This window comes from Lactuca virosa, chromosome 3 (assembly GCF_052849685.1).
Source record: "Lactuca virosa cultivar CGN04683 chromosome 3, Lactuca_virosa_CGN04683_v6, whole genome shotgun sequence".
Taxonomy (NCBI): Eukaryota; Viridiplantae; Streptophyta; class Magnoliopsida; order Asterales; family Asteraceae; genus Lactuca; species Lactuca virosa.
The window spans coordinates 407,886,082-408,174,439 of NC_136428.1; the positions used below are offsets into that span (position 1 = coordinate 407,886,082).

Consider the following 288,358-nt stretch of genomic DNA (forward strand, 5'->3'; position numbering starts at 1 on the left):
GAATTTTTCTGGCATATGCTGCTCATAAAAACTTCGAAGTTTTCCAAATGGATGTAAAATGCGCTTTCTTGAATGGAGAACTAGAAGAAACGGTGTATGTTGAGCAACCACCTGGGTTCGTGAATGAGAAATTCCCTGATCATTGCTATGTGTTGGATAAAGCTGTATATGGTTTGAAGCAAGCACCGAGGGCCTGGTATGAAACTTTAACTCGCTTTCTGAAAATGTCGAAATTTAAACAAGGTTCGGTTGACCCAACCTTCTTCCGAAAGAAAGAACGCGAACATCTAATGATAGTTCAGATTTATGTCGATGACATCATCTTCGGCTCCACGAATCCTAGCTTAACGGCTGAATTCAGGAAGTTGATGGAGACTAAATTTGAAATGAGCGCAATGGGTCCGATTAATTTTTTCCTTGGTTTGAATATTAGACAGGGACCAGAAGGTATTTTTATCAACCAGGAGGCCTACACAAAGAACTTACTGGCAAAGTTTGGTATGATGGGAGATTCGAAAGTGAAGGTTCCTATGGCATTTGACACTAAGTTAACACCTTCTCTGGAAAAACCTGCTGTTGACATAATACTATATCGTCAAATGATTAGTTCCCTTATGTATCTAACAGCTAGTAGACCGGACATTATGTTTTCTGTTTGTTATTGTGCCAGGTTTCAAGCAAATCCAAGAGAACCTCACATGGTGGCAGTGAAAAATATTTTCCGTTACCTGAAGCGAATCTCGTCTCTTGGTCTCTGGTACCCTGCTAGATCTGGATTTTTTATTTAAGCTTTTTCTGATGCTGATCTTGGAGGATGTGGTCTGGACCGAAAGAGCAAAACTGGTGGATGCCAATTCCTTGACGGTAAACTTGTTAGCTGATAGTCCAAGAAGCAAACCTGTGTGTCACTTTCCACAGCCGAAGCTGAGTATATAGCTGCAGCATCCTGTACATCTCAAGTAATATGGATACAAAGCCAACTAAGAGACTACGGGCTAAGTATGAAGAAGATTCCTCTCTATTGTGACTCAGAAAGTGCGATAAGAATATGTCACAATCCAGTGCAACACTCAAAGACTAAGCATATTGCACTTAGATATCATTTCATCAAGGACCATGTAGACGATGGGAACGTGGAAGTACATTTCGTTCAGTCCTCTGATCAACTGGCTGACATATTCACTAAAGCCTTACCGGATGCAAGCTTCAATAAAATATTACAAGGTTTGGGAATGATGGAAGCAGAGTCGGTACCGAATCCTCAAATCTCTCTCTAAAAATTAGACAAGCGAAATAGAGCGAAAGCTCGGTCTATTTTGGTTCCGAAATTTTAAGGAACCGAAATGAACCGAACGCTCGGTCTATTTCGGCTCCATAATTTTTGGGAACCGAAATGAACCGAACGCTCGGTCAATTTCGGCTCCGGAATTTTAAGGAACCGAAATGAACCGAACGCTCGGCTTATTTCGCTTCATTCTTTTAAGATTTGGTTTCAGTTGTACACTTTGTTTCTTCTTTTACGTGTTTTTCTTATTTTCTTTAAGAGTGATTTGTGTAAATTTATTTTTCTGTTTTTATTATTTTTCAGAAAACTTCAAAAATCCAAAAATGTTTTCTCTTTCTGTTTTTATTATTTTTCAGAAAATCTCAAAAATCCAAAAATATTTTCTCTTTCTGTTTTTATTATTTTTCAAAAAATCTCAAAATTCCAAAAATATTTTTCTAAACGTTTTTTTTGTTTTGTTTGGTTTGTTTGTTTGTTTTTGTTTGTGTGGTGTGTTTGTTTGCTTGTTCTTTTGATTAGGTTCCAAGTATATCAGTGCAACCGAATTTGGAGCTAAAGCAGGTATGATTCTCTACATCTGAACTAGTTAAGAGTCCCTAGAAGCATGCTACTGCATGTCGACCGAAGCCTCTAAGACTAAGAGCAAGCCCTTAATGATTCGATCTATACCTATCGTTTCTTCCCAATCAGGCTGTTGAAATCATCTCAAGTCAAGAGCTACCTTACTCTTCTCAAATGAGTTAAGTGTTTTCTGCTTTGTCATGTTTATATAGCAGAGGTACTTTTGGTTCTTTAACCACCCTCCTTACAATCTTCATCAACTTTCGGTTCACCACTGTAACCCTTGAGACTCTCGGTCTTTACCACTGAGGTTTATGGTTGCATAAAATCTGTGTTTGTGATCTTAGATACGTACACCACGTGCTGAGTGAAACCCATAATCCAACACCAACAAATAATTGACGGTGAATCATTGTATTCAAGATTTTACTGGTTACCTAATGAAATCTCATTTCATTTTTTAGTGGTCTTTTATGAAATTGTCTAACACCAAGGCATTTCTACCCAAAAAGATCCAGTTTGTTTTTGTTTTTGAGATTTCTATCACATCTTTAGTTACAGTATATTATATCCAACCTACTTGTTCAACAGACCAGATTGGTCTCACAAGTACTTCTTCCAACGTTCGGTCTTATGTTAAGAATCGACGTTCGGTTGAAGATAACCCACCCTTAGCCTATAAATTAAAAGAAGCCTTTCAATGTTTCTCTACAAGCATTCGATCGTATTTTCTCGGGAAACCAAGCAAGCACTTCAAGTCTCTCTTGACTTTGAAGGAAGCGATTCTTGCCCGGAATCATTTGTTTTATGTCTTCAAATAGACATCACTCACATCCTATACACATTTTCCTTTATTTCTTTATCTTTTGTCACACTATTGCACGAAAATTCTTTGTGATTTTCCAACACTCTGGTTGTTGTTGGTTCGTTTACTTTATTGAACAACAGGGGTTATCCTAATTTTTGGAGCGAAGCTAAATTTCAAACGACGAATTGAGGATAAGCTTTTGGACGCGTGAATTTGAACGGTTCCGATACCCACGCGTGCTGACGTATACCTGGGAGAAACCAACCTGTCACATCGCGCTTTTTCAGGCGACATTTCAGTGACCGCGTCATTATCATGATGATTTTTTCTCTCTCCTGGCAACGGTATATAAAGGGTTTCTAATTATATTTGTCTCTTTTACCAACAACAAAACTCTCTCAATATACAAGGCGTTTTGCAACTATTCATCTTCTTCCTTCACTCAACAATGGCAACTTCTTCATCGGCTCACGATCAAACTGCTTCGTCCACATTGCTCTCGATCAAGCCAAACCAGAACATGATCATTCATCTCAATCCTTTTCTGTACGATTCGTATATGCTACAAGTGGTTGAGTGTTTGAAGTATTCACCTCTGGTTCTAGCCCTAACACAGGTGGAATCCGTTCCAATGTCACTCCTATCGCAAGTCTACACTACTGCTTCATATGATAAGAACAAGGAAAGGATCTACTTCCAAATCTTCTCTCACAAGGCTTCGATTTCAAAAGGGTGATTTTGTTCACTGTTACAACTTGCTGTGGATTCGTCTGTGATCTCACCGGACTTCATCACCACTACTCAACTGTTCTCGATGCTCTATGAGATGGGCTACACTGATGTACTTACCACGGTTACAAAAGTTAAGAAATCATGCTTACCACCCCAATGGAATGGATTGCTTACTCTTCTTATCAAGAGTTTGGTGGAGAGGAGTGGTGGGTCTGATGGTACCAGCAAGGGTTTTCTTACCCTTCTATACGGTCTTTACAATGGTATAAATCTTGACTATGGGTCGATTATCTGGTCACAAGTGGTGCAAAGCCTCAACACTTCAACGAGGTACTCTGAAATTTCGTGTGGCCGATTCTGGGCTCTCATTACACGAAGGGCGATTGATACTTTGCAGATTCCGGTAATGAAGGATGCCCTAGTCGCGTCTGTGGCTACGTTTCACACCAAGAAAATTATCATTGCTGATCCTACAAAGTTCCCTCACAATGGCTCCATACCTGAGAGGATGTACAAGTGTGTCTCAGCCGAGAGTAAGGTCATGGCTGATTATCGCAAGATTCCTCCCAAGGAACAGGGAGTACTATCTCCTGAACAGCAAGCTGCTTTGGATGCTGTGGAGAGACCTGCAAACCGAGGCTAGAGGGCTACTACAAAGAAAGAAACAACCGAAGATGATTTGACTAAGCCTACCAAGTCAAGGAAGCGAAAGTCTGCAAAGGGTGAATCTTCTAAGCCAAAGAAGATTAAGAAAATGGCGAAGAAACCTAAGAGTCCTTCCCCTTCAAGCTCAAACAACGATAAGGAGGATGAAGACGAGGAAATTGCGCATCATGAATCACCAAGAGGTAACACACCTCCTCGATCACCGACTCCAACCGAACCTCATCATGACAATATTCCAACACCACCTCCATCACCGAAAACGACTGTTCCAGTTTCGGTTGCTCCAATTCCACCCCCTACCACATCTCCAACAACAACTTCTATTCCACCACCACCACCACCAGTTAGTACCATTCCTATTTCTACCACTCCAATCCCTCCACCTTTTATTTCACAATTAACTTTCACCACTATCCCCGAACCGACAGTAAGAGTCAACGTATCTGATACGGGGGCGACTACTGAAATCGAACCTCCAGTTACTTCTAAACCTCTTTCATCCTCACCTTCAACCGATTCTGGTGCCACTCTCGGTGGTGATAATGATGAATTTGACTCTACCTACTACAGTCCCTATCGGCTTCCTACAGATGATGATGATGATGAAGCTCCAGTCACACGCCAACAATTGCGGAGCATTGATGAGAAACTTGATAAATTGCTTGATGCCAACAAGTCATACAATGATGTTGTGCTCAAAGCTTTTATGGATACTGCTCTTGAGCAATATACTGGGGCTATTGACAAATCTACGAAGGCTGTTAACGCTTCTACTTCTTCTTGCAAGAAAGCTACTGCTGATGTTACAGAAATTGTTCACAGTACTCAGATCTTTCTCGAATCACTCAAAGGGCATGCTGAATCCAATGCAGCCAAAGTGACCACCTCTGTGGATTCCTTATCCAAGCCCCTTCAAGAAGAGCAAATTAAGTTTGAGGATGTTCTTTCTTCAATGCAGGCAGAGAACACTTCCCTTATCAGTTCTGTGAATTCTCGGCTTGAATCTCTCCAAGCTGATTTAGCAAAGGAGATTGCTCTAAAGGAAGATCTTGCCCGCCAAGCTTCAACAATTGAAGTTCAGAAGGTGCAGTTGGCTCAGGCTGAAAAGGAGATCTCATTATTGAAAACTGAGCGTGCAGTATTCAGAAGCTGTGTTGGAGATGTCAAGGATATGCTTACCAACCTTCTTGGTGCTCATGATCCTATCCTTACTCTCACTATAAGGAATCATCTGACTTCAAGACTTCTTCCTGCCCTTGCATTGTTACATGATATGAAGGGTGTTTCGGAGAGATTCGTACCTCCAAAACAAGGGGGAGAAGGTGCTCAACCGAAGGATACTGTGAAAACCGAAACCGAATCTGCTCAACCGAAAGTCAAAGTTACAACCGAACCGAAGGGTAATGAAGCTTCGAGTTCTGGTTCACAAGCTAAGAAGAAGGGGATTGATGATGACGGTGATGAAGAAAACGAAGAGACTATTGCTGAGACCCTTAAAAGAAAGAAGAGGGACAGAGAATTGGATGAAACCTTAAGGGTTGTGAAGGAGGCTGAGGAAAGGGAGAGAAGGAACAAGGAAGAACAAGATGCCTTAGACTACAAAAAGGCCTTGTTTCCTCTCTGGACAAGGGAAATACTTATCAAGGAGGCAATAGAGTTTCCAAGCGTCTACTGGCTGGAACCTGTCGCTTCTTTTGATTGTGATAATTCAAAGGATTCACAATTCTATATGCCGATAACACGAAAGGCATTTACATTTCATTGTTTTGATTCGATTGTTGAAGTTCCTTTCCCTCATCCGAAAGTTGATCGCGAACTAATTGATTTTTATTTGAAGTTCGGTCAACCGCAGTACTTGACATGGAGTGCACAGAAGATAGTTACTGTCAAGGTACTAAAACCTTTGCCTGTCGGGAAATTTATAAATGTTAATTTCAAAATCACCTGAGGATCAGCAAACTCAGTGTCGATTATTTCCCTGGCAGATCTTCCAAATTTAAATCCTCATGACTGGATCCTGCTGTTTAACATTCTGCTCACCAATCCAAAAGAATATGAGCCGATACTGTATCATTTGAAGAGGATGTTGGCCTCTTACATCCATGAGGTTGCTGCTATGGATCAGGAGATAGCAAAAGTGATGAATAAGAAACCGACTGTCAAGCCAACAGCAAAACCAGGAGATATGAACAAAATGAGGATGGGCCAAATCGATTCTACACATCTAACTGTAATGTTCAGAAGAGGCGAAGCCAATTGTTTTCTGTTCGCTCTTGTTGATAAACATTTGTTCTCAACAGACTGCTTAGAGCACATTATCAGTATCATCCATCGGTGCAAGCAGAATTCAGAAGCAGACAAGAAGAACTTCACGGACATGCTTCGGTGGTACATTACTTTTTGTCATCATCTACTGGCCATCATACCGAAGGTGTTCAAGACCTTCAAGAAGTCTTCTGTAGCTCAACTGAACTGAGCTTTCGGCTCCATTGACGCAAAGGGGGAGATTGTTGGGTATTATTTTGTTGCGTCATGGGCTTGTTTTGTATATCTGGATTGGGCCTGTCCATCCATGATTATCTAGTAGGGTTATAGTATAAATAGTGCATGCATGTATGCATTACTAACAGTCTTGATTATCATTCATTATTGTTTTGTAACCCTAAGCACCTCTACAGTTGAAGTTCTTAATCGAGCTCTTCTGAGGTGTTAAAGTTTTAATCATACGACATCTTTAAAGTCATTCTTGTGTTCATAATTACGTCCTTAATTGTTTGCCTGCATAGAATCTATCGATCCTCATAGAACTTTGTTCTAATAGTTCAGAACAACATGCATTGACATGATTGAAGGAATGGGTCCCAAATATCTGAATGTTGATTCATTTATACGCACATGTGCATTGCATAATAACATTGAAGCCATGTTCATACAAGGAATTGTATGTGTAATTTCATTAACTAGATGTAATATAAACCATTTATTAATATTTTGTGTCATTGATGTTATATATTGATATTGGTATTCTGTCAACAGGATGAGTGCTTTTATTATGGCAATTTCGATTTAGGATTGTCTTTGTTGAGGCAAGCAGCAAATGAAGATCATCTTGAGGCAATTTATTTTCTTGGAATGATCTACATTTCAAGAGGGCCTCATCAATGTGATGAAGGTATGTATATATGGTATATCTGTAAATTAAATTATATATATAGTTAATTAAGGCATGTTTGTAGTTTGGGGTTAGTATTTAGTTGTGTTGTGTTGTATAATATTTACTTTTGTATTGAAAAGGATACATTGGATTAATTGATGGATATTTTAATGTGTAGGTTTACAATTACTTGATGCCTATTTTGGATGGGCAGTTCCGGATGATGGGGAGTACACGGGTGTTGTTGATAGTGCCAAAGAATTGTTGCGAGCTATTGATGTTGTTTATAGACATACAACGAATAACATCACATTCCAATGTGAAGACCCACGTCATTCTGTTAAAGGTGCATTTGCAATAGGCCATGAAAAGGATGAGGATCGACAAAGATATTGCACGGTTTGTCGTTGGTATGTAGAGTATGGTAGGTTTTGTATATTTCTTAAAAATATTAATGGTTGATAATAGATTGGACATTGAATATTAGTATTCTTATTGTATTGTATATGAAGTTGTATAGTACTACTATAATTTTATTTTGGTTTTGTGTTTACATTATTCTGTTAAAAGGGTATTTTAGTCATTTTTGCTTGCTATGTTGTTTGAGTAGGATGAAGTATACGTAAAACCCATGTTATTTTTGTGATGAAGTATAGTTAATGTAATTAAAAATAAGTTTGTAATGAATTCGTTGTTAATTATTCATTATATACTATGTTATCAAGAAATTATACACAACTTGATTAGCACAACTGGCTTAACCGCGCCCTTTTCTAGCATAAGCTTAAGTTCGAGTCCACTTGCCAGCAATATCTACTTTATAATTCATTTTTACATTCTTTAGCCATTAGTTTATGCCACATATTACCAATTCAAAAACATTTCATTCAAACCATATCTTACAAATTCCATTGATCATAATAATAATTCATCCATAGTATAAGAATATTAATTAAGCATACAACATCCCAACAAGTGTCGTCACATATTAGCTACGTGTTTTGTTCCATAGCAAAACAAGAAAACGAAATCATATTCCATAGCAGAATTCCCTAGCAAATACCTACGAATGGTACTTCCATAGCAATTCAACTATGGAATTGGTTTCCGTCACAAAATCCGTTGCATAGTAACCATGATAATGAATTCCATAGCAGCAGTACAATGGAAAGTGATTTGGTAACAAATGTCGTTGGAAAATTGCTACGAATCTTTGTTCCATAGAACTATCAGTAGCATAATACCAACGAATATGGAGTCGGTAGCATTTTCCATAGCAAGTCCCATTTTCGCTACCAGAAATAAAATCCGTAGACAATATGGTAGCACCATTTCTATGGAACGATATTCCATAGCACGATCCATTGCAAATTAACAATGAAAATACGTTCCATAGCGACCTTCCCTAGCAAAATCGTGTTTTTCTTATAGTGAGATGTATAGGGATCTTCTTCCTAATTATTGGTGGCCCTGCATGAAGCAAGATGTAGCTTGGTATGTGGAGAGTTGCTTGACTTACCGGAAAGTCAAGGCCGAGCATCAGCGACCTCACGACAAGATGCAACCATTGGATATTCCTGTTTGGAAATGGGAGGAGTTTAGCATGGATTTTATTACGAAGTAGCCTCGGACTGCACACAGAGTGGATTCGATTTGGGTCATCGTGGATCGATTGAGGAAGAGCGCGCATTTTATCCCGATTTAGGAGAGTATATTTGTAGAGAAGTTGGTTGAGGTTTACATCAGGGAGGTCGTAGCACGGCATGGGGTGCCAGTTTCGGTGGTTTCATACAGGGACGTCTGCTTTACTTCCAGATTTTGGAAGATATTCCATGACGAGTTGGGTGCTCGTCTCCATTTCAATACGGCCTTCCATCCGCATACTGGCGGTCAAAGTGAGTATACTATTCAGACCTTGGAGGATATGCTTTGGGCATGTGTTTTGGATTTCGGTGGCAGTTGGGATATGTATCTTCCATTAGCGGAATTTTGTATAACAACAACTATTCTGCCAACATTGATCGACCTCCTCTCGAGATGCTTTATGGGAGAAAATGCAGGACCCCGATTTGTTGGAGTGAGGTCGGTCAACGAGTTATGGGGAGTACCGAGGTGGTACTTGTGAGAACCCGTAATTTCAAATCCTGTAAAAGTCAATTTTGGTCAACGAAAGTCAAACATATCAAATAAAGGTCAAACTTATTTCTTTAATTATCTTAATATGGTTAGATTAATGAGTTATAAGTGTATCAACCTTGTATTCAAAAGTGTTGTGTGTTTTGGAGGGAAAACATTTGGAACGAGAACCTGCATCCGAGCCGCAAACCCTCGCATGAGCCGCAAATGAGGTTCGCAGCTGCAAACCTTGGCCGTAAACTCTTCGGCCGCAAACTACGGTCTTATCCTCTTGGTGTGGAAACCAACGAAGGTGTCTAATCAGTTTGACCCTATATAGGGGCCGAACCGTAAACCCTTCCTCACTTTTTCTTGTACCAGCTGAAAACTCACCCCTTCTCTCTCAAGAACACCAACCACAAACCCTCATTCTCTCTCAACTATCATCCTTTTTCCTTTGAATCTTCTTAGGATATTGCTTAGGATCTTCAAGTGTTCTTCATTCATCAAGATCATTGGGCCGAAAACCCTTGAAACTCCTTCTTTTCATCAAGAACACTCAGCCGTGAACCCTTGAATCTTCTTAGTTACACCAAGAACACCAAGAAAACACACTTGAGTTTACAGCCGAAAACACTTAAATCTTCAAGTGATCGTGAACCGTTTACGGCCGTAAACACCAAAGCCCAGCCGTGAACTCCAAGCAGTCACTCGATTTCGCTTCTAACACTTCTTTTGTAAGTAATTCTTACATCCTAGGTTGTTTCCTTAACACACGTTTGAGGTTATATTCACTAATTTCATGCCAATATATCACATGAAATGCATTTTAGGACTTGTTTTGTCTCAGGATCAAACTTGTGGAAACAATCATCCTATATCGAACATCCAAACGAATCACTCACTTAAGGTGAGTTCGTACCCCTATAATTTACCCTTTTAAATGCTTTTAGGGGGAATACAAGAAGAACACAGTTGAATTGTGTTAACATTTACATGTGAAAACAAACAAACAAAGGATTTCTTATGCTTTTATAAGTTGATAAAATCATTTCAGAAACTCTTTTAAACTATTTTAGATTTCTGTTTATTATCAAAATCGTATTCATTTATGTATTTATGGATAAGTATGCTTTAACGGACTTAGGACTATTACTAAATACCTTTACTCCTGTTCCTTGTTTGGTTGTGGGCTTAGGGTAGGATCACTAGTCCGACTGTCGGCTAAATCATACTTATACTTGTTAAATATATACATGAATATTAAACTCCATTTTCAAAGTACATACTTAACTCAGTTGCATACATTGAGCAATTGTGTCTTTTCTCCAAATCATTTATAGTTCAAACAAGCATACTAGTAAACTATAATAGGTATAGTTTAGAGGATCAATACATACTATTTTCTAGAAAAAAGGAACAATACATGAATCAATACATACTATTTTCTAGAACAGAGAAACCATGCATGGATCAATACATACATACTATTACTATTTATTACAAAGTATACTATTCATTTACAAGAACAGAAAGGAACTTACATACTTTACGTGAATAAGATAACTAAAATGTGAGATACTATTTCATGGCATAGCAATATTCTTGTTATATCACGTTTTGTAACCAGAGTCTCCTGGATGGAGAGCGTGAGTTTGTGTATAGATATATACATGATTGACCATCCCACACCTTGCTGCTAGCAACAGTGGTACCTGTAGGTCTACGGGTGACAAATTTCATATCATTTTCGACACCTGAAGAACGTCGTATTTTATACTAGTCAATCAAGCATGGTTATAACCTCATCACATTTTAACCTTAATTAACCATTTTGGTTACAAGGTAGTTAATGCATCAGTAGTGTATTTTATACAATACTACTTCAACCTTCATTTTCCATTACATTCATACAGTGATTTTCTCTCATGAGAAATGCATACTATTTTTCTAGTAAAGATGGTTTACAAATATGGAAAACATACATGTTATACTATTTCAAGTACAAACATACATTTTATACTATTTCAAGTACAAACATACATTTTATACTATTACAAGAGAGCAAACATACAAAACAGTCAGGTCTTGGGTAGAAGACTACATTTCATTTTTAGACGAAAATATAGGATTTTCTGGGAAGCATACAAACATTTTACTAGACAAATAAAAACATTTTCACGAAACAACTACAAAAATTTGACACTAAATACTTATGAACTCACCAACTTAATTGTTGATACTCTCTTTCAAAATTACTTGTATTCTCAGGGAACCAGTAGACAGGTACACTAGCTTAGGTTTTGAGAAGACGGAGCATGTTCAATACTCGTCTTGTATTTTGATGTTACATTTTTGGTGTCTTACAACTATACAAAGAACACACATGTATTAACTATTCTATTAATGCAATGGATGTTGTTGCTTGTTTTACTATTGTGCATTGTTATGATACTGTACATGACGTCCTCCGCCCCCTAATGTTTCCACCATCTCGGTTTGGGGTGCGATAGTACTCAAGACTACTGAGTTGATACAGTAGGTTGGGAGTAGACTCCAGACAACTCAGACTCAGCAGAAGAGCTATGTTGACAAGGGCCAATCAGATCTAGAGTTCCAGGTTGGGGACATGGCTCTCATGAAGGTGTCAACATGGAAAGGTGTCATCCGATTCAGGAAGAGGAGCAAATTGGGCCCCAGGTACATCGGTCTTTTTAGGGTTTTGGCCCGATTGGGCCTGGTTGCTTATCGCTTGGATATTCCCGAGGAGCTTACTCAGATCCATAGCACATTCCACTTCCCTCAGTTGCGGAAGTGTCCAGTGGATGATTCTGTGGTGGTTCCATTGTAGGATATTCATGTGGATGATCTCCTGAATTATATCGAGAGACTGGTGGTGATTCATGACCGGAAGACGAAAACCTTGAGGAACAAGGTTGTTGAGTTGGTGAATGTCCAGTGGCAACATCACAATGGTTTAGAATGCATTTGGGGGAGAATTGTAACATTTAAGTATTTTGTAAGTTCCGTTCTATCCCTTTTATGCAAATTTCTTTCATTTTGGTTGTTGGCTAGTATATGGGGTGTACTCTATGAGTACGCTTAGCGTACTAGCTATTGCTGGTCGCGAGCATCACCCACATACGATGGGCGTGCGTGGGATTAAGTTGGGCGTATGTACGGTTTGGGGAAACCCTAATTTTTAGGGTTTGCACAATATTTAAACCTCATTATACCACCTCTTGGACATGTTTGACCAACCTCCATCATCTTGTGCCCTGAAATCGAACCCTTAGTGCTTCTTGTGAGATTTTGAGCTTATTAGTGAAATTTTGGTGGTGTTTTGGTAAAAGAAGAAGAAGAAGAACTCTTAGTGGTTGCTTGGGAGTATCTTGGGCTCATAGATCCAACTTCATCATCATCATTTTAAGCCATTTGAAGTATAAAGCTCTCACCTTGATGGGCTTTTGTGTTAGATCTAGTTTGTGGAGTCTTTTATGCACTTTTGAGTTAAAGATGAGCTTTTGATTTACTCCGGAAGCAATGGATGTTAAATCTTAGCTCCATTTAGGCTCCTTGTTGATAAAAATGAAAACTTTGTGAAGGATATTGGTCCATGTATGTATTAAGATCTCTATTAAGAATCTTTTTAAGTATTGGGTCCCATTAAGCCATGCATGTGTGTAAAGTTGAAAACTTTACATGATAAGTTACCCTTAGGAACAAGATCTGAGAGTTTAGCAAAAGGTCTTAACCGATTAAGAGCCTAATGAAGATATCTGGTAATAAGGGGAGTATGATGGGCGTACGAGCTGAGTACGCCCCACGTACTCAATAATTAGGCATTATGGGTTTGAACTTCTCGGTTTGGGCCATAGTTTGGGTTTCTAAGTTTAGGCCTTGTTGGGCCATTAGACTTCTGATTTGGGGCTTTTGGCTAGTATTTGGGCTTCCTTGGATTTAGGCCCATGATGGGTTTTGGGCCCAATTTGGAAGATTGAGCCATAATTAGGCCTTGGGTTGCCATTTTGGTTTTGGGCCTTTTGAGAAGTTGGGTTGGACCTTGGTTTTCGGCCAAGTAAGAAAAAGGTTAAAATATTCTTTTACCCTGGTTATGGGCTAAGGAGCTTAGATTCTTGGCTGGGTTGAGATCCAATTCATAATTGGATATTCTTTTGATGGTGATAGTGCGAGGATTTTCCGGACCTACAGGCAGAGATTCTTTTGCGTATTTTAGCAGTTATAGGTGAGTATCTGTGACAACCCGAAAATTTTTGCTTTGTAAGTCCAACCATTCAATTCACACAATTAACTATCTATTCGATATTAGATTATATATAGCTTGTATAAACTAAGTGATTATTGAAGGAACTATTGTGGTTACCATTTTACTAAAGGAAACAAGGGTTTAATCTATTTTATTAAACCAGTATAACTTAAAGGACCTTAGGTGGTTAATTCTATAATACCTTAGTTTATACATCAGGGTTATATATAATTAATACCCGATAGGTAGTTGGATGTGTGCTTTCCGCCTTACTTCCTGTTCCTTGTTTGGTTGTGGGCTTAGGGCAGATTCACACAACTAACTATCTATTCGATATTAGATTATATATAGCTAGTATAAACTAAGTGATTATAGAAGGAACCATTGTGGTTACCATTTTTAGTAAAGGAAATAAGGGTTTTTCTTAAATAATGTTTTCATCAAATATAAAGGAACTATTACAGTTAACTCCGTGAGTACCAAGTGAATACGCCAGGGTTATATACAACGATGATCTAACAAACAATGGGATGTGTGCCTTTCGCCTCATTCCTTGTTCCTTGTTTGGTTGTGGGCTTAGGGAAGATACACACAATCGATTGTTTGTTTACTCTGGGTTTTATATAACTTGTATCCATTTAGTACTCATAGAAAGGATTGTAGAGTCATTTTTACTTATCTTTCATCAAAGCAGGAAATATATGATTTTTTGGAGGAACAGGCGAACTTTTCTAAAAAGAACTTACAGCTTACTTACATCACTAAAATGTTATGAACTCACCAGCTTAAATGCTGATCTACTCTTTCAAAATAACTTGTATTCTTAGGAGACCAGTAGACAGGTACGCAGACTGGGATTCAGAAGATGGAGCATAATAGCTTCATGTCTTGTTTTGTTATTTAGATATGTAGTCTATGTTTTGTGAACCATATACTTTGTAAACACTTTCTTTCTAATGAAATGGTTGTTTATTACTTTGATTACTATGATGCAAGTCTTGTGATACTAAACATGACGTCCTCCGCCCCCGAACGTTTCCGCCATTCCGGTTTTGGGTCGTGACAGATTGGTATCAGAGCATTGTTTATAGTGAACTAACCGATAAAAGATATACAACTATAAATACAATGGGGCCTAAGTGCTATGGATAATAATATATTTTAAGGATATTGCAATACCTTATAAAAGTATACATACGTGCTTATACATATATACATACTAGAATAACTATCACAAGAAGAACAGAATAGAAGTATTTAAAGGTTGAACACTACGGTCAAACCTGGACAGTTATGTAATCATATCTAGGATCAATATAGCCTGATCAACTATATTCATTCGAGATGTTACCGACATGTGTTTTGGAGTGATGTGGTGTTGCAACAGTCTTAAAACTTACCTAACTTTATTCAAGGGATTTCTAGACCAGTACATAAAGTTAGAATACTATGGGAGTATTTTATGATGCTATAACACGATAACAAGTTTAAAACATACCAAGTTCATTACATTAAAATACTATAGGAGTATTTTAGGCACTATAAATAACTTATGTGATAAGTTAAAAGACCCTTACGAATAGATCTATTATTTCGGAGTGTATACTTCCAAGGTTTTATATAATTGAGATTTTATAGACTTAGAATTTGTGATCTATATTTCACTACCTGTTCCTTGTTTGGTTGTGGTTTTGAAGTAGGATCACTTATTCGAAGGTCTATTTAATCTTAAATTATATACAACTTTTATACATTGTGCAATTATAGGAGGACTCTATAAGGATCACTCCATAATGTTTCACTTAAATCTCATAGATTCTTTAGACACTTCCATTCTCGCACGACAAACCCGGATAGATACAACCACTTCCTCATAGCAGTCAACAGAAGAGTCAAGGAGGAACAAGAGCAGGTTCATGAGAAGTTTTCAGAGAAGTGATCAGCCAGAAAAACTAAAACGTCTTATGCGTCACACAAATAAATAATTATCTTATTTGAATTAGTGAAAGAACCCCTTTCTATACTTTCATATTTCTGAAAGACCCAAACTTTCATACTTGACAATATAGTTACTCCAAAACATGCTACATGCATATTTATAAAATAATATTTTACATTGATAAAGTAATTACAAAGGATTGGATACAAACTGACTATCTTTTAATATTTTACATAATTACCCAGGATATTGTAATTTATACAAACATAAACCGAAGTACAAAAGTAATAGCAAAAACTATTCTACATCTTCCGATAGTATATAACCATACTGGTTACTTATCTCCTGCAAATTTGTTAAACATTGAGAGGGGTAAGCGGTGACGCTTAGTGAGTTCAATAATAGATACAATATAACGTTATGCCATATATATACTTCAATATGGCAGAAGCAAGGAGGAACAAGGAACAACAAAGGCATAATGTGAAAAGCTTTCCATATCAATCAATGACTCGATTCAAAGATATACAATCAATGATATATAACAATTTCAATACTTGATAAACATCAATAACGCTTCGACCCAAATGGCACTGAAGACAAACAATTTCTGATTAACATTAAGGCAGATTTCAGGTTTTCACGCCCTGTCTAACCTTCTGCCAATGCCATAGAATAGAAGTCATTCTCTTACAGAGACATGCTCTACATGGCCAGAGGCTACGTACGCCCTGTATAACCTTCTGCCAATGCCATAGAATAGAGTCATTCACTTACTGGGGGACATGCTCTACATGGCCAGAGGCTACATACCAGTACCACCGTGAATCTGAGTTCTTAAACTGATCACATGGTCAAAGGTATAGCTTTGCTATCATAAATAGTAGAAATAAAAAATAACACGGGAAAATAACCTGGAATAATAACACCGAAAATCACATAGCACATATAACACATGACATACAATTGTTCCTATATATTAAACTCACCGTGAAATAACCGGGGGTTAAAATAGTAATGTGGGCAGCACTTCGGCTCTAAATATGACTTTCTTCGTTGAAAACCGGGAGTTTTCTTGAAAACCGGGCTCTGCGAAGGTAGAGCTTTGAAACCGAAAAGATAAATTTTCCGGGTCTTCAGGCACTTCGGGGCGTGTTCCGGGTGTTATAATTGAAACCGGGGCTTCGGGGAAAGTGGAAATAGCTAAAATATGGATTTAGGGGGTAAAAGTGGAAATTTCCTAAAATTATCCGGGATATCTCGCAGGCACTATTTATAGGGAGGAGCCTCGGATCCGAAGCAAGCACATGGCTCGCATGTGAGGCCCCAGGTGGCTCGCTTCGCAGGTCGACACGGGGGAGGGCATGTGGCGATCTCGGATTGGCCGAGCCTTCGGTGCGAGGATGAGTCATCAACGAGGGTTGCCGGATGCGCCACGACTCGGACACGCGACAGGCTTCGGTTGGACCTCCCTTCGGACGTATCATACTCAGACACGCGGCATGCATGCAAGGCTCGTACGTGGCCAATTCCGAGCCATGCATGCGAATTTCCTCGGATTTTGTGCCCAAACTTCTAAAATCTATAACTTTCGCGTACGAGCTCCGTTTTTTACGTTCTTTATATGCACGCGTAGGTAAAATTACGCTCTACAACTTTCGTTTAGACTTCATCGGAACATTTTGACTTTATTTTAATATTATTATTTTTAACAGACCGGGACTGGAAAATCCGTTAAAAATTCATAACTTCTTCATCCGACGTCCGTTTTCGTCAGACTTTTTACCGTTGTACTCCTAATAACGAGACCTTCGATTCTCGTTTAGGTTGTGTCGGCTAAAAATCACTCTATCTAAAATTCGAGTTTTTAGCTGTCTACTGCTAAGCTGAAACTTAGAAAAATCATAACTTCCTCATACGAAGTCAGATTTTGGCGTTCTTTTTATCGAACTTCTCGGTTTAACAAATACTACGACTTTCATTTAGATCACTAAGGCTAAAAAGTAGTTTATCAAAAACTCACTTTTTACGTCATTCGGCACCGTGCCCGTTTTGTCGCGGATCTTCGATTGGTCATAACTTCTTCGTTACAACTCGGATTTCGACGAGGTTTTTGCCTAAATGCTTCTAACGAGATTATCTACAACTTTTAATAATAAAATTTTAGTTATTTCAAATTTTATATTTTCGCTAAATTTCACTATTTGGCTTTTAATTGAAATCTCATAAGACTTCCAATATTTTATGAGTGATTCTAAACATAGTTTTACTTCATTTCTAGTAAAAACTATATGTTAGAACTCAACAATCAATTTCTCATAATATTTCATAATATTATTAACTCTTCAAATTACATAACACGATTTCAAAACGTGTATGTTACAATTAGTGAGCTAGTGATTTTACTACTCACACTATGTGTTAGAATTATTTCTTTTCATGCAGCCGGTATCAGTTATTCGATTCACAGAGATTCATTCGAGGATAGCCACTTCTGATTCATAAAGTTTATTTGTATAGACTTCTTTTTTTGAATTTTTTCCAGAACCCTATGAAAGTCTGAACCAGATACATTCAGAACTAGGATAACTTAGTCTTTCAGCTTTCGGCTTTTATCCACTGCTATAAACTTATTTCCATCTCATATGTGTGTTCTTTTTAGCAAAGATGCCTCCTCGCAGATCAAACAGACGCACTACTCCGATAACTCCAACTCAAACTCCACCACCTCCTCCTCAGTTCAATCCTGCTGCTCTCCAAGCAGCGATATCAGCCGCAGTGGCAGCTGCTCTATCTCACATCAGCGAAAGTGGTACCTACGGGACTGGTAGCGGTACCCACTTAACGAACCCAGGAGTTACTCATGGACACCCAAGGGAGTGTTCGTACAAGGACTTCATGAACTGCAAACCCAAATCCTTTAATGGAAATAGGGGAGTCATCGCTCTGATGCGATGGTTTGAGAAAACAGATTCGGCCTTCGCAATATGTTCGTGCCCAGAAGGGGACAAAGTGAAGTTTGCTGCCTGCACCTTCTCCGACAGAGCCCTGACATGGTGGAATATCCATGTTAATTCACTGACCCTATCAGTGGCTAACTCAATAGGTTAGGAGAACCTAAAAGAAATGATGTTGGAAGAATACTGCCCGAGGGGCGAAGTTCAAAAGTTGGAACAAGAACTATGGGAGCACACTATGGTCGGATCGGACATAGTGACCTACACTGACAGGTTTAGCGACCTGGCAGCACTGTGTCCAGGGATGGTTAACACGGAAAGTAAGATGATAGAAAGGTACAACTAGGGTTTATCTACCCCGATTAAAGGAGATGTGTTGTCTTCTAACCCAACTACATTTGATAGTGCCAAACGCCTGGCCCAACGATTCATCGACCATGGAGTCCGCCATGGCGTGGTGGTCCCCGTTCCTGAGCCATCTAAGGGAGGGGACAATAAACGAAAGTCGGGGAAAAAGAGGAAGGAGCGAACAACACAGGAAACCCCGCAGGAGCAACAAAAGGGTTCTATATACGCCGCCACAACGCCTACTACTCCAACAGTTGCCAGTCGATATGCTGGAACTCTCCCGAAGTGTGGAAAGTGCAACTATCACCACACCGGAGTATGTCGGGAAATGCAGTGCCTGAACTGCCACAGAAAGGGACACACAGTCCGTTTCTGCTGCGCACCGGCTCAACCGGTGTTGAAGAAAATCGAGCCTGCTATGGCTGTGGCGAGATTGGACACTACCAGAGGGACTGCCCAATAACAACGAACTCAGGAGCGGATGGACGAATTCTGATGATCACTGCAGGAGAATCTACCCCGGAGTCGCTAGCGAGCAGCGGTACGTTTTCGAAATAATAATTACTTTAAAAATTTATTTATATTTATATAAGATTAAAACTTGGGGAAAACATTTAAAAGTAATTGTAAATAACTCACTTTTCGGAACAAGTCACAGTATTCAAGAGAACTAAAAGATCCGTTCAGAGAAACTATGATGGCTTAGTATGTACATCAGGGTTGTGCATAGCTAATATTTTGCAGACTTAGAGTGAGTGATTCCACCTTAATTCATGTTCCTTGTTTAGTTGTGGATTTGGGGCAGAGTTACTCAGGCGACTGTCTTATTCATCTTAATTAATCATAGCTTGTATATTCCAAGCGATCATAGTGGTACCGAGGAGGATCGTAGTATAAAGTATCGACACTAGTTATCAAAGCACTTTCACGGTATGTACTTGCTCATCGCAGTACGATACGTAGAAGTGTTAACATGAAGGGGAAAACAGAAAACCCTAGAACGTTTACACAGAGTACATTGTCGAGCACACTAGGGGTACATCATCGTATAACAAACATTTCTTTCAAATCGGCCAAATTTTTGTTCAGTAAAGAGTTCGTTGCTATCTTTCGTCAGGAGTTGGCGTGGTCCTCCCCATACTAAGTTTATATGTTGCCAACGCCTCGACCGTCAAATTCATGAAACCCTCGTCATTTATAACGACAGCCCAACCCAGACCTCAGAATCGTCTACCTCGTATTCTAAACCCCGAAGTACTCATGCGAAGAGTACTTTGCCCTTCGAAGCCTTGCCGCCGTATGTTCAGCAGACCTTCCCGAAATACCACTCGTTCAGCAGATCAAGTTCGAGCATAGAGGCTAAGGACGAATACAGCCCACCTATCATTATTCAGTGCATACGCGAGGGTGGTATATGGTTTTGATTATGAAGATTTAGTATGTGTGTTTCTACCCTATCTCCTGTTCCTTGTTTGGTTATGGACCTGGGGCAGAGTCGCACATCCGACCGTCTTACTAATCCTAATTATATACGACTTGTATATACGACGTAATGATAGATGGACCAAGTACGAATCCTATCATGAACATTAGGGCAAAGTTGCCAGGTCTACGAGTGGGTATTCTGCCAATCAGAGGAGTACAACCAAAGTAGTACTGCTAAGAAAGCTAATTTCGGACGAAATTCCATCTAAAGGGGGATGATGTGACAACCCGAAAATATTTGCCTTGTAAGTCCAACCATTCAATTCAACCGTGTGTCAGACTCGTTTATGCTATCTTTTATCCTTGTTTAGAGTCTGTTTGAGGGTTCTAAGCCTAGTACACTTAAGGATTGGGTGTAGGGTTATGACAACTTAAGTTCATTGGTTTGCATTCGAGCCGGAAACTCTATCACAAGGAGTTTACGGCCGCAAACTAGGAGTTTACGGCCGTAAACTCTTGGCTGGCCGTAATCTCCTCCCATATACATGATATTCCTTCATTTTTCACCACTTCTCACACTTCCAAGTCTAGAAAATCAATTCTCTCTCAAGTATTATCGAGTTCTTCATCCTAGATCATCAAAAACGTAAGTGTTTCTTCCATCTCTGAGTTGTTAATCTTCTTAATCATGTATCACCCTTTGATTTCATCCATGGAAATCATCTTTTGGTTTGATCTTCAAGATCATCAACTTTCACCAAGAACACCAAGAACACACACTTGTTCTTGATGGCCGAAAACCCATTTTAAGGCTTCTAAATCATGAGTATTCCTTCCATACACTTGCTACCTAGTAGAATCATTAGCCTAATTGCCTGGAACAAACGATTTGAGGGTGATCTCCAGGAGTTTACGGCCGTAAACTCCCTTGGCCGTAAACACCCTAGACCGTAAACATCATGGCCGTAAACACCTATGTGTGGCCGTAAACCCCCTTTGATCAATCACATGTGATTCTAACACTTGGTCCAAGTGTTTCCTAGTCCCTAAGGGTGTTTACTTGCATGTTAGTTGCTTTAAACACTAAATTCATGCCAATATATGCCATTATATGTCATTTAGGACTCGTTTGTGTCTCAAGAATTCATTCGTGGAACTTCTCATCCTTACGCGCATATTCAATTGAATCACCCACATAAGGTGAGTTCATACCCCTATAATCAATCTTTTAACTATTTTAAATGCTTTTAAGGGGGAATACAAGTTGAACACAATGATAATTGTGTAAATGTTTTTCTATAAACATCATTTTAACAGATTGCTTATGTATTTATAAGTGATCAAAGCATTTTAAAAACTCTTTTCAAGTTATGTTACTTTATAGTTTACAAAACTCCGTTTTTAAAGTACAATCATAACTTAGTAGATAAAATGAGTCTTTTCTTCAAGTCAGTATCAGTTCAAGTAAACATACTAGTAAACTATAATAGGTATAGTTTAGGGGTTCAGTACATACTATAAAGAGAAACGGGGAGGAACATACTATACACTAGAACATAAGGAACATACTATAACAAGAACAAGATAACAATAATGTGAAACCACTACTTCACGACTTAGCAATATACTTGCTAGGTTGCGTTTTGTAATCAGAGTCTCCTGGAGGAAGAGCATGAATTTGTGTATAGATCTATACGGGATTGACAACCCACACCTTGCTGCTAGCTATAGTGGGACTTGCAAGTCTACGGGTGACAAATGTCACAACAGTTTCGGCGCCATTAGGTCGTCGTGTTAAACACGTGTCGTATCAGTATGATCACAACCATCTCACATTTTAACATTAATTAACAAACTGGTTTTTAAGGTAGTTAGTGCATTCAGTTAAGAGGGGGCCTATAATGCTAACTTTATGATTCCTTAGTTTATACATCAGGGGTTTATATTAATCGGGTCCGACAGATAGTAGGATGTGTGTTTTCCGCTTCATTTCCTGTTCCTTGTTTGGTTGTGGGCTTAGAGCAGATGCACCTAGTCTACTATCTATTCGATCTTAGCTATATATATTCCGTATACACCAAGAAATCATAAGGGGTACCAGGTGTAGGTCAGGTCATAACATACAAATTCAGTACACCGTTTTCTATTACAAAAACATACTTTTTAGATAGAACATGTAGTAGAATAAACTAGAAACTTATCAGAAAAAGGACCTTTCGTGGTTAATTCTGTATTACCTTAGTTTATACATCAGAGTTGTATATAATTAACATCCGATAGGCAATTGGATGTGTGTTTTCCGCCTTACTTCCTGTTCCTTGTTTGGTTGTGGGCTTAGGGAAGATTCACACAATTAACTATCTATTCGATATTAGATTATATATAGCTTGTATAAACTAAGTGATTATTGAAGGAACTATTGTGGTTACCATTTTACTAAAGGAAACAAGGGTTTAATCCATTTTGTTAAACCAGTATAACTTAAAGGACCTTAGGTGGCTAATTCTATAATACCTTAGTTTATACATCAGGGTTATATATAATTAATACCCGATAGGTAGTTGGATGTGTGCTTTCCGCCTTACTTCCTGTTCCTTGTTTGGTTGTGGGCTTAGGGCAGATTCACACAACTAACTATCTATTCGATATTAGATTATATATAGCTAGTATAAACTAAGTGATTATAGAAAGAACCATTGTGGATACCATTTTTACAAAAGGAAATAAGGGTTTTTCTTAAAGAATTTTTTCATCAAATATAAAGGAACTATTACAGTTAACTCCGTGAGTACCAAGTGAATACGCCAGGGTTATATACAACGATGATCTAACAAACAATGGGATGTGTGCCTTTCGCCTCATTCCCTGTTCCTTGTTTGGTTGTGGGCTTAGGGCAGATACACACAATCGATTGTTTGTTTACTCTGGGTTTTATATAACTTGTATCCATTTAGTACTCATAGAAAGGATTGTAGAGTCATTTTTACTTATCTTTCATCAAAGCAGGAAATATAGGATTTTCTGGAGGAACAGGCGAACTTTTCTAAAAAGATCTTACAGCTTACTTACATCACTAAAATCTTATGAACTCACCAACTTAAATGCTGATATACTCTTTCAAAATAACTTGTATTCTCAAGAGACCAGTAGACAGGTATGCGCACTGGGATTCAGAAGATGGAGCATAATAGCTTCATGTCTTGTTTTGTAATTTACATATGTAGTCGATGTTTTTTGAACCATGTACTTTGTAAACACTTTCTTTCTAATGAAATGGTTGTTTATTACTTTGATTACTATGATACATGTCTTGTGATACTAAACATGACGTCCTCCGCCCCCGAACGTTTCCGCCGTTCCGGTTTTAGGGTGTGACAGTATCCTTACTGTGTTTGGCAGGTCGAAGGCACTAATGCCAACCCATGGTTGTTATGCTAGGATGCCAAATGTTTGCGTGACTGTAGCATGTGTTATGTGATTGTATGCTTACCGGGTGGGACCCGATGTTGGGCGGGGCTTGATGACCATTCTATATGTTATTTATCTTTGTGATTATTTCATGTGCTGTGTGATTATCTGTTAAATGTTTATATGTATACCGGGTAGGGCCCGATGTTGGGCAAGGCCCAATGACTGAGAAATATGTATACCGAGTGGGGCTCGATGCCGGGCAGGCCCAATGCCGTGCGGGGCCCATTTATGTTTATTATGTATGCTGTATGGTATTTTTGGGAACTCACTAAGCTTTGTGCTTACAGTTTTCAGATTATGTTTTTAGGTACTTCTGATTCGAAGGGGAAGAGCATGGGATGATTCCAGTGCACACACCACCTCGTTCCACATTGTATGATTACTCTGATGTTTTATAAAGTATTTGATACACTTTGTTCCACCATGGTTTTATGATAATGTTTTGGATAATAGTTTTATTAATTTAAAAATGAAAACTTTTGGTCAAATTTTGGGATGTTTCAAAAAGCATTAGAATTTTTTTGTGAATATAGTTATGAAACAACTGTAAGAACATTCTGAGGTTTACTGAAGATTGGTTGCTTGTGTACATTTGGAAGTATGGTATTGTTTGGAAGGAGCATACTGACATGTTTTAGATTGAGATACAGTTTCTTCCACCGCCTGCCTTTATTTCTTTGCCCGATCCAAATACCCCCATCTTCTTTCTCCATTACAGTCGATCGTCTCCACTGCCTCGATCCTCTCTCTCTTTCTCCCTCTTTTCTGCTTCGTCTTCTCTTTGTTCTCTTTGACTTCATCGCCTCTACATTCATCTTCTCAGCATCCCGTCTTCTTCAAACATATCTGGGAATCCTTCATCCTCAAAACCTTTCACTAACACAGTTCCTACATTTGGGAATTCGATAATTTATCAAAAGGTCTAATCTTTATTCCTAAAAATTCAGATTGTCTTTTGCTTTTTTTTCTGTATTCTACTATGTATCTGCTTTTAACTTTGGAATTTATGTAGATGCGATGTTATTTTCACACTTCTCAAAGACTGGACACTAATTCTTCCATGGAAGTAGTTACATTCTCCATATGAACAAAGAAAAAGAAGATGTTTATTCTACTGTACGAGGGTCAAAACCTACAGATGATGTAATTCTACCTGAAACAAATAGGGAAAGAAACATTCAACGCTGGAAGGTCGAGAGTAAAAAATATTGTAAGGACCGCTTTTGCTATTTTACATTACTGGTGTAATAAACTAAATATGATATCTTTTTACAAGGTCCAAAACTAATAATATAATCTGAATTTTAAAGCTATTGTGAGAGACATAACACCCTCTGATTGTGTACCTAAGTTCGAACAGAGTACGCTTGACAAGACAGCTTTAAATGAAATGTGCAGTCTTCTTGATGGTGGGATGAGGCCATGAGGGTACATTCAGTAACTCTGTATCTTATATTCCTATTCATTTTACTTTCATCCAACATCTCACTAAAGCTCACGAATATGGTAATTGGTGGGCTGGAACCTCATTTTATGGAAGAGGTGAAATTATTGAACAACTTGAAAGAACAGGAAAAATGGTTTATTTTCAATTTTTTTCTCTCATAACATACATTTAGACTATCATAACAAATGTAATAAACACATGTTTTTATTTGGGATACTGATGCATAGGGTGTGGGACTGGAACTACATCTACATCCTTATACCAGTCACATCCTTGGGTTCTAGCCATTCTTCCTAATCGACATGTATTGGGATTTCTTGCTGATACAACTGTATTGGGATTTCTTGCTGATACAACAGAACGCTATCAGGTGCTCAAAACTGCAACTTATGTCATTTTTTTTCCATTCTATGAATGCTTTTCTCTTTAGCGATTTTCTTTTCGTAATATATTTCATAGAGTAAATAACAAAAAACTAGAAACTTGGTAATATCATAAATATATAAATATACAACTTATAAATTTTGCAATTATAAGAATATATATTGATTTGATCATTCATCATGACATTATGGGTGTTCAAAATATACTAAACAGAAAATTAAAAACTCATATCGAATTTTAGGTTAACCGAACTAGTTATTTTGATTTTTTTTATTAACAAAATTGTTAAACTCTTATGTTTTCCAGTTTGGTACCAAACTGGTCACGTTGTTTGCACAAAAGATCAACCAAAACGCAAAATTTCTATTTTTTTTTATTTTTTTTTAGACAGATAATATAACATTCGTTGGAAAAATGAAATGGTAGTCTCAGAAATATCAATGTAGTGATCAACGGTTAGTTCATAGGAGATATATTTTTTAATAAGTAATATTAATTCTTGAAGTGGTTAGCCGTTTTTAGTTCACCTACATATTTTTTAATAATAAGTTTCTTCTAGTAAGTGAATATATGTGATTCTTTTATTATAAATTTATGTCTTATTCTTTTTCATTGAAATTCGGATTGGCTTTGGTTACACCCATAACTCATTAATTCTGAATATATTTGTTCATATAAAAGCCCTATCATATGATTTGAGTGTAATTTAAAAGGATTACATTTTTTTTTGGGTTTTTTATTTTTCTTGATTTTGACTGTGCTTGAATGAGATAGTTAATCTTCATTATCATTGATCTTCATTATGGTTTTTGATTGCTAGATCATTTTAATTATATGGTTTTTTTTTTGTCACAAATGGGTAAAGACTTACTGGGGTCAAAATGTTGGTGCTTTAGTTGAAGAATGTTTTTCGATTTCAGCTTTTATGTTTTTTTTTTCTAATTTTATTAGAATACCAGTAGATGAAAAAATGTATTTTGGATCCTGATTGTTGGGTGAACAGTTTTGGGTGTCTGTATGAACAATTTTGGGTGTCTGCATCCGTTCGTTCGTGTTCCGATTGAAAGAATGTAATATTTTCAGTAAGACTTGAAAAAAAATTGAACCAGGGCGAAGCCCGGATTCTTCACTAATTTGATTTTATTTCTAGAGTTAAATAGTGTCATAGAATAACTCAAGTAAAAATAATTTCCTATCAATATCCTTGAATATTTTTCTTCATTGATCTAATCATATGACTTTTGTTGGTATAGTATGCGTCACTGATAACAAAGGAAGCCATTTAATATAAATACGAGGTTGATTAGTATGTAAAGGATGAAATTATGTTTATCGATCTTAGTTGCATCATTCATAAAAAAGTAATTAAAAGTAAAAAACCATTGAACATGAATATAGTGTTGATTAATATGTAAACCGTAAAAAACCATTAAACAAATATAACTTTTAACTAAGAGTATAGTTATTTGAATTTTTATTTATTTAGGTTTAAGTTTTATGATGTATAAAAATATAGTTTATGAATAAAATTTAAAAGGTGTATTAATTTTAGAAAAATAAAAAATGAATAGAATATAACAAAAAATTACCTAGTTTATTGCAAGTGACTATTTATTAAATACCATATATATAAAACATAAATAATTGTAAGACAGAAAGCGAAAAAGATGTATTCGATTTATTTAGCGACACGCATTTGTCATAACATAAACGTTTATGTATGTTTATATATTATGTAAATAACAAGTTGCTTATTGATATATGGTCCAAAAACTTGTTAGTTGTAGAAAGATTCACTAATTGTTTTCATTTCAATAAGTTGTAGCAGGATATTTAATTTCTCATTAAGTAATATTATACACGTTGTTTATTGATCGATGGTCCAAAAACTTGTTTGTTGTAGAAAGATTCACTAATTGTTTTAATTAAAATAATATTATACAGGATTGTGTTTCTTCTCTTGTTGGCTAGTTAATATTATAAAAAAAAATTCTTATTGCATTATTTGCATTATGCTTTATTTTATTCCAAATTTGTATGTTAAATTAGGATACATGAAACGTTTACGATGGTAATGTTTCGATTTATATTGTAGAAAAAATATATTGAAGATTCCTAAATAGCCACTATTTTCACATATGACCATCTGAAAAAATCTTGGTCATTTGCGAAAAAACTTTTTTTTTAGGCGTTGATTGCGAAAAAATAGACGTCGACCGCAAAAAATTCCCCTTTGATAGCTAAAAATAACATCAGGTACATTTATTTTTTAGAAAAACATGTAATGTTTTGTCATTTCATTGTTGTCACACATGTATTGTGTACGTAGACTTTCACAGATTATGTTTACAAGTATCTAGCTTTTTTGTAACTTTAAACATTCAACTCTTTCATATGAATTCTATTCCGAGTGATTTTCTTTTTCATTTTTTTTTATTTAGTAAGAGCTATATATGAACATATCACACTCCAAATTTAGATTACTATAAGATATATTCTTTTAGGTCAAAATTAGGCTTTTCGGTGAAAAATATGAAAAATAATACCCGTGAATTCGGCCTAGACATTTAAGGAATATATTTACGATTATTCAGTTTATTGAATAATTAAAATACTCGAAAATGATATATTTAAATAAATAAGAATCATTCGTACTCAATACAAATTATATAAATGATGATTATACTTAATTATTATGTGCATATGTTATGTACAAATATTATGGGCTTATAATATTTGTATAAAACCTTATTATAAACTTAACGAATTACCTTAAATAATATTTATAATAAAAACCTTATTTTAAATAAATAATATAAACGAAAGTTGTAGTTGTTGTAAGTACGAACCCGCGAGTATAAGGAATGTCAAAATCTGACTTCGTATTAAGAAGTTATGATTTTTTGAAATTTCGCGTTCGACACAGTATAGTCGTATGTGTCATAAATATGAAACGATGATAGATTACATTTTAGCCAAATTAAAGTAAAGAAGAATCGATGTCCTTATAAATACAAATCTGTGAATATAAAAAACGTCGAGAACAAAGCTCGTATGAAGAATATATGAATTTTACAAGAGTTTTAAAAATGTAATCTTTATTGATTATAAAATGAAAATAGAATGCAAATTACCTATGGAGATCTGAAGTAAAGTTGCAGTACACATCAATACGAATCCGTGCGTACAAAAAACATACAAAACGGAGCTCGTATGCAAGAGTAACAATTTTTCAAATACTACGAGAAATACCTGCGAAGACAACGATGTGGCACGACCCAGAAGGCGCAACGTAACATAGCTAGACGCCTCTTCACCCACCTAAATTGACGATGACATGGACCAACAGAAAGCTTCCATGTGGACAGGGCATGATATGCTTTTTGAAAAATAATATAAATAGCCGATTTTGCTTCTTCTATGATCACAACTTTTCTCTCTAACTCTTTCCTCTCTTTAGAAATCCGGTTTTTTGAATTTTCGGGCATTTTAGCGGGACACTGCGACGTCGGAATTCCTGACAAAAGAGAGTATTCAGCGTCGAAGTTTTGCCCGCGAAGTTTCTGAGATTTCGCTAGAAAACCTGTAAGTTGAGTTGCACATACTATGCATTTAAGTGTAACTTATATTTAAGTTCATAGTTGTTATTATGAACCGATAAATAAGATTTATAGGTAATTCTATCCATTACAAGTATTATAGTCTTGTGTAGTTATAAAGTAAGACTATTAAAGGATGCTTAGTTCAAAGTAAACTAAATAAGTGAGTAGTATCGTACCAGCGATGTGTGTGATACTGGAACAAAGAGTAGAGCTCTATTTAGTGGCGCTATCACGTGTCGAGGTATGTGTTATGTACCATAGTTACTTGTTAAGTTTATTACTGGGTAGTGGAGGGGTAAAATAATGATGTGAGAACATGATCGATATTGCACTATTGTGCTACTGTGACTAGTCATTTGTCGAAGTAAGATGACGACCACTGACCATTATAGATAGTCTTGTGGAACACTAGCAGGTTCATTACCTGTAGGTGTTAATGATCATACTTTTTAGTGAAATGGAAAGGTGTTCATTCGTGTCCTCCATCTCCTCATGGTTGCCTTTATTGACTTACACTTGCTAAGGAATCACCGAGGCAATATAGTTTACTCATTGCTTACAGTGATGTATCAGGTTAGATCTCAAGGGGTCATTTGTATAGGATCAGTAAGTGAGAATCGAATGGATGGGTGACTAAGGGTATAATATCTATAGTGTTGGTAACATTGGTTTTGAAGGTTCATTAATAATGGATTATTATCATGAAAATATTGTGGGATAAAAAACCATATGTCTCAACATGTTCCTAAACCTGGCCCACTCAAATTTATATGCATCACAGGTAGCAGTGTTAACACTGATGGAACTTGATTAGGAGGCGAAGTGAATAAGAGGCAACATGCAATAGTATTCAGGACCGACAAGTCTTTACGCTGTAGCTCATATTGTATATTGATTATGACATCGTTAGGGTTTTGTTATTTTGAAACAACATTTGTACTTAAAATGTTTCAATAAACATATATTTTCTACAAACAAACATAATATGATTTTGTAGGCATAAAGAATAGTTTTCTTTTTTGTTCTGAAAAATAGGGGATGTCACAATTGGTATCAGAACATTAGTTTAAGCAAACTAGGAATAGTCATTATTTCTAGACATAAGCTTAGAGTCTAACTGATGATGTTGAGAGGTGTGTCTAGTATATTTTATGTTGTATACCTAAATTGCTAATACTAGAATGCTTTAGGGTATATGCCTTAACTGTTATTATGTCCTAATAGATTTAGTTTATAGCGTGCTTTAGGTTCTCTACTATACTTGCTAATATTTAAGAACGGGCACTAGCATACTTTAGGAGAGATGCTTTACATGCTAATATGCACTAACTAATATATATTTCAACATGCCTTCGGTTTCATGCCTATATTTATAGTTCTTGAAAAGATTATGGGCAATAGACCTTGGTTTGGAAAGAAAGGACTATATGTGTTCAGGATTCTAAACGTATAATCACTGTATTAGAATTGGCATGTAACCTTTCGGGGTGATGAGCAGGTTATGTGACTTATTGATGATTATAAAATCATCAATAGTTAACATCGGTAACTTCATAAAAAGAAAAATATACTAGTACATCTTGACTGATATAGTACCTTTGGCATGATCATATACAATGAGAATCATAAAAGTCCATGAGTTGTAGATACGGCCAAATTGAAGCAACAAATGCTTGTGGATTTGGAAGTACTGAAGATGGTGATAAGTACTTCAGCGGTATTGAAATTCAAGTTATAAAAGATGCTATATAAAATTCAAAGTAATCCGAGAATGATGTAAAGAATGGCTGATGTGTTAAAGAGCTAATGTGTACCATATACAGGATGGTGAAAAAATTCGTTGGATTGTGAAGTCAGGAAAGTACTGATGTACTTATGTTTAGCAAGTTAGTGAACTTAGCTATAGTGTCGATGCATCTATATTGTTACAAGAGGAGATATATTGATGTTAGGGATGGAGAAAAACCAAGTTGAAGCCAATGGAGCATGCTTAGATGAAGTTGAGATGTAGATTCCCTAGAATTGACTCCTATAAGGGATGAACGATATTAAAGAAGGATGGAATGACATGCATATTGACTGGCATGTGTCAAAAGGTGGTACAAATAGTGTGAGGAGTGTTTGTCTCCATATTATTCATACCACTAGAGTAAATTCAGATGTAGTGTGCCAAGTTGACTCGACATTATACATGAAAGAACATATATAAAGAAGTTGGAAGTAGAATTGCTAATGAATCAGTGTTGTCTTTTTGGATAAATACTTAAATGATCAATGCTTTATGAATCCTTATCGTGTAAGCCTTAGAGCATTTTTTACAAAATAGAAAGTATTGATTAGTGAATATAGTATATTTGGTGGCTATATTTAATTATACCACCAAACAAATCTAGATGACAAGATATTGCTATACTCTATCATAAAATGACTTATTGATGGGGTTCATTCCAAAATGGATGAATATAACCTATTGTTGTGAAGATAACATTCAAATAGAGGCATTCCTAAAGACATATTTTGATATTGAAAATTTATGTTGACTATTGATGATGGAATAAAGGAGCGCAAAGTTAGAATATGCTAGATCGGGCATATACGTCGAAGGGATCCTAGAAGATGAATCTAGGAAATTTATTATGTGCTAAGTAAAGCACATAGTTATTATTAAGGCACCTAGTTGAGATGCAAAAGTTCTAGTGGAGTCTAGGAAGATTTGTAATATGTGCTCATTTGGATATGTACATATATGTGAAATTGCTTTGTGGTTATCATATGTAGTGACTTGGGAACCTCGAGGCAATTCTTGGAATGAGTATGGATATGTGTGAAATGTAGTATATGCATGTACTACTAGAAGCATAGGATATATACTTGGATCAGGAGGAGTCACAAAGTTACTACGACACTGCTAGTTCATTAGATAATATGGATGGCACTACAACTTCATTTTGCATGTTTCCATCATAACCTACTGCATGGTGATGTCTAGGGGAGTGGTTACAGTTTCGACCTCGCATGTTCAAGAAGGAAGGATCAGGTTGTTAGAATAAGATTAAAGGTATCCTCCATGTTACAATTTGTCTCGTGGAGGCAAGGGTCTAGATCATTATGTATATTTTGCTTTGTGAAATGGGGATTCATTAGAATGTGACCATTTAGTTAGTTGATGTACCCAAAGTAAATACCTTATCTTGGGTTGAGTCTAGAAATCAATTTAGGAAGGAGCGAGACTCTCCGATGATAATCAAGTTTGTGACTCAAGGGTTGGGATTGAAGGTGCATCGATGGATGGAAGAACAAATCAAGGTTCAAGGACCACCATTGACAAACAAGTTCAAACCTATCAAGTCTTGTTCATGAGGATCCGGAAGTTGTAGTCATTGCAACTTTTATATAAAGGAACATGCGATTGTCTACCGTGAATTTGCATCCTAGTGCTTTATATATGGTTGGGAGGATCCTTACAAGAGGATCAATCGGATCGTGACATGATTGATTGTCCTGGAGAAGAGAGGATTGATAATATTGAGTTCATCAACTATAATTGTTTCTATTAATTTCCATTATGTTAGTAATATCCTCTTATGTCATTTTGTATACATGTATGTTGGTGGAAGACTTCGTACTTGTCATTATCTTGATCATTCTATGATCATGCTATGCGAAAAGATCACTCGTTATGGGCACAAGAAGTAATACTACGTTAAGTATGTCAAAGTCATTTATTTGACAATCAGAAGGTTCTTCCAAGTTGAAAGGGAGCTACGAATAACGTAGGCAGAGCCAGTTTGGGCTTTGATCGGTTGTGACTAGCAGCATGTGATGGTTCGAACGAAATGGGGGAGGACCAACCATTTAAGGAAAAAGTGCGAAGGTCAACTCTACTTCGGTTCGACATCAAGATCCATGAGAGTTGTAGCACAAGAAGCTAAGAGGGTAGTGATAATGTGAATACAATTGTAGATCAACAAAGTCAAAATCCGAAAGGGGCACGTGCAACAACTAAGGAAAAAGCGTCACCAACCGTTGTTAGGAATTAGCATAGACGAGTAAATATGAAGAGACAACGACGTAATACTATACTATATTACCCAATATTTTCGAGTTCGTCCCTACCAAATATGACTATTTCGACTAATAGGCCAAGAAATAAGTATGCAAATAGTTGTGTCTTCTTGAAAGAAGGTTAACAGATTCAAAATATATGTAATAACATTATTTCAAAAGTGTAAATTTCGTAGAAATCAACCTATAATGGAGGAGATATCATTCTTATAATACATAAAAATCAACCACACATTAAAAGTTATAATGCCAAAATCTATGAAGAGAATGGTTGACTTTTAACTAAAACAATCAAGAGGAGAATCGTAGTACTTCTCAAAACAAGAATTTTGAGACAAGAAATGTCGAAAACAAAACCCATATGAGAGAGTTATGATTTTTGCAAAATCATCATAGGTATAAAATATAAGATAAAAATAAAAGTTTAAATTTTCCAAAACAACCAAAAGAAAAGTTATAGTACATGTCAATACTGTCACACCCCCAGCCGGCGGCGGAAACACCGGACGGTGTAACGTCATTCCTTGTATCACAGTTATTAAACATACATTGAACATTACTAAAGAATTTTATAAACTATATACCTTTAATGATAATAGAAAGTTATATTATTCAAGCTTATCAAGTTCTTGAAAACACATGTGTTTTGAAAATACGTCAACATAGAGTTCGTGAGTTCATAGGTTTTGACTCTGAGTAAAAATAGTACTTTTTCCAAGTTGGAAAAGTATATAACATAGTTTGAAAATATCATTCTAACTCATACTTGTTTCTAACATATAGTATATATATATATATATATATATATATATATATATATATATATATATATATATATATACACACACACACACACACAAGGTTTATTTACTAAATAAGTAGTATACCTATAAGTTTCATATACTATGCATAAGTGCTTGTAATTCCATAAAAATGAAGGTTACTACGTATAAATCTTATTTCACTTCTATACAAGTAAAAACCGCTACGTATAAATCTTATTTCAATATATATGAGTAAAAACCGCTACCTATAAATCTTATTTCAATTATATACGAGTATGTGTGCTAGGTACAATTGTCTACTTAATGAACAAGTAGTATACCTATCAGTTCCTTGTACTTAGAGTATAAGTGGAAAGTATACGAAACATTTATACTTGTATATCGACAAAGTATAATGCTTCTAAAATTGTGCTACCATGAGTCTGTAACCGCTGCTAATACGACGCCACTACCTCTGAATTGTGCTATAAGTGTTGCACCTTAATAAATAGATTTGCGCACGCTTCATCGACATCAGAGTAGAATAAATTGGGCAAGTTAATACATCATGGACTTAATGTTCACGTCGTGGATTTAAGGCGGCTAGGGTTTCTGCCACATGTCATGCCCTTAGACAACTACATCTTCGGAAGATCATAACTTTTGCATACGAGCTCTTTTTTTGACGTTCTTTATATCCATCCGTAGGTATTTCCAAGTACTATAGCTTTGTTTTAGAATCCAATAGCTAATTTGAAGTCTGTTTTAAATTCTTCTTATTATAGATATTTATAGTTTTAGAGTTTATCATAACTTCTTCATGCGAAGTCAGATTTAGACGTTCTATATATTTTTGGAATTGTATGGACATGTACTTTGATTTATACCATAAGGTATGTATGAAAGTTCATATTTGTATTAGAGTTTTCCATGAACTACAACGTAAGTTTATTATATTATAATCATATGCGACTGTTGTTGACCCATTTGACTGGTGTTACATTCTCTCCCGTTGAAGTAATTTCGTCCCAAAATTTATCTTGTAACAGATACCACCGAAGGGTCATGGATAGCTTCCCTGCTTCCGATTATGAATGCCCTGCCACGAGCATTACCTCCTTGGTTCCTCCATTTTGGACAATCCCTTCTGAAGTGTTCGACTTCTCCCCACTCGTAACATGTTCTTCCTCCACCAAAGTTTGTTCCAGTATTTGTTCCCTGATTTACTATTGTAGGTGTCGTTCTCTTGCAATAACTAGCAGTGTGCCCCTTCTTTTTACACTTCGTGCAAACAACACAGTCACCTAAGTGATGACGGTTGCACCGATTACACCATGGATGATTTCCTTCATATTTCTTTGGTGGTGTGAGTGTTGTTGTTGTTGTTGTTTTAGCGGCATAAACAGTTGCCACTTCTTGTCTCTTCTCAGATGATTGTCTGGGATTCTTCCCATTAAACTTACGCTTGAATACTCCGGATTCGAGAGGCTCAACGTTTGCTACCATGAATCCCCCTCGGATCTCTATGTTGGTTAGCTGATGAGCTATTCGCTTTGTACAATCATATGTTGTAGGTTTTGAAGAGATAACCATCCCTTGGACTTGTGGTGCTAGACCCCAGATGTATCTCTCAATTTTCTTGTATTCAGGGCAAGTGTTGGACACATCACTGCAAGGATATTGAATCTAGCAGTATAAGCATTTATTTCTGAACCCTTCATTGTTAGGTTCCATAGTTCTTGTTCTAGATTCTGTACTTCCTCTCTATGACAATAATCTTCTACTAGCGTGGTATTGAACTCCTCACATTTCATGGAATTTGCGGCGTTAATTCCCATTGTATTTACATTGCTGTTCCACCATGTTAATGTCACTTCAGAGAAAGTACATGCTGCAAATCGTACTTTACAATCCTCTGGATAAAAGCTTATTTGAAATACGGATTCTGTATTTTCAATCCACCTGGTCAAATTAACGACTCCTTCCATTCCATGGAAGCTCTTTGGGTTGCAATTCATAAAGTCTTTGTAGGTACACATTCTGGCGGTCCCTACATTGCCTAAATTTCTAACTCCTCCTGTTGTGACGTTAGCTAGAGCTGTAGCGATTCTTGATGGGTTTTGAGCACTATAACATCCCTATGGTGCACATACAAACCTAATGCTTTGGATCTAAGTTTTCTCTAGTTATACATGCAAATTTCATTTTTCGAAAGCTTGAAGCCTATCTAGCATACAACTTGATATATAAATCATAAAAAATTAGTTAGATGATTACCTCTTTATGTAGCTTGTATTACTTCTCCTTTAAGAGCTTAGCACCTCAAGTGTGATCCCTCAAATGCTTCACAAACACCACCATCAATTGGAGGACTTGAGAGAGGTTAGGAATACCCAAAAATCGGCTATACTCTTGCTATATGACTTGTGCATCCAATTTTGGGCTCTAAGGGGTTACATATATAGTGATAGAATTCCAAGAGTAATATGTAACCCTAATTCTTACACTTAGGCTTATGATTCATAACTCATATGGACTAACTCTTCATGGACTCTCATATAAACTCAGCCCATCGTGGATCAATAGCCCAAATCATATGTATCACTAATTTACATAATCAGTCCCCGTTAATTTAATTAGTCTCTTTTGATCACTAAATTAATTCCAAATTAATTCCAAATTAATTCTTGATCAATACTAATTAAATAATATGATTTCTCAATTAATATATTATACGTATAATATATTAGTAAATCATAAATAACCTCTTTCTCAAACATCCATCCTATCAGATTGTTCTGGTGAATGCAACCCAAATGGACTTTGCAACTCTCGGGTCAAGTACATACCAATTATAGTGACGGGCTTAGACACCTAATCCAACAGTCTCTTACTTGGATAAGTCTAATAACTATAACTGCTAGTACGACTTAAAAACCGACTAGCAATCGTAGCTCTTAAAAGCCGCGGTCGAACTTTGTCATGTTATTTAGATAAGGGATCATATAATCCTCTTTTCTCCAAGATATCATGCAGACAAATACATGGAACATAGTCATACTTATTGTCCAACAATTTGTTTCCCGATTTCTGATTTATTTGACATAGTACTTAATTGAACACATCAATTGAGTCCTGACCGAGCCCGACACAGAAGTCAAAACAAAATCATCGAGGGTCCCAAGATATCGCTTTTGATATTCCAAGGATAAAAGGAATAGATAAACTTCGACTTATATGCTTGTACTAACTACTCGTTAAATCATACACAATAGAATGTTTTATAACATCAATTTACTGATGCGGTTTCGCACTATTAATGTACAACCAACTAATAGTCAACAACTCATACATCTTGGTTTGAAGACTATATGATATTATCGTATCACAATCACTCGTGATAAATTCCATGAAGTGATTCATGTGAGCGCGGGTTTAATCTAATACTCAAATCTTATTTCAGGAGCACTCATGAATGTTGTAGCAAACTTTTACTATGTCTAAACACTTTAGACAATCTACAAGCCAAATTCATGACAATCTTGCCTCAATACCTACTTCCAAAGTATGATCGACTGTGGATAGTTTGAATAATCTTATTATTCTGGAAATCAAAACATGCAAAATGAAACAAGAGTAAACAATTGACACAAGATAGTAGCTTTACACACAAATAAAACTCCTTTTATTTAATCATCAAATGTCAATTACATTTTATCTATTACAAGTTTCTAAACAGCTATCTAATCATTAAAACTAATATCATACTTCAACCCAATGCTCCTCGCATGCTGCAAGTGCTTAATCCTACTCAGTCCCTTTGTAAGGGGATCTACTGGTTTCTTCTGTAATGATACCATGTTTACTACGAGGAGTCCTTCTTCTATTCGATGTCTTATGAAGTAATATTTTCTGTCGATGTGCTTGGATCTGCCATGATCCCTTGGTTCCTTAGTTAAGGCGACCACACTCTCGCTGTCACAGAAAATATCCATAGGATCCTTTACAATTGGTACAACTCCAAGGTCTCCGATGAAGTTCTTCAGCCATATCGCCTCCTTCGACACTTCGCTTGCTGCTATGTACTTTGATTCACACGTTGAATCAGCTACAGTTTCTTTTTTGGAACTTTTCCAAGTTATTGCTCCTCCATTCAAGCTAAATGCCCAGCCTGACTGAGAGCGGAAATTATCTCTGTTGGTCCGAAAGTTGGCGTCACTTTTATTTTACTCTTAAGTCATCACTTGTAGCATCCCAAAAATACAACCCAAAAATTTTCGTTTGAAAACCTTACTAAATCATCATGTCAAATATTAAAAGATAAATCCATGGATCATGTGTCTCAAAATGTCATAATAAGTTATCTAATCAACTGATGTCAAAACATATCAAAATATCTGAATAAAACTCCCAGGATAAACTGAAGCTGTGGTGTGTGCCATGCCATCATCCCGAGCTCTTCCCCTTACTAGCGGAACTACCTGAAACCAAAATTGAAATCTGTAAGCACGAAGCTTAGTGAGCTCCCCCAAACTACCACACACCATACAATAACATATAAAGCACATATTGGGCCTTGCCCACTGCATCGGACCGAAGCCCGGACTAACTGGGGCCTTGCCCCCTACATCGGACCGAAATCCGGACTAACTGGGGCCTTGCCCCCTGCATCGGACCGATGTCCGGACTAACTGGGGCCTTGCCCCCTGCATCGGACCGAAGTCCGGAATAACTGGGGCCTTGCCCCCTGCATCAGACCGAAGTCCGGACTAACTGGACATAGCATAACATAATCATAACTACTAGCCTAAACACATATACTGCATACTGCATCGGACCGAGGTCCGGACTAACTAACACCTAAACATGCCTGAATCACAAAGACATCAAGCATACTATACTACTGCATCGGACCAAAGTCCAGAACTACTGCTATCTAAACGGGCCGACATTGTGGCCGTAGACCCATTCCTACTGGAAGGAAACTCACCTCGTAACGCTGGCTGCTGAGGTGCTAAATCTGAGACTGTCTGACTGCTGCTCCGGAACTCCCCGGCTACAAATCCCATAAACACTAAATCAAATACTGATAACTAATCTCAGGGTAAAATGACTATTTTACCCCTGGTCAAAGTCAACATCCTGCTCAAAGTCAACTTCCAGTTGACCGGACTCGCCGAGTTGGGCCGCCAACTCGCCGAGTCCCTTTCATCCATTCTAGTCCTCTACTCGCTTCTACTGATCGAGTTTGGCAAAGACTCGACGAGTTCTTCTTCGATACTAACATCGACTCTAACTTCATCCGACTCGCCGAGTTGTATGAACAACTCGTCGAGTTTGAAGAACAACTCGCCGAGTTGAAGAACAACTCGTCGAGTCCCAAGCATGCTATTACTATACAGTCAATTCTAATCTATTTCAGTGCTTCCAAATCATAGATCTGAGCTTCTAGGACTGATTTTACACGTAAAGTTTCCAACTTTATGTGCATGCACAAGGGTATGAGGCTAAAATACCCAAAATCATCAAATACTAGGCTCTTAGGGTTTGGAACAAGGCCAAGATTGCATAAAGGTGGCTATAATGAGCTCCTGGAGTTCAATAACGTCCAGATCTAAGGTTTCCATCCAAAGGAGAGTCCATATCTCAAGTTTTGAATCATATAAGGATCCAAAGAAGACATAACAAGCATAAAAGAGGGTTTAATGGAGGAATACACAAGGTAATAACTTTATTACCTGAATGGGAAACAGATGGAAGCTAACTCTTGGATCTCCTTTCTCTTCTATGGACCTTCTTTCCTTCCTTCCCTTCCAAAGTTTCCAAACTAGCACAAACACACTCAAGTTCAACAATGGGGGCTAGGGTTTACAGGGGAAATGCTCTAAAGGTGCTGGAGGCTGGGGTGGGAGGCTATAATGACGTTTAAATAGGATACAAACCCTTGAAATTAGGGCTTCATCCAGACAGGCAGACTTGCCGAGTCCCAACATGTGGACTCGCCGAGTAGCCAACTTAAATCGCGAGCTCATCCCGCTTCTACTCGACGAGTCGGGCTATAGACTCGCCGAGTACCCCTTAAGAAATGGAGATACTTTAATTAAAATTACATACCAGAAATGGGGCGTTACAACTCTCCCCCACTTATCTTAGACTTCGTCCTCGAAGTCTGCTGCCGCTGAATCCGAAAATAACTCAGGATAATGCTCCCTCATCTCCCCCTCGGTCTCCCATGTCCACTCTGAACCCTTTCGGTGCTGCCACTGCACCTTCACTAACTGAACCACCTTGTTCCTCAAGGTCTTCGTCTTCCGATCCAAGATCGCAACTGGTCTCTCGATATAATTTAGGCTGCTATCAACCTGAATATCCTCTAAGGGTACAACTGCTGACTCGTCCACCAAACACTTCCTCAACTGAGAAACATGGAAAGTGTTGTGGATCTGGCTAAGCTCTGCTGGAAGGTCCAACCGATAAGCAACCCGACCCCCCCGGGCCAAAACCCTAAAAGGACCAATGAACCTGGGGCCCTGCTTGCCCCTCTTCCGGAACCTGATAACACCCTTCCAGGGTGATACCTTCAGGAGGACCATATCGCCCACCCGAAACTCCATGTCCGAACGCCTCCTGTCGGCGTAACTCTTCTGTCGACTCTGCGCAGTCTGCAATCTGCTACGGACCTGTTGGATCAGCTCTGTGGTCTTGAGCACCACCTCGGTGCTCCCGATGACTCGCTGACCGACCTCGCCCCAACAAATCGGGGTCCTACACTTTCTCCCGTAGAGCATCTCGAAAGGAGGGCGGTCAATACTAGTGTGGTAACTGTTGTTATACGAAATTTCCGCTAAAGGAAGATACGTATCCCAACTGTCCCCAAAATCTTGGACACATGCCCGAAGTATGTCCTTGAGAGTCTGAATCGTCCTCTCACTCTGCCCGTCCGTCTGGGGGTGGAAAGCGGTGCCAAAATGAAGACGAGTCCCCATCTCGTCATGAAACCGCTTCCAAATCCTGGAAGTAAAACGGACGTCTCAGTCTGATACTACTGATACAGGCACTCCATGCCGTGCCACTAGAACAGAATTCACAGATCCACTTATCCCTGCGATCCACTTATACTTGGCCATAACTCAGATAATCGTGCTATGAGTGACTTGCCACTCCCCAAACTATCCATGAAAATCCAAAATACCATTACCGTTGGAGACCCAACACTGTCTGAAACATTGATCTGCCTGGAAACACTGAACTGCCTGAACACTGAACTGCCTGAACACTGAACTGCCCGAAACACTGAACTGCCCGGAACACTGAACTGCCTGAACACTGAGCTGCTTGAACACTGAACTGCCTGAAACAGCATGCTGCTATATGGCTGTTTTCCAACATCTATCGAGGCCTTCCTGCTCTCAATTCATTCATCAGTCATCTGACATACCAGGTTCCCGCCCGACTGCGGAGCCCCAAGGACTCCCTACTTATTCGCCTCTCACAACTTCTGAACGACATCCTTCTCTGAAACTAACAACTACTAGTTATTTTGTTACTGTGGCCCTAGCGACCTTCTGATCTCACTGATCGATTCCACACTTCGAATCCTGAGGTTACCAACCCACAGCTAAACGCGATTGCTACAAGACCAATTATAACCTTATATAACAAGTAACCTGAAGCAATCCATTGCTTCCTCGATCTCACAACTGCAGTGGCATTCTTACAGTCTTATCACTGGCTCAACTAGGTCTAATCCATCCAGACAATTACGAAATCCACTTTGTGGATTTCCAAATCTTTACTGCTAGGCCCGAACTGGGGGGCTAATATTCCTTCCGCGTCCTAACAACGCGCTCATGCTGTCTACCAGCCAAGTGTATTCCACGGCTACGCCCGCAGTCTCACAACACTCATGTACTACCTAACTGCTAGTGAATGCTATGGCTACACCCGCAGACTTACAACACTCTAACACTATCTGGCTGCTAGTGAATGCTACGGCTACACCCGCAGACATACAACACTCTAACACTATCTGGCTGCTAGTGAATGCTACGGCTACACCCGCAGACTTACAACACTCTAACACTATCTGGCTGCTAGTGAATGCTACGGCTACACCCGCAGACTTACAACACTCTAACGTTATCTCATTCGTTGGTTACTGAACCGAACACATCCGACGACGAGTATACATACGACCTATAACTCAAGACTGAAACCATGTCCTGACTGGAATCCCCAACCTGATTCCCTAAGGCTTGCTGGAAAACATGACAGGAATGCGATCTCCTTACTGGCAAGTTTTTCCAAACTTCCATCTCACACTATCCTCAAACCACACATCTGTCTGGACTGTCTTCCTTTCTGATAAGGATGCGAAACTTATCTCAGTTTCAAAACTGCTCCTACTTCTGAATCCTTGGATGATTCTCCCCCACTTTGATTCAACTAACGTCTTACAGCACACAATGCTGGAAGTATCCTCAATCATTCTTACCATTCTACGCCCAATCTGCTGAAAACCATGTTTGCCATTGCTAGTGTGTCACTACTAACCAATCCAAAAGATCACACCACTTCCAAGAATCTGAATACATTTCCGGTGATAACCTGCTAGACCCATGAAGCTCCGAATCTCAATTGGAGACCTCGGAAACTCCCACTGTATCACGGCCTCTACCTTAGCCGGAATGACTAGAATACCCTTCTGATTGACAAGGTACCCAAGAGATTGCACCTCGCACAACCAGAACTCACATTTGGAGTACCTTGCAAAAAGTCTCTCCCTTCTCAAGGTCTCTAGCACCTCCCTCAGGTGCTCCTCGTGCTGGAATATAACCGATCTAAACCCGAACTACACCTTCCCAAAGGTAGTGAGATACTACCGAGTCTTACACATACTTGCTACAGTTACTGCATCCGAAGTAACCTGCTCTACAGGGGACATCCTCCAGCTATCATTCCAAAGCCAAGATATGCAGATGGCATATGACTCACTCACAAGTAGGTAATATAATATTCCAATATATTTACCTACTAAATCGGTGCAGTAACATAACAACATCATCAATAATAATTGACAGGAAGGTAAAAGATACATACCTCCAACCTCCCGTGCTGCTTGAATCCTGGCTGAAATCAACCGGAATGCTCTGCTCCGAGCCGTGGGCGCCCTTGCCCGACCCTGACGTCTGCTGGCGGTTCTCGAAGTCACAGGGGCAGGAGCTGTCACCTGCCCTGCTGAACACAAACTCGGACAGTGGGCCTTCTTGTGGCCCCTCCGACTGCAATGGAAACATATTGGGTCAAGTCCCTGGGCGATGGTAGCAGTACAATCTCTGCTAAAATGACCAGTCCGGCCGCATTTGAAACAGCCAGGATCACCACCTCTACTACTCCTACACGCACCCTCGTGCGTCCTGCCACACTTACCGCATTGGCTGCGGCCCTGGAAGTCACTCGATCTCGAACTCGGCCCTTTGGTTCTTTTACCCGAACCTGTGGGCCACTGAACCTCATCCGGTTTCCTCTTCCTTCCTGACTCCCGGTCAATCTCTCGCTCCTGCGTTACCCCATCGTCCCCATCAATCGTCTGAACAACCGCTGTCTGATCCTGGAGCTTCTCGGTCAACCTATCAGTGACCCTCTCGACGATGTCGGGTAGCTCCTCGCGAACGACTCGTGATACCTCCGCAGCAACCCAATCACGCAGAGAACTCTCCTAGGAATAGGGTTCCCCACTCACTCCCGACCCCTGATGGCCAGAGCTAAAAATGGGACCCCCCCCCTCCCTGATGGATCCCTGGGATCCATAAGAGTCGGGCTCTAGACAAGCCCCAAACTACCCTGAAACTATCCCGGCCCTAAAGGCCTCAAGACGACTATCCAAAAGCTCCATGATGGCCTCCCTAACCGAACCGAATATCACAGGAGTCTGATCAATGATGTTGCGCATAATGTCTGCGGAAATGACATCTCTCATCTGATCATCAAGCTGTCCGGCTCTAGAGCCTGAGCCAGATCCCTCCCCGGCACCTGAACTGCCAACTGGTATCTCGTGCAACGTCACCATGCTGAAAACATATCGCAATAACTGTCAGAATTCTAATTGCTGCTGAGGGATCTCACACACACTCTACAATTTCCCTGGTTTCGTCTTGGCCCCTCTTGAATCGAGTACAGATCCTCTGCTTTCAGTAGTACGGGCCCATACTACCTTCCACATCTATCCGTACTTTCCTCAAGAGTTACCTTAACTTAACCAGCCCCTTCTACTGCTACTGATCCCTGCTACTCTCATCCTAGGCTTGCCCTAGGCAAATCTCTGACTCTACCCAAACCAGTCCTCAGCTGCTGAAGGCCTCCTTGTAATGCCAATTAGTCATCACCTGAATACCATCACATGTGACGAGGCTCAAATAATCCTTCGAGTAAAATACTCGTCCCTACAACGGTTAGACTCAGACAAGAGCTGCGTAATAGGGCCAAATCCATCACTCTGAGATTATTCAACCCTGATCATATGTGACGTGACGTATTCACCTAATAGCTAACTCCCATCACTCCGAGTCCTACAAAGCACGAAGCAAGCAGCATTCGGACACAGGAAACCCAAAAATTTTCGTTTGAAAACCTTACTAAATCATCATGTCAAATATTAAAAGATAAATCCATGGATCATGTGTCTCAAAATGTCATAATAAGTTATCTAATCAACTAATGTCAAAACATATCAAAATATCTGAATAAAACTCCCAGGATAAACTGAAGCTGTGGTGTGTGCCATGCCATCATCCCGAGCTCTTTCCCCTTACTAGCGGAAGTACCTGAAACCAAAACTGAAATCTGTAAGCACGAAGCTTAGTGAGCTCCCCCAAACTACCACATACCATACAATAACATATAAAGCATATATTGGGCCTTGCCCACTGCATCGGACCGAAGCCCGGACTAACTGGGGCCTTGCCCCCTGCATCGGACCGAAATCCGGACTAACTGGGGCCTTGCCCCCTGCATCGGACTGATGTCCGGACTAACTGGGGCCTTGCCCCCTGCATCGGACCGAAGTTCGGAATAACTGGGGCCTTGCCCCTGGATCGGACCGAAGTCCGGACTAACTAGACATAGCATAACAGAATCATAACTACTAGCATAAACACATATACTGCATACTGCATCGGACCGAGGTCCGAACTAACAAACACATAAACATGCCTGAATCACAAAGACATCAAGCATATTGTACTACTGCATCAGACCAAAGTCCGGAACTACTGCTATCTAAACAGGCCGGCATTGTGGCCGTAGACCCGTTCCTACTGGAAGGAAACTCACCTCGTAACGTTGGTTGCTGAGGTGCTAAATCTGAGACTGTCTGACTGCTGCTCCAAAACTCGCCGGCTACAAATCCCATAAACACTAAATCAAATACTGATAACTAATCTCAGGGTAAAATGACTATTTTACCCCTGGTCAAAGTCAACTTCCTGGTCAAAGTCAACTTCCAGTTGACCGGACTCGGCGAGTTGGGCCGCCAACTCGCCGAGTCCCTTTCATCCATTCTAGTCCTCTACTCGCTTCTACTCATCGAGTTTGGCAAAGACTCGACGAGTTCTTCGATACTAACATCGAGTCTAACTTCATCCGACTCGCCGAGTTGTATGAACAACTCGTCGAGTCTGAAGAACAACTCGCCGAGTTGAAGAACAACTCGTCGAGTCCCAAGCATGCTATTACTATACAGTCGATTCTAATCTATTTCAGTGCTTCCAAATCATAGATCTGAGCTTCTAGGACTGGTTTTACATGTAAAGTTTCCAACTTTACGTGCATGCACAAGGGTATGAGGCTAAAATACCCAAAATCATCAAATATTAGGCTCTTAGGGTTTGGAACAAGGCCAAGATTGCATAAAGGTGGCTATAATGAGCTCCTGGAGTTCAATAACGTCCAGATCTAAGGTTTCCATCCAAAGGAGAGTCCATATCTCAAGTTTTGAATCATATAAGGATCCAAAGAAGACATAACAAGCATAAAAGAGGGTTTAATGGAGGGATACACAAGGTAATAACTTTATTACCTGAATGTGAAACAGATGGAAGCTAACTCTTGGATCTCCTTTCTCTTCTATGGACCTTCTTTCCTTCCTTCCCTTCCAAAGTTTCCAAACTAGCACAAACACACTCAAGTTCAACAATGGGGGCTAGGGTTTACAGGGGAAATGCTCTAAATGTGCTGGAGGCTGGGGTGGGAGGCTATAATGACGTTTAAATAGGGTACAAACCCTTGAAATTAGGGCTTCATCCAGACAGGCAGACTCGCCGAGTCCCAACATATGGACTCGCCGAGTAGCCAACTTAAATCGCGAGCTCATCCCGCTTCTACTTGACGAGTCGGGCTACAGACTCGTCGAGTACCCCTTAAGAAATGGAGATACTTTAATTAAAATTACATACCATAAATGGGGCGTTACATCACTCCCACCGAGGGTAAGGACCCAGTCCTTAGTCCTCCGTAGGTACTTAAGAATGTTCTTTACCGCAGTCCAGTGAGCTTTACCAGGATTCCCTTGATATCTGCTGACCATGCTCAAAGAAAAGGCTAGATCAGGGCGAGTACAAGTCATAGCATACATGATCGAGCCAACTGCGGAAGCATATGGTACTCGACTCATCTCTGCTATCTCGGCCTCTATACTCGGACTCTGAGTCTTACTCAGTTTGGTATTGCTTTGGATAGTAAAATCACCTTTCTTGGAATTCTCCATGTTGAAACGCTTCAGCACCTTGTCCAAGTAGGTACTTTGACTAAGTCATATTAGTCTTTTACTCCTGTTTCTCAATATCCTTATCCCTAGAATATAAGCAGCTTCCCCGAGGTCCTTCCTAGCGAAACACTTCCTAAGCCAGGACATAACCTCCTGCAAGGTTGGAATGTCATTTCCTATGAGAAGTATGCCATCCACATACAACACCAGAAAGCTAACTATACTCCCACTAGTTTTGACATATACACATGACTCATCCTTGCTTCTCGAAAATCCAAACTCTTTGACTTTCTCATCGAAACAAAGATTCCATCTGCGAGATGCTTGTTTCAACCCATAAATGGATTTCTCAAGCTTACACACTCTATTAGGGTACTTTGCATTGACAAAACCCTCTAGCTGACTCATGTAAACATCTTCAGACAACTTCCCATTAAGGAAAGCGGTTTTGACATCCATTTGCCATATTTCATAATCATGAAATACAGCTATGGCTAGCATAACCCTTATAGATATAATCTTCGCTACTGGTGAGAAGGTCTCATCATGCGTTTCTTGTTGACATGTCCAAGACGACAATGCCACAAGCATGCTTTGTCCAAACATTAGACGAATCGATATGCAACACATTATTTCCTAAGTTGTCTACAACCATCACAGTTTCATATATACTATTACAAGCAAATGCTTCAAAATAGAGAGTACCATTCAAGAAAGCATTAATAGAACTAATTCATTATTAAATGAAAATCTAAAACCTTGTTTATACAAACCATGAAAAAAAATAATATTCCGTGTCATTTCTGATGAGTAGCAACAATTATTCAACTCTAAACCTAACCCACTACTAAGCACTAAAGAATAAACTCCAATCTTGGTGACAGGCGCCGCTTTCCTAATCCCTATGATCAAGTTCATCTTCCCATGCTCCACATCCCTACTTCTTCTTAGACCCTGCAAATCAGAACAAATGTGAACACCACATCCTGTATCAAGGACCTAAGAAATAGCATGTGATGAGTTGTTCGATTGAATAGTGTAAATACCTGTGAAGGTGGGCTTTATTTTCCCATCCTTGATGTCTTCCAGATACTTCAGGTAGCTTCGTTTCCAATGCCCTTTGTCGTGAAAGTGGAAGCACTATGCATCGTTCAGATTTGAAGATGGAGCAGTAGAACCAACTTTGGTCCCACTACAAGAGGATCCATCATGATACTTTCCCTTGTGGCTCTTAGAACGAGCCTTCCTCTTCTTCCTTTACCCTTGTCCAATTGCCAAGAAAGGGGCAGCAGCAGTAGGAGTTGATGCAATAGTTTTGCCTTTCAAAATACTCTCAGCAGTTCGCGGAAAGCCTTGGAGCTTGCTTAGAGTGACCTCCTCCTTGTTCATATGATAGGTCATACGAAACTGATCATAACAAGGAGGCAAAGAGTGTAGAATGATATCTATGGCCAACTGTTCATCGAAGTTGACATTTAACTTCACCAAGCGTTCCACAAATCTCTGCATCTTTTGCAAGTGGGTGGTGATGGACTCTTCATCCTTCATCTTTGTAGTAATCATGGAGGCGATGATCTCATACCTTTCCTGCCTCGCACATTGATGGTACCTTTCCATCAAATCTTGGTGCATCTCGTAGGGATAGTAGTCCTCGTAGGACTTTTGGAGTTCGACAGTCATGGTCGTAAGCATGATACATGACACCTTTGTCGCGTCCCTCATGAGCATCATTTTGAGCGATTTACTCGGGAGTAGCAGTGTTATGGTCAATCTCCTTTAGCTCCTTGTCGGGAACATACTCCTTTTCCTTGTAGCGGGTGACCATGCGAATGTTGCGAATCCAATCATTAAAATTGGATCCATCAAAGATCACCCTCCCACATAAGTTCATGAGGGAGAAAGAGCCAGAAGGGTTGGAGCCAGAAGCGTTGTTGTTTGAGGTAGACATCTGAAAAAGAAAAGAGACAAAGTTTAGATTAGATAAGGATCCCCAATTTAACACCCAAATGAAAAATTAGGGCTAGGACCCAACACAATATTTCATAATTCATAAGAGGGATGCCGTAATTCAATTGTAAAATATTTGAAGGTAGGTAAATGACGATTTACCAATTTCCACCATGGAAAACGAAAAAGAATATTAAGTTTTAAATGAATTTGAAATTCCTAGATTCCTTTGAGATTCATTGAACTTTTCAATGGCCTGTTTAAATCTTGATTATGCCCTTCAAGTTTGTGACTGGGATACCGAGGATCACAAACAAGGTGTGAATAACCATGCGAATGTGCTTGGTACTCTCGATGTCATTTATCACCTAATCAATGTTCCAGTTAACCAAAAACGCTTCATTGATCTATGATAAACATCGAGCTACCCTTTGCACTCTTGCTAGTCCCAAATTAGTGTGTCGGTTAACCACACACGCTCCACTAACGAGTTGGCAAGGTGCAAAGTGCAATTTCATGGAATGACATCAATTTCACATTTTTGCTAAAGTAACAAAGATTAGGAATTTATGAAAACATTTAGTTACTTTATAAATCAATATACTTATTAATGAGGAATTAGTTTTTCCTATCCTACCCATTCGGCTAACGACCCTCCACTAGTCAAGAGTGCGGTGGGTAAGAATGGATACCCAATGGCGGTCATTTTATATGTCGCTTCCTTAAACACCCCTTATAGACCAGCTTCGTGAATGAGGCATACTAACGGTAAGACTGACTTGTCTTATACATATATATAATTATTAATATATTAATATTATAATAATATAAGTGTTGAATTTTAAACCTTTAAAATTCTAGGGTTTAGAATTTAAATATTTCGTAATTAAAACTTTTTAATTAAAATTTAAATTCAAAAACTTGAGGGTAAATTTTGAAAACTTTTCAAAATATCTTTTAGATCAAATTTGAAAAATAATTAAATAATCATACAATTAATATTTATTACATAATTTGACCTAATCTACTTTCAAATCAAATCAAATAATACAAATAATTAATTTTATCATATAAATTAGTAATTATCTTATGATTAGACAATTTTCTTCTAATTCGATGAGGATAATCATTACTATATTATAAAAATCAAATTTTATCAGTCAAAAACGTTTTTGGTAATTATCATAATCTAATTCTGGTCAAAATCCCGAAAAATCTGCCAACAGACGAGCCGACTTGCCGAGTCAAACTTTAGATTCGTCGAGTAGCCCTGACTCGTCGAGTACATCATAGGACTCGACGAGTTCATCAGCAGATTGCAGAATTTTGACTTTTTCAGCTTTGAACAATTAAGCATAGAATCAAATACAATAGAAAAAGGACTTAATCTGTAATACCACTGATGCGTTATGAGCAATACATCATTCCTATGGTGCACATGCAAACCTAAAGCTTTGGATCTAGGTTTTCTCTAATTATACATGCAATAATCATCCAAAGCTATAACCCTAATCTAGCATGCATAAATCGAAATTTGTATTCAAAACAAAGTTAGAATCTTACCTTTCAATTTTAGCTAGCTTGATCTTCAACCTTTGAGATCTTAGCACCTCAAATGTGATACCTCTAATAGATCACAAACACCAAGAGCAAGTTGGAAGAATGAGAGAGAGAGAGAGAGAGAGAGGGAGGGATCACAAAAATCAGTTGGTACTCTTCTTAGGGTTCAAGTGACCGAAAATAGGAGTCCCAAGGGTTCCTTATATAGTTGAGCTGCTAGGGTTTCAGTCAAAACCATAATCTAATTGTTTAGGCCTTAAGAAGTCCACAGGATCCTTCCAGAAGGCCCCTATGGACGATTTCTATGTGGGCTTCCCCATAGAATTCGTCCATCCCTTCTTTAGGGAACCTAAGCCCAACTTTGTAACTATCTTATCATTAAAGTATCAGTCCCTTTAATTTAATTAATCTCTTTTGACCAAAAAATTAATTCTAAATTAATTCTTGGCCATTATTAATTAAATAATATGATTTCTCCTTTAATATGTTATTCCTATAATATATTAATAAATCATAATTAACCTATTTCTCCATAATTCATCCTGTCAAGTTGCTATGGTGAAGGCAACCCAAAAGGACCATGCTACTATCGGGTCAAGTACATACCAAATATAGTTATGAATTTACACACTAATCAAACAAGAACATCTCCAGGATTGCAGAGTTGGAGACGCTCTCAGGGTCAATTAGGTCAAGACCCTGTGGAAGCCCTAGAAGTTGACAGAATCTTGATTTTGCGATGTGGGTCTTTTTGTTGAAGATCTCGAAGGAGATCAGTTCTTTCCCTTTTGTGTAACTGGCAGTGGAATAGGTCTTTGAGAGATGCACCAGAGGAACGATTTCAAACTTGGTAAGCGCTATGATGAGTGGAGAATACCTCGGGCACTCGACGATTGGTTGGAGAAACCCTTCATATTTCGTCGGTCAAGATCAAGAATCAACTTTTGATTTGCTTTCAGGTTGAGGCTTCTGGACTGGGCTACGTTTTCTGCAACTGAAGGAGTCTCTGATGATGTTACCATTGAAGCTTGATAAAGAAGACGATGAACAGTAGCGAATAATCATCGGAGGATTTGTTTGCTTTTTGAGAGTAGTAAATAATTAATGAAGTGTCAAAATCCTTTTATACGGAGTAGTAGGTGAGATAAAACCGTCGATTAGTTGCATCGATTACTGAAAAGGCGCCTAAAAAGGTGCGACTGACAGCTATGACATGCGTCAGGCGGCGTGAAATCAGCGTCGTTTCAAATTCTCACGCCCAATCTTATTCGTTAAGATGTCGCGTCAGTTACGTGCCTTCGCAGTTGATTCATTTATGAACTTTCGCAGTGATTGGTCATCTACGTGTCTGCGAAACTAAAAGTAAATATAAGTGCCACAAACCAGACTTTGGAAAATCACAAGGATCTACGTGCGAGAGTGTGCCAAAGATAAAGAAATAAAGCAAAATTTTTTGGGATTTTAGTGAAGTCTTATAAAGACACAAAGCAGTGGATCCCGGGCAATGATCTCTTCCTTTGGAGTCACGAGAGACTCTAAAGTGTCTGTGTGGTTTCCCATTGAATTACGATCACATATTTGTAGAGAAACTGTGAAATAGATCTTTTGATTAAAGTTATGGGTGGTTTGATCTTCAACCAAACTATGAAACTTGATATAAGTCCGAACATTCGATAAAGTACATGTCTGACGGGTGTAGCCATAAAAACAAGTATGCTTTGGAATTATTTGAAGTGACTAGGATAAGTATAGAAATATCAAGAAAAATAGAAATTGGATCTATTGGGAAGAAACGTCTTAGGTCTAGAAAGTGGACATTCGTTAATTCCAAGGTGAAATATCTAGAACATGTTTATTTTTCACAATCAATTCGTATATATGTGTTAGATTTTGGGTTTCACTCAACTCGTGGTTATAACGAATTTAAGATCATGAACACAGAATTGGTTGTAACCATAAACCTCAGTGGTAACGTATGAGAGTATCAAGGGTTACATTTGTGAATGCGAAAGCTGATGGAGAAATGGTATGAGGTGGTTCCAAAGAAAGAATGTACCTCTGCTATGCAAAAGTGACAAAGCAGGTAACTCTTAACTCGATGTGAGAAGAGTCAGGTAGCTCTGGAGTTATGTGAATAAACAGACTTATTGGGAAGAAATGATTGGTGTTATCAATTCATTAAGGCTTCTACATAGAAAATGTTTGAGGATTTGGTCGACATGCAACAACATTCTTCTAGGGACACTTAACATGTGCAAAGTTTCGGAATTTATACGTGTCCTATTATTCGTAATTGAGATCACCATGATGTTTGCCTTCAAACCTGCTCAATTAGCTAATATTTTTGGTATTTTATAATTTTATAACAGAAATAAATGACGAAAATAAAGAAAATATTTTTCTATTTTAGTTTTTCTGAAAAAGAAATAAAAACATAAATAAATAAAATATTTTTAGATATTTGATTTAAATAAAAACAGAAAGAAATAAAATATTTTTGGAATTTTGATATTTTTGAAAAATAAAAAATAAATAAAAATAGAAAGAAATAAAAAGTAATAAAGAAAATGTACAAAGGATACGAATAGTTCCAAACCACGAATAAACAGTGTACTACGAGTCACTGCAAACATTCGCACCAATTCGAGTGTGAATAGTTGGTTGCGAGTTACTGCGAGCATTCACATCGATTGGTCGGACAAAAAGATGACTCCGAGTCACTCCGAGCGTTCACACCAATTCGCAGGCCAAAAAGATGACTGCGAGTCACTGCGAGCGTTCGCACCAATTCGCAGGACAATAAAAAACTTATGACTACCAAGGTGGTTTCGGAACGGACTCAACCTCTATCATTCCTAAGCCTTGAAGAATGCGATTGAATGATTGTTCAGGTAAGGCTTTCATGAAGATGTCGGCTAACTGATCAACGGATCTTACAAAGTGTATCTCAACATTTCCATCTTCCACATGATCTTTGATGAATTGATACCTCAATGCGATGTGTTTCGTCTTTGAATGTTGCACTGGGTTGTGACAAATGTGAATGACGCTTTCAGAATCACAATATAAGGGGATTCGTTTCATGTTGATGCCATAGTCACGAAGTTGACTCTGAATCCAAATAACTTGTGAAGTGCAAGATGCAATGGCTATGCACTCTGCTTCAGCAGTCGATAAGGAGACGTAAGTTTGCTTTTTACATTGCAAACTCACGAGTTTGCCATCAAGAAATTGGCATCCTCCCGTTGTACTTTTTCTATCTAGACCGCAACCTACAAGATCAATATCTGAAAACGCTTGCACAATGAAACCTGAACCAGAGGGGTACCATATTCCTAATGAGGATGTTCGCTTGAGATACATGAAGATGTTCTTGACAGCTATCATCTGAGGTTCGCGAGGATTAGCTTGAAACCTAGCACAATAGCACACAGTAAACATGATATCTGAACGACTAGTAGTTAGATACATCAATGACCCTATCATCGGACGATAAAGAGTCATATCAGCAGCTGGTTTGTCCAGAGATGGTGTTAGTTTCATTCTTAATGCCATTGGAACCTTCACTTTTGAATCTCCCACCATTCCAAACTTGGAGAGTAAGGTCTTTGTATAAGCCTCCTGATTGATAAATATCCCTTCCTGACTATGTCTTATATTCAAGCCAAGAAAAAAGTTAATCGGACCCATAAAGCTCATCTCAAATTTAGTTTCCATCAACTTTCAGAAATCAGCTGTTAAGATGGGGTTAGTTGATCTGAAGATGATCTCATCAATATAAATTTGGATGATCATCAAATGGTCACCATCTTTCTTGCGAAAGAAGGTTGGGTCGGCTGATCCTTGTTTTAATTTAGCCTGTTTTAGAAAACGAGTTAGAGTTTTATGCCAGGCTCTTGGAACTTGCTTTAGACGGTAAACTGTCTTGCCCAAAATGTAATAGTGGTTCGGATACGTTTCATTTATGAACACTGGTGGTTGTTCCACATACACTATTTCTTCGAGTTCCCCATTTAGGAATGCACACTTGACGTCCATCTGATAAACTTCAAAGTTCTTGTGTGTTGCGTATGCCAGAAAGATGCGAACAGATTCTAACCTTGTAAAGGGTGCGATGGTTTCTTCGTAGTCGATGCCTTCTTCCTGACAATATCCCTTTACTACGAGTCGCGCCTTATTTCTTATCACATTGCCTTCCTTATCCAGCTTGTTGCGAAATACCCATTTAAGACCAACAACGGATGCATCCTTTGGAGTGGGAATAAAGTCTCTAGACCTTGTTTCGTTCGAATTCATTGAGCTCCTCCTGCATTGCTTGCACTCAATCAGAGTGATCAAGAGAAATTCGAACATTTTTAGGTTCAATTTTGTAGATAAACGAATTGAACATGCAAAATTCTACTTTACAGAATAGTGCGGTTCGTTTCGCCTTTTGTTTTCAGATGATCTTTGGTCCATTTAGCCAATGGAGGGTAATTTGGATCATATTTTGGATCCAATTTTGCATTCACTTCTTCAAACTCTGATTGTACATCCGAATCATCATTCACAACCCCATTCTCCCCCTCGAATGATGTATGAATATCATCTTCTTGATTCGGATCCTCCCCTTGGAAAGTTGACTCTAAGCTGACTTTAGGGGTTTCGTTCTCCCCCTGAAAAGTATATCAGATGAGGAGGTTGAATTAGAACCCTCCCCCCTGCAATGTAACATTCGCATCTGTAGGTTGAACCGGAACTTTAGGATCTTTCGTAGTGGTGTGTTCTTGTTCCATTTCTTTCGCAACATCGTGAATGATTTTCTTCAATTCATCTTCCTTGTTGTCTGCTGCTTTGGAATCTGAGGATATTGCCTTTTTTGGTTCATCAAATAAGTTCAGGAACTCCTTGTAAAGATTGGAGAGTGCGATGGTAGCAGGATTCAGTTTAGGAAAGATCTCCTGTGTTGGACTGTCATTCTTCTGAAACTTCTTCATGTAATTATCATCGAATGTAACATAGTAGGTTTATTTAATCCTTTTGGATATTTTTTTGTGAACCTGATATGTTTTAGAAGTTAGAGAATACCCTAGGAAGATACCTTCGTCAGCCTTCACATCGAATTTGTTGATTTGTTCCTTTGAGTTGAAGATAACACACCTGGAACCAAAAACATGGAAAAACTTGACATTAGGTTTTCGATTACTTATGATTTCGTATGGGGTGACAGAGAATCGCTTATTGAGGATAGATCAGTTTTGGGTAAAGCAAGCAGTTCCTATCGCATCCGCCCATAAGTAAAGTGGCAAATTTGGAAATGACAACATGGTCCTCGCAGCTTCGCACAACGAGCAGTTTTGTCTTTCGACTACCTCGTTTTGTTGAGGAGTATAAGGAGCTAAAAAATAGTGAGTTACTCCTTTTCGCAGTCAAGAATTCTTCAAACACTTGTTTTTTAAATTCCAGACCGTTGTCACTACGAACTTTACGAACCAGCTTTCGTAGTTACATCTCTATCTGCTTTATGAAGTCCTTGAGCTTAGGAGTGGCTTCTGATTTCTGTTTAAGAAAATGCACCCAAGTGATTCTGGAAAAATGATCTACAATTACAGGAATATATCTATTACCACCAATGCTTTCAATTGCAGAAGGACCACAAAGGTCTATATGCAAGACTTCAAGTCGTTCAATGACTATCGCGTTCACAATCGTTGGATGACTCTTCTTGCTCTGTTTCCCCATTTTTCAGGTTGAATAAAGATGTTCTTTGTCAAATTTCAAGAGTGGTAATCCTCGCACATGATCACCAATAAGCTTTTGCAAGTAATTAAGCAAATTGTTGGCTTCCCTTTGATGGGATTCAGATTCAGCGGATACATTTTGACTTTTCATTTTGATTTCAGGAGCACAATTTTGGGCTTCTTTTCGATTATATCCGATCCTTCATTGTAAAATGAAACTTTCAGTCCAGTTCCCACCACCAACTGCGAAACACTAATGAGGCTGTGTTGCAGTCCTTCCACGTACGCGACCTTGTGAATTGAAAACTCTCCATTGGTTATCATCCCATAACCTTTGATTTCACCAAGTGAATTGTTGCTGTATTTCACCCAGCCTCCATCCTTTAGTGCTCTGAAATCTCGCAGTTCCTCCTTCCTACCTGTCATGTGACGCGAGCAACCACTGTTGATGTACCATTCAGACTCAAACAGCTTGTCATGTATTACCTGTGAAAGTTAAGCATATTTAGGAACCCAAAGTTGTTTGGGCCCTCTTGAGTTTTTCACAAGAAAAGAAATAGCAAGATCAACCAGATAAGTTTGTTTTATTAAGGTTGTTTTATCTTTCTTTGTGATTTGAAAAATAGTAATCCTATTGTCTTTTGAGTTCGTATCCTTGAAGGATAGATTCTTTTGTTTATTTTGGATTTGTTGTTTAACAATCTTTTTTCTCAACTATCTTAGGATTAGCTTCGGATGTTTCGAGAGGAACTTTAGGCTCCGAAACTATCTTTCCTTTGCCTTTGACATCACACGAAGTCTTGGCAGAATGTGAAACATTCATATTAGCAGATAAGTGAGGTTTGGTTTTCTGCACAGGTTTCGCACGATTTGGAAAGGATGGTTTTTGAAAAACTTTTTGATTCGACACCTGTGGAGCCTGATTTTTTTAAAATTTTTTAGGATTCGCAGTTGAAGAGACTTTCGCATTTGGAATGGGTTTTTCCTTATGAACAAAGTTGGGATTCTTGGATTACCAGAACTGCTTTTTTTCCTTAAGATTTTTGTTGTATCTAGCATTCCTTTGGCGTTTTTGAGTTGCAGACTGCTTACAGGATTTGTGAATACTAGCCCTAGGTGTTGGCTTTCTGGTAGGAGTTTCGGTCCGAACTTATAATGTGTCACTTGGAATGTTCTTAGTCCCACTTGGACTACCCTTTTCGTAGCTTGAATTGAATCTATTTAGGGGTTCTGCTATGTATCGGCTCTTCGTTTTCCACGAGGTCATTTCAGATAGAACTTTGGTTTCATCTGCATTGACGATTGGAGCAGACCTGAAGAACTCATCACAACCATCTTTGTTATCATCTTTGACCATGGGCGTTAATTCAACTATTTGATTTTTGTTCAGTCCTTTAGTTGTAAAAACTTGGTTAGGAACAGTTTGAACTTTTGGGAAAGCAGTTGCTTTGGCTTTTAAAACTTTAGGTTTGTTTTTACAAACACGTGCGAACTCAACTGAGTTTTCAGAAATTAGGACTTTCACAGGGACAGGTTCATTTTTAACAAACTCAGAGCAGTCAAACTCATCCTCCACAGAGATTTCACTCATATCACTTTCATCGTCGAATTCAAAAAGGTTTTCAACATCAAGTTTATTTTCTGAATTTAACTTGGTGCTTAATGAGTCAAACTTCTGTACAGTTTTAGATTTAATTTTCTCTTTGTCTTTTTCATCTAAAAGCAGTTTAAGCATATTTTTGTGAACTTTGGACTTTATGAAAGATTCAATTTTGTCCAGTCCTACTTTGTATGTGTTTGAGGTTTCGTCTGATGAGACGATGGATTCGCACCTGTAACACTTTGCGTCGATTTCGTCCTCTTTCAACTCAAGAAAGGGCAAAATCATCTTGTGAATTTTCTTTCCAATCTCACAATTTAGATGCAACTGAGAAATATTAAAATAAAGTCTTTTGGCTATCAAACGGAAAATGTTATGCTGTTTTAAAAGACCTAAATTATCTCTCTGCAAATAAATAGACTCATTCATAGACTTAGACAAATCTAACTCTAACTTTTCAATCAATATGCGTTTCTTTTCACTTTTTAACGATACCCTGCCGAGTTGATCGGTTAAGTTAGAATTTGTTAAGCGAGTTTGTTTTAAACTATCACTGAAACTTGAAAATGTGTATTTTAAGTCGTTCAATTCAGCTTCATATCTTGACACTGGTATATTCAAAGATTCAAGAATGAAGTTTACCTTGTTGATCACCTGCTCACACTCGCTTATTTGCTCAGGAACTGGTTTCCCAGCGAAACAGCTATCGACGCCATGTCCACCATCAATTGCATAGCCTCTCATCTCTGACACTTCACTTGTAACCATCAAACACCTTTCATGGAGCTGCGAACCTTCATCCATCGCTACGAGGATCCTTCCATGAGTAGGACTGCGAACCTCTTCATCTTCAGAGGCAGTCGGCCAGACCTCAACTCTGCCAAAGTCATCTTCAGCTTCATTTTCCTGCACAATCAAAGCAATCATGGTGTTATCAGCGCTCTTCTTTTTTTTATCTCCTCCAACTTTCGGAGATAATACACTTCATCATCCTCTCCCTCCTTCTTCTCGTTCAATCTTCTCAGCATGCACTCCTTCGCCAGATGGTTTTTGCCATGACAGTTATTACAATCATAGCTAGAGTCCCCCCATAAGCTTTTTATCCTTCTTCGCTTCTTCTCTCTAAGAGTTATTCACACTCTCCTCCTTTACCTTTTCAGAGCTATAACTGCCCTGCCAGTTTCAGTTCTTGTTATGATCAAAGTTCTTCTTTGCGAATCTCTTTGGATTAGAAACCATCAAAGCAAATTCCTCCTTAGAAAGTTCTCAATTGGAGAGATCAGACTCTGAACCATCACCATCCACAACCTTTTTACCCTTCGCAACGAGGGCCAGTGATCCCATCCTAGAAACTATCTTCCCTTCTTTCGTCACTTCATCTTCATGTGACCTCAGTATTCCAACTAGCTTCGCCAACGTGTAGTTCTTGAACTGCTCATGCGCTTTTACAGTCGAAACAACAACCTTCTATTTAGATCTCAGTCCGTTCATGAACATGACTTTTTGTTCTATTAGTTCACGTCCAATCTTGTGCTTCATCATCCTACTGAGAAGATGATTATATCTATTGAACGTTTGATCCAGAATCTCTTCAGGCTTTTGTACAAATTCTCCAAATTCAGAAAGCAATAATGTCTGAGTAGAATGCTCAAGATCAACATCAGTTGATTACAATTTCTTAAGCCTATCAAAAATGGCTTTTGTTGTGTCATATAAACTAACCAAATGAAAAGTGTATGGTGGTAAATGAAAACTGATGATTCTCATTGCTTTAACGTTGCTTATTAGCCTATCCTTCTCATCTTGTGATACGTCTTTAACATCAAGAAGGAGCTTTTTATAGTCGGCTTGAGTTTTGATTTCTCTTCTTGTTCCTGTATGAGTAAACGTCTGGACAGTAATGGCTTCCCAAATCAAATAGCCATTGTCTTCAAGCCCAAGAACGAAGTCTTCAAAATGCAACACCCACACTTCATAATCGTTGGGAAAAAGAATGGGAATTTTGGTTGTAGATCCAATGTTGCTTGAAAGATTTATTGAGTTAACGTGAGAATCGTCTGTCACGTTTAGAGATCGATAAAACTTGTATGAATCAGATGTGTAAACTAAATGGTTTTTGGGTAATATCAAGATCAAAGATCAACGTCAATAGCAGTGATGATGGCTGAACCAGATCCAATAAAAGCGGAAACCCTAAAAACTCTTTCAACAGAAGAGATGCGTATAGATTATACAGTCTAATGTTTTGATACCAATTGATGAGTTGAAAATTCTAATGATCGATTAGATTCAAACAAGTAAAAGCAATCAAAAACATAATATGAATCAAGAATGTGTCGATTGATTATAAATCACAATCTCAGAAGAGCTCGATAAAGAACTGTTACTTTAGAGGTGTGTAGGGTTTACAATGACACCCTTTTGAAATACACGATGCATACATGCACCTAAATAGTAAAACCCTGCTCATTAATCAAGGATGGACAGACCCAAACTGGATACACAAAACACTAAGTAAAAGGCCCAAAATATGCAACACTAAATACTCAACACCTTTCTTAACAAAAACTTGATTTAGAGTTGATTGACCTTTCGTAAAAACAACAACACGTTCTTTTTCAATTCTTTAAACCTTGAATTTCAACAATCTTTTCAAATTTAATTGAATCTTCAAAAATCAAATTCCTTTTTGGTTCATCAACATTTTTCACAAAAGAAGAAGAATCAATTTCATCTTCAACAGAAATTTCACTTATTTTTCTTTCATCAAATTCAAAATCTTTCTCACAAGATTGATTTTCTTCCGATTTCAGTTTCTGACGCAGTGAGTTATACTTCTCCATTGAATTTGTTTTGATCGGTTGTTTGTCCTCTTATGTTAAAACAATGAGCATCATTATTTTATTTTGTGTTGATTTCAAAAAAACTTCAACCTTTTTGCAAACCAAATTTGTATGAATCACTCAAAGATTCATCAATTGATACCAAAGATTCGCAATTTTAACATTCAACATATTTCTTTTCCTTGTACTCTAGAAAAGGTAATATCATCCTATATAATTATTTGCCAAATTTATAGTTCAAATAAATTTGTGTAATATTATTGTACAAATGCCTAGCTATTGAACAAAAGATATTACATTGTTTTAAAACAACCCTATTATCTCTTCTCAAAACAATGATATCCTGCCTAGACGTAACAAGTTAAGTTTTCAACTCTTTTATTTGCATCCTTCTCTCCTCATTCCTAAACGAGATCCTGCTAAGATTATCGTCAAGATTAGAGTTTCTAATACGAGTCCGTTTCAAGCCTTCACTAAAATCAGAAATCGTATCATGTAATTGGTGTCGAAATCCTACGGATCTAGTTTTACCTCAAAGTTGTTCCCTTTTTGGTCCCAAACTTGGTATTTGTGAGTAGAAGGTAATCCAAGCCATTTGAGTTGTCCTTTCATAGGTTTTGAGGGGTGTTAAGTCATAAACTTGGGTTTTTGGTCACTAGTTTCCCTCCATGTAAGTGCTAGATGGTCTTAATGGGTTAAGATACTAGGGTTTATGGAGTTAAGGTCTTAATAGCTATGCTAAACCATGAAGTTGGAAACTTTATGGTTAAGAACATCAATTGTTGCCTAGATTTGAAATTTGGACGTAAGTGCTTAAAGGATTAAGCACTTAATAAGAGGGGCGGTGAGCAGTCGCATACAAGGTCAGCTCCCCGATCCTCGGTCAACTGCAAACTACACCCCACGTAGTGACTGAGTCAACCCGGTTGAGTCAGTTGACTTTAACCTGGATTTCGACTAGTGTTTAACCTAGGGATATTTTAGGTATTTCAATGGTAGCCTGAGTTTTGGTTATTGTTATTCGTATAGGTGACCAGTACCATGGGTGTAAGAGCAATGTGTTGCTTCAGCTTTTCGTTTGTCTGTGAGGTCAGTCTTCCTTACCACCTTAAGTGGGCCAAAGGCACCAAGCCGACCCACTGTATTGTATGATTAAAAAATGTATGCTATCGTATGATTTTGTATGATGTGAATGTATGATTTATGAATTGATCAAGTTTCGGCTGGTAGTCATTACAGACTCGTGGTCGATACGAACCCGGGGATTGATTCAGACCCGATACAACTACATGTTGTTATTTTAGGTTGATAAGGACCCGAGGGTTGATACGGACCAGACTCAGTCACATGCAGATATATTATATGTATGCCCTAAGTGGTAGTCACCAAGCTTTATGATTATAGTTTATGTTTATGGTTTCAAGTATTTCCAATTCAAAAGGGAAGGGCCTGTAACGCCCGTGTTTCTAGGCTAGGCATTAATATTGATGTGATGGTCTAGGTTAACCTTTGTAACTCATTTTGAAGAAATGAAAAAGAATTATGTGAATATTATGTGATTTATGTGTTTTATGCTTAATTACTAGGATTTAATTAATTAAGAATAAAAATGAGCGTCGAAATTATATATTAGATGAAGCCGATATCTATTAAGAAAGTTGTAGTGGTCGTGCAAGGATTACGGATATATAAAGAATACCGAAATCCGAGTTATAACGAAGAAGTTATGACCTGTCGAAGTTTTGCGACAAAACGGCACGGTGCCGAATGACATAAAAAGTGAGTTTTTGATAAACTACTTTTTAGACTTAGTGATCTAAATGAAAGTCGTAGTGTTCGTTAAACCGAGAGTAGGTATAAAAAGAACGCCCAAATCTGACTTCGTATGAGGAAGTTATGATTTTGTAAGTTTCAGCTTAGTAGTAGACAGCTAAAAACTCGAATTTTAGATCGAGTGATTTTTAGCCAACACAACCTAAACGAGAATCGAAGGTCTCGTCAATAGTAGTACAACGGTAAAAAGACAGACGAAAACGGACGTCGGATGAAGAAGTTATGAATTTTTAACGGATTTCCTGTCCCGGACTGTTAAAAATAATAATATAAAAATTAAAGTTAAAATTATCCGACGAAGTCTAAACGAAAGTTGTAGAGCGTAAGTTTTCCTACGCGTGCATATAAATAACGTCAAAAACGGAGCTCGTATGCGAAAGTTAAGGATTTTAGAAGTTTTTGCACAAAAATCGAGAAAATTCGCATAGTCATGCTTCGGCCACGTCACCTTCGCTCCATGCGTGCCACGTGTCCGAAATTGCTGAGTCATCCGAAGCCGTGGCACATCCGAGGAGTGACGCGTGTGCATCCTCGTCCGAGCCTCGCACCACCTGCCGCGTGTCCGACCTTCGCACCACCTGTCTCCCTTCCCTCTTGCTTCCGATCCGAACCTCAGACCTAGATTTCGGTCCAATCAGAGGTCAGCAGCTGGACCCTCGCACGTGCGACCCATGTGCCTCCTCTTCGCATCTGCTGCCACCTGGTAGCTTCTCAGCCGTCCGATCAAAAGCCTCGCCCCTATAAATAGAAGGATACGGGACCTACCGGGGATAATTTGGAAATTTGTCAACTTTCACCCCTCTTTCAATATTTCTTTCATTCCAACTTCCCCCAAAGCCCCGATATTATACCAAACACCCGAAACACGTCCCGAAGTGCCCGAGAAGCCCGAGAAATTTATCTTTTCGGTTTTGAAGCCCGACCCTCGCAGAGCCCGATTTCTCAATAAAACTCCCAGTTTTATTAGAAACGATCATTTTAGGAAACGAAGTGCTTCCCGGTTATCATTAAATCAAGTGAGTGTGTATTCACTTTCATCTTACACCTAGATATGAACTATTTTCTATAAAATATGTGCTATATGTAATTATATTAAGTGTTTATTTGAGGTGACTGTTGAATAGATGTTTTATACAAGTTTTAAAGTGTATATGTATTTTATCTACAAATATGTTGGGTAGAACATCGGTAGACGAAATAGTCGATGTGTGTTAAAATGGTGAGAGGCCTCGATGTTGTTGTTGTTGTTGTTGTTGTTGTCGTCTAGTGGAGTATAGATGACGACCACGGAACTTTCTAGACAGTCCAGTGGAACACTAGCAGGTTCGCAACTTGTAGGTGTTGGTGAACTAAATGTTCATTGGCGTACTCCATCCCCCTCATGGTTGCCTTTAGGACATGTATGGCTGAAGAGTCCCCTTAGCAGCAGTGTCCATCCCGATGATATTCCTTAGGCTAGGTCCCTTGTGATAGGTGTTTAGGGACGTAAAGTGAGGATAACGGGAATGGGTAATCTGGGTTATTGTTGATTGGTGAACTTAATAAGTTTATTATTATTGTGGGTTGAAAACCCTATATGCTCACCAGGCTCCCAAGCCTGACCCACTCAACTTTTTATGTTACAGGTAGTGGACCCCGAGCATAGTCGGATGATGATGAGATATTTTTGGATTATAGGCCAGTAGTTGTAAATAACTGTTGTAAGGCTTATAATGTCTTGTTTATGCTTTTGATCTGTATCGGAACATGATATCCCGAGGTTTTGATATAAAAGGAAATTATATATTTCTTAAAGAAAGGTTTTGATAAACTTCTATCATGTTTTGTTTTGGGGACCAATTCCGCAACATCTTTTAAAAGGATTTCTCTGATTTTATTTTAAAAGCATAAATTAAATCGGTTTTTTCTGGCCGAGAAATAAGGGGATGTCACAGTTGGTATCAGAGCATTAGTTTAAGCGAACTAAGAAATTGTAGGATTTCTAGACTTAAACTTAGAATGCTAAGTGATGATTGTGAGATGAGTGTCTACCATATTTTAGGCACGAGCACTAGTTTATCTTAGGAAAGGTGCCTAAAATGTTTTTATGTGCTAAATGCTATATGTTTGTCATATATGCCATTATTTGTTCGGATCTATGGTCTGTTGCCGACCGGATCTGGAAATCGTATGTGTGTAGGATTCTAAGCGTACGATTACGATATTAGAACTAACATGTAAACGTTTCAGAGCGATAAGGGAATTGAAATATCTATCAAGGATAAAGACCTAAATTCGCCTTATTAGGTATATAGATTATAATGGCAAGAACTCGAAGTGGAGCGGGAAATGCAAACAGAAACCAACAACCTCAACCTCAAGTGGTGGAACAGGTGCCTATAGTAGGAGCTGCACCAGAACCCATAACCATGGCTGGAGTACGAGCCATGATTCAGACCATGATGGCTGAACAAAGGGAGGAATTGAGGCAAATGTTGCGGAACAATAGGGATGAACCTTCAGTTCCTGTTGAACAACGTGAATTAAATGACGATTGATCTGAAGAAGGAAACAATAGTAGATCTGTTGGTCATAGTGAACCGCTTGTGGTTGGGAGAAATAAGCACGAGGATAGAGTTGAGAGAAGTAGGTGCAAGTATAAGGACTTTATGACTTGCAAGCCATCGACCTTCACTGGAAAAGAAGATCCGGTCGGAGTAATGGATTGGATCTCGGAAATGGAATTGGCTTTCATGACTTGTGGTTGCCAAGGCAAGTTACAAACCACATTTGCAGTACGTCAGTTCAGGGGTAGTGCTGCTCGTTGGTGGAACACTCTGGGGAAAACCCTAAGCCCTAATGAGCCACTGCAACTGACTTGGGCAGCATTCTTGGTGCACTTCAAGCGCATGTACCGCTCTGCCCAAAACGTGCTTGAGCTAGAAAACCAATTTCTGACGTTGAAGAAAGGAAGTATGACCGTTGATGAATATACAAATAACTTCACAGACAAAATGGAGTTTGCTTTGCGTATTGTCCCAGATGAGTTAGCAAAAATTGACAGGTACGCAAAGGGACTTCCATGGGAGTATGCGGTGCCAGTACGTCAGACACTTACTTTGGAGGCAGCTATCTGGGCTGCCAAGTTTGTTGAAGATATGATTAAGGGGAGAGCCGCCAACAAGGTTGAAGTTGGCGAAAAGAGAAAGTTTGAAGGAACTTCAGGTTCCAATAAAAAGAACAAGTTCTCGAAGATTGGTTCGAGAAAATTCGGAGGAGGAGCCGAAGCCAAGTGGTGTGACAAGTGTAAGAAGAAACATGCTGGGAAATGCAGCGTGGAAGTCACTTGTTACAAATGTGGAAAGCCAGGGCATTATGCCAATGACTGCACCTTCAATAAGAACGTCTGTTTTGGGTGCCATGAAGAAGGGCATATTTTGAAGGATTGCCCGAAGAAGAAGGATGTAGCAAAGCCCAATCTTCCACCAAAGCTGAAGGCGAGAGCCTTTCAGATGACACTTGAAGCTGCGAAAGAAGAAGCCGATGTCGCTTCAGGTACTTTTCTCATAAACGAATTGTCTGCCCAAATTTTGTTTGATTCTGGAGCCAATTACTCCTTTATTTCGCATGAATTTGGTAGAAAACTAGCTTTTCCTGTTGATAGACTAGTTAATGCTTTATTAGTCGAGATTGCTAGTGGAAGTTTGTACCTGTTAGCCATCGTATGAAAAATATCTTCATTGACTTGAATGGGAATAAGTTCCACGAGGAATTATTGCCTATCGAGTTAAATGGATTCGACATAGTTTTAGGAATGGATTGGCTTAACGCCAATGATGCCGAAATATTGTGTATGAAGAAGATAGTAAAAGTAAACCCGCCAGGGAAAGAGTAGTTTATGGTGTATGGAGACAAACGCAGAGTAAACTCTGGAATCATTTCCCAAATGAAAGCCAGAAAGTGTTTGGCCAAGGGATGTACATCATATCTAGCGTTCGTGATCGATGCTAAGAAGGAAAAGAAGGAGGTGCAGAATATTCCGGTGGTGTGTGACTATCCGGAAGTCTTTCCCGAATATCTTCCCGGATTGCCCCCTAATCGACAAGTATAATTTGTATCGACTTGTTACCAGGAATGACACCAATAGCAAAAGCACCGTATCGATTAGCACCAACAGAGATGAAAGAACTTATGACACAACTTCAGGAGTTATTGGACAAAGGTTTTATTCGACCTAGTTCATCACCCTGGGGAGCCCCGGTGTTATTTGTAAAGAAGAAAGACGGGAGCATGAGAATGTGCATCGATTATAAAGAGCTGAATAAAGCAAAAATAAAGAACAAGTACCCGTTGCCGTGGATCGATGACCTGTTCGATCAGTTGCAAGGTTCGAGCTATTTTTCGAAGATCGATCTTAGGTCAGGATACCATTAACTAAAGGTGAGAGAGCAGGATATCGAAAAGACTGCGTTCAGAACAAGGTATGGACACTATGAATTTTTGGTTATGTCGTTCGGACTAACCAATGCTCCATCACCTTTCATGGATTTGATGAACAGGGTTTGTAAACCATACCTTGATAAATCCGTGATAGTATTCATAGATGATATCTTGATTTATTCGAAAAGCAAGCAGGAGCATGACAAGCATCTGCGTGAAGTGCTAGAAGTTCTGAAAAATGAGAAGTTGTATGCAAAGTTCTCCAAATGTGAATTTTGGATTCAAGAAGTCCAATTTTTAGGTCATGTGGTTAACCAAGAAGGAATAATGGTTGACCCAGCAAAGATTGAAGTTGTGATGAAGTGGGAACAACCAAAAAGTCCTACGGAGATTCGAAGCTTTTTAGGATTAGCCGGATATTATCGCCGATTTATCCAAGGCATTTCTTCGATTGCTACTCCATTAACAACTTTGACCCACAAAGGAACTACTTATACTTGGAATGAGAAGCATAAGGAAGCCTTTGAGAAGTTAAAGAAGAGATTGTGTGAAGCACCGATTCTTTCGTTACCTGAAGGAGTTGATGACTTCGCAGTTTATAGTGATGCCTCTGGAGTTGGGTTAGGTTGTGTTCTGACCCAAAGGGATAAGGTGATAGCGTATGCATCGTGGCAATTGAAAGAGCATGAATAGAACTACCCCACTTATGATCTGGAGTTGGCAGCGGTAGTATTCGCCTTAAAGATATGGAGGCATTATCTTTATAGTACTAAATGCAAACTTTCCACTGATCATAAGAGTCTTCAATATCTCTTTAATCAGAAGGAATTGAACATGAGGCAACGGCGCTGGCTAGAGTAACTCAAGGACTACGACTGTGAGATACTTTACCACCCTGGTAAAGAAAATGTTGTTGCTGATGCTCTCAGTCGGAAGGTAAATCTTGAAAAGAAAAGGCCAAGAGCGTTGAGAATTAAAGTTGTCTCGACAATTGTGGAAAGTATAAAGAAATCTCAGGAGGAAGCTTTAGAGAAAAATGACCGAAAGGAGGAACGTTTGGGTAAAACGTTGGTGTTTGATACAGACGGTCAAGGACTGAAGGTATTCAAAGATAGGATTTGGGTACCTAAGACGGGAGGAGTAAGAGATCTTCTGATGGAAGAAGCTCACAAGACCATGTACTCGATTCATCCCGACAGTACAAAAATGTATAGGGATCTAAAACCCTATTACTGGTGGCCGACAATGAAGCTCGATGTTGCTAAGTATGTGGCCGAGTGTGTAACATGTGCTAGGGTTAAGGCACAACATCAGAAACTGTATGGGAGTTTAGAACCTTTGCTTGTACCAATGGGAAAATGGGAAGACATCACCATGGATTTAGTGACTAAACTGCCCAAAACAAGGAACGGTCACGACATGATTTGGGTGGTCGTTGATCGCTTCACTAAGAGTACGTATTTCATAGCAGCCAACGAGAAATGGTCTATGGATAAACTTGTGAATTCTTACGTGAAGGAAATTGTGAGGCTTCACGGTGTTCCGTTAACGATTGTATCCGATCGTGACAGCCGTTTTACCTCAAGGTTTTTGAGGAGTCTACAAGAGGAATTGGGTACCAAGTTGGGTTTGAGTACAGCTTACCATCCGCAAACTGATGGTCAAAGCGAACGAACAATTTAAACGTTGGAGGATATGCTGAGAGCATGTACCCTGGAATTCCAAGGTAACTGGGATGAACACTTACCTCTAGTAGAATTTTCCTATAATAACAATTTCCACTCGAGCATCAAGATGGCACCTTATCACGCTTTGTGTGAAGAAAAGTGTCTAACGCCGTCATGTTGGCTGGAAGCTGGGGAAAAGCAGTTTATGGGACCTGAAATAGTCCATCAGACTGCTGAAAAGTTGAAAGTTATTAGGGAAAGGATGTTAGCAGCTCAAGATCGAAAAAAGAGTTATGGTGACAAGAAAAGACAACCGATATCATTTGAAGTTGGAGATTCGGTTTTACTTAAAGTCTCGCCGTGGAAGGGACTTATAAGATTTGGTAAAAGGGGAAAATCGAGTCCAAGGTTTATTGGACCATTTAAAGTTCTTCAGAGGAACGGGAATCAAGCTTACAAGCTATAATTACCGGAAGAACTGGAGGGTATTCATAATACCTTTCATGTGTGTTATTTGAGAAGGTTCACGGGAGATGTGCCCGAAATAATTCCCATTTCTAAATTAAGGTTGGATGAAAACAAGAGGTTAATTGAAGAACCTAAGGCAATCGTTGACCGTAAGACTAAGAAGTTGCGACACAAGATGGTCGATTTAGTGCTTGTGCGTTGGAAACATACGAATCGGCCAAATCTCACCTGGGAAACGGAGAGAGAAATGATGAGTCGCTACCCGCAGTTGTTTGTTGATGTGTGATTCCGGGGACGGAATCATCCTAAGGGGAAGAGAATTGTAACGCCCGTGTTTCTAGGCTAGGCATTAATATTGATGTGATAGTCTAGGTTAACCTTTGTAACCCATTTTGAAGAAATGAAAAGGAATTATGTGAATATTATGTGAATTATGTGTTTTATGCTTAATTATTAGGATTTAATTAATTAAGAATAAAAATGAGCGTCGAAAATAAATATTAGATAAAGCCGATATCTATTAAAAAAGTTGTAGTGGTCGTGACAAGGATTACGGATATATAAAGAATACCGAAATCCGAATTATAACGAAAAAGTTAAAACCTATCAAAGTTTCGCGACAAAACAAGCACGGTGCCGAATGACGTAAAAAGTGAGTTTTTGATAAACTACTTTTTAGCCTTAGTGATCTAATAGAAAATCAGTAGTGTTCGTCAAACCGAGAGTATGTTTAAAAAGAACGCCCAAATCTGACTTCGTATGAGGAAGTTATGATTTTTCTAAGTTTCAGCTTAGCAGTAGACAGCTAAAAGCTCGAATTTTAGATCGAGTGATTTTTAGCCAACACAACCTAAACGAGAATCGAAGGTCTCGTCAATAGTAGTACAACGGTAAAAAGACATACGAAAACGGACGTCGGATGAAGAAGTTATGAATTTTTAACGGATTTCCTTTCCCGGTCTGTTAAAAATAATAATATAAAAATTAAATTCAAAATTATCCGACGAAGTCTAAACGAAAGTTGTAGAGCGTAATTTTTCCTACGCGTGCATATAAAGAACGTCAAAAACGGAGCTCGTATGCGAAAGTTAAGGATTTTAGAAGTTTTTGCAGAAAAATCGAGAAAATTCGCATAGTCATGCTTCGGCCACGTCACCTTCGCTCCATGCGTGCCACGTGTCCGAAATTGCTGAGTCATCCGAAGCCGTGGCACATCCGAGGAGTGACGCGTGTGCATCCTCATCCGAGCCTCGCACCACCTGCTGCATGTCCGACCTTCGCACCACCTGTCTCCCTTCCCTCTTGCTTCCGATCCGAACCTCAGACCTAGACTTCGGTCCAATCAGAGGTCAGCAGCTGGACCCTCGCACGTGCGACCCATGTGCCTCCTCTTCGCATCTGCTGCCACCTGGTAGCTTCTCAGCCGTCCGATCAAAAGCCTCGCTGTGACAACCATCAAATTTCGGTCAAGTCAAAGTCAAACAAAGTCAACAAGTTAAACCGGTCAACTCCATTAACCCTTGTATGTTAGGGTTTACGTTATGTAATCACTGTACAATTCGCTATTTTAATGAGAAAGCATCATTTGGAAAGTTCATGTGTTTGATATTCCTTAGCCTTAACAGTGCTAAACAACGAACCAAAGCGATAAAACACTATTGCACAATCATCGAGATTGTGTAGGACACTAAATCATGGCTTAACGGGGTCTATGGACCTTGCGTTGCGAAGCCGGACACTCAAAAAGATCACAAACGAAACCTCTCTCAATCTCATTCAAACCCTACTCAAGATTACTTGACGCTAATAGGATCAAAACTCATACACTACGATATAAATTGACGTTAATAACAACATAGTATAGTACAACGTTATAACTATAATCAAATTAAATTATGATACCATATTAAAATCAAATCAAAGTATAATGCTCTAATTAAATTTAAAAGAATCAAACTTGAATGCTATAATTAAACTTCAAATCAAAGTAGATTGTTATAATCAAATAATAACTCATCTTTTATAAAACTCCATTTTTATAAACTTTACATTAAATTTTATAAAACTCTATTTTTATAAACTTTACATTAAATTTTATAAAACTCTTATATTAATTATGTAAAAGATGCTTGTGTTAGTGGGAAATTATGAAGACCACCAAAAGCAAAAAGATTATTCCCATGGTCTCCCACTCACACCTCCCATCCACTTTCCTTTCCTTTTTCTCCCAACACATTATTCTCTTCACCACTTAAACCTTCTCTATTCTTTCTCTCACTCTCAATCTCGAAATTCATCCAAGAAATACTCATATTCCAGCCAAGAACAATCTATTATACTCAAATCTTCATCCCTCTTGAAGCATTCATCAAGGTATGTTGTTAAAAGTTTCAAATTCATACAAGAAACAAATTAAATCCACCAAAATATCTAAAACTCATTTTATGCATAAACCTGATTTTTCTCAGAATCCCATCAATAAAATAAGAAGTTCTGGAAATTTTCAGAAAAATAACTTATTTTTATTGAATTACTATAATTATTGCAATAAAGTAGGGCAATAATTCACATAAAATATTTTTTACATTCAATCAATTCTGAGAAAATTCTGGGATGACCAATATATTGATTAAACATAGTTTATGAAGTTTCATGCATTTATATTACTGTTTACTATTATTTATGATTTTATTGATTAATTAATAATGAAATATATAAAAAATACTTCACATAGTCACAAATATCCGAAACTTATACACTGGGCTCTATATCATGTTATAAAACTATGGTTAATTTTACAGAATTTTTGGGAATCATTTATTATTTTACCCGAATTTTGTTGTTGTTTAATCATTAAAGTATTAAATAAATAGTAAAACAGTTCAGAAAAATATAAAAATTTTACAGTAATTAATATTGTATGGAATAATGATTTCCTAATAATTTCATAATATTTCAATACTGTGTACTATTTAAAACCATTTTCCTAAGTATTTAAGCATGTAAAAATGCATTTTAATGATTATTTCATATAAATAATTGTTAAAATCTGTAAATAATTATAATTGGGCAAGTTATTATTTTAATAAGAAATTATTAAAATCTGGCCTAAATTGAAAATATAAATTAATTATGCAAAGTAATTAATTCAATTTAAAATTCATTTAACAAATGAATACCTTAATATTATAATCAAAATGAATTATTGTTAATTCATCTAATATAAGAATATGTGTCTAATTATTTGTATTAGTACTCTATTCTCGTTTAGCAGTTCCTAAACCAAAACTATTAATTATATTAGGTTCTATGCCATTTTGACCCGAACCGTCTATCGTACAACACACGCATTTCGTTTTGGGACTAAAGTGAGTAATCTACCCCATACTTTATAATTTTCAATACTTTTGGGGTGTATCATGTGGTTCTAATATATTCCAACTTCATTTTATTGTTTTATCACAATTGAGACATTGTTGGGACATTTATACGTGAGTCATTAATTGTATAACTATTGTTCGTTTACGTTACATGTACTTGTAGTGCATTATCATTTTTAGTCTAATCTCCATGACTATGTCCGTATTCTTGAGGTACGTTATGAACAATAATAGCGCTATTGGGTTGACCACCCCGCCTTGGGACGCTAAGGTGATTGATCACACGTGGTTGAGTGTGTATGATGATTAGATGCTTCATCCTATATATATTTATATATATACATATGTATATATATATAGGGTGAGGACTTATTGTTGTTGTTATCATTTGTTAATCAATTTTTGATTTATAAACCGTTATCTCAAATACAATTGTTTGTCGACTTCAAAAGAAAACAAATTTCAAATTATAAATGTTTCAACTTCACAATTTTCTCTACTAAAATTAGATTACTCACCAACTCTCGTAGTTGACCTGTTTTTACCCATGATGCAGATTTGAAGAATGAAGATTGATGAAAAATAGGTTGTGCCTTAGAAATCCACAAGACAATTTAAATTTGATGTAATAAATGTTGTTCGTATTTGGATTTGTATTTGTATGTTGTGGATCTTGTTTGCATACTTAGTACTTAATTGAATCTAATCATATTATAACATAGTTGTCATGAGACTTTGAACAATATATCACGCCTCGATCGATTCCGACAAGGATCGGGGTGTGACACTCGCCCCTATAAATAGAAGGATACGGGACCTACCGGGGATAATTTGGAAATTTGTCAACTTTCACCCCTCTTTCAATATTTTTTTCATTCCAACTTCCCCCAAAGCCCCGATATTATACCAAACACCCGAAACACGTCCCGAAGTGCCCGAGAAGCCCGAGAAATTTATCTTTTCGGTTTTGAAGCCCGACCCTCGCAGAGCCCGGTTTCTCAATAAAACTCCCAGTTTTATTAGAAACGATCGTTTTAGGAAACGAAGTGCTACCCGGTTATCATTAAATCAAGTGAGTGTGTAGTCACTTTCATCTTACACCTAAATATGAAGTATTTTCTATAAAATATGTGCTATGTGTAATTATATTAAGTGTTTATTTGAGGTGACTGTTGAATAGATGTTTTATACAAGTTTTAAACTGTATATATATTTTATCTACAAATATGTTGGGTAGAACATGGGTAGACTAAATAGTCGATGTGTGTTAAAATGGTGAAAGGCCTCGATGTTGTTGTTGTTGTTTTTTGTTGTAGTCGTCTAGCGGAGTATAGATGACGACCACGGACCTTTCTAGACAGTCCAGTGGAACACTAGCAGGTTCGTAACTTGTAGGTGTTGGTGAACTAAATGTTCATTGGCGTACTCCATCCCCCTCATGGTTGCCTTTAGTACATGTATGGATGAGGAGTCCCCTTAGCAGTAGTGTCCATCCCGATGATATTCCTTAAGCTAGGTCCCTTGTGATAGGTGTTTAGGGACGTAAAGTGAGGATAACGGGAATGGGTAATCTGGGTTATTATTGATTGGTGAACTTAATAAGATTATTATTATTGTGGGTTGAAAACCCTATATGCTCACCAGGCTCCCAAGCCTGACCCACTCAACTTTTTATGTTACAGGTAGTGGACCCCGAGCATAGTCGGATGATGATGAGAGATTTTTGGATTATAGGCCAGTAGTTGTAAATAACTGTTGTAAGGATATAATTTCTTGTTTATGCTTTTGATCTGTATCGAAACATGACATCCCGAGGTTTTGATATAAAAGGAAATTATATATTTCTTAAAGAAAGGTTTTGATAAACTACTATCATGTTTTGTTTTGGGGACCAATTCCACAACATCTTTTAAACGGATTTCTCTGATTTTATTTTAAACGCATAAATTAAATCGGTCTTTTCTGGCCTAGAAATTAGGGGATATCACAGGGTCCAAAGTGATGCATAACATCCTTTCCATACGATTTCCGCACTTGATGTATTTGTACTCTGATGTTTTGGAAAACTGTAATGTTTGATGGGTTATGGTACAATCAATGAATGAAATTAATGGTTTTTAAAATTAAAAATTTTAGTACTTTTTTTTTATAGTTACAAGTCGGTATCAAAGCGTTGGTTTGAGGGATTCGGGCATAATCTTGGGTGTGTCAGAACTCAAACTGAGGAAATGATATTTTTTCTTAAATAATTAATGAATTTAAACTTGTAAAAAGGATTTTATTTAGGAAGAAGGCGGTGTTATGCGTGCGATCAACCGAGCTCAAGTGAGTGGTTCCCCATTTACCCATACTTATGTGTTATGAGTAGTATGCTTGATATAACAATTGTATGCTAGATTAGTGCTAAGGATACGTTAAAGAATCATATGATAGAATTGTCTGATTTGCATGATGCCTTATATCCTAGTGGAACTTGATGCCATGTATTACTTGGAATTGATATCGACTTAGTTAATTGCTAAGTTTATGCTTTCAAAGTTGTATACAGTTAGGATTGTATAGCCCTAGAATGATCGATTTGGCCTCATTCACTGTTCCTTGTTTGGCTGTGGATTTAGGGTAGAATCATCATTTGACAGTCTATGTGATCCTGTTTTGTGTATAACTTGCATGCATATGGAAACCAACGATGTTGATTGATGTGCTTGGTATTGCGAGTGGTAGGAGTTGAGGAGTCCTAGGAAAGTCTAGGATATGTATGTTGTATGGCATGGGTTTAGTTTATGGTTTTAGTGAGTTGACTTAGAGGAATTAGGACTAACCTTAAGGAAGGTAAATGTAAGTGTGAAAGGTAGTATTGGGCCCGTACTACTAGAAGCATAGTACCTGTACCTGAGACGAGTGGAGATTTGGAAACTCTAAGGAGGCATGTGTAGAGGAGTCTGCTCGAGTCCTTTGCTGATTTATGTTATGTTGTGTTTCAGTTTCGAGGATGGTGATGATTACTCGAGGAGGTTTTGGCTCTGGTTCTGGTTCTGGTTCTGGGTCAGGCACAAAACTGATTAATGAGCTGTCTGCACGATTCATTTCAGCTGAGGTTACTCGCAGTATCCTGGATGATACCCCTATGTTGTTCGCTACCATCAAGGAGGGGATTTTGGAGCTGATGGATGAGAGGCTCGGGAATTTTTGAGTCGAGATTTTTGCGGGTCAGATTGGAGCTTGAACTCCCTCGTTTCAGGGGTTCAAGGCTTGTGGAGCTCCTGAGTTCTTCAGGGTTAAGGACCTCATTGATATCCGTCGCCAGATCGCCTAAATGGAGAATGCCTAGAGGGCGAGCTTTTGCCCTTAGGTGGCACAGGTGGGATTTGCATCCTGCCTGCTGAGGGACAGGGCGCGAGAGTGGTGGGAGGAGGTTACACGCACTGTTGGGACAACGAAAATGGCAGTGATGACCTCAAACGATTTTGTTCAGAGATTCCAGGAGGAATTTGCACTGCCTATCGAGGTGCAACAGCTGCGGAGGGAGTTCCAGGACTTTCGCCAGACTATCGAGAATGTGTTGGGGATCACCGCTAAGTTTTGAGAGAGGGCTCTGTTGGTTCCACACTATGCTGTAGATGATGAAATATAGAAGGCGAGGTATCATGACTTGTTGAGAGATGAAATAAGGGAGTTTGTGAGTTTTTTGGGTTCCAATACCTTAAATGATATGTTTGAGAGGGCCTGTGAGTGGGATATTGAATTGGAGCTTCGCTCGAAGAGCAATCTAGAGCAGGTGCAAATTGTTTTGGGTCATAGCAAGAAGCCCAAGGTATCTTACTCGCATTCTAGGGGCCAACAGGGTCGAGGCGGCTACAACAAGTCTCGCAAGCAGCATAGTAGGCCATGTATGTCAGTGGGTTTGGGTTGTTATAGGTGTGGGCAGACTGGTCATATGAGTAGGGATTGCCCCCGGAGCGCACTGATTTGTTTCCATTTCAATCAGACCGACCAAAAAACATTGATTGCCCGAGATTGTCAGCGGGAGCTAAGGCAGTGCCTGCACCAACCTCATTGAGGATTACTGATGGCCGCCAGGGCAAGGCGGAGGCCGCTGTGGTGAAGACCAGGTCATTTCAGCTGACCACCGATGAGGCCCATGCAACACCAGATGTGGTTGTGGGTATGTGTCTTATCACTATCTTTTATTGCTTTCTTTATTTCATGCTCATGTTTGTGCTTGATTCTATTTAGGAACCTTTTTATTTAATGGTTTGACCGCTCATGTTCTGTTTGATTCGGGGCAACCTGATCCTTTGTATCTCTTGTGCTCAACAAGAAGTTTTGCGATGCTTCCGGGACTTTGGATTCCCCACTAGAGGTTGCGATTGCAGATGACCGTATTGTGAGTGCTTTGAGGGTTTTCTGTGGGTGTGTCCTGGATTTGTTTAGTGAGATATTCTCTATCGATTTTGTGTTGATTCCCTGGTGAGGATGGAAGGTTATCATTGGGATGGATTGTATGGGCACCAATGCGGCCATGATTGATTGTGAGCTTCAGTTGGTGAGAGTTTGAACCCCAAGTGGGGGAGAACTTCTTATTCCTAGTGAGAGCGCTTCGCATCGACCAACTCTCTGTTCAGCTGCGAGGGCCATGAGATATTTGTAGCAGGGTTGTTCTGGGTTCATAGCTTATGTTGCAGACACTTGAGTTGGGGACACGATGGATTTGAGTGGCTTGCCTATTGTTTGGGATTTCCCCGATGTGTTTCCTGAGGATTTAATAGGATTGCCCACAAGAGGTAGGTTGAGCTTCAGATGGTTCTAGTACCTGGCGCGACTCCAATAACCAAGACATCGTATCATTTGGCGTCGGCTGAGATGCAGGAGTTGTCTATGTAGCTTTAGGAGCTTCTAGACAACAATTTTATTCTTCCGAGCAACTCTCCATGTAGAGCTCCGATTCTGTTTGGGAAGAAGAAATATGGTTCACACAGAATATGTATGGATTACTGGGAGTTGAATAAGCTAATAGTGATGAACGGTTTGCTACTTTTGTGGATTGACAATTTGTTTGATTAGCTTCAGGTTGCATCTTGGTTTTCCAAGATCGATTTGCGATCATGGTACCATCAAATGAGGGTTAAGGATGATTATTTAGCGAAGACAACCTTCAGAAATTGTTATGGTCATTATGAGTTCGTGGCGATGCTATTCGGGCTCACCAATGCACCACCAGCATTCATGGATCTCATGAACCGAGTCCGCAGGACGATGATGGATCGGTCTGTGATTTTATTCATTGACAATATTCTGGACTACTCCAATACCAAGGATAAACATGAGGATTATTTGCATGAGGTTCTAGAGACCCTAAGAAGGGAGAGACTTTATGCCAAGTTCTCCAAGTGTGAGTTCTAGGCACATCGTCAACCACAAGGGTATATTGGACAACTCGGCCAAGATCGAGGTCATGATGCAGTGGGAGGTTCCAAGGACCGCATTTGAGGTTTAGTTATTAGTGGCCATGTATAAATAGGGAAATGATTTAAGTGCCTTTTGCCCATTTCATAAAGAAGAATGTGACCTTTCAATGGGAGACAGATCAGTAGTTGGCTTTTGAGACTCTGAGGCAGAGATTGTGTGAGGCACCGATTCTCGCAATCATTTTGACCCCTTTGCAAACCCTAATCCATTTTGAGAGCATTTTTGAGCCTTGATTATGCATTTTGGTGTTATTGAAAAATGGAGAAGGAAAAGGAAACCATCCTAGAAGAGTGGAGTACTTTGGATCTAGACTCACATCATCATTTGACACCATTTGAAGGTAAAAAGCTCTAAACTTGATAAAAGTTTGCATAGATCTTGTTTAGCCGAAGATCTTTGTTCTTCTTGGTCCGATATGAGGGGTATCATAAGTATGGGTTACTCTAATTCATATAAGTTTTCCTTTCAAACGTTTTGGAGTGCTTAGAAGCATAAAAATGTGATCTTCATCATTAGTTTTCTTCCATGCATGAACTAGGATGTTTTAATGAGTTAAGAAATTAGGATTTCTTGAATTGATCACTTAAGAGCCATGCAATACCATAAAGTTGGAAACTTTATGGTCAAGGACATCATTTAAGGACTAGATCTGGAATCTATAGGAAAGAGCTTAAGGGATTAACCTCTTAATAGAAGGAAATCATGGCTGAAACGTACGTTGTGCGTACGCTATGGTATGCGGGGCATACGAGGTAAACACCCTGATACTAGTCAATGCCTGAGTATGATAAGCGTACAAGCTGAGAATGATGGGAGTATTCAGCTGAGTTGACTCGATTGAATTTCTGGCTTTTTGACTTTGACCAGGATTTAACCAAGTTTGTTCTAATGGTATTTTGGGTATTTTGAGTTGTAGTTGAGATTAGTCACTATTTGATGTATAGGTGACTGGTAGAGCTGATATTCGAAGCAGTGACCTATTTAACTATCTGTTCAGACTAAGAGGTGAGTTTTCCTCACCGTACTTGTGGGTCAAAGGCACCAATTTCGGCCCACTAGATTATGTATCCTGATATATAGGATGTTTCAATGTTGTAATGAACTATTAGATCTGTGTTCGGCCACGTCACCCTCGCTCGTAGCATGCCACGTATCCAAATTGGTGAGTCATCCGAGGCCAGTTGTCCGACCAGTGTCGTACCCCCTCGCACCGAAGGCGCGGTCCAATGAGAATCTGACGCGTGTTGCTTCGGTGGCGAGCCCTCGCATCCGACGCGTGTTGCTTCGGTGGCGAGTCCTCGCATCTGCTGCCGCGTGTCTCTTTCTCAGCCGTAGATCCTCGGTCTTGCATACTATATAAAGGAGGGTGCGAACCCTCCCGGCTAATGTTGGAATTTCTTTTATTTTTACACCCTAAACTTTATTTTAAGCCACTTTTAATCCCCCGAAGCCCCGGGATCATACCAAACATCTGAAATACATTCCGAAGTGCCCGAAGAGCCCGAGAAATTTATCTTTTCGGTTATGAAGCTTAACCCTCGCAGGGCCCGGTTTTCAATAAAGCTCCCGGTTTTCAGTGAAGAAAGTTATCTATTATAACGAAGTGGTGCACAGATTACTATTTTAACCCCCGATTAATTCACAGTGAGTTCAACATATCGGAACAATTGTATGTTATGTTTTATATGTGCTATGTGCTTTTCCGCTGTTATTACTTCTGCTATTTATGATAGCAAAGCTATACCTTTGACATTGTGATCAGTGAAAGGACTTAGATTCACGGAGGTAATGGTATATAGCCTCTGGCCATGTAGATCATGTCTCGTAAGAGAATGACTTCTATTCTATGGCATTGACAGAAGGTTAGACAGGGCTGAAAGCCTGAAATCTACCAAAATGTTTAATCAGAAAGTATATGTCTTCTGTGCCATTTGGGCCGAAGCTTTATTGATGTATATCAAGTATGGAAATTGTTATGTCTTATTGATTGTATATCTTTGAATCAAATCATTGATTGATATGGAAAGTTTGTCACATGATTCACATATGCCTTTGTTGCTCCTTGTTCCTCTTTGCTTCTGGCATATTGAAGTATATATATGGCATAACATTATATTGTATCTATTATTGAACTCACTAAGCGTCACCGCTTACCCCTCTCAATGTTTAACAAATTGCATCAGATAAGTATCTAGTATAATCATATACTGTTGGGAGATTTTTAATAGTTTGAAACTATTGTATTTTGTACTCATGTATGTATAAATTATAGTATCCTGGGAAGTTATGTAATATATAACACTTTGTAATAGTCGGTTTGTATCCAGTCTTATGTAAACAAGTTATCAATGTAAAATATTATTTTTATGAATATGCAAGTAGCATGTTTTGGAGTAACAATTGTCAAATATGAAAGTGTGGGTCTTTCAATCATGGTATCAGAGAGGTAGTTTAAAAGAACTAAATACCACGGATTGGTATTTAGACTTAAACCATCAAAAGTTCAATATATGAACGGATTCGTTATAAGTATATGGATACAAACCACAGGAAAGACTTAAGTGGGGTATTGGGTAGTGATAAACCCTAGTATTCTAAAATATTAAGTTACTTTAAAAATTTTCAGAGAATTAGTTTAAGTGAACTAGAAATTTTGAGAATTTCTAGACTTAAATATAGATTGTTAAGGGACGATGATACGATGTGTATCTAGTATACTTTAGGTTGAATACCTAAATGGACAAGCACTAGAATATTATAGGAGATATAGCTTATATTCTAATATGTGCTAAATGATAAATAAATATAGTGTGCCTTAGGTTGCTTGCTTATATTGCTATTACTTGAGAGAGAGTTTAAGGTCTGTTGCCGACCTTGGTCTGGAAGAAGAAATTTTAAGTATTCCAGATTCTAAAATTTCCGTGTTATAACTGATAAGAAACTTTTCGAAGTGATAAAAAGACTTATGATAGTCGAGATCGATAATTTTATATATAAACGATCGAGGGATATCGTAAAATAATATTTATCAAGTGATATCGTAAATAATGTATTAATACCTATAGAGTGGTGTTGTACATTCAAACTATGTTTAGTGAGATAATAATACCGTTGGAAGAATGTTGTGTATTCGAAGTACATTCAGACGAGATGAATGTTTTAGCATAACCGATGAAGTTGTTCCACCGCTGTCCAGATTGAAGCAATGACTGCTTATAGAGTAGGAAGAACCGAAGATGGTGATAAATACTTCGACAGTATCGAAACTGTTGTAGTATACAGTTTGAGTAGTATGATAAGAACTGATATGTAACCCTATACACGATGCTCGGACTTAATATCAATTGACTTCTATCACATCCTTATGAAAGTTCCATCGTGTGTTAAGTCGACTTTAACATTAATGAACTCACTAAGCGTCACCGCTTACCCCTCTCAATGTTTAACAAATTGCAGGAGATAAGTAACCAGTATAATCGTATACTGTTGGAAGATTTTGAATAGTTTAAAACTATTGTATTTTGTACTCATGTATGTATAAATTATAGTATCCTGGGAAGTTATGTAATATATAACACTTTGTAATAGTCGGGTTGTATCCAGTTTTATGTAAACAAGTTATCAACGTAAAATATTGTTTTTATGAATATGCAAGTAGCATGTTTTGGAGTAACAATTGTCAAATATGAAAGTGTGGGTCTTTCAGCGTATGTGTTCAAACCCTTTCTAGACGTGATAAACATATATCCTTAAAGTTTAAACAATTCCATGCCATCCCACCCGATTCCAAATATGAAGAGGTATGTCACAATGATATTGTAAATTTGAGAATGCAATTTACACATATAATATCTATATAGATCAGATATACAAAATCTCTTAGCAAAAGTATTTCCTCAAAACCACATTCATCAATTAGAGCGAAACCTTTTTCATTTAGAATTGAAGGTGCATACATTCCTATCAATGTGAATCTATCAATTCCAACCTAGTCATAAGACATGGTTTAGGAAACACCACATTCAAAATATGTTTTCCTTCATGGACTAAAATTTGCTATTAAATTTATTGCCTTCTGGCAGTAAAAGAGCCCACCAATGCTTCCAAGTTGTTAGTAGCTCACCTGTATTGTTTAGTGTACTTTTAATGACCAACGTGTTTTGCTTTTATAGTTAAATGAGGAACATAAAACTCATAAGCCTTGCCAACTGTTAGGGAAAACAAGCGATACTTGTCAAGACTCAGAACAAATATGATGCCACTTGGCAAGTTCTGATGACCCTTATGAGGAAGTAATCCGGATAACAAGAAAAACTATAAGCACAGAAAGACACAATATTTACGTGGTTCAGTCAAGATGACCTACGTACACGAGCAGGAAGGGAGGATTCTTTATTTCAGAGTTCTCAAACAGAGGTTACAAGTATAATTCACCATAGATTGGCCCTCCTCACTAAGGATACTAGATACAAGACACTTCAAATGACTCTGCATGCATCCCTATTTATAGTGGAGGGATCAGACCTAAAACCCTAATCGGCCAAGCCTATTGGCCCATAGGCCCATGAATGGTGACAACCAAACATATTTCGCCATGCAGCATCTTCTAGAACATCCATCCATGTCATACAACCTATGAACATCAACAACACATATGATGGAGCACCTTGAGCCAAAGTAGAGCATCATGATGTACAAGTGGCACATCGTGAACAATAATGGCCAAACATCCGTCATGGTGGCACAACATGGTATAATCCTTGAGCAATACCAACTTCTGAGCATCCTTGAATGATCTTGAGCATCATAGTCGACTTCATAGAGTATTTGGCTCATGAAGGACCAAGATGGTCCAACTTGCACCATGATGATGTAACAAGTGTATGGATGACGCAACAGGCTTCAAGTATGGAACAAGAACATCAAGATTGGAGCAACAACACCACCTTGGTGCAACATGAACATATATGGCACAACAAGGCCATGGATGGGGCAACAACATACTTCATGGCTCAACAGGAGTACTCCAATGTGGCCATGATTGATTACGAAGGTTATCATTGGGATCGAAGGTTATCATGGCGCAAGAGGGATCCTCATGGCGCAAAAGGAACCCCTTGTTGGAAATATTTTTATGTGATTTTCACTTGAAATAATTTGATTACTGATTTACATTCTCTAATAAGCATTATTAGAATGTTTCATATATTAATAAACCATATTAACCTCTTTCTCCATTATTCATCTAGTCAAGTTACTTTAGTGAAGGCAACCCAAAAGGACAATGTTACAACCTAGTCAAATACATACAAAATATAGCTATGGCTTCGACACCTAATCCAACAGTCACCCACTTGGATAAGTCTGATAACTATAAATGCAAGTACGATTTCAAAATCCGATTAGCAATCGTAGCTCTCAAAAGCCGATGTCTAACTTTGACACGTCCTTTGGATAAGGGATCATATAGTCCTCCGTTCTCAAGATATCGTGTGGACAATTACATGGAACATAGTCATACTTATTTTCCAACGGTTTGTTTCTCAATCTCTGATTTGTCTGACATAGAACTTAATTGAACACATCAACTCAGTCATGACCGGGCCCGACACATAAGTCAAACCAAATCATTGAGGGGCCCAAGATATCGCTGTTAGTCTCATAGGATAAAGGGAATAGATAAACTTCGACTTAAATGCTTGTACTATTTACTCATCAAATCGTACACAACAATGTATTTTACAACATCAAGTTACTGATGCGTTTACGTATTATCAACGCACAACCGACTCGTAAACAACAACTCATATATATATATATATATATATATATATATATATATATATATATATATATATATATATATAGGTTTAAAGACTATATGATATTATCATCTCACAATCACTCGTGATTAGATTCCATGAAGTGATTCATGTGAGTGTGGGTTTAATCCAATACTCAAATCATATTTCATAAGCACTCATAAACATTGCAACAAACTTTTGCTATGTCTAAACACTTAGACAATCTACAAACCAATTCATGACAGTCTTCTTTCATACCTACTTCCAACGTATGATCGACTGTGGAATGTTTAAATAATCTTATTATTTAGGAAGTCAAAACATGCAAAGTGAAACAATAGTAAATAATTAACACAAGACAGTTACTTTACTTATAAATAAAACTCCTTTATTTAATCATCAAATGTTAATTACAATTTATCTATTACAATTTTCTAAAGCTATCTAATCACTAAAACTAATATCGTCCTTCAGCCCAATGCTCCTAGCGTGCTACAACTGCTTAACCCTACTCAGTCCCTTCGTAAGGGGATATGTTGAGTTCTCTTCTGACGATACCCTCTTTACTACGAGGAGTCCCTCTTCTACTTGATGTCTAATGAAATGATATTTCCTGTCGATATGCCTGGATCTGCCATGATCCCTCGGTTCCTTAGTTCAGGAAACTGCATCTTCGTTATCGCAGAAAATCTCCAGAGGCTCCTTTATGGCCGGTACAACTCCAAGGTCTCCGATAAAGTTCTTTAGCCATATCGCCTCCTTCGACGCTTCGCTCGCTGCTATGTACTTTTGTTTGCATGTTGAATCAGCTACGGTCTCCTGCTTGGAACTTTTCCATGTCACTCCTCCTCCATTCAGGGTAAAGACCCGGCCCGACTGCGAGCGAAACTTATCCCGGTCAGTCTGAAAACTAGTGTCACTATACCCTCGCACTCTCAAGTCATCACTCCCACCGAGGATAAGAAACCATTCCTTAGTCATCCGAAGGTAGTTAAGAATATTCTTTACTGCGGAATCATAAGGTACTCTGCTTATCTCTGCTATCTCGGCATCGGTACTCGGACTTTGAGTCTTACTCAACTTGGTATTGCTTTGGATTGGTAACTCCCCTTTCTTGGAATTTTCCATGCTGAAACGTTTCAACACTTTATCCAAGTAAGTACTTTTACTAAGTCCTATTAGTCTCTTACTCCTATTTCTCAAAATCCTTATCCCTAGAATATAAGCAGCTTCTCCGAGGTCCTTCATAGCGAAGCACTTCCCAAGCCAGGACTTAACCTCCGGTAGGGTTGGGATGTCATTTCCTATGAGCAATATGTCATCCACAAACAAAACGAGAAAGCTAACTATACTCCCACTGGCTTTGACATATACACATGACTCATCTTCACTTCTCGAAAAACCAAACTCTTTAACTTTCTCATTGAAACAAAGATTCCATCTGCGAGATGCTTGTTTCAATCCATAAATGGATTTCTCAAGCTTACACACTCTATTAGGGTGCTCTGTATTGACAAAACCCTTTGGCTGACTCATGTAAACATCTTTAGCCAACTTTCGATTAAGGAAAGCGGTTTTGATATCCATTTCCCATATTTCATAATCATGAAATGCAGCTATGGCTAGCATAACCCTTATAGATTTAATCTTCGCAACTGGTGAGAAAGTCTCATCATAGTCAACTCCGGGAGTTTGAGTAAAGCCCTTCGCAACCAATTGCGCCTTATACGTGTGTACTTTCCCATCCATGTTGGTCTTCTTCTTGAAGATCCACTTGCACCCGACCATTTTACGACCTGGCACATTGTCAACCAAGTTCCAAAGTTGAGTGTCATACATGGACTGAATCTCGCTGTCAATAGCCTCTTTCCATTTCGCAAACTTCGGGCCTGCCATGGCTTCCTTGTAGGTGTTAGGTTCATCCAAATTTACTAGTGTACTGTCACTAATAAAGGTATCACCCTCAACAGTTATATGGAAACCATATAATATGGGTGGAACACTAACTCTACTGGAGCATCTAAGAGGTAGGGACTCGTCAATTGGTTCAACAGGAGTGTCTGTGACATCCCAATTTTCACGGCCAGAAAACACCGCTTCGTTTTGCTTTTTAAAATAAAATCAGAGTAATCCTTTGATTAAAAAAGTTTCGGAATTTGTTCCCAAACAAAATATGATAAAACTTTATCAAAACATTTATCAAAGAGAATGTACTTTTCATTAAATAATAAAACCTCGGGATGTCATGTTCCGATACTGACCAAAAAGCATAAACAGTACAATTTAACCTTACAGCAGTTATTTACAACTACTGGTCTATAATCCAAAATCTCTCGTCAAGTCAACCAGCTTATACTCTTGTGCCATTACCTGTAATGCAAAGAAAACTGAGTGGGTCAGGCATGGGAGCCTGGTGAGCATATAGGGTTTTCGACCCACAATAATATCTTTATTATATTTAATCATCAATCAATCAATCAATCAATCCAAATTACTCATTCCCATTATCTCCTTTATTTCTTAAGGATTTACCCTAAGAATCAACTATCCTTTATCCATTTATTACTAAGGATTGACCTAAGGAAGTAACACAAAGTCCACCACTGCCAAGGTCCTCAAATTACAACCGGTAAACACTTAGTTCAACATACTTAAAGAACACCTACTTCTAACACTCCTAGTGAAAACTTAATTAAAAACATCTGGTGAATACTTAGTTCTAAAACACTTAGTGCACACACTCAGTTCAACAACACCAAGTGAACACATCTAGTTCAAAAATACTTAATGAACACATTGAGTTCAAAAATACCAAGTGAACACATAAAGTTCAAAAATACCTAATGAACACGTTGAGTTCAAACACCAAGTGAACACATAGAGTTCAAAATACCTAACGAACACATAGAGTTCAAAAACACCAAGTGAACACATAGAGTTCAAAAATACCTAATGAACATGTTGAGTTCAAAAACACTTATTATTTCGTCTCACATCAACTATTTCATCTACCCATGTTCTACCCAACATATTTGTAGATGCAAACACATATACAGTTTAAATCTTTTAAAACATGTATAAAACATTAATTCAACATCCATCTCAAGTAAACAAACAATGTATAAACACATAGCACGTACTTCATAGCAAATACTTCATATCTATGTGTTAGAAGAAAGTAACAACACACTCACACCAAACATATACTTAATACATTCAAACAATACTTGTATTAAAATTGTGTTTATGAAAGGGACTATACACTCACTTGATAAGACGATGATATGTCAGCACCTCGTCTCTTAAAATAATATTCTTCGCTGAAACCGGAATGTTTCCTTGAAAATCGGGCCTCTCGCGGGCAAAGTTTCGGCTCGAAACTCTTTTCTTCTCGGGATCTTCGGAGCGTCAGGACTTGCTTCGGGTGTGGGGATGATACCGGGGCTTCGGGGGTACAACTTGCCAAGAAAAAGGAAGAATAAGGGAGTGAAAGGAAAGAATTTAGCAAACAAAAACGGCAGCCCTCGCTTTCTATTTATAGGAGGGGTCTGGCCTCCGAACGCAGCGCATTCCCTGAACGAACGCAGCGGGTTCCCGAACGCAGTGTGTTCCCTAGACGAACGCAGCGTGTTCCGCCGTGCGTCATTGCTTACGAACTTCAGACTTGACAGGCGACATGACAGGGTCTGGGCTCCGAACGCACGACCTTCCCCAATTGAACGAGGGGCGTTCCCCTTTGGGATGCGCGCCTCGAACTTTAGAAAATCATAACTCTCGCATACGATCTCCGATTTCAACGTTCTTTATATCCACGCGTAGGTGAGATTATGCTCTACAACTCTCTTTTAGTTGAATTTATTTTTATTATATTATTTTTAGTTGGCCGGGACAGGAAAACTCCGTTAGAAATTCATAACTTCTTCATCTGACGTCCGTTTTCGTCTGTCTTTTAACCGTTAGACTACTATCGACAAGATCTTCGATTCTCGTTTAGATTGTTCCGGCTAGAAACCACTCGATCTCATATTCGAACTTTGGGTTGTATACCGCTAAGTCGAAACTTAGAAAAATCATAACTTCCTCATACGAAGTTAGATTTAGATGTTCTTTTTATGGACGCTCTCGGTTTAACGTATTCTACGACTTTCATTTAGATCGCTAAGGCTAAATATTGCTCTAACGTAAATTAACTTTTTACGTCGCGTTGTGTCGTGCTGGTTCTGTCACGAAACTTCGACAGATCATAACTTCTTCGTTATAACTCGGATTTCAACGTTCTTTATATGTACGGAATCCTTCTAACATATACTACAACTTAGTTAAGATTATATATTCTAAACACTCTTCTATCAAAAAGTCATTTTTGACGCTTATCGTCTCTAAATTGATTTGCATGGATCTACAGGCGTTACAATTAGCTCCCCCTTAGGATGATTACGTCCCGTAATCATCAATGAAATTAGGACTTGTATAATGATTCCATACGTTATCTTTCCATCCTAAGTAATCATCGTGATGCTAAATCTTGCACCTGTTCTTCGTACTATGTTGGACTTTCAATCGTAACCTACAGGTTACAAAATAAATCCTTATTGAGGACTCCTTCTTCTTCTTAGGATAAATACTTCCCCTTATCTATTGTAACAGATCGATGGGTCATGTTCTAATGACCTCGCATCGTATGATGCAACGCTTAGGTCAAGTCTCTTATAGTCAAATTCCAGAATGGAATATACCTTCCTTCATATTCTAATGTGATATAATCACATTTTTGCATGTAGCATCTCTAGCCACAAGCTTCCTTAACAATGAGCACGATGCCATCGATCGTATTGATTTCAATCTTCTGACTTAAGTCAGATGTTACATCGAACTTGGTTCCATGAACCACGTAACAAACTCATCGTAGTCGGACTCAATTTGATATGACCACTAGGGTCGGAATAACAATCATCTCATTAGTTATTACCGAAACGATGGTAACGACATACTTGAATAAAACGAGACCAATTACTAGCTTCTTGGTAACCTTGTGACTTTCCCTGATCCAAGCGTGAGTCTTGTGCTTCCAGTAGTATAGATCTCTACTACTATTCACACCTACTCATACTCGTCCCAAGTATTGTCTCGCAATTAAACCAAGTCACCATACAACAACAAAAGTCACAAATTTATCTAACACATCAGATATTAACACCATAGATATCACATAGACATCTAAACCATAAATATCACTTAGATATCAAAATCGGGGTTTATATTATACCTTGAAACGATTACACAAAGGTTCAAGTTCACCCTACACTATGCCGCTAATAGGCTACACTTCCAGATACTACCCATATGTAATACGAAGTTTTCATCCTTGATTTCTCGTATTGACATCTGCTTCGTCAAGGATCATGTGGAATGCCTTTGGCTTTGCTGGTTCTTTCATCTTTGGGCAATTGATCGAGATATGCCCTTTTTCGTTACACTTATAACACACTTTCTTACTAGACGCACACTCATTGGCGTAGTGCCCAGACTTTCCACACTTAAAACATGTGACCTCCCCGCCACATTTTCCTAAATGTTTCTTCTTGCACTTATCACACCATCTTGCTTCATCTCTTCCTCCTAAGAACTTTTTCGAACCAGACTTTGAGAATTTTCTCTTCTCGTCGGATCTTGGGGATCCCTCAAACTTTCTTTTCTCACCAACTTCAACCTTGTTGGCGGTTCTTCCCTTGATCATTTCTTCGACAGACTTAGCAACCCTGATGGCTGCCTCAAGGGTAGGTGTCTAGCGTACTGGCACTGTGTACTCCCATGGTAGTCCCTATGCATACCTATCTATCTTCGCCAGCTCGTCTGGGACAATACGCATAGCAAACTCCATCTTATCTGTGAAGGCATTGTTGTATTAATCAATGGACATGCTGTCTTTTTTTAATGTTAGGAATTGGTTCTCTAGTTCTAGCAGATCTTGGGCCCAGCAAAAATTTCGTTTGAATTGCACCAAGAATTATGCCCAAGTCAGTTGCAGTGGCTCGTTGGGGCTTATGGTTTTCCCCAGAGTGTTCCACCAGCGAACAGCGCTGCCTATGAACTGACGCACTGCATATGTGGTTTGTAGCTTGCCCTTGCAACCACATGTTATGAATGCCAACTCCATCTCTGATATCCAATCCATAACTCCAATTGGGTTTTCTTTTCGCGTGAAAGTCGATGGCTTGCAAGTTAGAAAATCTTTGTACTTGCATCCATTTCTTTCGACCCCGTCGTCTTGGTTGTTTCTCCTAATCACTGGCGGATCAGCTTGACCAACGATCCCACTGAAGTTCCCTCCTTCCGACTGGCCTCCATTCCCTTCGGGCTCTTCAACTTGCATTGAAAGTTCTTCCCGATTCTGCCGAAGCAGACGTCTAGTTTCTTCCATCTGACGATCCAACATCGTTTGAATCATCAATTGTACTCCAGCCATTTTCATCGACTCAGGTGGTGCTGCTGCAACAACTACTTGTTCAATCACATGTGGTTGATTACTGTTTTCGTTCACGTTTCCAGCTCCACTCCTGGTTCTTGCCATTTTTGATCTATACACCGAATAAGGTGATTTTAGATCCTCGTTCACGGTAGATATTCAAATCATCCTTATCACTCCGAAACGTTTACATGCTAGTTCTAATATCGTAGTCGTACTCTTAGAATCCTAAACACATAAGGTTTCCAGATCCGGTCGGCAACAAACCATAGATCCGAACAAACAATATCATATATAGCAAACATATAGCATTTAGCACATAAAACCATTTTAGGCATCTTTCCTACAGTATACTAGTGCTCGTGTCTAAAATATGGTAGACACTCATCTCACAATCATTGCTTAGCATTCTAAGTTTAAGTCTAGAAATCCTACAAATTCCTAGTACACTTAAACTAATGCTCTGATACCAACTGTGACATCCCCATTTTCACGGCCAGAAAAGACCGGTTCGTTTATGCTTTTTAAAATAAAATCAGAGTAATCCTTTGATTAAAAGAGTTACGTAATTTGTTCCCAAACAAAATATGATAAAACTTTATCAAAAAAATTCTCAAAAAGCATAAACAGTACAATTTAACCTTACAGCAGTTATTTACAACTACTGGTCTATAATCCAAAATCTCTCGTCAAGTCAACCAGCTTATACTCCTGTGCCATTACCTGTAATGCAAAGAAAACTGAGTGGGTCAGGCTTGGGAGCCTGGTGAGCATATAGGGTTTTCAACCCATAATAATATAATTATTATATTCAATCATGAATCAATCAACCAATCAATCCAAATTACTCATTCCCATTATCTCCTTTAGTTCTTAAGGATTTACCCTAAGAATCAATTATCCTTTATCCATTTATTCCTAAGGATTGACCTAAAGAATTGACACAAAGTCCACCACTGCCAAGGTCCTCAAATTACAACCGGTAAACACTTAGTTCATCATACTTAACGAACACCTAGTTCTAACACTCCTAGTGAAAACTTAATTCAAAACATCTGGTGAATACTTAGTTCTAAAACACTTAGTGAACACACTCAGTTCAACAACACCAAGTGAACACATCTAGTTCAAAACTACTTAATGAACACATTGAGTTCAAAAATACAAAGTGAACACATAGAGTTCTAAAATACCTAATGAACACGTTGAGTTCAAACACCAAGTGAACACATAGAGTTCAAAAATACCTAACGAACACATAGAGTTCAAAAACACAAAGTGAACACATAGAGTTCAAGAATACCTGATGAACACGTTGAGTTCAAAAACACTTATTATTTCGTCTCACGTCAACTATTTCATCTACCCATGTTCTACCCAATATATTTGTAGATGCAAACACATATACAGTTTAAATCTTTTAAAACCTGTATAAAACATTAATTCAACATCCATCTCAAGTAAACAAACAATGTATAAACACGTAGCACGTACTTCATAGCAAATACTTCATATCTATGTGTTAGAAGAAAGTAACTACACACTCATACCAAACATATACTTAATACATTCAAACAATACTTGTATTAAAATCGCGTTTATGAAAGGGACTATACACTCACTTGATTAGACGATGATCTGTCAGCACCTCGTCTTTTAAAATAATATTCTTCGCTGAAACCGGAATGTTTCCTTGAAAACCGGGCCTCTCGCGGGCAGAGTTTCGGCTCGAAACTCTTTTCTTTTCGGGATCTTCGGAGCGTCGGGACTTGCTTCGGGTGTCGGGATGATACTGGGGCTTCGGGGGTACAACTTGAAAAAGGAAGAATAAGGGAGTGAAAGGAAAGAATTTAGCAAACAAAAACGGCAACCCTCGCTTTCTATTTATAGGAGGGGTCTGGCCTCCGAACGCAGCGCGTTCCCTGAACGAACGCAACGCGTTCCGTCGTGCGTCATTGCTTACGAACTTCGGACTTGACAGGCGACGGGACAGGCTCTGGGCTCCGAACGCGGGGCGTTCCCCAATTGAACGTGGGGCGTTCCCCCTTTGGAATGCGCGCATCGAACTTCATAAAATCATAACTCTCGCATACGGTCTCCGATTTCGACGTTCTTTATATCCACGCGTTGGTGAGATTATGCTCTACAACTCTTGTTTAGACTCCGTCGGCTAACTTTGATTTATTTTTATTATATTACTTTTAGTAGGCCGGGACAGGAAAACTCCGTTAGAAATTCATAACTTCTTCATCTGACGTCCGTTTTCGTCTGTCTTTTAACCGTTGGACTACTATCGACGAGATCTTCGATTCTCATTTAGATTGTTCCGGCTAGAAACCACTCAATCTCATATTCGAACTTTGGGTTGTATACCACTAAGTCGAGACTTAGAAAAATCATAACTCCTCATACAAAGTTAGATTTAGACGTTCTTTTTATGGACGCTCTCGGTTTAACGTATTCTACGACTTTAAGTTAGATCGCTAAGGCTAAATATCGCTCTAATGTAAATTCACTTTTTACGTCGCGCTGTGTCGTGTCGGTTCTGTCGCGAAACTTCGACAGGTCATAACTTCTTCGTTATAACTCGGATTTCAACGTTCTTTATATGTACGGAATCCTTGTAACATATACTAAAACTTAGTTAAGATTATTTATTCTAAACACTCTTCTATCAAAAAGTCATTTTTGATGCTTATCGTCTCTAAATTGATTAGCCCGGATCTACGGGCGTTATAGTTTCCTCTTCGAGTTTAGTGCCAATGTTAGAGGTTCCTTCATCGTTTGATTCTTAAAGCTCTTCAAGGTCAATTTTCCTCCCACTGTCCTCTTGGCTTATGAGTTCTCGCTCTCGGAAAACCCCTCTCCTCGCAACGAAGACAACATTGTCACTCGGTCTATAGAAAATATATCCAAAAGACTTCTACAGATAGCCGATGAAAATACACCGCTCACTTCGAAGCTCGAGCTTGTCGTGAGTCTCTCGTCTTACAAAAGCCTCGCAACCCCAAACCTTGATATGTGCCAACGAGGGAGCTTTCCCTGTCCACATCTCGTAAGGTGTTTTGGCAACCTTCTTAGTCGGGACTAGATTAAGGATATGGGCGGCAGTCTCTAAGGCATACCCCCAAAATAAGATAGGTAACGAAGCATGACTCATCATAGAAAGGACCATGTCTAACAAGGTTTGATTGCGCCTCTTAGCCACACCATTCAACTGCGGTGTCCTAGGTGGCGTCAATTTCGAAACAATTTCGCATTCCTTGAGATAGTCGTGGAATTCAATACTAAGGTACTCACCTCCTCGATCGGATCGGAGCATCTTAATTTTCTTGCCCAGCTGATTCTCCACTTCCTGCCTAAACTCTTTGAACCTTTCAAAGGTTTCTAACTTGTGCTTGATTAAGTACATATACCCATATCTGCTATAATCATCGGTGAAAGTCACATAGAAGCGGTTTGCATCCCTTATGGCGGATCTAAAGGGCCCACATACATCGGTTTGTATGAGATCCAATAAACCCTCACCCCTTTCTCAAGTACCAGTGACGGGTGACTTGGTCATCTTTTCATGTAAACAAGACTCGCACGTGTCATCGTCCCTAAGGTTGAATGACCCCAACACTCCATCCTTTTGGAGTTGGGCTATGCACTTCATGTTGACATGTCCAACACGACAATGCCATAAGCATGCCTTATCCACACTATTGGAAGAATCGATATGCAACACATAATTTCCTAAGTTGTGTACAACCATCACAGTTTCATATATACCATTACAAGGCAATGCTTCAAAATAAAAAGTACCATCAAAGAAAGCATTAATAGAACCATTTTCATTATTAAACGAAAATCTAAAACCTTGTTTATATAATCCATGAAAGGAAATAAAGATTCGTATCATTTCTGACGAATAGCAACAATTATTCAAATCTGGACCTAACCCACTACTAAGCACTAAAGAGTAAACTCCAATCTTGGTGACAGGCGATACTTTCCTATTCCCCATGATCAAGTTCATCTTCCCATGCTCCACATCCCTACTTCTTCAGGTACATTTCCATCAAATCTTGGTGCATCTCGTAGGGGTAGTAGTCCTCATAGGACTTTTGGAGTTCAGCAGTCATTGTTGCGAGCATGATGCAATGAACCTTCGTAGCATCTCGCTCGTGGGTTTCGTAAGTAGCGATTTGTTCGGGAGTGGCAGTGTTGACATTAACCCCTTTCAGCTCCTTGTCGAGAACATACTCCTTGTCCTCATAGTGGGTGAACATGCAGATGTTGCAGATCCAATCGTTGAAATTGGACCCATCAAAAATCACCCTCCCACACAGGTTCATGAGTGAGAATGAGTCGGAAGGGTTCGATCCAGAAGCGTTGTTGTTGTTCGAAGTAGACATCTTTGATAGAAAAGGAACAAAGTTTAGATTAGATAATAATCCTGAATTAAACACCCAAATGAGAAATTAGGGCTAGGACCCAACAAAATTATTTACAATTTAGAAGAGGGATGTCGTAATCCAAACTGCAAATAACTTGAAGGTACGTAAATGACGATTTACCAATTTCTACCATGAAAAACGAAAAACAATTAAGTTTTAAATGAATTGAAATTCCTAGATCTTTTGAGATTCATTGAACTTTTCAAAGGCATGTTTAAATCTCGATATGACCTTCAAGTTTGTGACTGGGATTCCGAGTATCACAAACAAGGTGTGAATAACCATACAAATATACTTGGTGCCCTCGATGTCATTTACCACCTAATCAACGTGCCGGTTAACCACACGCTCCCTTGATCTATGATAGACATCGAGTCACCCTTTTCCACCTATGCTAGTCCTAAATTAGTGTGCCGGTTATCCACGCACGCTCCACTAACGACTTGGTATGGTGCAAAGTGTAATTTCATGGAATAGCATCATTTCACATTTTTCCTAATGTAACTAAGATTGGGAATTTTATAAAAACATTTAGTTACTTTATTAACATTATACTTTTAATGAGGAATTAGTTGCCCTATCCTACCCGTTCGACTAACGACCCTCCACCAAACAAGGAAGCGGTGGGTGAGAGTGGACACCCATTAAACTGTCATTTTATAGGCAGCAAACCTTATACCCCCCCCCCCCTTATAGATCGGCTTCGTGAATGAGGCCTACTAACGGTAAGACTAGCTTAATCTTATACATATATATAATTATTAATCTTATAATATTATAATAGTATAAGGGTTGAATTTGAAACTTGTAAAATTTTAGGGGTTAGAATTTAATTATTTCAAAATTAAACTTTTAATCAAAATTTAAATTCCAAAACATGAGGACAAGTTTTGAAACTTTTCAAAACATTTTTAGATCAAATTTGAAAAATTATTAATTAATCATATTATTAATATTTATCACATAATTTGACCTAATCTATTTTCATTGCAAGATAATTCAAATCAAAAATACAAATAATTAATTTTATCTTATAAAACAAGTAATTATCTTATTTGTGACAATTATCTTTCAATTGAATTAGGATAATCAATATCATATTGAAAAAATCGAGTTTTATCAGTCAAATACGTTTTTGGTAATTATCCCAATTCAGTTTTAGTCAAAATACCGAAAAATCAGCCACCAGATGAGCTGACTCGCCGAGTCATAGAACTGGACTCGTCGAGTAGCCCTGACTCGTCGAGTTCATCTGGTGACTCAACGAGCCCATCAGTCAGAGGCATGATTTTTCGAATTTTGAGCTTAAACAAATTATATATGCATCAAATACAAAAGAGAAACGATCTAGTCTCTGATACCACTGTTGGGTTATGAGCAAAACAACATTCCTATGGTGTTCATGAAAACCCTAATGCTTGGATCTAGTTTTTCTATTTGTACATGCAACAATTTTCCAAGACTTGTAAACCCTAATCTAGCATACAACAAAACGGAATTAACATCCAATAAACAAGTTAGAAAGTTACCTTTGATTGTTGCTTGAAGATCTTGAGTTTTTGAGAACCTTAGCACCTCTAATATTGTGCCTCTAATAGATGGCAAACACCAAAGCAAATTGGAGAATCTTAGAGAGAGAGGGGAAGGTAATTTCAGCTCTTGGAACTCTTCTTAGGGTTGTGGTAGCCGAAAAGGTGAAGCCAAGGGGTTCCTTATATAGGTGAGCTGCTAGGGTTTCAGTCAAAACCCTAATTAGATTGCTTAGGCCTTAAGCAGTGCAAAGGATCCTTCCAGAAGGCCCCCTTGGACGATTTCTATGTGGGCTCTCACATAGAGTTCGTCCAACCCTTCTTTAGGGTTCCTCAGCCCATATTGCAACTATCACATAATTACAATATCAGTCCCCTTAATTCAATTAATCTCTTTTGACCTCAAAATTATTTCTAAATTAATTCGCGACCAATATTAATTAAATAACATGATTTCTCTTTTAATATATTAATCATATAATATATTAATAAACCATAATAACCTCTTTCTCCATTATTCATCCAGTCAAGTTGCTTTGGTGAAGGCAACCCAAAAGGACCATGCTACAACTGGGTCAAATACATACCAAATATAGTTATGGCTTAGACACCTAATCCAACAATAACATGGTGTAATCCCTGAGCAATACCAACTTTTGATCATCCTTGAATGATCTTGAGCATCATAGAGGACTTCATAGCATACTTGGCTAATCAAGGACCAACATGGTCCAACTTGCATCGTGATAGTGTTACAAGTGTATGGATGGCGCGACAGGCTCCAAGTGTGGCACAAGAACATCAAGACTGGAGCAACAACATCATGTTGGTGCAACGGGAAGATACATGGCACAACAAGGTCATGCATGGTGCGAAAGCATACTCCATGGCTCAATAAGAGTACCCCATGGCGCAAGAGGAACCCCTCTTCGAGCAAGAGGAACTATAATGATGCAAGAAGGAATGAACTTGGTGCAACAGCATCCTTCTTGGCCAATCTCGTTAACATATGGCACAACAAGGTTTTCTTATTGCTCCATATAACTCCCAAGTGCTCCAAACCTCTTCCAGGTGCTCCAACCCCCTTCTGTATGATATGTTCCTTTGGCACTTGATATGTTCCTTTGTCAGACGATCCATTCATTATGTGATGATCTGTTCCTTTGTCACATGCTCCATGAACCTCAAGTGCTCTGTTGAGTTCTAAGTGATCCAAATGCTCCATGAACATGATCGGGATGCTCCATGAACATGATCCAAATGCTCAAGTCACATTTAACACCAGCTCAACTGGAGGTGCACAGATATAAGAATATTTCAATTAAACACAATATTTTTTTCAATCTCTAAACGTGTGCTAGTGATAACTAACAGGATTATAGTCAGTTAACTCTTGCAAGATCAAGATCAACATGACTCCCACTGACTTCTTACATGTGATTTTTCTCTAAAGGATTATTCTTTGAGGAGCTAAAACAAAAATTTACAAGGTCATGTGAAAACAGTTCATAAGATAGGACTCAGTTTTATCTTTTGTTTCTTAATCAACGAATAAACATCAAAACTCCAATTCTAAATGTGCTAGAGTAAGAAAACATTATTACTCAACATGTTATTATCCTTCTTAATTTGAATTTAGTTTCAAGATATGAGTCATAGTTACTAGATCATGGCTCTAAAACTAGATTTCGAATAAAGCATGACTCATCTATGATCGAACCATGTCCAACATTGTTCGATTCCTATTCATAGTCAAACAATTCCACTAACATATTTGTTAAGGATTAATTTTGATACTATTCTACAATTACTAAGATGATAATAAAACATGATACTAAAGCACTCTCCTTTCTTTCAGATTGGAGAATCTTTTTTCTTTCTGCTTAGTTGATTCTTCTATTCATTCTAGTACTATTTGAATCTTTTCAAAGTATCAGAATCATTTTTAATCTTATAAACACAATCATAGTTACTGAAACATTAATAAATCATGACAAATAAAGTTATTTCCCTTGTGTTGGATCTGAAGAGTCCATATCAACATGTACTAGATCCATTAGTCACTCACTTGCCTCACATAAATGTGTGATCAATGAATTAAGTCATAATTTTCCAATGAACAAGATTCGGATATATTATACAATTCAATATGTAAAACATAAAGTATCTGTCTACTTGGTGATGAGAATTCTTTTCACTTGGTCGATTACGACAATACCACAAGTGATAATATGAGAATCAAGTCCACAATTAATATTGTTATTATTAGAAACATAACTAACACTTTCATGAATGCCATTGCAAGGAAATAGGATAAGACAACTAAGTAAACCAAATTTTGTCTATTATTGAAATAAATGAATATTTTGAACTTTTCCTTACAATGCATAAAATGAAAAACTATATTTATGAACATCTCTGAAGAGTAATAGCAATCTATTAAATTATCCTAACTCCCTAGTAGTAGCTCTAAAATATGACCATTCAACCATCTGACCAAATTCCATCTTTCATGAATAAATGTAGCTCACTTTGTTTAAGCTTCCTTCTTTCTTTTATATCCTACAATACAATCAAAATGTGATCATCATATTATGTATCAAGAATCTAATAGTAGGAACCTATGGAGTTAGACAATGGATGTACTTGAAGTAAAGCCACACGAATTCACTTTACTATCTCTAAGACCTTTCAGATATTTCGGACAGCTTCGCTTCCAATGTCCCTTCAATTGGCAGTAGCAAAAAATGGACTCATTCGGGTTAGAATGTGGAATGATCTCAAAACGAGCCTTTCTCTTTACAATATGATCAAATGGTTTGACCTTGGCTGATCCAATTCGATTGTTGACAATAAACGTACCGGTGACTACTGGGGGATCTTGAATCGCCTCCTTGCTTCTAATAACAAACGCCCTTCCACGAGCCCTTTCACCAACATTTTTCAATTTTGGGCATTCACATTTGAAATTTCCCGATACACCGCATTCATAATAGTTCCCACCACCATTTCCACTCGGTCCTGTATTCATCTGAGTGTTCCCCACAATCGGCAATATGCTTTTGCAATAATTAACCGTGTGTCCAAACTTTTTGCATTTGGTGCAAAAATAACATTCACGAGTGTGATATTTGAGACATCTATCACACCCCCGAACCAGAACGGCGGAAACGTCCGGAGGCGGGTCACGTCATTGTGCAGTATCATAACAATTGAATATAAATGAAACATAGCAAATCCAAACATCATACATTAAGATAACCAACTTACATTGTTTTACATCATGTTTATGTTCTCAAATTACACAAAAGAGACATTAGTAACTAAATTCCAAACTACAGCCAAATAATCCTGAATCCGCATCCCATTAACCTGCTTACTGATTTCCTGAGAATACAAGTCGTTTGAAAAGCGTCAACATAAAATATATTGGTGAGTTCATAAGCATTTTGTATAAAAATCTGTGATAGTTAGAAAACCAGAAAATCCAATATTTTATTGTCAAAATAATTGTAAGTCTTGTTTCCAATCAAGTATAGTTGCATGTGTCTTTTAGTTTATCGTTTTCGAAATCGTATAAAATCGTTTTCTTCAGAAAATCCTATATTTTCTGATGTACAAAATAGTAGTCTTAAAACCCTAAGACTTGTGTGGTAAAAGCTTTGTTTAAAGTATCCAAACAATAGTTGCTTATAATCGAAAGGTGTAACTTGCGTAAATTTCTAAATAATACTATTATATTCTAAGTGAGTCGTTATAACCATACTAATATGACGGAGTGCCTGTCTAGACGTTCTTTAGGCGTCGGTTTCGTTTAAGACATTTGTCACCCTAGACTGGCCGGTCTAGCTGTAGTGAACAACGAAGGTGCGGGGTGTCAACCCCGTATAGATCTATACACAAATTCTCGCTCTCCCTCCAGGAGACTCTGGTTATAACTCTTACAGGACTTTAAACGTACACTAATATATATAGGTACAGTGAAGATGCGTCTGACTAGAATACTAACAGATACTTATGCAAATAGTTGAAATCCGTTATTTATTAAATAAATAACAACAATTGTACTCGTTGACTAGATATTTCGTTTTCGTTTGTTGAAAACAATCCACTTGGAATCATAATTATCATAAATGACCCAATATTATCGATTTTGCCAAAAATGGCCCTTCTTTTTATAAATTATCAAATAAGACCCCTATTTGCCAAAAGGTGTCATAAGTGGTCCAAAACTACGTGAATTGTTGAAAATGGCCCATTTCTTCTAAAATACTCATTTTAGACTTATATTTAAGAAACTGTCCAAAAAGGCCCTTATTTACCCAATAATTCCATTTTTGGTCCTTAATAAATCGAAGTGTTCAATAATTGCTCAAATTTATTCCATGTTCCAAAAATGATATATATATATATATATATATATATATATATATATATATATATATATATATATATATATATATATATATATATATATGGCCGAAAATGGCCCAAGATATTAATACTTTCATAATTTAACATCTTCAAAATATTATGTCCAACCTCTTGTTTAAACAATTTCTTTGAGCAAATCTTTATGATTTTTGACATGAGGTTTTATGAATGATAGTTCATATAAACACTAGTTTTTACTTCTAATCAACAATAATTTGTGAAATATAGTCCAAACTCTTGATACTTAATCAAAATATCGAATTTTGGACTTCTATAGGGAGTTTCATAATCTTAAGCACATACATCACAACATACAAATATAGACAAGAAATTATACCATGATTTCACAAGACCCTTGACTTGTATCCTCCCTCAAAAACAATGAAAACTCAAAAAAGGGGTATGAAGCTCACCTTGGGTAGAAGATAGTGTAGTGGGAGAGATGAGGTGAGAAATTGGAGCCTAGAACAGTTGAAGTGTTGGATGAACTTCTTGAGGATTTTTGCTAGCATAAGGTTATGAACACATAAATTTATGTGTGAGTAGAAGATTTAAAATAACTAAATGTACGAATCATTTACTAGGCATGAGTTACTTACCAAATACTAGGAAGAATTGTGAAGTAATGGATTTTGGAGCTAAGTCTTGAGTTCTTGAGAGAATTCACAAAAAGTGAAATGTGGTTGTGGAATGAGAAATGGGGTTTATGCCCCCTTCATAAGGGATAGAGAAATTGATAGGATGTTTGCTTTGATTACTGATGGGTAATGCCTTTTTACTAAGGGTTAATGCATGTTTTACTGGGATTTGCATTGGGACTTTACGCATTACAGCTCACCATCACCGTAAACACCCTTAAATTGGAAAGGGTTTACGGTCTAAGGAGGTCCACTAGGTAGTTTACGGCCTAATAGAGGTACACTAGGTAGTTTACGACCTAAAAGTGGCCTAGATTGGTGTTCACGGTCAAGGCTTTGATGTTTAGGGTGGTTCACGGCCAAGGTTTGGTGGCTTGAGGTGGTTTACGGCGAAAGTGGCCTCTTGGAAGTTCTTCACGGCCAACCATGGCCCATAAGTAGGGTTTACGGTCAAGAATGCACTCATAAATTACATTACCAAAGTATAATAATAGTATAGTTATAACTATTACATATACAAGACTCCTTTGGCTTGGTTTTTGGACTTGAAATTTCCAGTTGTGACAACATCTGTTACACTACAGGTACCGACCATTATTGTTTGGCTGTGAAACTGGCGTTGGACATATTTCCGTAGTTGCTCTGTATGCAGATCCAGTCCCTTGTTTCTTCCTTGGCGTGCAGTTAAAGTCTCTACCTACAATCTAGCGTTTGTTGTTGTCGGGCTTGGGAGTTTCAATCTTAGTATTCATTGTTCCCCAGCTGAGCTCATTCTTAACTAAATGGCTTTCCAAATTCCTAACACATTTGTAAGTTGTTGATCGGGAACCCAAAATTATTCCCCTTATTTGTGGCACCATACCCCAAACATAACGCTCTATCTTTTTGAATTTTGTGGTCACTAGAGTCAGGGATAATAGAGCGAGGTCATTAAACCTGGTTGTGTAAGCTTTGATGTCAAGGCCTTTCATTTTCAAATTCCATAATTCTTGCTCCAGTGCTTGAATCTCATATCTCGGGTAATATTCTTCTTTCGACATCATTTCAGTTCTTCCCACGTCAGGGAGTTTGCAAGAATTATACGTGGAGTTTTTATTTGGTATTTCAACCAAGTGAGGGTTGAGTCCATAAACATACTCACATCAAATCAGACTTTGCTGTCATCGGGACAGAAACTAATTTGGAAGACGAATTCCATCTTTTCAATCCACCTTGTCAATCCAACAATGCCCTCGTTCCCATAGAAGTTCTTGGGTTTGCAGTTACTAAAGTATTTATAGCTGTTGGATTAGTGTCTAAGCCCGTAACTATATTTGGTAAGTACTTGACCCGGTTGTGCATGGTCCTTTTGGGTTGCCTTCACCAAAGCAACTTGACAGGGTGATTTATGAATAGAGAGGTTAATATGGTTTAATAATATATTATATGAATAATATTTTAAAAGACAAATCATATAATTAAATTAATATTAGACAAGAATTAATTAAGAAATTAATGATGTGGCTAAAAGACATTGATTTAATATCAAGGACTTAAACTGTCAAATGTATGATAGTTGAGTATTGGGTTGAGGAGCCTCTTGGACTAGGCATGGACGAAATTAGGATGTGTCCATCCATAATTTCGGCCATAAGGGCCCTATTCCAGAAGCCTCCTTGGATTGCTTAAGGCGTAAGCTGTCCATTAGGGTTTAAGCTGAAACCCTAGCAACACCAGTATAAATAAGACCCTAAGGCTTCCAATTTTCGGCCACTTGTACCCTAAGAGTCTTCATAGCCGAAATTGTGCCTCTTCCCTCTCTCCATTATCATCCTCTTGCTTGTGTGGTGTTTGTAAGTCATTAGAGGAGTGACATTTGTGACTCTAAGCTCCATGACAAGAAGATTCAAGCTATTGTTCAAGAGTTAATCATCTAGATCTGTTTTCTTATGTTAATTTCGAATCATGTATGCTAGATCTAGGGTTCATAAGTCTTGGATGAATTGCATGTACAATAGAGAAACCTAGATCCAAGCATTAGGGTTTGCATGAGCACATAGGATGTTCTTTTGGCTCAACCCCATCAGTGGTATCAGAGCTTTGTTTGGTTTCCATTGTATTGATGCTTTTGTGTTTCATTCTTTCTTGAAAATCGAGTTTTTGGGTCTTCTGCCTGACAGACTTGGGGAGTCCCAATGTGGACTCGACGAGTAGGATGAACTCGACGAGTCCATAAGGGGACTCGGCAAGTCGGGTCGTCAGACAGAGGGATTTTTGGGATTTCTTGCTGTTTTGCTGAAGGATAATTACCAAAATCATTTTTGACTAATAAAATCTGAATTTTATTGTTAGTATATGATAATCCTTACCAAAACAAAAGATAATTACCATTTGATTAAATAATAAATTCTTTATATGATAAAATTTGATTATTTGATTTATTTGTTGAATTATCTTGTGAATAAAAATAGGTCAAATTTAGATAATCATTAAATTAAATGTTTAATTTTAAATTATTTGCTATTTGATCCTATGTGTTTTGAAAAGTTCAAAAACTTGTCCTCAAGTTTTGAAATTTAAATTTTTTAATTAAAAGTTTAATTTGAACTATTTAAATTTCAAACCCTAGAATTTACAAGTTTAAAATTCAACCTTATACTATATTTATTATAAGATTAATATATATATGTATAACTTAAATGCTAGTCTTACCGTTAGTAGGCATCATTCACGAAGCCGATCTATAATGGGGGTATAAGGTTATGGCCTATAAAATGGTCGTTTAATGGGTGTACACTCTCACCCACCGCTTCCTTGATTGTTGAGGGTCGTTAGCCGAACGGGTAGGATAGGGCAACCCTTTCCTCATTAAAAGTATAATGAAATTATAAAAGTAACTAAATGTTTTACAAAGTTCCCAATCTTAGTTACTTTAGGCAAAAGTGAATTGATGCAATTCCATGAAATTACACTTTGTAACCTTGCTAAGACGTTAGTGGAGCGTGTGTAGTTAACCGGCACACTAATTGGGTTCTAAGCAAAGGTGGCAAAGGGTGACTTAATGTTTTTCATAGTTCGATGGACCATGTGTGGTTAACCGGCACATCGAATAGGTGATTGTAATATTGAGGGCACCATGTACATTTGCATGGTTATTTACACCCGCTTTGTGATCCTCGGCATCCTAGTCACAAACTTGAGAGGCATATCGAGATTTAAACATGCCATTGAAATGTTCAATGAATCTCAAAAGATCTAGGAGTTTTCAATACATTTAAAACTTAGCTTTATTTTATTTTTCATGGTGGAAATTACTGAATCGTCATTCACTTACCTTCAAATTATTTGATGTTTAGATTATGGCATCCCTTTTCTGAATTGCAAATAATGTTGTTGGATCCTAGGCCTAATTTCTCTTTTGAGTGTTTAATTGGGGATTCATTTCTAATCAAGCTTTGTCTCTTTTCTATTTCAGATGTCGAACGTCAACAACAATGCTTCCGGCTCAAATTCCTCCGGCTCGTTCTCACTCATGAATTTGTGTGGGAGAGTGATATTTGACGGGTCCAATTTCAATGATTGGATCCGCAACATCTGAATGGTCACTCATTACGAGGACAAAGAGTATGTCCTCGATGAAAAGATGAAGGAAATCAACATCAACATTGCCTCTGCTGAAGAGATCGCGACCTTTGAGGCCCATGAGCGTGGTGCTACGAAAGTCCATTGCATCATGCTGGCGACTATGACTGCAGAACTCCAGAAGTCCGATGAGGACATGTACCCCTATGAGATGCATCAAGATTTGATGGATATGTACCATCAAAGCATGAGGCAGGATAGGTACGAGATCATCACTTCGATGATCACGACCAAGATAAGAGACGGAGAGTCTGTCACTGCTCATCTTTAGAAAATGCAAAGGTATGTTGATCGCCTGCAGAAGTTAAATGTGGACTTCAATGAGGAGCTGGAAATTGACATAATTCTTCACTCCTTACCTTCGTGCTACAACCAGTTCCGCATGACCTACCACATCAACAAAGAGGATGTCACGTTGATCAAACTTCAAGGGTTGTTGAGGACTGTTGAGAGCAACCTCAAGGATAAATTTGTTGCATCAACTCCTGTTGCTGCCCCAGTCTTGGCAATTGGGCAAGGGAAGGGTAAGAAGATGAACGCTACCTCAAAGAGCCACCATAAGAGAAAGTCCCAAGATGGTACCTCTTCTAGTGGAACCAAGGTTGGTTCAGCTAAACCCAACCCCAACCCCAAGGAGGCAGAGTGCCACCACTGTCAGAAGATAGGGCATTGGAAACGAAGCTGCCCAGAGTATCTGCAAGCAATCAAGGATGGGAAGATCAAGCCATCCTACGCATGTATTTATACTATTAAATCTAATGATTCATCACATGCTATTTCTTGGGTTCTTGATACAGGATGTAGTTTTCACATTTGTTTTGATTTGCAGGGCCTAAGAAGAGATAGGGATGTGGAGCATAGGAAGATAAACTTGATCATGGGGAATAGAAGATCGTCGCCTGTCACCAAGATTGGAGTTTACTCTTTAGTGCTTAGTAATGGATTAGGATTAGATTTAAATAATTGTTGCTATTCGCCAGATATGGCAAGGAACATCATTTCTTTTCATGGTTTGTATAGCCAAGGGTTTAGATTATTCATTTGATAATGAAAAGGGTTCTATTAATGCTTATCTTAATGGTGTTTTCTATTTTGAAGCATTGCCTTGTAATGGAATATATGGAACTATGATGGCTGTAGATAACTTAGGAAATGATGTGTTGTGTATTGATTCTTCCAATAGTTTGGATAAAGCATGCTTGTGGCATTGTCGTCTTGGACATGTCAACAAGAAACGCATAGCCTAACTCCAAAAGGATGGAGTGTTGGAGTCATTTGACCTTAGGGACTATGACGTGTGCGAGTCTTGTTTACTTGGAAAGATGACCAAGTCACCCTTCACTGGCACTTGTGAAATGGGTGACGGTTTATTGGATCTCATACACACCAATGTGTGTGGGCCCTTTAGATGTCACACCCCCAAACCAAGGATGGCGGAAACGTCCGGAGGTGGAGGACTTCATCTATAGTATCACAACAACGAGTATAATAGTGCTCAAAGTAAATACAACCATCATAAATATAATTGAAAAAGTTACACCATAGTATGTGTTTACATGTTTCAAATCAATTACACTACGATGAGAAAATGAAATGTTTGACGATTTAACGTCCCGTCCTCAAAAGCTGTTGATTTCCTGTTTCACTGATTTCCTGAGAATACAAGTAGTTTTGAAAGAGTGTCAACAATAAAGTTGGTGAGTTCATAAGAGTTTTATTTGAGAAAGAAGCCGTTTTCCTTGTAAAAGCGATAGAGTATGATGCCAGAAAGTTCAATATTTTCCTTATAAAAGTCATGTAGTCTTAAATCCCAAGACCGAGAATATGTGTGTGTTTTGTACTTATAATGTTTATAATAGTGATGTGTTTCCAAAGAAAATCCAATATTTTCCTTATAAAAGTCATGTAGTCTTAAATCCCAAAACCGATAATATGTGTGTGTTTTGTACTTATAAGGTTTATAATAGTGATGTGTTCCAAAGAAAACCCAATATTTTCCTTATAAAAGTCATGTAGTCTTAAATCCCAAGACTGAGAGTATGCAGTTTTAGATAGATAAAACCCCTTTTTAAAGTAGAATTTTCCCATAAACTTGAAAGATTGTTAACTCCTTATGTGAGTCGTTATAACCATACTACAACGAGAATTAACTTGCAACAACGTTTTCTAGACATTAAGATCCTATGACTCTTGTCACCCGTAGACCTGCAGGTCCGGCTGTAGCTAGCAGCGAGGTGTGGGGTGTCAATCACAATATAGATCTATACACAATTATCACGCTCTCCCTATAATAGACTCTAGTTATAACTTACAGGAATTTGAACACGTACTCTAAGAGTACGATGGAAGAATTGTGTCACAACTTACGTTAACTAGTTTACATATAATTTGAGTATAAAACCTCTTCCGTGGTGGAAGTGAAATCACCTTTTATGAAATAAATTAGTGATATGAAATCCATAAACTATTACTATTATAGTTTATCATGTAGTATTTGAGAAACCCATTTGTTTTGAGAGTAAAACCTTTTCTGTGGTGTGCTTTTATCGTAAAATCCATAAACTATACTTATTGTAGTTTATTACATGTGTTCGAAATGGATGGAAAAACCTTATAATGAATGACTAATTTCTGTTTATGATGATCAACTAACAAGAAATACATTCAACATTTAGAAACGTACTGTTATGCACTTTGCTCAACATACTACAAAGTGTTGTTAATATTGTAAACTATGTAAGTAGTCTTTAACTTATCTGCACTGTTTTAGAAAAACCATAGAAAAATCATATGAAGTCTAACACTAAATCCGTAAACTCTGAGAGTTTAGAAAATGTGTCTAGTTTATTCATAATTTTTATTATGATTTTTAGAAGTCCCTAACTTGTGTGAAAATGTTCATATTCACAGACTGGTCCGAATTCGTTTCTGAAATGATAGACAGTTTTGTAGAAATCTCCATAAATTGTAGAAAAATCGTATGGAGATGTGCAAGTAGCAATTTTAAAGGTATGAACCTGAACTATTTTCATATTAAACAGTTTTGAAAGATATTAAGTCTAAGTTGGTCAAAACAGTCCGCAAATAGGACTCAACTTTTCTGATGAAAGCTGTTGTTTGAATTTAGTTAAGTTTTTGGTCTTTTAACTTGTATTCCCCCCTAAAACTTGAATAAAACATGAAAATGTAGGGGTATGAACTCACCTTGAGTGATCTCTTAGGATGGATGATGAATAGAATAAGTTTCCAAGTCAAGAACACTTGGAAGATGCTTGAAGATTCAAAGATCTAGCAACAAATATGATGATATTTGTGTAAGGAACCCATGATTTGAGTGGAGAGGTGTAAGATAATCAAGTGAGGGATGAAATTTGCTTACCAAAAGAGGATGAAAAGGCTCAAAACTCCTGGAGAATCTCGAAATCTTGGAGAGAGAAAGTGAGAGAGAAATATGTTATCTTTTGGTGTAAGAAAGGGCTTCTTGGAGGTGAGATAAAGAATTCCCAGCCTTTGTTCAAGATAACTTGCTAGGGAAGGGTGTGAGGGGACAAGGAAGAGACTAGGGATGATGGGATTGGTGACATAAAACATGAATAGTGACATGGAGTGGGTATGGGAGGTTGCTTGTGTCATAGATTTATGGAAAAGTCAACACTCCACCTCAAAATCTTATCCAATAGATTTTATTCTTATACTAAGATTTTCCCTCAAAACTGATTAAAATATGAATACATAGGGTCTCATATGTCAAAATACGATGGTGTGTTGTAGAATAGTAAACGCGATGTAAACCCTAATATACAAGGGTTAATTGAGTTGACCAGTTTGACTTGTTGACTTTATTTGACTTTGACTTGACCGGAAATCGACGGTTGTCACATTAGATCCACCAGAAGGGACGCGAACCGCTTCTATGTGACTTTCACCGATGATTATAGAAGATATGGGTATATCTACTTAATCAAGCACAAGTCAGGAACCTTTGAAAAGTTCAAAGAATTTAAACAAAAAGTGGAGAATCAGTTGGGCAGGAAAATCAAGATGCGTCGATCCAATCGAGGAGGAGAGTACATAATTCTTGAATTCCACGACTACCTCAAGGAATGCGGAATCGTTTCGTAATTGAAGCCACCTAGGACACCACAGTTGAATGGTGTGGCTGAGAGGCGTAATTGAACCTTGTTCGACATGGTTCGTTCCATGATGAGTCGTGCTTCACTACCTATCTCATTCTGGGGGTATGCCTTAGAGACTACCGCCCATAGCCTTAACTTAGTCCCTACAAAGAAGGTTGCCAAAACACCTCACGAGATGTGGAGAAGGAAAGCTCCCTCGTTGGCACATATCAAGGTTTGGGGTTGCGAAGCTTTCGTAAGACGAGAGACTCACGACAAGCTCGAACCTCGTAGTGAGCGGTGTATTTTCATCGGCTACCCGCAGAAGTCCTTTGGATATCTCTTATATAGACCGAGTGACAATGATGTCTTCGTCGCGAGGAGAGGGGTTTTCCGAGAAAGAGAACTCATAAGCCAAGTGGACAGTGGGAAGCAAATCGATCTTGAAGAGATTCAAGAGTCGAGCGATGAAGGAACCTCTAACGCTGGCGCTCAACCCGAGGAGGAAACTCCGGTTGAACCGATTGACGAGTCCTTACCTCTTAGACGTTCCGAAAGGGTTAGGGTTCAACCCCAGTTTTATGGCTTTCATATTACTACAGAAGGGGATACGTTCATTAGTGATGGTACACTAGTGAATTTGGACGAACCTAACAGCTATAAGGAAGCCATGGCAGGCCCGGAGTCTGCGAAGTGGAAAGAGGCAATGGACAATAAGATTCAGTCCATGTATGACAACCAAGTTTGGAATTTGGTTGACAATGTACCAGGTCGTAAGACGGTCGCGTGCAAGTGGATCTTCAAGAAGAAGACCGACATGGATGGGAATGTGCACACTTATAAGGCACGATTGGTTGCGAAGGGCTTTACTCAAACTCCCGGCGTTGACTATGATGAGACCTTCTTACCAGCTGTGAAGATAAAGTCTATTAGGGTGATGTTGGCCATTGCTGTATTTCATGATTATGATATATGGTAGATGGATGTCAAAACCGCTTTCCTTAACGGGAAATTGGCTGAGGATGTTTACATGGCTCAGCCAGAGAGTTTTGTCGATGCAAAGTACCCTAATAGAGTGTATAAGCTTGAGAAGTCCATTTATGGACTGAAACAAGCATCTCGCAGATGGAATCTTTGTTTCGATGAGAAAGTCAAAGAGTTTGGTTTTCTACGAAGCGAGGATGAATCATGTGTATATGTCAAAGCCAGTGGGAGTATAGTTAGCTTCCTCGTATTGTATGTCGATGACATACTACTCATAGGAAATGACATCCCGACGCTGCAAGAAGTCAAGTCCTGGCTTGGGAAGTGCTTCGCTATGAAGGACCTCGGAGAGGCAGCCTATATTTTGGGAATAAGGATAGTAAGAAACAGAAGTAAAAGACTAATAGGACTTAGTCAGAATACTTACTTGGACAAGGTACTAAAGCGTTTTAGTATGGAGAATTCCAAGAAGGGGGAGTTACCAATCCAAAGTAATGCCAAGTTGAGTAAGACTCAAAGCTCGAGTACCGAAGTCGAGATAGCAGAAATGAGCCGAGTATGATACGCTTCCGCAGTTGGCTCAATCATGTATGCTATGACTTGTACTCGCCCTGATGTGGCCTTCGCTTTGATCATGGTCAGCAGATATCAAGGGAACACTAGCAAAGCACATTGGACCGCAGTCAACAATATTCTTAAGTACCTTCGGAGGACAAAGGAATGGTTTCTAGTCCTCGGTGGGAGTGATGACTTAAGGGTGCGAGGGTATAGTGACGCCAGTTTTCAAAACCTACAGGGACAACTACTGTTCGCAGTCGGGCTAGGTCTTTACCCTAAATGGAGGAGCAATGACTTGGAAAAGTTCCAAGCAGGAGACCGTGGCTTATTTAACGTGTGAATCAGAGTACATTGCAACGAGCGAAGCGTCAAAGGAGGCGATATGGTTGAAGAACTTCATTGGAGACCTTGGAGTTGTGCCAGCCATACAGGAGCCTATGGAAATTTTCTGTGATAATGAAGGAGCGGTTGCCTTGACCAAGGAACCAAGGGATCATGGTAGATCTCGACATATCGACAGAAAATATCACTTTATTCGACATCGGGTAGAAGAAGGACTCCTCGTAGTGAATAGTGTATCGTTAGAGGATAACCCAGCAGATCCGCTTACGAAGGGGCTGAGTAGGGTTAAGCACTTGCAGCACGCTAGGAGCATTGGGCTGAAGGACGATATTAGTTTAGATTAGATAGTTTAGAAACGTGTAATAGACAAAATTGTAATTAACATTTGATGATTAAATAAAAGAGTATTATTTATGAGTAAAGTTACTGTCTTATGTTAATTATTTACCTATTGTTTCATTTTTCATGTTTTGACTTCCTAAATAATTATATTATTCGAACAGTCCATAGTCATTCATATGTTGGAAGTAGGTATGAAAGAAGACTGTCATGAATTGGTGTGTAGATTGTCTAAAGTGTATTAGACATAGCAAAAGTTTGCTACAACGTTCATGAGTGCTTCTGAATAAGATTTGAGCATTGGAATAAACCCACGCTTGCTGGAATCACTTCATGGAATTTATCATGAGTGATCGCAAGACAATAATATCATATGGTCATAAAACCTAGATATATGGTTTATTGTTTGCTAATTGGTTATGCGTTGATAATGCGTAAACACATCTGTAAATTGATGTTATAAAACGCATTGTTGTGTATGATTTGATTAATGAATAGTAAATGCATATAAGTCGAAGATTATCTGTTCCTTTTATCCTAAGAGGGTAAAAGCGATATCAAGGCCCCTCGATGATTTGGTTTGACTTATGTGTCGGGCCCGGTCAGGACTGAATTGATGTGTTCAATTAAGTTCTATGTCAAACAAATCAGAGATCGAGAAACAAACTTCTGGACAATGAGTATGACTATGTTCCATGTAATTGTCCGCACGATATCTAGAACAGAGGATTATACGATCCCTTATCTGAAGGAGAAGTTATTGATGAGATCAGAGTTCGACAGCGTCTATGAGAGCTACGATTGCTAATCGGATTATATTTACATTTGTAGTTACTAGACTTATCCAAGTGGTAGACTGTCGGATTAGTGTCTAAACCCGTAACTATATTTGGTAAGTACTTGACACGGTTGTGCATGGTCCTTTTGGGTTGCCTTCACCAAAGCAACTTGACAGGGTGATTTATGAATAGAGAGGTTAATATGGTTTATTAATATATTATATGAATAATATATTAAATGAGAAATCATATAATTAAATTAATACTAGACAAGAATTAATTAAGAAATTAATTTTGTGGCTAAAAGACATTGATTTAATATCAAGGACTTAAACTGTCAAATGTATGATAGTTGAGTATTGGGCTGAAGAGCCTCTTGGACTAGGCATGGACGAAATTAGGATGTGTCCATCCATAATTTCGGCCATAAGAGCCCTATTACAGAAGCCTCCTTGGATTGCTTAAGGCCTAAGCTGTCCATTAGGGTTTAAGCTGAAACGCTAGCAGCACCAGTATAAATAAGACCCTAAGGCTTCCAATTTTCGGCCACTTGAACCCTAAGAGTTTTCATAGCCGAAATTGTGCCTCTTCCTTCTCTCCATTATCATCCTCTTGCTTGTGTGGTGTTTATAAGCCATTAGAGGAGTGACATTTGTGACTCTAAGCTCCAAGACAAGAAGATTCAAGCTATTGTTCAAGAGGTAATCATCTAGATATGTTTTATTATGTTAATTTCGAATCATGTATGCTAGATCTAGGGTTCATAAGTCTTGGATGAATTGCATGTACAATAGAGAAACCTAGATCCAAGCATTAGGGTTTGCATGAGCACATAGGATGTTCTTTTGGCTCAAACCCATCAATAGCTACACGCTTGTTTGTGGTCCTCTAACATCTCCTCAAGAATTGCTACCTTACCCGTTAACATTTCCACCATTTTCTGCTCCAGAGGTGGCGTTTCGAAAAATTTCCGGTTGTGCTAGCGCAACCGCGAGTCGATCGGATATCAATTATTCTAATTTTTATGTGGTTGTAGGCATACCTGCTTTAGGTGTGACGGGGGTTTTTGTTGGCCTTGATCGTACTCTCAAGGGTCTCCCAAAAGTTCTTTCTGGAACAGACGTTAGGTTAGGGTGTAACCTAGTTCTTTTTCTTCCTGTTAGCATGATGGTTAACGTATTACCTTTAGCAGTGGGACATGAGTCGGTTGCTTTATTGCACGTTAATTTCAATATTACACTATTTAATTTTTATGTATTTCATTGTAACCATAGCATTAATCACGAAACTTCACCAAAGAAAAAAAATTCAAGCATTCATTTAACACCAACGTAATACTTAATAGGCTTCATTATATTTTACATAGCACGATTACATCCATAATTAAAATAATTTTTCAAGGTTTTTGGGAAATTACGATTCTACCAACCGTTACATAAATGGCCCAAAAGCCCAAAATTTGGAAAGAGTTACATACACCTGCTATAAGATCCATTCCCAAAATCCTGATTATACAAAACATTACATGTCTAATCTTCCATAGTTAATCGTCTGTGTTCTTCTACCACTGCATCCGACAGGATATACTATACTCCCATCCGTCCTAGTCACTGCTTGACTCCTTTCACTCATCCAAATCATAGGTAGGTATTCAATGCCATTGTGATCTCAACAAGCTGCATCCTGGCACATCCAGCCTTCCATTAATGGCCAATATTTCGTCCTCACTGGCTCCCACCCTGATAAGCGTTTCCTGAGCTTGAAGATCGACTTCCATCATGTGGGCGTCCTGTTGCATCCTGGTAGCAATCTCTGTGTCGAGTAATCCACGCATCTCCATCAATATATTATGATTTTGGGTCAGTTAGGTCTCCAATCTTCTTGCTCTCCATGCTACGTGTGTAGTGTTGTTTTCACCTTCTTTGATTTCTATTGACGCCACCCTTTCTTTCTTTTCCAGTTTTATGGTGCGGTCAAATAATAGGGCCAAAGATCCATTATAATCACCGTGCGGAGGACGAACTCCTGAGCTTTGCCCGTCCTCGTATCAGATGGTGATTCTACCACTAGAGATCCTATTCTCAGCGAATGTATTGATCCAATTAGGATTTCTCAAACCTCTCCTCATGCCCTAAGATAATCCACGTGGGGGCTTCTGAATCCGTATGTAGTTAAGAGTGATTTTCCTGGCTTTTTGGCGTGTTTTCCCCGCCCTTCTCAAGATGTCTCTATAAGGGCTCGGAGATGTGGGTCTAGGAGGAGGAACCACTTCAACCTCCATGGGCCCACTGTCTTCTCCGGTCGCTTTGTCTTTATTAGTATCAGTCTCCTCTAGTTCCGCTTCCATTTCCTCACCATCAGACAGTTCCTCCATGGGTTCTTCTTCCTCTTAGGATTCCTCCGATGCGACCAGTTGATATCTTGTCTCTCGGTTGGGATAGTTGGGGTCTCCGGCTAGAAGAAAGGGTGACCACCCGTCCTCGTATCGGGTGGTGATTCTCCCACTAGAGATCATATCCTCAGCGAATGCAGTGATCCAATTAGGATTTCTCAAATCTCTCCTCATGCCCTCAGATAATCCATGTCAGGCTGAATCCGTCTGTAGTTAAGAGTGGTTTTCCTGGCTGTTTGGCGTGTTTTCCCCGCCCTTCACATGATGTCTCTATAAGTGCTCAGAGGTGTGGGTCTGGGAGGAGGAACCACTTAAGCCTCCATGCGCCCACTATCTTCTGCGGTCTCTTCGTCTTTATTAGGATCAGTCTCCTCTAGTTCCGCTTCCATTTCCTCACCATCAGACGGTTCCTCCATGGGCTCTTCTTCCTCTAAGGAGTCCTCCACTGCGACCAGTTGATATATTGTCACTCGGTCGGCAAAGTAGGGGTCTCCGGCTAGAAGAAGAGGTGAGCACGGGACTGCATCCTTATTCCTCCAAGTACCAATCTATATAAAAAAATATTTTGTTAATTTAAAATTTAAGCGTATTTTTGTATACACATATACTTTTTAAAAAATATATATACACATAGTTTATCTTATGACCCTTAAATCTCAAAAAAATTAATGTATCAGCCACTATACATAAGTTAAACGGTGCATACGATCGGTCCATAATAAAAATTAGGTTCACAAGCTAGGTTTAGTTGTGGCACGACATATATACTATGAAACTTTATTTAAGTACTTGATCTAAAATTTCGATTTTTAAGTTCATTTTATCGATTTCTATGTGTTATGGTCTAAAATTATGACTTTCTTACATTGTTTTGACACACATTATTACTTAATATTAATATTTGTGTATTTATATATTTGGAGGACTAATCCTTTATTAGAGGAGTCTTACCCTAGACTATAGTTGGATATCCGAAGAAAAATACCGGGTCGCTATAACTAAGGTTCTGATACCAATCTGTCACACCCCCAGCCGACAGCGGAATCGTCGGGCGAGTGACATAAATCGAATATCATAATTCTATCTTACTTTAGTACATGATTCACTACAAATCTTCATTGACGCGAAAAGAGGGCGTAAACCATAATTTATAACAAAAACAAAAGTTGATTATCCCATACTCCTCGCGTGGATTTCCTGCCTTACTGAGAACACACGTTAAAATACGTCAACAAATTTGTTGGTGAGATCTACAGCTTTTGACTCCATATATGAAAATATATTTTATTGTAACGAAATAAGTATACAAATGGGAATTTTTATATTTTACGAGACATAAAAATGACCGTATTTCACCTCGAGAGTTTTTATTTTACTGCCGTGTAAATCATATAAGAACTAGTAATTAATAAGATTTTAGATACCCAATTTGTCCTATGTTAATCATTATTATTGATTATTATATCAGTTAGTTTGAAAACCAACAGGAAATCAGTAAGGTAAATTCCTCTTACTTTCCTTAATTCTTAATCGGATTGTAGGGGTAATTGATACTTGAGTGGATACTATTCCGATTTTCGTATAGTGTTGGGAATTTCCCAGATTTTATAATAATTTATAACCGAACTCGTGACACTACACCTTTTGCACCGGCTACAATATAGAGCATGCTTAAGTCATTCACCTCGTTATAATACGAGGTAATGTTCAATGGTACTAACGTCAATGCCGAAATTCGTCTCCTCAGACGTAGTTGTAGCTAGCAATTCCAGACGGGTGGTCTAATCGTATAAGATCAATAGTATGCCACTTATACTTTTCGTTAGTCGTTCTCTGTGGATTAACAGTTATAAATGAGAGGGTTTCTATCAGGAATTTGTGGTCTTGAATCTACCCAATAAAATGGTTGATCTTGGGATACCCGTATGTGGTGGGTTCTAACGGTGAACATAGGTATCCTAGTCCTAGAATTTCTTGTTAGGAATTTACTAAGTTATTATAATTATTTGCCGTTTTCCTAAACGACATTCTATAATATTAATAACTTCTAGGATTTATTATACTTGTCGTATTTCAGTGTCGCATTAGGGTAGTAACTAATTATAATAAATTTCTTGATCGAATTTACTTGTCATTGTATATTAAGGCACTTAATTTAGGTAAATGACTTTTCATACGATCATCATTGAGTTTTTAATTATGATAAATCTTTATATCATTAAAAATAAAGTTTTCATTAACGAAATTTAATCACGTAGACACTTTATGTTTTGATCCATATTTTCTAGTATTAGTGAATATATATATATATATATATATATATATATATATATATATATTCTTTAATTATATAAAAATATTTAAGTTTGCGAGTTATTAACCATTTCTACTTGATATTGATTAAGGGTTGAGCCCACATTTTATTTATCTAAGTATGTAATACATCCATTTACTACACATGCAACTTATGAGGAGAGGGTGAGAATCGGCATAATTAGACATAATCTTGTAGACTAAAACCGAAGACAGGGGATGAGTTCTCCCCTGAAACTCGATAAATGAAGTAGAAGGTAACGAAGGAGTTGCTTGTGTTTCGAAACATATGAGGAGAGGGTGAGAATCGGCGATGCTCATTGGCTCTTTTTCCCCGTCGAATAAACCCAAAGAACTCGTTGTGGTTCGTGGCTGCTTCTGTTGGGTTTGAAACCTAATCAAGGGGTTTTAGGGTTCACTATTCATCACGTGAGGTAGGGTGGAAAGTGAGTGAGGCAGGAACTTAAATCGGAGGCTGCAGCCTCCAGTTTTCTGCTTGGGTTTTTCCGGCGATCAAACAACAACGAAAGAGAGATAGAGAGAGAGAGAGGGTTCGGCGGAAGGGAGAGTGAAGGAGGGAAGTCATGTATTAGATCACAGGGAAATGAACATGATATAGGGTTGATTTCGTGTGATCATATTGTACAATTGAATCAAACTTGAAAGATATGAAGTACATAGAATTGTAATACATGGTTGTAAATGAAAAGTGCACATGCACTAAAGTAGATTACATGTGTATAAGGGGTGGGACAAAGCCTTAGTAGTTCATGTAGAATGTAATGTAGGGATATTTCTTTGTACAATTGAATCAATAAGAAGATATGAGTGTACTAGGATATATTATCTTGATATTGCACGTATAGAGAATGTGTGTATCAAGAATGAAATCGTGAGGGAGGGAGAGAAGGAAAGAATTTTCAAGAATATAATTTAGTACATCACTCACACATGCAAATCCTTGGAAGATTCATAAACCACAATTGGTACACTTGGATATTTAGAATAGATTTGAGTGTACTACTTCCATGTTCCATGTATGTATGTATTTATTACATATGTGTGTATATGAAGCATTTGTAGAATTCTGGGGGATAGGAGGTGTGGTTTATGACTAATTCTTATACAAGGATTGATGTAGAATTAATATTATCTTATTGTACCTTTGAGAACTATTTGGAAGATTTGAAGGTACCCTTCTCATATTTAATAGGATTTTATGTGTGGATATATATATATATATATATATATATATATATATATATATATATATATATATATATATATATATATATATATATATATATATATATATATATATATACTAGTTTATGGAAGGTGTACATTAGCTGCATGGGTTAGAATATGTAAAGGTAGGGGAAGGTTTGTGATTAGCTTCTTGTGTATCTTTCATATCTTGAGTATTAGACTTAAAAGGATTTGAAAAGTACTAAGATTTTGAAAGTTTCTTAAATATATAAACAAGACGTGCAAGGATTTCGAATTTGTCTTATGTATATATATTTATATTTCGATTCAAAATATCATTATATACCTTTGTATTAACTTCATATTATGTGAACTATGAATATATATATATATATATATATATATATATATATATATATATATATATATATATATATATATATATATATATATATAGGGAAGGGTTATTTGGGAAAACAAAAAAACTCTAAAAATGCATAAAAATGCATAAAAAAATACCAATACATCACAAAACTTTTTTTTGAATTTTTTTATCAAAAAATTGCATCATTTTTTACAATTTCGCTGAAAAAAAAAACAAAAAATCAATTTTTTTTTTTTTGTATAAAAAAAAAATTTTCAAAATTTTTTTTCAGTGATTTTGACCTAAAAGTTGCGATTTTTTGATAAAAAAATTCAAAAACAAGTTTTGTGATCTCTAAGTATTTTTTTGATGCATTTTAATGATTTTTAGGGTTTTTTGTTTTCCATAGAACCTAAACCTATATATATATATATATATATATATATATATATATATATATATATATATATATATATATATATATATATATATATATATTAATTAATTGGTGTGCTAGAATACACCAATAAGAATTTAGTAAAAATTAAATTATTATTTAATCAAATAAAGATAGATAATAAATGATTTCGATAATTATATGTATCTTAATTGATATCCATAAATTATAATTTATTTTTTATGGAAACTAATTAATTCGTTATTAATATCAGCAATAATATTTTTTCAGAATAAATTCGTATCTACTTTTTCATGTATGGATTCATATTTTGTTTAATGACCCACTAACTCAAAATACTACAAAGTTGCCTAGAACATGGAGAACGAAAGCGTATTCTAGTAGAATGAGAGTTTATTCTATAAGAATAAGCGTATAATCTAACAGAATGAGAGTGTATTCTACTAGAATACACTCTCATTCTTCATATTTAATGCCACTTTATTGTATTTTAAGTGAGTGAGTCCATAAAAAAAACAGAAACCCATAAATGAAAACCTACATGCGAATTAATTCTGAAAGAATGTTATTACTGACATTAATGACGAGTTTAATTACTTTCCATAAAAAATATAATTATAATTATGGATATTATTTAATATACATATAATTATGGAAATCATTTAATATCTATCTTTATTTAATTAAATAATTATTTAATTTAGTAATTACTTTTGGTGTATTCTAGCACAAAATAAATGTTAGAAGCACATGAACCTCTATATATATATATATATATATATATATATATATATATATATATATATATATATATATATATATATATATATATAGTCGTGTACGAGTATTGGCAATATGACTATTCTTTTTATTATATTTTTTTTCTAATTAAACATCGTGATATTATTCGTTTGATCTAGTCTCAGCAACATTCATGGGGATTGATCGATGGTCTTAGACCAAAATTTGACAGTTGTTACACTTTATCACTAGGGATGTCAAAAAGCATCGTGGAACCACAAAGTCATGGGACCCCGATCCCGTATGAGAGATATTTGTTTAAAAAATCGGGGGCAGGGGCGAGGTAGCTGCAAGGTTATCCCCAGTTTTAATTTCGGAGGCGGGGGCAGGGATGGGCATTCCCGTACCATACCCCCAATGGGGGCCCCATTAATATATTATTTATATTAATATATACATTGATTATATAAATATAATAAATAATAGCAATGATTTTGAGCATCAAAAAATTCAACAAAATACCATGTTTCTAAGTTGTTAATATAATGTTTTTGAGATTTTTCAATATTTTTTTTAAGTTGTAAAGCTACGGTATAAACACCTATTTTTTACAAAAAGTGTAGTTTATTTTAGGCCAAAAAACTTCATTTAGCCCAACAACGAGACAGCCCAAACGGAGGCGAGGAAACAGAGTCCGGGCGGGGAGGGGGTGGGGAGTCTAGAGATTTCGGAGGCGGGGTGGGGGTGGGGGCGGGGGAACAATGGAATTACGAGGGTGGGGGCGGGGGATGCAACCCCCACTGAGATCCCTATTTATCACTACTCGTCGATGGTAGCGTGGTCGAATGATAGGAGAAGAATAAGAGACGGGTAGACCGAAACCCTAATCACCGATCCCATAACCCAAATATCAAATCCAAAACCATATCTAATAATCAAAAATCAAATACCTAATCCAAAAACTACATTCATATACGAAACTCAAACCCTTCATGAATCTAGAACCCTTTCAAATCTACATTTACATCTAAAACTCAAACCCAGCCCGAATACTTGAACTTGGAGTAGAGGTTGCTAGAGAGAAGGAGATCAAAGAAGAAGATTTAGATCATATCAAAAGCAGACTTAGATCGGAGAACTTTGAAGTTGTTGATGACAATGGAGCTAAATAGGTATCGACAGTATAACGTCCCATTTTCACAACCAAAATTTTTCATTTTTATTAAGGTAAAACTTCCTAATGTATAAATCCATTATTCAAAAAAACGTTTATTCCAAATTACATTTATTAAAAATAAATGTATCATAGAAAATGTGAAATCCTCAATGTTGCTGATGAGTGTGTACAGTCCCGCCTTCGTCTTCCCATAGCCACCACTGATACATGAAACAATAAACAATTAGGTAAGCATAAAGCATAGTGAGTTTCCCCAAAATACCCAATACAAATAATCATACAAGCGTGCATAACAACCATTCTTCGGGCCTTCGGCCTGACTGGACCGCCTTGCAGGCCTTCAGTATATCCAGGACAGATTACATGGGTTTCTTTACCTAACGCCTCAATCCAACCGCTCATCCCGAGCGTCCGTGCCTACGGATTATAGTTAGCACGTACTGGGTATCTTGGCCTACAGCACAAAGCAGGACCGCCTCAACCCAAACCAAAAACAACATGTCGACATATAAACGATCAGGATCAAGTAGACACATAATACAGGCAAATAACAATCATACAACTCATTACCGCCTACTAGTCCTGTCACAGCATACAGTCCTTCTACCAGCTAACCTCCATAGAATGTGTAACCATAAGTAACTAGAGGTGAGATAGCCACCCGAACAGATGATCCTACTCTAGAGCCACAACTAAACAAGGAACATGCAAGAGAGCTAAGACCAAGAGTTCTCAGGCTATCCTACATGACCATAGACAATCCTTCAGGGCACTCCATAAGTGATAACCAGCAAGCACATGTAGCATACAGTTCTACAGATTATTACAACAAAGCAACATACTCAATACCATGAGACAAATCTAACAGATCACTACGACATAGCAGCATACTCGATACCAGAACACGGATCTAACAGATCTCTACAACATATCGACATACTAAATATCAACAATCCAAGGAATGCATGGCCGTATATACTCAGCGGTAAGATAGTCACCCGGACAGATGATCCTACTCTATAACCATAACCAAATAAGGAACAAGTAAGAGAGCTTAGATCAAGAGTCCTCAGTCTATCCTACATGACTATATAGAATCCCTAAGGCATCCCTCTACTAATAGATAACCAAAACTAGTGGGCCGGCATTGGTGTCTTCGACCCACGGGTACAGTGAGGAAAAACTCACCTCGATATGCACGCAGGTAACCACCGTAGTAACGAAGAACTCTACCAGCTTCAACTCACTTCCAGTCACCTACAGGAAGATACTCGAGTCAATACCCGATCACATGTCATAGTCACTTGCAACAACGACTACCTCACATGAAATGAAAATTAGGGTTTCATATAAAATGACGATTAGGGTTAACTAAGAACACTTAACCCATTAAGGACTTGATCACCCAAGGGTAGGATTGATTAAGGTTTGACTTAGTCATTCCCTGGTGTAATAAAAATCCAATCAGTAGCCCAAATACGCGACCGATCATTGTCCAAACTAGAGCTCCTTGATTCTAGGGTTTCTACTGAAAATGATTACTAGGGTTAGTGTTCTACACTAAACCCCTGAAGGACTTAATTCATTAAGTCTAATATTGCATTAAGTTAATTGTAGGGCATTATTAGTTATTATTTAAAGTTCAATTAACAGTTTTAACGCAAGTCCCTACAAAACTCCAAAACTAGGGTTTCGTTGACATTAGGGTTTTCTAAGCCCTAATTAGGGTTTCCAACCCCAAAACCATGCCTCTCTGACTAAAGTTATATATATATATATATATATATATATATATATATATATATATATATATATATATATATATATATATATATATATATATATATATATATATATAGAGGTTCATGTGCTTCTAACATTTATTTTGTGCTAGAATACACCAAAAGTAATTATTAAAATTAAATAATTATTTAATTAAATAAAGATAGATATTAAATGATTTCCATAATTATATGTATATTAAATAATATCCATAATTATAATTATCTTTTTTATGGAAACTAATTAAACTCGTCATTAATGTCAGTAATAACATTCTTTCAGAATTAATTCGCATGTAGGTTTTCATTTATGGGTTCCTGTTTTTTTTATGGACCCACTCACTTAAAATACAATAAAGTGGCATTAAATATGAAGAATGAGAGTGTATTCTAGTAGAATACACTCTCATTCTGTTAGATTATACGCTTATTCTTATAGAATAAACTCTCATTCTACTAGAATACGCTTTCGTTCTCCATGTTCTAGGCAACTTTGTAGTATTTTGAGTTAGTGGGTCATTAAACAAAATATGAATCCATACATGAAAAAGTAGATACGAATTCATTCTGAAAAAATATTATTGCTGATATTAATGACGAATTAATTAGTTTCCATAAAAAATAAATTATAATTTATGGATATCAATTAAGATACATATAATTATCGAAATCATTTATTATCTATCTTTATTTGATTAAATAATAATTTAATTTTTACTAAATTCTTATTGGTGTATTCTAGCACACCAATTAATATATATATATATATATATATATATATATATATATATATATATATATATATATATATATATATATATATATATATAGGTTTAGGTTCTATGGAAAACAAAAAAACCCTAAAAAAAACCCTAAATATCATTAAAATGCATCAAAAAAATACTTAGAGATCACAAAACTTTTTTTTGAATTTTTTTATCCAAAAATCGCAACTTTTAGGTCAAAATCACTGAAAAAAAATTTTGAAAAATCTTTTTTTTTACAAAAAAAAAATTGATTTTTTATTTTTTTTTTTCAGCGAAATTGTAAAAAATGCTGCAATTTTTTGTTAAAAAAATTCAAAAAAAAGGGTTGTGATCTCTAAGTATTTTTTTGATGCATTTTAATGATTTTTAGGGTTTTTTGTTTTCCATAGAACCTAAACCTATATATATATATATATATATATATATATATATATATATATATATATATATATATATATATATATATATATATATATATATTAATTGGTGTGCTAGAATACACCAATAAGAATTTAGTAAAAGTTAAATTATTATTTAATCAAATAAAGATAGATAATAAATGATTTCGATAATTATATGTATCTTAATTGATATCCATAAATTATAATTTATTTTTTATGGAAACTAATTAATTCGTCATTAATATCAGCAATAATATTTTTTCAGAATGAATTCGTATCTATTTTTTCATGTATGGATTCATATTTTGTTTAATGACCCACTAACTCAAAATACTACAAAGTTGCCTAGAACATGGAGAACGAAAGCGTATTCTAGTAGAATGAGAGTTTATTCTATAAGAATAAGCGTATAATCTAACAGAATGAGAGTGTATTCTACTAGAATACACTCTCATTCTTCATATTTAATGCCACTTTATTGTATTTTAAGTGAGTGAGTCCATAAAAAAAACAGGAACCCATAAATGAAAACCTACATGCGAATTAATTCTGAAAAAATGTTATTACTGACATTAATGACGAGTTTAATTAGTTTCCATAAAAAAGATAATTATAATTATGGATATTATTTAATATACATATAATTATGGAAATCATTTAATATCTATCTTTATTTAATTAAATAATTATTTAATTTTACTAATTACTTTTGATGTATTCTAGCACAAAATAAATGTTAGAAGCACATGAACCTCTATATATATATATATATATATATATATATATATATATATATATATATATATATATATATATATATATATATATATATATATATATATATATAGTCGTGTACGAGTATTGGCAATATGACTATTCTTTTTATTAGAATTTTTTTCTAATTAAACATCGTGATATTATTCGTTTGATCTAGTCTCAGCAACATTCATGGGGATTGATCGATGGTCTTAGACCAAAATTTGACAGTTGTTACAATTTATCACTAGGGATGTCAAAAAGCATCGTGGAACCACAAAGCCATGGGACCCCGATCCCGTATGAGAGATATTTGTTTAAAAAATCGGGGGCAGGGGCGAGGTAGCTGCAAGGCTATCCCCTGTTTTAATTTCGGGGGCGGGGGCAGGGATGGGCATTCATGTACCATAACCCCAATGGGGGCCCCATTAATATATTATTTATATTAATATATACATTGATTATATAAATATAATAAATAATAGCAATGATTTTGAGCATCAAAAAATTCAACAAAATACCATGTTTCTAAGTTGTTAATATAATGTTTTTGAGATTTTTCAATATTTTTTTTAAGTTGTAAAGCTACGGTATAAACACCTATTTTTTACAAAAAGTGTAGTTTATTTTAGGCCAAAAAACTTCATTTAGCCCAACAACGAGACAGCCCAAACGGAGGCGAGGAAACAGAGTCCGGGCGGGGAGGGGGTGGGGAGTCTAGAGATTTCGGAGGCGGGGTGGGGGTGGGGGCGGGGGAACAATGGAATTACGAGGGTGGGGGCGGGGGATGCAACCCCCACTGAGATCCCTATTTATCACTACTCGTCGATGGTAGCGTGGTCGAATGATAGGAGAAGAATAAGAGACGGGTAGACCGAAACCCTAATCACCGATCCCATAACCCAAATATCAAATCCAAAACCATATCTAATAATCAAAAATCAAATACCTAATCCAAAAACTACATTCATATACGAAACTCAAACCCTTCATGAATCTAGAACCCTTTCAAATCTACATTTACATCTAAAACTCAAACCCAGCCCGAATACTTGAACTTGGAGTAGAGGTTGCTAGAGAGAAGGAGATCAAAGAAGAAGATTTAGATCATATAAAAAGCCGACTTAGATCGGAGAACGTTGAAGTTGTTGATGACAATGGAGCTAAATAGGTATCGACAGTATAACGTCCCATTTTCACAACCAAAATTTTTCATTTTTATTAAGGTAAAACTTCCTAATGTATAAATCCATTATTCAAAAAAACGTTTATTCCAAATTACATTTATTAAAAATAAATGTATCATAGAAAATGCGAAATCCTCAATGTTGCTGATGAGTGTGTACAGTCCCGCCTTCGTCTTCCCATAGCCACCAATGATACATGAAACAATAAACAATTAGGTAAGCATAAAGCATAGTGAGTTTCCCCAAAATACCCAATACAAATAATCATACAAGCGTGCATAACAACCATTCTTCGGGCCTTCGGCCTGACTGGACCACCTTGCAGGCCTTCAGTATATCCAGGACAGATTACATGGGTTTCTTTACCTAACGCCTCAATCCAACCGCTCCTCCCGAGCGTCCGTGCCTACGGATTATAGTTAGCACGTACCGTGTATCTTGGCCTACAGCACAAAGCAGGACCGCCTCAACCCAAACCAAAAACAACATGTCGACATATAAACGATCAGGATCAAGTAGACACATAATACAGGCAAATAACAATCATACAACTCATTACCGCCTACTAGTCCTGTCACAGCATACAGTCCTTCTACCAGCTAACCTCCATAGAATGTGTAACCATAAGTAACTAGAGGTGAGATAGCCACCCGAACAGATGATCCTACTCTAGAGCCACAACTAAACAAGGAACATGCAAGAGAGCTAAGACCAAGAGTTCTCAGGCTATCTTACATGACCATAGACAATCCTTCAGGGCACTCCATAAGTGATAACCAGCAAGCACATGTAGCATACAGTTCTACAGATTATTACAACAAAGCAACATACTCAATACCATGAGACACATCTAACAGATCACTACGACATAGCAGCATACTCGATACCAGAACACGGATCTAACAGATCACTACAACATATCGACATACTAAATATCAACAATCCAAGGAATGCATGGCCGTATATACTCAGCGGTAAGATAGTCACCCGGACAGATGATCCTACTCTATAACCATAACCAAATAAGGAACAAGTAAGAGAGCTTAGATCAAGAGTCCTCAGTCTATCCTACATGACTATATAGAATCCCTAAGGCATCCCTCTACTAATAGATAACCAAAACTAGTGGGCCGGTATTGGTGTCTTCGACCCACGGGTACAGTGAGGAAAAACTCACCTCGATATGCACGCAGGTAACCACCGTAGTAACGAAGAACTCTACCAGCTTCAACTCACTTCCAGTCACCTACAGGAAGATACTCGAGTCAATACCCGATCACATGTCATAGTCACTTGCAACAAGGACTACCTCACATGAAATGAAAATTAGGGTTTCATATAAAATGACGATTAGGGTTAACTAAGAACACTTAACCCATTAAGGACTTAATCACCCAAGGGTAGGATTGATTAAGGTTTAACTTAGTCATTCCCTGGTGTAATAAAAATCAATCAGTAGCCCAAATACGCGACCGATCATTGTCCAAACTAGAGCTCCTTGATTCTAGGGTTTCTACTGAAAATGATTACTAGGGTTAGTGTTCTACACTAAACCCCTGAAGGACTTAATTCATTAAGTCTAGTATTGCATTAAGTTAATTGTAGGGCATTATTAGTTATTATTTAAAGTTCAATTAACAGTTTTAACGCAGGTCCCCTACAAAACTCCAAAACTAGGGTTTCGTTGACATTAGGGTTTTCTAAGCCCTAATTAGGGTTTCCAACCCCAAAACCATGCCTCTCTGACTAAAGTTATATATATATATATATATATATATATATATATATATATATATATATATATATATATATATATATATATATATATATATATAGAGGTTCATGTGCTTCTAACATTTATTTTGTGCTAGAATACACCAAAAGTAATTATTAAAATTAAATAATTATTTAATTAAATAAAGATAGATATTAAATGATTTCCATAATTATATGTATATTAAATAATATCCATAATTATAATTATCTTTTTTATGGAAACTAATTAAACTCGTCATTAATGTCAGTAATAACATTCTTTCAGAATTAATTCGCATGTATGTTTTCATTTATGGGTTCCTGTTTTTTTTATGGACTCACTCACTTAAAATACAATAAAGTGGCATTAAATATGAAGAATGAGAGTGTATTCTAGTAGAATACACTCTCATTCTGTTAGATTATACGCTTATTCTTATAGAATAAACTCTCATTCTACTAGAATACGCTTTCGTTCTCCATGTTCTAGGCAACTTTGTAGTATTTTGAGTTAGTGGGTCATTAAACAAAATATGAATCCATACATGAAAAAGTAGATACGAATTCATTCTGAAAAAATATTATTGCTGATATTAATGACGAATTAATTAGTTTCCATAAAAAATAAATTATAATTTATGGATATCAATTAAGATACATATAATTATCGAAATCATTTATTATCTATCTTTATTTGATTAAATAATAATTTAATTTTTACTAAATTCTTATTGATGTATTCTAGCACACCAATTAATATATATATATATATATATATATATATATATATATATATATATATATATATATATATATAGGTTTAGGTTCTATGGAAAACAAAAAAACCCTAAAAAAAACCCTAAATATCATTAAAATGCATCAAAAAAATACTTAGAGATCACAAAACTTTTTTTTGAATTTTTTTATCAAAAAATCGCAACTTTTAGGTCAAAATCACTGAAAAAAAATTTTGAAAAATCTTTTTTTTTACAAAAAAAAAAAAATGATTTTTTATTTTTTTTTTTCAGCGAAATTGTAAAAAATGCTGCAATTTTTTGATAAAAAAATTCAAAAAAAAGTGTTGTGATCTCTAAGTATTTTTTTGATGCATTTTAATGATTTTTAGGGTTTTTTGTTTTCCATAGAACCTAAACCTATATATATATATATATATATATATATATATATATATATATATATATATATATATATATATATATATATATATATATATATATATATATATATTAATTGGTGTGCTAGAATACACCAATAAGAATTTAGTAAAAGTTAAATTATTATTTAATCAAATAAAGATAGATAATAAATGATTTCGATAATTATATGTATCTTAATTGATATCCATAAATTATAATTTATTTTTTATGGAAACTAATTAATTCGTCATTAATATCAGCAATAATATTTTTTCAGAATGAATTCGTATCTATTTTTTCATGTATGGATTCATATTTTGTTTAATGACCCACTAACTCAAAATACTACAAAGTTGCCTAGAACATGGAGAACGAAAGCGTATTCTAGTAGAATGAGAGTTTATTCTATAAGAATAAGCGTATAATCTAACAGAATGAGAGTGTATTCTACTAGAATACACTCTCATTCTTCATATTTAATGCCACTTTATTGTATTTTAAGTGAGTGAGTCCATAAAAAAAACAGGAACCCATAAATGAAAACCTACATGCGAATTAATTCTGAAAGAATGTTATTACTGACATTAATGACGAGTTTAATTAGTTTCCATAAAAAAGATAATTATAATTATGGATATTATTTAATATACATATAATTATGGAAATCATTTAATATCTATCTTTATTTAATTAAATAATTATTTAATTTTACTAATTACTTTTGATGTATTCTAGCACAAAATAAATGTTAGAAGCACATGAACCTCTATATATATATATATATATATATATATATATATATATATATATATATATATATATATATATATATAGTCGTGTACGAGTATTGGCAATATGACTATTCTTTTTATTAGAATTTTTTTCTAATTAAACATCGTGATATTATTCGTTTGATCTAGTCTCAGCAACATTCATGGGGATTGATCGATGGTCTTAGACCAAAATTTGACAGTTGTTACAATTTATCACTAGGGATGTCAAAAAGCATCGTGGAACCACAAAGCCATGGGACCCCGATCCTGTATGAGAGATATTTGTTTAAAAAATCGGGGGCAGGGGCGAGGTAGCTGCAAGGCTATCCCCTGTTTTAATTTCGGGGGCGGGGGCAGGGATGGGCATTCATGTACCATACCCCCAATGGGGGCCCCATTAATATATTATTTATATTAATATATACATTGATTATATAAATATAATAAATAATAGCAATGATTTTGAGCATCAAAAAATTCAACAAAATACCATGTTTCTAAGTTGTTAATATAATGTTTTTGAGATTTTTCAATATTTTTTTTAAGTTGTAAAGCTACGGTATAAACACCTATTTTTTACAAAAAGTGTAGTTTATTTTAGGCCAAAAAACTTCATTTAGCCCAACAACGAGACAGCCCAAACGGAGGCGAGGAAACAGAGTCCGGGCGGGGAGGGGGTGGGGAGTCTAGAGATTTCGGAGGCGGGGTGGGGGTGGGGGCGGGGGAACAATGGAATTACGAGGGTGGGGGCGGGGGATGCAACCCCCACTGAGATCCCTATTTATCACTACTCGTCGATGGTAGCGTGGTCGAATGATAGGAGAAGAATAAGAGACGGGTAGACCGAAACCCTAATCACCGATCCCATAACCCAAATATCAAATCCAAAACCATATCTAATAATCAAAAATCAAATACCTAATCCAAAAACTACATTCATATACGAAACTCAAACCCTTCATGAATCTAGAACCCTTTCAAATCTACATTTACATCTAAAACTCAAACCCAGCCCGAATACTTGAACTTGGAGTAGAGGTTGCTAGAGAGAAGGAGATCAAAGAAGAAGATTTAGATCATATAAAAAGCCGACTTAGATCGGAGAACGTTGAAGTTGTTGATGACAATGGAGCTAAATAGGTATCGACAGTATAACGTCCCATTTTCACAACCAAAATTTTTCATTTTTATTAAGGTAAAACTTCCTAATGTATAAATCCATTATTCAAAAAAACGTTTATTCCAAATTACATTTATTAAAAATAAATGTATCATAGAAAATGCGAAATCCTCAATGTTGCTGATGAGTGTGTACAGTCCCGCCTTCGTCTTCCCATAGCCACCAATGATACATGAAACAATAAACAATTAGGTAAGCATAAAGCATAGTGAGTTTCCCCAAAATACCCAATACAAATAATCATACAAGCGTGCATAACAACCATTCTTCGGGCCTTCGGCCTGACTGGACCGCCTTGCAGGCCTTCAGTATATCCAGGACAGATTACATGGGTTTCTTTACCTAACGCCTCAATCCAACCGCTCCTCCCGAGCGTCCGTGCCTACGGATTATAGTTAGCACGTACCGTGTATCTTGGCCTACAGCACAAAGCAGGACCGCCTCAACCCAAACCAAAAACAACATGTCGACATATAAACGATCAGGATCAAGTAGACACATAATACAGGCAAATAACAATCATACAACTCATTACCGCCTACTAGTCCTGTCACAGCATACAGTCCTTCTACCAGCTAACCTCCATAGAATGTGTAACCATAAGTAACTAGAGGTGAGATAGCCACCCGAACAGATGATCCTACTCTAGAGCCACAACTAAACAAGGAACATGCAAGAGAGCTAAGACCAAGAGTTCTCAGGCTATCTTACATGACCATAGACAATCCTTCAGGGCACTCCATAAGTGATAACCAGCAAGCACATGTAGCATACAGTTCTACAGATTATTACAACAAAGCAACATACTCAATACCATGAGACACATCTAACAGATCACTACGACATAGCAGCATACTCGATACCAGAACACGGATCTAACAGATCACTACAACATATCGACATACTAAATATCAACAATCCAAGGAATGCATGGCCGTATATACTCAGCGGTAAGATAGTCACCCGGACAGATGATCCTACTCTATAACCATAACCAAATAAGGAACAAGTAAGAGAGCTTAGATCAAGAGTCCTCAGTCTATCCTACATGACTATATAGAATCCCTAAGGCATCCCTCTACTAATAGATAACCAAAACTAGTGGGCCGGCATTGGTGTCTTCGACCCACGGGTACAGTGAGGAAAAACTCACCTCGATATGCACGCAGGTAACCACCGTAGTAACGAAGAACTCTACCAGCTTCAACTCACTTCCAGTCACCTACAGGAAGATACTCGAGTCAATACCCGATCACATGTCATAGTCACTTGCAACAATGACTACCTCACATGAAATGAAAATTAGGGTTTCATATAAAATGACGATTAGGGTTAACTAAGAACACTTAACCCATTAAGGACTTAATCACCCAAGGGTAGGATTGATTAAGGTTTAACTTAGTCATTCCCTGGTGTAATAAAAATCAATCAGTAGCCCAAATACGCGACCGATCATTGTCCAAACTAGAGCTCCTTGATTCTAGGGTTTCTACTGAAAATGATTACTAGGGTTAGTGTTCTACACTAAACCCCTGAAGGACTTAATTCATTAAGTCTAATATTGCATTAAGTTAATTGTAGGGCATTATTAGTTATTATTTAAAGTTCAATTAACAGTCTTAACGCAGGTCCCTACAAAACTCCAAAACTAGGGTTTCGTTGACATTAGGGTTTTCTAAACCCTAATTAGGGTTTCCAACCCCAAAACCATGCCTCTCTGACTAAAGTTAGATGTTTAGGTGATTTAATGTTTAATAAGTCGACGACGGTCCATGGCGGCAGGAGGCGGCAGCCACCAATTTTAATGGTAGGAGTTACGAATTTTTAATTCTAAACACCACCCAAAGCATCCCGGTTCATACGAAACGTTAATCCAACACCCCCCACACACACAACCACCCGAGGTGGCGGCTGGTGGTGGCAGAACAGCGGCAACCACCTTGGCCGGCTGCCATGGTGGGTGCCTCTTTGATTTCCGGCCAACAAACACACACACATACATCGACATTGACTGACATATGCACACACAAACACACACGAAAACACACATAACGCAGCTGCAACCTCACCGTTAGAGGAGGACGATAGCCGAAGGGACGACGAAAGGGCAGTGGCACGAAGCAGCGGCAGCGGCAACACTAACAGACGGCGCTAGCGGCGGCGACGCAAACAGCTGCCACGATGTCGGCCTTCAATCCCGTGGATAGAAGTTGTAACGATGGTCGCTCGATGGTTCAAGACAATCTCAAAGGAAGATGGCGACTGTGACAACCGTCAATTTTTCGTCAAGTCAAAGTCAACCAAAGTCAACAAGTCAAACCGGTCAACTCATCTAACCATTGTATATTAGGGTTTCCATTATGATTCTTATTGTACTACTCGCAATTTTAATACAAAGTATCACTTAGAATTCTCACGTGTTCGAAAATTCTAAACCCTAATCAGGGTAAGTGATGAATCAACTCGATAAAACATTATTTCATACCCCTCGGGAGCATATAACAATCATAACGAGACTTAACGAGGTTTACAAACCTTGCGTTACAAAGCCAAACACTCAAAAAGGTAATAAAAGAAGTCTCTCCCAATCTCTTTCACTCTATCTCTCTCTACCTCAAATCTCTTTTAAATCTCTCCAAGTGTGTGAAATCTCTCCCAAATCTCTCTCTTTATGAGAAATCTCTCCAAGTGTGTGAAATCTCTCCCAAATCTCTCTCTGAATGAGAAATCTCTCCAAGTATGTGAAATCTCTCCCAAATCTCTCTCTATATGAGAAATCTCTCAAAGTGTGTGAAATCTCTCCCAAATCTCTCTCTGAATGAGAAATCTCTCCAAGGAAATCTCTCCCAAATATCTCTCTAAATGAAAAATCTCTCCAAGTATGTGAAATCTCTCCCAAATCTCTCTCTGTATGAGAAATCTCTCCAAGTGTGTGAAATCTCTCCCAAATCTCTCTCTGAATGAGAAATCTCTCCAAGTATGTGAAATCTCTCCCAAATCTCTCTCTGAATGAGAAATCTCTCCAAGTATGTGAAATCTCTCCCAAATCTCTCTCTGTATGAGAAATCTCTCCAAGTGTGTGAAATCTCTCCCAAATCTCTCTCTGAATGAGAAATCTCTCCAAGAGTGTGAAATCTCTCCCAAATCTCTCTCTGAATGAGAAATCTCTCCAAGTATGTGAAATCTCTCCCAAATCTCTCTCTGTATGAGAAATCTCTCCAAGTGTGTGAAATCTCTCCCAAATCTCTCTCTGAATGAGAAATCTCTCCAAGTATGTGAAATCTCTCCCGAATGTCTCTCTGTATGAGAAATATCTCCAAGTATGTGAAATCTCTCCCAAATCTCTCTCTGTATGTCAAATCTCTCCAAGTATGTCAAATCTCTCCCAAATCTCTCTCAAAATCTCTCTCAACTTTTTATAATCACCCGGGGCATCCCGACCCTCGAATTAGACGAAAACAGCTCGAAAACAGAAGTCTACGCGAAAAACAGCCTTAAGGAACCGAACCCTCTTATGGAACCGAACCCTCTTAAGGAAGCGAAGGTGTCAGAAGCGAAGGTGTCAGAAGCAAAGGTGTCAGAAGCGAAACCTCTCGGACCGAAGCTCAGCAGACCGAACCGAACCTCGGACCTTCGGTCCCTCCCCCCTCGCACCTTCGGTCCTCTTCTCTACTCTAGGTTCCTTCCTTCTCTACTCTCGGTTCTCACTCCCTTAGAGCCGAACCTTGTAGGTTCGGTCCAGATTGCCGGTTTTTGACCCAAACTTCGTTTTATGCTCGTTTTTCGTGATTTTAACGCGGGATTTTCACCCAAACTTGTATTTTAACATAATAAACCCTAAATATCCATATTTTAACTATATTTTGGGGAAAATCCTTGCCTAAGAATAAAATCTAGTAGGTAAGATTTATGGATGGAGTGTTGACTTTATCTAGAGTATGACACAAGCAACCCCTCCCCATACCTTCATAGTACAACCCTCAGTCACTATTCCTCCATGCTTAGTCAATTATTTGTCCTTTCATTGTACTCTTTCCATCATTTTCCCAGCCACATCCTTGATCAAAGGATGGAAAACTCCCCTCTCTCCTCACATTTCTCTCATTTTCCACCAAAGAACGAACTTCATTCTCCCTCACTTTTTCTCTCTAAATTTCGAGATTCAAGGCTATTCTCCAAGCTTTTCTTCTACTTTTGGTAAGTATTATCATCCTCCATATGATTATTTCACTCCTTTCTACTCAAATCATAGGTTTCATACACAAACTTCATCATATTTGTGTTAGAACTTCGAATCTTCAAGCAATCTTCTAAGTGTTCTTGAGTTGAACACTTCTTTTCTTCATCATCCATCTACTGAAATCACTCAAGGTGAGTTCATACCCCTACATTTTCATGTTTTCTTCAAGTTTTAGGGGGGATTACAAGTTAAAACACTAAGAAGACAACTAAACTCAAACAACAGTCTTCATCAGAAAAATTGAGTCTTATTCACGGACTATTTTGAATATCTTAAACTTAATATCTTTCAAAACTGTTTATTATGCAAATAGTTCAGGTTCATACCTTTAAAATGACTACTTGCACATCTTCATACGGTTTTTCTACGATTTATGGTGATTTTTACAAAACTGTCTATCATTTCAAAAACGAATTCGGACCAGTCTGTGAATATGAACATGTTAACACAAGTTAAAGACTTCTAAAAATCATAATAAAAATTATGAATAAACTAGACACATTTTTTGAACTCTCCGAATTTACGGATTCAGTTTTCGACTTCGTATCATTTTTCTATGATTTTTCTAAAACAGTGCTGAAAGGTTAAAAACTAGTTAACAACTTACAACTTTCATAACACTTTGTAGTATGTTGAGCAAAGTGTATAACCATAAGTTCTAAGTATTGAATGTATTTTATTGTTAGTTTATCATCATAAACTGAAATTTAGTCATTCATGATAATGTTTACTCATTCATTTCGAACACATATAATAAACTACAATAAGCACAGTTTATGGGTCTTTACTACGTGAAAAAGGTTTTACTCTCAAAACAAATGGGTTTTTCATATACCACATGATAAACTATAACAGTAATAGTTTAAGGATTTTATATCACCAATTTATTCATAAAAGGTGATTTTACTTCCTCCATGGAAGAGGTTTTAATATCAAACTATGTGTAAACTAGTTAACTTAAGTTGTGAGGCAATTCTCTCCCCGTACGTTCGAGTGCGGGATTCTAAAACCTGTAAGTTATAACCAGAGTCTCTTGTAGGGAGAGCGTGATAATTGTGTATAGATCTATATTGGGATTGACACCCCACACCTCGCTGCTAGCTACAGCCGGACCGGCAGGTATGCGGGTGACAAGAGTCATAGTATCTTAACGTCTGAAAAACGTTGTGCAGGTTATTTCTCGTCATAGTATGGTTATAGCGACTCACATAGGGAGTTAACAATCTTTCAAGTTTACATGGAAAATTCTACTTTAAAAAGGAGTTTTACTTCTAAATTAAACGAGTTTATGTCGATTTAAACTTGTATGAGTTACTTTAAGTATGGAAAAATACTTGTACATTTCGGTCTTGACATTCACGACTACATGACTTTTATAAGGAAAATATTGGATTTTCTTTGGAAACACATTACCATTATGAACATTATAAGTACAAAACACACATATTCTCGGTCCTGGGATTTAGGACTACATAACTTTTATAAGGAGAATATTGGATTTTTTGGAATCATACTCTATCGTATTTACAAGGAAAACGACTTTTTCCTCAAACAAAACTCTTATGAACTCACTAACTTAATTGTTGACACTTTTTCAAAACTACTTGTATTCTCAGGAAATCAGTGATACAGGAAATCAACAGCATTTTGAGGATGGGACGTTTAATCTTCAAACAGTTCATTTTGTCATCATAATGTAATTGATTTTTAAACATGTAAACATATACTATGGTGTAACCTTTTCAATTATATTTATGATGGTTTTATTTATTTTGAGCACTATTATACTCGTTGTTGTGATACTATACATGAAGTCCTCCACCCCCGGACGTTTCCGCCATCCTTGGTTTGGGTAGGCCTGGCAATCGTGTCGTGTTCGGGTTGGCGTGTTGCGGGTTGGCGGGTTGGTGGGTCAAAATATGCCAACCCAAACACGACCCATTTAAATATACAGGTCACGGGTTGGCGTGTCACGGGTTGGCGGGTTTGGAATATAAACCCATATATGACCCATAAACCCATTTATTTATACGGGTTCACAGGTTGGCGGGTTTGTGGGTTAGATTTGGGTTCGTGGGTCAGATTCCATAAATAAAATTAACAATTAAACATGAATAAATTCTTGATGGTTGATGCAAACATATCTGAATTTTAGACACTTAACTACTTAAGTCTTAAAGTCTTAAACATCCAAATGAAAATTAAAAACATTCATAGAAACATGTTCAATGCCTCAATCGCTCATACAGCCATACGCCGATACGCCATTTTATTTAGGGCAAAAATGAGGAAAATCAATTGGTTACAAACTTACTTACGACCTTATGAGTTAGGACCACAAGTCAAAATATCAATACATTTAAAAATAAAAAATATATTTTTTTTATTAAAAATATAAAGGGGTTGGCGGGTCAACCCATTTATTTTTTGAGAAACCCATATATGACCCGTTTAATAAACGTTTTGGCAGGTTGGCGGGTTGGCGGGTTGACGTGTTGAAAAACTCAACCCAAACCCGTTTATTTCGTGTCGTGTCGTGGGTCGTGTCGCGTGTCGTGTCGATAATTGCCGGCCCTAGGTTTGGGGGTGTGATAGATTGGTATCAGAGCATTGTCTATAGTGAACTAAGTATATCGAACCACATAAGATGTACAAACCATAAATGCATTGGGACTAAGGTCTCTGATTTAACATTTTCAAATACTATACTTTTAGAAATAAATAGTTTCTTGTTAAAAGTATACATGCATGCATACATACTAAGGTCAGCATCATTCTAGAACAAAACAAAAGTGGTGATTGTTGAACGGCACAAGTAGGCTTGGGGATGTATAGTCAGGTCCGGGAATGACATAGCCTGATCAACTATGTCTAACCCAGAAGTGATTAGCATATGCCCGGGAATGGTTGTGGTGTTGCAACAAGTCTAAAAACTTACCAATTCTATCTACAAAGAAACATCGAAAACATAAGACAAACATTAAAATACTATAGGAGTATTTGGTGATACTATAACCAACTTATGTGAAAACTAAAGATCCCTATTAGTAGGTCTATAATGACTGAGTGCATATGCTAAGGTTATACATAATTAAAGATATTATAGACTCAGAATCTATGACTATTGCTTTATTTCCTGTTCCTTGTTTGGTTGTGGACTTAGAGTAGAGTCATTTATTCGAAGGTCTATTCTATCTCAGATTATGTATAACTGGTATGCACTATGTGATTATAGACGTGACTAATAAGGATCACCCCCTATAAGTAGTTATAGGATTAGACGTCTATTAATTATCTCTTCTACCCCTCCTATTCTCGCACGTATAACATAGCAAGATTCTACTTACCAGGCGACCCCTACTTTCCCAACCAGGGAAATGGTGGATGGTTATGAGAAGAATCAGAAGAGGAACCAGAGGTAATCAACCCTCCATGCATAGCCAGGGTTCCCGCGAACCGTTTCGACTACATCGGACCTGTGCCCCGTTGGGCAACCGTGATCGAGGGTTGGAGTCGACAGCAATGACAGCAATCACCATGTGGAGACCAACGAGGTTGCTATGACCTCAACCACGGGGGACCGACTGACAGAGCCCTCCCGGCAAAGACCCGGCAGATCGCGAACATCGGGGATTAAAACAGGGAGACTGCAAACCGAGTTCGGAAACTGCGCGCTACTACAGATCCTACCATCTCACGTACCCGAGACTTGGAAATAGACTGCTATTTCAGAGACCAACTTTCTTTTTGGGACCTTATCACCGCTCGGGCAGAGGCAAAAGAGTAACAAGATAGACACACGACATTCAAAGAGAGAATGGTTGCAGCCAAGCGTCGATTGGCAGAGCTGCAAGGTGCATCGACTTTGCCTCAGGCATCGCAAGGGACGGATCGTCATGAGTAGAGTTCATACCGCTCACAAGACCTTGTAGATTAGGTTCATGAGTATGCGTTGGTGCTACTCTATTCTATGTGTAAGCACAACACTGCGATTTAAGCGGTTATACTAATTGAGAGATCTATTTGATATCAAAACTTTTCCTTGCATGGATGTGAGGTAGACCTGCATCGAGGTCAAAATTTTCTCTAAAACCATAATTACTAGAATCATATTAACAAGATGGGCTTAGGACATACCTAATAGACTCAAAGGTCTATTTAGTCTTAATTACATAACTAAGCATACATCAATTGGTCGTATGATGGACCTAGCTTGGATCAAATTACAAGGTTTCACTTGGATACAGAACTACTAAAATACATGGGTTTATTATATATAGACTTTCATTATGAATTGCTTTCAGAACACCATAAGCACCGGAATATGTTACAATTTGAACTAAGATAAACTTAGTTAGAAAACTCGCGACGTATAGCCATTTCAAGGACTCATTATCGTCTCACCTTTCAACATTTTGGTTTAAAGGTGCCTTCTTCGTAGACCAATAGGGTGCGATCATACCAGCACTAATGCACCGGATCCCATCAGAACTCCTCAGCTAAGTGTGTTGGGCAAGGACAGTAACTAGGATAAGTAAATTTAACATTCGTACAAAACCTACTTCTACCCATTTCCGCAACTCAATCTCAGGAGTGTTTAACAGAAACACTAAGAATAGTACAGCAAAGTGCAAAAATTTATATATATGAATATAAATCGTAAGAATGCACTTGAGATAATCATCCCCACTCACGAAGTCGTTTTTCATCATGAAACAGAACTATGTCTTCACCAAGAGGCAACCAACCAACTAGCAAGGCGCCAACCCTGCAAATAGACTCTGCTACTTTTCAAGCTGCAGTCACGGCAGCCGTGACAGCCGTCATGGCGCAACTCAATGCTAACAAGACCAGCAGAGGTGAAGGTGGTGTTGGCAATTCTAACCGCGGTAACAATCAAGAACGCCAACGGGTGTCTGCCAACGAAGACACCTCAGACCACAAACCCAAGAGCAAGAAACGAAAGTTTTGGGACAAAAAGAAGCGCAACCTATCTCAAATATTCGCTAAAAGACAACAACCCATGGCCACCCCTGCCATTACAACAGCAGTCACGACACATGCCTCGGCACTAGCCACAAGGTCTGTCACCCAAGCACCGGCCAAACCATATAAGGGATCACTCCCAAAGTGTAACAAGTGTGGCTTCCATCACAATGGGGTTTTTCGGGTGATGCACTGTAAAAACTGCAACAAGAACTGACATACTTCCCGCTTCTGCAGGACCCAGACCCAACGCATCGCTTCAATCCCCAATGCCAGTGTAAGTCCAGTATGCCACCTATGCGGTGGAATGGGACACTTCAAGAGAGACTGTCCAACTGAGAAGAATGACTGGGAGCAGGAGGAGTGTGATGAACAAAACAGCAGGAGAAACAAGGAAACCTTATTAGGACTTTTGTAATGTTTCCAACAAACAAAAACGTTTAAGTACCATATGTTTGTAATAAATTTGGTATGCTTGCTAAAATTACCGTCTTTCAAAAAGTAGTTAAAATACTCTCTCGTTCAAATCTAATAAAAAACGCTCATATATGACCTTAGGATCATTACCGGTGAGCTGTGACGACTTTGTGCCTACATCGGGGTTAATTATAATCAAAATACTAAAGACTTAAAGCGAATAATTCCGTCCTGACTCCTGTTCCATGTCTAGTAGTGGGGTTAGGGTGGAGCCACTCACTCGACGATTTCACCAGTATCAAATTACATGCGACTTACATATACCGCTCAATCATAGAGTGACCTGTCAGGGATCATGATATCAAGTATCATTACTAGCTATCAGAACACACTTACTACCAGTGCTAGCTGTTGTGGTATGAATCATCTGCAGTAATAATAACATCAATCAAAACGGAACACACTGAAAAGAAACACAAGATGCTCTATCACTCTAATGAGCATTTCGTGCGAATACAGCTTAACACATGTTTTACCCAAAAAGATATTGTTGTCGCCATTCAATTTCGATTGGCATAGTCCTCGTCTTCCCGATTAAACGGCTACGAAAGAACCCTTCACCTAACCCACTGAATATCGAAAACCTTCGTCTCTCATAAACAAAAATCCGACATGGACCTCCGGGTCATCTCTCGCTGTGAAACCCCAAAACACTCACCAGAGGAGTATTATACCTTCCGAAACCTTACCACAAGTATTTCCAGAAGACCCTTCGGGAATGTCATGCATGCAGCAGATAAGGTTCAAGCACAGAAGCTTGGGACGAATACGATTAGTCTATCACTACTAAGTGTATACGCGAACATAATATATAATTAGGATTCTACGGACGTTGGATGTGTGTTTCCACCCTATTTCCTGTTCCTTGTCTGGTTGTGGACTTGGGGCAGAGTCAACCATCCAACTGTCTTGCCAACCTTAAGTACATACGACCTATATGCGCAAGTTAATGATAGATGGACCAGGTACGAGTCCTGCCACGAACTTCGGGACAAGGCTAACCAGGAGTGCGAGTGAACGTCCTATCATCCGAATAAGTCTAGTCGTGTAAACCAAACCTATATGTTCCCTACCGATCTAATCAAACGAGAAACACTAAAGCAGGCCATATGCAGCGCTCCGAGGAGAAGTTATCACCTCTGACTTAGTACAAATTCGAGAAAGGCTGAAAGCATCTCGAGAACACGACAAAACCCGAATAAGTCTTATCATCTATATAAAAACGTAGGATTTTTACTAGTGAATCTATGATGGCTAGTGTAAACATTATGGTCATATATCATTAAGATTCTATGGACTTAGAATGTGTGATTCCGCCTCATTTCCTGTTCCTTGTTTGGTTGTGGGCTTAAGGCGGGGTCACCCGTCCAAATGCCCTTGCAATCTTAATGATATACGACAAGTTTACACCAAGCGATTATAAAAGATCTGGTAGGACTTATAATGCAAATTTCATCACAAATTGTTGAAACACTCGTAATGCTAGTACTCGCTAATTACATTATAAAATATTCGGAGTAGTAACAATAAGGATAAAACGGGGAGCATAAGGGCACACATTGAATACACTGTCATTCCAAAACAATAAACTCCTTTTAAATCGACTCGACTCTAGTTACAATAAGAAATTCCAAGGTCGTCATTTAACACCAGGCGGATTGGTCCCCACCATATCAATTTCTTGTACTACGAAAAGTTCCCACATCTTTCCCCAACTCTCGAAGTTCCGGTCAAAGTGCTAATTTCGGGACGAAATTCTTTCTAACGGGGGGATGATGTGATAACCGTTAATTTTTGGTCAAGTCAAAGTCAACCAAAGTCAACAAGTCAAACCGGTTAACTCATCTAACCATTGTATATTAGGGTTTCCATTATGATTCTTAGTGTACTACTCGCAATCTTAATACAAAGTATCACTTAGAATTCTCACGTGTTCGGAAATTCTAAACCCTAATCAGGGTAAGTGATGAATCTACTCGATAAAACATTATTTCATACCTCTCGGGAGCATATAACAATCATAACGAGACTTAACGAGGTTTACAAACCTTGCGTTATAAAGCCAAACACTCAAAAAGGTCACAAAAGAAGTCTCTCCCAATCTCTTTCACTCTATCTCTCTCTACCTCAAATCTCTCCCAAATCTCTCCAAGTCTGTGAAATCTCTCCCAAATCTCTCTCTGTATGAGAAATCTCTCTAAGTGTGTGAAATCTCTCCCAAATCTCTCTCTAAATGAGAAATCTCTCCAAGTATGTGAAATCTCTCCCAAATCTCTCTCTGTATGAGAAATCTCTCCAAGTGTGTGAAATCTCTCCCAAATCTCTCTCTGAATGAGAAATCTCTCTAAGTGTGTGAAATATCTCCCAAATCTCTCTCTGAATGAGAAATCTCTCCAAGTATGTGAAATCTCTCCCAAATCTCTCTCTGTATGAGAAATCTCTCCAAGTATGTGAAATCTCTCCCAAATCTCTCTCTGAATGAGAAATCTCTCCAAGTGTGTGAAATCTCTCCCAAATCTCTCTCTGAATAAGAAATCTCTCCAAGTATGTGAAATCTCTCCCAAATCTCTCTCTGTATGAGAAATCTCTCCAAGTGTGTGAAATCTCTCCCAAATCTCTCTCTGAATGAGAAATCTCTCCAAGTGTGTGAAATCTCTCCCAAATCTCTCTCTGAATGAGAAATCTCTCCAAGTATGTGAAATCTCTCCCAAATCTCTCTCTATATGAGAAATCTCTCCAAGTGTGTGAAATCTCTCCCAAATCTCTCTCTGAATGAGAAATCTCTCCAAGTATGTGAAATCTCTCCCAAATGTCTCTATGTATGAGAAATCTCTCCAAGTATGTGAAATCTCTCCCAAATCTCTCTCTGTATGTCAAATCTCTCCAAGTATGTCAAATCTCTCCCAAATCTCTCTCAAAATCTCTCTCAACTTTTCATAATCACCCGGGGCATCCCGACCCTCGAATTAGACGAAAACAGCTCGAAACGGAAGTCTACGCGAAAAACAGCCTTAAGGAGCCGAACCCTCTTAAGGAGTCGAACCTCTTAGGAACCGAACTTGTCAGAAGCGAAGGTGTCAGAAGCGAAGGTGTCAGAAGCGAAACCTCTCGGACCGAAGCTCAGCAGACCGAATCGAACCTCGGACCTTCGGTCCCTCCCCCCTCGCACCTTCGGTCCTCTTCTCTACTCTCGGTTCCTTCCTTCTCTACTCTCGGTTCTCACTCCCTTAGAGCCGAACCTCGCAGGTTCGGTCCAGATTGCCGGTTTTTGACACAAACTTTGTTTTAAGCTCGTTTTTCGTGATTTTAACGCGGGATTTTCACCCAAACTTGTAGTCTAACATAATAAACCGTAAATATCCATATTTTAACTATATTTTGGGGAAAATCCTTGCCTAAGAATAAAATCTAGTAGGTAAGATTTATGGATGGAGTGTTGACTTTATCTACAGTATGACACAAGCAACCCCTCCCCATACCTTTATAGTACAACCCTCAGTCACTATTCTTCCATGCTTAGTCAACTATTTGTCCTTTCATTGTACTCTTTCCATCATTTTCCCAGCCACATCCTTGATCAAAGGATGGAAAACTCCCCTCTCTCCTCACATTTCTCTCATTTTCCACCAAAGAACGAACTTCATTCTCCCTCACTTTTTCTCTCTAAATTTCGAGATTCAAGGCTATTCTCCAAGTTTTTCTTCTACTTTTGGTAAGTATTATCATCCTCCATATGATTATTTCACTCCTTTCTACTCAAATCATAGGTTTCATACACAAACTTCATCATATTTGTGTTAGAACTTCGAATCTTCAAGCAATCTTCTAAGTGTTCTTGAGTTGAACACTTCTTTTCTTCATCATCCATCTACTGAAATCACTCAAGGTGAGTTCATACCCCTACATTTTCATGTTTTCTTCAAGTTTTAGGGGGGATTACAAGTTAAAACACTAAGAAGACAACTAAACTCAAACAACAGTCTTCATCAGAAAAATTGAGTCTTATTCACGGACTATTTTGAATATCTTAAACTTAATATCTTTCAAAACTGTTTATTATGCAAATAGTTCAGGTTCATACCTTTAAAATGACTACTTGCACATCTTCATACGGTTTTTCTACGATTTATGGTGATTTTTACAAAACTACCTATCATTTCAAAAACGAATTCGGATCAGTCTGTGAATATGAACATGTTAACACAAGTTAAAGACTTCTAAAAATCATAATAAAAATTATTAATAAACTAGATACATTTTGTGAACTCTCAGAATTTACGGATTCAGTTTTCGACTTCGTATGATTTTTCTATGATTTTTCTAAAATAGTGCTGAAAGGTTAAAAACTAGTTAACATCTTACAACTTTCATAACACTTTATAGTATGTTGAGCAAAGTGTATAACCATAAGTTCTAAGTATTGAATGTATTTTATTGTTAGTTTATCATCATAAACTGAAATTTAGTCATTCATGATAATGTTTACTCATTCATTTCGAACACATATAATAAACTACAATAAGCATAGTTTATGGGTCTTTACTACGTGAAAAAGGTTTTACTCTCAAAACAAATGGGTTTTTCATATAACACATGATAAACTACAATAGTAATAGTTTAAGGATTTCATATCACCAATTTATTCATAAAAGGTGATTTTACTTCCTCCATGGAAGAGGTTTTAATATCAAACTATGTGTAAACTAGTTAACTTAAGTTGTGAGGCAATTCTCTCCCCGTACGTTCGAGTGCGGGATTCTAAAACCTGTAAGTTATAACCAGAGTCTTTTGTAGGGAGAGCGTGATAATTGTGTATAGATCTATATTGGGATTGACACCCCACATCTCGCTGCTAGCTACAGCCGGACCGGCAGGTCTGCGGGTGACAAGAGTCATAGTATCTTAACGTCTGAAAAACGTTGTGCATGTTATTTCTCGTCATAGTATGGTTATAGCGACTCACATAGGGAGTTAACAATCTTTCAAGTTTACATGGAAAATTCTACTTTAAAAAGGGGTTTTACTTCTAAATTAAACGAGTTTATGTCGATTTAAACTTGCATGAGTTACTTTAAATATGGAAAAATACTTGTACATTTCAGTCTTGACATTCACGACTACATGACTTTTATAAGGAAAATATTGGATTTTCTTTGGAAACACATTACCATTATGAACATTATAAATACAAAACACACACATATTCTCGGTCCTGGGATTTAGGACTACATGACTTTTATAAGGAAAATATTGGATTTTCTGGAATCATACTCTATCGTATTTACAAGGAAAACAGCTTTTTCCTCAAACAAAACTCTTATGAACTCACAAACTTAATTGTTGACACTTTTTCAAAACTACTTGTATTCTCAGGAAATCAACAGCATTTTGAGGATGAGACGTTTAATCGTCAAACAGTTCATTTTGTCATCATAATGTAATTGATTTTGAAACATGTAAACATATACTATGGTGTAACCTTTTCAATTATATTTATGATGGTTGTATTTACTTTGAGCACTATTATACTCGTTGTTGTGATACTATACATGAAGTCCTCCACCCCCGGACGTTTCCGCCATCCTTGGTTTGGGGGTGTGACAGCGACGGCAACTAAAGTTTGGAGAGATAAGGGTAGTGGGTGTAGCGATTTCTAGGGTTAGGGTTTTGGGTTTGATTAAGAGGCAAAGGAAAGGGAGGTGACGAGTTTTAATCCCGACTCCACTTTCAAACTTCATTCCATTTTTGACACTTTCGGCCACTCCTTCTCTATTCATTTTCAAATCAAATCCATTGATACCAAACATCCCCTGCTCCACGAAATTCTTTACATTTCAAGTCCAATTCTTACAAAATAGACCCCAAATTGTAGAAATTATAACATTTAACTCCTTATGGCTAACACTGCTAAATTATTATGGATTTACGGCTAAAATAAAATAAAAATATAAAATATGTCTCGGGGTTTTAGGGTTTATTTATTTATTTATTCATTTATTTATTTATTAAATTTTATTTATTTAAACTGTTGGGTTTAAAATTATGGTTTATACTTTGCTTTTCTAGGAAATTGTAATTTTCTGTCTAAGACTGAAAATTGTTCACGGCCCACTCGTTTGCGGCCCGGAGTTCACGGCCTACTTGCTGGTTCAGAGCCTCTTTCTCATTCAGCGTACTCTTAAAAAAAATATGTAACAATTTTGCGCCTGCCTGAAATCGAACTCAGGTGCCTCCCTTCTTCAAACAAGCGCCTTACCAGTTGGACAAGGAAGCCACATGTTTCACTCCTTCCAAATATAATTCAAAAGGGCTCCCATTCAAACCTAATTTCGCATAATATCACTTTCAGCCCAAAAATCAATTTCTTTTTATTTTAAAATTCCATTTTTCAACCCAAAATTTTAGTTTTAAATTTTTTACTTTTATTTTTGACTTTTGACCTCAAATTTTGACTTTGACTTTCAAGTTTGACCTTTGACTTTAAACTTTGACTTTCTCGTTTAACTTTCAAATTTTCAAATTTAGCTTTTCGGTTTGACTTTTAAGTTTGACTTTTCAAGTTTGATTTTTTAAATTTGACTTTTGAGTTTTTAAGTCAAAGGGCATATTTTTAAAACAATGAGTTCCTCAAACATTCCGATCAATGAAGTTTCATGCTCTCAAACTTGCATTAAAACTATCAACTTTTTACGTGAACATGCTGATTTGATGCGTAGAGAGATAGAGGAACTTAAATATGAGGGGTACCAACTTAGGAAAGGCCTGAAACCATTAAAAGAACAATTAGAGGCCAAGACTAATGACTTTAAGAAATTATAGTCAGAGTACAGTGACAAATGCGTTCATTATAGATATCTTAAGAAAGATTTTGATGTTGTGACTGCCGAACTTGATGCATTAAAAGCAAAATATAAAGATGTTGAATTCAACTTTAAGAAATTTGATGTGTCAAGTGAGGTAGTTGCATCGACGATTGAAAAACAATTAACATTCAAAGATAATCAAACTAAGGGGTTAGGGTATCACAGTGTACCACCTCCCTTCAATGACAACTATAACCCACCCCTTGAGACAAATGAGGTGGAAATTGAAAATAAAGCACACCTTCAGTATGGCCAACCCCCTGCTCCAGTTTCAGTTAAGACTGAACAATCAGGGCCAACTGAGGGTGTTGAGGTGAAGAATACTGATGCATCTACTTCATGTGCAGGTAAAGTAGCGGAAGATGAGAACAAGGAGAACACTATTGAACAAACCAATGTCTCCTTGAACTCAGAATCTGTTGCTTCTAACTCAGTTACTTCTGATCAACCTGCTGTTGCTAAATACAGGCCACCAAAACAAGCAAATCAGAGTGCCTGCTGCAACTGTGCTTATGGGAACAATAAGAGACAAGGCAAGGTCACGCCACCAGGAGCAGGAAGAAACAACTTCCCAGTGAAGAAAAAGACATGTTTTCACTGTGGAACACCTGGACACATTGCCGGAAACTGTCCAAATCGCGCATATGTTCCGTACTACGCACAAGGATGGCATAATGCGCCAAGAGGGAGATATTCCAAAAGAAACCCTTCGAGGCCACGTTCAAACAATGGCGACTGGAATGCCACGAAGGGAAAGAGTTCAACTCCCAAGGCCAAGAAATCAACTCCCAACAACAAGAAGGGTATGTCGGCCAAGAAGTCCAATCAAAGAGATGCTCCAGCGAAATCAAGATCAGTCAGATCAAAGTCATCTCAACGATCGGCTTCCAGTTCAAAAGCAAGTACTGAGGCACCCATTGGATCGAACAAGAAATGGGTTAAACCCAACTACAGATGGGTACCAAAGGCTTAATCTCCTAAATCTCCTAATGCTTTTAATATTTCTTCATCTTCTATTTGTGATAAACAAGACATGTCATGGGAGAGAGTACATTGCGTTGATGACAAAGGTCAACCCAGTTTCAAAATGGACTAGGTTCCAAAGACCAACTAATCCCGCTCTGTGTCGGAGCAGCTATGGAGGCATGTAATCAAACTTCGGTTTGTTGGTAGTGGCTGTTCCAGGCACATGATAGAGGACATCTCTCAACTGTGCAACATTCAGAACTTTGTTTGAGAGTATGTGTCCTTTGCGGGAAAAGAAGAAAGGAAGGGATCACTCATGGGGTTAGTGCTTAGCGATGTGAAGAATTTTCGGATCTGTTCTGAGATTATGCGTGCTGTTTTCAGACCTTCTGGATGAAAATTCAATCGGTGACTTACAGTTTGATTTTTCTTATCGATACTCCTGAGTTTATCTTAAACTGATTCATTTTGAAGACAATTTTTTATTTTCTTATAGTTTTTCGTTAGTAGGTGTCTGTTGGGAAGTGATATCAAGAAAGTGATAACGGGCAATCTAAACCAGTGTAAGGTATTGAATCTAAATTATCTAGACTCTGTGTTCAATGTGCTGGTAGGCTCGAAGGATTTGATAGTGTGGATTTAGATAGGATTGTTTGGACTGACCATACGACGCTCGGGTAGATTGAGCAGTGAGATAAACATAGGAACCCACGGGATACACTAAATTAATACGCATCTAGAACTGTGGGTTAACTATTCCTTGACGTACGGACTTATGTCCTTAATTTTGGTTCTGATAGGGCGACTGGGGGGTTCTGATAAAGTAGGTCTGTAGAAATTATTTTCTTGCAATCTATCGTCAGTCATATGTTGCTTCCTCTGCGTGATTGGAAGAGATCCGACCTGGATTGCAACATATGCAACTCTAATTCTACGCACCTCCTTATCTATGAAATTCTTTCTATCTGTTAGCCATATGTTGTCCCCTCTGCGTGATTGGAAGAGATCCGACCTGGAATGCAACATATGCAACTCTATTTTTATGCATCTTCTTTATCTGTGCAATTCTTCCTATCTGTGAGCCATATGCTGTCTCCTCTGTGTGATTGAAATGATCCGACTTGGAACACAACATATAAGTGAATGTTACAGACAAAGAAGAAGATGGGATCGTCGTAAATTCAAGTGGGGTTAGGGCTTCGATTTCTGGACATTAAGAGAGGGAGAAAAGTGTCCATCAGTGGTCTGGTCTGGTGATGATGATAGTAAGTGGTGGGGGCAGAGGACATCTAGGGAGAATATAAGTGAGACAGAGAGAGGGAGAGGGAGAGAGAGAGAGAGAGAGAGAGAGAAGGACCACTTTGTTTTTAAATGTTAAAATTACTACAAAATAAAAAAGAAAATAAAAAAGAAATTAAACAAGGGCAATATAGTTTTTTCATGTATCGCAATGGAAGAATCGTGCAAATTTAAACTAACGAGGGATGCAATGTGTAACTTTTAACGAAAAAATGGATGTTCCGAGTTAATTTTTGAAAATAGGGACTAAACGTGAGTTTTGGCATGTGCACGAGGGATGATTGGTGTAATTTACCCTATATTATACTTCTTTCTCCTAAAAACGTTTATAGTTATTTATAGTTATACGAGCAACCGAAAAAGGACTTTGCTTCTAATTACAATAATATACCAATTTAGTTACTAGCTTAAGCACCTCAATCCAACATTATAAAGGTCTAGAAACGTGCTAGGAAGAGAAATGGGAACTAGCTTGCTGATCCTTGGCTTACTCTTTCTTGCTTCTTCCTTCAAAATCACCCAAAAGCTCCCAAGAGAGCTTCAATAATGGAGGAAAAAGGATTAGGCTTTCTTCAGAGCTAAACACAGTGATCGAGGCTGATGGTGAGCAAACCATAGTCTCCTCATTCCTTTAAATAGGGTGTAAAACCCAAAAAATTAGGGTTTAAGACATCGGCGGCGACCACGATTTGGCATATACCTGCCACACCCTGCCGAGTCAAAAGAACTCGCGACCAAAAATGCCTCGCCATGCCATAGCAGTTCTTCCCCAGGTCATGGCGACTCCCAAAAGTCAAACTTAAATAAAATAAGACGTTCCTCTAGATTTTAATGTTACACCTTAGACGTAAAGTGTGTGTAAGAGGGAGGTTGAAAAGTAACCTCTTCATCCTTCTTGGAAATCCACAACAAATCGGAGGAATTAAATTTTAAATTTGCAAGATGCGGGAGAATTTTCGAGTGTGCAGAGATTGATGATCGGGCGACTACGGAAGCTATGGATCGTTTAGAAAGGCAAACTGGGCTTAAAATGAAGAAAACTTGCAGAAAAATGGGCTAGAAGCTAATCAAACCCAAACTGGGTCAAATGGGTTAAGTTGTGGAGGCCCAACAATTGAAGAAGTCCAACCTCCGTCACTTTTACGCAGCCCGCGTGGATTTCTGCAGGGGCAATTTTGGGATTTTAATTGGAGGTCTATATGGGGAAGGTTGGTGTGCCACTTTTCTCAACTTTTGCACATCCGAACTTCAGAGCATTCTCTTGAGATTTTGGAGACCAAGAGCCTTGAAGAACTTCATCTTTTCACCTCTTAATCTTGTTGAACGTTTGGTACAATCTTTACTTATGTTGTTCTCTTGAGTTTAGCCATGCTTGGCTAAACAAAACTTGGTTGACTTTGGTGAAATCCTTTGACTTTTGTTGAATGTTGAAGACTCCATGAACTAGTTCTTGAATCTTTATGTGAATGTTTTGTGTTTTAACATCTTATTACTACTTGTATGTTTTTATTCATGAGTTTAAATATGTTTGTGGTGATTAATTGGCTAATTTATTGATTAAGTGAAGGATCCTCAAATTAGCAAGCAACAAGTGATTTTTGTGTTAGTTTTACTTCACACAATCATAAAAATATTTTCTCCAACATGGTAGTGAAAGCATTTGACTCCTCATAGATTTGGTGACTTTTTGGTTCTTAATGCTAGTTGACTTTCATTAATTACATGTTTAATGGAAATTGTGAATTTGAATAAAGAAATTGTTATGAGCTTCTCTACCCATTTTAAAAACTAAGAAAAGTCTAGGTAATCTCAAGCTTCTTGGATTAGTATAGCCAAATTAACGATTTAAAACAAGTATTGCACCATTCGATTCTAATGATATATTCATCACAAGGTCAATGTGAGGAAACTTAAGTCAACCATCTTTCTCTTATTGATTTTACATCAAACTTTTATTTTTGTTGAATTTTTCATTTAAGTCTTAGTTTAATTCTTGTTTTACTATAAGTATTTTAAAAGACCAAAACCCCCATTTTTATTTTTATTGTTATTTTATAAGTATTTTTACAAAGAGATTTTTTATAGAGTTATAAAATTGAACCAATCTCTGCGGATTCGACCCCTTTACCAGTATACACTATTTTAGTGTAAAAGATTTATATTTATTTTGTTGGTCTCGACAACCACCAATCCAATACCTAGTTTATTTATCAAGCTATGGACTTAGCTGCCACATGTTTATCTAAGTGGAAAATAATTTCAACATCTGCAATACAATTTCAAACTAACCAATAATACTTGGTTTAAAAATACATGGGCGCCTAATTTAACTTGTATTTTTCGAGTTTGAGGATCCATAAACATCATAAAGAACAAAAAGGACATTTTAAAAGCTATTGTTAATGGGTTTTTGAGTTTTTACGACACTAACCTTTAATTTTATTAACTTTAGTTTTTCGTGACGCAAGTATTAACTACTTTTTACAAAAAAATGGCTAAATATATTTAAATCATATTATAGTATATGTTAAAACCAGTTGGATTAGGAATAATGTATATTTGTGGCTTTATACTTTGGTCACAAAAAAAAAAAAATTGTTTCACACTTTTACTTTTGTGGTTTCATACTTTGACCACAAAACTTTTTTATTTTACACTTTGGTCACACAACTTTTTTATGTTGGCAGATTTGGTCTGTAATCTTTCATATGTTCGCAATTTATGTCTCCTTACTTTTAAAATGACACTTTCCACGTTTTTACATTGTAAAATATCACTTTTATCTGCTCAAATTTGAACAACAAAATATTCTTATTTGTGTGGAATGTTCACTTTGGCCAAAACACTTACATATGTAGGCATGTTTGATACTCTCTACAAAATAAATCACAAAAGTTGTCTATTTAATTTATAGAAAATGTAAGTATAGATATTTTTTTTATAGAAACCATTAATGTGTCTAAAACTTTTATGTATTGGTTCGTTTGGTTTCTGTTTAGAAAATAAATTATAAAAATTGTTCCTATAAAAAAATGTTACTATGCAGATTTCTCTTACAGAATTTGTCTATGTATTTATAAAGCATTAAGAAAATGTATATAAAAGCATTAAGAAAATGGTCCGTACCTGATGTTGAGAAAAGACGGTTCGTTGTATGAAATTGCATTTGTTATGAATGTCCATGAATTACTTATTAATTCATTCTATGAATGTCCAAGAATTACTTACTAATTCATTCTTTAAGAAATATAGTTTCAAGTATGTTTTCTTTTCAAAACATAGCTCTTTTTTTGGTCCTGACGAACCATAAAAGCTTTAGTGTATATATATTAGATTTTTGTTGAAAACTATATTTTTCAACTATATAAACAAATGTCCGTATATTTTTCAACCAAATACATTGGTACAAAAAAAAAAAAAAAAATCACGACCGGTAAACGATAATATATGACAAGCGAACTTGATTTTATATTGTACGCAATTCCATAAAATATCTATGTTACAATCGAATTATTAAAAACATTATATTTTATATTTTATATTTTATACTATTATTAACTTAATGTGGCGTAATATATAACTAATAACAAGAAGATCCAAAAACACATAATTCTCAATACGTTTTATAATGTATAAACTACTAGAAAGGTAAAGAAATATAAATAGTTGTACCATTATAAAATTTTATTAAATAATGAAATAACATAAAAGTGTCGTGAAACCAAATTTATAGCGATGATAATATAAACGGAAAGTTTAATAATATAAGATGCTAATTGAGACGTAAATATCTAGATCTAATGGTAGTTGAAACTTGAAACTTCAAAGTTCTATTTATTTATAAGTTTATATTAGAACTATTTCAATAAATAAGGATATTGATATAAAAATAAACAACATGAAAATCAATCACATGATAATGCGTTGTAGTGACTACTGAGTCAATGTAATAATTGTACGCAAAGTGTTTAGTAAATTCTCCCATTAGAAAATTGGTCTAGTATTTAGAGTCGCCAAAGTGGAATGGCACTCTCCTTAACCAAAAAAGTCAGTTTAGTGTGTCTGTAACTTGTCAACTCTTGGACTATAAATAAGAGGACTGCCAACCCCAAAGAGCATCACCTGGTGAATTCAATCACTCATACATAACTTCTCTCTAAAGGTCTTTCTTTTTTCCCATGAAATATATGTTATTGTAATTAATTCTATCTATGTTTAGTTTACATAAATCTCACAATACTTTTGACATTTGCAGGTTAATCGTCTATCAACATGGGTGCAGGTGGTCGAATGTCAGATCCATTTGATGGTAAAAAGATTTTGGAACGAGTCCCAGTTGATCCGCCGTTTTCGTTAAGTGATTTAAAGAAAGCGATCCCTGCCCATTGCTTCAAACGATCTGTCATCCGTTCATCTTATTATGTTGTTCACGACCTCATTGTTGCCTACGTTTTCTACTTCCTTGCAAATACATATATTCCTTTTCTTCCTGCTCCTTTAGCTTACTTAGCTTGGCCAGTTTACTGGTTCTGTCAAGCTAGCATCCTCACTGGCTTATGGGTCATCGGTCATGAATGCGGTCACCATGCCTTTAGCGAATACCAATGGATTGATGACACTATCGGCTTTATCCTCCACTCAGCTCTCATGACACCCTATTTTTCATGGAAATATAGCCATCGAAATCACCATGCCAACACAAATTCACTTGATAATGATGAAGTTTACATTCCTAAACGGAAGTCGAAAGTCAGGTGGTACTCAAAAATTCTTAACAACCCACCTGGTCGAGTATTCACTTTGGTTTTCAGGTTCACCTTAGGATTTCCTTTATACCTCTTAACTAATATTTCTGGCAAGAAATACGGAAGGTTTGCGAACCACTTTGATCCCATGAGTCCAATTTTCACAGAGCGTGAGCGAATTCAGGTTCTGCTATCAGATATTGGCCTTCTTGCCGTCTTTTATGCAATCAAGCTTGCTGTAACAGCAAACGGAGCTGCTTGGGTAACGTGCATATATGGTGTTCCGGTGCTAGGAGTTCATATGTTTTTCGTGTTAATAACGTATTTGCACCACACTCATCTGTCATTGCCTCATTATGATTCAACCGAGTGGAATTGGATCAAAGGGGCCCTGTCAACAATTGATAGGGACTTTGGATTCCTAAATAGAGTTTTCCATGATGTTACACACACCCACGTTTTGCATCATTTGATTTCATACATTCCACATTATCATGCAAAGGAGGCAAGGGATGCAATCATTCCAGTTTTGGGTGAGTTTTATAAGATCGATAGGACTCCAATCTTTAAAGCAATGTGGAGAGAAGCAAAAGAATGCATATATATCGAGCCTGACCAAGATAGCGAACAAAAAGGTGTATTTTGGTACCATAAAATGTGATCAATTGCTGAATTCATTTACCCTTTAACATTTTATATCTGTATCGTATGGTAAATAAACTACCTCAAATCAAAGTTTGAGCTCTTTTTACCGAACAATGTATTACGTAAAGATGGGTCTTGATTGTACTGTATAAAAGTGTATGGGATTTGCTTGTTATATCTTTTTCTATTAAAAGAGAGTTTGAGGAAAATCTGTTTGCATTAGTTTATACATAGAGAAAAAACAGTAAGACTTGTCCATAGATTTTATTCCTTTGGACTTGAAGCGGAAGTCGCCTCAACTTTTATTGAACTTTCCTTAGGCTTACTAAAACTGTCCCAATCATGAAAAGAATGATTAAATTTAACCTTGTAAGACTCACAGTTAGATGGAATCACACTACTAGAAAACTTAATTTTCAATGGCCATATCCGTCGAAAATCCATTAGTAAAGCCGATTTCCGATGGAATACCGACCGAATTAGGTCTATTGGAAAAGCCCTGTGGGTATTATTTGTGACGGATTTTCGACAGAATTTTGTGACGGATTACCAACGGAAATTTACGTCGGAAATAGGATTATCGATGGAATGTTCTTTGACCAGGTTTGACCGTATTTTTCAAGGGATTACCGACAGACACTTTTAGTGACGGATCACAGACGAACTCTTTCAGTGACGGATTACTGACGAATGCTCTTTACTTTTCGTGACAGAAATTTCCGTCACTAAGCTGTCAGTAAATTGATTTTTGTTTTAAAAAAACAGTAGAATTTTTTTAGATATTTTTGTCCAAAATAAAAAATAAAAGTCATTATATTTAATCTACAAAGTATCAAATAAATTGGAAGTGTTTAACATGTTACAATAAACATCGTTTTCAAAAATAATTAAAATTATAATAAACATTGTGTGTACATTCAAAGTGCCAAACACATTACTAAATGTTTAAAACAGAAAAACTAATAATCATTTCGTAGATTACCTTGGGTTATTGAATTCTCTTATAAAAGCCGCCAATTACTCTTCAAGTTGTATTTGTCTTCGTTGCATTTCTATTATGCATCTCTTCACCCCCTTTGAACTTGTTGCTGCAACTCTTGCACCAAATTAAGAGTCTCTAGGGACAATCAGTAAACTAGCAAATAAGCCTTTTTAGTGTAGGGCATTGATAGGTAGACACATACAAATAATTAAAAAGAATGAATGTGGAGATTAAATAATATCCTAAAAAGTAATGGGAAATAGTAGTCTTTCCTTCTAAAATCTAATTAAGAAAAGCCAAAAGCAATAAAGTTACGGTTTTCTAAATAAACCAAATAAGTTAGCCAAGAGAATGAGGCCTAATTCATTAGTCATTACAACTACTCAGCATATATACTAACATACAATTCTCTCCAGAAAAGGTTTCTAATTTACTGAGTTTAGTAACTGCAAATTTAAAGGGTTGAATATTCGTGATAATAAAACTCAAGACCAACTTAAAAAAAAAAGTATTATACTCATATATAACATTATACAATAAGATCCAAAAAGGCTCATTGGTGAAGAGAAGCATAGTTTTAAGATCCAATTCCTGGTGTTTTAATATAAAACTAGCGGAACCCCCCTGCGTCATTGGCACGGGTTTGAAAACCAAAATGTTTCGAAAATACTACGATAAAAACTTCCAAAAACGATCATTCTCTAACTGGATCATTGTTACTGCATTAAGAAAAAAGAAGCATCGCTCGAGTAGCAATAAAAATGGTGAAAAATTGTAAACCATAGTAAAAAGAAAAGACAAGTAATAAGAAATTACAAAGCATAACAGAATTCATCCGGTTACACCTTATGTGACATCCCCAAATTCACGATCATTTTAAAAAATTTATTTATGTTTATTTGAAAATCAGAGTATTCATTTTTGTCACACCCCCGAACCGGACGGCGGAAACGTTCGGAGGTTGGGTGACTTTATCTTGGAATATCATTACAGTGTATATAAATGAAACGTAACAAACACCATCATCATACATTCAAAATTACAACCATCATTTCTTACATCGAGTAGTGGGTTATAAGTTACATGCCAACACAGAATGTATATAATAGCAAAACAAGTACAAAAAGTTGTCAAGTTCTTGAAGTCCACCTGTTTAACGGTTTCGTGAGAATACAAGTTAATTTGAAAACGTCAACATATATAATGTTGGTGAGTTCATAAGCATGTTTAAGTAAACAGTTTTGTATAGTTTTGTAACACCAGAAAATCCGATATTTTCTAAAAAAAAAAAATGAGTTGTGAAGATTGTGTTCGATCTTGTATTAATGCATGTGTGTTAAGGTATAAAAAGTACATTCCCGAAAATCCTATATTTTCTTATATAAGTAGAAGATATTGATTAGTTAAATGTTTTCTCCAGAAAATCCGATATTTTCTGATTATAAAGAATGAAGCAGTCTTAATCGCCAAAGACCGTGTTACATTGATGAAGTATTCCGTAAATTTATAATGGAGTTATTCTCTAAGTGAGTCGCTATAACCATGCATAATAATGACAAATTCGTATGTCGTGACGTTTAGTAAACGTCGAAGAATCATAAGATAAAAGTTTGTCACCCTAGACTGGCCTAGTCTAACTGTAGCGAACAGCTCAGGTGTGGGGTGTCACCCCCGTATAGATCTATACACAAACTCCCGCTCTCCCTCCAGGAGACTCTGGCTATAACTACAGGCTACGATCGTACACTCGATAGGTGTCAACCGAAAAATCTCACTAGAGTCTTTACCAAAATTTACGCGAATATGGAATTACACTATTAAACATAATTAATAAATTTTTGGAATCACTGACATGTAAATGGACATCAAGGGTCCAAATGACATGTAATGTAAATTCCAGGCCCAATAGACATGTAAAAGGACACTAAGGCCCACTAAACACGCAAAAGGACACTAAGGCCCACTAAGCATGTAAAAGGACACTAAAGCCCACTAAACATGTGTATTATATTTCAGGCCCAAAAGTGAATGAGTATTTCAAGACCCAATATACTTATAAAGGGACACCTAAGGCCCACTAAACTTGTATATTATTTCCAGGTCCAATACGAAAGTAATTACCGTGTTTAACCCGTTTTCTTATTGTTCTGTTCGTTTTATACCAAGTATTTGCCAAATTGTGTTAGAAGTACCTCTTTTGTAAAAATGACACTTTAGTCTCCATTATGTTCAAAACTTGCTTTTATGACTAGTTTTTGGTAAAAATAACATTTTTAATCCATTTTTGTCAAAAATATCATTTTTGGCTTGATTGTTGTGAAAATACACATTTTTCTGGTTTTGGGCTTTTCGGACCCAGTTGTTGGAAAATTTGTAGAAATATCATCGTAAGTCGAAATTTGGATCCGTAACTTCTGGAAGTTTGGAAATTTTGTCTACTTTGTTCACAATTTTTCTAATAATTTTTAATGGCTTCTAACAAGTGTGAAATTGCTCACCTTCACAGGCTGGTCCGAAATTATTTCAAATCTGATAGGCAGTTTTGTACAATTCGCCAAAAATTGTAGAAAAATCGTATGAAAACGTGAGAGTAGTCATTTTAAAGGTATAAACCTGAAATGTTTGCATGTAAAACAGTTTTGAAAAATATTATCACTTAGGTGGCCAAAACAGTTCGAGATTGGACCAAAACTTTTCTGTGAAGGGCTGATTTTTGAGTTTAGTTTATAGATCTTGGAACTCAACACTCATTTTTACTATTTTAAGTGTAAAAATCCCATATCTACTAGTTTACATGTATTATATGTGATAACACATACTTTTATCAAGATTTTTATGAAGATCCAAGTGGTAAACTTCATATTCTTAACGTATTTTTAGATTTATGAGGTAAGCAACACATAATCACCAAATAAATCATGTAAAACACACATAGTCATGCATATACACATAGATCTACACAAGACAACTTGTATTCTCCCCCAAAACAAAGTAAAAACCGAAAATAGGGGGTATGAACTCACCTTGTTTGAAGATTTCGGTTTTTGATGAAGAAATGAAGAGATCTCAACTTTAGCAAGCCTCTTGAAGAGGTTTTTGAACTTGGATGGTTCTAATGAACAAGATCCACAAAAATGGTGGTAAGAGGAGATTTTTGAAGAAATCAAGAAGCTAAACCATGGATCTAAGCAAAAACTTACCAAGGATGATGATGTTGGTGAAAAATCCTCTTGAGAGCACCCAAAATCTCGAAAATTTTGGAGGAAGAAGGAGGTTTTTCTAGAGAGAATTCTTTGAAGAATTTTTGAATGAAATGAGGTGGTGTGAGGGTGTTTGGCCGAGATTAAATAAGAGAAGAGAGAGGAGAGGAGTCTTGAGGTGATGGTTCATAGAGATATGAGAAGTTTATGGATATATGTTGTGTATAATCCATTGTTATCCTATATATAAAAATGAGGTGGCATGGTTTAAGTTAATTATCCATTATCTTTTTTTTACACTCATGGGCCGAAAATGGGCCAAATGAAGTGAAAGAAAATAGCATTGGGCTCAATCTCTTGGCTTGTTCGAAATCATGAGGCCCATAAAGAAAATTTTCGGCCCATTGGGCCTTTAGGGTAATTCACGACCCAAATGGCATAAAAGAATGGGTTCTATGGCCCATTAGGGTTAATTGGTTCAATTATGGTCCAATAAGGACCATTAGGGTTAGAATGAATCATTCTAAGTCCAATGGTCCAAAATGCTAAAGTTTTATGAATGTGGTCCATTTAGAGCCCAATTAGGGTTCCTAGGCCCAAGATGGTGAAGTTGGAGATTTATTGGTCCATTAGGCCCAATAAGAGAATCCTAGTCCATAATGAACTTGAGCCGGGATTTCTAGGGTTTCCAACCCTTATTTGAACATATGAGATGTATTTGAACGAGAACAGAGTATAGTATTCACTTAGAGTACAGGCTTTTATAATGGATGATGTTTATGTGGGAAATAGAATTTCCTAGCAAAATGCCAGTTGTGACAATTTTAAAGAATAATATTGCAAAATTTGTTGCCAAAAAACATGATAAATATATTATCAAAGCATTTCCGAAGAAATGTATTTTGTTTATATTAAAACTTTGAGATGTCATCGTCAATACAAAAACATAAGCATAAACAGACCTTCAATTCATTTACACTAGTGATTTACATCTCCTTTAATCTTTCAGTGTAATGTAGCTTCGTATCGATACCTATGATACAAGTAAATTGAGTGGGTCAGGTTGGGAAACCTGGTGAGTACATAGGGATTTCAACCCACAACAATAAAGTTATTATGTTTTATCATCAAACAATTAACCCAATTACTCATCCCCATTATCTTCTTTATTCTTAAGGATCTACCATAAGAATCATCTATTCATTCATTCATTCATTCCTAAGGATTGTCGTAAGGAATAGCCACGAAGTCCAGGGTTCATCTAACAGGCACTAAGTCCATAGCAGCTGATGTTATCTATTAGGCACTAAATCCATAGCTGCCATTGTTCATCTATAGGGTACTAAATCCATAGCTACCAACATTCATTTGTAAGGCACTAAGTCCATAGCTGCTAATGTTCGTTTATGAGGCACTAAGTCAATAGCTACCAGGGTTTTTAGAGTACATCCGGTGAACACATCGTTCACAACACCTACTGGTTGCGAGCATGCTAGTGTTCCACTGAACTGTCTAGAATAGTCTGTGGTTGTCATCTATACTCTGCTAGATGACTGTGTCATCGCTTGGTGTAACACCAGTCAAAATAGGTCGATAACAATCACATGTGATTATGCCAATCATGTAATGTGATTTTGTTAAACTAGTAATGTGATAAACTTACTATGTAATTCATGTTAAAGTATGAACTTTCATACATAATTTATGATACAACTCAAAGTATACGTCCATACGATTTCAAAAATTTAGAGAACGTCTAAATCTAACTTCGCGTGAATAAGTTATGATAAACCAAACACTATAAATCTCTATACTAAGAGGAATTTAAAATAGACTTAGAATTAGCTACTGGAGTCTAAAAGAGAGTTTTAGTTCTCGTAAATACCTACGCGTTGATATAAAGAACGTCAAAAATGGAGTTCGTATGCAAAAGTTACGACCTTCCGAAGATACAGCTGTCAGAAACCCTAATCTGACTGGACTCACGACGTGAGAATAAAAACTCACGACGTGAGGAGTCAAAACGCCACATTTCGAAGCTAGAATTCTATGGAACGATAACCCAAAAGTTCACGACATGAGCAAGGATTTCTCACGACGTGAGGACGCTGCAGGACACAAATCGGAGCTAGAAAACAGGCGTTAAGGCTACGGGATGACTCTTGCCATAACTCGCGACGTGAACCTATCATGTGCACGACATGAATGAGCCAAAATCATCCTATAAATAGCCATTTGGACCCCAAGGCTTAGTACACCATTTCTCTTCTTTCTCTCTCTCGTTTGCTTAGGCCATTTCGCATCCCGAGCCCGACGACCGCGAACTGCTGACCGTTTTCAGTTAGATTCTCTCAAAGCACGATATTAAAGTGAGTTTCACGGCCCCACTTTTTAATATTTTCGGGGGAAAACGCATGCAAAATATTGTATACACGTTAATATTATGTCTATACGATAGTATATTAGTATCAACATAGATAGTTATATTAATCGGGATATAGTTGTTTAAATATAATATTTTGAATATATACAACTATTATCAACTTGTTAGCATGTTATTATACTAATGTAGAACTTGAGTTATACTTAGGATTCTATATATATATATATATATATATATATATATATATATATATATATATATATATATATATATATATATATATATGTTGTGTGCAATATAGTTCCGAAATTATATTCGGAAATTCTATATGTTAATTTATAAAGTATGTTGCTATTATTAGTTTTATGTCAAGATAAAACTTGGTATGCTATATGTATTATTGTTAGTTTTATGACAAGATAAAGCTTGGTATGTTATATGTTGTTGTTGGTTTTATGATAAAACCTGGTTTTTCCTCAAGTTATAGCTGTTATAATGCCTAAAGTAATATGAACTTAGGAGTAATGTTTAAAAGCAAAGTTTAATAACATAGGGTTTTAGACACGAAAATGCTTTTGTTGTTAGAGCTATAGGATGCCGTTGAAGTCTACATGAGTAATTGTATTCATCAACTAAGATTGGGGATCTTAGTAGAAATCCTCTGAACTGTAACCGTTAATCTCGTGTGAGCGAGGAAGTCGTGTATAATTAGTATACGGGTTGACAACCCTACTTGTGGTAGCTAGCTACAATCAAATTTAAGCGAGTGACGAACTATCCTTTTATTTGTTATTTGTTCCAGCGTCGATGAAGCGTGTGGTGTTCCTCATGGAAATCATGAGTGGGTTGTCCTCATGGAAATCATGAGTGGGTTTTATCAGAGGTATTATGTCAAAGCAGCGGTTACAGGCTCATGGTAGCAAATTGTTAGAAACATTATACTTTGTCGTCATACAAGTATAAATGTTAAAGTTTCCCCATACTTATACCCTAGGTACATGGAACGTTTAGTTATATCACTTAATTGTTAAGTAAACTATTATACCTAATATATCTACTAATCGTTGGAGAGTCAAAATGATACTTTCAAAACTATACTTTTGAACTTGGAAAATGTATTATTTCTATATGGAGTCAAAACCTGTGGACTCCCCAACTTTATGTTGACGTATTTAAAAATGCATGTGTTTTAAGGAAGTTGATAACTATGATACAAGAAATGACGTTACACTGCCCGGTGTTTCCGCCGCCGGCAGGGGTGTGACAGATTGGTATCAGAGCTATTAACTATAGTGAATTAGTACTTTCTTAGGAAAGCACGACTATAGTTTAGGGCTTACTCTGTTAGTATTAGGTATATCCCTTAGCCTACAATATAAAGTATTATTAATTATACTACTAAAGGACTACTTAAGCGAGCGGTGACAGGATAGGCATGTCGTTTGAGTTGCTGGATTTCAGAACGGCTATATCCTAAAATGATCCTGCCCTTTTCGACTGTCCTGACTGGCCGGTGCCTTATCAGATAGACTTGAAGTAAGAAACAATAATTAAAGCATGAATACAATAAATAAGAATATAGAGTCATAGATAAAGACTCAGACCCGCGATGAGAACACATTTATATAACCCAAAAATATAGAAAACCCAAACCCTCGATAAGAATTCAACGCAAGGTTTTAGGTCAAACTCCTTAGTCGAGTTTTATTGTACATGGGCCGAACAACAACTAAACGTAGACTGATCACCTATGTTTAATTATGGTTAGACCAATACACAACTAAAATTGGATACGGTGTTTGAATAGACTAAAACACCTAAAGATTCTAGAAGATTAAAGATAGATCTCAGATCAGGGCCATCAACTCGGAGTACAAGAAGACGATGTTCCGAAAACAACATTTAGGACTCGGTATGGTCATTAAGAGTTCATAGTTATGCCTTTGGATTGACCAACTCTCCAACAATGTTCATGGACCTCATGAATAGTGTTTGCAAACCGTACTTGGATAAGTTCGTGATAGTAGTATCGATGATATATTGATATATTCACGAACCAAGGAAGAACACGGTCAACACTTGCAAATAATCTTGGAACTACTGAGAAAAGAAAAGTTGCATGCCAAATTCTCCGAATGTGAATTTTGGATTAGAGAAGTACAAATTTTTAGAACATGTAGTTAGTAACAAAGGGATTCATGTCGAACCTTCCAAGATTGAAGAAATTAAGAATTAGGAGGCACCGAAGATGCCAACAGAAGTGCGTCAATTCCGAGGGCTTGTTGGCTACTACCGTAGATTCATAGAGAATTTCTTCGAGGTAGCCAAGCCACTTAGAACGCTAACACAGAAAGATATGAAGTTCAACACGGAAGAGAAACAAGAAGTTGCTTTGTAGAAACTAAAACAAATGTTATGTAGTTCACTAATCCTATCCCTCCCAGATGGGACAGAAGATTTCGTCATATACTGTGAAGCATCAAATCAAGGATTGGGATGTGTGTTGTTGCAAACAGGAAAAGTTATTGGTTACACATCTCGACAACTTAAGGTGCATGAGAATAATTACACTAGCATTGACCTTGAATTGGGAGCTGTAGTTTTTGCACTAAGAAGTTGGAGACAGACAATTGGCCAGAGAACATATAGGTGATACCTTATGTGCCGGGCCAGAAATAATCCACGAGACAAACTCAAAAGATCGTGCAAATTAAGGATCGATTCAAGGCAGCACGTGATCGTCAGAAGAGCTATGCTGACATAAGACGTAAGCCTTTGGAATTCCAAGTTCGAGATAGAGTAATGTTAAAGGTCTCTCTTTGGAAAGCCGTAATTCGATTCTGGAAATGAGGCAAACTAAACCCACGGTATATAGGACCTTTTGGAATTCTAGCAAGAATTGGTTCTGTCGCATACCAACTCAAGTTACCTCAACAGCTAAGCAATGTACACGATGTTTTTTGTCACGTGTCAAATCTTAAAAGATGTTTATCCAATGACACTCTTGTTGTACCTCTCGACGAGATACAAGTCAATACCAAACTCAACTTTGTAGAAGAACCTGTCAAAATCATGGATCCATAAGCCAAACGAGTAAAACAAATCCGTATTCCCATAGTGAAAGTTCGATGGAACTCTTTATGCGGACCTGGATTTACTTGGGAAAGTGAAGATCAGATGAAACAAAAATACCCCCAACTATTTAACAAAACCCCATCCACAATATAAATTCCGGGACGAAATTGTTCTAACGGGGGGAGAATGTAACACCAGTCAAAATAGGTCGATAACAATCACATGTGATTATGCCAATCATGTAATGTGATTTTGTTAAACTAGTAATGTGATAAACTTACTATGTAATTCATGTTAAAGTATGAACTTTCATACATAATTTATGATACAACTCAAAGTATACGTCCATACGATTCCAAAAATGTAGAGAACGTCTAAATCTGAGTTCGCGTGAAGAAGTTATGATAAACCAAACACTATAAATCTCTATCATAAGAGGAATTTAAAATAGACTTAGAATTAGCTATTGTAGTCTAAAAGAGAGTTGTAGTGCTCGTAAATACCTACATGTGTCAGAAACCCTAATCTGACTGGACTCAAGACGTGAGAATAAACACTCACGGCGTGAGGAGTCAAAATGTCACACCCCGCTAAAGCGGAAACACGAGGCGTGACAGTATAAAGGGTTTCATAGCAAAAATTAAAAGACAACACCAACCATAGTATTAAAAATCATTACAATTTTACAATGAGTTTGAACAACTTTTTAAAAGAAATTACAATGGATTTAAAAGTCAACACATGCAAATGCTCCTACAAGTGGTGTGTCTCTACGTGCCTCTTACTAGATGATTCCTGAAAAAGCATGTAAAACGAGCGTCAACTATAAAAATAGTTGGTGAGTACTCAAAGATTAAACTAATATTGGTTTCAAGAATCGAAATAAAAGTTTTGATAAAAGTTTTCCATAAATAGAAGTATATTGCTAAAATGAGTTTTCACGAATCGAAATAATATTCGTTGTTACAAGGAGCAAACAATTTCATTGCTATGACAAGTATATAAGTTTTTAGTAATAAAATTTCGTTGCTATAATGAGAAACAAAGTTTCATATGTGCATAAAGATTCGTATGTGCATCAAGTTTCCATTCATGAGTTCACAACCCAAGCCTAATGACCGAATCGTGCCCTATTGACTACTATGTGTATCGCAAACATAGTGTATATAATGGTAAAATGCACTCAAGCGAATCGTGCGAGTGAGGAGTTGTCTACCTCCTGATAGCGCTATCCATAATAACCATAGGCTCAAAAGAGTTAATGAGTTGTGTCTAGAGATTCCAGGGACTTAACCGCGATACAGTCCTCATGAATTAAAGTAACATATACATACATATGAAATATAGCAACCAAGTTTCATACGAGTCAAAATAAATACAACGAACATAAATAGTTTAGGACATGCTTTTCCACCGCAAAACATTTAAAAACCGAAAATAGGGGAGTTGTGAATACTCACAATGCATTGAGATGATGCAAATGATGCCTTGATCTACGCTTCACTCGTACCACTATCGTTTTCCTACAACGATGTTACACGCTAATGAGTCTTTAATTGAAATCTAATACTAGTATATTTACTACTACAATAGAATTATGCCAATAATGTGTCAAAATTTAATATTGTTAAGTTACAAACATTTTTCTGAAATGGTGAAATTTTATAGCTCATGTGATTAGGACAATTTTGGATATTAATTTCCAGATTTTTGTAATATTAATTGAGGGTATTTCAACACATTTAAATGTGTTTAAGCTCTTAAAAAACTAAAATATTATCAAACAATTTCCAAAAACTCTCAAACTTTGTATTTTCATTTTAAACACAGTAGAGGTCTTCCACAGATTTTCCCTTGTATTTTTGAGGTGATTAACTATTTTTCCCAATTTTTAAGCCTTCATAACAATATAAATTCGTGAAAAATAGGATCTAGATGATATAAATTCCCAAACTTTTTATAACACTACCATTAGACATACTTAAGCTGGAAAAAATATAAAAATGGATTTCCAAACTATTTAACCCAATTTTATGATTTTTGAACATTTATTCTATTAAAAATTGAAATAAATAGAAAACAGTTTCCAAAATATCCCAAACATTTTCTATTACTGTTATTAAACATTATTAAGCTGGGAAAAATATAAAAATGGATTTCGAAACTGTTTAACCCAATTTTATGATTTTGTGCATTTATTCTAATAAAAAACGAAATAAATAGAAAGCAGTTTTCAAAATTACCCAAACTTTTTCTGTTACTGTTATTAAACATTATTAAGCTGGGAAAAATATAAAAATGAATTGCTAAACTGTTTAAACCAATTTTATGATTTTTATGCATTTATTCTATTAAAAAAATGGGTATAAGTGTATTTAATCTTGGGAAAATAGAAGAAAAATAGCATACAGAAGAGAAAAATCATCAAACATTTTATGTAGCATCCTAATATTTTATAAGGTGTTCTGGTAAATATTCATGAATGTTGGATGAGTAAAACTATTTTTCCTGTTTTTAGACCATTATAAATACAAAAATCGGGGAAAAATAGGAATGCATTATGAAAAATTCTGAAAATATTTTCTAAGTCTTCCACATAGGGTAGGAGGTGCGAAAATTATTAGGTAGCCTTTTCACATTTTCTAAGGTGGCTTTATGATTTATTGGAGCTAAACAAAAAGAAAATTCAAAACCATACTAAAAAGTAACAAAAATCGATGAAACTTAATCAGAGGTTATTATTTACCTTAGGGGTCATCCAGGAATTTATCTAGGATTTATAGACCTCAGAAAGTATTTTATATGAATTATTCATCCATTTTCTTACAATAATTATAATAATTCTAGATAAATGAATTACTTTCTGAAATTTACAGGTCATCTTATCTTGTTGATGGGAATTTGGGAAAAATCGGATTTGGTCAGAAAAGGAGTTTTAGATATTTATTTGGAAATAATCCTTCATGAACATATTTGAAAGCTTTTAACAACATACTTTGATGATCTAGCTTCTAAGCTTGAAGATCATCACATGCATGTTTGTTTGAAGATCATTCATGAGTTTGAAATGTTCAAAATTCGTTTTTGAAAGAAAACTTTGGATGCATGTGGTGATTTTCCACCAAAATGTGTAGAAAAGTGCATTTCCATGGTTTTGACTTAGGTTTAGGTCTTGGATCTTCACCATTTTGTAACATGCAAGATGTTTTTGGTGAAAATCTACCACCATCATCATCATACTGAAGTGAATGAACATTCACACAAATTTTCTAAGAGAATGGTGTAGAAGAACAAGGAAATGCAAGAAAATCCATGAAAACTTGAAGGAAATGAAAGGAAATCGTGTTCTACCTTAATAAACACCACTAGATGATGAAGATTTTGAGCATCATGAGTGTTCTTGGACTTGTTTTCTAAAAATTTTTGTGGTTCATAGAGAGAGGAAGAGAGAAAATGTGTGTGAGAGTGTGAGAGAGAAATGAGAGAGGAGGTGGAGTGTGAGAGAGAAAGTATGAGAGTAAAGTGAAGAGTGATTAAATTTTTTGGGAAGAGTTATCTTGGAAGAAGGAGCACGAAATTATGAAGGAGGAGAGAGGGTTTCCCTCTCTTCCATTTTTATAATTTCAAATTCTTTATAAAAATATCAATTTTTATAAAATATGCACCTTAATATAGATTTTACACATAAAATCTTGATTTTTTGTTTAGAAAATAAGGTTAAATACTAATGACTTAAATTTTATTTCTCCTTGGTTATATTTTACTAAATTGAGTTATCTTAAATTGATATTATATAGTCCATACCAAATTTTATGGATTTTTAGGTGTTAAAGTTTATAAATTTGAGATTTTAGGATTTTTAGGGTTTTTAGGGTCTTGAGATTTAATAAATATTTGGATATCAAAATAAATTGAATTATTTGAGATTTCAAATTATAATAGAGTTTCAAAACTCTTTTCTTGTTAAAAAACAATAATGTATGTAATTCATTTTTACCGGTTTATTAGCATTCTATGTAGTGATTCCGAGATTCAAGCGAGATTGAGGAATCAAGTATACTAGTCCTAGTCTTCAACTTTGACTTAAGTTTCTATGAGCCTTTGACCTAATTTCTACTACTAGGTCAAGTGCATGATGTGTGTATATGATTCATGAAATGGTGTTCAAGTCAAGGAATGACCCGAATGTGGATAGTCGTTCCAGTTAAGTAGTTGTAGAATTCACATACCAATGTGAAATCCAAGCACATTATCCATTGTTTCTAATTGTTTCCAAGTTTCTAATAGGTTATATCTTAACTTCTAGTTACTAAGTCTAGTATGTGTCTTGCCTATACGTGCAACTAAGTTTATTCAAATCTAGAACCGATTCGAATTTTGACGGTTGTCACAGTCTCCCCCGGTTGAAAGAATTTCGCCCCGAAATTCAATTTGTGACGCATTCTATTAGAACTCAGCCGAATACAAGTGTATAATTGGAGAGATGGTGACTTGAAGAGCTCTTTGATTATTTTGGGTTAATTCCTCAAGGGAAGAGCCCAACTCTTTAGCTATAATCAAATTAATGTTTCCCTAACTCGAGTTCTACAGTCTAGATTGTGAGAAATTAGGATCATGGAAATCATGATCCAACCATGGCGACCTAGTTGAAAAAGATTATATAGTTAGATATTATCTAACTTAAAAGAACGTTATAAGTTTTGCTGAAGCACCAACTGCATTGAGCGTTAAATCCGCATTGATCCTCAAGTCGCATTCTAAATTCACACTAAGTGTAAATTCGCCACCTAATAAAGAAGAGATTAGGAACAATCTGTTCACTTCCGGGCTGGCTACTATATCTGGAAAAGATATATTCCGAAATAAGAAGGGGTATCACGAATGAAAGGGAAGCGATCGAGGGTAAGTTCCTAAAAATACGTACTAAGGGTAGGCAACGAAGTTTTGGTACATCTCCAATGTAAAGGCTATTTAAGTGTCGTCTACAAAATAAGTTACGAAATGATTGAGGATCTTCGAGGCTATAATTACTACTACGGTTACTCTTACAATAATAGAACTATATTCGAAGAATATATATATTTAGAGAGTCAATGTTGCAAATGGAGGCGATTAAATCACATTGTGTAGATAGCATTTTAAGTGTTTAGAAGTGATAAAAATCTCACTGTTATCAAAATGTGTGTTTAGAAATGATAATTAATCTCACTCTTATCAAAATATGTAATAATTCCAAGATAATGAAAATACATGTTTGGCGATCAAACGAAGTAGTAAAATAATATAAAGATTAATTAAGGTTACAGGTTTAAGTCATCAATAAGGGAATTTATACAAAAATATTTTGATTATTCTTTTGAAAAATTGTCTAATTGTCTAAGTCAGGACAAATTCAAGCTTACGAGTCAGAATATTTATGAAAACAAAGTTGAGAGTTTAGGAAGTCACTGAAAATTACAAAGTAGAATACTATTTTAAGAAAGGTGTAAAAATGTCAATCTTTGAATATAGTGCATTCATAGTTTAGTGTTTCTACAAAAACAATCATTTAGAGAATAGATAATCATAAAATTCAAAACTTTTGATGTATTTAAAAAAAAAAACATAAGGAAACATATCCTTCACATATATTTTCCGGATATAGAAAAATTATAAGCATAAGGGTATTCATCTTGTGTATTAATTATAATGAAAAATACAATGAAACTTGCATTTTAAATCAAGTTTCCGAATTTAGAATGAAAGAGCAATGTAAATAATGATCACTTGTTTATAGAGATTTCTAAATAAAAACAAGATGTATATGATAAAAGGCATAACTGAATATATCAAAGTTGACAAAATCAAAATTATGCCTCACGACTATACATGTATTAATCGCTCAAAACGAAAGGGTAGACTTCTAGTCTGTATGTGTACGAACATGATACCAAGAGAAGCAAAATAGACAGAAACAAAGTTAGACAATGTATTATGTTATTACTATAGGCATGCGAGATCTAAAATCAGAAGGAGAGCGAGAAATCAAGTTCGGGGGAAAGAAAAGGAAGGTAGCAACAATGATTGCTATTGTTAAAATTTTAAGAACAATACATATAGGTAGATAAAAAAAATATGGGTTGAGAAATACTTCAAAATTCAATCCTTAATGTATTTTGATGATTAGATATATATTTTGAAGTTTTAAAGTGTTTGCTAAGGATTGCTAAAAATTCATAAGTTATCTATTAAGTTAAACTCCATTTGTGAAAAAGAAGAAGCCCTACAAATGGTAATTGAAAATCTGACAATTTTGACTTTTTAGACTGAAGTCCAACAATGATTAAAACAGATAAGGTAAAGACTTAACATATTTAGATGAATACTTGTGCATTGTCGAAAGTGCGTCACTGGAATTTTAAAAGTGAACACTAAGTTTTGAAATTCTTTAAATTTTAGAAACTTTACAAATTATAAAACTAATTTGAAATAAAATAAACAAATGAGGTATGTTGGAAATGTAGGAATTAGGGGTTTCTTATAAACATGTTTGAATTAAAAAGTTGTAAGAATGCCATGTTGGGTTTCAAGAAAACACATTTAAGTAAAGTAAAATGCCTAAATGAGAAAGTGGTCAAAAGAGTCAAAACAAAACTGGTTTGGAAGATCCGATGAAACTTTTTCACATAATATGAACTTCAATGTCATATGCTTAAGTTTTATAGCATAGAGTCTTAAACACTTTTATAAAAAGAAAATGTTTCTAAGTTTTTCGAAAATGTGCCAAAATGGTAAACAAGGTTTAAAATGGTTTATATGCCCTTAAAAGCACATCTATCCATTGAAATGGATTTGAAATTAAATTGAAATAGCAAGGTTAAAACCAACATTAGTTAAATTGAGTTTTGAAGAAAAGTGTTAAGTTAAAGCAAGTTGTCAAAAGATTTTTAGCGAGAATATGGCTTACATTATTAGGAAATGTCTACTAAGTTGTATGAAGTGGTTATATAATATTTTATTGATGATAAATAAAACCGATGAAGCGAAATAACTTTTCGATAGAAGTTAAGTAGTAAGGAATAAGTATGTTAGTGTAGCTAATCGTACCTAAATACTAAGGCGAGTACAAGGCGAGTACCGATGTCTTTTCCCCAAAATAAAGGACAAGAAAAATTGTTTGTAAAACGTTTTTAAAGTGTCAATGCAATTTCCGACCTTTTATAGAGGTCAAAGGGATATCCTATGTTAAGTTTTAATCTCAAGGTGGAAACAACCTAAAGCTAAATTCGTAGCGTAGTAGAGAAGTCTCACGTATGGGTTAAACCTCCGTGTCTCCGCGTGAGTCGAACTCGGAATGCCTGCCAATGGTATCCAAGTGATTACTTAGTGGAGACTCATCTACCTCCTTACGTGATGCTCCAATTCTCATCCATGTTGGTATCATAATGCTTTCCTAGTTGTAACTCTAGTACGAAGACGATGAAGAGGTATTGAGGAATAATTGGTATAGGTTTCGACTTAAGATCATTACTAGTGTATATCTAGCTACTAACCTTACATCTAAAGTCAATAGCTACTGATGAATACCCATTCTTAGTATTAAGTGCATTGCTCCTATAGTGGCTAGTGATATAACCTAAGTGGTTAACCTAGCACTTGATAAGGGGTAAGAATATTTCTAAATAAAGGCATTGTTGTAAAAGTGCACTTAGTTTCTAAGTGTATCTAGATGAATGCCTATAATATGCAATGCCCGTACGCACACCGAAAAATTTTGTTTTTTAAAAGTTTAAGTTGAAAATTGTTTGAAACATAATTCTAGTATAACCGTTTCCAGCCTCACATTAACTTTCCTTAATTAAGCATAGTTGGCCAGGCTATACTTAATTAGATTCCAATAATGCGTACTCGAATTAGTTATACCAGTAGTATGTTCAATATTTTACAACATTTTGAAAATTTTTGGCTATAGTTGTGGTTCTCCAAAGGAAAACCAGTATTCTCTATAACCTTCGGCTCTGATACCATTTTCTGTCACACCCGCTAAAGCGGAAACACGAGGCGTGGCAGTATAAAGGGTTTCATAGCAAAAGTTAAAAGACAACACCAACCATAGTATTAAAAATCATTACAAATTTACAATGAGTTTGAACAACTTTTTAAAAGAAATTACAATGGATTTAAAAGTCAACACATGCAAATGCTCCTACAAGTGGTGTGTCTCTACGTGCCTCTTACTAGATGATTCCTGAAAAAGCATGTAAAACGAGCGTCAACTATAAAAATAGTTGGTGAGTACTCACAGATTAAACTAATATTGGTTTCAGGAATCGAAATAAAAGTTTTGATAAAAGTTTTCCATAAATAGAAGTATATTGCTAAAATGAGTTTTCACGAATCGAAATAATATTCGTTGTTACAAGGAGCAAACAATTTCATTGCTATGACAAGTATATAAGTTTTCAGTAATAAAATTTTTGCTATAATGAGAAACAAAGTTTCATATGTGCATAAAGATTCGTATGTGCATCAAGTTTCCATTCATGAGTTCACAACCCAAGCCTAATGACCGAATCGTGCCCTATTGACTACTATGTGTATCGCAAACATAGTGTATATAATGGTAAAATGCACTCAAGCGAATCGTGCGAGTGAGGAGTTGTCTACCTCCTGATAGCGCTATCCATAATAACCATAGGCTCAAAAGAGTTAATGAGTTGTGTCTAGAGATTCCAGGGACTTAACAGCGATACAGTCCTCATGAATTAAAGTAACATATACATACATACGAAATATAGCAACCAAGTTTCATACGAGTCAAAATAAATACAACGAACATAAATAGTTTAGGACATGCTTTTCCACCCCAAAACATTTAAAAACCGAAAATAGGGGAGTCGTGAATACTCACAATGCATTGAGATGATGCAAATGATCCCTTGATCTACGCTCCACTCGTACCACTATCGTTTTCCTACAACGATGTTACACGCTAATGAGTCTCTAATTGAAATCTAATACTAGTATATTTACTACTACAATAGAATTATGCCAATAATGTGTGAAAATTTAATATTGTTAAGTTACAAACATTTTTCTGAAATGGTGAAATTTTATAGCTCATGTGATTAAGACAATTTTGGATAATAATTTCCAGATTTTTGTAATATTAATTGAGGGTATTTCAACACATTTAAATGTGTTTTAAGCTCTTAAAAAGCAAAAATATTATCAAACAATTTCCAAAAACTCTCAAACTTTGCATTTTCATTCTAAACACAGTAGAGGTCTTCCAGAAATTTCCCCTTGAGTTTTTGAGGTGATTAACTATTTTTCCCAATTTTTAAGCCTTCATAACAATATAAATTCGTGAAAAATAGGATCCAGATGATAAAAATTCTCAAACTTTTTATAATACTACCATTAGACATACTTAAGCTGGAAAAAATATAAAAATGGATTTCCAAACTATTTAACCCAATTTTATGATTTTTGAGCATTTATTCTAATAAAAATTGAAATAAATAGAAAACAGTTTCCAAAATTTCTCAAACGTTTTATATTACTGTTATTAAATATTATTAAGCTGGAAAAAATATAAAAATGGATTTCTAAGCTGTTTAACCCAATTTTATGATTTTTGTGCATTTATTCTAATAAAAAATGAAATAAATAGAAAGCAGTTTCCAAAACTACCCAAACGTTTTCTATTACTGTTATTAAACATTACTAAGCTGGGAAACATATAAAAATGAGTTTCTAAACTATTTAACCCAATTGTATTATTTTTGTGCATTTATTCTAATAAAAAATGGGTTTAAGTGTATTTAATCTTGGGAAAATAGAAGGAAAATAGCATACAGAAAAGAAAAATCATCAAAATTTTTATGTAGCATCGTAATATATTATAAGGTGTTCTGGTGAATTGTCATGAATTTTGGATGAGTAAAACTATTTTTGTTGTTTTTAGACCATTATAAATACAAAAATCGGGGAAAAATAGGAATGCATTATGAAAAATTCTGAAAATATTAGTCTAAGTCTTACACATAGGGTAGGAGCTGCGAAAAGTATTAGGTAGCCATTTCACATTCTCTAAAGTGGTTTTATGATTTATTCAGTAACAAAAATTGATGAAACTTAATCAGAGCTTATTATTTACCTTAGGGGTCATCCAAGAATTTATCTAGGATTTATAAACCTCAGAAAGTATTTTATATGAATTATTGATCTATTTTCTTGCAATAATTATAATAATTCGAGATAAATGAATTATTTTCTGGAAATTTATAGGTCATCTTATATTGTTGATGGGAATCTGGGAAAAATCGGATTTGGTCAGAAAAGGAGTTTTAGATATTTATTTGGAAATAATCCTTCATGAACATATTTGAAAGCTTTTAACAACATACTTTGATGATCTAGCTTCTAAGCTTGAAGATCATCACATGCATGTTTGTTTGAAGATCATTCATGAGTTTGAAATGTTCAAAATTTCTTTTTGAAAGAAAACTTTGGATGCATGTGGTGATTTTCCACCAAAATGTGTAGAAAAGTGCATTTCCATGGTTTTGACTTAGGTTTAGGTCATGGATATTCACCATTTTGTAACATGCAAGATGTTTTTAGTTAAAATCTACCACCATCATCATCAAAACTGAAGTGAATGAACATTCACAAAAATTTTCTAAGAGAATGGTGTAGAAGAACAAGGAAATGCAAGAAAATCCATGAAAACTTGAAGGAAAATGGAAGGAAATTGTGTTCAACCTTAATGAACACCACTAGATGATGAAGATTTTGAGCATCATGAGTCTTCTTGGACTTGTTTTCTGGAAATTTTCGTGGTTCATAGAGAGAGGAAGAGAGAAAATATGTGTGAGAGTGTGAGAGAGAAAGTATGAGAGTAAAGTGAAGAGTGGTTAAATTTTTTGGGAAGAGTTATCTTAGAAGAAGGAGCACAGAATTATGAAGGAGGAGAGAGGGTTTCCCTCTCTTCCATTTTTATAATTTCAAATTCTTTATAAAAATATCAATTTTTATAAAATATGCACCTAAATATAGATTTTACACATAAAATCTTGATTTTTTGTTTAGAAAATAAGGTTAAATACTAATGACTTAAATTTTATTTCTCATTGGTTATATTTTACTAAATTGAGTTATTTTAAATTGATATTATATAGTCCATACCAAATTTTATGGATTTTTATGTGTTAAAGTTTATAAATTTGAGATTTTAGGGTTTTTAGGGTTTTTAGGGTCTTTAGATTTAATAAATATTTGGATATCAAAATAAATTGAATTATTTGAGATTTCAAATTATAATAGAGTTTCAAAACTCTTTTCTTGTTAAAAAACAATAATGTCTGTAATTCATTTTTACTGGTTTATTGGCATTCTATGTAGTGATTCCGAGATTCAAGCGATATTGAGGAATCAAGTATACTAGTCCTAGTCTTGAACTTTGACTTAAGTTTCTATGAGACTTTGACCTAATTTCTACTACTAGGTCAAGTGCATGATGTGTGTATATGATTAATGAAATGGTGTTCAAGTCAAGGAATGACCCGAATGTGGATAGTCGCTCCAGTTAAGTAGTTATAGAATTCACATACCAATGTGAAATCCAAGCACATTATCCATTGTTTCTAATTGTTTCCAAGTTTCTAATAGGTTATATCTTAACTTCTAGTTACTAAGTCTAGTATGTGTCGTGCCTATACGTGCAACTAAGTTTATTCAAATCTAGAACCGACTCGAATTTTGACGGTTGTCACACAAAACGCCACATTTCGAAGCTAAAAGTCTAAGGAACGATAACCCAAAAGCTCACGACGTGAGCAAGGATTTCTCACGACGTGAGGACGCTTCAGGACACGAATCGGAGCTATAAAACACGCGTTAAGGCTACGAGATGACTCTTGCCATAACTCACGACGTGAACCTATCATGTTCACTACGTGAATGGGCCAAAATCAGCCTATAAATAGCCATTTCGACCCCAAGGTTTATCCTCATAGAAATCATGAGTGGGTTGTCCTCATGGAAATCATGAGTGGGTTGTCCTCATGGAAACCATGAGTGGGTTTTATCAGAGGTACTACGTCAAAGCAGCGGTTACAGGCTCATGGTAGCAAATTGTTAGATACATTATACTTTGTCGTCATACAAGTATAAATGTTAAAGTTTCCCCATACTTATACCCTAGGTACATGGAACGTTTAGGTAGATCACTTAATTGTTAAGTAAACTATTATACCTAATATATCTACTAATAGTTGGAGAGTCAAAATGATACTTTCAGAACTATAATTTTGAACTTGGAAAATGTATTATTTTTATATGGAGTCAAAACTTGTGGACTCCCCAACTTTATGTTGACGTATTTTAAAATGCATGTGTTTTCAAGAAGTTGATAACTATGATACAAGAAATGACGTTACACTGCCCGGTGTTTCCGCCGCCGGCCGGGTGTGACAGATTGGTATCAGAGCTATTAACTATAGTGAATTAATACTTTCTTAGGAAAGCACGACTATAGTTTAGGGCTTACTCTGTTAGGTTTAGGTATATCCCTTAGCCTACAATATAAAGTATTATTAATTATACTACTAAAGGACTACTTACGCGAGCGGTGACAGGATAGACATGTCGTTTGGGTTGCTGGATTTCAGAACGGCTATATGATAAAATGATCCTGCCCTTTTTGACTGTCCTGACTGGCCGGTGCCTTATCAGATAGACCTGAAGTAAGAAACAGTAATTAAAGCATGAATACAATAAATAAGAATATAGAGTCATAGATAAAGACTCAGACCCGCGATGAGAACACATTTATATAACCCAAAAATATAGAAAACCCAAACCCTCGATAAGAATCAACGCAAGGTTTTAGGTCAAACTCCTTAGTCGAGTTTTATTGTACATGGGCCGAACAACAACTAAACGTAGACTGATCACCTATGTTTAATTATGGTTAGACCAATGCACAACTAAAATTGGATACGGTGTTTGAATAGACTAAAACACCTAAAGATTCTAGAAGATTAAAGATACATCTCAGATTAGGGCCATCAACTCGGAGTACAAGAAGACGATGTTCTGAAAACAACATTTAGGACTCGGTATGGTCAGTAAGAGTTCATAGTTATGCCTTTGGATTGACCAACTCTCCAACAATGTTCATGGACCTCATGAATAGTGTTTGCAAACCGTACTTGGATAAATTCGTGATAGTAGTATCGATGATATATTGATATATATTCACGAACCAAGGATGAACACGGTCAACACTTGCAAATAATCTTGGAACTACTGAGAAAAGAAAAGTTGCATGCTAAATTCTCTGAATGTGAATTTTGGATTAGAGAAGTACAAATTTTTAGAACATGTAGTTAGTAACAAAGGGATTCATGTCGAACCTTCCAAGATTGAAGAAATTAAGAATTAGGAGGCACCGAAGACGCCAACAGAAGTGCGTCAATTCTTAGGGCTTGTTGGTTACTACCGTAGATTCATAGAGAATTTCTTCGAGGTAGCCAAGCCGCTTAGAACGCTAACACAGAAAGATATGAAGTTCAACACGGAAGAAAAACAAGAAGTTGCTTTCTAGAAACTAAAACAAATGTTGTGTAGTTCACTAACACTATCCCTCCCAGATGGGACAGAAGATTTCGTCATATACTGCGACGCATCAAATCAAGGATTGGGATGTGTGTTGTTGCAAAGAGGAAAATTTATTGCTTACACATCTCGACAACTTAAGGTGCATGAGAATAATTACATTACCCTTGACCTTGAATTGGGAGCTGTAGTTTTTGCACTGAGGAGTTGGAGACACACAATTGGCCAGAGAACATATAGGTGATACCTTATGTGCCGGGCCAGAAATAATCCACGAGACAAACTCAAAAGATCGTGCAAATTAAGGATCGATTCAAGGCAGCACCTGATCGTCAGAAGTGCTATGCTGACATAAGAGGTAAGCCTTTGGAATTCCAAGTTCGAGATAGAGTAATGTTAAAGGTCTCTCTTTGGAAAGCCGTAATTCGATTCTGGAAATGAGGCAAACTAAACCCACGGTATATAGGACCTTTTGAAATTCTAGCAAGAATTGGTTCTGTCGCATACCAACTCAAGTTACCTCAACAGCTAAGCAATGTACACGATGTTTTTTTTCACGTGTCAAATTTCAAAAGATGTTTATCCAATGACACTCTTGTTGTACCTCTGGACGAGATACAAGTCAATACCAAAGTCAACTTTGTAGAAGAACCTGTCAAAATCATGGATCAATAAGCCAAACGATTAAAACAAAGCCATATTCCCACAGTGGAAGTTCGATGGAACTCTTTACGAGGACCTAGATTTACTTGGGAATGTGAAGATCAGATGAAACAAAAATACCCCCAACTATTTAACAAAACCCCATCCACGATATAAATTTCGGGACGAAATTGTTCTAACGGGGGGAGAATGTAACACCAGTCAAAATAGGTCGATAACAATCACATATGATTATGCCAATCATGTAATGTGATTTTGTTAAACTAGTAATGTGATAAACTTACTATGTAATTCATGTTAAAGTATGAACTTTCATACATAATTTATGATACAACTCAAAGTATACGTCCATACGATTCCAAAAAATGTAGAGAACGTCTAAATCTGAGTTCGCGTGAAGAAGTTATGATAAACCGAACACTATAAATCTCTATAATAAGAGGAATTTAAAATAGGCTTATAATTATCTATTGGATTATAAAAGATAGTTGTAGTGCTCGTAAATACCTACGAGTGGATATAAAGAACGTCAAAAACGGAGTTCATATGCAAAAGTTACGACCTTCCGAAGATACAGCTGTCAGAAACCCTAATCTGACTGGACACACGACGTGAGAATAAAAACTCACGACGTGAGGAGTCAAAACGCCACATTTCGAAGCTAGAAGTCTAAGGACCGATAAACCAAAAGCTCACGACGTGAGCAATGATTTCTCACGACGTGAGGACGCTGCAGGACACGAATCGGAGCTAGAAAACACGCGTTAAGGCTACGGGATGACTCTTGACATAACTCACGACGTGAACCTATCATGTTCACGACGTGAATGGGCCAAAATCAGACTATAAATAGCCATTTCGACCCCAAGGTTTGTCCTCATGGAAATCATGAGTGGGTTGTCCTCATGGAAATCATGAGTGGGTTTTATCAGAGGTATTATGTCAAAGCAGCAGTTACAGACTCATGGTAGCAAATTGTTAGAAACATTATACTTTGTCGTCATACAAGTATAAATGTTAAAGTTTCCCCATACTAATACCCTAGGTAAATGGAACGTTTAGGTATATCACTTAATTGTTAAGTAAACTATTATACCTAATATATCTACTAATAGTTGGAGAGTCAAAATGATAATTTCAAGACTATACTTTTGAACTTGGAAAATGTATTATTTTTCTATGGAGTCAAAACCTGTGGACTCACCAACTTTATGTTGACGTATTTTAAAATGCATGTGTTTTCAGGAAGTTGATAACTATGATACAAGAAATGACGTTACACTGCCCGGTGTTTCCGCCGCCGGCCGGGGTGTGACACTTGGGTCATCACTTGGGTCATCGCTTCTCATTATTTTTCACCTCTCATCATCTATATCATCTTTCATCTCTCATCATTCATATCATCTTTCATTTTTCATCTCATCTCATCTCTAATCTACCCATCTTTACCCATCATAATTATAGGTATAAAATACGTATACAGTTTAAATCGAATAAAACATGTACAATTTGTTCATCCAACATAGATATCAAGAACACATATAATATGCACACATAGCAGGTAATTTATATTAAATACTTCATATCTATGTGTAAGATGAAAGTAACTATGTACTCACTTGTTAAAGTGACGATTCCAAACTCGGGCAGCGCTTCGCTTCTAACAATTCTATTTTCCTTCGACGAATCCTAGTATCATTACCGCTAGATTTTAGTCTAATATTTATAGCGACTATTTACGAGCGATAATGTTTTATAAGTGTTAAACAATACTTTTCAACCACTATGTACAGACAGGGGCCAGACATGAAACACCAGAGGGCAGGACCATTTTGGTATTATAGCACTTCTGAAATCCACCAACACTATGCGGCCCTTCAAAACAGATTTCCCGTACCGCGAGTAGTTAAAAGATATTATAATAACACTTTCTATATTATATTTTATAATATATTTATTGTCTATAAGTTCATAATAACGATATTGAACTTAAACATAAGCTATACTTGAAGTAGGGTAAGCATAACTCACTTACGGGGAGGTTTGGCTAGGAACCGGGGTCTGCAGGGCAGAACTTCCAAGCTGAAAGCTCTTCTTTTTGGAGCCTTCTGGAGCTCCGAGGCTTTTCTCTAGCAATTAGGAGTTACTAGGGCTTTGGGAGAGGTTTAGAGAGAAGTTAGAGGGAAAGAGAAGGGTTATGGTGTGAGGAAAAAGGGTGAGCTTCGAATGGTTTTTATAGACTGATAAATGGCCCAACTCGGCGAGCTTGAGCCTCCAACTCGTCGAATTGAGTGCCAAGTGTCACTATCTGGTGGTAAGGCGTGGGGAGGAAGTAATGGTCCAGATTAAACCACACCATCCCCTTCGCAACAGCACCCTTCCGACTTCTAAATTCTGTAACTTTCGCATACAAGCTCCGTTTCGACATTCTTTATATCCACGCGTAGGTATTGACAAGATCAACAACTATTCTTTTGATTCTATCGGCTAATTCTTGACCAATTTTAAATTTAATAGTATGAGAAGATTACACTGTTTAATGACCATGTAAAATTCATAACTTCTACATACAAACTCCGTTTTCGACTGTCTTTTTATCGTTGAACTCCTATTAATGAGATCTTCAATTCACATTTAGGTTGTTTCATTTAAAAATCGATCGATCTAAAATTCGAATTTCGGGCTGTGCACTCCTATGCTAAATCTTAGAAAAATCATAACTTCCTCATACGAAGTCAGATTTAGACGTTCTTTTTATGTACGTTCTCGGTTTAACGTATACTATGACTTTAGTTTAGATATCTAAGGCTAAAAAATAATTTATCAAAAATCAACTTTTTACGTTATGCGGTGTCGTTCCGGTTTAGCCGTAAGACTTCGATCAGTCATAACTTCTTCGTTATAACTCGGATTTCAGCGTTCTTTATATGTACGGAACCCTTGTGACATATACTATACCTTGGTTAAGATTATTACATATAAATAATCTTCCATCAAAAAGTCATTTTTGACGCTCATTGTCTCTAAATTGACTACCCTGAATCTGCTGGCGTTACAATTATCTCCCCCTTAGGATGATTACGTCCCAGAATCATCAACGAAACAGGCTTATCTTTTCATCCTAGGTAATAACCGTAACTCTTATGTCTTTTCTAACGAGTTTCTAACTCTTAGACTTCTTGACTGTTGGCGGTGCTCAATTTTGCACCCGCTCTTTATCCTATGTTGGACTTTCAATTGTAACCTCCGAGTTACAAAATCAATCCTTATTGGAGACTCCTTATTTTTCTTAACATACTTAAGATAAGTTCTTTCCTTCGATTACCATAATAGACTGATGGGTCATGTTCTAATGACCTCTCATCGTATGTGGCAATACTTAGACTCAGGTCTTTTAGAGTCAAATTCTAGAATGGAATATACCTTCCTTCATGTTATAATGTGATATAATCACATTCTAGCATGTAGCACTTCTAGCTACAAGCTTCTTACTTTAACAACGATTCCAATACTTGTATTTATTGCTTCGATTATCTTTCACTTCAATCTTTTGGCTTAAGTCAGATGCTACATCAAACTTGGTTCTTCGAACCACGTAGAATACATATCTTAGTCGGACTCGATTTGATATGACCACTAGGGTTGGAATATCAATCATATTCTTTGTCATTATCGAAATGATGATAATGACAGACATGAACAAAAAATTATCAATTACTAGCGCCTTGATAACCTTGTGATTTTGTATGATCCAAGTGTGAGTCATGTGCTTCCGATAGTATACGCCTCTACTACCTTTCACACCTACTCATACTCGTCCCAAGTATTGCCTCGCAGTTCTCCAAGTTATTATCACAAAAACAATTTTAACACATACAAACGTGTCCAAACAATCATAAAATTTTCCCTAGACACTACTAGCACTCCTTCCATGCGTATCTTCAATCATCAATTTTGCTTCAACTCGGTTGGTGATGGAAAATGCTAGACGATGGGATAACTTCATGGATTACACCAAAAGTTCATTCTTTCTGGTAATCGAAAGTGTACTTCTCCCATACTAGACATATTATTTATTAGATGCATCCTAAAGGAAATATACCTCTCTTACTGTATCTTCCGATAGGTATCATTCACTATCGTAAGCCTTCTCATTTCCTCCATTTTCTCAGTTCACTACGAGTCCTTATCATGACATTCTGCACACCAAAGTAATCGTTTGTTATATCGAGACGAGAATATAAATAGAGGAGGGTTTAGACGCGTATTCTTCCTTATTACTCCGAAAAGTTACATGTCAGTTCTAATATCGTAATTAAACGTTTAGAAACCTAAGCACATAAAATTTCCAAATCTGGTCGACAACAAACCATAGATCCGATCAAATAATGGCATCATAAAGCATCACAAATTATTTAGCACGTAAAAGATTTTAAGCATCTACCCTAAATAAGCTAGTGCTTGTGTCTATTTAGGTGTGTTACCTAAAATATATTAGACACACTCCTCACGATCATCGCTTAGCATTCTAAGTTTAAGTCTAGATGTAAATCCTTATTCCGAGTTTGCTTAAACTAATGCTCTGATACCAACTGTGACATCCCCAAATTCATGGTCATTTTAAAAAATTTATTTATGCTTATTTGAAAATCAGAGTATTCATTTTAAAGAACAATATTGCAGAATTTATTCCTAGAAAACATAATAAATATATTATCAAATCATTTTTGAAGAAATGTATTTTGTTTATATTAAAACATTGAGATGTCATCGTCAATACAAAAACATAAGCATAAACAGACCTTACATTCATTTACACAAGTGATTTACATCTCCTTTAATCTCTTAGTGTAATGTAGCTTCGTATCGATACCTGTGATACATATAAATTGAGTGGGTCAGGTTCGGAAACCTGGTGAGTACATAGGGTTTTCAACCCACAATAATAAAGTTATTATGTTTTATCATCAAACAATTAAAACAATTACCCATCCCCATTATCTTGTTTATATCTTAAGGATCTACCCTAAGAATCATCTATTCTTTCATTCATTCATTCCTACGGATTGTCCTAAGGAATGGGCACAAAGTCCAAGGTTCATCTAACAGGCACTAAGTCCATAGCTGCCGATGTTATCTGTTAGGCACTAAGTTCATAGCTGCCAATGTTCATCTATAGGGTACGAAATCCATAGCTACCAACATTCATTTGTAAGGCACTAAGTCCATAGCTGCCAATATTCGTTTATGAGGTACTAAGTCCATAGTTGTCAGGGTTTTTAGAGTACATCTGGTGAACACATCGTTCACAACACTACAGGTTGCGAGCCTGCTAGTGTTCCACTGGACTGTCTGGAATAGTCTGTGGTTGTCATCTATACTCTGCTAGGTGACTGGGCCATCGCTTGGGTCATCACTTGGGTTATCGCTTCTCATCATCTTTCACCTCTCATTATCTATATCATCTTTCATCTCTCATCATTCATCTCATCTTTCATCTCTCATCTCATCTCATCTCTAATCTACCCATCTTTACCCATCATAATTATAGGTATAAAATACGTATACAATTTAAGTCGAATAAAGCATGTATAATTTGTTCATCCAACATAGATATCCAGAACACAGATAATATGCACACATAGCACGTAATTTATATTAAATACTTCATATCTATGTGTAAGATGAAAGCAACTATGCACCCACTTGTTAAAGTGATGATTCCAAACTCGAGCAGCGCTTCGCTTCTAACAATTTTATTTTCCTTCGGCGAATCCTAATATCATTAACGCTAGATTATAGTCTAATATTTACACCGACTATTTACAAGCGATAATGTTTTATAAGTGTTAAATAATAATTTTCAATCACTATGTACAGATAGGAGCCATACATTAAACACCGGACGGCAGGACCATTTTGGCATTATAGCACTTCTGAAATCCACCAACCCTATACGGCCCTTCAAACCAAATTCCCCATACCGCGAGTAGCTAAAAGATATTATAATAACAATTTATATATTATATTTTATAATATATTTATTATTTATAAGTTCATAATAACGATACTGAAATTAACATAAACTATACTTGAAGTAGGGTAAGCATAACTCATTTACCGGGAGGTTTGTCTTGGAACCAGGCTGTACGGGGCAGAACTTCCAAGCCGAAAGCTCTTCTTTTCGTAGCCTTCTGGCACTCCGGGGCTTTCCTCTAGCAATTAGAGTTACTAGGGCTTTTGGAGAGGTTTAGAGAGAAGTTAGAGAGAGAGAAAGGTTATAGTGTGAGGAAAAAGGGTGAGCCTCGCATGGTATTTATAGGATGAAAATGGCCCAACTCGGCGATTTTGAGCCTCCAACTCGTCGAGTTGATTGCCAAGTGTCACCATCTGGTGGCAAGGCGTGGGAAGGAAGCAATGGTCCAGATTAAGCCACGTCACACCTTTCGCAGCAGCACCCTTCCGACTTCTAAATTTCGTAACTTTCGCATACTAGCTCCATTTTTGACATTATTTATATCCACGCGTAGGTATTGACAAGATCTACAACTCTCCTTTTGACTCCATTAGCTAATTATCGATCGGTTTTAAATTTAACAGTATGAGAAGATTACACTTTAACGACCGTGTAAAATTCATAACTTCTACATACGGACCCCGTTTTCGACTGTCTTTTTATCGTTGAACTCCTATTAATGAGATCTTCAATTCTCATTTAGGTTGTGTTGGCGAAAAATCGATCGATCTAAAACTCGAATTTCTGGTTGTGCACTACTATGTTAAATCTTAGAAAAATCACAACTTCCTCATACAAAGTCAGATTTGGACGTTCTTTTTATGTACGTTCTCGGTTTAATGTATACTACAAATTTCATTTAGATCGCTAAGGCTAAAAAGTAATTTATCAAAAATTCACTTTTTACGTTACGCGGTGCCGTGCCGGTTTAGCCGTAAAACTTCGACGAGTCATAACTTTTTCGTTATAACTCGGATTTCAACGTTTTTTATATGTACGAAACCCTTTTGACATATACTATAACTTGGTTAAGATTATTCAATCTAAATAATCTTCCATCAAAAATTCATTTTTAACGCTCATTGTCTCTAAATTAACAAGCCTGAATCTGTGGGCGTTACACCTTAACATCACAAACACAACTAAATATCCTTCAAAATAGGAAGTGGAAAGACGACATAAAGGCCTTAATAGAATCGTTTATCCTGTTTTGACATTTCTTCACTATTCATCATATTTCGGTCAATATTTCGGGCAAAGTGACACGAAAACCACTTCATTCATGTTACCATGATTCATATTGCCATTTAGTTTCTAGTGTGACAAAATGAAACGGAAGTGGAAAAAATATGTAAAATTCTAGGGCTCTTATGATTAAAGCCTCATAAATAACAGAAAGAAAGAGAATAATTACCAATAGAAAACTCAAGAGTTATTTCTGAGGGTATTTTGGACTTTTACCAAATAATGGAATGTAAGATATTGAATTTCTTCCAAGATTGAAAGGAAATAGGCGTTTGTTGAACGATTGTATTGGATACATCTATTGGCAAGAAAAGATGTGATGAAATGGAATCCTGAATTCCAATTCCACCGTGAAGAATCACGCGTTGTCCCTAGAAATGTAGAGTTAGTCATTTCACGTATGAGAAACACAGTAAAATAATCATTTAGTTGCAATATCTTTTAGGTTAAGACTCTTAGTGAATTCGCTAATCAATTATTAAGTGTGCAATCCTGAGACAAGGTAGAGCAACAATCGAGTTACATACGTGCTATATTAAGATTTGAGACCACTCTATTATCTACTGCTACTAAACCAATAATCTTCATAACTACTTAAAACAATAGTGATGTATGTAGCCTAAATACCTTATATAACTACTATAGAAATAAAATCTTAACATAATGGATAAATTTTACATATCTACTATGTATTTTACATTTACTCAAATTTATTTTAGTTTCCTAAGCCCCGACAAATAAGAAGGAAAAAAAACATATGAAAACTTTAAAAAGCAATAACCTTTAGTCTCTAGCAATAACTATACATGAATGCTCTGTTTTGGTGATTGTCAATATACAAAGGTACATGTAGAAAATGCATATAAACCATCACAAATAATAACATCTGGATAATTTTTGGGTTGTGCTTCAGCCATTAGCGGCTTTTAACCTCTGCAAAGAAAAAATACAATAAACATCCACCAACACGATTCGAAAATACAACGAAATACTTCCATCAAACATCATTCTCTAATTAAAATTAATCTACATATCAAAGTAAAGAATTGTTATGAGTTTACCTATGCAATGCTTTGAAGTTGTAATGAACCTAGGGGAAAAGACAAGCAAAATGATTCGAAAATACAACGAAATACTTCTAAAAACTATCATTCTCTAATTGCATCATTGTTACTGTATTAAGTAAAAGAAGCACTCCGTCGAAAAAAAGACAAAAAAAACGTACTTCTCTTATATACATAAGAACTAGCTATGTACGTTATTATAAACACAAATATAATAAAACGTTTCTAGTTACAGGGCACCAGGTCATGCACAAATCCAAAAAATAAACTAACTTGCCTCTGTTGTATACGGTAGAAATAGAAATGTACTTTGTTGAAAACGGGAAAAATAATAGTAGCTTTCTGGTTTTAGTTTTTGCTTACAGGCGATGCACGAACCAAAAAAAATAAAAAACAATAAAATAGTACTGAAAACTTTAGAAATCTCTCTACCTAATAAAACACTCTCCTAAATGCCACATGTCCTTTTTTTAAAACTATATCCTGCCACGTGTTATTTCTCAGTGAATCTCCAATCTTCTTTTCCTGCCCATATAATAAAAACATCCATTCACATTCAATTCCTACATATCAGCATAATCGGTTGACTTAATATGCAGAAAAATAGGAAGAAAATATGTAGAAATTAATATGCATAAATCATTATCTTATCTTACTTATATCCTAAAATGTATCCTACATTTCAGCATAATCGGTCTATTCTATCTTTCTTAATTCTTAATTTCAGTCCTCAAAATCTAGAAAGTAGTAACTACATTCCACAAAATCAGGCCAGAATTTTGTAAAATCTTATCAGCCCTCAATTTCTTTTTACCTCCGCCTTGATTTTTCCTTAAGGCGTCTCTTCCTTTCTCTCAATATTCAACATCTGGTAAACCCTAAATCTCTGAATCACTCTTATATTCCCTTCAAATATGTCGCTTCTCTTTGTAATATAGAAACGAAAAAGAAGAAACTAATCACCGCAACACCTCTATCTCACTCAAACAGAACCTAACCGCCACCATACCATTTCTTGGGTTTGCACCACCATTCTCTTTGTTTTTCTTCTATTCTTCTTCTTTGGTTTATAAAAGCAATCATGCTAGTGCATATTTTATTAGGCTTAAGGCTTTACTGTTTTTATGATACACGTGCAACCATGTTTATGAAAATCATTAAATATACTTTCAAGATGTCATAATTAGTGAATACGGGAAGCCAAGATGAATCTCAACTGGATATGGATAAGAAAGATCAAGACCACGACTTGACATTTTACCAATTGTTTGAAGCATCCTTATTTTTGTTGATCTTATCAAGCAACCGCACTTCTTGAAATTCACCATTCATCTGCACAAAGATTTAATAAGTCAGATAAGTCCATGGAGACAGGTATCTTACATTGTAATTTTTCATCCAATTCCATTCTTGTTCCATTTTATCAGAAAAACATACAATATTTTATGATTCCAAAGGAACTAACCATTCCATTCCTTCATCAATTCCATCATACCAAATACCACCTAAAGTCTTTTTCAAACAGTTATACATTGTAACACTACATCAAGTTGAGCGAGCTGGAGAAGAATCTTAAGCTGAATGACATGCTCAATGCATTAGATTTCAATCAAGTTGTCATATTTGTCAAAACTCAAAAGTGTAAGTCGTGCAACTGAGCTCACAAGTTGCTAGTGGAATGTTACTATCCATCAAACTGCATCCACTCTGGCATGTTCCGGGACAAAAGTAGCTTTCTATTACCACTTCATTTTTCTCATTACAACTTTCCACTTTGAAATAAGAACTAAATTATAGCAATGAAGGGTAAGTTTGTAAAAAAAACTAACTTTTAATTATTAAGTTGTTCTTTCTTTATCAAATAAAAAAGAATCATCCTTGGCCAAAAATTTAAAGGTTGACACGCTACAAGGGTTTCAAGGAAGAGCACAAGAGAATCTTGGTGCCAAAAAATTTAGTTGGTAGGGGTATTGATATTGAACGTATAAACATTATTATAAACTATGATATGTCAGATTCTGCTGACACTTACCTCCATCGTGTAAGTTCTCTCTTCATTCATTTTCATCTCCGTTTTTTTTATCTTTATAAAAAACTCGAGGGAAGGGTATTTTGGTCATTTTACTGGTTGGTAGAGCTGGAAGGTTTGGAACCAAAGGCCTTGCCATCACATTCGTGTCATCTGCAACCTACTCTAATGTTCTTAACCAGGTCTATATCCACCTCTATAACTAAAATCATTAACAACAATAATTTTAATAATATTAATAATAACGACAATCATTAATTGCTTATTTGTTCTTGATTATGGTGGTTTTGGGTTTACAAGAGATTTGAGGTCGATATCAAAGAGCTTCCTGAGTACATCAATACTTCAAGATATAGTAAGATCCTCTTTCTTTTATTTTATTCTTTGATGTTTAGTTAATTTGTAAAATGTCAGGAATATAATCAGGAAGACATCATGTTTCTAAATTTATCTATTAACAATTATGTTTTTGCATTGAAGAATGAGTGTTGTTGCTTATCTTGCAAGTTACCTGTCTTGTGCAAGTTCCTGTTTGCTTCGTACATCACAATCATAGGGTTTATTAGGTTACTCTAAATTTTTGTTTTGACAGGATTGCTTAAAGTATATGTTTACATTCCTCTTTCTTTTTATCTATTCAATTTGAGATTTGTATGTTGTAGAAGGAAGATTTTACAAGATATGATACCCTTGGATTGGAGTTGTGAATAGATATGAAGTTGGTATTGACAAAGCTACACAACTGAAAATTACTGTATTTTTGTTGTTATACTAGGTCAAATTTTTAAATACAATACTGTAATATGATAAAAGTAGAATGTTGTAGTAAACAAAATGCAAGGGATACCAACATCCTTTCATTTATTCATATGTTATGGCATCGTAATTTTTTTTTCATATTTTAACATTGTACTTTTCTAGTTTTTCTTATTTAGGCATTCTACCTTCAAACATTTATCCAACTATAGAATTGTACTTTTAAATAATGTGTACTTTTTTGTATTTAACTTTTTTCCCTAAATAGTCGATGTTTACCAATTGCAGGATACTACCTGCTCTTTTTCAACATGCTTTGATGAATTTACCATTTTGATCTTATTTAAAATTTTATGATACTTTATTTAATGTCGATGATGATAAATTAAGAGTATAATAACAAGGTTTCAAACCAAAAGGCTTCATTAATGAAATATAGACCAATTGGAAAAAAAGAAAGTACAAGTAATTGTATATAATTGGTGTTTGTGTTCTTTTAGAAGAAAAACACTAAATTTTATGGTTTTAATTGTTTTAAAGTACAATATACTATTTTTTCACATTTCTTTTTATCAAATATAATAATTTGAAACATATCGACAGTGGTTTCAGCGGGTTATAACCTAGTCATTTCTATATATCGTGTGCTACTCCAGATTTTTTAATATAGTTGCCACAACTGATAAATTCCAAAAAAGACCATCATATCTTATTATTGTAGCATATCATTCGTGCATCTATAAAAATTTAATCAAAATCACCATTGAGTGATGGAAAGGTAACAACATGGTACGTCAATAGTCCTATTTTTTCCTATATGACTATTTTTTGTTAAAAAACTAATTATATTACATAAAAAATCCAAATAAAACAGATCTATTACGAGTGAATAGCGGTAGTGTTTGTGTATGTCAATAGACAGAAATAGAGAGTGAGATGCATTGCTACCTCTTTGTAGCTGTGATGTGTATGTGCGTGTGTATGTGTGTCTTTCATCCGTGAATAGTATAATCAACTTAGTAATCCTCCTCCATCTGATTATTTTACCTAGACATTCAAAACAGATTCAAATTGAAGCACACATCCAAAAATGACACAAATCTTTGACAATTTTTTGTACCTTTGAGAGTCAACGCATGTTGGTGCATTTTCAAGAACCATGAGCAAAAGCTATAGAAAATGAGACACATTGCTATATAAAGGTATAAGGGCCAGTTTCATAAACACATTAAAAAACCATTTTGACAAAAAGAATCACCTTCACCGGTGAATACTTAGAGAATGGTGCATGTCCATCAGTAAGTTCAAGTTTTGTGACTCCAACTGACCAGATCCCTGCTTTGTTCATACATAACACAATCCTTTACTTCAAATATCTTCAACAAAAAGCAATCACACGACACAAAAATTCAAATATATAGAACAACCAAAAAGGGAAACATAATTAGGGTAGTGAAACACCAAATTTGATAAACATACACCAAACTCGAACAATTTGTGTCTTGAATATGTGAGACGTAGTTTGGTGGTGAAAGTAAAACCCTAGGAGATGAGGATACCGAGACAAACTACTACTACATGGAAACCAATGACCCACCTTGCAGAAGCATCATCCAGCAGGTAAACTCTATGATTACTAAAAATAATTTTGATTTATTTGTGTGTGAACCTTATCTAACTCAAACTGAATCAGATATGGCAATCATTCTTAAAGCCTATGAGTCACCTATAGATGTGAGTGAGAAGCTGGATAGCGAGTTAACCAGACTTAGATTACGATTCAAAGAATGCAAGCTTAAAATGGACTCCTTAAAGAATGAACTTGTAATGTCTAGGGATTAATATATTGTCCTTAATGAAAAATGTGAAATTTCAGTTAGCGAAAGAAATCTTCTTGTCAATGATAATATTCGTCTTAATGCTAAGATTGATAGTCTGCATAATTCTATTGATATGATTGAATCAAATGGACGAATAACTCACATTTTTCATCATCCTTGGTGCAAAGCACCTGGTCTTGGAAGCGAGTTTTCAAAACCTGTTGCTCGTCCCCTAAAGGAACTTTAGAATTTGACATTTATGGGAGACATTTTGAACCATACTTATTTAGATATCAGCAATTGATTCCTAAGTTCAAACCAATCACTATTACTTGTTCTGATTCCTTGCAACTTCCGCCTCTGGTATCCCTAGACCTGAACCGGTCTTTGGAATTTCCGCATGGAACAGGAGGTACAAGAGTTTATCTTCCAAACTCTGGTCCTCCAAACAATTGTGTTATCGAGGAAATTGTTTCCGAGACAAGTGGACATGACTCAGACAAACCTAATGATTCCACTAACACAATTTGGGCGTCCCTTAATTGTGATGTTGATGAAAAAATAAAGTGTGATGACGACTCCTTGTCCAATTCCCTTGTGTCAAACTCAAAAGTTGTTTCTAAGTCCACCTTAGTTCTAATTAAGCCCTGTTTCAACAGTCCATCTATATGACAATCTTCTACATCGCCATCTAAGAAGAAGCATTGGTTGAACAAAAAAGGACATTGTTCATCCGAAGACTAAGGCTAGGAAAGCTCTGGAAAAAAGAAACTAGGTCTAGACAATGCACTAGGTTCCTTGAGAAATCCGATAAGAAACTATCTCAGACAGTTGTCAGTCTAGCTACTAGGAGTCACAATACATTCATGTCTGTTAAAATTCTTAAGAGACCATCTATTCCTATTAGCTCTGATATGCATGATATTATAATAAAAAATTATGTGAAATCTGTTACTGTCGCAACCTCATCAAAGAAAAATGACTCTCCTTGACAATTATCATCTTCAGTGTTTATTTCTACCTCGGATGGCACAATTTTCAAACCAAAAATTTTTCTGAAATCTAATGTGCCTACGAGAGCAATGAATCAAGGAAAAGATACTCAAAACACCACTTACAAGAAACCTTTAAAAGGTTCAAATCCGAAATTTGAATGGAAAGTTAAAAGGAATGACATGAAAAATGAATCTTAGAACATAGTGATGGGTTTTAGGTAAAACAAATAAACTAGAAAAACAATTCCTAAGTTCACATGCAACCTACTTTGGATCTATGTTTTAACTATTGAACATATAACTTTGAATTGCAAACAAGAACCCTAGAGGAGAGAGACTAATTTCAAAATTAACAAACTAGGGTTTAGGAGTTACATACCTTTCAATTGTTATAGTAAACAATTGATAATCCTCTTGATCTTGATCTTGATCTTCTTGGAAGCTTAGCACCACAAATGTAATGCCTCTAATGGAATCACACCCAAGAACTAGCAAGAAAGAAACTAGAAGGAGAGAGGATGGAGAAAGTATGCAATTTCGGCCTAGGTATCTTCCAAAGAATAGAGTGGCCGAAAATATGAGCCAGGAGGCTCCTTATATAGCTGAGGGAACTAGGGTTTTGGGAAAACCCTAATGCTCCTTAGCTTAGGGCCTAAGCAAACCCAAGGGCCTTATCCAAAGCCCCCTTGGACGAAATCCTTAGGGTTTCCCCTATAGATTTCTTCCACCTCCTTCCAAGGAGGTTCTGGAGCCTTCCACTCAACTATTAGATAATTGCAAACTAGTCCCTGCACTTTACAATTAATACTTTTAACCCCAAAATTAATTCTGATCAATTTCTGGCTAACTATTAATTAAACATAATGATTTCTAATGAATATATTAATCTATTAACATATTAATAGATCATTTATATATATTAATTTATTAATCTTATAAATTAATATCTCTCCTTTCATAATTTCCTTGTCCAGTTGCTAGGTTGAGGACAACCCAAAAGGACTGTGCTGCTATCAATTCAAGTACATACCAATTATAGTTATGGGCTTAGACACCTAATCCAACAGTCTCCCACTTGGATAAGTCTGTAACTATAATTGCTAGTATGCCTTCTAAATTTGACCAGCAAATTGTAGCTTCCAAAAGCTGTTGCCGAACTCTGACCCAGTCAGTTACGTGTCCTAAGATAAGTGATCATATAATCCTTCGTTCTGCATGATATCTCCAGACATAAGACATGGAACGTAATTAATCTCTTTGTCCAGAATCTATGTTTCCTGATTTCTGATTTGTGATGATGTAGGACTTCTAATCGAACACATCAATTTAGTCCTGGCTGGGCCCAGCACATAAGTCAACACTAAATCATCGAGGGGCCCACATATATCGCTTTTCTGTTTAGGGCAAAAGGAACGAATAAACGTTGACTCATATGCTTGTATCTTTTACTCATCAAATTATACATGACAATACGTTTTATAACACCAAGTTACTGATGCGTTTTCGTATCACCAATGCATGACCGACTTGTAAATTACAACTCATATATCTTCGTTTCAAGATTATAAGATATTATCGTCTCAGTATTACTCGTGATGAATTCCATGAAGTGATACTCTGAGCGAGGGTTTATCCAATACTCAAATCTGAATTTCTGAGTACTCATGACCATTGCAGCAATTCTATTGCCATGTCTATCCTCAGACAATCTGCAATCTAATTCACGACAGTCTTAATTCACTACTTACTTCCAAAAGTACGAGCGACTGTGGAGTTTGAATAACTAAATTACTCGGGAAGTAAAAACATGCAAAATATGAAACACAATAACAACCAATCAACAAAAGGGAGTAACCAAACTTATAAATAATACTTTATTATTTAATCACCAAAAGTCAATTACATTTACTTTGTTACAAGTTTTAGAACAAAACTAATCTAACTACTAAAACTAATATCATCTTTCAGTCCTATGCTCCGAGCATGCTGAATATGCTTAGCCCTACTCAGACCCTTTGTGAGGGGGTCTGCTGGGTTATCTTCATATGACACCCTCTTTACTACGAGATGGCCTTCTTCTACTCTATGTCTGATAAAATGGTACTTTCTGTCGATATGTCTGGTTTTACCATGATCTCTTGGTTCCTTTGTCAAGGAAACCGCTCTTTCATTATCGCAGAACAGTTCCATAGGCTCCTGTATGGTTGGAACAACTCCGAGATCTCCGATGAAGTTCCTCAACCAAGCTGCTTCTTTCGACGCTTCACTCGCTGCTATGTACTCTGATTCACAAGTAGAATCAGCCACCGTATTTTGCTTGGAACTTTTCCAAGTAACTGCTCCTCCGTTCAGTAGAAATACCCAGCCTGACTATGAACGGAAGTTATCTCTATCCGTCTGAAAGATGGCATCACTGTAACCATCTACTCTCAAAGTATCATTGCCACCAAGTACAAGGACCCAGTCCTTCGTCCTTCGCAAATACGTGAGTATGTTCTTTACTGCTATCCAATGAGCTCTACCCGAGTTTCCCTGATAGCGACTAACCATGCTCAAAGCAAATGCCACATCAGGGCGAGTACATGTCATAGCGTACATGATCGATCCGACAGCAGAAGCATAAGGTACACGACTCATGTCATCTATTTCAACATCTGTACTCGGGCATTGAGTCTTACTCAATTTGGTATTGCTCTGGATAGGTAGCTCTCCCTTCTTGGAATTTTCCATACTAAACCTCTTTAGTACCTTATCCAAGTATGTGCTCTGACTAAGTCTAATTAGTCTCTTCTTTCTATCTCTCAATATTCTAATCCCAAGAATATAGGCAGCTTCTCCAAGGTCTTTCATGGCAAAACACTTTCCAAGCCAAGACTTAACATCTCTCAAGGTTGGAACGTCGTTACCAATGAGTAATATGTCATCGACATATAACACCAGAAAAGTTACTATACTCCCACTAGCCTTGATATACACACAAAACTCATCTTCACTTCTAGAGAAGCCAAACTCTTTGACTTTCTCATGGAAGCAAAGATTCCAGCTGCGAGATGCCTGTTTCAATCCATAAATGGATTTCTCAAGCTTGCACACTCTATTGGGAAACTTTGCATCAACAAAACCCTCTGGCTGATTCATGTAAACCTCCTCAGCCAACTTCCCATTAAGGAAAGCAGTCTTGACATCCATCTGCCAGATTTCATAGTCAACCCCTAATAGATTTAATCTTAGCTACTGGCGAGAAGGTCTCATCATAGTCAACCCCTGGGGTTTGAGTGAAACCTTTTGCAACCAGTCGAGCCTTGAATGTGTGCACATTTCCATCCATGTCTGTCTTCTTCTTGAAGATCCATTTGCACCCAACTGTCTTACGACCTGGTGCACTATCAACCAAATTCCAAACTTGGTTGTCATACATGGACTTAATCTCGCTGTCCATTGCCTCTTTCCACTTGGAAGCCTCTGGGCCTGCCATTGCTTCTTTATAAGTGACTGGTTCATCTAAATTTACCAGTGTCCTATCACTTATGAATGTGTCACCTTCTGAGGTAATATGAAAACCATATAACTCAGGTGGCACACTCACCCTAGTGGACCTTCGAAGAGGTAATGAGTTATCAACTGGTTCAACAGGAATTGTTTCCTCTGGTTGAATGCTAGTGTCATCTAAGGTTCCTTCATTGGCTGACTCTCGAATTTCTTCAAGGTCAATGGTGCTCCCACTGTCCTTTTTGAATATGAGCTCTCTCTCCAGAAAGACTCCTCTTCATGCTACAAAGACCACGTTTTCACTAGGTCTGTAGAACAAATATCCAAAAGACTGCTTTGGGTAACCAATGAAAACACATTTCTCACTTCTAGCTGCTAGCTTGTCGTGAGTCTCTCGTCTTACGAAAGCTTCACAACCCCAGACTTTAATATGTGCCAACGAGGGAACTTTCCCCGTCCACATTTCGTGAGGTGTTTTGGCAACCTTCTTTGTAGGGACAAGATTGAGGATGTGGGCGGCTGTCTCTAAGGCATACCCCCAGAAGTGAATAGGAAGCGAAGCACGACTCATCATAGAACGAACCATTTCTAACAAGGTTCGATTACGCCTCTCAGCTACACCATTTAACTGTGGTGTCCTAGGAGGAGTCAATTGTGAGACTATCCCACACTCTTTTAGATAGTCGTTGAACTCGATACTAAGATACTCCCCGCCTCTATCGGATCTAAGTATCTTTATCTTACTGCCCACTTGATTTTCGACCTCATGCTTAAACTCTTTGAACTTTTCAAAGGTTTCTGACTTATGTTTGATTAAGTAGATATAACCATATCTGCTATAATCGTCAGTGAAAGTCACATAGAATCGATTAGCATCCCTTGTAGTTGATCTGAAGGGTCCACACACATCTGTGTGTATGAGATCCAACAGACCTTCACCTCTTTCACAAGACCCTGTGAATGGTGATTTTATCATCTTTCCCAAAAGACAAGATTCACACATATCATCTGATTTTAGGTCAAATGATTCCAACACTCCATCCTTTTGGAGTTGGGCTATGCGTTTCTTGTTAATGTGTCCAAGACGACAATGCCACAAGCATGCCTTGTCTACACTATTAGACAAGTCAATATTAAATACACTATTTCCTAAGCTATCAACACAAGTCACTGTTTCATACACACCATCACAAGGCAAAGCTTCAAACAAAAAAACACCATTCTTATAAACAAAAATTGAACCATTCAAATCATTAAAAGAATATTTAAAACCTTGTCTGAACAATGCATGAAATGAAATAATGTTTCTCGTCATCTCAGACGAATAGCAACAATTTATCAAATCTAATCTAACATCATTACTAAGCAAAAGTTGATAAACTCCGATCTTGGTCACTGGTGAAGACTTTCTGTTTCCCATGATCAAGTTTATCCTTCCTTGCTCTATCTCCTCACTTTCCTTTAGCCCCTGCAAATCAGAACAGATATGAAAACCACATCCTGTATCAAGGACCCATGAACGAGAAGATAATGAGTTATTATAAAAAATAGTGTAAATACCTACCGAAGATGGCTTTACTTTGCCATCCTTGATATCTTGCAGATATTGAGGGCAAGATCTCTTCCAATGCCCCTTTTGATTGCAATAAAAGCAAACGGCCTCTTTTGGATCAGAAACATGGGGAGTGGTAGCATTGGGCTTAGCCTTTGGGCCATTACTAGATGACCCAGCTTGAGCCTTGCTCTTCCAGTTTTGCTTAGGAGGACCTTTCCTCTTTTTCCCCTTTCCCTGTCCAATAGCCAAGACAGGGGCACTTGCATGTGTGGAGGCTATACTTTTACCCTTCATCCCTGCTTCAGCTGTCTGCAACAAGTTGTGCAATTGGGCCAAAGTCTGCTCAGTGTTGTTCAAATGGTAAGTTAGAATAAACTGACCATAACAATCAGGTAGTGAGTTCAAGACCATGTCAATGGCCAATTCCTCATCAAAGTGAATGTTGATCTTGACCAAACGCTCTATGTAGCGTTGCATTCTTTGCACATGTGACACAACCGACTCCCCTTCTTTCATCTTGCAAGCCATGAGTGACTTGACTACTTCAAACTTTTCTTGACGAGCTCGCTTATGGTACTTTTCCATAAGGTCCTTGTTCATCTCAAAAGGCCAGTAGTCCTCATAGTACCTCTGCAATTCTGGGGACATAGTTGCCACCATGATGCATGTCACCTTGGTAGCATCATCGTAATGTTTCTTGTATGCAGCATATTCTTCAGGAGTAGCTTCAGACTCATCAAGCTCTTTGAGCTCCTTTTCAAGAACATATTCTTTGTTCTCAAAACGAAGCGCCATCTTGATGTTGCGCATCCAATCGTTATAGTTAGAGCCATCCATAACGACTTTGGAGCAGATATTGAGCAAAGAGAAGTTTTGGTTGGAGGAGGATGAAGCAGATGTGTTTCCAGGAGTAGACATCTGAAAAGAAAGAAAGTTTTAGTTAGATTTCAAGATACCTCAATATAATAACCCAAAGATATAATATCAAGGTTAGGATCCAACTATGAAGGTTCACAACTTAGAAATGGGATGCCGAGATCCAAGTGTAAATTTCATAAAGGTAGGTGAATGACGATTCACCAATTCCACCATTAGACGAAACAAACGAAGTGAAATTCCTAATTCTTTTGAGATACATTGAAACTATTCAATGGCATGTTTTAATCTCAGATTATGCTCTTCTATTTGTGACTGGGATGCCGAGGATCACAAACAAGATGTGAATAACCATGCAAATGTGCTTGGTAACCTCATTGTCTTTATCATTAACTATTGATGTGCTGGTAAGCCACACATGCTCCATCAAAATGATAATTATGAGATACCCATTACTACTCTTTATTAGTGCCTTTTAGTGTGCTGGTTAACCACACACGCTCCACTAACGACCAATAAAGCACAATGTGCAATTTCATGGATTAGCATACTTTTCACATTTTTCCTAAAGTAACTAGAGTTGGGATTTTGTAAAATAATGTTCTAGTACTTTCTTTAATAGCATTATACTTTTAATGAGAAGTAGTTGTCCTATCAAATTCGTTCTGCTAACGACCCTCCACTAATCAAGGAAGCGGTGGGTGAGAGTGGACACCCATTCAACTACCATTTTATAGGCAGTTTCCTTATACCCCCCTTATAGACTAGCTTCGTGAATGAGGCATACTAGCGATTTGACTGACCATATTCTTATATATATATATATATATATATATATATATATATATATATATATATATATATATATATATATATATATATAATATTAAACTTTTAATTATAATACATATATAAGGTATGTTTTAAACTTTTTAAAACTTTAAGGTTTATATAAATTTCGAAAATTAAACTATTAATTTAAATTTAAAATAAACCAAATTACTAGATTTATTGTTTATCTATTAATTAACTTTTAATCAATTTATTAAATCTTGTAAGGATTATCTAATCAAATTAATCAATTAATTTAATCCTAATCCTTATCCCTCTAAATTTCGAAAATTAGGGTAAACGATAATTATTCAATTAATCTAATCAAGTAACAATTATCCAAAACAAGAAACCCTAAAATTACTAGGCATATTTCGAAATTCAAAGGGAGGAGGCTAGGGTTTTCAAAACCCTAACCCTAATTTCGATTAGGGTTCTTTGGAGGCTAGGGTTTTCGAAAACCCTTTGAACCAAAACCCTAAAATCGAAAATTTGGCCTTTAGGGTTTAATGGCTATAAACCCTAATTTGCAATTCAACAATTATAGCAATTCAATTTAAAACAAACAATGGCTCTGATACCACTGATGGGTTTTAGGTAAAACAAATAAACTAGAAAAACAATTCCTAAGTTCACATGCAACCTACTTTGGATCTATGTTTTAACTATTGAACATATAACTTTGAATTGCAAACAAAAACCCTAGATGAGAGAGGATAATTTCGAAATTAACAAACTAGGGTTTAGGAGTTACATACCTTTCAATTGTTATAGTAAACAATTGATAATCCTCTTGATCTTGATCTTGATCTTCTTGGAAGCTTAGCACCACAAATGTAATGCCTCTAATGGAATCACACCCAAGAACTAGCAAGAAAGAAACTAGAAGGAGAGAGGATGGAGAGAGTATGCAATTTCGGCCTAGGTATCTTCCAAAGAATAGAGTGGCCGAAAATATGAGCCAGGAGGCTCCTTATATAGTTGAGGGAACTAGGGTTTTGGGAAAACCCTAATGCTCCTTAGCTTAGGGCCTAAGCAAACCCAAGGGCCTTATCCAAAGCCCCCTTGGACGAAATCCTTAGGGTTTTCCCTATAGATTTCGTCCACCTCCTTCCAAGGAGGTTCTGGAGCCTTCCACTCAACTATTAGATAATTGCAAACTAGTCCCTGCACTTTACAATTAATACTTTTAACCCCAAAATTAATTCTGATCAATTTCTGGCTAACTATTAATTAAACATAATGATTTCTAATTAATATATTAATCTATTAACATATTAATAAATCATTTATATATATTAATTTATTAATCTTATAAATTAATATATCTCCTTTCATAATTTCCTTGTCCAGTTGCTAGGTTGAGGGCAACCCAAAAGGACTGTGCTGCTATCAATTCAAGTACATACCAATTATAGTTATGGGCTTAGACACCTAGTCCAACACATAGTTCTTCCTGAACCATCTCAGAAAACTGTTATCCAAAGGAAAGTAGTGTCTAAGCAACCAAAAGTAGAGTATGACTTTTAGATCAATGAAAAGACCTTGACATTCTACACATTCCCAAAATAATATCGGAAAGAGTCTTTCGAGATACTAGCTGTTCAGAAATCAAAAGCTAAGTCCAAAGCCCATGTTAAAGTCCCTAAGCCTAACCTGGAGCCCAGAAACTCCAAAACTCGCTGATTTTGCAGGCTTTTTGTGCTTCAGAAAAAGATACAATATGGTATATTGATAGTGCTTGTTCCTTGCACATGACTGTACAAAATGATTTTCTACATGATATGAAGCTTAATCCAAACGCTGGTTACGTTACGTATGGAAACAATACAAATTCCCAAATTCGAGGTTATGGCATCCTAACCAATTGAAACCTCTCTATCTCGAATGTGGTCTACGTAATTGTTCTCAAGCACAATCTGATCACTGTAGCCAAACTCAGTGATGGAAATTAGAAGGTTGAGTTCTATAAGAAGCATATTTATGTTATGACAGAAGATCATAAAGAATGCATCATCAAGTCAGATCGGAACAAAAACACGTATCCTATGGATATCAATATGATTATGGAAAAGCCTAAATTGTGTCTTATTATGAAAGTTGTTCCTGACGTAAGTTGGCTATGACATCAAGGGCTTGCCCATCTTAATTTCTGATACACGAATTTTCTGGTTTCTACTGAAATGGTCTGAGCTTTGCCACTCCTCAAGTTTGAGAATGATCATCTTTGCGTTGCGTGCGAATGTGGAAAGCAATCCAAGAAAGGTCATCCTATTCTGATTGAAAAATCTACTTCCTAACCACTTAAACTTCTTCATATTGATCTGTATGGGCCGTCTGCCGCTGAAAGACTGCATCACAAAAAGTACATTCTTGTGATTGTTGACGACTACACGAGATTCACCTAGGTTTTCTTTTTAAGATTGAACTCATAAAAAACCTCCTAGCTTATCAATTTCATAAAAAGGATTGAAGTTCTAACAAAACTTACCGTCTGAAGACTTCGATGTGACAACGAATCTGAGTTCACTAATGCCTCGATTGAAAATTTTCCGAATAACAAAGGCATCAAACACATATTTTCTGCTCCGTACACCACTCAGCAAAATGGTTTCATTGAAATAAGAGACCGAACTCTATTTGAAACCGCTTCATCGATGTTGAAATTTTCAAAACTTCCTCTTAATCTTTGGGCTGAAGCAATCTCAACAGCCTGCTATACACAAAATCAGAGTATCATCAACTGTCGCCTTAACAAGACACAATATGAAGCAATGAATGGTTGGAAGTCGAGTATCTCGTTCTTACATATCTTTGGATGTAGATGTTTCATCAAAAACAGCCATGATTAACTCACCATTTTTCAACCAAAGTTAGATGAAGCCATCTTCTTGGGATACTCAGCTAAATAAAAACCTTACCGTGTTTTGAATCGGTGTACCCGTGTAATTGAAGAAAGTTTTGACATCCGTTTTGATGATACTTTTGTTCAAAACTCAGAGCCAATTCATGTTACAACACACCTACTAGATTCCGATGCTCCACTTCCTAGGTCTCCGAATCCTCAAGTTATCTATGAATTCGATTTTGAAAGCCTGTTCGGACCAATAGAAACAACTCTTGACTCAGAATCTCGATCAAGACCATCTTCATCACCAAATCCTCATGTTTCTAAACACATATCTATTCTGACCCCAACTTTTCCACCATTTGATTTCGATGTATTCCCATCTAGGGTTGAGGGGGGAGAATATATATGCTTTTGTGCCTCAAGGTAAAGAAAGTAATCCAACCCTCGAATCAAATATTGATGGATTTCAAGAAGCAGCATATCAATTTGCTGAGATTGATCCAACTCCAAACAACATTGAAGACGATGCCAACTTCTTTGACTTTCCTAACGATGACGATGCAAACATATCAGGTTCAAAAGTTCAGGGGAAGCATCATCCTCAAATTAAAACAATTTAAGGGGAGAAACAAAACCCTATTGTTGATATCAGATCATTTGATGTATAAGAACTTCCGAGATTTCATATCTGCATAAAGGATCATCCTCCAAATTAAGTCACCAGAAATTTGAACGTCGGAGTTCAAACTCGCTATGCTGCTAATATTCAAAATGAGTGTCACTTCATGGCATTCATATAAATGGTTGAACCCAAATCTATCAAAGAAGCTCTAGAACATTTATATTGGATTACAGCCATGGATGAAGAATTAGTCGAGTTCAATAGAAATAAAGTGTGGACTCTTGTGCCTCCTCCTCAGGATCAACCAATTGTTGGAACTCAATGGGTTTTCTGAAACAAACTCGATGAAGCAGGAGTCATAATACAAAACAAATCAATGTTGGTGGCTAAATAATTCACTCAGATCGAAGGTCTTGATTTGGATGAGACCTTTGCACCTATCGCTCGTCTTGAATCTATCTAAATCTTTCTTGTAGATGTTGCTCATAAGGCCTTCAAATGGACATTAAAATTAATTTCCTCAATAATGAACTTGATAGTGAAATTTCCTCATGGATTTGTAAATTTATCATATCCAAACTAGTGCCACAAACTCCAGAAAGTTGTGTATGGCCTGAAGCAAGCTCCTCGCGTATGGTACAAGACTCTCACTTGTTTTCTAAAGTGTACTGGTTTTCAAAGAGTAGTTTTAGATCCAAAATTGTTCCAAAGATCAAACGGGAAGAATCTCATGTTAGTCCAAATATATGTTAATGATATCATCTTTGGATCAACTGATCCGACGATGGTTGCCGACTTTGCCAAGCTAACGGTTAGCCGATTCCAAATGTGTATTAACTGTGAGTTAAGTTTCTTTCTCAGACTGGAATTCAAAAAAACTAATGGAGGAATCTTCATTCACCAAGAGAAATATATTTCCAAACTTCTGAAGAATATTCAATGGACACTTATGCATCTGCAAAAGTTCCAATGGGTTTCGGACACAAGATCTTCCCGGACCCATCTGATGAAGCCGTTGATCAGAAGAAATATATGGGAATAACTAGATCGTTACTATACCTTACTACAAGTCATACTGAAATTATGTTCTTCACATGTCTTTGTGCTAGATTACAGGTTATTCCGAAAATGTCTCACCTTTTAGCTGTGAAACAAATCTTTTGATATCTTAAAGGAACATAGAGCCTCGGAATTTGGTACCCATCAAATGAAAGCTTCTTGTTGCAAGCTTATTCTGACTGAAATTATGTAGGACTTCAACTTGATTGGAAAAGTACATCCGATGGTTGTCAATTTTTGCGTGGAAGATTGGTTACCTGGTCATCGAAGAAACATAACTGCATAGCACTTTCAACAACCGGAGCGAATTACATTGTTGCTGCATGTTGTACCTCTTAAGTTCTATGGATGAAATATTTGTTGTTAGACTATGGTTATCGATTTCAACAGATTTCGATCTGCTGTGATTCTCCAAGTTCTATCGTGATCTCTCATAATTCGATTCAACACTCCATGACCATTCACATCGATATTCGGTACCATTTTACTAAAGATCATGTTTTGAAAGGTAACATTGAGCTCATTTTTGTTCCATATGAAGATGAAATTGCTGATGTGTTCACTAAGGCATTAGAGGAAACTAAATTCAATAGTTTCCTGAACAAATTGGGAATGATGATGTATGATCCTCAATTCTTCCATGTAGTTTGTACTTTCTGATGGAAACATCGGAAAGTGAAATAATTCTGAGCAAAATTTTCCGCTGCCTACATTTTTAAGTTTGTCTCTCCATTGGAAGTTTTGTCTGAAATCTCCTTGTTAGAGATATTGAGAAATTTTACCTTCCAAAATCTCCAAGTTAAATTTATCTCGAAATTCAAATCAAAGTTGGTACTGTGATTTCATTTTATCTCTCTTCCGATCTCTAATCCTTTAGCACTCAGAACCTCTTGAATCTCTTTCAAAAGTTGATCTAAGATCTTCCATGAAACTTTTGTCTTTGATATCCATTCTTGAAGTTGTGCCACTTCTCTGATCAATATCAAACATGAGTGACTGATTTTGTGATTCTTGGAAGCATCTTATATCAAGTCATCTCATAATTCCTTTATTGTGAGATTCTTCTTTAATAAACAATAAATATGATTTTAAGGATATCATTAACCTTGTTTTCCTAAACGCCAACATGTTTACCCAATAGTTATTATCCTTTAATCCCAATAAACACAATTTGGCACACATTCCAACAAATCACTAAGTGCTTTCTGAATTGGAATCAATGGTTTCTGATTTTAATCAAACACACGTCTTGTCTCATGGGATTAACTGTCACATAGGAAGGATTTTTTAGCCTATGCATTTAACTCTGACCCGTTTCAATTTTGGGTGTCTTCATTGCACTCTTTGACCCGAAGCAACACACCTATAAAAGGATTTTGAATCCATATGTTCCCTCTTTACAGTATTTATCTATCTTCTTCCTATAATTTTCTCTGTGCTCTATTCTTCATGTTCTTCGTGCATTCAACAATGGCGTCCCAAATAATTGATCATTTACATAAATCGTTTTTCATAACGATCATCTTCATATTCGCAAATGATTAAAATTTTGTTTATCAGACTAGATCTCTTAACAAGAATTATCAAGTAATTATCAATGTTTTATAAATAACAAGTTCTATATGCAAACACTTTTGACTTAAATTTTTGTTAAATTAAACTTATCTAAGGCATTGTTATCTTCATTAAATAAATGATATTCATATACTCCAAATTCAAGAAATGGATCTTTGAAGGCAAATAATGTAGTTTATTTGAAATATGTGAATCTTATTTATATAGAAGACTCCTAATGATATTTTCACCAAGTTGTAGAGAAAATTAATAATTAAGGGACTACACAATGTGATGTATAACTTTATTTTTAATTAGTATCTAGGATTTAACATACGATACCAAATCAACTTTATTAACAACTATAGTAGTTATATATTATATTTCACATGTTAGACCATAATTATGAAATCTTTGTTGAAGTTTTCAAATAAAAAGTTGAGATACAAAACAATAACACCACTAAAGCCTTAGTGATAATAAAGGATGAATTAAATCTTACTTCAAATGATTTACTTTATAACAGGTAGAAATATCCTCCTTTTATTTCTATGGGATAAAACCTATATCACTATCACTTGTATTTTTAATATAGATACCAACTAATGAGTAGATAAAACAAGTTCCTTATACTATTTTGTATGGAAAGGATTCATACATATCTTATTTAATGTTTTGAGAATTGAAGCGTTTGTTAGAGTAAAGCTTTTAATCCAAAATCTACTAATTACATATTTGTAAAATACTCTAAAAGGTTGTATATATTATTTATACAACCCCACAAAGAATAAGTTCTCTTGTTACTATGAAAGTTGAGTTAAGTAGAAAGCGATCTTCTAATGACAAGGAAAGTGGGAGGCGCATGAAACTTGAAGCAACTTAATAACCATAGCCTAATGTAGTAATAGTTGACATTAGTTTTAACAAGGGAGTGTTGAACTTGAATAACAGCAATTCATAAACACAAACTGTTCACATTAATGGTAAAAATCATCTATGAATTGGTAATTTTGGAATCTCTCATTGATGAGTTCTTCTTGATGGTTTCTGGCAAATACATCAACTACCAAAGTGCTATATTAGATCTTGAATATGATAATGACTTAGAGTCATGAACATGAGATGTAATCCATGTATAATAACCGGGTGTGGGCTTGATCAAACTTCTTACTTATAGTAAGGCTAGATGAGCAAGTAACTCTTATAGAAATAATACATTACATGGATATCTATGCATATTTAAGAAAAACTTGTCATAAAAGGATTTTACTATACTCATGAAATTGATATGGTCTTTATCACACTCATGTCATTGACTATGATCAAACTTTTTTCATAGGTGGCTATGATTAGATCAATAAGGATATTATTTACCATAACTATATATTTTATAATATGTAACATGACAAATAGATTTGAAGAAAAACCGATTTTCTTAATAGACACCTACTTGAAGACGTTTATATAGCTTAACCTGGAGGTTTTCTTAATCCATGTTATCCTAAAAAAATATGTAAAGTGTAAGATCTACTTGTTGATATAAAACAAATATGTCAAGGTTAGAATCTTTATTTTAATATGAAAAATATAGGGTATGTTTTTATATAAAAAATGAAGAAAACATGTGTGTTTACAAAGAACTAGTGGGAGCATAGTGATATTCCTAATCTTGTATGAATGGGACATACTTAATCATGAGAAATTACATTCTGACCATGCCAAAATTCTTCAGCTTGACGCGGAATTTCTTTCTAAGATAAAAGACTTTGGAAGGAAAAGATACATTTTTGGAGTGTAAAATCTGTAGAGATAGATAAAATGAATGTTAAAAGATTTTATGCATACATTTACAATATCTTGAAAGAGATCAAGATACAAGATTCCTTTGGCAGGATCTTCGTATTGCCATATGCACTAAGTTTGAGCTCGCCCCAAAAGGACCTAGCTCAGAGCTAGGTTTGAGCTAGACGAAATGATTTATATTCTATTCGCTTGGCAAAGGAATTTATCGTATATGTCATATTATGCACAAAGAATAGGTATATGATTATGTTATGAACATATCGTAAGATACCAATTGAATACATGGGTTAGTCACTAGATAACTATAAGTACATTCTAAGAGTAATTAAGAAGAACTGGGAGAATGTGTACGAGATAATCAATTTAGAAGAAGATCTTTATGTATGGAGATATACAAGATACTGACTTCAAAATAAATATGTATAATTATGAATTATAATTAGATTTTGACTTTATTATGAATAAAGAATACGTTTTATTGGAATAAGGTCCAAGAAAACCATGATAGAACAGTCTACTAAAAACTCAAAATATACTACTTTAGAAGTTGAAATAAAATATGATTGGATGAATGAGTTCATTGAAAAACAATGTTGATTTCTGCCATTCAAGTATCACATAGAAATATTTGTGACTACGAGAGTATACTTAATCAAGCTAAGAGACTATATCTCATGAAAGAACACGTATCATACTATCCTACATATTTAAATATACTTACTGTAACTCAAATATGGAAATGATAATATTCGCATAATTCATACAAATTAAATTTAGTCAGACCCATTAATAAAGTCCCTCTCGTAAGATAAGTATGATTGGTCAACACTTCAGCTATAGGACTTTATTATTCTAGAAATAGGATTTTAATTTGGATTTAATTTTTGGATATTGAATATTGTAACAACAACTATTATATAATGTTTTGATCTACTGGGATATGATCATCACATAAATACTTGTGTTCTATACTAACATGTTTAAGCCATGAATAATCTTATTATTCTAAAAGTTAATAGTAGGTTATAAATGTTGAAGCAATTATGAAGTAAGGCCAAAATGAATTGGATTGATTGAGTTTCACCATATGAAAATAGGCAATGGGTTGTAACCAAGTTTCTTAGGTACTTATCAGAGAACTAGTATTGAACTGACCTGCATCAAGAATCACCTCATGGATCGAAATAGTGAGTGATACTTGATAAAATGTACTATCTTTGTAACCGTAGCACCTGAGATACATAGTGTGTCTTAAGTGAAAGAATTTTTATTCTTTGATATGGTTATATATTGATCCTTAAACATGAAATTATAAAAACCATTTTCAGGTATGGTGTGAACTATGCAAGAGACTTATGTAATCAAGTTGTGATTCGTTCCTATTATATGTTGAGAGTTAGACATCTAAGGCGAATTACCACAAGTTGAACACCTAATGAGATTGATTGCGATCTGTATCTCATGTTCAACATAATGTCTATAATAAGGGATAACTGATAACTAACCTTATACACTAATTCAAGCTTTGAGCTTCTGTTGAATTGGATGTTGATAGAATAACACAGAGTCATATATTACTAGGGCCAGTGAAATGTTGCAAGACGTTCACCAGTGTCTATATCAATCTATAGTGATTCTTGTGCAAGAGGGAGATTGAAAGATTATATGTACAAGATTCATTATAAAATAATATTGATAGATAATATATGATCCTAAAGGGTCACACTAACAACAACTTAATATAATTGATTACTTATTAGAAATTGATTTTAATAAATATTAAATAAAGTCTTATAACTAATTAGAAATTATTTATTTCTTGGAAATGTTAATTTTCATCAACAAGTAACATAATATATATCATATAGTATGATTCATTAAGTAATGTATAACATTTTGGACTAGAAAGACTTTTTTGTCTTTTACCAAAAAGTTAAGGTTTATATTTTATAAAAGAGTTTATAAAATTTAACTAGTTTATTTCCTTCCTTCTAACAAAAAACAAATCCTCTTTCTAGTTGGACTAGTTATGGCTTTTTGATTATTTTAAAGGAAATTAGACATGTCTTAAGGAGCATGGGGGACACATAGGTATAGGGAAATGTTATGCTTAAAGTGCTAAGGACTTATTGTCCAAAAGTGTACTTCATGAAGGTTTGCACTCTTGCTTTTGGTTTACATGTTAGAAACATAACATGCATGGTGCATCTATACTCTCTGTATATTGTTCAAGACTTTGAGTTTTTCTTACTTTTATTTTTCTCCCTTTGAGTTAATATTGGTTATGAACTTATAGCTTAAGAGTATAAGGGTTTTGGACTAGCATTTATGACTGAAAGACACAAGTAGAAAGGATTACAATTGATTAAAAAGATCCATTAATAATGGTAGGAAGGTCATTAAAGGTCCGAAGATCCACTACATCTTTACGCATATTGATGAGTTTTGAGCATTCTAACACTCCTATGGTGTACATGCAACCCTAGAAACCTTGGATCTATGTTTTCTCTATTATACATGCAAACTTTCATTTTTTTCCAAGATTTCATCCTAACTAGCATATCATGGGGTATATGTAATACAAAACTAGTAGAATGACATAACTTTCTTGTAGCTTGGATTCCTTAAGACCTTGTGAGCCTAGCACCCAAAATATGATGCCTCAAATGCTTCACACAACACCACAACTCTTGTAATAGCTTGAGAGAAGAACACTTGTGCACAAAATTCGGCTAGCCCTCACCCTTATGTCTTAGTGCCGATTTTGCTTTCCATGGGGCTCTTTATATAGTGTGCCACACGTAGGGTTACACCATGTAAACCCTAATGTGCATGACTTTTCATTTCCTCCATGGAGCATCCATGGAGCACCCTATGGGTTTTAGCCCAATCTAATGAATCATGGATCATAAGCCCACTATATAAGAATGAATGATTTACCAAATCAATCCCCATATATTTAGTTAGTCTCTTTTGATCACAAAATTAATTCCAAATAAATTCTTGATCAATACAAATTAAATAATATGATTTCATATTAATATATTAGAGCTTATAATATATTAACAAATCATAAGTGTCATTTTTCTCATTTTGTCTATCCAATAGTTACGATGCCATGCAACCCAAATGGACCATGCTAAATCGGGTCAAGTACATACCAAATATAGTTATGGACTTAGACACCTTATCCAACACATATGTCCAATCATCCTTCCAATCACAATATCTCAATCGCTTAATTTTTTTCTCTTTAGATGTATAACTAAAAAATACTTATGGAAAATTCTTCAAAGTAAGAGAGAATAATATAAAAAAAAATTTACAGGTTTGATAATGATGGATGGTGAAGATATAAATTATGAAGCATATGTCACTTATGATCTATTGAAATCAAACCATGTATATGAGATTTCATTACCATGGTATATAAAATCCGTTCAAAAAGTAAACCATGTTGAAACACGTAAATTATCATCATACAAGATTTCTCAAGTATGGAAACGATAAAACCAGAGGCAAGTATGCTTTTTGTTGGTGTAATTATTGGTGTACTAGGAGGTGTGATTGTTTCTCTATTTCTATTGGTTTTAGGCCAAGCACCTAGAATCTATTTCAATTCAAAAAAGTGAAATTGAAGAGATATGTCAAGTACCTGTGTTTAGCACTCTTCGGATTAGGGTTTGGGTTTATTCTCACCGTGACGATTCAACAAGGTTTCTGTGGTTGGGCTGGAACATAGGTCACTAAGAGGTTCGTGATTTTTGACAACCAGCGAAGGCAATGACAGTCTGGAAGGAAAAGACAGATTTAGCAACACTTTAACACTAAGTTAGGAGAATGTGAGAGAAGGGGATGGTTGAGCAGATTCTTTCACCACCAACACTTAAGCCTAAGCTGTGAGAAATTGAGTGTGAGATGATTGTAGTAATGGGATTTTGATTAATGTCATGGAGATTATTGTATTCGCAAAATTCACACAAATTAAATTTAGTCGAACCCATTAATAAAGTCTTTCCTTTTAAGCTAAGTATGAATGGTCACACTTCAGGCATAAGACTTTTATTATTCTAGTAATGGGATTTTGATTTGAATTTAGTATTTGGATATTGGAACATTGTAACACCAACTATTAAATAATGTTTTGATATACTGGGATATGATCATTACATTAATACTTGTTGTGTTCTATATTAACATGTTTAATCTATGAATAATCTTATTATTATAAAGGCTCATAGTCGATCATGATTGTGGGAGAAATTATGAAGTAAGACTAATATGAAATGGATTGGTTGACTCTCACTAAATGAAAGTAGGCAAGTGATTATAACCGAGTTTCATAGGTACTTGTCAGAGAACTAGTACTGAACGGACCCGCATCAAGGTCATCCCATAGATCGCAGTTATGAATGATACTTGATTAAAAGGTACTATCTTTGTGTCCTTAACACCTAAGACACATAGTGGGACTTAAGTATAGGGAGTATTGTGCTTTCATATGGTCAAATGTTGTTCCTTGACTGGGAAGTCATAAAATTCATATTCGTGTATGGTGTGAACTATGCAAGAGGCTTATGTAGTCAAGATGGGATTTGTTCCTCTTATGTTTTGAGAGTTAGACATCTAACGCTCGTTACCCAAAGTGGAATTAAAATGAGAATGATTGCTATCCAAGGCTCATGTTCAACAGGATGTCTATAACAAAGGGATAATTGATAAACTTACCTTAATACATCAAAAGAAACTTGGAGCTTTTGGGAATTGGATGTTGATGAATGGCATTCTTCGTCATATGTTATTGGCGGCAGTGAAATGTTGCTAGACATTCACCACTGTCTATATCAATCTATGATGAGTCTTGTGCACGTGGGATATTGAAAGATCTTGTATGCCCAAGAGTCATTATAGAATGATATTGCTAATAATATATGATACTATAGGGTCACACCATATAGCAAGTTACCGTCAATTGATTATTTATTAGTATAATTTGATTATTAATAAATATATCAACATTTGTATTTATATAAAATAAGCTAGTTACAATTTATATAAAAGATAGTTTTATATAAAATAAGATATTTATATATGACTAGTTATATAAATATATATATGTTGGGAATTCTTTATAAAAATGATTGATTTTTATAAAGATAACATGTATGTGTATATAAACTAGCCATGAGACAACTTTTGTCTTCTTTTGTGCATGCTTTTCTCGAAAATTATGCAGGAGACCAAGCATGGTCTTCTTATTCCATGCTTGGGACAAAGTTGTCTCTCCTTTTACTTTATGGTCTCCTTTCACTTTTTGGCCATTATATAAGAGAGAGCATGGAAGGGTTTTTGATACACTTCTTACAAGCATTCTTCTTCTTCTTCTTCTTCTTTGGAGTGCCAAAACCGAGAGCTCCTTGCTCTCTATGGGGCTGCCAAATTTCAGTTTTTGCAAGCCTCCCTTCTCCTCCATTCTCTTGCATTATTATGTTTAAGAATGTCCCTTTGTTGTTTCACCTTTGGATATATATTTGGTATATATTTCAAAGGCTTATGAACAACAAATTACAAGTGAATAGTAGCATGTTTTGATGAATCTACTCTTGCTTGATGGATACTTGAAGAGAACTCTTGCTTTAGAGTTTCATGCCACATTTCATCAACTTCTAACCTCCCATGAGGATCAAAGTCTTCAAAGGTTGTTATTCTTTCCATTCTATGGTTCTTTTAATCTTTCTAACTATTGCAAAATGATCCTTGGTGGGTAAAATAGTTTTAGTTTATTTAACATTTTTAAAACTTTTGTTGTCATTTTTAACAGTTGTGAAACCGGATTATTGAATAAAAACCCAACAATTGCTATCAGATCCATTTAGTTGATGAAATATTTTTTTTGGAAAACATGCATGGTTTTCTCTTTTCAAGAAAAATCCATACATATTTTCTATAACAACTTTAAAATGCTTATAATTGTTATTTTTGACCAAAAGTTTACATGCATCTTTTTGGACATAAAAGTTGTCTTAGAGAAACAAAGAGTTGTTATATATATATATATATATATATATATATATATATATATATATATATATATATATATATATATATATATATATATATGATGTGCATAAACTAGCCATGAACCTTTGTGTTGTTAAATGTGTTGATTTATTTAAAATGGTTGTAATTATTTATTTATTCATATGGTTTGTAATAATTAAATATATAGTTTTCTTTTGTTAATTTTTGTAAGTAATAGATTAGTTTTAAAAATAGTTTATTTTTATAAAAAATGTAACAAGAATGAAGATGGTCGCCATTTTAAAGATCAAAAGTTTATAAAGTTGATTTTATTAAAGTTTCTCAAACTTTATAAAATTATTTTTATAAACTTGCTACAATGTGTTGAAGCAAGTGGGAGTGCATGAAGATTTCACAAGATAAAGGTCCCTTATGTCCCTTTAGGAATGGACTAGATAATTTTGTGATGGCTCACAAAATTATTACTAGTTAATAGCTTGGTTTATGCACATATGTTATAATTATTATGCATGCTTGTATTGTTTAATGTTTATGTTATTATTATTATGTTATGGTTGATAAATTAGTTTTTAAAATGCAAAATAATATTTGAACATAAATAAACATCACAAGGAGTTTGGTTTTAATGAAATTTACTTTTTAACATAAGATGCTAAAAATAGTTTTACAATAAAACAAGCTTTATCGTTAAAACTAGTAACAGGTAAAATTTCGGTATTAAAATTGTACAAGTTTAAAATTGAGATTTATAAACTTATCAAACTCCAAACCTTATTTTATAAAAGGAAGTTTTATTAAAAGGTTTCCGAATGTTCTAAAGCGCTCAAACGATATAACTTAATATTAGTTATTAATTTAAAGCTTTGATTGCGTCAATTATATAAAACCGGGTTTTATATATAGAACATTGTTAAAAATGTGATTTTAACATGAAATAAGATTTTTAAAGTATACCATGATTTATTGAATGCATGCAATAACCATGATATAACATGTTTTTTTAAAATAGAATTATAAAAACATCAAAGAACGCTTACAAACCTCAAATCTACGCAATCTTTTATAAAGAACACTCACACGTCCCTTTGTATGTACTAGTGGGATAAAGGATACCTTACCGCTTAGTGTAAGTCCCCAAAATTGCTTGATGTATCAATCTGATCCACTTGATGGTGCGGAATCCCAATCAAATGGATGATGCAAGATAGAATGGAGAAGAAGAAGAAGAACTAGATGAATCTTCATTGTATTCAATGATTTGAATGATGATCCGGTTACATAAGATTCATACACACACTTTCACCTTCTCTCTACTTTCTCTCTCTAGAACACAATTATGACCATGATAGCTCCTCCCTTGACCCAAAACGTCCCCTCCTTGGTCTAGCCCCTAAAACACGCTTCTTCCACTATATATATATATATATATATATATATATATATATATATATATATATATATATATATATATATATATATATATATATATATATATATATATATATATATGGACTAAATCCCAAGCCCAAGACCCAATATGTAGACCGAAATCACATGTGATTTCGGTCCAAGCTACAAATAAACCCAAGGGGTTTTCGGCCTTAGACCGAAAACTACAAAATCTAAGAAAAGAAAAGTATAAACCATTTTTTTAGACCCAACACTTAGTGTTATATTTTGATGGTCGGGGTGTTTTCGCGATTTCTATAACCAAGTTATAGGCCGATTACACAAGTTCTTCAAATTAGAATTTGATCGGAAATCTCTTGTGATAAAGGATACCTAAGCAAGAGAGTTCTGAGGCATAGATTTTATCAAACATGTCTAATTAAGTTTGTCATTAGCGATCCCATAAATCTAGGAATTATATGGTAAGATATAATTGATAATCGATATCTACCGGGTTGAATTCGGATGGATGGGATAAATGATACATAACCATTTATTTGTTTTGCAACTTGGATCCTAGACTTTCATAATTAATGTTTTTATAAACTAAAAGAGTATTAATTATTAAAGATTAAACATTGAAAATACTAAATGAATTTTGTTAAAATTTGTAGACATATTATCCACTCTCATAGCCATGAAATGTCATTTCTCTTTAAATGACTTAATGAAACAATAACATTCGATAGATACAACTTCAATGAATGGGTTCATGTCTTAAGAGACAATCTCATGAGAGGTGTGAAATTGTATACACTTAAAGGACCTATGCCTAAACAAATTGCTTTGAGCAATAGACCTGAATATGATACCTAGTAAATGCATCACAGTGATGCTCAAGATGCTTCTAACATCATACTAGGAATAGTTATTCATGACTTCTAGTAAGTCTTGGATAATTTAAAAATATATCTGATGATATAACAGGTCAAGCAATGTTCCAATAAATATAATGATATTTTATTTAAAGCTAGTTTAAACATTGGAATAATGCAAGGCTAAAAGAATTACCTTGTGTGATCTAAAAGGCCCATGTTTTATGGAATAAACACCTTTAAGCCTAAGAAATCCAATAAGGCCCACATAGATGGATCTTGTTTCTTTTGTGAAGAAACTAGACACTAGTAGAGGAACTACTCCTATTATCTAGAAAGAAAGTCTGAAATAGACTACTACTTTAGGTATTTACTGGATAGAACTCATACTTTTCATGTAACACTCAAGTACTTGGTACTTAAATGTTAATCTAATATTTGTAACTTGATTGCAAATATTTACAGAAAATAACTAGCTGAGCACAAGAAAGTTGAAACTACACTCTCGAAGTTAAGTTTATGCTTAGAACATAAATTCCTTGTAATATAAAACAATATTTGTTTTGGAACAATGTATGTTTTAAATTTATCATGTCTAAATATTGATGTCTCAGTTATTTGTTTAAATGTTTGATTATTTAGTAGATCGTTTTTCATAACGATAATACTCATATTCTGAAATGGTTGACTTCTATTTCTTAGACTATATCTCTTAATAGAATTACAAAGGAAATATCAACATTTTATAAATAAAATTATGTTCTATATGCAAACACTTTTGACTTAAACTTGTTTTAAATCAAACTATCCATGACATTTGTTATTGTTATTGTATAAATGAAATCAACATATTCCAACTTCAAGAAGGGATCTTTGAAGACAAATAATGTAGTTTATATAACATATGTGAATCTTATTTATATATCAAAGATTCGTAATAATATTTTCACTAAAGTGTAGAGAAAATAATTATTAAGGAACTATACACTTTGGTGTACGACTTCCTTTCTATTGAATGTCTATGATTGAGCACAAGATACAACCCATTAGTACCATCTAAAGTCTTCGTGATGATAAAGGGTGAATTAAACTTTACTAGATATAGTTTACTTTCTAATCGGTAGAAATGTCCTCTTTTTAACCTTTTTGGGATTATACTTCAATCACTATTATGTGTATGTAGAATAAAAACACCAACTAATTACATAATTGTAGAATATTCTAAAAGGGAATTTAGATTATTATATACAAACCCACCAAGAATAAGTTCATTTATTCCTCCGAAAGCTGAGTTGGCAGAAAGAAAGCTTCTAATGAAAAAGCAAGTGGGAGGCAAGTGGAACTTGAAGCAGCTCAAGAACCATATCCGGATGTAACAATTGTTGACACTAGTTTTAACAAGAAATTCTTAAACATGAATAATAGCTATTCATAAACACAAATTGTTCACAATAATGGTAGAAATCATCTATGACTTGAGAAATGTGGAATCTCTCATTGATGAGTTCTTGATGGTTTCTAGTTAAACCATCAACTACCAAAACGTTATATCAGATATTAAATCTGACAATTGACTTAGAGTCATGAACATTGAGATGTAATTCATGTTTAATAATCAAGTATGGGCTTGATTAATCTTCCTCTCTATAGCAAGGTTAGAAGGAGTAAGAGATTCTTCTAGAAAGAATATATACATGGACTATGATCAAACCTTTTTACAAGTAGCTATGATTAGATCAACAAGGATATTATTTACTATAACTTCATATTCTTAATATGAGATATAGGAAATTTTTTTCAAGAAAGATCGCTTTTCTTAATAGACATCTACTAGAAAATAAATAAATAAATATGTGTGTATATATATATATATATATATATATATATATATATATATATAGCTTAGCCTTCTTAATCCATGTTATCCTAACTAAATGTGTAAGGCTTAAGATCCACTTGTAGATATAAAGCAAACATCTCAAGGTTGGAATAGTCATTTTAATATAAAGATACAAGGTATGCTTTTGTATCAAAATGAAAAAGAACGTGTGTGTGTGTGTGTTACTAAGAACTAGTGGGAGGATAGTGATATTCCTAATGTTTTATGAAAGAGACATACTTAATCATTTGAAATGACATTCCGACTATGCAAGGTGGTTTTCACCTTGACTCAGAAAGTATTTCTAAACTGAAATACTTAGGAATGACAAGATACATTCTGGGAATATAAAATCTATAAGAGATAGATATAGATGAATGTTAAAGGTTTTAAAATTCTTGTTGCATGAAATGACAATATCTTGAAAGAGGTCAAAATACAAGATTCCTTTGGAAGATTCTTGACATTGTCACATGACACCATTTTTTAGTTTTCTTAAATGGATCTACCACATAGGATTGAGCTAAATAAAATGATTTATATTCTATTTGCTTGGCAAATGGATCCATCATTTATGTCATATCATGATATACAAAGTTGAATACATGGTTAAGTCACTAGATGACTGTGAGAACATTCTAAGAGTACTTAAGAAGAGCTAAGAGAATGTATATGAGATAATTAGTTTAGAATAAAATCTTGATGTAAAGAGCTACATAGGATTTTGATTTCTAAATAAATATAGGTAATTATGAATTATAATTGGATTATGACTTCATTATGGAATAAAGAGTAAGTTTAGTTGGAATGAGATCCAAGCAAAACAAAATAGCACAATCTACTAAATATGAATACACTACTTTTCAGAAGTTGAAATCAAATATAATTGGATGAACTAGATCATAAAAAAAACTAGGTTGAATCCTTCCATTCAGGGAAAACCTATAAATCTTTTGTGAGTAATAGAGTGTGCTTAATCAAGCTAAGAAACTCTATGTCACATAAGAGCATCAATTATATTCTCCAAAATATTTAACTATACTTAGAGTAATGTCAAATATAGAGATGATTGTATTCCCAAAATTCACACAAATTAAATTTAGTCGAACCCATTAATAAAGTCTTTCCTTTTAATCTAATTATGAGTGGTCACACTTCAGCCATAAGACTTTTATTATTCAAGTAATGAGATTTTGATTTGAATTTAGTATTTGGATATTGGAACATTGTAACAACAACTATTAAATAATGTTTTGATATACTGGGATATGATCATTACATTAATACTTGTTACGTTCTATATTAACATGTTTAATCCATGAATAATCTTATTATTCTAAAGGTTCATAGTCGATCATGATTGTGGGAGCAATTATGAAGTAAGACTAATATGAAATGGAATGGTTGACTCTCACCAGATGAAAGTAGGCAAGTGGTTGTAACCAAGTTTCATAGGTACTTTTCAGAGAACTAGTACTGAATGGGCCCACATTAAGATCATCTCATAGATCGCATTTATGAATGATACTTGATTAAAAGGTACTATCTTTGTGTCTTTAACACCTAAGACACATAGTGGGACTTAAGTATATGGAGTACTATGCTTTGATATGGTCAAATGTTGTTCCTTGACCGGGAAGTTATAAAAGCCATTTTTGGGTATGTTGTGAACTATGCAAGAGGCTTATATAGTCAATATGGGATTTGTACCTCTTATATGTTAAGAGTTAGACATCTAACGCGCGGTATCCAAAGGTGAATTACAAATGAGATTGATTGCGATCCAAGGCTCATGTTCAACAGAATGTATGTAAAATAGGGATAATTGATAAACTTACCTTAATACCTCAATTAAAGCTTGGAGTTTTTGTGAATTGGATGTTGATGAATGTCATTCTTCGTCATATGTTATTGGAGGCAGTGAAATGTTGCTAGACGTTCACCACTGTTTATATCAATCTAGGATGAGTCTTGTGCAAGTGAGAGATTGAATGATCTTGTATGCGCAAGAGTCATTATAGAATGATATTGTTAATAATATATGATCCTATTGGGTCACACCATATAGCAAGTTACCGTCAATTGATTATTTATTAGTATAATTTGATTGTAAATAAATATATCAACACTTGTATTTAATTGAAAAATTATGATTTCATGAAAATAATATTTTACTAATTGGGAATTTATTATTTGTGGAAATAATATTTATTGGAGATATAACAACTTATGAAATATATCATAAAGTATGATTATTTATAAGTTATATTTATATCTCAATAAACTAGTTCAATTTATATAAAAGATTGTTTTATATAAAATAAGCTAGTTACAATTTATATAAAAGATAGTTTTATATAAAATAAGATATTTATATATTACTAGTTATATAAATATATATATGTTGGGAATTCTTTATAAAAATGAATGATTTTTATAAAGATAACATGTATGTGTATATAAACTAGCTATGAGACAACTTTTGTCTCCTTTTGTGCATGCTTTTCTCGAAAATTATGAAGGAGACCAAACATGGTCTTCTTTTTCCATGCTTGGGGCAAAGTTGTCTCTGCTTTTACTTTATGGTCTCCTTTCACTTTTTGGCCATTATATAAGAGAGAGCATGAAATGGTTTTTGATACACTTCTTGGAAACATTTTTCTTCTTCTTCTTTGGAGTGCCAAAACCGAGAGCTCCTTGCTCTCTATGGGGCTGCCAAATTTCGAGTTTTGAAAGCCTCCCTTCTCCTCCATTCTCTTGCATTTTGATGTTTAAGAATGTCCTTTTGTTTCTTTACCTTTGATCATATATTTGGTATATATTTCAAAGGCTTATGAAGAACAAATTACAAGTGAATACTAGCATGTTTTGATGGTTCTACTCTTGCTTGGTGGATACTTGAAGAGAACTCTTGCTTTAGAGTTTCATGTCACACTTCATCAACTTCCAACCTCCCATGAGGATCAAAGTCTTCAAAGGTTGTTATGCTTTCCCTTCTATGGTTGTTTTAATATTTTCTAACTCTAGCAAAATGATCCTTGGTGGGTAAAATAGTTTTAGTTTACTCAACATTTTTAAAGTTTCCGTTGTCATTTTTACTGGTTGTGAAACCGGATTTTTGAATAAAAACCCAACATTTGGGAGAGTGGTAACTTGGGTCGATTTTTATTTCTTCTCAGAGTGGGTGGGGGGGGGGGGGGTGGGAGGGACTTTTTTGGGGAAGTTCAAATCTAAAAGGAAGTCAATATCTTATGGGAGCGGGTAATTTGATTTTTTGAGTTAGTCTGTATTCCGTAGGAAACCACCTACGGATTTCCAATGAAAATAAAAAATGTTATTTTTTAAATTTATTATTATTATTTATAAACATATTTTTATTATTATATTTATTATGGTATATATATATATATATATATATATATATATATATATATATATATATATATATATATATATATATATATATATAAAGAGAGAGAGGACTTCATAAATTTTCTATTTTGATAGTCAAACGTTTCTTTTAATCATATGTTAATTATTATAATAGTTATAATCATTTTTATATTTATTACGATTATTATTATTATTATTATTATTATTATTATTATTAAATTAAATAATAACAATTATAACAATAAACTTAAAAAAATTAAAATAATAATAATATTAAATAATATAAATAATAATAATAATGTGTATATATATATATATATATATATATATATATATATATATATATATATATGTATGTGTGTATGTATATGTATGTATATATGTGTATGTCTATGTGGATATTATCTGTAAGTTTGTTAGTAGAAAGTAACTTTATGTATGTGGATGTCTATGTATGTGTAACACTCGGTTTCGAATAGTTTCACTGTTTAGGGTCATGACCCGGTCATCAGTCATCATAAGGCTTTGGGACTTGGGGAAGAAAGGATTTGGCCTCTTTCTTTTGGATATGGGTGCTATAGTCTAAGTGATCTGGGTGTTCGTTTGTGTTTCGGAAGCCAAGGGTATAATCATAATTTGATAATTTGGTCCTTAGGAATTTTGGGTTTTTTTCGGAAAGTTCTTAGGCGGAGGTGAGTTGATAGAAGTGTAGGGTTTCTCGTCACCTTTCCGTGGATATAAAGTTCGTTGGAAACAGACTTATAACAAAGAAGTTATGATAGTTTGAAGTTTTGGCAAGTTTGGCCCTTGGTGAAATAAATTGGCAGATTGATCCCATGTGTAGCGCTAAGGAAAGTGTGGGAGGGCTAGGTCCGCCCAACGTACGCTGGAGTACGCCCCGCGTACCCTGCAGTACGCCCCACATAATGCTCTTGGTCCCAAACCCTAAATTTTAGGTTTTTTTCTCCTATATAAACCCATTATAGCTTATTGAATCCTCATTCACGCAACCCCTCTGACCTCTAGCCTGATTTTGGAAACCCTAACCTCTCATTGAGTGTTTGTGATATCTAAGTGTGCATTTTGGTGTGTTTTTGTGCATTTTAGTTAGCTTTATATTTTCATTAAAGTATAATTATATTGTTGTAAAAGAATTATTGTTATAAGATGAAAATAATAAGTTTGACAAATACAATTGTTAATTATTGAGTAAATTACACGAATGGTCCCTATGGTTTGGGGTAATTTGCGCGCTTGGTCCCTAACTTATTTTTTTAACTCGGAAAGTCTCTACTGTTTGTTTTTGTTACGTGTTTGGTCCCTACTGTTTGTTTTTGTTACGCGTTTGGTCCCTGTCTTACCTAAAAAAAACTATTATTTAGACAGAGAAAAATGGTGGGGTAGGTAAGGTAAGGTGAGGGAGGTGAGGTTGTGAGTGTGTTTATTTAAATAAATTAAAAAATCAAGGGAAAAATAGTTTTTTAGGTAAGACAGGGACCAAACGCGTAACAAAAACAAACAGTAGGGACCTTCCGAGTTAAAAAAATAAGTTAGGGACCAAACGCGCAAACTACCCTAAACCATAGGGACCATTCGTGTACAATAATTAAAATAAAATCAAATATTGATGGGTTTCTAAAAAAAACATGAAGTTATTCATAATATTCCGAACAATTATCGTCAATTGTTTTGGATGCAAATACTGCTAAGGTTAATTTTCATGTTATGAAGAACCGGTCTCAACTAAAAAATGTTTATATATGAAGTTTGGTTTCGGCCCCTCTGAATGTAATGTTTGTGTTTCATCCCTGTCTATTAACTAAATTGTATAGGGAATGTTCTATTTGCAACCCTACATCTTCAATTTTACACTTAGGACTCCAAATCGTCACCACAAGAGATGTTAAAAAAAGGTTATGATGGTCATTTTACATACATTTAACGAATAGTAAATAACTAAGTTAGTCTTAGGGACCTCCGGTGGAAGATTTGGAAACCACAAGGCCCAAATATATCATTTTTCCTAGTGTTAGATAAAATGTGCAGATTGGAGCAAACCACAAAGACCAAAACTGTAATTTACACTTAATGAAAATACTAATATTTGGGGTCTCTATGGAATAAAGAGAAAAGGTAGAGGGACCAAATTAAATTGAAACTTTCTAATTACACAACCAATTTCACGGCAAAACTTACGTAGTTTTCGAATCCCTCATTTTTTCAGGAAATGCGCCTTCCTTATACGACGTCTTTCAGCCCCTATATATATATATATATATATATATATATATATATATATATATATATATATATATATATATATATATATATATATATATATATATATATATAATAAACCAAAGTAAAATGTCACGTGTACCTTGAAAAACACTTATTTCATCCAATGTTAAATACCGTTTTTGCCCCTCTTTGATTTCACCTTCTATAATCACGTTATTCTTATATTATATAGCTGACCAGGTCTAAATAAATCAGCAATTAATATCCGATTTTTATGGTATATGATCTCTATTTAAATTTAATGTGATATCGTTTGAAATAGATACCCGATTCACTCCTCCAAATTCGTATTAAGGTATGATATATAAGGTATGATATAAATTGCAATTAAGTTGATTTATTTTTGCTGGAAATTCGGATTTAAAATTGGAAGATAAGGGTGTATTCCTAAATTATAGGGATTGCACTATGGAGATTGCATGTCAAATTCTATTTTTGCTGGAAATTTGGATTTAAATTCTAATTTTGCTGGAAATTTGATTACTAATCAACCGTGTGTGCAGGGATTCAAATTACTAACGGCAAAAATGGTAAAATCAGTTTGATTTTCCCTTTGACACAATAAAAAAAATGCTAATTTCAGCAATAATCAATCGGTGCCTATCTAATCACATCCCTAAATATACGGTTAATTGATAATTGATATATGTTCCCATTTATTGTTTATATATTATTTATAGTTTATATTATATGCATATATGCATATATTTTCAACTTACACGACTTCGAAGACACCCTCCTCCTCCATCGTCCGACTTCCTCCAAAATACTTTTCTTCATATCTACATACTATACATCAGAAACAGAACATGAGGTTAGTTTCTTTATAGTAATATTGTACATCAGGTTAGTGTGTTTAAAAAAAATACAATTATCAATACATTTTACTTCAAAAATTCTTTACACTTTATTCTTTTTATGGGATATATGCACCTTCAATCCCCTTTTCGTGTTCGTCTTTGTATACTTTTATTACCAAATCGTGATGTATATGCACTTGTATATGGTAATTAGAGAGTAAATCATGTACTTGACATAAAAATATTTAAACAAATGGTTATATTACAGATGTATAGTTGAAATGCATATTTTCTAAAGTTTGATAATTTCTAGAAGTAAAGTGCTATTTTCTGGATATTTTTTAAATATTGTTGCTCATTTTTTTTGGAAAATACTTCAAAAATATGCCGAAAATGACATTTTACCATCCAACTTTGGTCATTTCATTTTTATGGACTTGATGTACCTGATGATGTAATAATACATTTGCTGCTTAATACCAAGTCAAGCATAATATGCTATTAAGTGTTTTACAAGATATTATTACTATTTTTAAACAATAAATGTAGCTTTTTTACTTTCTTTCTTTTTCTATTACTCATGTCATTATCATTTTTATTAAGGCAATGCTCTTTACAAGAAATATATATAATTAATTTAATACATTTTTGAACGGATTTGGTTTATTTGAAACAAAAACAAAAACAAAAGCTACAGGTCCTACTACAAATGCAACACCATGACTTGTGTAAATTAATTATCAAGTAAAGGTATGTTATCAATTTTGTTTTTGATCTAGCTTTTCTTTCGATGTTTGGAGTTGCACTCACCAATCCATTTAAAATTTTATATAATTCCTATGCTTTTATTTATCCATTTTCTTTCAAGATATCACTAACCTACAAGAATATGAAAAAAAATCTCACTCGTGATTAAACTTAGTGATCCAATTTGTATATTTCATTCAAGCATTTTAACAAACAGTTTACGTGCAAAATAAGAACTACACATCTCTATCATAAATTAGTGACATTTATACCCCAAATCAACTATTTGGTTACACATGTATATTTCATTCATACAATAAGAGAGATGAAGAGAATCATACAAGGATGAACACAAATCAGAGCATCGCAGGCGTAGTGGAGTAAGGGACGATTGAATGAGGGCTGAGCAATGGTTTTGATTTTATTGATTTTGGTTTTATTCCCTCTTTAAATTTTTGCCTTTTCTTGGACCATCCCCATCTCCTACATAAGTCGGCACAAAAAATAATTTATCTATCCTATCATATTCATCTATCCTATCATATTCTTTTTTTTAGTGGTCACAAAAGAAAATATATGAACATGCAGGTAACCTTGACTTTATTATTAAACTAAGGTCATTAAAATAAAAATTGATGAAAAATAAACAATCAATACAATATATTGAAAACTATATTGTGTTTTACAGCTGAAAATTATATTACACGTCTTTAATATTCATTTAAACAGGTATTTTTTTTTTCTTTTTTTTTTGAACCGGCAAATACAAATACCTAATTTCACCTATGTATACCATCAGACTTGAACCCTCGAACTCAATGACACCACCTGATACCGTTAGGCTACAAATTGAAAATATTTACCAACCGATACATACACATAAATAGCTTTTACAGTTAATTTATAAAATTTGATGATGTTTTTATTGCACATTATTTTAAATTTTTAATATTTATTTATTTCTTAAATTTTTACAATAAATTTGAACATATCATGTTTTTGTATAAACTTATAAATTTTCTTATATTTCAGATTGTAACATTAACATGGACTCTTTTAAGACTAATAAGAAGATAAAATTAAATAATTTTTATCTGAATGATACAAAACACATACCTTTGTACACTAGGGTCAAATTCCTTCTTCTACAAATGTTAGTAACCCAGGTGCTAACGGTACGTTCATTATATATTTTAAGACTTTGTTTATCAATATTTTTAATCTCAATTATAACTATCTTATATATATGCTTATGCAGATTCAAATAGGAACATCTATCATGCTCAAGCTACAGAAGGATTGAAATTGTTAATTTTAGATAAGGATGATAGACTTACAAACAAAACTTCCAATGTTGTATATAAGGAAGTTTTTAGAAATTTATAAATGATTCGTAGTTTTTAAAGCCAGACAATTGTGTTTTTTTTATTTAATTTTGTTACATTTCTTTTATATTTTATTTTTTATATATCAATGTCATTTATATTATTCATTATGTTTCTCTTTAAACTTTATTAAAATTTATATTATGTTTTATAAATCATTTACAATACAATATACTCAAATTTATATTATGTTTATAAATATATATTAATTTTATTTTTAAATAATCAATACAAAAAGTGTTAAACAAACTTAACTCTTATTAATAATATAAATGTTTATAAATTATAGGGTGAGGTTCAATAGAAAACCATAATTAACCAAGGAACCAAATAACCAATCGTGAGCGTCGGAAATCATAACGATCAACGGCCAATGAAATAGATGTACACTTTTACATTGGACGCACACACCGGATTATACCAAAAAATCCACCATTTACAAAAACCCACCACTTTTTTTCGTTTAAAATTTTTTTTAGGCCATGTTTTTTATCGAAAAAAAAAATGAATATACCGTTGTTCACGATTTTTCGTCCTCTTTCCACAGAGATCCATGATAATATATAAAAAACGAACTTTTTTTTTTCGAAAAAACTCACTTAATTTTCTTTGATAAAAAAAGTTAAGATCTATTTTTTTATAGAAAAAAAATTAATAAATATATCAAAATTCATATTTTTTGTATTTTTAAACATAGATTCATATTCATGTTAAAAAAACCGATATTTCAGTTCAGATTCATATTTTGAACCTGTTCAGATTCATATTGTAAACCTGTTCAGATTCACATTGTGAACCTACTCAGATTCATAGTGTGCATAATAATAAGTTAGATTCACAGTGTGAATCTGAACTGATCGGAGCTTTTTCACATTGTTAATGTTAAAATTTAAAATATTTACAGTTTAGATTCCCAGTGTAAATCTACACTGATCGAGGTTTTTTTTTTTTTTGTGAACCTTCTCAGATTCACAGTGTGCATAATAGTAATTCAGATTCACAATGTGAATCTGAACTGTTCGAGATTTTTCATATTGTGAATGTTAAAAATTGAAATATTTACCGTTTAGATTCACAGTGTGAATCTACACTGTTCGAAGTTTTTTTTTTTTAATCGGTGTTGATGTTTATTAATAGAGTACAAAAAATTAATATTTTTGGTATAATTAGTTTTTTTTTAATAAAACTAAACTTAAATATTGAAAAACTAGGAAAATTAAGTGAGTTTTTTTCGAAAAAAAAAGTTTGTTTTTTATGTATCATCATGGATCTCTATGTAAAGAGGACAAAAAATCGTGAACAACGGTATATTCGGTTTTTTTTTCGATAAAAAACTTGGCCTAAAAAAAATTTTAAATGAAAAAAATGAAGTGGGTTTTGTTATAATCCGGTACATGTGCGTCCATTATAAAAGTTTACAACTCTTCCTTTTGCCGTTGATCGCTTTAAATTCCGACGTTTTGGATTGATTCCTTGGTTCCTTGATTAATAATAGTTCTCTATTGAACTTTTCTCTCTCTCTCTCTCTCTCTCTCTCTCTCTCTCTCTATATATATATATATATATATATATATATATATATATATATATATATATATATATATAGGGTTAGATTCATGTGAGACGGCCTAATTTTGTGAGACCGTGAGACGCAATCCTACCCATTCATTTGGTAGATAAAACAAAAAACATTTTTAAAATGCAAAATAATTGAAAATTTTCAAAAAAAAAATTTCAAATATTATTTCGGAATTTATATTTACCAAAAAAAAAATAAAAAAAATACCAAAATAATAATAATAATAATAATAAATACTTTTTTTTATATATTCTAGTAGAATAATAGAATATTCTACATATCCGAGAAATCTAGTATAATATTCTAACATTCTAAAAATCACATTAGAATATTTACAGTGTAATATTCTATTAGAATATTTCACGTATTTAAAAAAATACGGTAATTTTTATTTATTTATTTTTTATTTTTTTTTATGTTTTTTTAGGTAACTAAAGTTCCGAAAATAATAATTAAAAAAAGAATTTTTGGATTTTTCCTTTTATTTTGCATTTTAAAATTATTTTTAGATTTGGTCTCATGGTCTCACAAAATTAACAGGGTCTCAAATGAACCTGAACCTATATATATATATATATATATATATATATATATATATATATATATACACATCATGGTTATAACCTAAGATAGGTTTTCTTGGTTTTGAGAGTGAGAGAGAGAGAGAGAGAGAGAGAGAGAGAGAGGATGTTCCAATAATTCTTCTGGAACAGTGAGACAGCAACAAAAATGACATATCGTGGTTGTTATTTCCATCGACAAAGAAAGAAAGATGTGGAGGCGATAAACAGAAGGAAGACTTAACCAATGGTTTAAAAACCGGTTTTTTAGTTGAACCGATATGGTGACCGGTTTCTAGTTTAACCGGTTTGACCGCTGAGTAAACCAGTTTCTATAATTTTCATATTTTTTCGTGTTTTCCTATACATATATATATACACAAATCAAGAATTTGACGTCCATAAGTTCGAATATTAAAATACATATGAAAACAAGTTGTAAATCAATCTAAATACATTAAAATAACACATAACCATAAGGTTTACATCAATCCACGTTCATTAAAAAGAAAAATAAAGTCCTAGATGAATATAAACGCATCAAAAAAACTTCATAATATTTATCAAGTGCTTTTATTCAGAAAAATCTTAATAAATGTGAAAAAACTACCAAAGTATATTATGCAAAAGGTTTCAATTCCACATGTTTTTATTCAATTCAACCAGTTTAATTGAACCGGTTCAACCGAATTTTTGTAAAAACCGGCCGGTTCGATCCGGTTCAGAAATGGACATAAACCGATGATAATTGAACCGCTCCCTTCCCCGGTTTCCGGTCCAACCGGTTCGACCGGACAGTTCAAACCGGTTTTTAAAACATTGGACGTAACAAAAGCTGTGGACTAGACCCACTCAAGATATCTTACACGATTATGAGTCAGTGGGAACTCCAACGACGAAGGGGTACTAGGGTCGATGTAAGGCTGTATCAGTTTTTATCGCTCTCAATAGGAGTTTTCAATATACATCACATAGTGAGTTTGAGATGGTCTAAAGTCATATCATGTTCATATATTTTGTAGTGGTGTTGATTATGATGACATGTGCGGAATTAGAAAAGATCTAGTGAATCATCATGTAAACTCAAGAACACAAGGAGTAAATAAATCTGTGTAAGCTCATATTAGATCTAGAAAGGATATACAAATGGGTTTGTACAAATTTCTCTCTCTAGTCTAACACTCCAAAATGATCATTTTTCACTAAATATGAGTGTCACTCACTTCCTATTTATAGGAAAGACAACTCATTTAGACATCAATAAGGGTAAGCCACATCCAAGCGTGACTTTGCACCCTAACATTCTCCCCCTCAAAGTTAGGATTGGATATTCGACTTCAGTCTCCAACGAGCTAGCGCGATCAAGACTAAACTCCCCCTTGAAGTAACACCGGTCTTCAAATCCGCAAATGAATATCCAACAAACCCGCTTCGAATACCCATCATTCTCCCCCTTTTTATAATAAAAATATGATTATAAAACTCATTAAGGGTGAGAAGCGCCCGCAGAATGAACGATACAATACTCCCCCTTGATGTGTACCAAAAATGAAACTCCCGAAAATTTTGCACAGAAAAACAATCACGAAAAAGCCTTGAAAAGTTTCCAATTTATGAAAATTTTCGACTTTTGGGTGAAAGTTCCAAGAATTTCCAAAATCCGGGTAAAAAATGTTATTTTCTGAATTCTGCAGGGACCCGTTGCGCCAAAAACAGCTAAATATGCGAAATTCTCCCCCATTTGCGAAACTGGGTAGAAAATGTTAATTCGCACAAACTGTAGGGACTAGAAATGAACATTCTTCAATTTCTCAGAAAATTAGCCCATTTCAAAGTTGGTTATTTGTTGCCAACTTTTCGAAACTTCAGGGACTCATTTCAAAACTTCTGCATTCTTCACTTCCAAACTTTCAAAAATCAGTCCAACTTTCGAATATGGGTATAAACTGTCAAACTTTCGAAAGTTGCAGGGAGCAATTCGAAAATGCTGCCTTATTTCTTCCAAACTGTCGAAAATTACCCCAAATGTCGAAATGAGTATAAATTGACAAAGTTTCGAAAATTTAAGGACCAATTTCGAAACTTGTGTTTCTTTCTCCAGTTCGTTCCAGATAACGAATGTCTAAAAATCTTCGTTTCTCAAAACCTTTGTTATCAAGAGTATAAGACTTTGTTAGCAAGCTTGTTCCATCGACTTTGATATATCGACTCCAACATTCCAATCGTGAAACCATCATTTCGCTACTTGACCATCTACGATTCACACTTCAACTATCGATCCCAAAATTGACATCAATAGACAATCCAACTGATTTCAAATACAAGCTTCAACCATTCGTTATCAACCATATAACCTCAAGTAGAATCTGATTTCGAAATCAATTACCCCAAGCAACAATCGATTCCAAAATGTTCCTGTTAACCACGAACCCAAAAATGAAATCAAGTTGTTCTCTTTTCATTCAACAGCAACTCAACATCACGAACAAAAATCAAACACAGACTCCAAGCCTTCGCTTTTTTGTTACAGTGACCCCAAAATCAAACAGTTGACCATCGATTCCAAATTAACGAACATAGACTCCAAGCTTTCGATTATAATCCTTCGTTCTTCATTCCAAAATCAACCATTTGATTTCAACATAGCCTTCAAAATCACTCCAGTATCCAAAATCGACAGCCATTCTCTCATTCGCTTTTTATCAACAAACCTTCCCGGTCGACATTCCAAGAAGTCGACTCTTCGCAATTGATTTCCCAAATCCAGTCTATTATCCAAAAGGGAATCATCAAACATCGACTCCGAATCATCGATTCTTTACTCCAATTCAAACTATTCGAAATTGATACCATGTAAAGGACCCTCATCACACCACATATCCGAAATCATCCAAAACGAAACGAAATTATTCACAGATGAGAAAGTGATTTCGCCCCAAATCAATTTTCCCAAACGATTATTGTTCGTCCCTAAACCATCGACTGTGAACCATTGAAATCAACCCTTCGATTTCAGCACTCAGTATCAACCATTGAACACAACACTTTCGATTCGTCAACATCAATCTTTTCAATTCGATTTTGCTTCCTTAATTGATTTCGATCCTTACATGTTCGACTTATACCCAGACGTCGTTTCTAGATGCAGACAATCCACTTCAGCAATCAAATCTCAATTCCAAATCAAACTTTGACTCGATTGAACAATGAACACATCCGATTACAGTTGACTCCATTTCCAAATGACGTTTTCAGTATACAAACCAAATCAATTTTTGATTTTGACTTTTTATCTTTGACCATCGGAATGATTCATCGACACACAATGAAATCATCATTCTTAAATTAAAATCAAAACACAATAACCAATCCTTCATTCGACATCCATTATTAAACACTACTAAAAAAAATCGATAGTCCAAAACGAATTTGATTATATGATGCTCAGATGAAGGATCGATGAAGAACATATGCAATTGTACAAACAGACAAAGCTGGTGTTCAAGTCAAAATGTGAACGGCTATTGACAAATCGATCGAATGAAAACATTTGTGGATTCACACACAAAAAAAGGATCAATAATCGGATCGTATATGAGATTTTGGGCTCAATCAAGTTGTGAATAGTAACAAATTATTAGAATTTGGCTTCGAATTCAATTAAACGGAAAGAAAAAAATATCCAAATGGGCTGAATGAATGAACAGTACTCGAAATTAAAAAAATATGAGTTTGATTATGGTTTTGATCTTAAACAAAAATATAATCGGATCAATCAACGGGGTTGAAATGGATTTGATCCAATGAGACAAATCGATCAAAAATTGAAAAACGTAAAATATGAATCGAAATCATGGACGTTTTAGAATCCATTTGAGAATTTTAGATATCTTTTTACGAATCTAGATCCATTTGCAACGAACGAATCAAATTTAGAAGATCTTGGTTCTTTTGTTGGAATGAGAAAATCTCCAATTTGAATATTGTACCACCCACTATGCGTGATGTACAACTCGTTCTTTGTGTTCTTCAATGATCCAAGAACATCTTCAAAAGAACCACCAACACTTTTGAGTTTTGACTTCAAATTCAATGCAACATTTGGAGATTGTTGCTTTGGAACCCAAATTTGTTTCACGGATTTCGGCTTTACAACAACATTTGAATAAACCCGCTTGTTTTTCCATTTAATCTTCGTCATCTTTTTCTTTCTCATCTTTTTGCATCTTGAAGATTTGATTTCATGAACAAACCCACTTTCCACAACTTTAACGTTGTGAATTTGAATCAAATCTTTTGGAGTTTGATACTTGTGAATTTCTTGGATCACTGGCTTCCGTTAAGGAATCATTCCTTCAAACGAATCACAAGAACACAAAATATCATCGGTTTGAACTCCAATCGAGCAAAAAACTTTTTCATCTTGAGAATCAACTTGAACTCCTTTTTCTTGAACATCTAGAACATCACATTGAACTCCATTGTCAAGAACTTCAACAAACTTAAGAGCACGAAGATCATTCGGGTTTTCAATTAGAGAAATGTATTTCTTATTAAACAAATCTCTTTCTTCTCCTTTCTTTTGATTTCTACTACAGACTAATATGGACAAGACAGTTTTATTCAACCATGCAATCTTACAAAGTGGTTGAAATATCAAGCTTCCATGATCATCCTTCAAACCTCCATAAGAAACCATATTACCCCATGATATCTTCAACGATCACAATCCAAGAATCATATGACAAATCCACCATGATCACAAGAACTTTAAAATTTCTAGAGAGAGAAAGTGATTTTGAATGGGTTTTCTAGAGAGAAAAAGCATAAATCACTTGAATTCTAGTGAAGAAAATCGAATTATGAATATAATCAAAGATGAATTCGATTTCTAGAATCCAAACTTTCTAAAACATGAAGATGAAAGATCAAAATAAGAATCACCAAATCAAGATTGCCACCATGGATCAATTCTTGATGAAAATCAACAACACCTGCTCTGATACCAATTATAGTGGTGTTGATTATGATGACATGTGCGGAATTAGAAAAGATCTAGTGAATCATCATGTAAACTCAAGAACACAAGGAGTAAATAAATCTGTGTAAGCTCATATTAGATCTAGAAAGGATATACAAATGAGTTTGTAATAATTTCTCTCTCTAGTCTAACACTCCAAAATGATCATTTTTCACTAAATATGAGTATCACTCACTTCCTATTTATAGGAAAGACAACTCATTTACACATCAATAAGGGTAAGCCACAACCAAACGTGACTTTGCACCCTAACATATTTGCAGCAAATCGTAGATCAAAAATCCAAAAAGCTCTCCAGAAAGTATATAGTATCATGATTTTTGAAAGAAGCATGTCCACATTGTTGCCCCGTTGCGTGTTCAAGGTTTGAATTGCATATCAGGCGATTGGACTTGACAAACGATGAGGACCTCATGTCCACTTCCAGTATTTACGTGTGACTTGCATGATGTTTAAAGAGAGACCAAATATTTGATGACATGTCCGGCTAGTATGGGTGAAGCTTGTAAATGAAATTCTAATTTCATGAAGACATGAATGCTACTTATGAGGATTTGACGTGGCTACCTCTAAATATATGAGGTACTTTTATCATCATGTTATTTAGAATCTAAGATATTCATGTACTTGTGGTCTTGACGAGTTTTAGAAACAATGGACGTAACCAAAGATGGGTGGCATGGGTGGCTAATGAATTCTTGCTTTTAGGATTAGTATTATCGTGATTGGCACACTAAATAATGTTATTATGGACATTATTTACGTAATATACATGGGTGGTTAGATTTTTCATGCTTTTCTTAATATTTACTTAGGAAACTCTTAACCTACACATAAATAAGAATATTATGAAATATTAAGGTGAAATTACTATTTCTAATACTTTTGCTATAATTAGTTTAATATCTTCGGTATATCATAGAAACAAAGGTAATTATATATATGCATACATTTAGTCTTAGTTAGATAGTAGTTTATTTAAAAGTACTATAGCATCCTATTTTACTTTCATATTTATACCAATCTTTTTGGTTTATTTACTAAATGAAAAGTATATTCTTCTCATATGCTAATATATTTATTTCTATACATCTTGTGGTGAGATATGACATATTTATGGTATTAATGTAGGAGGAATATACGGACGAACTCCGTCATTCGATAGCATGTCCATTTTCATACAAACTCTTTTGAAATATGCTTCATTGGATAAAAGTTCCAAAAAAACATGATCTCAATACCAAAATCCAAAAACTAGAGAAAACTATACAGCAACAACGAAACAAGTTGGATGGATGTGACAAACAGGATCAACGATATGAGAAGTATGATTAACAAATAATATATTTTTTATTGATTGTTTGTTTATGATTTGTAACTATATTGTAACGATGCAATATTTTTGTTTACAATTTATGTAATTTCTTTTATTGTTTATTGCATTTTTGTAATGTTGGTTTTTACAACAAAATTGCTTTGGTAAAGATTTTGTAGTCAACTATGTATTTTGCTACAAAATTTATATTGTTTCCATTTTTTTCTTCAGCGAGGTTAGTTTGAAGTTAATTAGCTGTGAAATTATTTTGTAGTCAAATTGCTATGAAATATATTTTGTCGCGTTTTGTTTTCTATGAAATAATTCTATAGATAATCTACTACAAAATATTTTCTAATGAATTAGTTCATAGTGACGGATTTGCCACGACTTATCCCGTAGGTAATTTGTTACAGACTTGCTATGTCAAAATTTTGTAGTTAATTTTCTATGACGTTGCTAGAGATGTAGTCCATAGCTATTTTTCTACGAAATAAGTCTATTGCAAATTTTGTTGCAAATGTGCTATAAATTCCGTAACGACCATTTAGTGTATAAAAATGTTTCACTGAAATGATGAATCCTTTGTATATACATTATCATTTTTACTATTATAATAAAATGAGTTGAAATAATTATATATTTATTTTTATATAATTATACCCTTTTGTTCAACATGTTACAAAAGGGTTATAGTTTTATAAACTATATTTATATAGTTTACTTTTGTAACCAAATTTGTACCCTATATATATATATATATATATATATATATATATATATATATATATATATATATATATATATATATATTGTAAACACAACATATGTAACGGTTTGTATAATAACATAAATTTTCTTGTGTTTTACTTGTATCCTCCCCTGAAAATATGGGAAAATCGTGAAAACTGTAGGGGTATGAACTCACCTCGAGTGTGTTCTTGGTTGGATAACAATGTGAGTGACGATGTTCTATATATATATATATATATATATATATATATATATATATATATATATATATATATATATATATATATATATATATAATATTGTAAAAACAACATATGTAACGGTTTGTATAATAACACAAATTTTCTTATGTTTTACTTGTATCCCCCCCCCCCCCGGCAGTGTGTTCTTGGCTGGATAACAATGTGAGTGAGGATGTTCTTCAAGTTAGAACATGTGAAAATAGTCAGTTGCTACAGAATGTCAGTCATGCTGAGCCACGAGTGGGTAGAAGAAAACACCCCAATTGAGGAAACGATGGACGTGGGTGCAAGTACAAGGATTTCATGGAATCCAAACCACCGAATCTTTCTGGAAGCCCAACGTCGAGTGGAAGCCATGGATTAGATCCCCGAGATGGAGATGATGTTTGAAAGCTACGACTGCAACAAAAAACAGAAGTCCGCCCTCACGGTTACACTTTTATGGTCAGGAGTACTGAGCTGGTGGAAGCTACTAGCTGATACCATGCCTAAGAGAAAAGCTAGCAAGATGTCTTGGGAAGACTTTTTGGTGCAACTAAAAATGCAGTATTGCTCTAAGCAGGATCTTCTGGAGATTAACAACGAATTTCAGAACCTAAAGATGGGAAGAATGAGCGTCATCGAATATGGTGCAAGTTTTACGGAGAAGATGAAGCTTGTTCCTTACCTAGCTCTGACTAAAATCTCCAAGGTCAACAAGTTTGCTAATGGATTGCCAGCGGACTTTGGTCCGATGGTCAAGCAAGCAACCACTTTGAAAGTAGCCATGTGGGCAGCTAAGAATGTTGAGACCCAGATAAGAGAAAAGGGTCTGGAGAGAGCGGAGGTATGAGAAAAAGGAAGTTTGATGGATCTTCAAGGTCCAACAAGAAAAGAAAATTCTCGAAGTCTGGTTCCAAGAAATTTGGAGGAGGAGGTGAAGTAAGATGGTGCGAGAAGTGCAAGAAGAAGCACTTTGGAAAATGTGATGGGGAAGTGACTTGTTACAAGTGTGGGAAGACTGGGCATTATGTCATTGAGTACACATCCAACAAGAGGGTGTGTTATGTATGTAATGAAGAAGAGTATATTGCTAAGGATTACCCAAAGAAGAATGAGGCAGCAAGGCCTAATGTTCCCCAGAGGCCAAAGGCAAGAGCATTCCAGTTGACCCTGGAAGCAGCAAATGATGCGGCAGATGTCGCTTCAGGTACCTTTCCTTTAAATGGATTGCCCGCAAATGTCTTGTTTGACTCTAGAGCAAATTACTCCTTTATATCGCATAAATTTGGTGGAAGTCTAGCATTGCCTGTAGATAAACTTGATAACGCTCTAGTTGTAGAAGTTGCTAGTGGCAAATTCATACCTGTTAGCAATTTCATTAAAAACATCGTCATCAGCTTGAACGGGAATAAATTCCCCGAGGAGTTATTGCCCATCGATTTGAACAGTTTTGACATTGTACTGGGAATGGATTGACTTAGTGAAAACGATGCCGAAATACTATGCAAGAAGAAGATGGTGAGAGTAAACGTACCTGAAAAAGAGTCATTTGTGGTGTACGGGGACAAAGGCATAGTAAATTTTGGAATCATCTCCCTGATGAAAGCCATAAAATGTTTGTCCAAAGGATGCACATCATACTTGTCATTTGTGATTGATGAAAAGAAGGAGAAGAAAGAGATACAAATAATACCAGTGGTGTGTGACTATCCGGAAGTCTTTCCCGGAGATCTTCCTGGATTGCCCCCTGATAGACAAGTGGAGTTTCGAATAGACTTGTTGCTAGGATCGACACCAATAGCTAAAGCACCATACCAGTTAGCACTGATAGAGGTGAAGGAGCTATTGATGCAACTTCAGGAGTTATTGGATAACGACTTCATTAGACCTAATTCATCATCTTGGGGAGCTCCGGTGTTATTCGTAAAGAAGAAGGATGGAAGCATGAGGATGTGCATAGACTATAAAGATCTGAACAAGGCAACAATGAAGAACAAATATCCATTTCCAAGGATTGATGGCATGTTGGAATAACAACAAGTTTCGAGCTGTTTCTCAAAGATCGATCTCAGATCAGGATATCATCAGCTGAAGGTGAGAGATCAATATATTGAGAATACTGCATTCAGAACAAGATACAGCCATTATAAGTTCTTGGTTATGTCATTTGGACTAACCATTGAAATTCTAGTATGTTCAAAAGTCATATTAAAGTGATATTGCTAATTAACATATGATACTAATGGATTACACTAACAACAACTTCATATAATTGATTATTTATTAGAAATTCATTTTAATAAATATTCAATAAAACTCTTATAATTAAATTGGAAATTATTTATTTCTAGGAAATAATTAATTTTCATTAGCAAGTAATATAACATTTATTATTTCATAATGTATGAATTAATAAGTCATGTACAACATTTTGGACTAGTTAAGCTTTTTGTCTTTTAGCAAAAGACAAAATTTATATCTTATAAACTTTGAGTTTCTAAAATATAAAATTCTTCTTGTCTTTTTCTCCATCATAGCCGAAAATGATTAGTGATAAAGAGGAATGGCTTTCCAATTTGTTTATTTAAAAGAAATGAAGCATGGTGCATGCATGGGAGACATGCAAGCTTTAGGGACATGCATGTCTAAAGTGGAAGGACCTAATGATTAAAGACTTCACTTTAAGACAATATAAATATGAGGCTTCCACTCTTGAATCGGGTGCTTCCTTCTTTCTTCCCAAAACCGTAACCTCATTGAAGGAGGTTACTCTCTCTCTCTCTCTCTCTCTCTCTCTCTCTCTTTTCTTCATTTCTTCTTGAAGATTACTTGCATTAACATTGTAGTGACATAAGAACATGGTTTGGCATGCGGAATTAAAGATTGCACAATGAACATGGTGATTTGGGTGTTCAAGAGATGTATTGAATATGTATGGTGTTACACAAAAAGGGATCTAGATCTAGTCTACATAAATAACACACACTTATACACTCACTTTTACACCTCTCAAGCACACCTCTACAAGTGGACTAAACCCACCTTATATAGAGGTGTTTACATGTCTCTCTCTCATCTCACTAACACATGGGTCTAAAGGCTAATGCACCACATGCAAGTGGGTTTTACAAAATTCAAACATTTACAAAGTCAATCATGAATAACTTTGTACCCCAACATTCCCCCCTCAAAGTTAGGAATGAATGACCCACTTCAAATCTTCCAAAATCGAGCAACTACGCGGTTCAAGCCTCAAAGGTGACACATGTCGAAACGAACTTCAATCTTCAATTCTTCCATGATTCTTCAATTTGGGCTCTAGGGTGTGAGACCATACAATACGAGCATCAACGAATGATTAAGAGTATCCCAAACTCCAAATAATCACCCTAAAGTTGAGCATAAAAATACACCCCAAAAATCTACAATAATTCCAAACCCATTTCGAAAATAAATCATTTCCGAACTTCCAATTGCATCATTCCGTAAGCTTCAAAACTTCAAGATCACTTCGGTCTTCAAATCCGCGTAATATGAAAAATTCAACTTCGAATTTCCATATAAATTTCTCTCCCTTTTTATAATCGAAAATTGATTATAAAACCTTCAAGGAAAGAGAACGTGCTCTATTCGGAATTTTTCGTGTCAAAACTCCCCTTAACATGTGGCATAAACTTTGTGCTTCAATTCGGAAAACCCAAAAAATATTCAATTTTTAGCTTCGTTCACGGATCGCCTTTGACAAAATTTCTCAAAAATGGGTAGAAATTGTCAATTTCAAAATTCTGCAGTGACCCGGTGCCCCTAAAACAGCAAAATATGCAAAACTCTCCCCTTTTTCAAAGCTGGGTAGAAAGCGTCAATTTGCACAAACTACAGGGGCTTGAAATGTATTTTCTTCAATTTTCAGCAAAAAAAATAGTCCTTTTTCGAATTTGGGTACAAACCGCCAAACATTCGAAGCCTCATGGACTATTTTCGAAAATTCCTCCTTTTGTGCTCCAAACATACGAAGAATCACCCCAAACATACGAAGCTTCAAACAATTTTCGAAATTGGGTGAAAAGTGTCAAACATTCGAAACTTCAATTAATTGTCAAAGTGCCAAATATTCGAAGGTTCAGGGGCTGAATTCGAAAATTTTTGCTTTTTGATCAAATTATCATTCATACGAAGGATTTTTCCATTTGTCAAATAGTCAAAACTTGAGGGACTATATTCAAAAATTTCCTTTTCCTTCTTCCCTTCGTACGCAAACAACTACCCTTCGTTAATACTAACCTAATCTTTCGAATGAAATTCAACTGCCCATTTTCTCTCTCCTCTTCGTATGAAACTTCACCGCACCATATTAACGAATTTTGCTCTTTCAATCTAACGAACACGAAGCATACGAAGCGTCACTTATCAACAGTAACCTCTTAGCCATTCATCCAACCTCTGAATCACAGTTCTTCACTTCGTACATTCAACCCAAAATCAAATTTTTGTTCTATCATGCAAGGTCCTTTGTCCCCAAATCAAACCCAATTTCGTACAATTCTTTTATCATTAACCCCAAATCCATCGACCACACTGGAACCATTCGTACATTAACGATCAAAATCATCTTCCCAAATCTTCGTTCTCACAGCCTTTATCCTTCGTTTTCAAAATCCACATCGTTTCCAAATCTTCTCTTTTCAGTCAAGATCAACAAAATCGAATCAACATACCAACAACAACCACTATCGATCTCAACGACTTCAAAGGATTCGACTGTTGACTATGAATTTAATAATACCAACATCGAACAAATCCAAAATAAGATCGACCTGATTTCCAACTCGTCAAACTTTTGAAATCAAACCAGTTGACCCATTTCGAACCATCTGAGTTCGAATCCTCAAATCATATATCGATTATACACCCTTGTGATTCTTGATTTCGAAAACACAAAATGTCTCTGTGAAAACCGATTGTAACATCGAAATCAAGTTGAAAAATCAATTTAGTCAATAAAGCAAAACTTCATCTTCCCAACTTCGATTTTGACTAGAACTTTTCATCAGACAAATTAACTTTCGATTCCAGATCTATCACTGATTTCGAATCACAAATACCCTTTGATTACAGTTCTTCATTACCCAAAAACTCGATTGTTGACTTTTCTTGTCTGACTTTCAATTACGAAGCATCAAACTCACAAGATCAACAAATATCAACGAAATCGTCATTGATAAGGACTCAATCAACAATTATTAGTAAAACCGAGTTTGATTTTAAGCTTTAACGACTCAATCGAAGTTCAATTTCAATCAAAATTGATTCCATATGAATCATATAAGAATGAGAAAAGTTGCAAGAACTGTTTTGAGCTCGATGTGCAGTTAGCATCACAGATCAATAGACACAAAATCAAGATAAAACATAATCGATTAAATCATGAACTATGACTAGATAGAGAAAATAAGATTCGATGTATCTGATTGAATCATCTTTTGACTTCAACGACGTTTCCAGTGTTCTTATTTTGGACAATCGACTTGGGCTTCCATTATATCAAATGAACAATAAAAGATTTTATGTTGGGCTTCAATTACATGAACAGTAATCTATTTCGAAAATGTATCAAAATGAATATTGAGCTCAATTATGAATATGAACAGTGACAAACAGTGATTTTGAGAAAATGATTTTAATTTTGAAGTTTGATAAAAAAAATTATTGGATCATCAATGGGATTTTTCAAGAAAAATTTGATCCAACGAGTCAAACGATCACGAATAAAAAACGCAACGCAAGAATTCAATGAGATTAAGAGAGAGAATCACCAAAATTGCTTCAAATTGTGACAAAAGTTGCCAAACCGAGAATCGTTCTTCAAAAATCACCTTGATCTTGAAGACCTGCTCTGATACCAATTGTAGTGACATAAGAACATGGTTTGGCATGCAGAATTAAAGATTGCACAATGAACATGGTGATTTGGGTGTTCAAGAGATGTATTGAATATGTATGGTGTTACACAAAAAGGGATCTAGATCTAGTCTACATAAATAACACACACTTACACACTCACTTTTACACCTCTCAAGCACACCTCTACAAGTGGACTAAACCCACCTTATATAGAGGTGATTACATGTCTCTCTCTCACTCTCACTAACATATGGGTCTAAAGGCTAATGCACCACATGCAAGTGGGTTTTACAAAAGTCAAACATTTACAAAGTCAATCATGAATAACTTTGTACCCCAAAAAACATCTCCTCTTTATGTTCATATTGGTTATGAACTTAAAGCTTAAGGGATTAAGAGTTTATGGACTAGCATCTACATCAAGTTGAGTCATTGTTGGTGTCTCAAAGGTTCCATATTCTTCATCAACTTCCAACCCTCCCAAGAGGACCCAAAGAACTACAAAGGTTGTTACTCCGTCATCCTTTCTTTGGTTGGTGCTTAAATATTTCTATAACTTGCAAGGAGATCCTTAGTGGGTATAAAATCTTATGTTATGTTCAAAATTTTAAATCTTCCGTTGCCATATTTTTCTAGTTTATGAAACTATTTTTGAACTAAAACTCAACAATTGGTATCAGAGCCACCTTGCAAGTTTGGTTAGATATTTTGATTTGTGGAAATTTTAGTTTTTGGAGAATATGGATAGCTTGTTTTTGTATAAAAATAAGTTCATACATATTTTCCATGACAACTTTATAATTGTTATTTTTTTATGTGACAAAAGTTTCATGCATCTTTTGTCATTTAAAATTGTCTTAGAAAAACAAATGTTGTTTTATGTGTATGTTAATGTATATGATGTGCATAAACTAGCCAATGACCATTTTGTTTGTTGTGTTGGTTGTTTTATAAAAATGGTTGTAATAATTTATTTATTTATATGGCATGTAATAAATTAAATAGATTAGTTTTCTTGGTGTATTTTTGTAAGTAATAGATTAGTTTTTAGAATTGATTTATTTGTACAAAAATGTAACAAGAGATGAAGTTGGAACCATTTTTTGAAGACAAAAGAGCAATTTTCTAGTCTAAAAGGTGTGCATGATATTTAGTGACATTTTCTGAAAAGTGTCACTAATGCTGTTTACAAAGGGTTGTTGGACTTTTAGCGGCAATTGTTGAATTTTAGTATTCAAGAAGTTTTTCTGATCTTTTGCAAGCAATGGATGTTTACTCAAGTGAGAGTTTTTTCAACAACATTACATGAAGTTTTTTTGGTCCCTTAAATGTCCCTTTAGTAATGGACTTGGCATCTTTTGTGTTGGCTCACAAAAAAATGTTATTAGTTGGCTATGTTTATGCACATATCTTTTTATGCATGTTTGTGTTGTTTATTTTATGCAATTATTATGTGTGGTTGATAAATTAGTTTTTCACATGCTAAAATAATTTTGGACAAAATAAACATCACATGGAGTTTGAGTTTTCAAAATTGGACATAAGATGTAACAAGTTATTATCTTAAAAATAAAACCCGGTTTTGTAAAATCGATAATAACGGCAAATTTTGAAATACTCCATTATAAATTCTAAAATGGTGATTTTTGTAACTTATACAAACTCCAAATATATAAGTAATAAAATGAAGTTTTATTAAAGATATATAAAGGTTCAAATGCACTCAAAATTTATATCGGTTATTAAAATTGAATTGCGTCAAATTATATAAAAAATCTAGCTTTTTATATAGAACCTTTAAAAGTGATTTTCTTTTGAAAAATTGATACCGTGGTTTATTATATGCATGTAATAACCATGATATCATATGTTTTTAAACTAGAATTATAAAACATATAAAGTTCCTTATTTTACAAACCTCAAATCTATGCAATCCTTTTAAAAAACACCCGCACATCTCTTGTATGCACTAGTGAGATAAAGGATACCTAACCGCTTAGTGTTTTCTTTTGATGGTCGGGGTGTCTTCGCAATTTCTATAACCAAGTTATAGGCCAATTACACAAGTTTTTCAAGTTGGATGATTTGATCGGAAATCTTTTGTGATAAAGGATACCTAAGCAAGGCAGTTATGAGGCATAGATGGGATCAAAACTGTTGGATTAGTGTCTAAGCCCGTAACCATATTTGGTAAGTACTTGACCCGGTTGTGCATGGTCCTTTTGGATTGCCTTCACCAAAGCAACTTGACTGGAGAAATAATAGAGAAAGAGGTTATTATGGTTTATTAATATATTATAAGAATAATATATTAAAAGAGAAATCATATTATTTAACTAATATTAGTCATAAATTAATTAAGAATTAATTTGGTGACTAAAAGAGATTAATTGAATAAAGGGACTTAAACTGTCAAATGTGTGATAGTTGGATTTTGGGCTGGGAAACCTAATGGAACAAAGGGATGAACGAAATTATGATGGGAGCCCATCATATTTTCATCCATGGCCTTATTCCAGAAGGTTCCATGGGCTGCTTAATGTCTAAGTTGTCCATTAGGGTTTTGGAGGAAACCCTAGCTGCTCACAGTATAAATAAGGACCCTAGGCTACAAAATTCGTCCACTTGCTTCTAAGAGAACCCTAAGGCCAAATTCTGTAGCCTCCTCCCACTCTCTCTTGCCTCTCCACTTGCTCTTGGTATTTGTGAGCCATTAGAGGTACTACACTTGGGGTACTTGCTTTTAAGGATAAGGGGATTCAAGATTTGGGTTGTTATTACTACATAACATCAAGAGGTATGTAATCCATTTCATCTTATGAATTTCGAAATTCATAGAAGCATGCTAGGGTTCTTCATGTGTTCACAATGTTGTGTATCTAATAGTGAAAACATAGATCCAATTTCTAGGGTTGCATGCACACATAGGATTGTTTGTATAAAACCCATCAGTGGTATCAGAGCATATGGTTTTTTGTTTTCAATTAGAATTATACAATTGTATGAATTTGACACGTTAGAGTTTATGGCCAATAAACCCTAGGAGGCAAGGATTTCGAAATTAGGGTTCTTGAACCCTGGTTTTCGAAATTTGATAAGGGTTTTTCAAACCCTTTCCTTAGACCCCAAGATTTCGAAATCTAGGGTTTGCAAACCCTAGGGTTTTCGAAATTTGCCTCCTCCCCAAGATAAGATCCTAAATTTTAGGGATTTGGATAATCCCATATCTTGTAATTATCCTTTAATGGTTTAAACATGATAATTAAAGATTTTGAATTATCCCATCCCATATTTTCGAATTTTAGGAGATTTAAGGGATTAGGGTAAATTAATTGTTTAATTTAAATGATAATCCTTCGAGATTTGATAATTAAAATTAATTGTTTAATTTTGGATAATTATTAAATCAAGAGTTTTAATATTTAAATTTTTTAAGATTTAAAAAGTTTTAAATTTCGAAAATTTTAAAATTGAAATTAAAACCCTAGTATTTTGAAATGTTTAAAATAGACTCTATACTATTATAATATTACAATATTAATATATATATATATATATATACCCCCCCCCCCCCCCCCCTTATAGATTGGCTTCGTGAATGAGGCCTACTAACGGTAAGACTAGCATTTTAGCTATATATATATATATATATATATATATATATATATATATATATATATATATATATATATATATATATAGCTAAAATGCTAGTCTTACCGTTAGTAGGCCTCATTCACGAAGCCAATCTATAAGGGGGGGGGGTATAAGGTTATGGCCTATAAAATGGCCGTTTAATGGGTGTCCACTCTCACCCACCGTTTCCTTGATTGGTGGAGGGTCGTTAGCCGAATAGGTAGGATAGGGCAAACCCTTCCTCATTAAGAAGTATAATGAATTATAAAAGTAACTAAATGTTTTATAACAATTCCCAATCTTAGTTACTTTAGGAAAAGTGAATTGGTGCAATTCAATGAAATTACACTTTGCACCATTGCTAAGACGTTAGTGGAGCGCGTGTGGTTAACCGGCACACTAATTGGATTCTAAGCATGGGTGGCAAAGGGTGAATCAATGTTTGTCATAGTTCGATGGAGCGTGTGTGGCTAACCGGCACATCGAATAGGTGACTGTAACAATGAGGGCACCATGTAGATTTGCATGGTTATTTACACCCGCTTTGTGATCCTCGGCATCCCAGTCACAAACTAGAGGGGCACATCGAGATTTAAACATGCCATTGAAAAGTTCAATGAATCTCAAAGAATCTAGGAGTTTTCAATACATTTAAAACTTAATCTCTTTTCGTTTTTCATGGTGGAGAATTAGTGAATCGTCATTCACTTACCTTCAAATTATTTGCATGTTAGATTACGGCATCCCTCTTTTAATTTGTAAATAATGTTGTTGGATCCTAGCCCTAATTTTTCATTTGGGAGTTTAATTGGGGATTCATATCTAATCAAACTTTGTTCTTTTCAGATGTCGAACACGAACAACAACAATGCTTCCGGGTCGAGTTCCTCCGGCTCATTCTCACTCATGAACTTGTGTGGGAGGGTGATATTTGACGGAAACAATTTCAATGATTGGATCTGCAACATAAGAATGGTCACTCGTTACGAGGACAAAGAGTATGTCCTTGACAAGGAGCTGAAGGAGATCGACATGAACACTGCCACTCCCGAAGAGATCGCTGCCTTTGAGGCCCACGAGCGTGATGCTATGAAAGTCCATTGCATCATGCTAGCGACCATGACTTCTGAACTCCAAAAGTCCTATGAGGACACGTATCCCTACGAGATGCATCAAGACTTGCTGGACTGGTACCACCAAAGTGCGAGGCAAGAGAGGTATGAGATCATCACTTCGATGATCACTGCCCGAATGGGTAGTGGAGAGTCCCTTACCGCTCATCTGCAAAAGATGCAGAGATATGTCGATCGCCTGCTGAAGTTAAATGTTAACTTCGATGAAGAGTTGGCAATTGACATCATCCTTCACTCCTTGCCTCCCAGCTACAACCAGTTCTGCATGACCTACCATATGAATAAGGAAGAGGTCACCTTGAGCAAGCTTCAAGGCTTGTTAAGGACTGCTGAGAGCAATCTCAAGGACAATTCTGTTGCACCGACTCCCACTCCCACTGCTGCGCCTATCTTGGCAATAGGTCAAGGGAAGGGCAAGAAGAGGAAGGCTCCCTCAAAGACCCACCACAAAGGAAAGTCCCAATATGGTACCTCTTCTAGTGGAACCAAAGTTGGTTCTGCTAAGCCCAACTCTAACCCGAAGGAGGCAGAGTGCCACCACTGCCACAAGATAGGGCATTGGAAGAGAAGCTGCGCAGAATATCTGCAAGCCATCAAGGATGGTAAGATCAAGCCATCTTACGCAGGTATTTACACAATCAAATCTAATGATTCATCACATTCCATTTCTTGGGTACTTGATACAGGATGTGGTTTTCACATTTGTTCTGATTTGCAGGGCCTAAGAAGAGATAGGGATGTGGAGCATGGGAGGATAAATCTAATCATGGGAAACAGAAGATCGTCGCCTGTCACTAAAATTGGAGTGTATTCTCTAGTGCTTAGTAATGGATTAGGATTAGATTTAAATAATTGTTGCTATTCGCCAGATATGGCAAGAAACATCATTTCATTTCATGGGTTTGTTTAGACAAGGATTTAGATATTCATTTGATAATGAGAAAGGTTCTATTTATGCTTATCTAAATGGTGTTTTATATTTTGAAGCATTGCCTTGTAATGGAATATATGAAACTGTGATGGTTATAGATAACTTAGGAAATGATGTGTTGTGTGTGGATTCTTCCAATAGTATGGATAAAGCATGCTTGTGGCATTGTCGTCTTGGACATGTCAACAAGAAACGCATAGCCCAACTCCAAAAGGATGGAGTGTTGGAGTCATTCGACCTTAGGGACGATGATGTGTGCGAGTCTTGTTTACTTGGAAAAATGACCAAGTCACCCTTCATTGGCACTTGTGAGAGGGGTGAGGGTCTATTGGATCTCATACACACCGATGTATGTGGGCCCTTTAGATCCACCACAAGGGATGCGAACCGCTTCTATGTGACTTTTACTGACGATTATAGCAGATATGAGTATATCTACTTAATCAAGCACAAGTCAGAAACCTTTGAAAAGTTCAAAGAGTTTAAAGAAGAAGTGGAGAATCAATTGGGCAGGAAAATCAAGATGCTTCGATCCGATCGAGGAGGAGAGTACCTAAGTTTTGAATTCCACGACTACCTCAAGGAATGCAGAATAGTTTCGCAATTAACGCCACCTAGAACACCGCAGTTGAATGGTGTGGCTGAGAGGCGTAATCGAACCTTGCTCGACATGGTTCGTTCCATGATGAGTCGTGCTTCACTACCTATCTCATTCTGGGGGTATGCCTTAGAGACTGCCGCCCATATCCTTAACTTAGTCCCTACGAAGAAGGTTGCCAAAACACCTCACGAGATGTGGACAGAAAAGGCTCCTTCGTTAGCACATATCAAGGTTTGGGGTTGTGAGGCTTTCGTAGGACCAGAGACTCACGACAAGCTCAAACCTCGTAGTGAGCGATGTATTTTCATCGGCTACCTGCAAAAGTCCTTTGGATATCTCTTCTATAGACCGAGTGACGATGTTGTCTTCGTTGCGAGGAGAGGGGTTTTCCAAGAGCGAGAACTCATAAGCCGAGGGGACAGTGGGAGGAAAATCGATCTTGAAGAGATTCAAGAGTCGAGTGATGAAGGAACTTCTAACGCTGGCACTCAACCCGAGGAGGAAACTCCGGTTGAACCGATTGACGAGTCCTTACCTCTTAGACGTTCCGAAAGAGTTAGGGTTAAACCCCAGTTTTATGGTTTTCATATTACTATGGAAGGGGATACGTTCATTAGTGATAGTACACTAGTGAATTTGGACGAACCTAACAACTATAAGGAAGCCATGACAGGCCCAGAGTCTGCGAAATAGAAAGAGGCGATGGACAGCGAGATTCAGCCCATGTATGACAACCACGTTTGGAATTTGGTTGACCATGTGCCCGGACGTAAGACGGTTGGGTGCAAGTGGATCTTCAAGAAGAAGACCGACATGGATGGGAATGTACACATTTATAAAGCGCGATTGGTTAAATCCTCGTATTGTATGTCGATGACATACTGCTCATAGGAAACAACATCCCGACACTGCAGGAAGTTAAATCCTGGCTCGGGAAGTGCTTCGCTATGAAGGACCTCGGAGAAGCTGCCTATATTTTGGGAATAAGGATAGTGAGAAATAGGAGTAAAAGACTAATAGGACTTGGTCAGAATACTTACTTGGACAATGTACTAAAACGTTTTAGTATGGAGAATTCCAAGAAAGGGGAGTTACCAATCCAAAGTAATGCGAAGTTGAGTAAGACTCAAAGTACGAGTACCGAAGTCGAGATAGCAGAGATGAGCCGAGTACCCTACGCTTCCGCAGTTGGCTCGATCATGTATGCTATGACTTGTACTCGCCCTGATGTGGCCTTCGCTTTGAGCATGGTCAGTAGATATCAAGGGAACCCTGGCAAAGCACATTGGACTGCAGTCAAGAATATTCTTAAGTACCTTCGGAGGACCAAGGAATGGTTTCTAGTCCTCGGTGGGAGTAATGACTTAAAGGTGCGAGGGTATAGTGACGCCAGTTTTCAGACTGACAGGGACAACTACCGTTCACAGTCGGGCTGGGTCTTTACCCTTAATGGAGGAGCAGTGACTTGGAAAAGTTCCAAGCAAGAGACCGTAGCTGATTCAACTTGCGAATCAGAGTACATTGTAGCGAGCGAAGCATCAAAAGAGGCAATATGGCTGAAGAATTTCATTGCAGACCTTGGAGTTGTGCCAGCCATATAGGAGCCCATGGAAATTTTCTGTAATAATGAAGGAGCGGTTTCCTTGACCAAGGAACCGAGGGATCATGGTAGATCTCGGCATACGACAGAAAATATCACTTTATTCGACATCGTGTAGAAGAAGGACTCCTCGTTGTGAAGAGGGTATCGTTGTAAGATAACCCAGCAGATCCGCTTACGAAGGGACTGAGTAGGGTTAAGCACTTGCAGCACGCTAGGAGCATTGGGCTGAAGGACGATATTAGTTTAGATTAGATAGTTTGGAAACGTGTAATAGATAAATGTAATTGACATTTGATGATTAAATAAATGAGTATTATTTATTAGTAAAGTTACTTTCTTATGTTAATTATTTACCTATGGTTTCATCTTGCATGTTTTGACTTCCTAAATAATTTAGTTATTTAAATCGAATTATTCGAATGGTCCACAGTCGTTCATATGTTGGAAGTAGGTATGAAAGAAGACTGTCATGAATTGGTGTGTAGATTGTATAAAGTGTATTAGACATAGCAAAGGTTTGCTACAACGCTCATGAGTGCTTATGAACAAGTTTTGAGCATTGAAATAAACCCATGCTTGCTGGAATCACTTCATGGAATTTATCACGAGTGATCGCAAGACGATAATATCATATGGTCTTAAAACCTAGATATATGGTTTATTGTTTGCTGATTGGTTGTGCATTGATAATGCGAAAACGCATCAGTAACTTGATGTTATAAAACACATTGTTGTGTATGATTTAATTAGTGAATATTAAATGCATATAAGTCGAAGTTTATCTATTCCTTTTATCCTAAGAGGGTAAAAGCGATATCAGGGCCCCTTGATGATTTGGTTTGACTTATGTGCCGGGACCGGTCAGGACTAAATTGATGTGTTCGATTAAGTTCTATGTCAGACGAATCTGAGATCGAGAAACTAACTGCTGGACAATAAGTATGACTATGTTCCATGTGATTGTCCACACGATATCTAGAACAGAGGATCATTCGATCCCTTATCTAAAGGACAGGTTAATGATAAGATCAGAGTTCGACAGCGTCTTTGAGAGCTATGATTGCTAATCGGATTGTACTTGCATTTATAGTTACTAGACTTATCCAAGTGGGAGACTGTTGGATTAGTGTCTAAGCCCGTAACCATATTTGGTAAGTACTTGACCCGGTTGTGCATGGTCCTTTTGGGTTGCCTTCACCAAAGCAACTTGACTGGAGAAATAATAGAGAAAGAGGTTATTATGGTTTATTAATATATTATAAGAATAATATATTAAAAGAGAAATCATATTATTTAATTAATATTAGTCATAAATTAATTAAGAATTAATTTGGTGACTAAAAGAGATTAATTGAATAAAGGGACTTAAACTGTCAAATGTGTGATAGTTGGATTTTGGGCTGGGAAACCTAATGGAACAAAGGGATGAACGAAATTATGATGGGAGCCCATCATATTTTCGTCCATGGCCTTATTCCAGAAGGTTCCATGGGCTGCTTAATGTCTAAGCTGTCCATTAGGGTTTTGGAGGAAACCCTAGCTGCTCACAGTATAAATAAGGACCCTAGGCTACAAAATTCGTCCACTTGCTTCTAAGAGAACCCTAAGGCCGAATTTTGTAGCCTCCTCCCTCTCTCTCTTGCCTCTCCACTTTCTCTTGGTGTTTGTGAGCCATTAGAGGTACTGCACTTGTGGTACTTGCTTTCAAGGATAAGGAGATTCAATATTTGGGTTGTTATTACTACATAACATCAAGAGGTATGTAATCCATCTCATCTTATGAATTTCGAAATTCATAGAAGCATGCTAGGGTTCTTCATGTGTTCATAATGTTGTGTATCTAATAGTGAAAACGTAGATCCAATTTCTAGGGTTTCATGCACGCATAGGATTGTTTGTATAAAACCCATCAAAAACATGTATAATTAAATTTGTTATTAGAGATCCCATAAATCTAGGATTATATAGCAATATATAATTTATAATCGATATATACCCGGCTGAATTCAAATGGATGGGATAAAGGTTACCTAACCATTTGTTGATGTCGAAATTAATTGTGAGGTGTCGAAGGTCAAGGGATAGTTTCGTTATCATGTAATGTTATTATAAGGGTACTTTAGTGTCGAAGCTATTCATGTTAATTCCTTTATATTTTTTGTGTGCTTTCTAGTTCCCTATAAATAGGTGATCAGTACTATAGTTAGATAAGAACTTCTCTGTAATTGCCTAAACACTCTGTACTCATTGAAAGCATAAATCGAGCCATACAGATGTTATTTAGATCTGGTGTTCATGTTTTTCATATGATTCTGATTTTATAATTCATACTTGATTACATGACAACTATAATTGGTATCAAAGCAGGAATCATTCTGCAATGATCTGATTTTCATTCGTGTCAAAAGTATTTTGAGTCTCGTTCTAGATTCAAAGGTTTCCGCACTTTTGATTCTGAAAATCTTCTTTGATCTTCGGTAGTGATTCGATTATGTGATTAGGTTGTTTAATCGAGTGTTCGATTTGTGATTTCTAAAAAAATCATCCATAAATTTTCAAGTTCCTGAAGCTTTTCTCTGAATTTGTTCGTACATCCATGGCGAACTTCAAGATGAATACTATGACTTCTTACTCTTCTCTGCTAGGATCTTCAACTAAGATTCCTATGCTAATTCCAGATTACTACGATCAATGGGTGGATCGTATGAAGGATTAATTAAACGGAATTGATGAAGAACATTGGAAGTGCATTACAGATGATGTTCATCCTCCTTCTGTTCAAGGTGTTGGTACTTCTGCAACTAATCCGGATGTTGTTGATCAAATTGCAAGGCTGCTGAAAAATGAGAAAAGATGTATGAGAGAACTCCGTGGAGCCCTTCCTCAAGTTGTGTACAATTATGTTCGAAGATGCAAAACCTCAGAAGAAATCTGGAACACGCTGAAAGAAAAATATCAGGGCAGCGAGAAGAGTAAAATCAGTTTAGTCAAGCAATGTCTGATTGAATTAAGAGAGTTCAAGCAAAAAGATGGAGAATTGATTGACTTGTTCTATAACCGTCTGAATGAGCTTATCTATAACTGCAATAAGTATGGCATCGCCAGGTCAACTATGGAGTTCAATCTCACTTTTATAATGGGACTTCGAAAGGAGTGGAGGAATGTGAGTTTAATGGTAAAGACACAACAGAGCTTCGATTTCTATACTCTAGACGATCTGTACAACGTGCTAAAAGCTCACAAAGCTGAAGTGAATGAAATAGCTGAAGAGTCAAGGATCAATCTGGGTGGTCCATTAGCACTGGTTTCAAAGGTATCAGGAAGAGAAACTGAGAAGGAAGTTGCTGAGAAGGAAAGTTCTGATAATGAAGGTCTTATCGTCAACTCTGATGACGAAGCTGTAGCTTTTTACTCGAACAATAGAGTAAAAACGTTTTACGAAAAGCCTTTCAATTTGAAGTCGAAAACTGGGGAAGCAAAAGGAAACTACACTGGGAAGGTGAATGAAGAGAGGACGTTTTAGAAGAAAGAAGTGAAGGGTGAAGAGACGAAGCAAGAGAAAAAGCTTAAAGGGGATTCAGGAGTTGATTGTCACTATTGCAACGACGCTAATCATATAGCAGTAGACTGTATGTTGCGAAAGAGAGAAAAAAAGAAGAATAAGGTTAAGGATGAAGCATACTATTCAGTAAAAGGATTGTCACTAGTAGCAATAACAAATATGGTCAAAAGGATTGTCACTAGTAGCAATAGGAGACGATGAAGATGAGGGAAAATAACAAATATGGTCTTCGGGCTCGGATGATGAAGAAATGTGAAATCTGACGCATGGATCCATGTTTGCGAGGTAAAGGAACAACTTCGTTAGGACTATGGTATCCTTCAAAGGCAGGTTTTTTCATACAAGCATTTTCAGATGCTTATTTGGGAGGTTGTAATCTTGATCGAAAAAGCACAAGTGGCGGATGTCAATTATTGGATGGGAAGTTAGTAAGCTGGCAACCGAAAAAACAAACCTGTGTCTCCATTTCCACGGCCGAAGCAGAATATGTTGCTGCTGTAGCTTGCACTTCACAAATCGCATGGATACAAAGTCAACTGCGTGATAATGCAATCAACATGAAGAAGATTCTGTTGTATTGTGACTCACAAAGTGCCATTTTCACCTTCCATAATGATGAACCAATGAATCGAGTATAAAATGAATCAGAGTTAAAATTGAAGTAAGAATGCGAGATTGAACAACGGATGTAAATATGATCTTGTTTCAGCTCTATTACGCTTTCGAATGTTTTACAAAGTACAAAGATAGGTCTGTAAAAACTCTTATCTAACTCTAGTAAATATCCCTATTTATAGGAAACAGAAAACATACAAAAAATATACTAAGGCATAGACACTTAAGCTTCGTATAAAAGCGCCTTAGTAAAATAGATTACAGAATATACGAAGAGTGTAAAACATACTTCGACTAATTACAACATCTTTGACCCTTACAATCTCCCCCTTTGTAATCATAGTCGAGTATCTTAATTTGTAAGAAGCTGGATGGAATACAACATCACTCTTCGAATTTCCGTGTACCAGGATATAATCTTCTTTAACTCTTTCTTATCTCCTTCATTGTTCTTCTTACAATGATTCATACGAACAATTAAGTTCGTATATTGAGACGTTGTATATCTCTCCACTTCGCATGCCTGGAACAAGAAACGTTTTGCTTTTCCAGCCTTGTCCTTTCCTGCGAAGACTAACCCAAAAGGATTCAAGCAGATTTCCCCATCAGCATACTTTTTCAAATCAGCTTGAGTCTTCGTAGGTGCCATTGGAGCTTTTATTTCCATACCTTTAGCTGTAGCTAACTCAACAACAGTTAGTGCCAAGCACTCATAATAATTTTCGATGAAAATCTTGATGTGAGCAACCCTAAGCTTAAATTCATCAGGTTCAGTGTTTTGAAGATATGAAAAAGATTTCTCTTTCAGAATCAATGCAACTTGTATAAGATCATACAAGTTCATTAATGGAAAATCTGCAATAGTGAAATCACAAATATTTCCATTTGCCCTGGCCACCACGTATTTGATATTTTGGACTGTGTTTTCAAACACCACATCCTTCTTCATACTGATAACTTTCTTGATCTTTATCAACGACCAAACTTCCTCAGGGGCTTTCGCAAGAACAGCATGAAATCTAATCTTCATGTGAGTACCATCATCCTTCATTTTGAAATTTCCTTCTACTTTGAATTGTGGCATGATAAACATCATCTCATTCACTGGAAAGTCAAGCTGACTTGTATCAGTATTTGTAACCAAGTAACTCTGCTTTGGTTTCTTCTCAAATGAATACATATGATTATATGCAACCTTGGCTTCAATTGTTTCGTAATTGTAGTGTTTGGACGGATCACCTTTGTCCATACCCTTAGGATCACTAGCACGTTGAGTCATTATGCTTTGTATCAACCTTAGCCTTTCAATTTAAGCTTCTGCTTCAGCTTTCTTTTCTTCTTTTGACTTTTCCACAACTTTAGTTTTCCCTTTATCTTTAAAATCTGAATCATCTATTACCTCTTTTGTTTTCGAACCACTCCCACTAGTATCAGTAGATTTACCAATCACAATTCCTTTCGAAATTGGTCTTGTAATTGGCATAGTTGTTACAACTGTTGAAATAAACGGCCCAGCAGATGCTACGATTGGCTTCGTTGTTGGGATCTTCGAAGAATACACCTTTCCCACAACCTTCGTATCTTCACCACCAACCTTCGTATCTTCAACTTTTATTTCTCCCCCTTGCACCCCTGTGAAAATAGGTGGGGCATCTGTTGTTGGTAGAAGGCTTGATATACGAGAAAGAGGGGCCAGTTGCTTGTGTAGAATAGCTTCGAATTGTGTGAACTTCTGGGATAAAAATTATGGAGTAATCAGAGAAGACGAAACTGGCTTGACATAGAGATCTTTTTAACTCCTTCAACAACGTAATCACTTCCATAAAGTTTTTACTTTCCATTGTAGAAAGTTGAGTAAGTTGAGGACTCAAACTTTCATACAACTTGACAAATTTCGTGACAGCATCACAAATAATGTCAATCTTCTGATTCAGAGACGCATAATCCTGTTGGACACTAGCAATCTCTTTTTGCATATCTTCACGAAGTTCATGAATCTGCAAATTAACATCCTCCCTGACTTTCTTAACTTCCTGAACAAAGAGAACATGTATTTCCTTTGCAACTGTCTTCAATTATTTCAAGTCTCCTAAAAACTTTGAATTTTGAGAATTGATTCGTAGCTCATTGTTTTGATCAATATGATCAACCTTCTCCAAAATTCTCGACTCCGAGTCTCTAACCATCCCAGAGACTTTACTCAAAACCTTGGCTTCGAACATTTTCAACATCGTATCAACTTCCAACCTCAAAACCGATGAACCACCCCCCAGATCAGCTTGAGATTGAATGATGGAATTCAACTACGTAGTCAAAATTTAAAACTGCTTCATCGTCATTAGCATATGATCTGGAAAATCTTCTTCTTCGTCATCAAACTCTAATTCATCAAACGTGCCTCCAAAACGCTCCTTGTCAGTTTCGGTTTCCATAAGAATGGTTTCTTGAACAGGCGAATGAATTTTGGGTGAATTAGTGGATTGAGAAGAAAAAATGGAAGTAAATGGTTGATTGATAATATTTTTGAATGTAGGTGAATCAGTGGTTGAAGTAATTGGAATGATTTGTGGAGGTAAAGAAACAATATTTTCGAAGGCAATAGAAGTAGGATGACCTTGATCTTCTTTCTTCGAATCTCCTTCACCCATAGTGACATTTGCATTCGTATCAGATACGCTTGCAGTGATGCCTGAAGTTCGGACCTCCTCAGGAACTGATTTGGCAACCGAGACTTCGGGTGGTATGACTATTGTCTGCTCAGGAGTTGAACTTTCTTTGTTAAGAGTTGCTTCTGGTGTTTCAGGAATTCGTTCATCTTCATCTGCTGTGGACTTAGTGGAGATCACAAGCTTTCTTGTCTTCTTCTTCTTCTTCTGTGAAAGATGTTTGGCCATATCTTTAGCCCTTCGTTTCTTTGACGATGGAGAAACAGGTGCTGACATTTCACGAAATAAGACACCTTAATGAGTAACCTAAGGCTTTCGTACCACGTTAGGTGTTGGAGATGTGCGTATATGTTTAGACTTCATTTTGATTCTTCGAAAAACACCGGTCTTCGAAGGAATGACCACTTTCTCTTGAGTATCTTCAACAACAGGCTCAATCGATTTAGTCTCAGCAACAGAAACTTTGTGTATCACTGGCTCTTCAACTGTAGTTGACTTCTTCTTTGAAGATTTCGTAGATTTCAATTCCTTGTCGTTCTTTTCAGAAGAACCGGGTTCATTCTTCTTCGAACCCTTGAATTTATTCTATTCTCTTGGCAATAATTTTCCAGTTTCAACATTAGAATCAATGTTTTTCAAATAAGCCTCCAAGACTGAATTCGTAGGATCAACTCGTTTTAGCATAGCATCAGGAATACGAGCCACAAAGGGAAACTCCTCAGCATTATCTATGACATCCTTCGGATAGTGGTATGTCTGAAAAACAACTTTTTCTTCATCATTGGATACCAAAATCCCCTCCTTGTTGTTGAAATATTGTAGAATCAAGCTCCAGTACCTCGCACACGAAATACCATGAAGAGCATTCGTGTTTTCTACACTCTTTTGGAATTCCTTCCATAACTGTGTAGAATAATCCACTTGAAGATCATAGTATAGCCCATCAACCATGGCATATACCTCCATTCGTCCTTTATCGAGACCAACAGTTCTACCAGTTAAACACCTCAGAAAAATACCAAATAAAAAATTCCAGATACTAGGAAGACCAGATTTCTTGAAATCACTGATCTTGGATAGGTGAGGTTGATAACCCATCTCATTGAACACATGTACAATTTGAGGGAATGAGAAATCAACATACGGTGGTGAATTTGGAATTGCAAGAATTTGGCAAAAGAGTTTCTTGGACAATCTGACCTTTTTGTCATTCACCAAATTGAAAGTAATGGCATCAAAAGCTTTGGAGTATGTAGCGGTTGATCCTGCTTGAGAAAGCCATGACATCGGAACTGAAAACGAACTGAACATTGCCTTTGACAGAACATAACTCTTTAAAGCAACAACTAACATCTTCAATTCTTCAGGGTATTGAGAAACATCGGCCTCCACTTGATAGTTAGTTCCTTGAATCTTCATAATCGGTAATGAAGACACATCATCAGTGGCTTGAGAAGGGTCAATATCGACATGAGCAGAAATCGCCATTGTTAGGGTTTGAAAGCTTTGAAGATCAAAGAGAATTTGGGAATTTTTCCTCTGAACGCGTAAACTGATAATAAACCCTTGAATCCCCTTTTATATGTAACCCTAGAGTTTGAATTTGAAGCGGGATGTGCATTTAATGAAATCCGACGTGGCACCTTGAAAGTCGTACCACTACTCCATAAAAGTAGCCATGTGTCAAAAAGTAACTGTCACTTCTCCTTGAAACCCGGACAGAATACCATACGTCATTGAAAAACAGCCTGTATTGTTTGCCCCAAGAGAATTGTAACCGTTAGCACCCTTCGGATGGAAGTAAGGCTCTTTCACTTTTGGGATGAAAAGCGAAATCATATGCCAGGAGTTTGAAATCATCAGTCTGAGTTGGTATTACTAAGAACCTCAAGGATTTCGTGAGTGCAGTGTTCCAAAGAATTTAGACGAGAAGCAATAATAAGAAAATCTTGGGATACTGTGATGTCAAAATATCAATTTGACACGAAGACAGATAAAACCCCGGGCAAAGATTGCTTCATTAATCATCAAGAGAGATGATCAACAGCCTGTGTATGTTCCCGTGAAATACAATCAATTACTTGTAGAGAAGTATTGAATGGATTCTTTTATAAGGCGTCATGGGTAGTTATAAAAATTTCGTTACATATCAACCTAAACATAAGGTGATAAATTGTAACAGAAAATTACTTGTTTGACCAGTGTAGTTAGTGACAAGTTTGCTTTGAAAATTTTTAAGTGACTTTGGATTTCTAATGAAACTCACACAGAAATCATATTCATGAAAAATTTGTGCTGTATCTTGTTGGGTAACAAACATCATGGGTTTCGAATGTTTGATCAAGACCACTCATACGAAATGAATATGGTTTGGAGTTTCGAATTTGGGTACTGAAACAAATAATTCGTGAAAATCTGGAACCTAGTTCCCCGTCAATTCCTTAAAAGTTTAGAAAATCGGGTTTCACTTTCATCACGGTCTCATGATGTCAGATCATAAACATAGATTTTTGATATGTCTAAGTCTCGATTGGTTTGATCAGAGACCTCTAGGACATATGTCTTCGTGTGTGATCGTGTAAGAACTTTTTGGATGAAAAAGATTGATGTAAGACACGAAATGTACCTCTGTTATATTTGGACAAAACAGTAAACTCTTAACTCATTGTGAGAAGAGTCAGGTAGCTCAGGAGACTAATGTGAACACAAACCTGATTGGGAAGAAATTTTCGTATGAAAGATTTCATTAAGGCTTTTGTACACACACATTCAGTCAATGGAGGCTTTGGACAACATGCTGCAGCATGCTTCTAGGGACAACTTAACTAGTTCAAAATATTCAAAAATGTAAAGATTCGTAGGACAGATTTACCTGACCCTAGAACCGCAAGCATTATCCACTGTGTATCATCATGAATATTTGCAACAAAGTACTAAAAAGAAATAAAAAACAAAATATTTTTGTTGTTTTGATTTTTCGAAAATAAAGAACGAAATAAAGAGAAAATCTTTTTTTGAATTTTTAATTTTTCAAAAATTAAATGACAAAACAAACGAAAATCTTTTTGGATTTTTGATTTTTCGAAAATTAAATGACAAACTAAATGTTCTTGTTGCAAATACACGAAATTTTATCAATCCATGAAAAGTGACAAATTTACGAATTCGAAGGGGTCGAAGCGTTGACTATGAACAGTAACCTCTGAACACTGAATGACATTGCTTTGTCTTTTATTCAGCACCTCTGAATCATTCCTGGTCAACCATCATTCTCACTTTTCGCATGGAATACAATTTCCATCGATCATTCCAAGTCCTTCTAAAATTTTTACAAAGGATTTTTCATCTAAAGGTTTCGTGAAAATATCAACTAACTGATCAGTTGTTTTCACGAAATGCACTTCAATATTTCCATCCTCCACATGATCCTTGATGAAATGATAACGAAGAGCTATATGTTTAGTCTTCGAATGCCGCACAGGATTATGACAAATTCTTATTGCACTTTGAGAATCACAATATAATGGAATCTTTTTCATATTAATTGCATAATCACGCAATTGACTTTGGAACCATATAATTTGTGATGTGCAAGCAGTAGCAGCCACATATTCTGCTTCATCCGTTGAAATTGATACACACGTTTGTTTTTTCGACTGCCAGCTCACCAATTTTCCATCGAGCAATTGACATCCGCCACGTGTGCTCTTTGTATCAAGATTACAACCACCCAAGTCTGCATCCGAATAAGCTTGAACAAAGAACCCAATTTTCGAAGGATACCACAATCCTAACGAAATTGTTCCCTTAAGATAACGAAAGATATTCTTCACAGCAGTGAGATGTGGTTCTCGTGGATTTGACTGATACCTAGCACAATTACACACAGAGAACATGATATCAGGTCTACTAGATGTAAGATAAAGTAATGAACCAATCATGCTCCTGTAAAGAGTTAGGTCAACTGCAGGTTTATCTAACGAAGGTGTCAACTTTATGCCAGTTACCAATAGGAACTCGTAACTTTGTGTTATTCGTCAATCCAAACTTCTCTAGCAGATTCTTCGTATATTTTTCTTGATTAATAAAAATTCCTTCTCTGCTTTGACGAATATTCAGTCCAAGAAAATTATTGATTTTTCCCATCATGCTCATTTCGAACTTACTTTTCATCAGATCTTCGAATTCTCTAGACAAGGCAGGGTCAGTTGAGCCAAAAATAATATCATCAACATAAATTTGAACAAGCGTTAGATGATTCCCAACTTTCTTTCGAAATAATGTGGGGTCAACAGATCCTTGTTTAAATTTAGATTGCTTCAAAAATGAATTAAGAGTTGCATACCATGCTCGTGGTGCTTGTTTTAATCCATAAACTGCCTTATCTAAAATATAAACATGATCAGGATGTTCTTCGTTAATAAAACCTGGGGGTTGTTCCACGTAAACTGTTTCTTCAAGCTCTCCATTTAAAAATGCACACTTCACGTCATTTGATAAACATCAAAGTCTTTGTGAGCTGCATAAGCCAGAAATATACGAACAGCCTCGAGTCTTGCGACAGGGGCAAAAGTTTCTTCATAGTCGATTCCTTCTTGTTGTGAATATCCTTTAACAACAAGTTTGGCTTTGTTTCGAATGATATTTCCATCTTTGTCAGTTTTGTTTTTGAAAATCCATTTTAACCCGACAATCGAAACATTTTCAGGTTTAGGAATCAATCTCCAAACCTTGTTTCGTTCAAATTCAGACAATTCGTATTGCATCGCAACAACCCAATCTGAGTGTTCCATTGCAACCTTAACTGTCTTTGGTTCAATTTTAGAGATGAAAACATTGAACATGCAAAATTCTTGATGAGTATTCAATACCTCATCCTTTGCACGAATTTGAGATCTTGTTAAAACACCCTCTTGCGGATTCCCAATTACTTGATCCTTCTGATGATCTCTTGTCCACTTTTCCGTTGGTGGATAAGCTGGATCAAAGTCCAAAGGTGCATCTTCGTATGAATCATCATTCTCTGAACCTGCAATCGAACAAACATCATTAAAATCATTATTATTTTCATTATTTTCTAAATGCTCCCCCTCAACATTATGCTCCCCCTCAACATCAGCATCCAATCTCTCATTCTCCCCCTCAAAAGAATGTTCCCCCTCAACAAGAGTGTTCGAATCCAAGTGCTCCCCCTCCACTGGATTATTTTGCATATTTTCGCCTATCGCTTGAGAAGTTGATGTTGAATCATCAGTAAGCTTTGTTAATTCAGGGAGATGATTATCATTGGCATTAATTTCAGCATCAACAGCATGATCTGAAATACCAAAAATTAAATCATAATCAATATCCAACGTTTGTGAAGGTTCAGATTCATCTTGTATTTCTTTTAGAATAGGATGATTTTCAAAATGCGTTTTAGTTAGTTTAATATAGTAATCATCAAATTTAAGATTAAAAGTTTCTTCCACTTTTCGTGTCCTTTTGTTCAACACACGATATGCGACTGAATTATGCGAATATCCCAAGAAAATCCCTTCATCTGCTTTAGCTTGAAATTTCGTAAGATTATCCTTGAGATTCATAATAAAACACCTGCATCCGAAAACATGGAAAAATTTCACATTAGGTTTTCGATTGTTGAGAATTTCGTATGGAGTGATGTTAAAACGCCGATGAATGAAAGATTTGTTTTGAGTAAAACATGCGGTGGATACTACTTCAGCCCAAAGATATTGTGGAAGATTCGCATATGCCAGCATAGTCCTTGCTGCTTCGCATAGAGATCTATTTCTTCGTTCAACTACACCATTTTGTTGTGGTGTGTATGGAGACAAAAAATTATGCGAAATTCCTTTGTCCACCATAAATGAATCAAGAACATTGTTCTTAAATTCAGTTCCATGATCACTCTTAATTTTTTGTACAGTCTTCTTCAACAATGTTTCCATCTTTTTGATAAAGTCAATCATGATTTGTGCAACTTCGGATTTAAGCCTGAGAAAATAAACCCACGTGAATCTTGAAAAGTCATCAACATTTACTAAAATGTACCGTTTGTTGTTGAGTGTTGAAACTGTCGATGGACCACACAAATCAATATGTAATAGCTCTAGTGGTTCAACAATTTTCGAATCTATCGTAATCGGATGACCTTGTTTATGTTGCTTGCCAACTTCACAAGCTGCACATAAAGAATCATTATCAAATTTAAGTACAGGTAAACCTCTTACTGTTGGGTCTTATTGTATTGCGTCCATGGGCTTGGTCCTTAGCCCAGTCTTGTTATCCGGTTCGGGCCTGTCCAACCGTGTATATGTTTTTAGGGTTTCGTATTTAAGGTGCATGCATGCATCCTTTGTAGGTGTTGGACGAAGTATTCTGTTTGTTTAATATTAAAACCCTAGCTCGCCTCTACAGTGGAAGTTCTTAATCGAGCTCTGGTGAGGCGTGACTTCATTTGAATCATTCAAGTATTACTTGATTCTGTTTTGCGTTTATTATGTTTGTTTACTTTTATTGTTTGTCCTGTTGAAGATCTAATCGATCTAAGAGTTCTTTAAACTCATCAATTGGTATTAGAGCAAGAGACGGTGTAATCAATACACATTCCTTCTGTTAAAGAAGATCTTAGGGTTTTCCGCTTTGATTGATATTGTTAGAGCCGTCATCTGCTGTTGACGTAGTTCTTTAATTATTCGATCTTGCCCTAGCGTGATTTAGAAGTCTGATCTCAAACAGGTTTTTGAACAAACATTGTCATGTCCATGGATGATTCTCAGTCAAACCCAATCAATATCTCCAATAGTATAGGATCGACGACAAGGATTCCTATACTGTACACTCAAGATTATGAAGTCTGGACTCATCACTTTGAAGACTACGTGATTGGTTCAGAAGATAATGGATACTTAATCTGGGAGGAGATTACTGCAGGTCCATTCGCTCAATCAAGCACTTCAAGAATCGTTAAAAATCAAAAGGAGTACAATCAACTCGTTAATGATGTGAAAGACATCCCACAAGAGGAGTAGGAGAAGTTTTAGTGCAACATCAAAGCTTTCAGAATGATTAGGTTTGCTTTACAATCCGATACGTTTCGGTTAGTTAGCTCTTGCACAACAACAAAAGAAATATGGAATAGGCTGAAGGAATTGTATTCTACAGATGAAGATCTTGAGCATTCAATCCAAACACTACTGCGCTCAGAATTTGGTGACTTCAAGCAGAAGCCTGAAGAGAAGCTCATTCAGTCATTGAACAGAAGGTCACTTTCATGAACGGTCTTAGACCCGAATGGATGGCTGTGGTGTCTACTGTGAAAGCACATGAATAGTTCAAGACTTATTCTCTAGCAAAACTGGTGGGAATACTGAAGTCACATGAGAATGCAGTGATTAAAGAAACGAGTGTGGTTTCTAGTATGGGGTCCTTGGCCCTAATTACCAAAGGAAAGAATGCTGCTGAAGAAGAAGAAGATTTAGATCTCTATGAATATGATCTAACAAGTGAAGATTATGCTTTGATGGTGTCCAACCCCAAGAAGTTCATTAAAAGAAGGTTTCCAGCAAATAAGAACCGAAATTGGTAGGGTAGCTATAACACCGAGAAAGCAAAGGATGAATCGAAGAGTGTTTCTCAGACCGAAGAGCCAAAGAAGGAAGTAAAACTTGGTGGTGGCTCGGGAATTAATTGTCACTACTGCGGTGGCAAAAATCACTTCGCTAAAGATTGCATGCTGAGAAAGATGTCTAGAAAAAAATAACGATGATGATGAGGAAGCAAATCTCATCCGAAGATTCGAGGAAATCAAGAAGAAGAAAGCTGGTTCCAATAACACTATGAATGCTGTTATTGTGCAGGGAAATACTATTGAAGATGAGTTTGGCGGTGTTGAAGTTTGGTCCACTGATTCTAAAGATGAAGAAGTGAGGAAGCCAACTCATGGCAGGGCTCTGGTGGTAAAAGAAGAGTATGTTGCAGGAAAGTGTCTGATGGTGACCTCAGAAGTATCACAAATAAGAGGCTACACTACTGATGGAGGACTCGATAAACGAAAGAGCGAGAAGACAGGTGTTTTGCAGCGAAGCCTGTAAGTAAGCAGATCAACGAATGCGATGAGTTGATCAAGAAGGTACAATCTATTCTTGTTTCTTTACGAATCCCCATCACAAACTATGAAAAAGAACTAAATGGATTAAAATCTAAATTTTCAAGTATAAGTGGTAGTTTAACTCAAACTCGCGTCACAAAATCTAACCTAACTGATCAAATCAGCAGGGTATCATCGAAGAGTGAGGAGAGGCGTTTATGGATCGAACAGACGGAGAAGGAGTTGATTAGTTCTAGGGATGAAGCAATTTATTTGCAAAGAGATAATTTAAAGCTTTTAAAACAACGAAATGTTTTCTGTTTAATTGCTAAACTATTATATTCCAACATTACTCAATTGCATCTTGATTGTGAAATAGGGAAGAAGATACATCGTATGATTTTACCCTTCCTTGAGTTAAAGGAGGATGAAATCGATGCCGATGCATACAACTGTGAAAACGTTGTTTCTTCTGATGATATTTCTCCCGCTTACAAAATTGGTCTTGACAAAATAGAGTCCTTCATAAAGTCAAAAGACCATAAGGACATGCTCAAAAATTTGTTAGATGAAAATGACAAATTAAAAATCAAAACCGAAACAATACAGAAATTTGACTCTTTGAATGCCAAGTTAAGTTCAGAAAATAAAATCGATATTGAAAACACTTCTGAATTTAATGAGGATGATGATATGAGTGTAATTTCTGTGGATGATGAGGTGGACTGTTCCGAATTTGTCAAGAGCGAACCCGAAACTAACAAAAATCTTATTTCCGAAAATTCTGTTGAATTCGCTCGTCTGTCCAAAGAAAAGACCAAAGTTCTCAAGGAAAAGGCTGTTATATATCAGAAGGTCCAAACAACTCCAAATCAAGTTTATACAGTTCATGAAGTTACTAAGCAACAGACAGCCGAACTGACAGCCTTAGTAGCAGAAGATAATGCTGATGGCTGTGATGAGTTTTTCTGGTTAGCACCGATTGATAACGCTGATGAGACAGTAGGTCTGTCTACGAAAACATCTTGGAGAGTAAAAGGAAGGTATGTGGCAGAACCACTTAATGAACCTTCACGCTTTGATGTGCCCAGCACAAGTGGCACCAAAACTCCTTCAGGCGAACCGGTCATAAGGTCAAGCGAAACTTCTTCGCTAAAGAGTGAAACTCATTCTCAAAGACCAAAGAAAAGCGCCAACATCCACAAAAATCAAAAACAGGTGTTAGAACGAAAACATCAGCGGAATTTGAGATACAAGAAGAATCTCACTAAAAGGAAACAGTTTTGGCGTTCTCAAAACCCTAACTACGTTCGTTATGAAAAACCCTCTAAGTCAAAGGAAGAAGCGAAAGCAAACTCAACGTCTCGCACTCAACATAATGAAAACAACCGAAAGAAAAGCTTTGTTCCTCATACTCAAAACAACCGAAAACAGAGTTTCGGTCCACAAAGGCACAACACTCAAAAGAGAAGTATTGATCTTCAGACGGATGACAACCGAAAAAGAAGTTTCGGTCCTCAAGGTGAGAGATACCAAAAGGGTGGTTTCGGTCCTAGACCAACCAATGAGAGGAACCGAAGGGAACATAGTTTGGGCTCTCAACCAAGTAAGAGCAATGACCGAAAGCGTAACTCTGCTCCCAAATCTCATCTTTCTCATTCACATTCTCACTCACAGAATGATCGAAAGGGAAAAGGAAAGCTCTTTTTGGAAAACGAAAAGAAGATGTCGTTTATACCCGAATTTGAGAATCGAAAGTCTGCCAACGTCAAATTCTCAAATTCAAAAACTGAACCTAAAGTACTCAAGTCTGACAAAATCAAAGTTTTTACCATAAAAAGAAAAGACGAAACAACCTTAATAAAAGAACCTTTTTAGTTGATGTTTCTCTTACAATTCCATGTTCTGTAAAAGGCTCATAAGGACCCAAGAAATTTTGGGTTCCTAAATCTGCTTAATTTTTGCAGGTTATGCGTGATGAGCAATTTGGCGATGAATGGTACATAGACAGCGGTTGCTCGCGTCACATGACAGGGAGAAAGGAAGAGCTGAGGGAATTTCGTTCCCTGCAAGATGGTGGAAGTGTTAAGTATGGTAATAATTCTTTTGGTACGATCAAAGGTTATGGTATGATCACCAATGTTGATTTCTCAATACGAAAAGTGGCATATGTTGAAGGCTTATAACACAACCTTATCAGTGTTTCTCAACTGGTGGTTGGTACCGGGTAAAAAGTTTCGTTCGATGACGATGGTTCAGAGATTATTGAAAAGAAGACTAACAATATTCTACTGAAATCGAAGCGAAAAGGAGAGATGTACCCTCTAAATATCAATCCCATACGGGGAAAACCAACAGTATGCTTGCTAACGAAAGCTCACTCAAATGAAAGCTGGCTGTGGCACCGAAGACTCTCTCATCTCAATTTCAAAGACATCAAACTGGTGCTTGGAGAACATGTTCGAGGCCTTCCTGTTCTGAAGTTCGACAAAGAACATTTGTGTGCTGCATGTGAAATGGGAAAGCAAAGTCGACAAAGTCATCCTACACGAGTCAATACGAAAATTATTGAACCAGTAGAATTACTTCATAGTGATCTATGGGGTCCATCGTCAATCGAGAGTATTGGTGGTAACAGGTATATACTTGTAATAGTGGATGACTTCTCTCGGTTCACTTGGGTATTCTTTTTGAAGCAGAAATCAGAGGCCACTCCCAAACTTAAACTCTTCATCAAAGAGATAGAAGTTCAACTACGAAAGATAGTTCGAAACATAGGAAGCGACAACGGGTCGGAATTCAAGAATAAAGACTTTGAAGATTTTCTTGCAGAGAAAGGAACAACTCACAATTTTTCGGCTCCATACACTCCACAACATAATGGAATTGTCGAAAGGCGAAACCGCTCTTTATGTGAAGCAGCTCGAACTATGCTGAGTTTCGCATATCTACCTCTATATTTTTGGGCTGATGCAATTGCTGCTGCGTGTTTTACACAGAACATATCCTATCTCAACAAACGTTTCTCCATTACTCCCTATGAGATCTTGAACAACCGAAAGCCTAATGTAAAGTTTTTCCACGTGTTCGATTCAAAATGCTTCATCTTCAATTCAAAGGAGCACCGATACAAGTTTGATGTGAAAGCAGACGAAGGAATCTTTCTGGGATATTCCTTAACCTCCAAAGCATATAGGGTTCTCAACAAGCGTTCAAATAAAATAGAGGAGACCTATTATGTTACCTTCGACGATAACTATGTCAAGAAACTGAAGACAAGCGAAGGTTCTGTGGAGGAAATCTTTCCAATCTCTGGTTAAGTTACGGTACCCATTTCAAACCTCTTTGAGCAGTACATGCTGCTATTTGATGAACCCAAAAAAGCTATTCTCTCTGAATCAGAAGCTGCAGACAACAAGCTAGATAACTTGAAGAAGATAATCGATGATGTTGCAGAGAAAATGGCAGAAGAACAACCGGTCACATACAAACAGCCTGTCACAAGCGAACTCCAAAAGATAGTTTTCATATTCAGGGGGAGGGTTTGTCTTCTCCAAATAACCAAGATTCACCATTCCAGGGGGAGAGCTCACCGTCAATACCAACCGAAAGTCGATTCCAGGGGGAGAGCTCACCGTTAATACCAACCGAAAGTCGCTCCCAGGGGGAGATTTCTGAGCCTGAAGCTGAGGAAGTATCATCATTCACGGGGGAGAATGCGAACACAAACGATGATGGTACTCAGTCAGAACTTGAAGAAGAAGTAAATGCTGAACTGAATCCCTCATATGATTCTAATTACCCTCCACTCACCAAATGGACCAAAGATCATCCACAAACACAAATTATTGGTGATTCGACAGAAAAGGTTCTCACATGATCACAACTGAAAGCGAAACAAACTACACTATTCTCTAAAGTTGAATTTTGTATGTTTAATTTGTTCGTATCCAAAATCGAACCGAAGACGGTAAAAACCGCACTTGATCATTCTGATTGGGTACAGGCGATGCAGGATGAACTCAATGAATTTGAGCGAAATAAAGTGTGGAGACTGATTCCAACACCAAAGGATGCTTCCATAGTTGGACAAAAGTGGGTTTTTAGGAACAAGATGGATAAGGAAGGAAATGTGATACACAACAAGGCAAGATTGGTTGTGAAAGACTATTGTCAAGAAGAAGGCATAGATTACGAAGAGACTTTCGCTCCAGTAGCAAGGCTAGAATCGGTTCGTATTTTTCTCGCCTATGCTGCACACAAGAACTTTGAAGTATTCCAAATGGATGTGAAGTGTGCCTTCCTAAATGGAGAACTGGAAGAGACGGTGTATGTAGAGCAACCACCGGGTTTCGTGAACGAAAAGTATCCAGATCACTGCTACATTCTGGACAAGGTAGTCTATGGTCTCAAGCAAGCACCAAGGGCATGGTATGAAACTCTAACTAGATTTCTCAAAATGTCGAAGTTTAAACAAGGTTCGATTGACCCAACCTTCTTTCGTAAGAAAGAGGGTGACCACCGTATGATCGTTCAGATTTACGTTGATGATATCATCTTCAGTTCCACAAATCCCAACTTAACAGCTGAATTTAGGAAGTTGATGGAGACTAAATTTGAAATGAGCTCAATGGGTCCTATTAACTTTTTTCTTGGCTTTAATATAAGACAGGGACCTGAAGGCATTTTCATTAATCAAAAGGCTTACACTAAGACCTTGCTCTCCAAGTTTGGAATGATGGGTGATTCGAAAGTAAAAGTTCCTATGGCGTTTGGCACGAAACTAACACCTTTTCTGGACAAACCGGCTGCAGACATGACCCTGTATCGTCAGATGATAGGGTCTCTAATGTATCTAATAGCGAGTCACCCAGACATAATGTTCTCTGTTTGTTATTGTGCCAGGTTTCAAGCAAATCCACGTGAACCTCACCTAATTGCTGTGAAGAACATCTTTCGGTATCTGAAGCGAACATCTTCTCTGGGTTTGTGGTACCTGGCCAAATCAGGGTTCTTTGTCCAAGCATTCTCAGATGCTGATCTTGGGGGATGTGGACTGGACCGAAAGAGTATCACTGGAGGATGCCAATTTCTGGACAGCAAACTTGTTTGCTGGCAATCCAAGATACAAACGTGTGTATCTCTCTCCACTGCCGAAGCAGAATATATAGCCGCTGCATCATGCACATCTCAGGTCATTTGGATACAAAGTCAACTTCGAGACTACAGCCTAAACATGAAGAAAATCCCACTATATTGCGACTCAGAGAGTGCAATTAGGATTTGTCATAACCTAGTGCAACACTCAAAGACGAAACACATAGCACTAAGGTATCACTTTATCAAAGATCATGTGGAAGATGGTAATGTTGAAATTAATTTCGTAAGAACCACTGATCAATTGGCTGACATCTTCACTAAGGCCTTACCTGAAGCAAGTTTTAATAAAATCCTACAAGGCTTAGAAATGATAGAAGCTGAATCCGTACCGAAATCTCTTTTGTCTCAATAAAAGTTGGAAGCAAAATAGAGCGAACGCTCGGTCCATTTCGGGTTCGGTTCTTCCGGGAACCGAAATGAACCGACCGCTCGGCCTATTTCGGGTTCTGTGTCACCGGGCTCGGTTCGCTTCTCATCTTCAAATGATGGTTTTGGTTGTATAGTATGTATACTCCTTCATCGCTATTTATTTTATGTCTTTACTTTTATTTTCATAAAATTCAAAAATATTTTCTTTCTGTTTTTTTTTCAGAAATACTTATAAAAACCAAAAATACTTTTCTGTTCTATTTCTTTTATTTTCATAAATTATTATTTTTATTATTTTTTTTTGCTATATACTTCACTATTAATATGATTTGTGTATAAGGGCTATTCTCTATGATGAAGCTGGGGAAGGTATAATTCTTTATCTATGTACTATCTAAGTGTCCCTAGAAGCGTGCTGCTGCATGTTGACCCAAGCCTCAAAAGATTTTGAGTGAAGCCTTAATGACTTGATATATACAAATCATGTCTTCCCAATCAGGCTGTCACATTCACTCTAATCTTGAGCTACCTTACTCTTCTCAAATTGAGTTAAGAGTTGTCCTGCTCAGTCTATCTTTTATAGCAGAGGTACATTCGGTTCTTTAACCACCTCCTATTTATTCTCCATCATACTTCATCACATAATTGTAACCCTTGAGACTCTCAGCATTACCACTGAGGTTTACGGTTACACAACTTCTGTGTTAATGATCTTAGTTTCGTGCCACTACGTGCTAAGTGAAACCCAAAATTCAAAACCTTTAAAGCATTGACGGTGAACAATTACATGTTCTAGATTTCACCCCTTGAATTAACGAAATTACTTTTATAAAAGTGCCCTGAAATCTCTATATATTTTTGAGAGATCCTTATAAAAAAGTCTTTCACCAAGACTTTTCTTCCCAAAGGATCCATGTTTAATTTTTTTTTAGGTTTCTAATTTTCGTTCTCAATAAGTCACTGAATATGTTTCAAACCTACTTGTTTAACAGGCCACATCGGTCTCACAAGTACTTTGTTCTATTTTCGTTCTTATGTTAAGTATCGAAATCAGAATTGAAGCGAAAGCCACCCTTAATAACCTTATATATAAAAGATGCCTTTCGATGCTTCTCAAAAGGTACTTGATCGTAATCCAACGGGAATCCAAACAAGCACTTTGAAGTCTCTCTTGACTTTGAAGGAAGAGATTCGTGCCCGGGATCCATTGCTTTATGTCTTAAGTGACATCACAAATTCCCACAAATAGTTTGATTTATTTCTTTATCTTTGACACTATCTTGCATGAAAATCTTGAATTTTCCAAAAGTCTTGCTTGGTCATTCATAATCTATTCACAAATACATAGCTTCGGTTACTAATAATGTAATGCAGTCATATCCAAACAAAAGGCTACGTCGGTATTCGATTGAAGATTCAAGTGGTGACACATCAGGAAGTCAAATCGATTGGTGATTTGGAAAGAGGATAAGTATGGAAAGGCGCGTGAATTCGAATTGATTACCCATTCGTGCGTAATTGGCCGTTTTATTGTGGTTGCCAGTTGTCTAATCACGCCTTTTAGGCATTGTTTCCCAAATTAATGGAATCATTATTTGCGATTTTTCTCTCTCGTCAAAATCGTATATAAGGATTTAATTTCTGGAGGCTTCTTCACTACCACACTTCATCTCTCTCACGCAAAAGAAGACAAATTAATATTCAATGTTCATCTTCGTCTTCCTCAAGCTTCAACAATGCCAGAATCTTCCTCCGTTCAAGAAACCATTGCACGTTCCACTCTTCTCGCCATCAAGTCCAACCAGAACTTGTTGATCGATCTTACACCATTTCTCTATGATACTTACATGTATCAAGTGGTGGAATGTCTAAAGTATTCCCCACTCATCAAAGCTCTGTCGACGGTGGAAGTCGTACCAATGTCATGCCTTTCCCAAATCTATTCCACTGCTACGTACGACAAAGGGGCAAAGAAGATTTACTTCGACATTCTCAACGAGAAAGCTTCGATCTCCAAGAGCCGATTTTGCTCGTTGCTAGGGCTCCCTTATGACGAATCAATGGTGAATCCCGATTCCATCTCTACCGGTCAGCTTTTCTCGATGTTCTACAACATGGGGTACATTGAAACCCTAACAACTATGACCAAGTTCAAGAAATCATGCCTTCCTCCTCAATGGAATGGCCTCTTCACCCTTCTTTTCAAAGGGCTTTCCGAACGAAGTGCAGGATCTGATGGTGCCAGCAAGTCTTTCATGACTCTGCTTTATGGGTTGTACCATGGTGTCAACCTTGATTATGGTATGGTTTTATGGCTTCAACTTGTCCAAAGTTTGTCCTCTGCTTCTCGCCAAACTAAAATTTCATGTGCCCGATTTTGGACCATTGTCACTCAATGGATTATGGAACGTTATCATGTTCCCATCATGGCAGACTCACTGCTCTCCTCCATTGCTACATTTCATACCACCAACATCATTGTCACTCATCCATCGAAGTTTCAATTCGTTGGCTCAATTCCTGAGTCAATGTATGCTTGTGTGTCTCCTACGACTAAGGTTATTCAGGAGTACAAGAAGCTCCCCTCTACTGGTCCAAGGGAACTTACTCCTGAAATGATAAAATCCATTGAGGAAGCAGATAAACCTGCTAAAAGGGGCAAGAAGCTAGAAACAAAAAGGGGGGATAAAGGAGGTAAAACATCAAAGGTTCAAACTCCCATGAAACGAAAGTCTGAGAAGGCAACACCTTCCCAGCCCAAGCAGAAGAAGGTCAAGAAACCTGCTCGAAAGCTTATTCTTCAATCATCAAGCGACTCTGACTCCGAGTACATGCCTCCTCGTCATCATATTTCCATTCCCAGTGAATCTGAGAGCAAAAGCTCGGATGATGAAGCTTGGGCTCCTGGTGATACACCACCTCGTTCGCCTACACCAAAGATACTTGTTCACTCCCAAGTACCTTCTCCTCCACCTGTTTCCATTCCTATTTCCTTACTTCACACTTTCCCAATAATCACATCTCAACCTTCCTCTACCATTCCCATTCCTTCACCTATTTTCTCTGAAGCTACAACAACAACCACCACTGGAGTTCAGACCAACGTATCTGATACGGGGTTCGTACTTCAGTACCCGAAACCCCTGTTACTACCAAACCTCTATCACCTACCTAATCAACGGAAACCAACATTGTACTTGGAGGTGACAATGTTGATTATGACACCTTCTACTACAGTCCCTACAGGGTGCAAAGCGACGATGATGATGATGCCCCTGTCACCAAGCGTCATATCAAGGAGCTGAATGAGAAGCTAGATAAGCTGATGGCCTCCTCCTCTACTCAGGATTCTACTTCTGAGTCTGCTCTAAAGAGTTTGATGGCCTCCTGGATCAAGGAACACGAAGCCTCCATTGCCAAAGCCACTGCTGCTATTGATGCTTCAACAAAAGTCTGCACAGAGGCGACCGAAAAAGTCGATAAACTAATTTCTAATGCCAACATCTTTCTTGAATCTCTACAGGGTGCTGCAGAGCAGAATGCTAACAAGGTCAATGCCTTAGTTCAAACCCTCACTCAATCTATTCAACAGGAGAAAGAATTGTTTGAGGTGCTTCGCAAGAACCTCACCTCTGATCACATCAAACACCAAGCCTCTGTCAATGAAAGTTTAAATCAACTTCAGTCTGACCTTGCCCTGGAAAACAAAGTGATGGATGAACTTGCTCTGAGGACCACTCAACTCAAAACACAGACTGTTAAGCTTAATCACGCGATCAAGGACCTTGAAGATCTACGTTCGGAGCGATCTGTTGTTAAAAGTTTTGTTGGTGATGTTCACTCCATTCTACTTCATCTCCTTGAAGCCTATGATTCCGTTCTTACCATCACGGTTCGACGACACTTGGCTGAGAAGCTACAACCAGCTCTGGACATTCTTAGCAGGATTGAGGGTGTTTCGGAGTCTGTTGTCTCTCCGCAACAAGGAGGAGAAGGTCCAAAGTCGTCATCTCAACCACCGAAACCACCTCAACCACAACAACCAAACCCGAATCCACAACAACCGAACCCGAAACCACAACAACCAAAGGTGGTTATTGAACTGAAGGGGAAAGAAGCTTCAGGTTCAGGTGTGCAGGATAGGGGAAAAGGAATTGCTGCTGATTCTGATGATGAGGATAATGATGATGTTGAAGAAACGGTTCCTAAACCAAGTTCTCTCAAAGCTAAGCCTACTGCTCAGGAGATTAAAGACAAAGTCACTGAGGCCCTTAACAAAGAAAATGAGAAGAGAGAGGTGAATCTGCTGAACCAGAGAAAATCGATGTTTCCTCTGTGGACATTGGACAGACTGAGAAAGGAGGTTATTGAAACTCCAAGTTCACATTGGCTGGAGCCTGTCCTTTCATTTGATGTCGAGAATACTAAGGATTCTCAATTTGACATGCCAATTACTGGCAAAGCCTTCATCTTTCACTGCTTCGAGTCTGTGGTGTCGATTCCTTCTCCTGACCCGAAAGTTGATCAAGACCTGCTTGAATATTATCATGAATTCTCCCAACCTCAGTACCTTACCTGGAGTAACAAGAAGATCATAACAATTAAGGTGCTGAAACCTACTGTAGCAGGGAAGTTTATTAACGCCAGGTTCAAGGTCACCAGAGGATCAAACGGTTCGGCCCATATGATTTCTCTTGCTGATCTGCCAAATCTAAATCCACATGATTGGATTCTTCTGATCAACATCCTGCTCTCCAAGCAGAAAGAATATGAGCCCATCATTGATCACATCAATCGTATGCTAGTGTGTTACATCAATGAAGTGGCCAAGATGGATCAGGAAATTGTTGCTGCTATACGCAAGAGGCCCTTAGTCAAGCCTGTTGGGAAGGCTGGTGACACTAAGTTGATGGTGAAGGGAAAGATTGATCCATAGTCTCACACTCTCATGTTTCTCATAGGCGAAGGTCAAAGATGCTTATTTGCTTTAGCTGACAAACATCTATTTTCAACTTCTTGTTTGGAGCACATTCTTGAGCTTGTCCATGGGTGTGATCAAAATAGTGAAGCTGATAAGAAGCTCTTTTCCGATATGCTGCGGTGGTATATGGCCTTCAGGAACACTCTCCTTGCCCTTATTCCCAAACTGTTCAAGGTTGTGAAGCGACCTCCACAACCTCAACCAAAGTGAAGTCTCGCCCCATTCGACGCAAAGGAGGAGATTGTTGGGTCTTATTGTATTGCGTCCATGGGCTCGGTCCTTAGCCTAGTCTTTTTATCCGGTTCGGACATGTCCAATCGTGTATATGTTTTTAGGGTTTAGTATTTAAGGTGCATGCATGCATCCTTTATTGGTGTTGGACGAAGTATTTTGTTTGTTTAATATTAAAACCCTAGCTCGCCTCTATAGTGGAAGTTCTTAATCGAGCTCTGCTGAGGCGTGACTACATTTGAATCATTCAAGCATTACTTGATTCTGTTTTGTGTTTATTATGTTTGTTTACTTTTATTGTTTGGCCTGTTGAAGATCTAATCGATCTAAGAGTTCTTTAAACTCATCAATCACCAGATCTTGTACAACAAGTTTGTTGATGTTTCGAAAGTTGAGATGTGAAAGTCTTCGATGCCAAAGCCAACGTATGTCTGATGAAGCTTTCGAAAGACATACAACATGTTTGCCTACTATCGTATTGATGTCCAAAGTGAACATGTCACCTTTCCTTTTTGATTTGAGCAAAACTTCTTTAGTGTTGACATTCGAAATGATGCTTCCCTCTTCGTTGAAAAGAACTTGATTGCCAGTGCCCACAACAAGTTGTGAAACACTTATCAAGTTATGTTGAAGACCTTCAACATAAGCAACACGATTCACTGTGAATTGTTTGTTCGTGATCTTCCCATATCCTTTGACTTGGCATTTTTGATTGTTACCAAATTTCACAACTCCAACATTCTTTAGGCTTCGAAAATCTCGTAAATTCTCCTTCTTCCCAGTCATGTGACGAGAACAACCACTATCAATATACCACTTATTATCGTATTGCTCATCACATAGTACCTGCAATCAGTGGAAAAATTTAGGTACCCAAGGATTTTTGGGTCCTTGGAAATTAGATTTCAATTTTGAATGTAATGAAGAACTTTTAACCCAATCACAGACTTTGGTTTTGCGACTATCAATTGAGTTCACGTTATCATTTAAAGAAACCGAAACATAAGATTTTGATGGTTTCGGATGTTTACTGACATTACCCTTCGTATTCAGAGTTTGTGATTGTACATTCTTTGCTTTCACTACTGGTTTCCATGCTTTGACTGATATGTTCGAATCCTTAGAAGATGAACTTCCGTTTGATGAAGTATTCACATACTTCTCATAGGCTATGTGAATTTGCTCCTTTGAAAATATACTTGACTGATACATTTTTCCTTTGCCTTCAAGCCAATGATCAATATTCTTCCTTGAAGTTATCCCTTTTTCATGTGAAATTTTCAAATTTTGTTTCTTTGTGTGATTAGGAAAATTTGGCTTTTGAGGAATGAAATCAACTTTTGGTTTCGTTAGAAAAGATTGGGCATAAGATGTATTAACAGTCGATTTAAAATGTTGACGTTGAGAGAATATTTGTGGTGGATTTGATTCATTTGAAAATTTCCTTTGAATAGTAGTTTTTGAAACTTTCGAAAACTTTGGTTGTTTATTCACTTCAGACCTTGAATGATTTGATTGAGATGAAGGTTGTTTATTTTGTGAAAAAGATGAATTTTTATCTTTGAAAACATTTTTAGCTGAATTCACAGTCTTAATAGGTTTTGTCGTTTCATTTGACATCTTTTGAGACTCAATAGTCTGCCAAAATATTTTCTTCCTAGCTTGTCTTTTTGAAATGTTATTTTCTTTCGAAAATTTGTCAATTTGATCTTTGAATTCCTTGGAGTTTAGTTTGACATCATTTTCATTTTCCACGACAACTGGTTTTGAAATTTCTTTTTCAATTTTTTATTTTTCAACCCATTTTCTTTGTGGTTTTTGACGTTGAAAAACGTACGAATTCTTTGTTAGGTTGTTTTCAACTGTGCTTTGATTTGCGAAGAAACCTTAATCTGTTGTTTTTAAATTATCTTCTTCAACTAACTTCTTTAATTCTGGTTTGACAGTCTCAACATTTCCAGTAGTTACGAACACTTGATTTGGGAAGATGACATCATCTGTACACTTGAAATTTGGATAAACCACAGTATTCGTTTCAAGAAAGTGAGCACCTTGTTCATTCATCACCTTTTCGAACTTTTGTGTATCACCATACACTTGGTCAACCACAATTCGAGGAATTTCCTCTTCCTTTAAAGATTTCTTTTTCTTCGAAATTTTCTCTTCATTTTCATCATCGCTATCATCAGTTTGACTATCTCTGATTTCCACGAAGTCCAAATCACAAACTTTCGAAGTTGAGGGTTTATCAGTTTCTATCTTAACGATCAAGTCCTTAACCTTTTCTTTCCCTTTAGATGTTGATGCAACATTAACAATAGACAACTGAAAACAATCAACATCCTCAAGATCAGTAATTTCACTAATATTGTCAGAATTATCTTCAATATCAGCAAAATTAGATTGAGAATCAAATGTTGAATTCTCAGTCTTTTTCAAAATTTTGATTTGTTCTGACTTGGTCAAAGTATCATTCACAATGTCAACCAATTCATTTGTATCAAGACATTCATCAATTTTGACAATTCCATAAGCATATCTATCATTAGGAATTTTGTCAAACTCAGCAATGTTTTTCTCACAATCATACGAAATATTATCTACCTTCGCTCTTTCATATGCTAGAAAAGGTAATAACTTCCTATGTTGTTCCTTGCTAATATCACATGAATGATGCAATGCAGTTAACTTCGCATATAAACGTTTAGCAGAATTGCAATAGATGTTTCGTTGTGCAAGCAAAAGTTTTACATCACTCGATAACGAGTCACGATCACACATGATGTTTGTTATTTGCAATTCTAAACAATCAACTTTACTTATTTTCATGTCTAATCACTTTTTGGTCTCTAATAACTCCATGGACAACTTGTTGGCCTCATTGCTAGTAGATACAACAATTGAATCAAAATAAGTAACAGTCTCATCAAAAGATATTAGTTCAGAGTCATAAGCATGTTTAGGAATATTAAAAGATTTGAGAATATTACGTACCTTTGTTGTCATTGGAGATTTGTCTGCTGCCTTGGATACGAAGAATCTACCTTTCACTTCGAATTCCTCTTCATCTGAGTCCTCCTCCATCTTCGCATACATTGGTCCATGTGTTGGATTCCTCATTTCCTCATCGTCTGATCCAGATGACCAGATTTGATAGGTTCCATCTTCCTCCTGTTCACCCCCTACGACCATCGACAAATTCTTAGCTTTCGCACGAACCTCCTCAAGCTTCTCTGCGTAATAAGCCTCATCTTTTACTTTATTCTTCCTCTCATCCTTCTTTCGAAGCATACAATCATTCGCTAGATGATTGGCTCCATTGCAATAATGACAATCTACTCCAGCATCACCTTTCAGCTTCTTCTCACTCTTCCCCTCAGACACCTTCGAATCTTTCTTCTCAACCTTCTTTTTCTCCTCAACAACAACTTTACTCACAACAGTTCTTTTAACCTCAGCTAGCTTAGCCTTCGGATTGAACAGCTTTTTGAAAAACTTCTTAACACGATTATTCGAGTAGAATGCTATTGCCTCATCATCCGAATTCATGATGAATCCCTCTTCTTCCTCTGAATCACCTTTTTCAGCTTCTTTGTCAGATATCTTGGACACAAGTGCCAATGGACCTCCCAAACTCAGCTTCGATTCCTCAGCCATTTCATTAACTTCACTTTCGTGTGTCTTAAACTGATTGGACAAATCATTGAGGGATGATGTATCAAAACTTTGCTGATTCTTCACCATCATACTCACGCTTCTCCATTCTTTTCGAAGACCCATCACAAAGATGAGATTGAATTCCATTGAAGTCCTCGTGATTCCATAGCGATTGTAACGGTAGATTAACTTGTTCAGACGATCATAGTACACTTCAATTGTTTCACCTTCTTTTTGTCTGAAATCTTTCAGTTCAACGAAGCACTATTTGACTGAATTGATTTTCGTCTTCTCACTTCCTTGAAACTTTTCTTTCAGATTGTTCCAGATCTCCTTAGCAGTTGTACAACTCCTTACGTAATTGTACACAACTGGAGGTAAAGCTCCTCGTAATTCCCTTATACATTTCTTCTCCAGTTTCTTCAGACGATCAATTTGATTTTCAACACCAGAACTTGCAGAAGATGATCCAACTGCTTGAACATTCGTCGGAGGATTGACATTTCCATAGATACATGACCATAATTCTTCATCAAGACCATTCAGATAATCCTGCATACGATCAGCCCACTGATCATAGTATTCAGGGATTAACATTGGAATTTTGGTTGATGATCCTAACAGATGAGAAAACGAGGTCATAGAATTGAGATTGAAGCTCGCCATTGTTGTACGGAAGATGATTTTGAGAATTTTGAAGAAAATTTGAAAATTTGAGAACAAACTAGTTGAATCAAATCGGAATTACAAGAAGAACACTCGATTCAACAATTCAAATGCAGAATCGAATCACAAACTAAAATCTAGACAAATTTTTCACTATAAAAAGTGCGGAAACTTTTAAATCAAAAAGTTGATTCAAAAACTTTTTGAATAGATGAAAATCAGATCACATATGTGATTCCTGCTCTGATACCAATTGATGAACCAATGAATCGAGTATAAAATGAATCAGAGTTAAAATTGAAGTAAGAATGCGAGATTGAACAACGGATGTAAATATGATCTTGTTTCAGCTCTATTACGCTTTCGAATATTTTACAGAGTACAAAGACAGGTCTGTAAAAACTCTTATCTAACTCTAGTAAATATCCCTATTTATAGGAAACAGAAAGCGTACAAAAAATATACTAAGGCATAGACACTTAAGCTTCATATAAAAGCGCCTTAGTAAAATAGATTACAGAATATACAAAGAGTGTAAAACATACTTCGACTAATTACAACATATTTGACCCTTACACGTAACCCTGTGAAACATTCGAAAACTAAACACATTGCTCTTCGTTACCATTTTATAAAAGATCATGTTGAAGATGGAAACATAGAAGTTCATTTTGTAAAGACCACTGATCGACTTGCTGATATATTTACAAAACCCTTGGATGAAAAATCTTTCGTGAGAATTCTGAATGGATTAGAAATGTTGGATGCGGATTCTGTTCCTGGACAGACTTCGTCAGAATAACAAGCCAACATGGAGGAAAGATGTCGATTCAGCAGTTACTGTTCATGATTTAGCGGTTACTGTTCATAGTCAACGCTTCGACATGCTTCGCTTTCGACATCTTGCACAATGGTTGACAAAAATCTTCGTTACTAGTGTCACTTTTCAAAATTTCATTAGTCAGGTACAATTTTTTTATTGCTTGTTAGTTTTCTTTAACAAAAATCCAAAACAACAAAAAGATTTTCATTTTTGTCTTTACTTATGAAATATCAAAAATACCAAAAAGATTTTTCGTTATTTTTTTTATTTTCTTTCAAAAACCAAAAATCCAAAAATATTTTTGTGTTTTGTTAATCTTTTCTGGTGAAGAATTTAGCGAAGATTTTTGGTGGTTCATGCTTGCTACTTGAGGGATATGTAAATTTTCGAAACATTGTCCTAGTTAGGATGTCCCTAGAAGCATGCCGCAACATGTCGACCCATGCCTCCATAACGCAATGTGTTTCGAAGCCTTAATGGTTTTCTCATCCCGAGGATTCCTTCCCAATCCGGCTATATTCGCATTCGTTCCTGAGCTACCTTACTCTTCTTATCTAAGTTAAGAGTTAACTACTTGGTCCACGTATAGTAGAGGTACATTCGATTCTTGAACCAAACTTTTTCATGTTAAAGTTCTTTGATGATCACACACAATGACATATACCCAAGACATCTCTGGTACAAACCAACCAGGTTATAGGTATGTAAACATTCCGTGTTAATGATCTGGATTCATGAAACCGTGACGAAAGTGAAACCCAAAATTTCAAAACCTATAAGGAATTAAGGGGGAACTTTGTTCCAGAATTTAATGAAACATTTGTTTCTGTACCATTTTCGATACTTCAAATCGTATTCTTTCTTTTTGAGTGGTCTTGTTAAAATGTTCGAAACCCACAAAATTTTCACCAAACAAGATCCAGACATACTTTTGTTTTAAGGAACATGATTTCAGTGTGAGTATCTATCTGATTCTTCGTTACTTCAAATATTTTCCCAAGCCATACTTGTCCCTGACTACACTGGTCAAACAAGTAATTTTGTTTACAATGTATCACTCTTATGCTTAGATGTGATATGTAACAAATTTTAAAACCAGCCCATGAAGCCATATAAAAAGATGCCCTTCGATGCTTCTTAACAAGTATTCAATTGTACTTCACGGGAAACCACACAAGCTGTTGATTATCTCTCTTGATAATTAGCGAAGAGATCTTTGCTTGGGATCTTACTGCCTTTATGTTGAAATTTTATTTTCGACATCACAAAATCAAAATTTTTTATTTTATTTCTTATCTTTTTCTTTGGCACACATTGCACTCGCGAAATCCTTGAGGTTCTGAGTAATACCAACTCAGGCTGAAGATTTCGAAACTCTGGCATATGACTTCGCTTTTAAACCCAAAAGTGAAAGAGCCCTACCTCCATGCCGAAGGTTTTTGGTTCTTATCCACCGGGTACTATCGAACAGACGTCTGATGTGACGGTTTGGTTACTGTACGATTTTCTAGGCAAAAGTACTCATCAATTTTCCTGACATGGTGTGCTTTACGGCGACTGGTACGATTTTCAATGAAAAACGTGGCAAGCTATCAATGACAACCGTTTGGAATTCAAATTGTGTTTACGTATAAAAAGGGAATTGAGGATTTCATTCCAATTTTACGCTCACAATATGATTCTCAAACGATTTGTGATCTTTTTCTTACTGTTCTTCAAGTTCTTTCACAAACCCTAACAATGGTTGCTCATCAATCGCAAACTACTGAAGATGTTTCTTCTCAACCAATCATGAATGTCCAAAGCACTAACTACCAAGTTCTTGGTGATGTCGATACTTATCCATAGGGTTTATAGATGCTCATCGTTGCTCTAAAAAATTCTGTTTTGTCAACTGCAATGTTCAATTCCTTCTCCGTACCACTGTCTTGATTATCTCTTGCTGGTTCTACAACAACTTATAGTAAGACGATGAACACTGTGATGTTTCAACTGATGAATGATAAGAAGTTTAAGCTGTCAAAGAAGGTCTTTGCTCAGATACTCAGTATTCCTAATGCTGAACGCTTTTATAAGGTAACCAATGAACAAATCATTCATATGTTCAATGAAATGGGTTATCAACCTCTACTTACAAAGATCAGTGAATTCAAGAAATTGTCTTTGCCATGTCTGTGGAACATCTTATTTGGCATTTTTCTTCGATGCTTAACTGGTCGAACTGTATTATTAGATAAAGGTCACTTGGAAGTTTATGCTATGGTTGCTGGTCTTTATTACGATTTATCTAGTTGATTATGCAACTCAATTATGGAATGAGTTTGTGAAAAGTATAAGGAATACAAACGCTGTTGATGGGATTTCTTGTGATCAATACTGGAGCTTAATCTTACAGTTTGTCTATGGGAAAGAAGGTATTATGGTTCCTGAAGGTGAAGAAACTGCTGAATTCTCAACATATCATTGTGCCAAGACTGTAGAAGATGACCTAGATGTGTTTCCTACCGTGGCTCGTATTCCTGATGCGATGCTTCAAAAATTCGACCCAACCAACCCAGTTTTGGTCGAATATTTGAAGACTATTAATACGTCTGTTGAGACTGGGGTTTTGTTAACAACGACAAGTGAAGGTCCTTCGAAGAAAAGAAGAGGATCAAAGAAGGATGTTTAGCTTAGTCCTTCGAAAGTCAGTCTAGTTGCAAAAGTGGCTAAGTCTCTAAAGAATGTTGTTGTAGGAGAACAAACTTCGAAGAAAAGCTCAAAGCCTATAGTTCAAGAAATTGTTCTTCCTTTAAAGGAAGTGGTACCTTCGAAATCGGGAGTATTGAAGAGAATCAAGAAAATAGCTCACAAACCTCGCCATTCTCCTGAACGATCAGGAAGTTTTTTTGCCATCTTTTGTTCGTAAACCTCAATTGGGTCGAAAGGGTGTTGTAATTCAAGAAATACCCACACCTGTATCTACACAATCGAAGAAAAGGCGCACAAAGGATATGGCTAAGAAAATCTCCAAGAAACAGAAGAAGCAGAGAAAGTTAGTTTTGCAAGAAGACTCAATGATGATCAAGTTGTACCTGAATATCCATTGACAAATGATCATAAGGGCAATTCTTCACCTATGAGGGATTCTCCAGTTAAGTCGAATCTCGAGGAGACTGGAAATCCTGATGGCACTATGAAAACTTCTGTAGTGGACACAACCATCAATCACGGTGAACAACCGAAGATTTCTACTCCTAAGCAGACATGTGTCATACCACCCGAAGTTTCGAAGATCGAATCATTTCATGAGGAGGTTCGAACTTTAGGCATCACTGCAAATGTATCTGATATGGATGCAAATGTCAACAAGGGTGATGGAGTATCGACAAATGAAGCCCAAGGTAACTCTTCTATTATTGTCTCATCTACTTTCGAATATTATGGTGTTGATCCTACTGTCTCCTTACCTCCGTTTTATATTCCTATTCCAACCCCATTTCCTACAACCAAACATTTACCTACTCCCGAAACCATTATGCAACAAACAGTTACTTCTTTATTCCTATCTCAATCCACCAAAGAACCAATAACTATTCTTAACGATGAAACAAATGATAGAGGGTTCATAGTATCGTTTGCTGAATTTGATCCCGAAGAGGAAAATATTCCTGATCATATGGTGATGTTTGGGAAACAGTTCAAGATTCTGAACAGCAAGCTTAACTCCTTACTCGAACTTCAAGTTGATGCAGGGGGTAAACATTCGGTCTCTGGTATCGAAGTTGATGTCATGCTAAAAATTCAAGAGCTTCATCTTCTAAATAAACTCGATCAGGTTGACAAGAACAATAAATTAAGGGTCAAAGCTCAATCTGAGACCTTTAATGGCGAATTGAAAGAGTTGAAAGTTGTTGCAAAGCAACGTCATGTTCTTTTTGTTCAAGATATAAAGACTGTACGAGAAGATGTCAATCGAAAAATTGAAGAGTTGCGCTCAGACATGGAAAAGGAGATAACAACTTTGACAAACAACCATTCTTCTCTTCTCACGAAGGTAGATATAGTTGTTGGTGCAGTAAGGAAAATTGCTGAGTATTACCAATCTATGCTTCCGAAGATAGATGAGAAGGCGGAGGTTGATTTAAAGAATTTTGGGAAGATTGATTCGCTTTTGGTTGACTTGAAAGCAATGGTTTCAAAGTATGGTTCTTCATCTCTGTTCACTCCTAAGTTTTAAACTAAGAAGTTTCGGTTGCTTGAGTTGACAATTCATTCTGAATTGACTCCACTTTCGAAACTCCTAAAATTACTACCAACTGATGCCCCACCTGTTGCCACAGGGGTGAAAGGGGGAGAAATGATAAATATTGGTGTAAGAGAAGGCGAAGGAGCATCTGACAAGTCAAGTGGAGATGCGAAAGTTGTGGGAAAAGTCTTGACTACTCAAATTCCTACAACTATGCCAAAGAAGACTGATCGAATTATTTCAACAACCACAACAACAACAAGACCTTTGGAAAAATGGATTTTAATTGGTGGTTCCAGCTCTTCTTCTTTGAAACCTAAGCCTAGTGAAGCTGATAAAGGCAAAGGAAATGGTGTTAGTGTTTAACAGTCGAAGGAAGAAAGAAAGGCAGATATTGAAGCTGAAATCGACAAACAACGTCATATTCAAAGCATTCTTAGGCTTCGTCAAAATGATCCTCCAACAATGAACAAAGGTTATCCCATGAAACTACATAGATATGAAGGCATTGAAGCTATGGTAGCATATGGTGAAATGCATGACTTTGAGAAGAAACCGAAGAAGAGTTATGCAATTGAGAATTCAGATATGCATCAGTTGGATTTTCCTATCAACAAGATGATGTTTATTACTTCTCAATATCAGATTGTTGACAAGTTCGAAGATAAGGAAGAGTACAAGAGGCTAAAGATTCGATTTCATGCTGTACTTGGGAAAGAAGAAGAGGTTTGGTCACTTATCAAGATTGTTCGAATTTTGAGCATATCCAATGATATTCTATTTGAGGGTGTACTTCAAAATTTTCGATATCAAGTGGTCAGAGCAAACAATACCACTTTAACCTTTACAGTTGTTGATTTCCCTCTTATGAATCTGAATGATTTAATCTCTGTCGCAAAGATTCTTAAGTTCAATAATGAAACGAAACTTCAGGGTACAAGCAATGAAGATTATTTGCTGGGTCTTGCTCATATCAAGCTATTCATCGACAATTATTTCGATTGTTTAGCCTTGATAAATGTCGAATTAGCCTTGACTATGGGTAAAGAGATTACTGTACCTCAATCATTATTGAAGAGTAAAGTTGATTTGCTGCCTTATGATGATGGAGAGATTTGTCTGAAGCCACTTGGGATAATCTTTGTTGGGAAAAGAAAGAAGGGAAGGAAGACAAAGTTTTTGTTCCAAGCATGTGACGTTGAAAGGTATACTTCTGTATAGTATACAAACTTGATGGTTCGTATGAATAACTGTAAGAAGAACAATTATAAAGATAAGGATGAATTATAGAAGGTGATGAATTGGTATGCGGAGATTCAGAGTTCGATGCATCAAGTTATCCAGATGTTAATGACCTAGGTTCGACACTTCTCACAAATGGGGAGAATGTTGATGTTGAAATTAGTTGTGAGGTGTAGAAGGTCAAGGGATAGTTTCAATATCATGTAATGATATTATAAGGGTGCTTTAGTGTCGAAGCTTTTCATGTTAATTCCCTTATATTTTTGTGTGCTTTCTAGTTCCCTACAAATAGGTGATCAGTACTGGAGTTAGATAAGAACTTCTCTGTAATTGTCTAAACACTCTGTACTCATTGAAAGCATAAATCGATCCATATAGATGTTATTTAGATCTGGTGTTCATCATTTTCATATGATTCTGATTCTATAATTCATACTTGATTACATGACAACTACATCATTTATTTGTTTTGCAACTGGAATCCTAGACTTTGATAATTAATGTTTTTTGAAACTAAAAGTGTATTAATTATTAAAGATTAAATACTGAAAACACTAAATGAATTTTGTTGAAATTCTGTAGTTAAATAATCTATTCTCATTATCATGAATTGTCATTTTCTTAATACAACTTCAATGAATGGGTTCATGTCTTAAGAGACAATCTCGTAAGAGATATGAAATTGTATACACTTAAAGGTCCTAGTCCTAAACTATTTGCTTTGAGCAATAAACTTGAACATGATACCTAGTAAAGGCATCACTGTGATGCTTAAGATGCGTCTAACATCAAGCTAGGAATAGTTATTCAGGACTTCTAGGAAGTCTTGGATAATTTAAACATATATATGATGATATAACAGGTCAAGTATTATCCCAATAAATACAGTGATGTTTTATTTAGAGATAGTTTAAACATTGGAATAATGGAAGGCTAAAAGAATCACCTTATGTGATCTAGTAGGACCATGTTTTATGGACTGAACACCTTAAAGCCCAACAAATCTACTAAAGCCCACATAGATGGATCTTGTTTCTTTTGTGAAGAAATTGGACACTGGAAGAGGATGTACTCCTCTTATTTGGAATGAAAGTCCAGAAAAGACTAGTACTTCTAGTATCTGCCAGATAGAACTCGTACTTTTAATATACCACTTAGGTACTTGGTACTTAAATGTTAATCTAATATTTGTAAATGGCTTGCTGATATTTATTGAAGAGTAACGAGCTGAGCACAAACAAGTTGGAACTACACTCTTAGAGTTTAGTTTATTATATATGCTTAGAACATAAATTACTTTTAATGTAAAACAATATTTTTTTGAAACAATGTATGTTTTAATTTAGCATGTCTAAATTTATGTCTCAATTATTTTATTCAAATGTTTGATAATCTACTCAATCGTTTTTCATAACGATAATATTCATATTATAAAATGATTAAATTCTATTTATGAGACTAAATCTCTTAATAGAAGTGTATAGTAAATATCAAAAATTTTATATATAAAATTAAGTTCTATATGCAAGCACTTTTTGACTTAAAGTTGTTTTATATCAAACTCATCTTTGACATTGTAATCTTTATTATATGAATGACATTCACATATTCCAACTTCAAGAAAGGGATATTTAAAGGAAAATAATGTTGGATTAGTGTCTAAGTCCGTAACTATAATTGATATATACTTGACCCGACCCGGCATGGTCCATTTGGGTTGCATGACATCGGAACATTTGGGTAGACCTTTTAATGAGAATAAGATATTTGTGACATATTAATATATTATAAGTTCTAATATATTAATATGAAATCATATTATTTAATTAGTATTGATCAAGAATTAATTTGAAATTAATTTAGTGATCAAAAAGAGACTAATTAAATATATGGGGATTGATTGTGTAAATCATTGATTCTTATATATGTGGGCTTATGATCCATGATTCCTTATGTTAGGTTTAACCCATGTGGTGGCCCATGGATACTCCATGGAGGTTAAAACCCATGGAGCATAAGGAATGGGTAAACTCATGGGTTACATGGTGTAACCCTAATGTGCACACTATATAAAGACCCCATTGGTTGGTGAAATTGGCACTAGTGCATAATATAGAGGGCAAGCCAATTTCTATGAATTCATATCTTCTCTCATGGTTATTCCAAATGTTCATGGTGTTGTGTGAACCATTTGAGGTGTCACATTTGGGGCACTAGGCTCTTGAGCTCCATGGAATCAAGCACCAACAAAGAGGTATGTAATTCTACTAGATTTTATATTACATGTACTTTATATTATGCTAGTTAGAACAATACCTTGGAAAATTGATATTTGTATGTATAATAGAGAAAACATAGATCCAAGGTATTTAGGGTTGCATTTACACCATAGGTGTGTTAGAATGCTCAAAACCCAACAGTGGTATCAGAGACACAGGTTGTTTTCTATTATATTTGATGCAAATGTATTTTTTTTTCAAGTTGAAGAAAAAAAAGAAAAAAAAAACATGAAGTTCGTCATATTTTAAGATAATTACTTGATTTTATGAAAAACTAATTATTTTAAAATTTGAGTCACTTTACTATATGAGTTGAATTAGGTCAAATTTAGTAAAAGATAAAATGATATGATTATTTTATTAGTTTTAAAAGTTTGATCTAATGAGTTTTTTGAAACCTCCATAAGTTATGGATATGAAAAGGTTTTAAAAAAAATTTGATTCAAAGTTTTTTATGGAGTTACAAAACTTGGTCTTAATGTTTTAAAATTCCATAACTTGTTCTTAAGTTATGGAACATGAAAAGTTTTTTGTGTTACCTTGTTTTATGAGTTAATTTAGATTGATGAAAAATATTATTTGTTAGTTGCTTTCAATTCATATTAATCTAAAAGAAGTTCATAAAAGGTGTTTTTGTAACTTTTCTTCAAGTCACATAAAAGGTCACATTTATGAATCTTAAAACTCATAAAAGTGCCATAGGTTACAAAAAAAATGAAGAGTTTTTTTTTTCATTAAACTATTTTATGACTCCATAACTTATCCTCAAGTTATGGATGTTTAAGAGTCACTTCTTTAAAAGTGTTATTAAAGAATAAGAGGTTACATAAAAGTGAAGAGTCTTAATTTTAATGAACCATTAAACTCATAAGTTATGAAATGAAAAGTCTTGAATAGTTTCAAAACTTGCCCTCTAGTTTTGGA

At 36.1% G+C, this 288,358-nt stretch overlaps 2 pseudogenes across 1 annotated transcript; both read left to right on the forward strand.

The window, feature by feature from the left end:
• The first annotated feature begins 152,987 nt into the window (after nt 1-152,987).
• Nucleotides 152,988-154,511, forward strand: LOC145167788 (delta(12) fatty acid desaturase DES8.11 pseudogene; annotated as a pseudogene). The gene is made up of 2 exons (XR_013741432.1): nt 152,988-153,074; nt 153,168-154,511. The product of XR_013741432.1 is annotated as a delta(12) fatty acid desaturase DES8.11 pseudogene (transcript).
• A 33,562-nt stretch (nt 154,512-188,073) lies between these two features.
• Nucleotides 188,074-189,049, forward strand: LOC145165020 (DEAD-box ATP-dependent RNA helicase 15-like; annotated as a pseudogene).
• The last annotated feature ends 99,309 nt before the right edge of the window (nt 189,050-288,358 follow it).